Below are 288,358 nucleotides of genomic sequence, written 5' to 3'. Positions count from 1 at the left end.
CTTGCTGGGACTCGCCCTCGAATTTTTGGCTTTTATTTTTGCCACTTGTGAACTGGATCCCTCTTCCGTCAAGAGCTTGGCCTCCTTCATCGCTTGCTCAACTGGAGAGGCGATGGCAAGAGCAGATTTTAGGGAAAGTTCAGACTCATGTAGGAGTCCTAGAGTCCTGTCGACTGCACCAATTGTGTTTTTAATACGAACGCCTATGTCAGACAGTACAGAAAAACCAGCTGCTCCATCTCGTGCTCCGTTCGTATCCCCCTTCCTCTTCGTCCTCGTCTACCAGCAGCCAGGATCAGCTTGTAGACACAACAGAGAGTATACGCTGCTATTTAATAGAGTTGCAGGACGGTGAGGGCGACGCGCTCACTGAATGAGTCGAGTATCACATTCATACATTCGTCCCCTTCTGTGTTCCTGGGTCTCGGGTTTTATTACCATGTATCACATTCTACTCTGATAACACTCTACGCATTCTACTGCAGTGACAGGGCCAGGCAACATATGTGACCGAGTGGTCCGGTCAGCTTTAACCGTGAGTGTGTCATATGGTGGGCACACCTTTTCAGTACTGCTCGGTTTGATCGAAGGCGCAAGTGTCAACACCTACACAAAAATCAGCCTCAGAAGAAAAAACTAAATCTGGTTCTATATAAAAACAAACACAAAGAACAAATGCATAATATGTAAAATAATATGCATGATTACAAATTGAGTTAAATCTGCAGTTACAATTCTTTGCTTCAAGTTGATTCCCAGTTAGGTCTCCATTGGTTCCCAACTGGAACCGGCATATCTCAGTAGTAGTGACTCCAAGTGGATTCCCAGTTGCAAATCTAACTGGCGTACCCGCAACGACCCCCCTCCCCCCTCCCACCCCCGTTCCCTCTCGGGGTTCCGCGGGAGGTCCCGGGGGTCGCTCCTATCCGTTCAACCTTTTTGCAGCTGGGTTACGCACACTTACCACCTGTAACTGAGAACCTTAACGTAACTCAGCTGTTGGCTCGTTGAAAACTACTCATTAGGTGCGATAATCAATGATAAGGTCTTTGCAACAGCGAACACCCATCTAAGCGCGCGGGCGCACTCGGCCGGCCGTCACTACCGCCGGTCACGCCGGTGCAAGAAAGCATTGAGCGTCGTGCTATGTTCCGCTCGCTGGCAGTGTAACGAAGGCTACGGGCACGAGATCAGCTGCGAGACGTTTTTTTCACAGGACGGGCGCCCGGGCTGGAGGAGCGTGCAATGTACAATGCAAAGGACAGCCGATTCGGAGCACACTACCGCACGCGACGCACGCGCTAGGGCCACGGCAGCCACGCCCACGATAATAACGTCACGTGACACAAAGACAATAAAAATGTATTTATATGCATTAATACTATTTTTATAACTCCCAACTTTTGTCAGGCTGCGTTTAAAAAGTTGTAAATAAACAAATGTTGTGACAAAAATGTTTAGTCACGTGACCTTTTACTGTAAAGCTACATTGAAATCGAACGGGTTTATTTTTATTTGTACTTATTTTCAAAGGCGCATTATATTCTGTATGTAGTAATGATTTATATTAGTTATTAATAATTAACAAGGTGACGTCACTTCCGTTACGTCACTTCCGGCGTCGGAGGAGTGATTTGCACACAGATGTCACTCCTTCGACGGCTTCGACGGGCGTCGGAGGAAGTGCGGCCTCAAAATATCTGTGTAGCTGAAACACACTATCAGTAAAGCATGCGAAATAGTTATTATTTTAGTATTGATTTTTTAAAATAAAACTCATAATTTTGTTGTGGACATTTTTCTCAGTGGTTTACCCAGCAGCACATTGACAGCACCATCGCTTTGGCATCATCTGCTAGGATAACGAAACCGAAACTTCGTGTCTGTAAGTAAGCGAGTGGTCGCTTTCAGAATGCGGCCTAATCTGTACCAATGTGTGTACACTGGAATTAGCACTACTTTTACGATAGGGCTGGAAGTCGAGACTATCCGAAGAAAAGTAGCCGGATTGGGCATTTTGTAAGACTGTGAGCCGCAAACGGGAACACGATCCCTTATCTATCTATGCGCGTTTCGCCTGCCGGGTGTTGGACGGTTTCCTGTCAGGCACCTACCTCTCGACAGTTGCTCGAAGAGACTACTTCCATAAAGCCCTGCATGCAACACGGCGCGCGTTGCACTCTGGGAACTAGTTGGCCAGGGAGGAGGGTGGCATGGTTTCGGTTTCGATCGACACGTCGACGAGAGATTACACACAGAGCGTGGACTATTAACGGCTGTTATATCATGTTTTCTGGTCCCGAGAACGTCATTTGTGGTCCCTAAGCTAGCCTAAATGGCCAGACCTCGAAGCTTTAGCACATGCCTGAGACGCATAGCTTGGCTTAAGACATGGTTATTGAATTTTCGCACTCGAGCCTTTCTGTTAGCGTTCCAACCGAGGTATGTGGACGAGCCAGTGCTGCGAATCTTGACGCTGCGAAGCTCGGGGATCTTTCTTATGTACGAATCAACAAGCTGTAGCAAGCAATAAGTATGCATACATCGAGCTCGCGCCTTTACTTTAGTGTTGTTAATCAGGAAGTTTGTTTGTTTCGTGAGTCCATAGACGAACTATTACTTTTTTGCAATTATAGTTTTTCTTAATACCCCTGAGTACGCGAGGTAAAACTCGGAGGCGCCATTGAAAAGCTCCATTCGAACACACTTCTCATCTCTTATCTGTACTGCCCCGCAGCACTGCACGAAGTGAAGTTCCCGCCCGCTTGCATTGCACTAATATTAAACATCGCGTATACGAATAAAGTTATCCTGCAATCGTATAGCCACATTCGCACATACAGACCGTTTTAAGAACGTAAAAGTCGAGCACTTGTCTGAAGAATGTCGCACCGTTCCCGGAAGTGAACCGGACGGGCATGCGCCGAACTAACGAAATTATTCAAAGCGCATCTGACATTTGCTAATGGCCATAACATTTGTTATGTGCTTGCTTTCTTCCTGCCTGAGTATGCGGAGATAATTTCAGACACACCGTTCAGGCACAGATCTTGGGCGCATAGGTCGGCATTTTAAGCTGTCCTCACTCAAACTCACGATCACTATTTTTTCCTCAATCAGAACTCACGCCCACTCACGATCACGATTTATTCAAAATAGGATCATCACCCGGACTCACCCTCACGGCTCAACGCAAAACCAAAACTCACTCGCCGTCATCATCACGGTCGTCACGCTCACAGATCATCACGGTCATCACGCTCACAGGTCATCACGAATCATCAGACTCACAGGTCATCACACTCACAGTTCCTCACGGTCCTCACACTCACAGGTCATCACACTCACAGATCCTCACGGTTTTCATACTCACAGGTCATCACGGTCCTCATGGCACTCACACTCTCAGCTCCTCACGGTCCTCACTGTTACAGGTCATCATGCTCATCACACTCACAGGTCCTCACACTCACAGCTCCTCACGGTCCTCACACTCGCAGGTCCTCGCGGTCCTCACACTCACACAGGTCCTCACGGTCCTCACACAGGTCTTCACGCTCATCACACTCACAAGTCCTCACACTCACAGGTCATCACGCTTGCCGGTTGCTTTCTTTGTGCTTTTCTTTTGTTTCTCTTAAGCCTTTGGTTTGTCTTCGCGTGAGTCGTGCGGCGGGGAAACTTCTGAGCCACTAACCCAATTTGAAAGAAATGTACTATGTTAATGTTTATGCTCCGCACATTTCTACCAAATTTAGTAAACCTGGATGAATTACGAAAGAAACTAAATGCAAGCTGACTAAAGTGGGTGCGTTTAACTTTCGCCTGCTGACAAGGGCGGCGGGAAAACAGAAACGCGCCTTCCAACAGGTTACACAGACAATGTCGTAGTGATTAGAACATCGCCTCGCTGTGCGTACCTCGCTCATTTGTACACAGATAAACAATTACTACATATATCACCTACGTTTCTTTTCTTGTGCCACCCACAGGTACTTCTACGGAAGTTTATGCGGAATTTATATATAGTAAACATATGGGCATCGACCCATTTTTTTTGTGTGTGTGTGCGTGGGGGGGGGGGGGGGGGGGGGAGAGAACGGTCATATTAGGTAGGGTGGTTGCACGTGACGACGGTTTGAAATCTCACCATAATCCCTGTTGACAGTGGTGTCTCTCAGTCGTATGCTATTCTATGAACAGAGGCCGCGGTGGCCGAGGTTTCTTCTCACTTGAGTTGCTTCCGATTTTGTTGATCGACCGTGCTTGCCGGAGTAGGCTGCGATTTAAGGAGAATCATCGGCTGGCATTGTTTTTCAGTCATCTCGGCCTTTATAAAATACTGTCAGCACTCATTATCTTGATACATGCAGCCGTCCTTGAATTGATTTCGTTTGGATTGGTTTGACTTTGGCATGACTTTGCTTGGTTTGGTTTGGAGTGGTTTGGGGGTTTGCGGCCGTCCCCATGTGGTTCTTTGTCGCGCTCTCGATCATGTAGGGCGCGCCACTTTTCATGCGGCAAACCGCGTTATTCTTGACGCGCAGTTTTATAATGGGCAATCAGTTCGTCGAACAAGGTTTCATAGACAGATTGTTTCATCGACACTGCGATGTTTCATCGGCAGATCATTTCTTCGACATTTGTTTCATCGATGTGTCATCCGAAGATCGTTTCTTCGACATTCAATGCTCGACAGAGCTTATTACTCAGCCACCATATTACTACATTTCGTCGACACTTTTTTTGTTCGTTTTGTTTTACTCGTACGTCTAACGACATTTCTCTTTCTCTCTCTTTCATCGACGCGGCGTTGGCTCCTTGACGTCATACGTTCTTCGCGTGTTCGCAGCGCACTACGGTGTCCGCTTCGGACAGGGCGCAAGTGGCGCAAGCGCAAATGCTCCTCACTCTTTGTACGCATGCAGTGCAGTGTGCTGTGCGTGGTGTTGGCTGTGCGCTTTCGTCGCTTACGTTGCTGGAGTGGTGCGTGCGGCGCGGCGGCCTTTTGCTCACGTATGGCCGTTTGGCCGCGTGCTCGGCCTGTCTAGCGGATACTTGTTTACGAATGGAGCGTGCCCTATAAGGGGGGGGAAAGCTGAGGCTTGGTGCTCGGCAGCCAGACGGTCGGACGTAATTGTTGCTTTCTGTCGTGCTTTTGGCCGCGTGCACACTTGACGCTCGCGAGATGCTGAATCATTTCAAACTTTTTCTAAAAGGAGTTTTTCTCGACGCAGTGGTATACCGCTCATTTTTTGTAGCGACATGTGAGGCTTATTTTGTGCCCAGTAATGCACGCGAAATTCCAAAACTGACGTTTTGCAAGTGTTCCGAAATAGGTAGTGACGTAGACGTTAATCTGTCGGTTTCGGTAGTCTTTAAAAGTCCAATGAACGAGGTATTTGCATTGTTATAGAGTCGGAGCATAAGGAGTTTGAGCGAATATAGGGGGCGCTCCGATCGATCCAACATGGCGGAAAAGAGGCGGATAGATTTGCGACGCCCGTAGATCGGTAGCGTATAAATTAAACAAAGCGTGCTGTTCTCTGTTTGTTTACGTATGCGAGACGATCATCGCTTCAACCAAGACCTACCGTGATGCTACAAATGAAGCGTTCAAGCCAGTCGAAGGCAAGCAACCTTGCCATAGTCAAGATATGTGTGCAAGTGTTCGACGTGAGCTCTCACGCTGGTGCAGCTGTTCTCAAGTTGAACCGAATGTACTTGGGTTCAAAGAAAGGTGCACATCAACAATGTTGGCGCGTTGAAACTTTGACGCGTACTTTATCTAAAACTTAACTTATCGGTCTGCGGCTACAAACATTTTCGTTGACGTTGCTTAGATGAAGTAACCATTCAGGCCTCGCATTAAACGGTGTTGCGAGCTCTTCGGTTGTTCTAGTTCATTGCGCTAAAAAGCGGTTGGATGGAAAGTATGACAACTACAGTATACAAGGGACGATTGAGGTCTTTATCCTGCGTTCTATGTATGGAAACATCGGTATCCTTGGTGTTATATTGCGATCAGCTGGTTGCCGATCGTCCTGTTTTTATGCATAATGTAAACAAGCCCCGGAAGCGCCAATCTCATTTCGATGCGCTTGTGCACCCCTACAAGCCTCCTTTTGGCTCTTGTGGAAAGCTTTATTGTAATAGCAATTAGCGGCAAGAAGTTTTGGTGGCGCCCTCCTACGGTTCCCCCTTGTGACGTCATTACCTTGCAAACAACAAGTTCGATGGTGTTTGTAAATAGCATGGTGGAAGCTTGAAATCATTGCGCTCTCAAAGGAACACTGCCAACACCGTCAAAATTAAAGTTCTTTCATTCCTCTTATTTCGTCAATGATAAATCCCCTTTCCGACGTCATAGTCAGCGTTTGGCCAATCGTGGAAGGCCGACCACAGCGACGCTTTCGGTCGCGCTCGTCGCCAATAGTCTCATCGGCCGTTCGAGTTGTATGTACCACGGTGATATCTGCTTTGAGTGATCTGCAAAATAAACAAGTCTGTATTAAATGCCAGAAGGAGAACAAGGGTAAAGCTTTTTTTACTTTTTTTTTTCTTTTTACAAAAGAGGGCAAAGCTTCTGAAACAAGAGCAACGTAAGCTGATATTTGAGTGTGCTCAAGAATGAATGGCAAAAGGTGCTTATGCTAAGTGGTAGATGTACACAGTTAATTTTCTTTTGCCTCTGCATTGTAAATTGAAAGATATGTATCAGCAGAAGGCACTGTCCTTTTGAAAATGTACTTTATTAGGGCAAAAATAGGTTTTCATACACAACCGAAGAGTTCGCAACACCATTTAATGCGAGGCCTGAATGGTTACATCATCTAAGCAACGTCAACGAAAATGTTTGTAGCCGCAGACCGATAAATTTAAGTTTAGATAAAGTATGCGTCATAGTTTCAGCCTCAAACGCCAAACATTGTTGATATGTACCTTTCTTGATGACAACTGCACCAACGTGAGAGAGCCCACGTCGCCGAACACTTGCACCCATATCATGACTAGGGTATGGCAAGATTTCTTGCTTGAAGTGAAGATCATCTCGCTACGACTAGCTACGACCACACACCGCAGCGATGCAGGCGTCGAAGGGATGCACCGCAGTCAGTCGCCGTCACATGACGCTGCTCGTTTGACATTCACGGCTTTCCGCCCAGGTGCTTCGTTTGTACTTGGAACCAAGTGTTATTTTCTGTGCTTGTGTCTGTGCTCAGTGGCTGAATATGGGCCTCAAGAGCAGTTCTTCAGGCTCAATAGCATTCGCCGAAGAACTTGCGAAGAAAATGCCACCCAGGAAAAAAAGCACGAAGACACAACGCACCAGCTTGGTGGACTATGCACTGGTCGCGGAAACCAGGCCCTGCGGAGTATACACCAAATGCAAACTATCTAAAAAAAACATTTTTAGGCTCAAATTGGGTTCTGCGGACAAAACGCCTGGACACTGCCGGTTATCATGCATTGTATATTCACCACTGTTTGTTGCGGCTTGAGACTGCCTTCCTGTAATGATGCAGAGGGGTCAACTGACCTTGAAATAAACATATTTAAGCACATCTAGACACGATGTTCCTTAAAGCCAGATGGTCAGAGAAAAGGTGTGCCATTACCGAATTTGCCAACAGCACACCAATGGTCACAATCAAAACTCACCAAGTCAATGGGCAGCTTTCCACCGCATTATTGCCGTGTAATCACCCATTTGGTCCATTAAAAACCTTGAGGCTGTAGCCACCAGCACACCCATTCTAGATCTGGAAAGCTTATGCTGTAGACGAAATTCTCGTATCATCACATTTTTAGCAAACTGAATGGTCCCACCTGTTACTCTTTTAGCTTTGGAAGTAAACCAGTTCACAATACCACCAGTGGCATACATCGTGCCAAGCATTAGTGCCGCGTGTGGCAGCAAAATGTCCTAACTAGGGAAGCAAACTTAATCGATCGTGTTGATTAAAGCACCTAGATACGGGAGAAATTATCAATCAATCAAAGAAGGACCCTCGAAAGGGAAGCTTTCTCGCCGAACGAACATTACTTTTTATTGGGCGTTCCGCAATGTAAGGCCGAAGACAGTCACTCCGTGATCGGTACAGAAGCATTTGCTCAGTAGTCGGTCGTGCGTGATAAAAACAACAGTAAAAACAAAGGTGGATTAGAAACGCGATACATTCGCCTTCGCACGGAGTACTTAAACTTAAAATCGTGTCAACATAAAGCGACTATGGCCCGCCATGCTAGCAGCTATCTTAAATTTTACCCGTGTAGTCGTCACACACCAAACGAAAGCGTTGTTGCAAGCCCCTCCGCCGTCAACTTTGAGTCGCTGATGAGTCTGAAGAACTGCTCTATGAGGTCCATATCCAACCACTGAGCACATACACAAGCACAGGAAATAAAACTCGGTTCCAAGTACAAGCGAAGAATCCGGGGCGGAAAGCCGTGAATGCCAAACGATCTGCGTCGGGCGACGGCGACTGACTGCGGTTGCGCTCCTTCGACGTCTGCATCGCTGCGGCGGGTGGTCGTAGCTAGTCGTAGCAGATCGTGTCAGCTCTGTTGCTCGTACCGGAACACTAGAGCCGCGTAATATTCTTGCTGCCGAAGTTTATAAGCCTACGTTCGTGGCCAACGCATTTACACAAAGCCAACGCCCAGCTAACCTATCCCCCTCTTTCTCTTTCGGCGACCGGCCGCCAGGGCGGTGACATCGTCGCTGAAACTCCTCAATGGTCTACGTCGTCTTCTTTGCCATAGGGCAGCTGACCGATTCTACGTGCGCGAGCTCTCGCTGGAAGCGTAATCCTATTTATATAGTGCTCATCCGTGTGTACTGTAGCGAATATTTCAGGCCCAACATATCAATAGTTTATTGTTATCAACCAGGAAAACGCAATATCTGTAAACACCCCCCGACAAAGAAAGAAAACGAGAGCTCGCCGTTCGCTTTGACCAACGTTGGCTTTGACCAATAGACCGATCTCACCAACCGTCAAGAGCGTGCGTGACGCAGCCATAGTTGTACTTCACAGGAGGCAGCGGTAGTGCACGAGACGGCTCGTCTCGTGCACTACCGTGGCGTTTACCCTCGTGCGGAAAGACCATAGTTCCCGCAATTCATTGCGACGGGAGGCACTCACTTGATCGAATGACGTTTTAGCGAACGCCCACGTTTCATCGAACGACACTTTAGCGAATAGTCGGACGCCGCGAAGGGGCGTTTTCGGGTGGGCCAAATGAGTTCATATTTTTGTAATGAGTTGCCGCACTGTCGCCGCGAAGCGGCGTAAAGCGCAGCGCGACGGATGGGTTAACGCGCGCCCCCGTTCTTCGCTAAAACGACCATTCGCTCAAATGTCGCCGTTCGCTAAAATGTCATTCGCTCTTGTGATATGGACCCGTTTCGAGCGACAGAAACGACAGAAACAACTCGAACGACATGACAAAGGGGACGATTATGTTCGTATTGCAGAGCGTGACAGATAATGCAATGAGCAGCTTTGTCAAGCAATCATGTGTCACGGTTGTTCCGGTGTCATGTCGTTCATGTCGTTTCTGTCGTTCCTGTACCTCGGAACGCAGATGTGTGAACCGGCCTTTACGAGCCTACTCTGTTGGTACGCTTGAACGTCACGGAAAATCGGTCTCCTCGCTTTTCGAGGTGTCGCCACGGGTTGAAATACTGGCGGGGTATTAAGTGATTTGTTCGGCACACAAGCGTCACTACAGGTTATGACTCTGTCAACATTGCCTGAATCCTATTCTAATTGTAAAATAAAATATCGAAGGTGTCTTCCCGGGCACAATGTCCGCCTATATCAAAATCGAACTTGGCGGTTTTTTTTTAAATACAATATTTAGCATTATTTCGCGCATTAAGTTCCCGGAAATTAGCAGCACATTCGGAAAGTTGAAGTTGAGTGTTTTTTTTTGTTTTTTTTTTTCCATAACTCGCGGAAATGATGACAAACGGTTTCTCCGGACATTTAGTTGCACATTCACAAGATATATTATAATTTATGTTGCATAATTATCAAACCCGCGGCCTTTCTGTAACCATCGGTTCGAGACAGATTCTCTGTCGCTCGGTTAACAAGTGTTCATTAAACGCAGTAGCGCACTTCAACGACCCGCTGATCAATCTTGCCGTCCACTACACCATTGTAAAAATTCATTACGGGCTTGAATCATCGCGATATGTGTCATATGCCTTCCAACGATAAGAAGTGTTTCAGAATTGAATTGTAAAAAGTTGGTTGTCAGATATATTATTTTTATTTTACAAGAAATTCTTGCCTCACTCTGAGCACCTATGCATTCGACCATAACAACGTAAAAAATAAACATGAATAAACAACGGCCAAGGTGAGCAAAGCTTCACGCACGAAGCCCGAGAAGCCCGGGCAATTGGCGCCTCGGAGTCGCGTCCAGCCGGCGCGCCGGTAACCCGGCCGTGGCCGTGGGTCAGGCGCCGCGACGTTGCGGCCACTGCGCGCCTCCGTCACCGAAGGCACACGGCACACGGCGAATTCTGCGAATCCCGATGAGCCAGTAGATTTATTGGAGTAAGACACATGGCAGCGTGGCAGCGTCTCACAGGCGTCCATTCTAGATGCCACTTGTCTCTATGCGACGCTCTAATTGGCCCACTGAGTCGTAGTTTCGACAGTTTGCTAAGTGTGCCCTTAGGCAACCAGCCCAACCAGCAATGCAGCTTGGAAGTTGGCACGACACGTTGCGCCATCTAGCGACTGAAAAATAAAACAAATTGGATAGTCCAGGACGGCCTGGGTCGCGAGGACTGTGGGCGGGCGCATTTAGAAACCACGTGTGAACGTGGCCCTTTGGATCGGCGTGAGCCTTTTTAGAACTGTTTTTTCATAAAATTAAGTCTCAACTTCACGTCTCTATGACCTTTCCGGGTTCCTGTGACGCCTCTCCTAAGCCTTGAGTTTCCCCAAAAATAAACGCCGCTATTGCTGCGTGAAAGACTGCCACGGTCGTGCAGGTGACCCAAGCGTCAGACTTTGCCGTTTCCTTTTAAGACCTTGGGAAGCGACACGGCGACAAAGTGGATTACTGGAGTGCGATGCATCAAGTAAGTGAATTTTACATTAATTGTTGAAGTGAACGAAAATAGATGTGCAGGCTTGAAAAGTGGTCTGACAGACTCCTCTTGCAAAATAACGTATTTATACTAGTTTTTTTACGAGTCTCTGAGACAAACCATTTAGAGAAATACAGTAGGAAAAATTGGGCCGATTGTTGCTTCGCTTTGACGTCGAGAATCAGGCGATCAGGTCTTCAAGCGAGATGCCCTTCGACCTGTTCCGGCACTCGTAGTTGTAAACGTGCATTTGGTTGCGACCGCGCGCGCCGTTCGGCACGCGCGGTCGCAACCAAAACCTTTTAAGCATGCAAGTTTTTAAATAGTAGATTTTTGTACAACAAATTTTTGTTTGTTTCGGCTACCAAATTTAATGCTGAGTCTGGTAACAAATGTTACGGCGTGCAGAAAACAGTATGCAATTCTTTTTCCAAAAAAAGCTCATGCGAAGCGTAAATATCTTTCTCACACGCACACTTTTTTGCCTGTCGCCAGACTTGTGCACTGTTTTCTAGCACGGAGAGTTTGGTTCTAATTACCCACATTTTATTCTAGTGTCGTGGGGGCGTCGGGAGAAGAAGAAGACGGTCGAGCAAAGCGCGAGCGAGGGCCAGCCGGCGAGGAAAGAGGAAGAGCGTGCTGCACGAGGCTGGGGCCGGGCAGGAACGATAGAGCCGTTCTGGCTGGTCCGGCCCATGTCGGTCCCAGGAGCGTTCCACCAGCGAGCTTCGGATCAGGACCGGCGGAAACGGCGAGCCTGGCCTTATCGGCCTAGTCCATTGCGATCCAGGAGTGGTTCTGCAGCGAAACTCTGGCTGTGATAGCCCGGAACAGCTAGCGTACGCAGTGCGTGGGAAGGACGATCCGCAGGCGTGGACACGGACTCCGACTGCCAGCTATGAACGACGGGCGACAACTAGGGTCGGCGGGTCCGGACTGCCGGCTCTCGAAGACGGGCAACCGGGAAGTACAGTAAACCCATTCGCTGCCTTCTCGTTGCGTTGTGTCACTTCCTGGGAGACGAGCGAAGCACAGACCGATCGGGCGGCGATTATTATAGAGCGACGCCGCAAGCGCACGAAGACAGTTCAAACAGGTGTCCAAATGACAGCTCCAGATTATGCTCTCAACACTTGGACCTATCAAGGCTCCCGATGGTCTTAAAAAACCGCATAAAATAAAAAGGGACATGGCGCGCACGTGCACACGGGGACTGCTGAAATCGGGTTCGTCGCCGCTCGCCACGGCCCGACGGGCAGACTAGCCACTGGCCGATCCATTAAGAGAGACCCCTCCGCTCGTGGCGCCGAATGGAGCACTCTCGTGGCGCCGCCTGGCCATTGCCGGCTGGCTGTCCTGCACTTGCGCCATCTTGCCCCAAACAACACTTAAAAGCATGATATCGCACAATGTGAAAGACCTCACTCGAAGCTTCGATCGATCATGACGCCGCCTTTGTCGCACTTCCTGAGTGATGACTCATTGCGAAAGGTACGTTGAGGTGCGCGGAGAAATAAAATTCCGGGTGCTGATGAGGATCATGCGAGTCATTTAATTTTATTGCAGCTGTGCGAACGTTATAGTTGACGCAATCATAAAATTCTGTGCCCACAGACACCAACTTGACAACAGGAACCGAAATACACACGAACCTTTCTATGCCACAGAGAGAGGAGCGCTAGCCGTTTGGAGCGCTCCCCCAATTCCGACGTTACCGCGCCGCCTCGAGGCGCCGTCAGTCCGTCGGCGTCTCGCAGTCTACCGTGAAGCGAAGAGCGAACGCGGAGGAGAAACGAAAGCGACCCCCCCCCCCCCCCTTTCCTCATACCCCCTCTGCCCTCTACAACTGGTTGAGACATTGCGGAGGGCGCTGGCAAGGAGGAGCCTGCAAGAACAAGCACCCCCCCCCCCCCCTCCTCCGCCCTCCACAGGAACTGGCGCGTTCACATGGCGAAGGAGCAGGCGAGCGACACATAAACCAACCCTGAAGGCCCGAACCCCACGCAGTAGTTGCGAAGCGAGAGTCTCCTCGCCCACTAAGACGGCCCGGGAGCTCACGTGACCAACCCAGCTATGAATATACCAGCGCTCACCGCGACTCATCCTGGCCATGGTCCTCAGGCTCACGCCATCACGCAGACTAATGCGATCACCGGACTCATATCCACCCAAAGACTCACGTCTTGATTCAGGCTCATGCTCATGAGCCTCGAAACGCTCAATCACACTCATGAGCACTTCACTTAGCGCTCAAGCTCACACTCACACTCAAGAGTTTTAAGAACTAACAATCACACTCACGGTCAAACTCACGTTCATGAGTTCGTAGGGCTCACACTCGCACTCACACTCAAAGAGTTTTAAGAACTCACAATCACACTCACGATCAAACTCACGCTCGTAAGTTCGCAGGGCTCACACTCGCACTCACACTCATTAGTTCTCAGAACTCGCGATCACACTCGCGATCAGACTCACGCTCATCAGTTCTCAGGACTCACACTCACACTCACACTCATAAGTTCACGTAACTCACGATCACACTCACACTCACACTCACAATTTTTAGAGACTCGCGGCCTCACTCACGATCACCTCAAATCTGATGGTGAGCGTGAGTGATCGTGAGTGATCGCACTCATGAGTGAGAATGCCGAGGTATGCTTGGGCGTCAGTAAAAGCTCGTCCAAGACGGCTTAGCGAGGAGTAGGGGACGCTTGCCAGGGCCTCCGTCGTAGCTCGACGATCTCAGCGTTTGCGAAAACTTAATCTTCTATCAGCATAAAATTTGAGTGGGAGATATATGATGACACGAGGAAGACATCATAGTAACTTTTGTGCTGTAGTAAGGTCGAATTTAATGAGTTTCCTTAAAAATTCGTAAGTCAACTCTGGGCTCAACTTTGATACTCCTGTAAGGATGCGGCTTGCTTTTCGCCCGATGAAGTAACAAGAAGCGGACGTTTGGCAAACGAAATACGTGTAAGACTCCAGATGTCCAAATTTCAGTTGTAGTTCACTGGTACTAGACGGTATTATTGAAATTGAACTCAAAGATGCACTCGTGGGGTGAGGTGACTAAGCCACGTTTTACTACGTTTGCATACGCACTCATAATATCCGGTGTTTCGGGAACCAAGGAAAGGGCCCGGTCTTCATTTTGTATCGCTCGAGAATGAGTGTATTGTAAGTTTGTGAAAAGTCAGATAATCGAACACGCATGCAGCGCATACGGTCGTGGCGTAACCGAAACTGAGTGGCCAACTAGTTCCCAGAGTGCACTGCGAGCTGAGGGGGAGGACATTGCGCCACAGTCTCCCTTAGTCCTTCCCCTTAGTCATAGAGATCATACATACTAACTCTAGAGGAAAAGGTCCGCCATTTTCCCATACATTCTGGCTGCCGCAAGCGGCGGATCATGCAGGCAGACCCTCGGGGTCCCAAACACGGTTACATCATCAGAGCAGGTTCGTGAACTTCAACAATCCACGAACTTACCGGTGGAAAAATATTCGCGCTCCTTTCGAAGCTTTTTTTTTTTTTTTTTTTTTTTTTTTTTGCATAGCGCGCAGATGTACGGCCTCGCGTTAACGCTAAACTAAACCATATACCCGGCTTCGCCGGTGGGGCGCGGTTAAGGAATACGAAACTGCGCAATCACCAGATTTCCGAGATTTCGACAGAAGGGAAGTTAATGCAGCGTAATGACTTTATTGCTTTTCATAAGCGTTAGAATAGCTCAGAATTTAGTTTACAACGTTAAATTATCACTGTTTATATTGCTGAGAGTTTTCACTCTTCGCGTTTACCATGGCAACGTTGCTTTCTTTTTCTCGTGTTCTGTCGCTCTCTTTTGCGATCGTTCACTCGGGACCCCGGGTGTCGGCGCACGGGATTTGCCATTCCTCCTCACCCACCTTTACTCCCCTGCCCTTAGTGTGCGCAGCCCCCTGCCGTCAACCAGGGTTGCCAGGTAGTTTCTAGCTGAAACCGCCAAATGCCGGAAGGTGTAGCCCAAAAGTAGCCATATGCAAGGGATTTATGTAGCCCAAAAGAGCCATATTCTGCAGAGCCCCGAAAATTGTGTGCTCGAATGTGCGAACTCAATTCGAAGACACTACGTCTGCATATTTAAGGTTTATGAGCAACTTGCAAGATCTACGACATCTTGAAATGTATTGAACGTTTTATTTGAAACACAAAAGTACAAACATTTTCCACACTCGTTTTTAGTCACATAGCTATTAAGCACACGCTCGTGCCCGGCTTACTCGCCTCATGCATAATTTCCGTGTTACAATCGGCAAACACTTCTTCAGTAGGGTTGATGTCCTTACTACACTTGTTCTTCCCAAGGAAAGCAAGCTTTACATAGAGGGCGTTTTGGAGAGTTGGAAGGGACATGTTCTTTCTTAGCCCTGACATGTGAGGGACACGTGGCTGAATACTCACTCCACGGCGGCATTCGACATGGGGAGTGCGATGGCAAGCTCGGATAGCAACGGAAACAGGGCTGCTCCTGCGCATCGATCTTGGCCTTGTTCGGAATATTCATTGTCCCAAATCTGTTGTCTTATGTTATGGATCATTGTGCTTTAAGAAACTTCCATGTTTCACGGAAAAGCCTCCTTTGTTATATCTGGTATAGCACGCGTTATCGGGCGACATAAAATTCTGCAGGATGCCTTGAGTTGCTTTTAGTATCATTTTTTCTCGGATGAGGTGCTTCTTGTAGGAGGATGGTGGGAAACTCGAAAAAATAAGAGAACCAATAGAAAGCAGAAAGAACTTGGGAGCATAAAATAAGCCTTAATTAATAAAAAGGGATGTCGTCAGAGCTGAATCTAGGTCACGGTAGCTAACTTGAATCTTAACGCAGAAAATCCCTAAAAGCGGGAATCCAGAAAGGGTGGACTGTCACTTTGTGTTAATGCTGAAGTATCTTTTGTACATCTACTCTAAACCAAGCAAAAAAAAAAAAAGTGCTGCATTAGGATTTGAAATAGCCCGAAAATAGCCACATAGACAACCGCCAAAATTCGACGCCAAATGCATGACAAAGTAGCCCAATTTGGCTATTAATAGCCCAACCTGGCAACCCTGCCGTCAACGGGGCAGAGTCACGTGAGCTGGCCAGGATGTATGGGATGCAGCTGGTATCCTCGTCATAATGCGCCTTACTTGTTTCCCACCTTCTTTTCTTTGTATGTACTTTCTGTATTGTGTATATTCTGTACATATATATGTCTGTTATGTTTTTTCACATGTGGTGGCGGACTGGCAGGCGCTCTGCGTAAGGGTTTTTCACCTATCTGCCTAGCCCCGCAGACCACCACATGTGCCCATTCCAGTATGTGCAGATAAAATTATTATGAAAATTTGATTATTATTATTATTATTATTATTATTATTATTATTATCGACTGGGTGTTTCAAGGAGCGGCCTGGCTCTTTAAATCATAGAGTTATTATACATTATAATAACTCTATGCTTTAAATCGACCGCAAAATTCGGTTTCTAACTCCGGTCCATACTTTCGATTTTGGGATTATGGCTGTTTTTAGTGCAATCAGCGTCCCTAAATTGCAAGGGGTAATTTTTTTTCTCGTTATTCTGCGTAGTTTTAAAGATATCGACGCCTCAAAGTTTTATTTGGGGCGCGGCCAACAAAACCGAAACTAGCCGCTCGAGGCCCCGGCAACACTGGAAATCAGCCGCTATGTGAACGTGACGTCAGGATCGTTCTCCTTCAACGAGTACACAGTACACAGGCCGAGCGGCACCTACCTCTGTTGCGCTAGCCATCTAAAGATAGGAGGTAAGCTGATTTTGTTTTAATTCATGTAAACGTGGTAGTTATCCAGCATATGTAGCAAGAGTTAGTGCGTATGCCCAAAAGCTAGCACCTGGAAAAACCGTGAACTCGACGGTACCGCACTCGGCGGCCGCCGCCATGCGTGCGCTATGTCGTACTCGTCGGTTGTATACCAAAAAGCTAGCGACTGGAAAACAAGTGAACTCGTTCAGTGCCGTACTCGGCGGCTGTCGCCGTGTGTGCGGCCTTCCGTACTCGTCGCTAGGCCTAAATTGCCATCAGGGCTCCGTGGATGGAGCGGCGTTGCTCTACGCCGCGCTGCCAGTGACGTACAGTACTGGGGGCCCTCTCGCTTTCGCGCTGCGGGTCAGTCCCTGACACGAAGCTTTGAGGCTCCCCGACGCGGGCCGTGGCGCCCGAACACACGTGTGCTGGGCTGTACACGCCTGTTCTTCCGTTCTTTTTTCCCTGGGAGCGCAAAAGCCGAAGTCCAAAGTTCACTCGTCGAACAGCGTTTTCCGGTCCGTTGGAAACTCGTGAAAAAGCACCTCCGTGTTGCGCAGCGGGTTGTTTGAGCAGCCCACAGCGCTACAAGTTGCACTCGGCATCTTTCGAGGAACAACTGGGCAGTCTTGGGCGCACCGAGTTGCTCGCTGAAACGAGTCTTGGAGTCCTCACAAGCAAATAAACAAAAGGCTATACCGAGGCTACACGGGCTACAGATAAAAGCAACGGCTAAACACGATACTGACGTCACGGCCCAATGTTGCTTTAGCGATCGGCAACCCGCCCGCTAAGGAGCAGCGGCTCGCGGCGGGTCGCATTTTTATTATCGGCAGCAGTTGAGATGAGGCGTCCCACGTACGTAATATTTTGGTTGGGGTCGTATTTTGTGTCACTACAGCGATACCAGTAATTTATTTCATTTGGAGTTTTGGCCGGAGTTGCCCTTTAACCTACAGCGCTAAGCCTTCATGCAGCGTTGCCCACAGATGGTGTTTTTTTTTTTTTCTAAAATTTGCAAAGAGCGAACTTACTTGAGGAAAAAGCATAGAAAGAAAAGGCTTAGTTCCAATGGAAACGCAGCGAAGCCTCCGGTCTTCAAACAATGAGGCGCCATTTCGCACGGGAGACAAGAGATGGCGCAAGCGGTCGCGACGCCAACTGCTTTAACGAACGAGCCTACGGCGCCGGGAGCCGGCGTCATTAGCAGAAGATCTTTTCCACTCAAAAACGTGCTGAGCTGGGTTTCCATAGGGGCTAAGCCTTTTTCTTTCTTTTCTTTTTCCTCAGGTAAATTCGCTCTTCGCAAATTTTACAAAAAAAAGCACCGTCTGTGGGCAACGCTTCACAAAGTCATAGCACGATAGGTTAAAAAATCAAATTTTGCGGTCGATTTAAAGAGCCTGGCCGCTCCTTTGAAACACCCAGTAGTGTGTATATATATATATATATATATATATATATATATTGGGAGTATTCACTGGCGGCCATATTCGTGTGCGCTGCTGCTGAGCGCGTGCTGATGGCGAGCTTCCGCAGTCCTTTTGGAGCGTGCATTTAGCACCATCAAGGTTGCCGGTCTTAGCAGCTTATTACTGTGAGCTCGTTCTGAGCTCACATTAAGCATCGCCCTCAAATATGGCGTCCAGTGAATACCTCCTATATATATATACGTATTCCAAAAGATATTTGTCCTTAAAGGGGTAGTGAAACGAAATTTTAGCGCCGATCTTGTTGCATAAATATGGGCTAGGGACAGGCACCACCTCGGAAATATAAATATTGCGTTGTAAAACACAGGAGAACTAATTTTAAACATAATTAAACGATTTCAAATTCTCATCTGGTGGATGGGGGGAAGTTCTCGTGACATCACTTGTGCCAAAATAGCAGCGCCGTTCTGCGGCAATACGGCGTGCCGGCAGAATTCGCCTAGGCCTGAACGCGTTTGCAAAGCCTTGGCGGAGAAAGCCAAAGCGTAGTTGGCCACAGTGAGCTCGTTCTCGTTGCGGCTCTTTGCACGACACGGCCCGAGCATGCTTCTGGCACGGCCGGTATTAGTTGCTGCGAGTCGCGAGCTGCAAGCCGACGTTAAAAAGGATATGTTTGAACCACGAGGGTGTCAGCAAGAGCCACGCAAATGCCAAATACCTGTTCACACTCGGAGCGGACACGCGCGTTTGATCGAAGTGCTGGATTCGCTCTGTTAGATCGCGTTTCGGTAAGCGCTTCTGGACCGATCTTTTACGATTGCAACTCGATACTGACATGACACTCGGCAAAGAAAGGTTAGACCGACATCGCGTAGCTCCCACGAACTGCTATAGCTCGACACTGACGTAGCGTCGAGTCAGAATAAAAATGGCATACTAATAACAGAGTGTACATACCGAGTTACCAAGGTAATCCGTATGGCGTTTATTTGAGCTCTATATCACACAAAACAAGGAGATAGAATCAATGAGAGTCCCTTTTCGACGACAGCGTTCGTCACCGCTGTCTCGGAAAACAAGGAGATCGAGATGACAAGGGGAAAATATTGACCTCTGAAATTTAGTTCAGGGATCAAACTACTCATCCGGTAAGGGTCCACAAGGGTCGCGCGGGCATATTCCATTCAGCAGGCCAGCCGGTCATGGACAGACGGTCTTGGCCAAGGACCGCCGGAGCAACGGTGCGCCGAGTCGATGTTGCTGCTAGGCCTACTATATTCTGCCGAGCTCGCTCGGTCGGCAGAATCGTGGCTGTTGTAGCTCTTCTCGTGTGTTTCTGGATCCTGCGTTCTTGATCGTCGTGGTCTGTTTTAAGTACTCCTTCCTTTTTTCTTGCTGGTTGAAGTCGGGACGCACGAGAAGAGCACAAAGAAAAATAAATGTCCGTTGGTGGCCGATACCAAGTAACTGAGCGACGCTGTCGGCCTTGTTGATTTGATCGTAAAAAGTGCGTAAGACAGCTTCGGAGCTGTCGTAGGATTCTGTCGTAACCTGCGCAAAGGTTACGACAATTTCGTTTCGAGAGCACGGGTTTTCTCTCAAATTTGTCGTACGCACTTTTTTCGTCGTGAATTCGCTTTGAGAATCCGGCCTCGGAGCTGGTTTTGTCAGTGCTGCCGTGGTTGCCGACTTGCCGTGGTCCCGTGGTGCAGCGTGCGTGCAGCCCTTGCACATCTCAAACGGCCACGTTGTCACAGGTCGTAAATCGTCGACGCGCCACCAAGTGGCAACGCTCGTAACCACAACATTCACGCCGTAGCCTTTCCCGACCGGCACAAGTGACGTCACGAATGCGCCCAATATCCCAAGACGCATCGCGCTCTCCGATGGCCGATTTTTGAGCGCGCGCCCAATCGGGCCCATCAGGGTGAAAAATATAGCCATCCGTTCAAAATACAAACGCGCGATTATGATTTATGAATATCATTGATCATATTGAACCTATTTCTGACCATAATAGGTGTATTTCAAGTTTCGCTTCAGTATCCCTTTAAGGAGATGGTCTTCCGAATCGAGGAGAGAGTCGCCAAAAAGTTGTGTACGGATACGTTTCGAGCCTGGTAGGCTCTTCGTCAGTCCAAACAAGAACATTTCGTTTTCCTTTTCTTTCAATCAAAGAAAAAACGGCCGCAAAGAAGAAGTAATTGGAAAAATGCTTACCGTTTAGCGGGTATCTACTCAACTAATTTCTCGCTTAAAAGTTTAAAATATCCCGATAAAAAAGCAGCAAATAATATTGAAGTAATTAAATATAATATTATTAACGCCATTAATATCACAAAACCAGTTTTTGGGACATGTGGTTGGACATAAGCCAATTATAGGGAGTATTCACTGGCGGCCATAGCTGTGTGCGCGAATGCTGAGCGCGTGCTGATGGCGAGTTTCCACAGTTCTTTTGCAACGTGCATTCCGCACCATCAAGGGTGCCGGCCTTAGCAGCCTATTGATGTGAGCTTGTTCTGAGCATGCGCTCTAAACAGCACCCACAAATATGGCGTCCAGTGAATACTCCCTATAGACGCTTTACACACGCGCCAAATTACAGCCGCCATTGCTGACCTTCTCTTGTCTTACCGAGGTGCCGAGCAACTGAAGCGGTAGTTGACGATCCTCTACAAAGGCCGATGCTTTAGAAAAGGACACAGTTGGATCTAATGTGGCAATAACCTGGCCTGCTATGGTAATGATGAAGTGAAATAAACGGAATAACAGGAAACAAAAACTGAAGGTCAGTTATGGCGGCGTCTATGCACAGCTGCTGCAAAGCGTCTATACACCAACTCATGTTTACAAACAAACCGGAGCGCCCCTAGCGGACGCCACCGGCGCCGCGTTTGCGCGGTGGGGGTGTGGGCATGAAGCTCGCCGTCGCCCATAAACAAACCATTGAAATGCGATGTTGTCGGCGTCGGTGTGAGTCCCCTTGCTCTTTTTCGCGTTTGAATTGTTGATTCTACGTCTTCCTGGGCGAAGTCTGACTACTTGAGCGGCGTCAGCGAAATTACCGAGGCTCGTTACTCCACGAAACTTCGCGTGAATAATGTGACATGTGGCGATTCATTCCAAGTGGACGCCGCAGTATGTACGCTAAAACATGATTCGCATGATGAGATTTCGCTCGCAATTTTCAGTCGCGACGCCGCTCGGGCTGCAAAAGCGTGAACCGTAGCTGAAATGGTCGACGTGGATACTGAAAATCGCAAGCAGAATCGGACCAAGTCAATTAGGCATAGCAAGTCAGTGAGGGTCACTGGTAACAATGATCAACCATCTCCTTGTATCTACTCGTTACATCCAGCCTGCTTACGAACCTTCCAACTTTAGTCTTTTGAGGCCTGCACTCACTTCTTATAGCAAGTACCGGGCCAGCATTTGGTCTACGGGCCGGCGTCGTCTAAGGGAGCAGACGACAAGCAGAAACGTTTGAAAGAGCAGACGACAGTTCGAACGATCAGGCGGCCGTTTGAACTTGAAGACGCACTGAACGTGGTCCGCAGGTGGTCTGCGCCACTTGATGGTTTTCTGGCGTTCATGTTGGAACAAAACAAATAAATCTGATGACCACAAGTATCCGTGAATTCAACCCAAAGTGCTTCCCACCCAAGCAGTCGTTGTCCGACGGCGTCTGCTTTTCCCTTTTCACGGCACATATCCAGATTCTCGGTCGGACCGAGCACGTGAAAACTGACCTTCAAACCTTTTTCGACTCTTTTGGTACGGCTCCAGTCCCGGCGTTTTGACGGGGAGGCAGGTTTTTGTCTGGTTCCTTTCGAAACAACGCAAGAATACGCGTCTGGCATGGGGACTTCTGCCCACAGCCCCAGACCGGAAGTGCGACCGACGCGCCACCACCGCGCCGTGACGTCACAAAGTTGAGTTGGTGTATACCTGGTGTCATGTGAAGCATTTGCTCGTGTCACATTAAACGATGAAGCGAGAAAAAAAAAAGCAACAGTGCGGCCTTAACAGTTCAAAAGGCAGTGACCCTTCGGTTCTAAAGTATAAAATTTATACATAAATTCAGATTCTTTATTTTTTTCGATCTCTGGTGGTTCGAAAGCCCCCCTGGAGTATAATTAAATTAAAATCAGAAAGTCCGTTATGTCCTGCGGAGTTTAAATGACGAGAAACTGGTCGGGCAACGTGTTTACGTATGTGACTTTTATGTAGATTCATGTGTTTTCTTATGCTTGATTTAGTTTCTCATATGTATTGAATTAGGCATTTTTTTACGTTGAGTCAAATAAATAACATTTTACGAATTACAGTCAAAGGTACCATTCATTTTCCAGTTAAAGTTATTTGCTGTGCTACGAATAGACTTAGCTATAATTATATCCACACATAAACTGCATTGGTTATTATTGCATTTTATGCAACCAAGATGGACCAGGCTACGTCCGATGGAGTTTCGGGACTGTCTAAAAAAATTAATAAATTACGTGGTCTCTTAAACGCTCTTAAACCAGGTGGTCGTGTCGTCTAAGAATATTGTTTATGTTTGGAAGTTTTGACTGGTAAGGTAAGATTAGTCGTAATTCATGGTTATTTCTTTTCGGTCGCTCTACTAAACACGCGTTCCGAGAGATCGCTCGACTTTTTGATATTGAATTATTTATTAACGGTGAGGGGTATCCACGGTTAATGAAATCCTCTCCTAGTGCTCTAGCTTTTATATCAAAATTCTTATCTTCTGAACATAAGCGTCTTAAGTCCAGCAAAGGGCGCCGGACGTATCTAACGTTACTGTCTTGGTCCTCAGGCAAATCAAGCTGGAATCATCTCATCCGAGCTGCGCTGTCATCGCAGCCGCACCAGAATTCCACAAGGGACGATGACAAGCTATCATCAACAACAGAGCAACACGCCATCGTAGGGCGGCAGCGGCCCATATAAGCCAGCAACAAGCGGGGAACAAGCGCAGTCCAGCGAAGGGCGCCGGACGTATCTAACGTTACTGTCTTGGTCCTCAGGCAAATCAAGCTGGAATCATCTCATCCGAGCTGCGCTGTCATCGCAGCCGCACCAGAATTCCACAAACGACGATGACAAGCTATCATCAACAACAGAGCAACACGCCATCGTAGGGCGGCAACGGTTCATATAAGCCAGCAACAAGCGGGGAACAAGCGCAGTCTAGCGAAGGGCGCCGGACGTATCTAATGTTACTGTCTTGGTCCTCAGGTGGGTCCAAAAGCTTTTTTTTTTTTTTTTGTTCTTGGCCTACGTTCCGCTGGACTGCCTAGTTCCGCCTTGACTTGTACGGTTTTTGTACTGTGCTGAAACATGTCTGCCTCAGAAGAGCCTAAGGAATGCTTAGCCTGCTTGAAACAAATTGCACCAAAGAGCCAATCATTGCAATGTTACGAGTGTAAAAATTCTTACCACGTGGGTAATTGCGCAGGAGTAAACAAAACGAAACTCAAAAACATGGAGCACGCAGAGCTGTTGTCTTGGCAGTGCTTAACTTGTACAAGACATAAACAACGACAATCCGCGCAAAAAGGCGGTCAGGCAGCAGTATCACCTCAAAGAACTGTGGAACGAAATGAAGCAGCTATAGCAATACAGTTAGCAGAAACAAACCAGAAGCTGACGGAAGTACTAGCTAGAGTCGAAAACATTGAAAGAAAACTAAATCTACAACCTGTAAAACATGACACAATGATCCAAAAACTGGATAAACAAGAAAAGACTACCGAAACGATAGAGAGCACTACCATCATGCTCTCGAGCCAGTATAATGAATTAATAAAAAGGATAGATTCCTTGACACATGTCACCAACGACCTAAAAAAAAGAACAGGCCAGATCGAAAAACTTGCTGACGAAAGGGACGCAAGAATACAGGAGCTAGAATGGGCTGTGGAAAAGGCAGAACAGTACTCACGACGAAATAACATCGAAATCCACGGAATTGCTCAGTGATCAAGAAGATATTTCAATAATCGTAAAAAGTATAGCAGCAAAGCTCTCCTTATCTATACCGCAGCCTGAAAAGATTGAGTCAATGCACAGACTGAGGGCCAGGGAGGGTAAGATACCTCCTATTATCGTAAGATTCAATGACAGGTCAGAAAGAGACCAATGGATGACGAAGCGCACTGCACTAAAGAATGAGCGGGTCTATATTAATGAAAACCTCACGAAACTGCAACGATGGCTGTTTTGGAAAGCGAAAGAATGTGCGAGAGAAAGAGGGTACACATACGTCTGGATGAAAAACGGAAAAATATTGGTCAGGCAAAGGGAAGGGGCGGCTGCAATCCGTGTTGACAGTGAAAGTGATTTAAATAGACGACGATAACATGATGGCCTCTTTTGATACCTTTAACGACTGGGAGACTCAAACGGAATATATGATAGCGGATGAAGGAAATGGAAGTAGGATCCTTCAAGTTATTCATAATAATGTCCGAAGCCTGAAAAAACACTGGGATGAATTGAATGTTTACATAAGAGAGAGAGAGAGAGAGAGAGTCGGAAAAAGAAGAACAGAGAGGTTAACCTAGGTTGGAGTCCTGGTTGGCTACTCTGTTTTAGGGAGGGGGTAGTGGGGAGTTAAAATAGGAAGGAAAGGATAGGAAAACGTAGAATAAACATGTCGAAAAAAAAAAAAAAAGGAATAGTGACACGAGAGCACAAACTATAGATCACATTATGAATAAAGTACGTGTGTCCTTCAGAGGCAGAAGCTCAGCCGCGTTTCCTTTAGGAAACGCAGAAAAGCTTTTGTGGCCCTCGCTGCCTTCTGAGGGCTGTCCCAGGTTCCGAGCACTTTCATGACAGAAAACGGTCGGCTGTCAAGTTGCACCAACGTACTCTTGAGGTGTTCTCTTTCCGCGTCGTAGATTTTGCAGTCGCACAATAGGTGAGCAATGGTTTCATCACATTCACACGTTGGACAGTCCGATGTTCTGGCTTGCCCGATGCGGTGAAGGAAGGACTGTGTATAAGCGACACCGAGCCGGAGGTGATGTATGACTGCCTCTGTCCTCCGGGGAAGATCGCGTGGAAGTTGAAAGGTAAGATTTGGGTCCAACGCGTAGAGGGGAGCATAGTGGTAGGAGACATCGTGCCATAGATTTCTCCTTGCGCTGGCGGCGTTACGATTGATAAGGCATTTAATGTTATTCCGACAATACGGAATCGTAATAGTTGCATCTAGAGAATGGGCTGACTTCGCACCTGCGTCTGCAGCCTCGTTTCCAGGTAAACGACAATGACCTGGTATCCATTGAAACTTGACAGTGTGTCCTAGATCCAAACACTGCACAAGAAGGGTCATTATTTCGAAAACCACTTGGTCATTTTGACCGCGTCGCAAAAATGCTGATATTGCTTGGAGGGCCAGCTTGGAGTCAGAAAATATTGTCCACGAGTGGGACAATTGTGTCAAGATGATTTGAAGTGCTTGTTGAATTGCCACTAGCTCTGACATCGTAGATGAAGTTACGTGGCTTAGCTTGAATCGCACGGTTCTACAGTGACTTGGAATGACCACACAGCAAGTAGAACTATCAGAGGTACATGAGCCGTCGGTGTAGACATGTGTTCTCGAGAGATGGTTACCGTAAATATGGGACATTGTAACCTGTAAAATCACGACCATTGGCATATTTGATTTTTTCTTGATACCAGGAATATCAAGTTTGACATCTGGTTCCGGAAATCTCCACGGAGGCGTCGTGCAAACTGTGGCTTGTGTAAGATCTCCCGGCAAGTGTCGCCGTACCTGGGACAGCGCCTTGGAGTAGCTCGAGTTTGGACGTGCAGATTCCATGGTGGCGAGAGAGTGATCTTCATGCTGAGTTAAGTGTCTTAAATGAAGCCTTAGAGTTTCCTGCATGAGCAGGATGCTTATAGGAATGACGCGTGCTTCTGCTATAGTTCCAATTGTTGACGCACATGCTGGAAGCCCAAGGCAGGCTCGAAGAGCGCGCGCCTGAAGGCTTCGAAGTGTGCCTAAGTTTGTACGGCACATGCCGTTGATAACTGGAAGACTGTACCTAAGCAAACCAGTAAATAAAGCCTGATAGAGACGTAGCAACGCCCCCACTGACGCTCCCCACGTAGTGCCACTAATGAAGCGGGAGAGGTCAATGAAACTCACCAGCTTCCGTTTTAGGTAATTAATATGCGGGGTCCAAGTTAGTCCTTTATCAATATATACGCCAAGAAATATGTGACTTTTGACGTATGAAATTGTGTGCTTAAAAATGCGAAGTGGATAACGGTCCATGTTCCTTCGAGTGAATGCAATGGCAGCAGATTTGGCAGCGGAGATTTCAAGGCCACGGACGCAAAGGTATCTGTGAACTTTCTTTAAAGCTAATTGCACTCTGGCTTTAGCTTGTACGCGAGTGGAGCCAGAAGCCCATATACAGATATCGTCTGCGTATAAGGATACATTTACATTTGGTGGCAACGACTGCACGAGCCTGATAAGCGTGATATTAAATAGGGTTGGACTTAACACGCCTCCCTGGGGTACACCCCGAGAGATGAAATGGTTTGACGTGTCTCCATCTTGCGTGGTCATATAAATGGTGCGATCTGAGAGATAACTTTCGATCCACTTGTAAAGACGGCCTCCGATACCAACCTCCTGTAGCGCTTGAAAGATGGCATTATGAGTGACACGGTCAAACGCTCCTTTGATGTCGAGAAATGCCGCTATTGTGATCCTCCCTTGAGATCTTTCCTCTTCGACGTAGGTGACGAGATGAAGGACAGGATCCACGGAGCTTCTTCCTCGACGAAAACCATGCATATTTTTTGGATAAGCTCTTCGTTTTTCCAGATACCATTCTAAACGACGATTGATCATTTTCTCCATCAACTTGCCAACACAACTTGCCAGAGCAACAGGACGGTATGATGATAGAAGTAAGGGCGACTTGCCAGGCTTCAGTAATGGAACAATTCTTGCCCGTTTCCATGTGTTAGGTACTTCTCCATTTGTCCATAATTTGTTAAAATATTCCAGCAGCCAATTGCGAGCATCAGTCCCCATATGTGTTAAGAAAGCATATTTTATCCCATCTGGACCGGGACATGAGTTAGGTTTTATAGATACAAGAGCGGCATCTAGTTCGCCACGAGTGAAGACATCGTCCATGAATCCATCAACGGCTGATGGTGCTGCAGCGGTAGGGACAGGACGACTTTTCGGCACGGAAACACTCGACGTGAGAGATGCACAAAACTCGTTCGCAAGATCCTTTTGTGAACATGCCGCCGACAACGCAAGTGCTCGGAATGGGTGATATTGTTGAGGAGGAGACTTAAGGCCTCGAGCTATTTTCCAAATCGCGGAGAGTGGCTTGCGGGGATCAATATTTTCACAAAATCCCCTGTATTTACGTTGACCGAGCTTGTCAAAATGGCGGCTTATTTTTTTCTGCAGATTTCTTGCCGCGCGAATATCGTATTTTTCTTTAGTTCGTCGAGCACGCCTCTCCGCCTGTCGCCGGATGGCCCGAAGACGTTCGTACTCTGCGTCAATAGTTGTTCGCTTAAGTGGAAGGCTATGGCTATGGGTTGATGAGTGTGCAGAGTCAATGACAGCTTTTTCGAACTCAGAAAGGTCAGTCAGCGTATTGCATTTACCTCTCATTGACTGCTCAAACTCCCACCAATCAACTCGTTTGACAACATGACTCTTTTTGCCTGTGATGAATCCTTGTATAATTGTGTATGTGGGTATATGGTCACTGCCCCGAGTTTCAATATCTGTGAACCAAATAGCTTGAGACGCCAGAGCAAATGAGACAAATGTCAAATCCAGGCAACTGCTGCTGTCTGCACCCCGGAGGTATGTGGGACTTCCATCATTTAATAGGGATAAATGATGTGTATGTGCTATGTCAGCAAGGCACCTACCCCGAGGATTTGTGCGATGGCTGCCCCATATATAGTGGTGTGCGTTAAAATCGCCTGTAATTATATGTGGCGATGGGACTGTGTTCAGAATGTTCTCTAAGCGTGCTCTGTCGAACTTGGACTTTGGAGGTATATATGCTTCTATAATGGTGAATGAGCACGTACATTTTTCATCAGAAATTGTAGCACAAACATACTCATTGTCCGGGTGGGATGGAATAATATGTGCCACGTACGTAAGTTCTCTGCGAATGAAGAGAGTCACGCGACTTTCCCCATTAGTACGTAAGGAGTCAAACTTTTCGTATCCTGATAAACGCAGGTTGCAAGGCAACCTGGACTCACAAATAACAATAATAGGGTACTTGTACTTGAAAGCCAGCTGTCTAAAATCGGACAATCGGGACCTTAATCCTCTTGCGTTCCATTGGAAAATAGTGGTCTTTTTATAATTATCTTCAATTGCACCCGACGTTATTTTCAATTTTTTTAAGAATCATTTGAAGCCTTTAGCAGGTGTTCCATTGCGAGAAACGCCCTTCTGGCAGATCGTTAGCGTCTGGTGATGTTTTCAGAATGGCCTTTAGTGCTGCGAAGAACATTGGTAGTAATACTTGACTTATGTCACCTTGCTGACGGGACGTAAATCGTGGCGTAGGCACAGATTCCGAAGAATCCGATGGACGATGGTTCGCTGAGGATCGAACGTTCGGTGTTGCACGTGGCGCATCCATAGTCGATGTCTCGGCGGCATTCTTCTTTTGTTGTGCGACACTGTTGCTACGTGTCTCTGTAGTCATATGTGCCACACGTGCTTTGGGACGACGATTTACTGCACCGGCGTATGTAGATTTCTCTGGTTTTTCTTGTTGAGTTGGAGACAACGTCGGGAGTCGGACGACCTCAGGGTTAGGTGAAGGCGCACGGCGCCTGAGAGCTCGGTCGTTCATTATGCTTGTGCGAGCTGCTGCGGTTGCTGCATGCTTCCGTGGGCAGCCAGAGAAGGATGCTGAGTGCTTGCCGTCGCAATTGGCACACTTTGGTTCTTGTTTAGAAGTGCAGTTCTTGTAGTGATGCGGTCCAGCGCAGATTTTGCAACGTTGTGGGCCTCGGCAATATTTGGCAACATGGCCGTATCTTTGGCATTTGAAGCACTGAACCGGTGGTCTAAAGTACTCTTCGACGGGGTGACTAGTGAAGCCAAGGAACACGCGCTGGGGCATCGGGCGGTCGGGACGAAACACAAGGATAACGCTTCCAGAGGGTCGTGGTTCGACAGTCCCATCCTCCTTGCGAAGGTATGCAACTTGTCGTTGCACGGACGTTACCCCGGCGTCAAGAAAGTACTCGAGGAGTGCAATGTCTGGATACTCAAGAGGCACATTCTTAATTTTTCCTAAATTTCTTGAGTATGTCTGTGGTACGGTTGCAAAGACCTTGATGTTTCCTAGGGATTGCAGCGTCAGTAGTTTGTTTGCGGATCCAAGTGATGCCACGTTCACAGAGAGGCTGCCATCCTTGTTGATCTTGTGTGACAATACCTTTTCTTGCGTTACCGCAACGATGTCTTTTGCAATTGAATTTGGGTTCACCTTCCAAAACGACGATTCAGGTGATGTCGGCTTGAAGATGACCGGAATTCCAGATGGCCTGTTCTTATGATACGACACTTTGATGAACGGTGTAGAGTCGTCTTCGTCGTCCATGTTGTTAACGGATAATTTGTCCTCATCTGCATTGGATATTTCTTCTGTACGCACTCTCTTGGGTGGTGGAATCTGAGTGGCCATCTCAATGGTTGAGGTTTTTTGATTCGAAGGATTCATTTGATCGCAGGGTCCTGATGGCTGCGAGGGTGGTGATCGGGACCATGTAGCCGGTGGCCGTTGTTTGTGGGTCACAGCTTGGTGCGGTGCCGCATTCTCGGCCAGGGGGACGTTTTAATATAAAATAGCAAATGTGAAAGAACGCAGGAATGACAGGGAAAGCAGGAAAGGGGTTTGCTTACGCGGAGCGAGAAAATCGGTATTCCTATTTCGAACACGTCTTCTTCCTTTCCTCGTTTACATAAAGGATTCACTAGAGCATACCGATATAATAATCCTCACGGAAATAAACGTCGAAGCAAATGAGCCCTTACCATTTAGTTTAGATGGGTTTAATGCGATATCTGTACGCCGAAATGGAAGAAGAGGGGAAGGAATACTTATATTCATTAGGAACACTTGGCTGTACGAACGCATTGAAGTGTCCCTGCATCAGGCAGAGGTTATGGTGATAAATATAAACAAAAGCGACCTATCGTTTACTTTATGCGCGGTATACAGGCCACCGAGTGGTAATATAAGTGCATTTAACGTCGAATTGGTGAAACTTTTAACCATATTTAACAATAATGACCACATTATATTAGCAGGGGACTTCAACATCGACATTATGTGTCCTAGTAGAAGCGGAGTCACGGAATACCTCGACATACTGTACAGTTATGGATTACAAAACCTCAATGATGCTTACACTAGAGAAGAATACCTGGCAGAAAAAATTACAAAAACGTGCATTGATCACATAATCAGGGGTGGAAGCGGGCTAGAGCCTTTTGTATCAGGGCTGGGAGCAGCAAAAGTCCCACTTTGGAGCAGTTTTGGAGCAGTAAAAGGCTCGCTTTAGAGCAGCTCGGGAGCAGCAAAAATAAGTTTTGTAGCCGTAGAAGTAGGTTTTGGAGCAGGTCGCGGAGGTCAAACAGGTGACTAAAAGTGATTTGTTGTTTCTAAATGTGAAAATGTAGCAAAAATATATGCATGCACATCCCAGAATAATTTTCAAGCAACATACATACACATTTTTCTATTTCTATTGCATTGAAATATGGAATATTGGCAATTTATGCAAAGGAAAGGCTTTGAGAACCATTCCGGCAGCAGGCAGAGTCATGATAGACTTTATATGGGAGGCCCCGACAATAAAAGCCTAACTTGAGCCACGCCAGTACAAAACCGTCTACTTAATAGACCAATTGTAAACATGTATCCAGAAAACTAAACCACTGCAAGGTGTCAGATAAACTACCTTCGCTGACTACAGCTTTTGTTTAATAAAGAATACACATGTTCAATCACTACTTAAAAAGCCCTATATCAAGTTTAGTAACAAAATACTGCAGCTTTAAGCATCGACTAGAAGAGCAACGCAACCTTATGTACTCCATAAAATGCTGTGCATTGCGTGTCTCCATAAAAAAAATTAAGGTACCACAACATGTTTCAGAATAAAGCAGTCCTTGCTGACCTGTTTTCATTAAATACAAATGTTCTTAATCCCTGTTCATAAAATACAGTAATCCCTACACCCAAGTTAACATACAAAGCTATATCTAATTACTTTGGATGGAAAAATATATTGCCTTAAAAATATCACATGCCACTAATACATATGCAGCATAAACACTGACTAGAAGAGCCCACAGGCTCCATGTTCAAAAAAAAAAAAAAAAGGTTGTGACTAAGCTGAATCTGTGTAATTTAGATACAACTGAAGTTCACCTTTTTTTCACAGTTTGAAGAGCAGAGTCAATTTCTTTTATGCGCTCGAGTACTTTGGGCAGTTTAGAGTTCACATCTCTTAGCAGGAGGTGTCCACTCCCCACCTTGTCCATGTCTTTAACTGCCTCACCCTTGCTTATGAGTTCTTGTGCACTCAGTAGAAGTGCTTTAAGAGAAGACAGTTTGAACGAGACTGAAAATGAGATGTAGCTGATCAGGCGCTGATCCCTGCGGGGCAGGCTGCCTTCTTACGTGACAAAAAGCCCACCAACTTCTCTCTACCCTACGCAACCCCCCCCCCCCCCCCCCCCAAACCAGAAACTTATACGAGTAGAGTGGCTATAGCAAGTTAAGGTGCGTTCTTGACAGGAATCGGCAGCGCGGGAGTGTTGTACGGCATTTCTGATGTAACCCCCACTCCTCCACGCCAAAGGAAAGAAGCAAAAAAGTGTGTAGCACTGCCAGTTAACCAACTCGCTTAAGATCGCGGGTATTGTTTTCGCCAGTGGTTTGACGGCGGTAGACAACACACGACAGCGTGCACATTCGCGCACACAATGATGGTTTTGGTTTCGTTTTGACAAGACAAATTGAGCTCGAGAACGGATGTGCCTGTGCTCGCGATTCTTCACGGCTAAGCGTCCAAATATGGTAGGCTACCAAATAACAGGTAAAGCTAGTAAAGACCACTTACTTCTGCTCATGTTAATGGCCAAGGTAGCCCACCAGTGCCGAGGCACCAACTCCCACGATCACGGCAAATCGGGACCACGGGCAACTGCATGCGCGCTCCAACCGCGCCAACCAACTATGCCCGAAACCAAACCGATGTGTTCGTATATAAACTATTTGTAGTAAAAAACGACATCGCACTCTCGATGAACTAAAATCGACGAATCGCCCTGAGGTTAGACATGGTTCGGAGCCCCAGTCGAGTTGGTACGAGTCACCCGCAGTGACACCTAAGCAAAAGTACCCACCTCATGGTGGCCCGTGGCCAACCGTTTTCCACTAAATTTAAAGAAAACAAAAAAAAAAAAAAAGTTGAAATTGGCGTTTTGGAGCAGGCTGGCGCAGGGAAGTGAATTGGCGCAGGGTGGCGCAATTGGCGCAGCGCTTCCACCCCTGCATTATAGTGCGAACGAGCAATTTCAAGTTTCTTGCAGGAATCATTAAACAAAAAGTAGCCGATCACTTTTTTGTCACTCTAAAAATAGTGGGCAATCAAAATTTCGATAGGAAGCGGCAGGAATATAAACATATACTGGACAACTGGAAGGTAGACCACAATATAAAAAAATTCAACTGGGACGCTCTGTTAAACCTAGACCACATCTCTCTATACAAAGCAGTAGTCACAAAGTTCAGGAACATATATGACGGGTCTATGAAAAGAGTTAAACTTGAACAGAGAAAGCCGGGGAACAACTGGATGGACCAAGAAATACTAGAACTAAGCTCCGAAAAATGTACGCTGTGGAATAGATGTAAACAAAATCCAGATGATAGGATATTAAAATTAGAGTTTAGAAAAGTACGAAATAGGTTGATGGTAAAAATTCGGTTGGCAAAAAAGAAATTCCATTCAATGCAATTAAAACAGTGCGGACAAAATCTCAGGAAAACTTGGGACGTTGTGAATCAAATAATTGGAAAGCCTCCAAAAGACAGCGTAGATGATTTCCTACAGAAAAACTTTGGTGAACACAACATTAATAAATTAAGCAATGAATTTAATAGGGCATTCGTTAAAGAGGTTCAAGACTTACGTGACCAATCAAAGAACACTGCAGAATGCCCTAAACTAAGGAGAAGCCAACAGAACTCGTCGTTTTTGCCTCAAATGTCAGAATCAGATCTAAAAGATATACTTGAGAAAATGTCGACGACGAAACCGGCGGGTTATGATCAAATAAGAATTCGGGACATACGACTTAACTATGACAACTTAAAAAAAGTTTTGCTTGCAATATTAAATGGAATTTTCGATACAGGAACTATTCCTAATGAAATGAAAGTTTCCATCATTAGACCAATACACAAAAAAGGAAACAAAAAAGAAGTACCCAATTATCGACCAATTGCTTTGTTATGTGCGATTTCACAAATAATGGAAAAGTTTGTTTTTAAACATATGACATCGTTCTGTGAGAAGTTTTCGTTGATAAATAATTGCCAGTACGGCTTCCGGCACGGGAAAAGTACGACACTGCTGCTTGAGGACATAACAGAGTTTATTAATGGTAAACTAGATAATAATGAAATAGTACTTGGACTCTTCTTAGATCTGACAAAAGCCTATGACACAATAGATTATGAAATATTTCTAAACAAATTATAAAAACTGGGTTTCCGGGGACCGTTCCAAAAATTCTTCAAAGACTACTTTTACAACAGGGCACAAAGAGTCAAGATCGGGAATAATGTGAGTGACGCAGCATATCCCACCTGTGGCATTCCTCAGGGTTCGGTTTTAGGTCCAATGCTATTCAACATCTACGTGAATGACTTAGGTGCCCTACGTCTGAAATCCAAACTTTACCAGTACGCAGATGACACCGCTCTTGTTCTCGCAGATAAAAATTACGACAGTGCTCTCAACATTTTCCAGGAAGACTTAAAAGACGTTATGACATGGTTCTCTAAAAATAAGATTTTTGTAAATAAAAAGAAAACATGTTTAATGTGCTTCCGCACTCACCAAAAGCGAATTAACCCTGATAAGCCTTTATTCCTGCATTCATCTGAATGCGTACACTTCTCTTGCCTACCGCTACTTTATGCCAGATATACGAAATATTTAGGTCTTTACTTCGACGAACATTTATCATGTGACTCCCACATAGACTACTTGTTAAAAAAAACTACGAACAGTATCGGGATACCTATATAAACTACGAAGCAGCGCGGATATTAACCTAAGAAGGACTGTTTACCAGATGCTAGGGGAATCGAAAATTCGGTATGGAATAACAACCTATGGATCCTTCTCAAGCTTTAAGAAGAAGAAAAATAAATAATATACAAAAAAGAATGCTAAAGAACATAACGTACGGCACACGGTATGAAGACCTTACGCTCGAGGAGCAGCTAGATCATCTGGATTTATTGTCAATGGATAACCTGCGGAAGTCTGTCATCCTTACAAAACATTACTTCACACATGATTTCAAGCTGAAGTCGAACAAGCAAAAACAACTGAGGCACACAGAAAGCCTCCATATTCCAAGAGTATATACGAATTATGGATTGCGACAACGGAAGTATTATGTTCCCAAATATTTTAATGACATCCCGGACAATTTATTAACTTTGCAATCCATATCGTCGGTAAAAAAAGAAATGAAGAAATTGTGCAAACACACTAAGGACAGCTAGAGTGTAAACCTTTGCAAATTTTAATGTACTGGTGGGTAAGCATGTGATTACCCTTATATAAAAAAAACCACCACATGAAACCTCACCGGGACGGATCATAACATAACTAAAGATGTACTCGATGGTAGAGTTATGTCACCTTGTTTGCAGGGTCAGAGTCGACTTCTTGTTCGTTATTCTTTGCTAATGGATTCTGATTGGGACATTTGTTGAACTTTGATGCTTTTTTGGTTGTTGTTGCCTTGTTTTTTCGCTTGCATTCATAATAACATAACGAAAATATATACGCGATGTTCTGAGAAATGTTGCCTTGTTCTACAACGTCGGAGTAGTCCTGTTTGTTATTCTCGGTTAATTGCTTTTTGTATGATACATTGGTGGAAATTTGATGACTTGATGGTTGTTGTTGCCTCGTTGTATTTCAATGGATTGTATTTTTTTTTGGACTGCCCGTTTTTCACACAGAAGCACGCAAGTGCTTTAGTGAAACGGAATACATTGTATGAATTTATGAAACCTGCAATAAAAATATTATTATTATTATTATTATTAATCGTAGCACATATGGCTGTATTTTTGTTTCGTATGGTATGACAGCTTTTATAATGTAGAAATGGACGTCTATCTGTTGGTTTTCGGTAGAAGGTTGTTTTCAAACCTATTTCAGTAAGTCTTATCTTAATGCCTAGAAACTCTATTTCGGTATCGGAGCTATTTATATGTAAATTTAATATGTAAATAAAAATTATTTGCAAAATTAATACACTCAAAGAGTTTATCTTCCCCATTATTCCAAATTATAAATATGCCCTCGAGGAAACATTTATAAAAAATGGGTTTATGCGTAAAGGAGTTAAGTAGCCGCTCCTCTAACGACATCATATACAGGGTGTTTCAGAAAACGCAGGCCAAATCGCTCCTGCGAAAACTACTCATTGCAACGAAAAAAGGCTTGTGGCGTTTTGGTCCTGGGCCAGGGGCCCATTTAGGAAAATTATTAAAGTCTGGAATAATTAAGTTGTTAAATATTTTTGCGTAATTAACTCTTTTAATATTGTGTTTACGGGCATGGTTTAAAATAGAAAATTGCTCAGCATCATCGAAAAACACTAAATCAACAAATTGCAGAACGATAGAAAGCACGCGAAGCATTTTACGGCTTTCTGAAAAACTGCACAAAATCTACGGGCTTTTAAGTTTCGGTTTGCTATCGGAGCGCTTCTCAGCCCCGGCGGCACCGCGCCCCGTGGAGAGATAGTGCAAACAGCCTCTGCAGCGTCGCGCGATGACAGCGCAGCAGAGGTTGGTTACACTATCTCTCCACGGGGCGCAATGCCGCCGGGGCTGAGATGCGCTCTGATAGAAAACCTAAACTTAAAAACCCGTCGATTTTGTGCGGTTTTTCAGAAAGCCGTAAAATGCTTCGTGTGCCTTCTATCGTTCTGCAATTTGTTGATTTAGTGTTTTTCGATGATGCTGAGCAATTTTCTAATTTAAACCATGCCCTTAAACACAATATTAAGAAAATTAATTACGCAAAAATAATTAACAACTTAATTATCCCGGACTGTAATATTTTCCTAAATGGGCCCCTGGCCCAGGACCCACATGCCCAAGCCTTTTTTCGTTCCCATGAGTAGTTTTCGCAGGAGCGATTTGGCCTGCGTTCTCTGAAACACCCTGTATATATTTGCATAGCTAGGAGGGGGAGAAACGTGATCCCGGGCCCATTGCTGCGCCATGTATTTGTAAATAGCGCTCATTCATAAATGTGAAGTTATTAAGCTGTAAAGCTAAGTGCATAAAAATATTTAAGACGCTTTTACTTACAGTGAGGACGTTTTCGTTAACAATATTCAGAACTGCTTGGATCCCTTCATCATGCGGTATATTAGTGTAAAGAGACACTACGTCCATTGTAACCAGCAAGGTACTATTAGCCCTAAAATCTATTTGGATGTCATTAATCAAATTGAGGAAATGGGAGGAGTCTTTTACGTAGGACGGGGCACCGGCTGCAGTACTTTTAATTTGTTCGTCAATAAAGTCTGAAATGTTCTCTGTATTTGTACCTATTCCAGAAATAATTTGTCTACCTGTGTGATTTTGCTTGTGTACTTTCATTAACATATAAAACTGTCCTGGTCTCAGATTTTCTTTAATGAGATACCTAGAAATGTTTTTCTCTATTTTATTATTATCTACTAGGTAGTTTAATTGGTTTTTTTATTGTCTCTCGAAAAAGTGTTAGATCATAATCTAGTTTTTTTTTTATAAAACTTTGTGTCGTTCAGTTGTTTAATTGCTTCCGATACACAGTCGGCTGTGTTAACTATACATATGCCTCCACTTTTGTGAGCCCGGGCTATTATGATATCTTTGTTATCAGTGAGGTTCCTTAAGCTTTGTCGATCTTTAAAAGTTAAATTACTTTTAAGTGGTCTCTGATTTTTAGAAGCCGAAAAAATATCTTTCTGGACCGCCTCTATGTATTTTATGACTAACATTTTGTTTATTCAATGGTGGAATCCAATAGGATTTGTGTTTATATGAAGGCTCATGATAAAGAGCTCCTTTGAAAAACACCTTACAGTGCAATTGCCGTGCAAATTCATAGAATTGCACGGCAATTGCACACAAGTGTATGTGTGTGTGTGTGTGTGTGTGTGTGTGTTTGTGTGTGTGTGGTGCGTGCGTGTGTTTTGTGCATGCTCCGTTCTTTTTTTTAGATTCCAACTTTTTAAATAATTATTCGTCCTTCGTCGCTGTGGCTGTGCTGCCAGCTTATAGATGGTACCATTGTGATAGTGACGTGGAATGGAGCGTTGGACTGCTCTCGGCTTCTTGGAGAAGCGAGCAATCGCCACATATGTCCTTCTAGCCCACCCTAAACATGGTGTGACCCTAAGCAAGCTAATAGACAGAGAGCGAGAACAGCAGAAAAGTCGTAAGCGCTTCCTGAGGCAGAACACTTCTCTAAATAAGTAGGCAAGCCGCTGCTTCGGAGATACGTGAGCACCGCTAACCCCGGAGGGCATGGACGAGTTCTTGCGCCGCAGTTGTTAACAGTAATGTGGGTTGAACAACGAAAGGAACAGAGAGATTAGCAACAACCTATCTGGCCGTGTTATTTGTTTCTCATTTGCTTTCTCCGGTATGTCAGTGTATCTCTTGAATGTTGACCGGGTCATAAGTAGGCCTTGATCGGGAATTCTATCTAAAAAAAATCACTGAAGCGCCGTGAAGAGCAAGCATAAAAAATATGGGTTATTTAGACAACTGCCGAGTGCTCTTCGCCATTGTCCTAAACGCAGGAGGACAAACGGCTACAACCACGCGTCTCCTTTCCCCACTGGTAGCCGGCGGCAAGCATGGAGCATTTTCCGTGCCGTGCTAGAGTTTCTCCACCAGACAGAGCTTGCCGAGCGCCTGTGACCCCTGCATGTCTTCTCCTCACACTCCTATCGCGCACGTCACCCACTCCCCACACCCCTTCCCCTCTCCCCTCTCTCCTCCCAACCTTTAAATCCGCCTGGTACTTTGAACTTGTGATTCCTCTTTAACACCCTATCCCACTTTTAATCCCTCATCCCTTTGTTCATGCGAGTCTTTTCCCCTATTAGGGTTCATGCGTACGCATGAACATTTACCCCCTTTTCCCGTATCTCAACACTCCCCCCCCCCCCTTGCCGAGTAGTACAGTCAGAGTACAGTTGTCTGGTGGGCCGTCACAAAAAAGCATAGGCATGCCTGTCGAAGCGACAGCACCTCTTTCTCGCCCCCTTCCCCGCTCACGTCACTCAGCAAGTCCACAGAAGGAGAAAGTTCAACATACAAGAGAAAAACACGTGATCACCGAAGAGGCGAAAATGCACTCAAGCAAAAAGCAAACGAGCACGAACGGGTGGTGTTAAGAAGCGCTTTCTTCACTCGCGTGCTCGTAAAAGTGTTTCTGCTGTTGCTGTCTTTTTGTATAGTGTTTTTTTTTTTTTTAACATTTTGGGAGAATGTGTCTTGAATGTTCTTATTTTATTGATTTTTTTAATATTTCGATATTTAGTATGACTTCACGAGATTGTTATCTTCGTCGATTTCTTAGAGCATGCGAACGTGCACGAGCATGCGAACGTGCACGAGCGTCCTGTTCGAAGACTGCACCCGCTGTCCAACAGCCCTACGTTCCTGCTCTGAAAGATGTCCAATAATGTCTCACCCCCAAGGCCATTTTATTGATCAACGTTCCTGACTGCTACTAGGTCAGATCACGCCGAAGCCGAATCTCCGACTCCGCGGTAAGTTCATTCATCCTTAATCGTCCGGCTAAATAGCAACTGGGACCTTGAACCGGTCTCACAATATCTCAAGTACAGATTCCAGATCGACCTCTCGCTGTAGAAGTACTCGCAATGTTGGAATTTGCTTTACCGTTTCGTTCATTTCTTTCATCCTAGTGGATCGCGTGCATTTTAATTTGGGGTATTCCCTTGACGCCGCATCTGAGTGCGCTGTTCGCACAGCGCATGCTGGACGAGCTAGACTGGCAATCTTGATGGCATGGAGGAATTCGCGTTAGAAAAACACTAGGGAAACTACGGTTCATCTGAAAATACTGCAAAGTGGCGTGCGCAAAACACACCATAAAAATGGCAATAATGGCTAATTCCAGAGGTTATTTCCCCGCAACATATTTCGCCCTATCTCCGGCAAGGGCGTTCGCGTGGTCAAAGGTTGGCGAGTGCGCGCCGTTGGGGTGGCGCTTCTCAGGCATGCACTGGCAATTTGTACCGGCAGAATTTTTGCCCGAGCTCCAAGAGGTCTGGCAGCTTGTCTGCCAGACTGTATTTGCCATCTTAGTATCCGAACCGGAAAAGGGAACCGAACGAAATAATGCTCGCCGATAGCGGGTTCCAGTAAAAAACGAAGCCATTGAAACATACACCCTTTTGAGCTCCAAGAAAAGAGAGCGAAAACAACGAATATAAAGATAACATTAGCTGTAAAAAGAAAAAAAAAGTACGGTTTGTGCTGCAGCTCTACACTTGAACGCGCATTACAATTTCAAAGGGGTGAGCGCAATGAAAAAATATAGGATTCCAGAAAGAGGTAATGACAAGAAAATAGAATATAAACAGCGACGCTGATAAGCCTTCTGTGAGCCTCGTAAAATAGCAACGTAGTTCTTCGGAAATCCCAATAAAATATAATAAATATTAACACATGTGCTCCACACATATTCATTATTCTTCCCTCCTATTAAGTTTATAATATAAAAACCTGTAAGTTGTGCAAACTGCGGTAACGTTATTATAAAAAAAAAAGAAAAAAAGTGTGAAGCCACTTGTGTTTACCAACATTTCAGAGTCCCAATATGTGTTGCTGATGCATAGAGCGTGCCTAATGTATCATAAAATAATCGAAGAAATTAACAACGCTCACGCGCGACCCAGGCGAAAGAAAACGCCAGTTCCCGGCGCTTTGTGTTCTGGTGGAGAGGGTCACGTGGTGCGCCACTGGCGCGGTTTCGGTTGCCGGTGCCGCCGTGAAGGGCTCGCTGGAGATTGACTACCCGAATTCGCCATAAGTCTAACAATTCTATGCCGTCTCTTGGGAGTGAGTATTATATCAGTTATAACCTTGCCAGCTAATTGTTGTTTCTCTTTTTATTTTTATTAACTTTTTTAGCACGTCACTGAATTATTTTTAGATCGACCGTAAGAGGGCGTATTTGTTGAAGGGGTCTACTGAGAGGAAAATATGGGAAGCAGGAATGGCGGACTAAATCGGCCTTGGAAATTTACAGATTGTTTAAAGGAGCCATGAAACGATTTTTTTTCTTTCGCTAAATACTTAAAACCACTCCCTATCGTTAATAACCAAATAAACTTGCCTTCGTTTTTCTTTCTAATCAAAAACAAATTCGAGAAAGATGAGCATTGCTCATCCCCTCAAATCGGGGCCAGAACAAGCGGCCACGTGGCCTGGTGCCTATCCTATGCTGCCAACGTTAATCGTGGCCACGCGCTGGGATTGGCAAGGTAGCAAACGCGCGCTGAGCTCCAGGCATTGTTAGAGTTCGGCTATAGACCCTTTCCGGAATTCAGTGCCATCTGGTGACTCAGATGGCAGTTTAACTTTTACCATACTAATGGCGGCAATGAACCTGTGGTGTGCAGTATTTTATGGGGCACCGTCACTCTCGCAAGTCAACGATAAAAAAGGGGTGTAGGCCCGTTTGTCATGTGCGCATTCGTCATAGGCCAACTGGTAATAGGCCCGTTCGTCACAGCGGAACATTCGTCATAAGAGAATTTGTCCCTAGGAACGTTTGTCACTGTGCGAACCGGATATTTGAATTTGCCCAACATACATTCACCTGGCTGTGAATGCAATAAAGATTAGTACGGTATATTTAATTTTACTAAAAAGAGGGAACATCCAAACAAGTCATCGCTGTACTTAGAAAATAACAGATTTATTGAGCGAAATAAAAAAAAAAAATTAAAAGCGATATCCCGAGCTGCCACCCTTAGGGTTTCTAGACGATTGCGACCATTGTAGCGGCTCACAATGATTTGAAGACGCCGGTTGCTGTCGTCGTGCTTCTTGGACACCCTCGAAAATGTCGTGCCGCCCTCTGCTTGAGCCACCTTCATCTCTGTTAAGGATAAAAAGAAAAAAAGAACACACACCCGTGGAGAAAGCTTTTTGAGTGGGCACCGTACTGACATTTCGAGCCACAAATGCAAAAATGTGCTACAGAAAACGTCCAAGTTCTCAGAGGATTAGGTCAGTTCTTACGTGCAGTCCCCGGAGCCACGCTTCGATGCTGTTGTTCGTCCTTGTTGGCCTTTCTGCTAGTGCTGATTCTCTGACTGACCAAACCAGAGGAGGGGAGGTGGCCGACGACAAGCCGTTTCGACGGGGTCTCCCGGTATACACGTCCTCGAAGTAGTCCGCCACGAGTGAGGCATCGGTGGGGAAAACCTCGAGAAGTTCTTTGAAGGCCTCGGGAATGTCGGCGATTGGCAAGAAGGCCAATGCTGTATGCATTCCCATTTGAAAATCAACAAGAAATAAAGTAACAAATTGGCTTACCTGAGGACAACAATAAGACAAAAAGAATGCCGCATACCAGAACAGCAAACTCTTCATCTGAATTGTAGCGACTCTGGTGACCACTGGAGCACACCTTCCTATACACCGACTGGGATAAGTGAAAAAAGCATCCCTGTATCGCTGATGGCCGCTATCTTGAAGTCCGTGTAATCCACCTCAAGGCAGTTGGCCCCCCATGTGACTCAGAACGACGTCGAAAAACCTTAAAACGAGCGAACATTTTGAAGTGTTTGAACACATATCCAATAATAGGACCACCGAGCGTTTCGTTTTATACGTTTATCAGAGCTCTTGAATGCTCACCTTTTGTAGGTAGCTTCAGATTTGTGGGGCAGCAAGCCGTAAACCACTGGCTTTACCCCGCCGTTGACTCTGGCATGCTCCGTGTACAGTTAGTAGAACTGTGCTGGGGTCACTTTAAACGTCCCGTCCGCGAACCACGTAGTCGCCTGAGCCAGACAGCTCAAGTTGCGCTCGGTAGCAAAGATCAGGATTCTTTCGCCGTCGCCCTCTCCGCTATCGTGGAGGAGAAAGGAGTCTCCTTTGGCAGTGGTCTGCATGAAGATAAAACAGTCATTATTATCATAATATGTCGCGCACTGTGATTTTTCGCTGCAATACACTTTACTTTGAACTCTGTGGGCATTCGATCGTATGTCGGCTCTGCAAGATGGTACGCTGTACTCGAAATTCGCCCGCTGCCTTTGCTTGCGGATGGTGCGCCGAAGTGTTGGCGGTGCGGGAATCTGCAAAGCAGTGTCGTCACTGACACAGGCAACCGCAGCCAGAAGTATTTGGTGTGGTGCTAGACGGCCTTCCACTGGAATAAAGGATATTAGTGACCTTTTTTGGGGAATATAAGATCAGGAGCAGATTTTGGTACATACCAGCTTTTTCCTTCATCTGATGACGAACCCAAGCACGTTTATCTTGGTGTTGTCAAATGCATGCGTATGGTCTCCTGAATAAGAGATTACACGAGTCTTGGCGTGATCAGAGACCATTTTAGTTTTACAAACTCCTCTTCGCCGGCAGGCCCAATACAACGTAGTTTCGTAAACCTTAATGCAAGTGTAGGAATGTCCTTCGTGAAGAGGCATATTGCCACCTCTCTTAGTAGTAACTACCTCCATTTAGAAATCGAGAGTGATATTTTTATAATCGGAGGGCAACCGGCATAATAAACCCTAAAACGGGGCACAAAAAAAAAAAAGAAAAGAATCGCGTTGGGTGGGCTTTTTTCTATTGTGAACTTCATGTTCTCGAAGTTCTTTTGTGAGAAAGGTGACTCCGATAAGACAACGTGCAGGCTAAAGGCTGCATGCTGACTTAACTTGGGGTCATTGGGACATGCTTTTGTTTCCCGTAGTCAACCTCACTGGCCTTGTACGGATTTAATTAAGTGACCCCCTTTCGTAACTTTCCTAAGAAAACAAGATAGAAAAAAAAAAACGTTTAACAATCTTGAAGTCATTGTGTGACGAACTGCCAGCGTGACGAATCACCCTATGACCAATGTTCCGCTGTGACGAACGGGCCTGTTACCAGTTGCCCTATGACGAATCGACATGTGACGAATGGGCCGTATCCCGTAAAAAAGAACGTGCCCTTCATTGGACAGTTCTTTTTCAATCCCTTTCAGTGTCGATGGCGAAAAATATGGAACCAGTCAGAACGAAGCGCCAACCCACATAGATGCCTTGATAGAGTTCTACACATGAAGGGGTTTTGAAGCCGAGTGTGTGTTACTAACATATTGACTGGGACCGAGTTAGAAATGAACGCTTACGCAGCTCTTGAATCCAATTCCTGCTTCACGTCGCGCTAACGTCTAGAATGTGTAGGCCTCGAACCATCTGCTTAGGAGCATCTTCAACTTCTTCCTTCATCAGTAAACAGAAGGCCGTCATTAGTATAGCACATATGCCATTTGTTTGATGATGATGATAGTGATCAAAGTGGCCAGGCTGAATTCCGGAAAGGGTCTATTCTCATCACCGTAGTGTTTGGACACGAGCGACTACTCGAGTATCCGCCGAAGTATTCGTTGTTACGAGCCGAAGTCGAGTGCTCACGCAGTTCTCGTGTCCAATCCATGAGCCGCTCTCGACTCTCGTCAGGCGGGTGGTTTTGATCCTACAATTACATCATTACATGCTTTGCAAAGGCCAAACTGAAAGAAATAGTCCCCTTTTATCCTCGCAATTTCCCTGCGACAAAGAAGCTTCTGAATCAATGGCGGTATGTGCGAGTATACATGACTTGCATTGACGTCAGTATACAGCCGCCATTGCTCCGTACCGTGCATGCTCCTGTGCCCGTACCTTCTGCAGCGTACATTTTGAAACATTGAATTTTTCGTTCTGGGCAAGCCTTGCCGAGAAGAACAAATTCGATGGTGCCAAATATTTCCTGCGGAAGGTACGGGCACAGGAGCATGATACGAAGCGATGGCGGCTGGTACGGTGCCGTATGACGTCACGTACGTGCAAGGCATATTAGTATATTTCTGCAAAGTCATGAACATTCCAACCCAATATCGTTTCATGACCCCTTTTACTAACGAACTAATTTTCGACAATTATTGGGGGAGCTCCTTGTTCGAGACAAGGACGGGAGTGTTCAGGACTAAGACATATACGGCTAGATACCAGAAAGTAGATGCGGTGTGCGGAGCTTGTGGAGAGGAGGAGGAGACGACTGGGCACTTGAAACTTTACTGTTATGGGCTTCACCATTTAGTAGCTAAAGAGGCGACTAATTTATCAAACGCACTGGGATTTAGAGATAGTGAGGGAAAAATAGGTATGGGGAAGGTGGAGATAACCAATAAGAGATTATCTGACCGATGGCGTAGGTCGAAGGAAAGGTAAATATTCTTATTCCCCTCCGGCTGACCTGTATAGGGCAAAAGGTGTGAGCACCCAGTTGCATATAGGCGCCTCCATCTTACGCATTGTAGCCGTCGTAGCTTTCAAAAATAAAGGGCAACTCCGGCCAATATTTTTGAATCTGGGATTATGACTGTTTTCAGCTAAAACAGTGCCTCTAAATTACAAGGTATAATTTTTTTTTTCGATATTGTGTGCAGTCTTAATAATATCACGGCTCAAAGTTTGGCTTCGGGCGTCAGAGTTGGCAAGCGAAGCTACTTTTCTCTGCGTCTGCTACGCTCTCGGAGTCGTTTTCTTCTAAATAGCACCATCGCTTGCACTCTCCGCATTCTACCATGTTCAAGTCCCCCTTGACCCTCCTGCCTTTTCTACTTATCGCCTTAGCTTCTCAAAACACGTACGGCTGATTCTCAGTGTTGCCATTCCTCTAGCAGATAGTTTTTGGTTTGCAGCTATAGCTGCAAACAAAAAACCAGAAACCAAAATGGCAACACTGATAATCAGCCGTACGGGTTTTTGAGAAGCTAAGCGATAAGTAGAAAAGGCAAGAAGGTCAAGGGGGACTTGAACATGGTAGGATGCGGAGAGTGCAAGCGATGGTACTATTTAGAAGAAACCGACTCCGAGAGGGTAGCAGACGCAGAGAAAAGTAGCTTCGCTTGCCAACTCTGCGAGTAGATCGAGGAAAGCCTTAGAAGGCTAGAAGGAGAGTGGAAGGGGGCTAGATTTGAAGAGATGAGGGGAGCTCTTCAGGAAGAGCGGGAGAAGCGGGTCCTGCTCAAGACGCAGGTAGGGGAGTTGACGAAGAAAGGGGAGTCTGAGGTGAGGTTGCAGGAGATTACTAAGGACTGTGAAGGCAAGCTAGAGCACATGAAAGCTGGGCTTAACGAAAAACGGGAGAAGCGGGCCGAACGTGAGAAGCAAATGGAGGAGCTCAGGCAGGGGGAAGCGTGGAAGGCAGGGCTAGAAGAGCGAAAAAAGGAGTGCGAGGATAAAGTGGAGCGTCTCATCGATGTAATTAGGGAAGAGTGAGGAAGGACAAACAATGATGGCAGAATTGCAAGGTATTCTCCGAGTAGAGGTCGAGAAGAGGGTCAACCTAGAAGCACAGCGGGAACAGGTGATAAGGAAGTCGAGAGCGAGGTAGTGCCAGAGGTGCAAAGGGCAGGGAGCGATAATTGCGAACACAAAGGAGGTTTCTTTCTAGGATCTATAGTGAAGCGGTGCAAAAGGAGGGAGAAACAGGTGGATTGATACAGCCTAAACTGGTGCTGGTGGTAAATGGAGGGTGTAGCAGCGTAGTGCCAGAAGAGGGAAGGCAGCCGTCGGCAGTTAGCAGAGTCCTAGAAGTGGGAGTCTCCAACGTGGTAAGGATCATAGAGGGAGTTTTAGGCAAGGTGAAAGAGGACAAAAAGGTGCGAGTAAATGCCCAACCAGGAAAGTACGTTGTAGATGCCATTGTCGAAGGGGAGGGAGTATTGTGGGACAACATGGAGAGAGAAAACCTAGTGTTGATCCACGCAGGACTCAACAACGTGTTGAACGGGCGGAGCCAGAACCCGAAAAAGCAGATAGGGAAGGACTAGGTAAACTAAGAGCGGTCAATGAGATGGTGCTTGTCGGAATATGCACTCTCCCAGGTGTCCGGGAATAGTCTCTTCACATCGAGAGGCGGGTCAATGAGGCGCTAATGAGCCGAAGACTTGAATACAGTATAAAAGAGATCAACTGGGAGGTTTATACGGCTGGCTTCCGCGGGTGGAATCCACTAGAGTCCAGCCATAGGTAGAATGGGAGAGAGGCTGGGTCGGCATATTGCAGCTTTTTTGTGGATTCACAGAGCCCGGAGAGCACCGGTGTAGATGTACCAGTACCAGGGTCGGGGGAAACTCCTGGGTGTGAGTACCGCAAGAGTAGCAGGGAGAGCGGGAGGAAGCCCAGCAGAAATAAGAAAAAGAATAGGCTCAATGTAGGGTTCCTAAACATGCAGGGAGGCAAAAAGAGAATAAAGGGGGGGGGGAGATTAGTGAACAATTAGAGGCTGAAAATTTGACAGCGTATCGGGTAGCAGAAACGCACCTTAGAGATGAGGAGGAACCACCGTACATATCAGGCCACTCCTGGATGGGATGCAACCGGAGCAGAGGTAAACAGAAAGGCGGAAGCCTAGGCATGTTAGTTAAAGGACAACACTGGGAAAGAGAGAAGGAAAGCTGCAAAGAACCTTTATGGCTGAAAGGTAAAGTAACAGGTCTAAACACTCTTCTGGAGCCTGCCTACTAGAACACAGGAAAGTGCTCAAGAGAGGAAAATACACAGATAGAATAATGGAAGATAATTTAATTTTTATCACTCAATCCATAGAAATAGCAATGAAGAACCAAACTCCTTTATGGTTAGTTTATTTGGACATCAAGGGAGCATATGATAATGTGAGCCAGGAGAAACTCTGGGGTCAGCTGAAGGAGTATAATTTAGATGCAGATTTGGTTAGGTTTCTTCAGTAGGTGTACACAGACAATAAGGTAGTTATCACATGGGAAACAGAAACTACATAACCAGTAGCAATAAAAAAAGGGCTCAGACAGGGCTGTCCACTGACACCCCTACACTGCATGACGTATCTGTGTGAAATGAAAACGAAATTAGAGCAAAGCAACTCAGGTTTTGACGTGAGTTATATGGAGGGAGAGAGAAATGTAATACAGGTAATACATAAACTGATGGATGCGGACGACATAGTACTCATGGCAGATAACCAGGATACATTACAGGAACTATCAGGAATATCTGGAGAGGAAGGGGTACCTTGGGCATGAGTTTTAGTAGCGACAAGTCTGGAGGAATGGTGTTTAAGGACGAAAAGAGGTAACCCCTGAAAGACATTGTAATAGAAAACGTTGGAAGATACAAATATCTGGGACTCTGAGGGAAGGAAATATCTAGAGAAACATGAGGAGAATATAATTAGAAAAGGGAAAACAAATTCATCGATTATGAAGCTCAATGCAATATGGAACTATAATATATATAAGGTGGTCGGAACTATATGGAAAGGAGTGATATGGTACCAGGACTATCTTTTGGTAATGAGGCTGTGCATAAAATCAGAGGTTCAATCAGGGTAAGATATTCGACAAAGAAGCATAGGCAGATTGGCACTGGGAGCACATGGAAAGGCACCAAATGAGTGAGTACAGGGGAACATGGGATGATCGTCTTTTGAGGGCAAGGAGGCAATTAGTAAGGTGAAATTTGAACAAAGGTTAAGCGAAATAAATGACACGCGGTGGGCACGGAAGATATTAAAACATTTATACATGAAAAGTTTAAAACACATAGTGGACAAACCGAACCCGAAAGCTTGCATTTAAATACCTACACTCTTTTGATGACGCTGAGCAGACTACTTCAGTGAAAATGCAAGTGAAAGAGGCAGGAAGCAAAATGTGGGAGAGAAAGAATTCAGGATAATTTAGCTGTAACAACGTGCAGATCATAAAAACGACATTAGAAAGGAAAATGTCTATGACAATTCTTTGGCAAGTTCTTTACTGTTTGAGGCGAGAACGGGAGTTTTGAGGACATGGACGCATAGGGCTAAATTTCATGAGACAGACACATTATGGGCCGCATGTCATAACGAGAGCGAGACACTAGAGCGTTTGGTTTTGATGTGCACGGGCTTCGCCCTGCTCTTCCTGAAAGGGGCAACGGATTTGGCTGGGGCCCTGCGTTTCGGTGGCGGAGATGCAAGGACGGAAGAGAAAAAGATTACCGTCACAAAGAGGCGATTAGAAGATTGGCGGAAATTATACAGGAAGAATTAAATGATGGAAAACTATCTAGCACAGCTAAGGACAGGCGGGACTGAGTAAAGTAGAGACTCCCTTCCGCCTGGCTCCGGCCCAAAGTCTCAACCATGTCCAGCAGTTAATTCGGTAGTGGGGTAACATCGACAAGGTTTGACTAGAGGAAAACTGGCGACTCCCTCGCCAGGGGGATGAGGCGGGGGCGACGTTTTGTTTTTTTGCCCGATCCCTTAAAGGTCATCCTTGTTATATCCCACACTGCCTGGTGATAGTTAGGGGGAGAAAATTGGCTTAGAAGTGGAGATATCATGTTTGTCTTTTTAGACTTAGGCTAGGTGGCGCAAGCTACCGCCCGTCACAAAGGGTACAGTCATTAGAATCCATCCATTCATCCATCCAGCCACGAGGTGACGTCACAAGACTGCTGCGCTACGCGGTATAACCGATCAACCGCAGCTCCACCGCGACCTGACGTCAAGGAGTGTGTTGTGCGCCAGTGTTTCTTGGCTATAAGCAGCTGGTCACTTCTTTAAAATCAGTTTTAGTTGAGTACGTGGCTTCACTTTGACGTAAAATGTCGGCTATGATCATATTTTTGCCACTAAAGCGACACCGGTCATTTATTTCGGTTTCATTTTTGACGGAGTCACCCTTTCAATAAATGTTCCTTCTCAAGAGCGCAGCTCTTGAGAAGGAAGAGGGGAGGGTACGGCCTCCCCCTCCGTACACTCCCCTTCTACTCTCCTCTGCCTGAATTTAGCGGTGAAATTTTCCCATATGGCAACGCGTGGTTACGCCTGCTTGCATCATTCCCATAATGCAACGCCCGCGGTTACGCCGACGCCGACGGCGACGCGCCTCAAGCCGGAAACGAGCGCCTTAAAGCTCTGCTCTAAAAAAAAAAGAAAAAAAAAAGAATAACGTTTACAAATCTTTGTAATACGAAACTAGAGCGCAGCTCTTGAGGAGGAGGAGGGGAGAATACGGAGGGTATGCCCCTCCTCATCCTCCTCCTCTCTTCATCCTCTTCCCTCCTCTCCTCTTCCCGATGAATTTGTTCATGGGTGACGTGACACGAAGTCATGTGACTTCATTTTCTCTGCTGAATTAAGCGGGTAAACTTAATTGGTGTTGTCTCGTGACGTCACTTTCCCGCTAAATTTAGCGGGCTAAATAATTTTCGCGCTAAAGTTAGCGGGAAAATTCTCAACACCAATTCAGTTTCCCCGTTAAATCTAGCGGAGAAACTGAATTTGTTCATGGCTGACGTGGCACGAAGTCCCATGTGACGTCACTTTCCTTGCTAAATTTTGCGGGGAAACTGAATTGGTGTTAAGGATTTTCCCGCTAAATTTAGCGGGTGAAAATCCTTAATACCAATTCAGTTCCACCGCTAAATTTAGCGGGGAAAATGACGTCACATGACTTCGTGTCATGTCACCTGTGAAAAAATTAAGTTTTTCCGCTAGATTTAGGGGGGAAATTGACATCACGTGACGTCAACATTAATTCAATTTCCCGCTAAATTTAGCAGGGCGGTAATGCCGACGGCGACGCCGCTAAACGCGGAAACAGGCGCCTAAGAGCTGCGTTCTAAAAACTGGCTAGGTGGCGCAAGCCGCCACCAGATTAAATGAATTAAATGATGGACGATCCATCAATCGTCCATCATTTTGTTGTCATGACTCATGAGCCGTCTGGCGCGGCGCAGGCGAGTATCCCGAAGATTCCCGTGACACCCTGCACAAAAGCGTGTTTCATCACGCCTCACTTTTTTTTCCCCGATAAATAAAACATTGTTTCACGCACTCACTCTAACAGCAAGATGGCGGATTGACGACACTCGGAAATATCATATATCAAAGAGTAACGTCATTCATCGTTGAATTATTTTTCCTCCTCGCTGGCGCCATCGCTAAGAAATGGCGGCACGCAGCCAAACCCCATGAGAGCGAGGCCGTGGTGCTCAATTTTCGGCGTTACCTACCAACGCGGTGCACAGATCGGTGGAAACAAGTGAGCTGCGCCATAATTCGGCTGAAACTCGTATCCTTAATGATCGAGCACAAGACCCAGCCAAATGCTTATGAAGCAGCTGCGCCCGATCTCCGCCCCGCGCTGGCCTTTTGTGGGTGACGCTAAATATTTTGCGCTAAGGCCTGGCTCTCTATAGGAGGCACATGAGCGGCATTAGCCTCGGGCTTGCCTGGCAAGCCCGTAGCTAGTGCCGCTCATGAGATGTTACGGTGCACCGCGTTTACTGTTTTACCGACTGGGGTCCAGAAAGAAAGTTAGGGATACTTTTGGATAGCGGGTAGACGCCAAGCTGTTTTTGTCGTCACTGATTTACCACATTCGACAAAGGCAGCCAGCCTTTGCATCTATCCCACTAGTCTCTCCAACCAAAGCTCGGTGCTCCGACGTCACGGCGCGGTCTCACCTCTTCTTCACCCTCAGTCCTCACTCCGTTTATGGTATAACACACTTGGGACTTTTTATGACCATGCGCAGAAACCTCCATATTTTACAACGAATGAACACACTGGCGCCACCGATCGGGTGGCCGTAGAACACTTGACTTAATTGGACCTCACAAATACCGCCAAACCTTCGCCCTAGTCAAATGCGGTTCCAGGGTCACCGCATAGGAGGCGCCAGCCTATTTTCTCGTCGTGAGAGGTTTTAAAGGGATACTTCAACGAAATTTGAAATATTCCCGTCGTGTTTAAAAATAGGTTGAATAAGATCCACAATATCCGTAAATGAAAATCACACGTTTGTATTTTGATCCTGGTGGCTGTATTTTTCGTTATAAACTGCCCACTCTGGCAAGCGCTCGGAGAAGGCCCAGCTTAGAGCACGTGACATCCAACGCAATCGTGACGTAGGTCGTCTCAAGACGAGCAAAGCTACGGCGAGGCTGACGTCGAGAGAATGGCCTAGTCGTTCCAGCCACCGAAGCGGCTGCTTTTGTACGAATTTTGAGTGACGGGTTAATCTTCTATAATCTTCTAGGAGGACAATGGCGACTTCTCCGACACACAAAAGGGCTTCTCGGGAAGAGGGGAGTTCCTCCTTCCCCCCATCTCTTGTCGTGGCCGAAGACGAGACAACCTCCGTCACTAGCTGTCAAGGTTCCTAGACGAGCATTACAAACGAGGCGTTAGCGACATCCACCAGGTGCTCTTTGCTAATCGTTTAATTCGTTTTAAAATTCCTTTTCGAGACATTTTTAACAAGATATTGGTATGTTCCATGTGATACTTCTCTTTTGAACACATATAGACCAAAAAATGAGCGCCGAAATTTCGTTGTAGTATCCCTTTAAGACGCACGGCCCGAAGAAAACGCAGTTAATAATACCCTCCGGCGAAACTCGTTGAATTGAGACATGCGATGAACGAATTCACATGAAACCTTTAGATGATATTTTCCAATCTATATCACTACTGAATATCCGTCCCACTTTGTTTCTTTCAGCATCATCATCAAGGGTCTGGGCGTCCTGCGACTGGTGTATAAAAGTACCATGGCAAATGCAGTTGTCAGCCAGGTTCTGTTTCGCTTAGGAATCCCGGCTGTTTTGCTTGTTTGTGAGTATTTATTACACTTTCCACGCCGATGTGTCAATAAAAAAAATAAAAAAAAGGGCCAGTTTGACACTGACGTTTTCACGCCACTGAATTTTTCGAGTTTTTCAGGACTAAGGAACCGCGTTTAAATATGCCCAGATATGGAAGACCCGCGATTCTCAAAACGCCATCTAGTTAAAATTAGGCAGTCATTTATACTGATGATTACCTTCCCATTAGGAATGCTCGGGCGGCATACGATTCCATGAGCGTCCACAGAACATTTTGCAAAATGAAACAGCCCTATTTTCTTTTTTTTTGTCAAATTTGTTTCACAAAAAAAAAAAAAAAAGTAAGGTTCCGTGTTGCCGGAGTTTTTTTTTTTTTTTTTTTTTTTTGTCGAATTCGGAGAATGTTTTTTGGAGTTTATTTTTGCTGAAAATTTGGATTCTATCGGAGTTCATTTCTGTTTGATTCTCAATTCTCTGAAATTCGGAGTTTAATTTCGCAGTGTTTCCTATAAAAATTATAAATGTATAAATAAATGAACAAATAATACCCGAATGCATGAGAGTCCGCAAAAAGTGCAAAGGGGGGGGGGGGGGGGCAGTTGCCCCCCCCCCCCCCCCCCTGGAATTTCGAGGAGGTGCAAGAAAGGGGGGGGGGGGTGTACCCACACCAGTTAAAGGCTACTCCGGCGGTTTTTTTAGCTACCACCAACTACGTTTTCTGAATACCATGGATTTACATCTTCCCAACATGCTATTCAGTATCTGGAAATTGAAAATGGCTATTAAGAAAATGGCAAATTTAAAAGGCAAAAAAAAAACAAAAAAAAAAAACTTGCCAAGGAAGCTTTGATTACGCCGCGAGACCGGCGAAACTTGCTTTCGACGCGTTGTGCCTTTTTTTGTGCGGCACTGCGCTTCCGTAAAATTTCTACGTGTTCTCAACGGCAAGCCTCGCGGCTTACAGAAGGTTTTAAAGAACTTCTTCGGACGAATGATGACGAACGGGTAGAAAATGTGTCTTCAGCACGCTGCCGCCAGCCTCCGCGACGCTCCAAAAACGCGATTTTTCGACATGCAAGATGGCCATCAAGTGGCTTCTCTCGCTGAGCGGGTAGCGCGATCCAGCAATTGTCATAGAGATCAGTGGTTTGTAGCCCCGAACTCAGGGCGTGGCCGTGAAAGCAGGAAGTGAGTAACGCGGGAACGGGCTGAAAATAGCCGACATCGCCAACATTCCCCGGGAGGGGAGGGGGAGGGGGGGGGGGGGGGGGGGGATAGGTGTGCATTTCTCTGGAAAACGTTCTGCGGGCGCCCATGTCCAAATTTAAACGTATGGTAGACAAAAAAAAAAAAAAAAAAAAAAACGCGCTTGTATCAGTTAATATTTTTTCAGCTTGATTTGGCGTTGGTGCCATTGCCATTGGCAATTCAAATTTGTCCCACGGCAAAAGTCGCACAAAAGAGTTGCTTCGATAAGCTTCTATACCTTAAAATCAATAAACTCTTGGAGGTAGTCGCTGGGAAACTCGTATTCATCTCATCCTATTCCCTCAACCTACCGCACGGCCGCGCGAGGTAGAGTGGTTAAGGATGACATAGAAAAGATTCAACTGCTCTTCGTCCCCATTTTGTGCAATCTCTATGGTCCATAGCTTTCACTGCTAGAAAAAACATAACCTCTCCCTCCTCCATAGCACAAATAGTATGGCCCATACTGGAAACCAAAACAGTGGTTTTGTCGTGGCCCGAAAGTACAATGACCTCCTGTCCTGAATGAACCTTGGCGAGATAAGTGGTAAGAACCCTTTTGACAACGGTCAGAGATTTGAGAAATAATTGAGGTGGCACTTTCTCAGGACCATTTACCCTGTGCGCTAATCAAATTGTAAAAAAAACGTTTTATTTTCTTTTTGCAGGGAGAGGTTGGGGGGGGGGGGGGGCATTGGCATGTAAGAATTGAGTTTATCGCATAAAACCGAATTGACAAAATTTTACCGGCGGGTGTTTTTTGCAGTTTTTCGGATTTATCCGAAAACACGGAACCCTAGGTTTAAGTTACGTTACCTGATGTATCTACCGTGAAGGGCCGGTAATTGGACTATTGCAGCATAGGACTGCATGCAGTAATATGTACAATATTCCGTTGCTAATAGTTTTTAGCTACTTACAAGAAATAAAGACGCTTACAACCCCCTGTAACGTCGAATTAGAGCGCAGCTCCTGAAGAGGAGGGGAAGGTACGGAGTGGAGGGTGTGGCCCTTCTCCTCATCCGTACCCTCTCCTGCTGGCCTCCCATTTAGCGGAAAATTTTCGCTAAATTTCCCGCTGTGTTTAGCGGAAAAAGTTTTCCGCTAAATTTAGCGGAGAAATTTTTCCGCTAAATTTAGCGGGGAATCTTTCTGCTAAATTTAGCGGGAAATTTTCCCACTGAATTTAGAGGGGAATTTTTCCCGCTAAATTTAGCGGGGAATTTTCCCGCTAAATTTAGCCGGGAGATTTTCCGCTAAATTTAGCTGGAAATTTTTTCATTAAAATCTAGCGGGGAACATTTTCCGCTAAATTTAGTGGGGAAATCTTTCCGCTAAATTTAGTGGAAAAATCTTTCCGCTAAATTTAGCGGGTACAATTTTCCGCTAAATTTGGCGGAGAATTTGTTTTGATAAATTTAGCGGGAAATTTTTTCTGCTAAGTCTGGCGGAAAAATTTTCCGCCAAAGTTAGCGGAAAAATTTCCGCAAACTTTACCCCGGCACTAGGCCCCCTGGGAGACATGGCGGAGACTTTGGGCCGGAGCCACGCAGGAGGGAGTACTCATTTTCCATTAAATTTAGCTGGAAATTTTTCCGTTAAAATCTAGCGGGGAACGTTTTCCGCTAAATTTAGTGGGGAAATTTTTCCGCGAAATTTAGTGGAAAACTTTTTCCACCAAATTTAGCGGGTACAATTTTCCGCTAAATTTAACGAAGAATGTTTTCGCTAAACTTAGCGGGGAATCATTTCTGCTAAATTTAGTGGGGAATTTTTTCCGCTAATTTTAACGGGGAAAGTTTCCCGCTAAATTTAGCGGGGAATTTTTCCGCTACACCTAGCGGGGAAATTTACCCATGATGCAACGTGCGCTGACGTCACGAGTGACATCACTGGTGACCATCGTGACGTCAAGTATGACGTCATCATGGGAAATGTCTCATACTGTACCGCGCGGCTACGCCGACGGCGACTCCGACGCTGCTCAAACCGGAAACGGGCGTCTTAGAGCTGCGCTCGAAAAAAAAAATGATGATTTGTCAGTCTACCATGTTAATTCGGTTTTAAAAAAATGCGGTTAGGGGGCGGTCGTAGGAAGTGCGGAGAGAGAAAAATGCCTTACAACCTCTCCCCCGTGCGTCGTCTGATCCGCCGAGTGGGCTGTAGCCTGTACCTAAAATGCGGCTGGCGGTCAAACTCGGTTTAAAATCGCGTCATTTTGGAAATTTCAAGCAAAGATGCGCGGGTTTTGATATGGAAGTAATCCTGTAATGTTATGCTCAATCAAAAGACTAACCGGGTACAATTTCGTTGTTACCTGCCGTGCAATTAAAAAAACAAAAAAGGGAAAACAGTGTTGAGTGGCCGGTCTGTCCTTTCCGGCGAAAAGTAAATCCGGTTGAGTCGCTTTTTTACTACACAAAGTTCGTACTAGTGTAGGCTTTTAGCGACAATGACTGTAAGTCTGGAATAAAAAGTCCGAGGACACCTAAGCACTCCTTATGAGTGTTGAACGCGAAAGCATGCCACCTCTGATGTATTCCTTCCGCCTCGCGTTGTCGAAGGGCCTCATCCTCTTGCCGCCTGAAAAGCTTTGAATCGCAATCCGCTAGCGTTTCAATCTTTAGAAAGGCTTTGTTCTGTCTCCTAGTGCGTTGCGCCGTGCCCGTTCCGCCCGCCGTGTATTCGGAGACTTGACAACGATGGTGGATTTCTCTGCCTGCCTCCTCGCTCGTTGTACTGCGTTATGGCGCTCTTTAAGTTCGTCTGCGGTGTACTTCCGTGGACGGGCAGGTTTCGCTACTGCTTATACTACGGCCGCCGACAATGTAGATGCTTGAGGCGCCGCCATGTTCGTTGGCGTCAGGAGGAGCAGATGCGGCCGAGCGCGCGCCACCGAGTTCGTTTTACCGGCGCGCTGTCGGCGCGTAAAGCTCTTTAATGTGTTTGTGTTTCCTTGCAATTAGCGTCAAATGCGTCTATGCACGTGGCCCGTGTCTCGAGTGGCCTTTGGAAACAAATGGCGGCGCAGCACTGAAATGAGCGGCCCTTGGAAGGGAATGGCGGCAGAGCACCCGCTCGTGGCACGTGTCTTGCCCGTTTCCACATCAGTGGTTGGCGGTACTTAAGACTGTGAATGTTATCAAGGGACTTTACCGGAGCGGAACCCGCAGCGCCATGGGGTGGCGTTCCTTGAAACTATGACGCGCGCCAGCCAATGGGAGCCTATCGTCCATCAAATCGCTGCCACAGACTACAGGATTCGCTTCATTGGGACAGGGGAATTCAGGTGCCGTTTGGCGCGCGGCTACAAAAGGTGATATCGCCGGTTCGCTCCATGGGAAAGTGAATGCTTTCGCAATAATAAATTAAGACGTGCTCTCCTGATGCAGTAGATACATTGGTTGATGGTAGTGCTGCCGGCTGACTCCACTGCTATTGAAGTATCGGAAGAAAGATACGTAGCTGATCATTTACTGATATAAAACAACAGAGCGTTATTGGCTGATTTTAGAGCAGCCATAATTACTCTAAGAACGCCAACCACTTCACAACGGTAGCCGCGAGCGAGAGTTCTATATTCGGTGCAGCCCGCCGGTTCAGCCCAAAGATGGAGAACAGCAACCTCAAGGTTTGTCTTCTGTTAGCGAAACCGGCAACGTGCCTTCTCCCTAGGTTTTCCCCGCCGAACCTGCTGAACTTCCCCGATGTGTGGAGAGGGCGCTACGGTCGAACAAATGGCACCGTTCTTCTGGCTTGCAAAATAGAAAGCTCTTCGGACTTTGTTTCCAGCTGCAAGGGAACTCTTAATCAACAGGAGGGTTCTGTGTGGGCACTGAACAATCAAAACTCAGAAAACCGACTATACTCTTTTCATGCGCTGAAGACGAGAAGCGTTTTCTATGTCATAAACCGTACCCTCACACTCAGTACCTCAAAGATGAAAGAAAGAAAAAGTTGAACTGCTTAATTCCTGACACGTTATCATATGTTCATGCCAGTAAAAGTCACGCCAATTACGCGGACAAGACTGAGAATAGATGTTACGTGTTTAGCTTAAGAGCTCTACCACCGTCTCTCACATCATGTGAAAGAGGGGTAAGCACGCAGGCAAAGACGCAGGCAAGCTGGTGAATGCTTGACATAACCTGAGACAGGAAAGGGAAAGGAAAACACAAAAAAGAGGGAAATGGTGCGTGTTGGCTCTCTTTTTAGTGTCTCCCTTTTTCTGCTCTGTCTCAGATTAAGTTATGTCAAGCTCTCTCGCCATTTTCTTCTCTTAGGTTGACAGGTTTCTACACAAGCTATACGCAGGTTCTTTGCAACATGCGCGATGAAAAGCGGTCCATCGAGACTTACCATATTAATCGCCGTGCAATGCCCGTATTCGTCACGCCTGTGTTGTCCGCTATCGATGGATGATTTAGGCTCAAGTTCATCAGTCATTTCTGCCTTGCCCAAGCGCAAGGACAAGCGCATACTGAAAAGTCAGGGTCTACTTAGCCAGTGTTTGGTGACAGGAACTTGAGACAGCTCAGTTAATGTCAAAGAGAAAAAAAAAAAAAAAAACTCAATATTTCTTTGATCAGATAAATTAAATTTATATGATTTAAATAAACTTTATTTGATTTAAATCATTCTAATTTAAATCACAGATAATACGGGGAAAATATTTGCTGTAAATTTAAAGTCTAATTAACAAGTTTTTACTGGTGTAATTAATACCTGCCCTACTAGATCGAAAACAACTTCATCTTTGTTTTGTGAGGTAAAAATCTTTATTTGATTTTTATTTCGCGTTCTGACTGTAGTGCAATAAAACAAAACTTCTATAGTTTTTTTTTTTTTTTTTTTTCAATACGACGTTATTCAGTTGACGAACAAGTGGACGGTACAAATCAAGCTCCGTTTTACTCAGCAGAGCTCTTATTTTTGGTCATGTCGAGCCTGATATAAATATTGCTTGCAGGGTAATTATTTGATTAAAGCAAAACAAAATTCTCATAAAAAGCATCATATGACAGACATACTGAAGCAACAAAAATATTTTCGGGATTATATTTGCGGGAAAGGTTTGATTTAAAATTTCATAGTAAACCTTCTCTGATTTAAATATCGACTTAAAGTATATTTACTTCTATTCTCCACTCATATCAATGCACACTGAAAGAGGCATTGTTCAACAATTCAACGTATTCCGTACTTTTTGTTTTATCTCGCAGCGGGTCTTCTTCGGTATAATATTTTCTCCTTCGTGTACCTGCTGTTGTTGCTGGCAAGTCCACTATTGTACGGCCCAGCTTCTACAAGATCTCGTGAGTCTTTGCACTTTTTGTTACTTAACAAGCAGAGGTAAAGAAATAGCTACAAACGATTTTATTAGACCTGAGAAAATTTTCTAGCTAGCAAACTAATATTTCTTTCGGCAATTAAGAAAATGGATGCCGCTTCGAAAATCAGCTTGGATTAGAAAATACCCGTCCCGAAAAGTTACCTGCTTACTTCGGTCAACATGATCACTGGCGACCTCAAAACGCAACAGTAAATTTTGAGAAAAAAAAAAAAGAAATGCGTGTAAGTAATGATTGATATTGTAATACCGAGTGCCGAGTTTTAATGACAGTGACGCGAGTATTACGAGAGCCGAACTTCAAAGAAATCGACATTATATCTGTCAAATGTATGAAGTAAAAACAAGAATCTGGTTGAACGCAATCGCATTTAAATACCAATATATAAGTCTTTAAAGAAAACACTAAAATACTGGAGGACTGACTTTGATGAGTTGAATGGCATCTCAGGGCAGGCCTTCTACTATATGAAACTGGTGGTTGCGGTCAGCTCATTCTTCTGCGTCTGTCAAGTGGTCTACCAAGCTGTGCTATTGTCTACAAAGACCTATGGAAGGCCTGCATTGGGAAGAAACACGTGAGTAACTCGAATTGTCTCATTGCCCTATCTTTCCTTTTTTACAGCGGAGCTGTTAAGGGCTAGGTTCCCGAGGATCGTGTCCGGTATGTCGACACAAACTTACCAGGACAGCTACCGCCATCTATAAGCGACGGTGGCAAGCACACAACCAGTATGGTTTCCACCGTCGCTCGTAGATGGCGGCAACCTTTCCAGCTGTAATAGAAAAATGGATAGTTGGGCGCGTTGGTGGGAATTCATCGTAGGAAACAGCGTGAAAAACAGACGACGACGAACAGGAAGCGCACATTGTATCGAGTACAGCTCCGCTGGTCTTCCTTCTTCACGAGAGGGGAAAGGCTGAACGTTTTCTTACTTTTTTTTTTTAATCTGTCGTGCGAAAGGTTTTGTAAAATCGTAGATCGTAGCTTTGCGTCCAGCTAAGGCTGTGACATTTAAAAACGCACTTATCGCAGATTCCTTGTGGCATTTTGACAGCATAGATGTGGGGTCTATAGTTACTGACAGCGTTAGAGGGGCAGGGTGTGTATTTCAAACGTCCGGCTTCCACAGCACGCAATGCCCACCTTCCGTCGTGCTTTGTCTGAGCGCGCGAACTCGAGGCACACGAGACGTCAAAGCGTCGTCGAAGGTTGGAAGCTCACGCTGGAGGCGGGACAAGTGAAGCTCTTCCTCACTCCTCGAAGACAGACTGCATTAAAAGTTCCCTGCGTGTTCGCGAGAAAAGGATACACCAAACAATGTGGCGAAGAGAAGGAATCTCTAGACACTGTCAGCGTACAGGTGCACTAAAAGCTCACTATTGCTTGCGTGAATAACGAATTAAAAAAAAGCAATGACCCGCTTTTATATTGAAACGCCTTGAGAGGTTCATTGCGTTATCAGCATTGTCTTAAAACTCTGGCCTTCGAATATGTTTGCATCTCCGAGGTGTAAGTTTTAGCATTGCGCATCATGATGACAATGTAAATGTTTATTTACACGAAAAGGGATACACTCAGGTTCTCCTGAATAGAGTCATAACATTGTGTTCCGGTGCTACGCAGGTGTCATATGCCGGAGCGATTAGTATCGCTGATCGGTCTCAACCGACTCGATGACCTCCACGTGCTCGAGGTTTTGCGACTCCTGGCGCTCGACTTTGCGGTGCTCTTCACCAGCGCAGCCACCCTGCTGGTATCCAACAGGCCAGGTGGGCAATCGTGTTGCTATACACCGTTGTGTGAAACACGTGGAGTGTTATGTATGGACGACTGCAAATTATGTCAATAAAATCCAATACAGAAATGCCTTACTGAAATTTTCAGACTTTAATAGATTAGATAAAACAAAATACAACAAAGAATTTTCAGGCATATGTAGCTCGCGCCCCTATTGTTTGGAAAAGAACAAAATATCGCTTATACATTTAAGATCTGAGCAATTACATTCTCTGCGCTCTAGCTCTGGTATACTTTATGATAGCAAAATGGTGTAGGTTTCTTTGTTACCCAACGACTGTGCTCTGTCATACCCACTCTGGAGCAGAGAGGAACCCGTCTGGGTGTCGGTAACAAGTTACCCCCGAAGGAGTGCACTCGACCAAGTATGAATGTTCCCGAAGTGCGTGTGCCGGTGGCAGGACACGAAAGGAGGACGAGACGGCCATTCACAAGGGCACACGGTCTCGTTTTGCATCAGGGTCGCGCCCCGACATTGTGTCGACCCACAGGCTATATGAGTTAGGCCTATAGATATGGATGCGGGAAACATGTGGTTTGCCAAAGCATGTAAACGATGTATGACAATTTCTTCTAATATTATCCTTCAACATTTCTTATGCTCGACTTCGCACGCGTTGTATAGAGTCTAAGGCCTTTTATTTTTTTTCGGCAGTGGTGGATGAGACGACTCGTCCCATTCCTCAACGTCGATGGCGAGTTCCTTCCGCCGTCATGGGCGACTTCTTGGTTCTACTTCTGATGGCCGGGGCGGGCGTGCTCCAAGCGTCGCTCTCGTCGCTCGTCTACTTCGCGGTCTTCCTGGGGACTGCCACGCGCCTCGGCATGCACCTGCCCCTGGCGAAAGGCTACCGACTGCTGCGTACCTGCTTGATGCTCTACAGCGCTGCCCACATTCTTGTGCTCTACGCTTACCAGTTGGATTACCTACAGGGACTCGTTCCTCCTTCGAGCCTCGAAGCCAGGTGAAAACATAATCTCCCTTTTACGCAGTATCGCGGCAGAGACCGTGGCAACGCAGAGTGGTTATGCAGCGCGCATTCTCGGCAGCGACGCTAAAAGATCGGGAGCTCGTTCGTTTAGAGCGTAGTGGGAGTAGAGCGAGCCACTGGCGTCGCCCTTTATGTTTAATCACGTGATGTGACCCGCCGGAGTAACTCGGCTCTACTCGAGCAAGACGTTGCCTCTAGGACACGAGCTCTATCTGAACGCTGGCGTACTACCTGCGTGACTGCCTTCCGTTTCAAAAATGCGAAACTGGAAACGGTTAGTGCTAGCCATTGGACTCCTTCTGTGTTAAAAATGGCTGTAGAAACCGCTATTGTTGGTTGCCTACGAATTGCGATATAGCATTCGTTATGTTTGCCTCCTTTTGTTACGAGGCCATGGACGACGTCAGTGACGATGTCTAAGGACTCCAGGCCGACGATATCAAGGACGACATCTAGGGCGACGTCCTAGAGGACGACGCCAAAAACGACGTCTAGGACGACCTCTAAGTCATCCTTACTCTTATTTCATTCTTCGACGATATGATGATGACGATCGATGGACATGGTGCCGATCGTGCACCATACAGTGATCTCATATTAAAATGCCGTTGCGTTGATTTATCGTCGATACGTTGTTGATTAATAAATGATTTGAAGGTCGCGATGAGTTTTTACATTAAATTTAGCGGGAAATTGAATTGGTACATTGGTCACGTGACGTCAATTTATCGGTACATTTAGCGGGGACCTGAATTTGTCTGTACGTCCCGGGACTTCAGGTGACGTGACCTAAATTGTCCCGCCAAATTTAGCGGGGAAACTGATCTAAGGCACAGGTCACGTGACGTCAATTTTCAGGTAAATTTAGCAGAAATTTAGCACAGGAGGCAAGGTAGCTCCATGAATTTGGGAGGAGGGGGAGAAGGGGGGGTGGGGTAGCTAAAGAAATCTATCGCATTAAAAGTGTTTGCCTGTTGAAAAAATGTACTTGGGCTAGGATGTATTGCATAATATAAAAATTAAAACAAACAAAAAAAATAGAAGAAAATGAAAAGGAAGTTTTGCGCGTTGTTTCTCCGCCGCGCGAAGTGGTTCTTACAAGATTTGATTGTCGGAGTAAGAAGCGGTGCTTTTGGCTTTTGAACTCTGAAGGTAACGCATACCTAATCTAAAATGCACCAACATATATCTTGATTCTCCACATAAAGAGGGGAATTAGTAATGCTCCGCTAGGAGCAAAACGAGCATGGAGCTGTAGACTCGACAAACGAAAAGTAGAAGCCGAAAGTTCGCGGAACGCGCGGACTGGACTTTGGTGACAAAGGCGCTGCGTCATCATCGCGAGTCGCGTTCCGTAAACTTCGTCGCGTTCCGTAAACTTCGGCCCCAACTTTGTGTTTGTGTTTGGAGAGCCTAAAGCCCCTGTAATTGTACGTTGTTTCTTCTCTACCTGCAGAATGTTCTTTTCTTTTTCTTTTTTTTTTCATCGACAGCTGTTTACCTTGTAGTTGCACAGTTACACGGACGCCGCATGCCTGTCTAAGCTGGCGCGAGAAAAGCACGGTGTCAAGGCTGGTTCACACACAGCCCCGTTTTTTTTTAAATCACGAAAACTTACGTGCAAGTCACCGTCTGGCATCTGTCTGGCACTTGACATTCGAGACACGAATGTTTCGGTAACTTATAAGAGTAGTTACCAGGCCTATGGGTAGGGGGCTCTGCCTTACCCGCCGCCCTTGGATGGCTTCAGTTTGGTTGGTTTCCGTTTCAGCGAGCTCGTCGCTGTGTTGGTGTGTTATCTCCTTTTCGCTTAATTTTGTGGTAGAGATATGTTAGTTGTAGCACACAACCAATGAAACAGCGGTACTCAGTCACTCTAAAGCTACGTAGTGATTTCGAGTAAAAACTAATAACTTTTTTTACAAACACCTTATTGTGAATCTGGTCACGTTCGTCGTTAATTTCGACATTTTTGTTAAAGTCATAGTTAAATATCAGATCGACAACCTGGATAAATAATGTGCTAAGTTGCAAAAAAAACACAAAAAAAGAAACATATGAACTTGCTGCTTTTTTTTTTCTTTCGCGGACACCAATTTTTTTAGACTTTAGCAGGCTTGAAACGACTCCCATATTGTGACGCAGATAATCTAAAAAGAAGTGATATTGCCTCGGCTTGTTTTCTTTAAAGTAATTAAGTACTCGAGAAATATTTCGGTAGTTCATTCTGGGCCGTGGAGGAAATCGGCCCTCCCATCCGCCAGAGTATTAACAGCATTTGACAAACCTCGCCAAGTAAGAAATAACTTATTTGTTATACCTACATTTGCTTACGGCGAGCTCAGGATATAAGTGTCAAGCCCGCAAAGTGAAGTATGACATTTATCTCTTATGAAAATTGACCAGTGAAGCTAAATGGCGCAAGACAAGTGACCGTCCAGAAGATGCCAGTCATTACTTCATGGACCTGTATAGAGAAATCTTTATTGTTTCTTTGTTTATAATCGATTGTTTGTAAATTTACAAAGACAGTCAGTCCAAATGTGCTTTGTAGAATTCGGCATCACCAACCGCTGAAAGTAAATCCCTACCTGCAATCGACAACAACATTGCACTAGAATAATTTCCATACAAACGACCTTTTTTTTTTGCGTTACAAGGGTTTTAGGCACTCTCAATTTGTCTGTGAGTCTTTTTTACTCGAAAGGTCCCTACTTTTGTGTTCAAATGAATTAATTTGATTAAATTTAGATATGCGAAGAAAATAATTCAAGCTCCTGAATGATTGTAGACATGTGACCGAGCAGTCTGTAGTTTTCTCTTTTTTTAATTTATAGATAAACCGATTTAGCTAATGTTTCTGTCGCAAAAATGACAAACATCTAACGCATTTAGGCGTAATATTATAAACAAACAAATCACCTGATGGTGAGGTTACCATCATTCCGAGCATCAGATAAAATGAAAGTGAAACATTCGTCGCGTATACCTTATATATACTATGTATAATCAAAAGCAACTGTTTTCAATTTCTTATAAAGGCAAAGCACGATGCTTCCAAGAAGAACACATAGTGGCTTCATGCGATGATTATTCCTGAGCCAACCTAAGTTGTCATAAAAAATTGGCCGTTGAACCCTCGTGCTGTCCTAGAGTCCCCTACATACTCAATCTGCATCAGTACTGACTCATGCGCCCCCTCCAATTTTCGCACACACATGTGTCCGGCCTGCCGGCGTGAAAATAGTCAAAACTTTTCGTAAAATTAACTGCAGAAGTTGAGACGTTTGTCTGTCCCCTTTTCTTCCTCCTTCACGAGTTTTCGTTTTTCAAACCACAGTCTCAGGTTTCAATCATCATGTATAACTTACACCAGCTCGCCTGCACCTTAACCATTTTTTCATGTACATAATATTAGAATGCAGTAAGGCAGAAAATATAAGCTTTAGATGACGCTTTATAGAGTAAGGCAACAGACGTGATGAGCAACAGGAATCTTCGCCAAGGTGTGGAGAAGAGAGCGGAGCGACGCGTTGAAGCCACCTTATGGCGGCCGCGTCGTGTGACTCCAAGATGGCAGCGCCCATGCGACGGAGAGTGAAAAGGTCTATAGACGCTTTGCAGCAGCTGTGCATGGTCGCCGCCATAACTGACATTCAGTTTTTGTTTCCTCTTATTTCGTTTATTTCACTTCATCATTTTCATAGCAGGCCAGGTTATTACCACATTAGATTCGACTGGGTCCTTTTCTAAAGCACCAGCCTTTGTAGAGGATCGTCAACTACCGTTTCAGTTGCTCGGCATCTCGGTAAGACAAGAGAAGGTCAGCAATGGCGGCTGTAATTTGGCGCGTGTGTAAAGCATCTATACGTAACGCACAAGAACACTGTTGTGTGAACCAGCCGACAACGTTAGCTGGAATCACCGAGAAACGATTAAGAGGTACAAGTAATCCCGTGTAAAGAAACGTTTTTTTGTCTTTTTTTAAAATTTATAGTGCGAGAAAAAGCATGTGAACAAAAGTGTGGCGTCATTGCTCTGCTTGGTCACCTATAAAATGCTTTGACTGGCACCCGCAATATAAGTGTCCACGTCCCTTCGACTAAAGTGTGTTATTCTTTCTGCCGTCTTTGTCCAAAAACCAACGCGTTCCCCAGTTTATGTGATCATAATAGCGTGCCTGAATATAGTCATGCCAGTGCCAAGCGCGAGTAGGCGGTAGCAATTGAAAAACTCAGAGGTGAGGTGTATCGAGCTGCTTCTAAAACCACACAAAAAAAAAGAAAATGTTCCGACTTCAGGGCAACATAGACGTCGCACCACATGCTTTTTAAGCTTCTCCTTTCAAAGTGGATACCGGTTCTCAGTTTGTTGTTTCAGCTTGCGCTTTCTAAGACTGTAAAAAAGTTAATGCAAAGAAATGAAAAGTATCTGACAATAAAACGCATCAAAAAATGCCTCTTAAAAAAACTGCAAGATTTGCAATTTAAAAAGAAAATTGATTTGACAAGAAAGCTTTGCACGTACTTTCTGCATGCGAGGTGGTCAAGGCGCTGCTAAACAAAGCAAGGCAAAAAATAGAAGCGTTTCTCAAGGAACGTAAGAATACATGAAAGCACGATGTCATCTTTTTAACCAATGCACTCTATACTCTTTTTCTTGTACCACTTCATGACTCCGTTGCTCTTCTTTTGCCGCCTGAACACATGTTTCCGCGTTTCCATTTTTTCCGACGGCCTCACCGACAGTTGCCTCCTGCCACTTGCAGGGAATAAGCATGCGAACGAAAATCATAAGCATTTAATTTTCTGACCAATGAAACACTTGTCAGTGGCATATGGACCTGAATGCGTCAATATAAGCGATATCGTATGCGCAGTTTCGTCCCTTTCATGCTGAAAATGCTTTATTTTTCCCGGATACATATTTCTTTAACTCCCTACACAAGTGACCGACACAGTAAAGATCTACATATTCGCTTCTCTTCATCAGACGTGAAGTAGTTAGAGCAAAGTGGGCTCGCTTTACAAGAAAATTAACATTTATGGCAGAAAGGCTCGGATTTCCGCTTGTGTTTCAGGGAGGTGTTGCAGAATAAATAAGTAAGTAAATAAATAAATGAATAGATAACGGTGCAAAGTTACTTCGTTTTTTCACTTTTCTATGTTAGAGCTTAACACAGCTAAAACAAAATCACCTTCCTCTCCTCACGTGAATAAGACAGTAACAAACAGTACAACAAGACAACTACATAAAAATCCAGCGGTCAAAAAGTCCCGCGATCAGCCCACAGAACCACTTCACGCTCGGCGTTGCTCTTGATAAGTGTTGCCAGATGAGTTGCTATCAGTGTTAGGGACAAAAGATCTCCATGTCCAATATATTCCGCATAAAAGAAGACAAAAATCGATATATATTTTTGACGTAGTCAGGAGGGGCTATTACTATAAAAAACACAATTGAAAAAAAAAAAAGTGTCGTTATTTGATTTTGGATATAATACTCCTCATCTTGAACACCCAGACTTCGAAACCAAAAGTAAACAACACGCACACAGTGGACAAGAAAAACACATAGTGGACGACACACACACACATTGAGAGCTGTGCGTGTGCTGTCCACTTTTTTGTTCCTAAGTCTCGGGTGTTCAAGATGTTGAAAGTTCACCGAGTCTTTTGCATATTTCCTGACATTCTTATAATACGCACTTCTTTTCATTTGGCCTCAACGAATGCCCCCAAAACGCGTATTCTTTTGTGCTTCAGGTTAATCGGATTGAGCCCTCTGCGCGTGGCTCCTTGCACCGGAGACGATTCTGCGCTTTCGGACTTCCGGCTCCTGGTGTTCAGGCGGCTTCACTGGACCCTCTACCTGAGCCCGCTGGCCGTGCTGGGCTTCTACTTTGTCGTAGCTACGGTGACGCGCTATCAGCTGCTACAGAAAACGGTGAATTGAACGAGTCACCTAACCGGAAAACCAACTAACATGAACGTTTCAACCAATAATATACGTAACGTTGTTTTTTCTTAAGCTTATACAGGTCTGCAAGTCTGGTCTCAGGGCGCCGCCATCTTTCTTTCTCAGTTGGGTGCGCTTGGGCGCGGCCATAATTTGATTACGACGTCTTAGCAACGGTTGCTAATCAGATTATGACGCGTCCAAGTGCACCCCAACCAAGCAAGATGGCGGCGCCCTGAAGCCGGACTTGCAAACGTGTTCCTCGAAAAATATAGATACTGTAGATTTTTAGTGTCATTTTTCATGGAACCTGTGCATGGAAGGGTGTTGGGTTCATTCTTTCCGGGCCGCATAGAATACGATGGCGCCATTGAAGCGTCGTAGCCGATATCATATGATATCAGTTGCTTAACGATTACTCGAATTTGTCTTCGCAGTCAAAGATTAGTACATAAAAACTATAAAATATCTGTAAATTTGAAGGAAGAACTTCAGAATTCATGCTACAAATACGTACTTGAAGAGAATATGGAATCTATAAATTAAATTTTGGGCTGAGATAAATGATTTTATATTGGCATATTACTGAACGCCTATCGTTCAGTGGACCAAAAGAAAGAAAGTAAAAAGCCTGTTTCTCGCTGGGGAAAGTAGAAAATATAGCGGATTATGTCTTGCCGGCTTTCCTTCGAAAGCTTTTCGCTTTTCCACTGTGATGCATCCGTGGCGCCCAAGCACGTCAGTGGAACCCAGCTTATGCATTGGACACGAGCAATGCGTCTCTCGGACGTATGCGCTCGTCAACAATCAATCCGTTGAAAATTTGGATTCGCGTTCGCGGTCCATGAGTGTTGTGAGGGCTCTTGCCATCACTTTCAAATTACAAGTTCCATGGTGTGCTTAAGAAGCAGCGCGGAAGCTCGGTGTCCGCATCCGGTGCCCGAGGGCCTCATGACCACGTGATTTCTCATTTCGACTTTGAGTTGAAAAAATAAAGCTAAGGAGGCGGAAGCGAAAAATCACCTCGTGGTCCCTTTTATTAGAGAGTTTCAGTAGATCGTTCCGATACCTCCGATATTCCCGATAACGATATGCGATAACGATACAATCCATGTTCAAAGGCGGCGGCGGAGAATCAGTTCTCGGAGTCGGAGTCGTCGGAACGATCTACTAAGACTCGATATTATTTGGACACGTACGTTGGCATAGAAACGTGACAACAGTGAAAGTAATAAAAGTACAAAGCCGGTTTGGTTAAAAAAGTGAAAGCCGTATACAACTCCCTGTAACACCGAATTAGAGCGCAGCTCTTGAGGAGGAGGAGGGAAGGGTACTGGGGGGGGGGGTGAAGTGACCTTGGGGGGTCACGTGACCTTGGGGGTCACGTGACGATGCCGATGATGTCATCAGTGACGATGACGATGCGGACTCCGATGACGTCATCAGCGATGATGACGATGACGATGCGGATGTCGGTGACGTCATCAGTGACGTCACTGATGACGTCATCCGTGATGATGACGATGACGATGCGGATGCCGGTGAGGTCATCAGTGACGTCACTGATGACGTCATCAGTGATGCTGACGATGCGGATGCCTGTGAGGTCATCAGTGACGTCACTGATGACGTCATCAGTGATGATGACGATGCGGATGCCGGTGACGTCATCAGTGACGATAACGTCATCGGAAAGGTCACGTGACCTCGGCGGGGGTCACGTGACCCAGGGGTGCTCACGTGACCTCGGGGGATGTCACGTGACCTCGGGGGGGGGGGGGTCACGTGACCTCGGGGGGTCACGTGACTTTGGGTGTCACGTGACCCTGGGGGTCACGTGACCCTGGGGAGTGGTCACGCGACCTCTGGGGGTCACGTGACCTTGGGATGACCTTGGGGGTCACGTGATCTTGGGATGATCTTGGGGGGTCGCGTGACCTTGGGGTGACCTTGGTTACGCCGACGCCGCTCAAGCCGGGAACGGGCCCCTAAGAGCTGCGCTCTAAAACGTCACGCTAAAAGCACTCAAAAGAAAGGAAAAAGGGGGGGGGGGGGGTGCAGCACAACACATACTTTTAGCGTATCGATCTCTCTGTCTTGCTTTCCATTTATGATTCCTTCATTTTCACCGACTTTTAAACTGAGTCGTCAGAATAGCTCAAGTCATTTTAGAGCGCAGCTCTTAGGGGCCCGTTCCCGGCTTGAGCGGCGTCGCCGTCGCCGTCGGCGTCGGCGTAACCAAGGTCACCCCAAGGTCACATGACCCCCAAGGTCATCCCAAGGTCACGTGACCCCCAAGGTCACCCCAAGGTCACGTGACCCCTCCCCAGAGGTCACGTGACCCCTCCCCAGGGTCACGTGACCCCCAAGTCACGTGACCCCCCGAGGTCACGTGACCCTCGCAGGTCACGTGACACCCCCGAGGTCACGTGACCCCCCAAAGTCACGTGACACCCCTCGAGGTCACGTGACCCCCCTGAGCTCACGTGACCCCCGAGGTCACGTGACCCACCCTGAGGTCACGTGACCACCCCCAGGATCACGTGACCCCCCCGCCGAGGTCACCTGACCTCCCAGATGACGTCATCGGCATCCGCATGGTCATCGTCATCATCACTGATGACGTCATCAGTGACGTCACTGATGACCTCACCGGCATCCACATCGTCATCGTCATCATAACTGATGACGTCACCAGTGACGTCACTGATGACGTCAACGGCATCCACATCGTCATTGTCATCATCACGGATGACGTCATCAGTGACGTCACTGATGACGTCACCGACATCCGCATCGTCATCGTCATCATCGCTGATGACGTCATCGGAGTCCGCATCGTCAACGTCACTGATGACGTCATCAGTGACGTCACTAATGACATCATCGGCATCGTCACGCGACCCCTCAAGGTCACGTGACCCCCCAGGTCACTTCACCCCCCCCCCCAGTACCCTTCCCTCCTCCTCCTCAAGAGCTGCGCTCTAATTCGGCGTTACAGGGAGTTGTAAACGGCTTTCACTTTTCTTTTAGATACCACCCAACCACTTTTTTTTATTTTGTACCAATTTCTGGGCTTAAAAATGTGCCCTGTTCATTCGATAACTTCGTACAACGATCATAATAGGACCATATCCTTGTTGGGAATGCTGTTCTATTACCCCTGCAAAAATGATCAATGAGTTTCAATTGAGTTTCTGATGTATTCCCAGAGTCAATTAAACCTCAACATAAACTCAACGTCCAGTGAGTTTGGTCATAAGAAATTCAATATCGATTCTATTGAATTTATACATTAGGATTGCAATTGGGTTTTGTCATGAAGAACTCAGTATATATTCTTGTGAATTTACTCATTAAGAATGCAATTGAGTTTGCTCATTTAGAATTCAATATTCAATCATTTGAATTGGCTTATTAAGGATGCAATTGTGTTTGCTTATTATAAACTCAATATATACTCATTTAAATTTACTCATTAGATATGCAAACGAGTTTTATCATCAAGAACTCAATGTCAATTATTTTGAACTTACTTATTCCATCTGCAAATGATTTTCATTATTAAGAGCTCAATATTGAATATTTTAAGTTTAATCATTACATATATAAATGAGTTTTGTCATTCATTATTTTGAGCTTATTCACTGGACATGCACTTGAGTTTTTCTACTTGACTGACAGTTCTTTGTCTCCTCATTCAAACAAGTTTTTGTCATTGAGTAGTTTACATCAGCTGGTTTGCGCCCTTTGCTGTTGAGGAACCCAGCAAGGGCACAGCTGCAAGTAACCATGAGTACAGTTATGACTCTAGGAAAATTCGCTCAGATTCATTAGTGCAAGAAATGAAATAAAAAACTCTTGACACCTTCGAGAGCTTAGCACGCATTATAATAACTCTAAGGTCACTGGCAAGGCGAGAACCACAGGGTTGGGTTTCACTTGTCTTCCCCCTTCAAGCTTGAGTCTCCCTTAAAAACGCTTCAACATCTCGAGCGCATCAAGCGCGCTCGTGCTGTCAAAACATGGTGGAAGGCATGTAGCGCGTGCCGAAGGCCGGGTGTTTTAAAGACACGCCATGCCATTTGCACTCTGTCAGTGATTATAGCGACTACATTAAGCCTGTTCTACTAGTCACTTCGTAAAGAAAAGAAGTAATAAAATATTTTAAAGCGAGGAACTACCGTGCCTCGTCTTCTGCGGGATGGTGCTATGCAGAGAAGCGATAACATACCTGCTACACTCTAGAAAAAAGCCCGTGCGTCTACTTTCCCGCACAACACTTGGAGAGCCAATCACCGTAACTTAGAGAGGCAACTCAGCAAATGACGATGCCGAAACATACGTTTAGACCAAAAAACGCAATCTGAGTTGTAACTTTAAGCAATGCAAGCGTGGCGTTTTGCATTGATTAATGTCGCAACTCAAGACTGCGTTTTTTAGTCTAAACATGTTTTGGCATCGTCATTCGCTGAGCTGCCTCCGTAAGTTGCGGTGATTGGCTCTCCGAGTGCTGTGCGGGAAACTAGACGCACGGGCTGTTTTTAGAGTGAGAAATCGCTTTTGTTGATTTAGCGACTGCACCGAACGATTATTGGTTGCACCAATGATTTTTTTTTATTAAGCGATAGTGTCCAATGATGTCGAAACATTGTTTATCATTTATCAGACTTCCGAGGTGGGAATACGATACTGATGACCTGAATAAAAACTGTGGTGGCAACCGGCCAAATGAATACTTTTCATATACTATAGTTAGGGTTCGGAGTTTTCGGTTTAAACCGATAAAAACCGATAAAAGTACGCCGAATTCATTTTTGGAAATTCGGTTTTAACCGAAAAAGGTCAGTTTTTGGGTTCGTCATTTTTTATTAAAACCGATAAAAGTACGTCGAATCAATTTTCTAAAATTCAGTTTTAACCGGAAAAGGTCACTTTGACCTTCCAGTCGTATACCGCAGAGCCGTGGCGAAAACGTGGAACGACAGTAAGGAGTTTTCGTAGATCGTTTTCGCCGTCCCGCAAGGCCCTCCGCAACCCGCTACGATAGGGGGAACTGCACAGTCAAGGCTGTCGACACGCAGGCGCAGTAGCAACTTCTTCGTTGCGGAACGCTTAGCGGAGGGGGCAACGCGGTCTACGAAAACTCCCTAGTGTCTATCGAAACGTGTCCGAATGTATGGGATACACGGATGCCATCTCGACGTTTTGGTTTAATGTGCGCATCACCGATCAGAACGTGAAGTCCGAAATGCCCCATAACTTCGCCATGTACGAGCGTGTTTTCGAACTCGTTGTAAGGAAGACTAACTTGATGCAAGCTCTGCATGCTGTGTTGAGGTTCACAAAATCGCACCGTCTCTCTTTTGGCGGTCACAACTGGTTGATTGGCCGAGTTTGGCTCAGGCAGTGCTTCCTCTCCTCAGCCTGCCAGTGTCAAGTATTAGTGTTGAGAGGGCATTCTCGAAGCTCAGGGCCATAACAACAGGAAAGAAAGAGTGCGGTTCAACGAGGAGGACCTGGGAACGTACATCTGGGTGTTAGAGTGACCACCTTCCTGCTAGCGAAATGCGGGACACAAAGCCCGCCCCCCCCCCCCCCCTTCCTTTCCACCCTTTGTCAGGAAATTTATTAACACAGTTCTATCTGTTCGGCTTTCAGGATGCCGTGGTAGAGGACATTTTTTAACATGCACACCACAAACCGAGGCTATGTGAACGGATTTAATATCCTGTGCTGCTTATACACCTGCTAATTGTATTCAATCAAGCAATAAGGTCACATAATTTTCACTCCCAGTGATATAAATTTTTATGCCAAATGTGTTTGTAAATGTGTCGAAGTTGAAAACATAAACATCGACTCTAGCAGAACTCAATGCATCAAATGGGAATAATAGTATACCTTTTTTGGGGTATTGTTTTCTGTCAGCGCTTACCTTTATCGTCATGGTCCTACACAAATTTTTGACATTATGTTCTTTTTCGACCGTCGTGAGTTGCAGGCTTTTTGCCTTGTGTGGCTGCCTTCACTAAAAAAAAAATCCGCAGTAACCCTTTCGCATTGAAACAACGATTTGAAAATAATTACCATATTTTATATTAACACTTTTAGTGAGCAATTTTTTTTTTACAATATTTTGTTACTAAGGGAGAGGCACAACGGAGCATGCGCGTCGGCTATCCTGCAAGAACGACAGTCGCTTCCCGCAATGCTTGGATAGAAAAATGGCGTACCATTGCGATTTACACGATTACCAGCGAGCTCCGCGCTTCCCCGTGCCCCGCTGTTCGGTAGCACCATGAGTTGCAGAGTGAATTTTACTACAGTGTGGAATGCGGGACATTTTGAAGATTTGAGATTTTTTTGCAGGACGCGGGACACGAGCCCTCATTGCGGGACGATCCCGCGAGTCGAGGGACGGGTGGTCACCCTACTGGGTGTACTTATAAGATAACGTAATCCTGATGTATAGAAGGTGAAGTTCTATGTTTTTCGGGCATAGGCTTCATATCTGACTTGTTCGTGCTTCTCAGGTTTTTCCTTGTTTCTTTTAAAGCTGCACACATTTGCCAAATAAAGTGTACATTTCTTTTTCAATGTACCTGTGCCGTTATTCTTTGAGTGATCACAAATATCAGAGCTACAAGGATCATCCGATCCGGTGTCCGTTGGTGTTTATTTTATTATTCACCGAAAAAAGCCGATAAACTTTTGTGCGCATAAATATACGCCGAAAAAAACCGAAAATTTAATTTTAAAATAAACACCGAAAAAAGTACGCCGAATTTCGAAAAAATAGAAACCGAAAACGCAGAACCCTAACTATAGTGTATATAAGGCACGTCAAGGCGAGTGCGAGTAGTGTGTTGTGAGTGTTATATGATTGTGTTCGTTTCCTTCATGGGCTTAGTTTCCTCCATGTTCCATGCTTTAAGGCAGTGGTTCTCAAATGGGGGTCCGCGAAAGCATTCTTGGGGTCCGCAAAGCCCTGCAAGAAAAGTTGTATTTTATCCAATTGAAAAGAAACGTTCCGATTTTTGGGTGAGTTTTCTCGTGTGTATGTTAACGAGAGAAGTGTACTTCACACCCAGCCCTTAGTTATATTCACTTATTAAATCATTATCATAATTGACCTATATAGCTTTCCCTTCCCCTCACCGTGAACTGGGTCCTCCATCATCTCCGCCGCTCCACAAGGGGTCCGCGAGACATTAATGGTTTGAGAACCACTGCTTTAAGGAATTATAAGATGAAAATTCCCAACAAGGTGCAGGATTTTTTAAATGCAGTTGCAAACAATTATATTGAATTAGCTGCAAAAATTCTATTGAAACTCAATTGCAAAAATTCCGTTGAAACACAAATGCAAACATTTTATTGAAATGTTATTGTCAAAAATTCTGTAGAAATCAATTGCTAAAAAATTTATTACGGTACAACTCGGTGGCCAATATCTGGTGGAGGTTCAGTAGTAGCTCATGAGAAAAAAACTATTGAGTTTCAGTCAAGACCCGACGCGGTGTATTGAGCGGATCCTTTACAATTTCAATTGAAACTCGCTTATTTTTTTAGTCAGGGTAATTACCATGGATGAGCGCTCAAGAAACCGTGACAAAAACAATTTAGAAAATTCGTCAAAGGGGTACGGAAACAAAATTCCAGCGCTCATTTTTAAACTTTAATGTGTTGCAAGTTGCAGCATAATCTCGAAGATACCAGTCTTTCGTTTAAAGGCAGAAGAAAACGAATTTTAAAGCTAATTAAACGATCTTTCAATGTGCACCTGGTGGATGCATGTGGAGCCTATTTGGGAGGTGATCTAGCAACGTTGGGGAACTTGCTACGTAGTCATGACGTAGCAAGATCCATCGGAGCAGCACCGGAATTCAACATTTTCCTTCAAAGCTTTCCTCAACTCACAAATCGCGCATTGTACCAAACCCTCGTTTGTGCACCCGGGAAACAGCCATTTTCCCCCTAGAAGATTAGCCGGTCGCTCAAAATTTGGACAAAAGTTACTTTCAAGTTTCCTCACGCTGACACCACCACAACGTTCGCTGACAACGCCACCAAGGACAAAGCTCATAACCACGCTACCCTTGCTACGTCACGAATGCGGGTAACCTTTTTTTCTGTTTTTGATTGCACCGGATATCCCATGACGTATCGCGCTCTCCGTTCGCTTCTCTTCGAGCGCAGTGGCGTATCAACTTGTTTTTGACTTAGGGGGGCAAACCAGACCCCCCACCCCAGGACCGGTGGGCGGTGCTCTTGGTATCCCTTGGGCGCCCCCGGCCAGTGTTTGCCCTGCCCAGTGGCGGCTGTTTACTCTGAGGACTGGGGGGGCAAGCGCCCTCCTTGCCCCCCCCGGTTGGTACGCCCATGTTCGAGCGCTTGCTCGAGTGCACCGTTTGGAACGAAAAATATAGCCAGTCGTTCAAAATACAGACGTGCGATTATCATTTACGATTATTATTCGTCGTGCTTGACTCATTTCCGAACGAAATTTAAATATTTCAATTTTTCTTTCCGTACCCCTTTAAGGGGTCGTGCAATTCCGAGAGAACGTGTCACACCGTAGAACTTCCTTTATTAATATAATGACAGCACATTGCATTTTCTTTTTCAGGGTCTTCAATTTCCGTCTTTAGGATCAGTGACATCCATGTTGCCCCACTGCACCAGGACTGACAGCAGGCGAGCCATGCGCAGGCTCTCCACCCTTCCGGACCGCCGACGCCTCCTCGACAACAATGTAGCGTGCCTTTATTGTTCGTAGATCCTTTCAGAAATTCAGTGCCATCAAGGGGCTTAAACATCAACCTGAATTCTTTCGCAACTCAGTGGCAATAGAGGTCTAGTACTTCATCGGGTGCTGTCGCTTTCGAGCGTCATCAGCAGACGAGCGTGCCGACTTGAAACTTGCCGCCGAATTCACAAATCTCACTCCACTTCTCAAGGAAGGCGGGAGGGCCGGCGCTGGCCAATCGCAAAGATGGAATTCGCATTCCGTTTCACATTAACACACTTTGTGATGCAAGTAGTCTAAACGTTTCTAAAAAAATACCCCAGCCTCCTGACCATCGACAGGATAATCACAAACGTTGCAAATTTCTACCGGTGTTCATTTAAACGGTTTGTGTAATGTTACGGTCGAACAGTTTTAACGGGCTCTGCAGCAGACCCTGATGCCTGCGCGTACGTAGCAGGGACAACCAACACCACCTAGACCACCTCCGTGTGACGGTTGCCACGTTGAAATATGACATATAGGGGACGACAAAATTGAAGTAAATAGTTTAAGCATAACTACAAATAAAAAATGTAGTCGAGAAAAAAAGCATAACTATTTGCACGAATATCGTGAACTCTAGCGCCTTCCAATCGGCATATATATAGAGAGCAGAAGTGTTGTAAGTTGTTTGAGTTTGTATGATGACACGGTGAACAGAACAGCGCACAAAAAGACAAGGGCAAAGAAAAGGAACATAAAAGAACAGAGAAAAAGAAAAGGAACAGCGCTCCTATGTTGTGCATGTTACTTTTCTCTGTCCTTGTCTCTTTGTGCGCTGTTCTGTTCACCATGGCATATATAGAATTTTTATATTTTCTTCCCCCCACTTCGGCAGCGTTAGAGTTCAACCAGCACGAGAAACGCCGGACGTGGCGTGTCTATCGCTTCAGAGTCCATTAGATTGCGGTGTTAGCCGATAAAGGTTCTACGTCAGCTACTGAGGAGGACCAGCGCTTGGCACGTAGTGGAAAAGAGTGCTACGTCAGCGTTTGGCTCGAACCCGCGTTCAATCAGTCGGAACCCGAATCTCAGCTGAACGCTGACACAGCGCATCGTGTCCAATATGGGACCCGCGTTGACTGTCACGTGGAAAAGTCAACACTACGGCTTCTGACTCCCTCTTATGGTTTCCGTTCGTGACGTCACGACCAGGATTTGCCTCGCCGTGACGTTATGGGTCGCAAATCTTGACCACCAGTGGCGTCACTTGGGTTAGCCGCACTAGCGGCGGTGGCCCGCCGCAACCCCCTGTCTAGAGGAGGGGGGAGGGGGGAGGACGAAGGGGCTGGAGCGGTCCCTTCCCCCTCCCCCCCTGCTCTAGTGACGCCACCGTCACTTATCATCAGCTGGGAACTACAAGTTCGGTGTGTAAAAATAACGCTGGAAACTTGGAATCGTCGCATTCTTTAACCAGCATCGTCGCGGTTGACACTCTGGCATTGCGCTGATTCCCGTCGATGAAATAAAAATGAATTCGTCTAAAGACGCCACAGTGAGCGTCTTGCCAGTTGCGAGTTGCGACCCCCGTCACGCTAATTCTTCGTTTCACATTCAAGGCCGACCAACGAGCAGAAAGGAGCAAAGTCTCTCTCAATGCCCCCTTTCCATTCGGGAAAGAGAGAGACCCTCCCCCTTTCTGCGGGGAGTAACTCACAGCGCTCGGAGACAACCAGAGACCCGCTCCTGTGAGGCGAGAAGGGAGGATGCAAGAGAGAAACAGAGAAGGAACCCGGGAACCGTCTTGTGTTGCTCAATGAAAGAAGTCCTGTTTCCGTCCCCGTCCTCGATGTTTTAAGGCCCGTTCACACGCTTACAACCGGGTACGACCGAGAGAGCAAGACCTGTTGAAACTTCTTAAGATTTCTTAGGACGAGAGGACACACTGGCACGGTGGCGCCATCTATGCGGTGACCCTGGAACTCCATTTCACAAGAGCGAAAATGTTGCGGGATTTCCGAAATCATATATGCGTAACACCTATGAGAAAGGCCCGTTTATAACGTTGACAAAAGATTTTCGAGCCGAGAAAGAAAGGATAATGTGCGAGGGGAATAGAAAATATGCGGGACCGCCAAGCTTACACTGCTACCCAATAGATGGCACTAGTGTTGCCTCTCGTCATAAGAGATATTAGAGGTTCCAAGGCACTCGGATCTAAGAGGTCGCAAGTGTGTGAACAGGCGTTTATCCTTTCAAGTAGTATTCGTATTTAGTCACCAGCACGCTCGTTTTCAATTATTGCGATGCTCGAGGTCGGCCTTTGCGTCCGACCGCAGCCACGACGGATGGAGACAACCTAGCCCTTTGTTGCATAGTGGCCACTACAGTGAACAAAGTTATTTAATTTTTAAATAAAGTGCCAGGCCGCGTAATACCGAATGGACAGCCGCATGTAAGAACTGTTTGCACTTCAAAAGTATAGAGGCAAAATCTACAATGTTCGTCCGTTGCAAAAAATAACGACCTATTAACAATAAATCTTAAACCGGTCATGAAAAAGTTAATTTTTTTGCTGCTTTCATGCTCGACCAGAGCTATGAGCAGTCCGACTACCTTGAATCAGATAGAAAAACAGATTATTGGAACTTTATCATTATGTATTCAATAATAAATAGAAATGATCTTCGCGCAAAGCATTTGTTTTTATATTCTTGTAAAGGACATCCGCCCAACACTTCACTTCCGCTATAGCTGTAGTACGGGAGCGACGGGAGCAGACGCCTTCACTTTTGGGGCGTTTTGGTGCAGTTTGTTGTCGTATGTCGTGTCGGTGTCGAGTGGGGCGGCGGGGCTTGGGAGTTTGTGACCGGTGTTATTCGTGATCACTGGTGTGGCGCTGATGCGTCTTTTTTTTTTTTTTTACACCGCCACCACCCCGAACTTCGAAGATTCACTGGCCCGTAGCACTGTATTATGCGACTATTTAAAAACGCAATGAAAATACATGGGTTGATTCTGTTTGCGAAAATAGTTGTGTTATTACAAAAAAGTGACATGATCCGGTGATGACGTTAGTGTTAAAGCGCTATAGTTATCTTCTGCATTGTTTCGGGGCACGATAATTGGTGTTGATTTGGTCCCGACAGTACAAAACGTTGTTTCACTGTAGCATCATACGACCTTTTCAACATAGAGAAACATGTTTTTTGTTACAAAACTAAGTATCATTGGAATCAATGTCCTAATTAAAGACGTTCTGCCGTCAGGAAGTGATGATATCTTAGAGAGCGAGGATGATTACATCGATTATGCCATAGAGGATGATCAAGGCAGGTGTGATGATAGCTTCGAAGACACCAGTCAAAGTGATGAAAGTGATGATGAGGATCGCGAGAACGAAAACCCAAGCTCCGTCTACAAGAAAAAGACGTCGAGTTCAAAAGGAAAAGCCAAAGTTATGGTCATGGGACGAAAGGGATCTGTACGCCCAGTGCATGCTGTCCACTGTAGTGGACGTTCTGTAATAAATAAACTACATTCCTGAAAGCTAAGACAAAAAAAAATACTGGGTTTCAGCTCAATACCAATGGTTGCGAAAACGCAAAATTTTATTATTTGCATGGAGAGTTTTAAAGTATGCAACAAAGGGCTAGAAGCGCAAAAAGTGCATCGTCACGACGCTCGCTGTCTTTGTGCGTCTGTAATCGTCGGCTAAACCACTTACTTCCAGTGAATGAGCCGTGATCCTGCGCTTTCCTTTTCTGTGCCTGATTGGTCTAGCTAGTGATAGAGTTGGCGACATGGTAAAAGTAAAACGGAAGCTCCCTCTTTCCCCTCTAGTGAGCGAACGCCGGAGAGAAAAGGTGACCTCTTATCCAGCTTTCGCTCTGCTAAGGGGCATGGAACAAGCCCGCTTCGCCCAGGTGCGGGCACCGCGCGTGCGCACAAACCAAATTCGGGAGGAGTGAAGCTCCTGTTCATGCGGAGTACCGACAGCAGCGCCACCTCAGTGGCGTGACGTCAGTGAGTCGAGTTGGTCTATAGCTGCCAAATAGCACACGCAGAAAGACGACGAGCTCCGGGACGACTTTTGGCGCTGCTCGATTCGCTCCGTCCCAACGTGACTTAGACTGCATGCATGCGGTTAACGTGAAATGTTTAAAACATAGGTGGTGTTGAGACAACTTGACGGCTCCTGTCGAGTTTCTCGGCTGGCTGTTTACGGCGGAAGCGCCTGAAAATGTAAGAACGTGGGGTGGGCAGAGTGTCGCGGTTCGAACAGTTTGTGTAGATCTTCAGGCTTCGGTTTTACTTCGTCACTGCTGAGTGTCGCAACGGCAATTGTTCGTCTTATAGTTTCCGCAGGGTGGTCATGGGAGTCGGGCTCTCACGAGCGGGCCGCCGAACAGCGCCGAAGGTTCGGGCCCTTCCGAAGTGGAAGTGACTGGCAGCAGCACGCGGCCGATGGCCGCCCCGAACACCAACGCCGCCACGTTGCCGGCTGGCGGTGCCCGCCACCTTACCTTCGTACTTATTCTGCAGGCAAGGTCTCGGGTATAGAGGCACTATACATGTTTATAAGTCCGGCCTCAGGGCGCCGCCATCTTGCTCAATTGGGGTGCGCTTGGACTCGTCATAATTAGATTAGGAACCCTGGCTAAGGCGTCTTAATCGGATTATGGCCGCGCCCAAGCGCACCCCAACTGAACAAGATGGTGGCGCCGTGAGGCCGGGCTTGCAAACATGTACAGAATAGACCCTTTTCCATCTTGAATGTCGTCACTTTCAGTAGGGGCGAAAACACAGTTTTGCACATAGAGCATAGTTGTAAACCCGAGACTGGGGATACGGACAAGGGACAAAACACAGAACGCAACGCCAATAGAATAGATATATGGGACCATTCTCGATTTGCCTCCCATATTTTTTTAAAACTATTTTGAGGATGAAATGCTTCATTATTTTTTCTTCACCCATACTGGATATGTCTACCAGGCGGCCGGGAACGGCAGATTAAACGAATGCAGTGCACGCGAAGGCAACGCAAGCGGCAGTTATGAATCCTAACAATCGCCAACGAGCGCCGCGTCAGCGGTCGGAGTGCACTCAGATCGAATCACGCGCTTTGTAAGCATTTGCGACTGCCATTGTTGTTCGACGGACTTTGAAAAGGGTCCATTGCGCCCGCTCTGCGCTAAGCACCAAAATGGCGGCGCCGACAAGAAAATCGGGGAACGGAGTGCCGATTCTCTCATGGAATACGTTTTCATTAGGGGTGTAAGAAATATTGACCGGTGTACTGGTAAACATGAATGGATTCATTATTTGTTAATCAACGCAACGAATCCCTCAAGCACTGTGATAGAATCACGATACTTGAAAGTTTCTAATGACAGTTTCAGTTTTTAGAGTGAGAGCGAAAAAGAGAAGAAATAAGCATTTGTCTCTCTACTTGTACCACCAGACTGTATAACAAGTTTAAACCAATTAAAATAGGCGAATAGGGCCAAAATACCGCCAATAGGTGATAATTTTATAAAGAAGCCAATTTGAAACAAAATAACAGGCGAGACAGCGAAATCTCAGATGGGAAACAGGCATTAAGGAAGATCAACGGGTTTTTACTTTATGTAATATTTTATATATATTTTTTTAAGAAGTTTCCCTGGATTGTTGTTTCCTCGTGTTGCTGACGACGCAGAGAGGAGCCAGCTGGGACGTGAGAAATAGCAACAATCGAAGGATAAGAGGATGAAGAAGTTGTTGGTACAATATTTGTTACGACCTAGAGTTTTAGGGGTGTTTAATTTAGTGAAATTTAGACTTTGTTATTAGCAGCAAATATTATGGTGCGGGGTTAAGGTTAAGAAGTGCATTATTGACCGTGTTGTAAAGGTTGGTTTAGTTTCACTTTCAAGAACTGCTGGTAGAATGTTTTAACAATAAAACTATGATGACTTTTTTTATGGTTTCTGGGAAAGTAAACAGATTATTTGTAGTGAACTAAAATGACAAAGGTTGTTTTGTTATATCTGGGATTAAGGGTCCCAATATATAGGAAATTAACAAGATGTGTGTTCATATTTACAGGATTTATATACACTAATGCCTTCGTTTCCTAAGCTATTTACCTAAAATTTCTAATTTCTAATGACAGACACTTTAGTGAAATGATTACATTAGGCTAATGCAGGCACAGTATATACAGACCCTTTTTCCCAAGGTACACCGAGCAACACTCGCGGCCGCCATATTTTGGGCGTCGCTTCGTGCGCCGAGCGTGTGATTGGACCTGCGAGTTCACACCTAGTGCTGTCGCAGCATTCGCGTCGAATAGATTTGTACCCGAGTACGCACCAAAAGCTGACGTAGTACTCGTGGAGTGCGTGTGCTCGAAGTGCGTGCCCTAAATATGGGGGCCTCGGCGGAGCTGCAGGCCCTGCAATTTTGCTCTAGATCAATCTGTACGTTAATATAATATTTCTAAGCAATTGGGAAGCAGATCCAACGTTGCACCCCCAGTGGCTAAATTGAGAACTACACCAATGGGGACAACAACATAGATTAATTGTTTGTGGCTCATGTGCAATCAGTGAAGCCGAACGCGGACGCAGCAAAAAATTGGGCACGAGTCATGGGCAATCTTTGCCTCGCACTCAATCTAGAAATAGGAGGCAAAGAATCCAGTGCATGTGCCTTGTGTTGTAAACGCGAAACTTTGGGGAAAACAAGCTGAACGTAGAGCCCCCTATAGTTCGATCTTCTTACCAATAGCTCTTATAATCTATGCTCAAGCGATCCTATGAAACGGTTTTGATGGTGTTCACGGAATGTTTTCTTCGCAAATGGTACCTTGATATTTATAAGTGTGGATTAGGGTTTCTCTCCACGCGCCTCCTGCAGTGATGAAAAAAAAAAAAAAAAAAAAAAACGCGAGAGAAAATTGAAACCGCGTTGGTCTTCCCAGTTCGCGCCTAGAACAAAGGCGAGTTGTTGGTCTCGTATCCTGGCGCCGGTCTATGCCGGAAACGTTCATAAAACCCACGCTCCTGGAGATTGCTTGTGTCTCATTCATGATCCGCATCGCGAGCTTACTGCGTCCGCAGGCCAGCAGAGCACGCCGTAAACTCAGTAACACTAGAGTAACGGTACATGCTCCGCTTTTCGGAGCAGAGTCCAGCAATGGTGTTTTCAGGGTGGCCACGTTGGATCCAAGGCCGCGCTGCGGGAAGCGACCGTCGCTTCTGCAAGAGCCCCGGATGCGCGAGCTACGCGATCGTCCTCCGTGTCGCTTTCTTCCCAGACTTTGAAAACTGTTTTAAAACATCGCTCGCGTTATAAACCAACGCGATTATACTGTATTCAGTGGCTACCCATAATGCTGAATAATCAAGGAACCTTCCAGTTAGTTCGTTTTTAGTGTAAGATGTATAATTCGCAAACGCCAAGCAGGCGTTTGTTTCGGGCGGCAAACGCCGCCCGAAACTCGGCGCCTGGCTTTCTTGCACGAAGTTCGGATCCAGATCGGTGTACATGACCGCTTCTCCGCCAATACGGAGTTGGCGGCAAAAGGAAAAGGAACGCGATGCTCTGGCTCTGCGAGCAGAGCCTATGCAGTTACTCTAGCACCTAAAAGCAATACACGTCAGGAACTTTGTTCTGGAACTAAGCGACCACACGCTAGAGAAGAGAGCCACTGCTAGGTGCAACATGTAACTAGACATTGTTTACGACACTGATGCAGGGATGCCGTCTGCTGACGAGGGGCAGTTATATGCTGACCCTGATAGTCATGATGGCCTGGAGCATCACCTACCATTCGTGGCTCACGTTCGTGCTGCTCATCTGGTCCTGCGTGCTCTGGATGATGCCCAGGTTAGATACGGTTCTTACCTCCTGGGTGTTCATTTTCCTCTGATAAGCGTATGCGGAGGGCAAGTTCTTGCGCATGGGGTAGCGGTGACATCAGAACGCCGAGCCCTGATTGGCTGATCGCGACCCCCTATCTGAGCGTCGTCTGCTCCTTTGCATGTCGTCTGCTCGTAACGTCGTCTGCGTCTGTCTTACCTTTCCTGCGACTTTCGGAAGTGCAGGTCTTTACGAGCGAGCTCGACTTCGCCTTTCAGAGAGGGCAGACGAAATAACTCGAGCGGTACGTTGCTTTTGCCTAACAACTAGCAAACGCGCATCAAGGAGAGAAGTCAAAGGACTCACTGGCGAAATGTCCCCAGGCGCCGAGGTTTGTTTCCTAAGAACCAAGAGTGAGGGTGGTTAGTGTCCTCAAGTTCCCTCCCAAATACTTTTTCCCACCGTTCATGTGCGGCGAGACTCCTCACTCTTTAACGGCGTCGGCGGGTTGGCGCGGTTGGCGCAGTTAACGTCGTCTGCTTTACGCCTGCTAGTCAAAGCGATGGCTGCTTTACCTTTTTTGCATCTGTCGGAGATTCACCGCTTTTTCACCGGCGAGAACGCGGCCTTCGAAAAAGGCGAAAGGAAATATTTTGAAGGATACGCCCTTTCTTTTGAGGTGAAGGATTTCACTCTAGTTGCGAATGTCGAGGCGTCGTTTAAGAATTGTAGCTACGCGGTAAAGACGACGCTCTCCGATAAAGGTAACATTTTAGAGAGTCACTGTGAGTGCCCTCGCGGGGCCGCAAAGTGCAGCCACAGGGTGGCTACCGCACTTTACGCGGCTCTAAATGGACTGTCCAATACGGACCTTCCACAGCAGTGGCTGCAACGCCCCAAGAGCAGCATGCCGCGGCAGGTCGCTCGCTCAGGTAAGAAGCAAACACCATGTTCATCGCTATGTTAAAACGTCTAGCTGCACAAGTTTCGTGAATGGTACCTCGCGTTTAATGAGTTATTCAAAGATAATCAGCTAAAGACGGATGACAGCCGATGTAGTGACTGTAAATAAACAATTGCGGCTGTGCGATCGGTACTGTGAGCACATCATAGCCCAAAAGTGCTCGATCGCTGCTTGTTGTCACAACCTTCTCGCTCGAATAAAAGGCTGTTGTCAGTTAGCGTATTGGGGTATGTATACTTGTGGCGTAAACCCAAGTGGCAAAAGTTTGAAAACCTGTGCTAATCTGTGGTAGAGAATCCGAGCAAGATCGATCGAGCTACCCGAGCGCCGTCGAACGTATCGCGGAAGTTATGTCGTAGACTCGTTGACACCAAGAAGTAATTATTGTTGTAATGCAATTGAAGGCAAAGGTGCAAGCGAGCTGTACAAGATTGACAAAAATAATCCCGGGGAAGGGGAACGAGAGGGACAAAGGACAAACACAAATCTTTTTCGAAGGCCGCGTTCTCGCCTGTGAAAAAGCGGTGAATCTCCGACAGACGCAGGAAAGGTAAAGCAGCCATCGCTTTGACTAGCAGACGTAAAGCAGACGACGTTAACTGCACCAACCCGCCGAGGAGTCTCGCCGCACACGAAAGGAGGGAAAAACTTTTTGGGAGGGCACTTGCGGACACTAACCACCCTCACTCTCGGTTCTTAGCAAACAAACCTCGGCGCCTCGGGACACCTCGCCGGTGAGTCCTTTGACTTCTCTCCTTGATGCGCGTCTGCTAGTTAGACAGAAACAACGTACCGCTCGAGTTACTCCGGCAGAAACGTCGAAGAATAAATCGTCCGTTGTTGCTGTTTGTCTGCCCTCTCTGAAAGGCCAAGTCGAGCTCGCTCGTAAAGACCTGCGCTTCCGAAAGTCGCAGGAAAGGTAAGACAGACGCAGACGACGTTGCGAGCAGACGACGTTGTAAAGGAGCAGACGACGCTCAGATAGGGGGGCGCGATCAGCCAATCCGGGCTCGGCGTTCTGACGTCACCGCTACCCCCTGCGCAAGAAGCAGACGAACTTGCCCTCCGCATAGCCTTCCGAACGTAGTTTGAAATACAACGTGTATTGCGAAAAACATACGAACGCGACGTCAAAACTTTGCTGTTGACTTCCTTCCATAGATCTATTTCATACCGTCTTCAACGGAGCTCAGCATGTTCTTTCGTCATCTGAAACATTTCTTTTCCATCCTGTTTCTGTGTTACATGCATGCGTTTTTGTTTTTTTTCTATGCTCTGCATGCACGTTATATGTCCTGCTTTGTATGCGACTCTTTAGCAATTGAGCTCAACGCAACCGTAAAGTTCCCTCCATTGACGACCTCCCGTCTTTTGCAGTAGTCATCTTCATAATGAGCTCGCACCACTTCTTCTGAAATTCTTTCGAAAACGCACGTAACCCATGAATGCTATACTCGCGGGCCACTTTCTATGATATATGAAGTCAAAGATATATGGCCCCACGGGCGATCGCGCAACTTGACCGCCGATCAAAGCTGAGCACGCGCCTTTTTCATTTCTTCTGGCATGCCATTTAAAAAGTTTAAAGACCGACACGCGGGCTTGACGTCACGGAGCTGCGGCGGCGCTGCGATCGCGCCGGAACCGGTGGTGTGGGCAGAATGGCGCACGCTTCGCATGGGCGTCATAGCATTTCAGCATGCCGCGAAGCTGTGTTGCCGTTAATTGCATCGAAAGGTACAAAAAAGAAGTAGCGGAGTGAGTTTCCCCAAGTTCCCGGCGAACTCTGTAAAGCGCAGAAGGTGGATAATATCCGTGGATCGAAAAGAATGGTCTCCTCGCGCGTGAACGACAGTTTGTGTGGCAAGCACTTTCTTTAAGGCAAGTACGGCTTCTATTTTAATCTTCGTCCCGAGACTTGCTTATGTGCAGGGAAACCGTCGTATGATCGAGACCACCCGGATTTTGTTCCCACGGTGCTCGCGCAGAAACCAAGCGCTCGTCGGAGGCTCGCTACGCCCGTGCTACCAAGCAGAAGGGGATCGGCGACAGAAGGACAGTGTAGGCGTTACCGAAAAGAAGTAACCAAACGTTACTCGTTACTTGCAAATAAAAAATAGTGTTACCGAGCTACGTCACATAAAAACAAAAGGAACGCGTTACCGCTACCGATAAAAAGTAACGCGCGTTACTTCTGCGTTACTTTTTTTTTAAATTATGATTTAACACGTTTCACTGTTTGACGATACAGGTATATAGCTCATATAAGCTCATATATCAATAGGCTCTTATATCTAGAAACATTATGCTCGCTCAGAAACTGAACATAATTACTTTATCTCTTTTTACGGCTTCACCTAAATACTCACGAGAAAAAACGCAAAGAAAAACGCAGAGAACTCAGAAATTTACATGGCTTGACGCCTAAAAACACAGAAACAAATTGAAGTGTAATTTTTTTAAGACTTTGGAAGTAGTAACGAGTAACGTAACTACGTTATTGAAATAGTAAGGTATGTACGTTACCCGCTACTGTGTCGAAAAAGTAACGAGTGGGTTACCGTCACTGAAAAAACTAACGCGTTCCTGCTAACGCCGTTACTTGTAACGTGTTACTGCTAAGACTGCAGAACTGACAAAGCGTTACTGCTTGTTATTCCTTGTAGTCATATGAGGACAGGAAAAATATCATACCTTCGCTTGAAGACGCTGTGTGTATTTCATCAATTAGTAAATACAGTCCCGCAGACCCACAGTCTGCCGATCCCGCCTGCAGTGCGGAAACCGACTCGAAGTAAAGGCAGGCCTCGAGGGACTTGTACGCCTGCACCCTGTCGGCCGTGAACTGGCTTGGCGAAAAAACTAAATAAACGACGACGTGAGCCGTCGACTTCGTTGGCAGCAACTTCCCGTCGGAAGTCCAGCAGGCCTTTGTTTGCGGCGTAAAGATCGTCCAAGGCAACGCCGTCCACGTACAGTTTGTTTCGATACGGCTGCCGTTCAGGCTCGGGTATACAGCGAGCTCAAATAGTCTGGCATAGCATACGACATACGTTGTCAGGAAATACGTCGCACAAATAAAGCTAGCAGCCTCCCTACAACGCCAACAACGAGCGCACGCCACACAACGCAATGGCGAAAACACGGAGAGCCGGGCCGCTCTTGCCCTTCCGGCCGTGTTGGTAAACAGAGCCGCTCCACGTGTCGGCCTATAGACGCTTTTTACACACCCCGGGTTACAGCCGCCATTGCTAACGAGTCTTGTCTGAAATGCCACAAAAGTGGGCGTTGACGAGCCTCCACGAAGTGGAGTTAAGGACTAAGAGGAAGCAAATAACTCGAAGGTCGGTTATGGCAGCGCCCATGCGCAGCTGCCACAAAACATGTCTATAAGTGTAAGCATAATTACTTTTGCTGCGCCGGGTGCTCTTCATGTGGCGTCGTGCTCTATATACTTGGCGTGCTGCTGAGGTGTCGAACAGCAGTCTTCTGTTCCTACAACGCAACGTTCTCTAAGTAACTTTTCAACAGCTTTCTTGGTGTTTCTGAAGCAGATGAGCGAAGGCTTCAACATGACTGCACAATCCCGATTCTATTATAAAATGACTACGATTTAGGCTTCCTGTCGACGGGAAATTAGATGGCGTCCGTCACCTTTCGTGGTTTGAACCAAACGGGGCGCACGCAGCTCCCGGCAGGCGTGCTTGCGCTCCTCGCCGGCTCTGGTGGCGTACGCGGAGCTTCTGCTGCTCCTCCAGTACCTATACAGCCTGGACCTGACAGACAAAGAACTGCCGCAGCACGTGAACACCGTCAACCTGGCGCAGCTCGGACTCATCAAGTACGCGCACGACTCCTACCAGCCACTCTCGCTCAAGGTAAGTTACTGCGAAAGCTTCCTTCCTTTCGATCTTGTTGCTTCGTTGTTCATTCATTTGTTGTCATTGACATAGAAAACAACTCATTGAAAGACTCGCTAGGACCTACTTGCCGCGGTCTGCGTGTTTCTGAACTACTTTAGCGGCAAGGTGATTCCGAGAACGCTTTCAACCCACATGCGATGTGTGCTGAAATGTGGAAAGGACTTCCCCCTTGGCCATTGCCTCGGCATATTCGAAGTGTTAAAATTAACGCGGTTTTCCTGTTTTTCATTCACGTTTGTTACTAAACTAAACACGAGTATGACTCACTCTCCACAGGTGTAATGTGAAAACATTTTGACCGCTTAGCGAATAATTGAATGCTCTTGAAGCCGGCTCGCGGCTGAACGCTCCTCGGCGATTTTAGCCAACTTTCAGCGGCAGTGAAAGTATGATGAAAAACAGAAACAAAGCTTTTTCTGGACATTTTGGAAACCCTTTTTCGCAATATGCAGTTTGACGAGACGAAGCAATCGGTGCGTGGAGTTTTAAAATAAGTTCATGAACGGTGAAGTATGCTGGGAATGTGACAAAATTGTGAAACGCTCGGACTTGCTGTACCGGGGACAAGTGGGCATAAACTCATGCGCGTACGCCAATGTCGAAGTACTTCCGTTTCGCAGTTTCATTAGACCAATTCCATGGCAGAGATGGCAGTAATGACATTACTGTAATGGAATTACAGTAATTAAATTACTTGTTGGAGTAATCAGTAATGTAATGAGTTACTTCTCTAGGCTAGTAATTATAGTAATGTAATGAATTACTTTTAGTCAGTAATTTCGAGAAAATTACTCATTCGATATGAAATTACTTTTGTCCTAAATTGGAAAGTTCGTTTGCAAGCTTAAAACAGATGAGAAAATTATTTTTCATGGTGAGGTGTTTGGAGAGTGGCGTCTCCACGGACCCCGAGCCCCGCAGGGGGCGCCTGCACCTTAGGTGCTAGGTGCTTGGTGAGTAGCGTCACCACGGACCCCAGCCACGTGGGCCACCATACCCGCACGCAGGGGGCACCTACTTTAGTAGGTGCTTGGTGAGTGGCGTCACTACGAACCCCGAGCCATGTGGGTTCGCCCACCCACGTCTGGCTGTGCGTGGCGTACCCGTGTCCGGGGAAAAGGGGACCCTGGTGGTTGAGCTGAGCCCGGGGTATGTTTGGACCCTTCGGGGCCCCCCGGGTGAGGCAATACACCGCTTCGACCCCTGCTTCTCGTAGACGGGTGTCCTGGCTTGGCCCGACCAGGATGATTCAGTCAGTCGCCTCTTCTACCCTCTTCTTCCTTCTTTCACTTTTCCTTCCACCTCTTTCTCTTTTCTTCTGCACTCTCTTTCTTCCTTTTTCACCTTCTTAGGCGGCAAGGGCTAACCTTGAGTGGAAACAGGTCCTGTTCCTGCATCCACACTCGGTTATAGTGCCCGGGCAGCACTGGTAGAGTAATTGTGTCAGCCAAGCCTTTCTTGCTATGGCACATTACCTACCCCCTCGTTGGGCTCCGTGGTGGGCGGTGCACCCGGGCACTGAAATTCCTTCCCATTTATATGGGTTCCAAAACTAAACCAACTGATCGGGCCCTGAAAAGGACCCGCACCGAAGTCATTGACACTTCCTCTAAGACCCCTGATCTTTTCAAATTTCCAAAGTTTCTTGTTCTGCACTCTGAGGACGAAAAGCCACTGGCTAAACTTTCTCCTTTTTTAGTTTCCAAAGTGCTTGAAGGTGTTATCGGTGCAAACTTTAGCGCCAAAAAGATGGCATCAGGCGACCTCCTTGTGGAGGTAAACACAAAAAAACAAAGTGACTCACTTATAGCCCTGAACGCGGTCTCAGACTACAAGGTCAGTGTGACCCCCTATCGAAAGTTGAACACTGTCCAAGGGATCATCTCTGAAGATGACTTGCTCGACTTGACAGATACAGAGCTAGTTGAGGGTCTCTCAGGACAGGGAGTGGTTGCAGCACGACGCATCACCATCCGTCGCGACGGCATAGAACGCAAAACAAAGCATGTTATTCTCACTTTCGACACTACGACTCTACCCACTAATGTAAAGGCAGGCTACCTTCAGTGCCGTGTCCGGCCTTATGTGCCGAACCCTCAGCGCTGCTTTAAGTGTCAGAGGTTCGGCCATGGGTCGCGGAGCTGTCGAGGTAGCGAGACCTGCGCCAAATGCTCCAGTAAGGAGCACGTCGCTGATGTGTGTGAGAACGAAGCTCAGTGCACTAACTGTAATGGAAACCATCCAGCATACTCCCGATCTTGCCCGTTATGGAAGCAAGAAAAAGAAATTCTCACCTTAAAGGTTAAAGAAAACATTTCCTACATTGATGCAAAAAAGCGTTTTGCCTTTGTCTCCAAAGGCTCTTATGCCCAGGCCGTACATAGGGGACCGGTGCGGCCAATGGTTTCGACTGGAACACAGACGTCTACGGACGATCTGCGCCTCCCGTCGAGGTCTCCGGCGTCTTCGGGAGCGGTGCCAGTGACACCGCTTTCGAATCGCAAGGTGGATGCTGCCTCCTCAGCATCCACCTCAGGGCAGGGGCTGACCTCCCCTGCTCCACCTGGCCCTTTGGCCCCTAAGGGCCGAGGCCTACCCCCTCGCACCTCTGCTCCACAGAGGAAGCCCGGGGAGCCGCCAAAGCAGTCGACCTCCAGGGGTCAACTGCCGGCGGCAACAGACGAGCCCATGGACGTAAGTGGGCCCAGGTCCGAGGAGGATACTCCCCTCTCAGGATCGGAGTCATCTCTTTCCGTCGCCAGTGACCCCACTTGTAAACAGAAAGATCCTCCTAAAAAGCAGACTAACCCACGTGTAAAAATAGATTTTAGAACTTAACAGATCTCCCTTTTAGGTCACTTTTATATTTTTTTTTGTCTCTAAATGGCAAAGAACTATAGCATTATGCAGTGGAATTGCCGTGGTCTTTTCCCTAATATTGATGACATAAATTTTTTTCTTGATGAGCTTCGACCTGTCGCTATATGCCTACAGGAGACTCATCTCAAGGACGCACAAACAAATGTTCTACGTCGTCATCAGGTTTTTAGAAAGGACCGTGCGTCCCATAGCAACTCCTCTGGCGGAGTAGCTGTGGTTGTGCAGAGTGGTATTGCCTGTACTTCTGTTCCTCTCACAACCTCTCTAGAAGCAGTGGCAGTTCGTATTCTTCTTGACCGCCTTATTACGCTTGTTTCACTTTACTTGCCACCAAATATCCCACTGCATTTACATTACCTGCATGGACTTGTAGCGCAACTTCCGCAACCTTTTTTAATCTTGGGGGATTTTAACGCCCACCACCTCATGTGGGGTAGTGCTCGCCAAGACTCCCGTGGTGGTGTCATTGAAAGATTTTTATTGTCATCCGGCCTTTGCCTTTTAAATGGACATGATCCTACATTTTTTAGTGCAGCTCATAATACTTTCACTTCCATCGATTTGTCTCTTTCATCGCCAACTTTACTTCCCTGTTTTTCTTGGAAGGTTCTAGATAACCCTTTTGGGAGCGACCATTTTCCTGTTTTTTTAGAAAGTACTGTAGCACCTCCTTCACTTTCAATACGTATCCCCAGGTGGAAATTAGACAAAGCTGACTGGGCTCTTTTTGCATTAAAAGCAGTGCTTGACCCAGCTGAACTTTTAGCTATGACTCCGGAAAATGCCACCTTGTACGTTACTGACCGTATCATAAATGCTGCTTCTGCCTCCATTCCACAAACATCTGAAAATCTTCCTAAGCGCTGCAAGCCTTGGTGGACAAAAGACTGTTCTGTTACGCTTAAACGTCAGAACAGGGCCTGGGGCACTTTCTGCCGCTACCCAACGGTCTGGAACAAGATATAGTCTAAAAAATGTAAAGCAAAGGCTCGTTGGACAAGGAAACGAGCTAAGAAAAGCTCATGGATGAAATATGTTTCCAAGGTGAACAGTTTTGTCACTACTAAGGAGGTGTGGGATCGAATGAGGAAAATTCGGGGTAACTACCTCTCTTTTAGGACGCCTCTTTTTCCGTCAGCTTCGCCAACCTTGAAAGGCCAGGCAAATGTTCTCGCGAAACATTTTTGTGAAGTGTCTAGCTCATCTAATTATTCGGCAAAATTTAAAAAGTTCAAAGCTGTAGCAGAAAAGCAGTCAATTGCTATGTCAGGATCAGACACTCTTGTATACAACCAGCCTTTCACAATGTGCGAACTCGAGGTGGCCCTTGGGTCAAAAAAGCAGTCGGCACCTGGTCCTGACAAAATCCACTATGAAATGTTGCTGCACTTGTCTCCTGAATCTCTAGGCCATTTGTTAACCTTTTTTAATCATTTGTGGATAGCTTCTGCCTTTCCTCAGTGCTGGAAGCGGACACATATAATTCCTCTCCTAAAACCCGGTAAAGACTCTGCTCTACCAGCAAGTTATCGTCCCATTGCAATGACCAGTTGCCTTGGGAAAACTTATGAAAAACTAATAAATAGACGATTAGTACACTTTTTAGAGACTGAGGGAATTTTAGATCCCAGTCAGTGTGGGTTTAGAATGGGGCGATCAACATTGGATCATCTTGTTCGCCTGGAAACTTTCATACGTGAAGCGTTTGTTCATCGACAGCACTGCGTTTCGGTATTTTGTGACCTAGAGAAAGCATATGATACTACTTGGCGTTACGGGATTTTAAAGGACTTATACTCACATGGTGTCCGTGGCCGCATGTTGCGCTGCATAAGGGAGTTTTTGACTAACCGAACTTTTCAGGTTAGGTTTGGTTCCACACTTTCGGATGTTTTTCCTCAGGAAAATGGCGTCCCTCAAGGGGCTGTATTGAGCGTCACTTTGTTTGTGGTGAAGATAAACAGCCTTGCTGCAGTGATACCTCCATCAGTTTCATATTCATTATATGTAGATGATGTGCAGATTTCCTTTTCGTCCTGCAATCTCTCAAGTTGTGAGCGCCAGCTTCAACTCTTAATAAACAAAATGAGTAATTGGGCCGATGAAAATGGTTTTAAGTTCTGATCTGAAAAAACAGTGTGTGTGCCATTTTCACTATGTCGTGGTATGTTGCTTGATCCTTGTTTGCAGCTCAATAGCACTGTAATACCTGTAAAATACGAGCACAAATTTTTAGGGGTTATTTTCGACAAGAAATTTACCTTTGTGGGTCACGTCAAGGAGCTGAAGCAGAAATGCTTACGGTCGTCTAACATTCTCAAAGTGCTTTCACACACATCCTGGGGGTCTGACAGACGGTGTCTCTTACGACTTTATAACTTCTTGGTGCGGTCCCGTCTGGACTATGGCGCGATTGTTTATGGGTCGGCACGTCCGTCTGCCCTAAAAATGTTGGACCCCGTCCATCATCTGGGGCTCAGGCTCGCCACGGGAGCATTTCGAACATCACCTGTGCTAAGCTTGTATGCTGATACACATCAAATGTCTTTGAAAAGACGAAGGCAGTATTTGAGTCTTTGTTATGCTTACAAGATACACAGCTATCCTGAACATCCCACTTTTGATGCACTTCAACCTTCTACGTCCTTCTGACTCTTTGAAAACAAGCCGAGCATTGTTCGGCCCCTGAGTTTCAGAGTGCAAAGCATGGTAACATCGCTCCATCTCCCCTTTAGTGAGGCTGCTGTGTTGAGGGGCAGTGAGAGAGTCGCGCCTTGGGACCTTCTGCCAATTTCTTGTGACTGGTCACTGTCTAAGTACAGAAAGGGAGCTGTTTCTCCACTCGTTCTTCAGCAGGAGTTTGCCGATTTAGAACAGTAATACAAGGACTACTCGCATTTTTACACTGATGGATCGAAAACATCAACTTTTGTGGGGTGTGCAGTTTATTCCATTACCTTCAACAAAGTTCGACAACTCTACACTGTTGCAAATATTTTTACTGCCGAATTGTACGGTATTTTAATGGCTGTGGAGTACTTATTAGAGAACAATATCATGAAAGCAATTCTGTTTGTCGACTCTCAAGGCGTTCTTCTAGCCGTTTCGTCCTTAGCAAACAGCAAGAACTTTCTCGTGCAATGTCTTCGGGTACGGCTTAACCGAGCACTTCAACTAGGACACCAGATTAAATTCTGCTGGGTCCCAAGCCACGTGGGTATTTCCGGCAATGAAAAAGCAGACTTGCTTGCTGCCTCTGCAAAAGAGTACCCAAAACTGCCTCTTGGCCTGCCACACCAAGACCTGAAACCGATCATACAGAAATCGATTATGAAGTCATGGCAGTTGGATTGGGATTTGGAGAAAGAGAACAAGCTTCATGTTACCAGCCCCAACTGGGGGTATGGGAGAGTTCCTTCCATAAAGTCCGTCGGGTTGAGGTTCTCTTTTGCCGTTTAAGAATTGGTCATAACCGTTTGACTCATTTGCACCTGCTCTGTGGTGAAGAAGTTAAACTTTGCGACAAGTGTGGCAAAGATATGACTGTTTTGCACATCCTGTGGCATTGCAAAGCTTTAAACCCAGAGCGCCGAAAATGTTTTCCTGAACTTTTTCGCGATCACCTCCCCTTTCATCCATATTTCCTGCTTGGCGATGAACCATTGGTACCATTCGATCGAGTTTTAAATTTCCTTCATAACACTGGCCTTTTACACCAGCTGTAACTTGCAGTACTTTTAGATCACACCTCTAAGCCCTTTGGGAAAACCTTCGTTTGGCGCAATATGGCCTAAGTTGCTCTTGCGCCATAAAACCCCAAATCATCATCATCATCATTTTTCATGGTGAAATGTTGTGAAAGTGCATCGGAGGAAATAAACGACGGCCACCTGAGCGTAAATCCTTGCGCGAAGAGCTGGACAGACGCACAAAGGAGGGCTGGAAAGGCGAAGGAGAAAGGCTTACGAGTAGATATCGCTGGAAGGCAACACCTTACAAACTCCAGGCACGACAGATTTACAGCGTCGCGTCATTAGGGTGATACTATACTTCGTTCACCCCTAAGCTGACAGTGCGGTGAGAGCTGCAAGCTAACCAAAACCAAACAAACTCCTACCTTTCAATCACCTGCCCCGTCCCTTTCTCTGCGCGTGGGTATGAACGAGGGCGTAGTTACGTGGCGGACGATAGACGTGCGACTGCTCCAACAAACACGTAGTTTCCACCGTTCATCCCCAAGCTGACAGTGCGTCAGCTTAGGGATGAAAGGCTCATAGGCTAAAAGGGGAGGGGCACATCACCAGTGAGTTAAACATAACTTAAAGCCTGAGAGGACAGGACCACAGCCTCCTCTATACGGAGGAGGCTATGACAGGACAAACGGATCCCCAGCCTTGTACTTTCGTAAAGCAAGGCCAAACCGTAAGCTTCGACCATTGTGAACAACAAACGACCGGAATAAATAGGTAATTCCAAATGCCTTGTCGAAGCCCCAGAACGTTTCGTACGTCCTCAAGCAAATCAAGTGCCCCTCGCGGTATGCCTCGCTGCCTACAGGCAGATATCGCCCCTCGTTTATTGGGAAAGTACACAATTTAGGCAGCTCGCGCCATTCCTCAACTGGCGACGCTTCTGCTTAGCAATTATCCTGTGAGCAGCGTGCCTGCCCACAGCGCCGAACGTGCCTCATATGGCCTCAGAGACAGGTAAAGAAGTAGAAGAAGTAGAAGAACGCCAGCCAGCCATGACCAGCCATCAGCCTTCACTCAGCCGTCCCTCCATTATTTACTTTATTTTCATTCATTAAACATTTTTCTTATTCCCAAAGTCTCACATATGGCGCAGTCGACGCCCTCAACCTGCCTTCGCCACCTAATCGCCACGTAAGCCTGCCTGCCCGCTTTCATCCGCGTAGCCGAACGCGAAGCCATTTTTAAGCCTACCAGCCTCCCCTTTGCACATCGCCCGCCCAGAACAACGATGTCACTTATCAACTGGAGTAACGCTACATCCGAAGATCTCGCGACCCTGAGCGTTCAGTTCCTCAAAATAGAACTTCAACGCCGAAACCTTAGCACAATCGGAAACAAGGAAGAGCTTATTGACAGGCTTTTGACTGATGCCACCCAAAACCCGCCAAATGCACTAGCTCCTGCAACGCTATTCCCGACAATGCCAGCGTTTACCACAGACGAAGCTGAGAACATGCAGCGCATGGCCGAATTCCTTCACCAGAACATGGCCGTAATGATGACGACGCTAGCCAATCAAGCGAACCAAGTGCACGTGACAACTCTGCCAGATCTATCAGCTTCGCTGCCCACTTTCAACGGAGGCGGCACTCCTACGTTCAAGCACTGGATTGAAGAGCTTGAACGCACTCAGCGCCTTGCAAGATGGGAAGACCCAACTCTTTTAGCCATCGCTCAAGGGAAGCTACGTGGTGTCGCAGCTGACTGGAATGCGTCAACAGGGCGACAACTTACCACCTGGACCATTTGGAAAGCCGGACTGAAAGAACAATTCGGCGAGCAACTTTCGCTCATTCAGTGGCAACAGAAGGTAACAGCCCTCACCCAGAAACCTGGCGATAGCCTACAGCAGTATGCCTTCGCCAAGCTCAAGATCATGTCGCGATGTCCAGTCCCCATCACTGACAAGGAACGTATTGAATACCTTGTTCAAGGCATTCGTGATGATCAGATCGCCACATCCATTGCTGTCCACCGACCCCGAACAGTGGACGACTTCCTCAACATCGTGTCCGAAGTGGACCGAACGATAGACCATTCCCGTCTGGCCCGCACGCCCACATTCCCAAAGCCAGCCCGGGATGGACGTTTCTCAACGAGCGGCTCAACCGCGCACTTCAATTGTACGCCTAGTACATCACAAACTGGCCGTACGCGCATCGCGGATATGCCTCCAGACCAACAGGAAGCCAGGTACAACACAATTTCCACAAAATATGGTCCCCCAGCATACCGACCGGGACAAGACATCAAAGAAGCCATCTGCTACAATTGCAAACAGCCTGGCCATCTCGCAAGCAAGTGTAACAAGCCAAAACAGCCTCCAAATCAGTCCAAGCCGAAGCCATCATATGAACCTACAGCTCTAGTGAGCCAGCTAGACCTCTTGCATGGTTCTAAGCTGAAGTGCCCAGTCGTTCCAGCTCACATAACTGGAGTTGGCACAGTAAGCGCCTTTCCTGACAGTGGTTCCAGGATAACAGTCATCACTGCAAGCCTTGTCAACGAACTCGCCCTACTGCCATGGACGAAACCACCATTGCTCGTCGTTGGCGGCGCTTCCGTCACTCCAAAAGGTGTGGTCCCACTCCTGATTGCAATTGGACCAATGTCAGCCACAGTCGAAGCGGCAGTCCTTGAAAGAAACGCCTTACCTCTCATATTGGGAGAAGACTGGTTCCGCATCGCACAAGCCGAGCTTCACATTAGGCCCCCAGCGTTGCCTATCATTTGCCAACCCAACAGAAACACGGTTGTACAATGTAGAGAAGAACTTTTACCAAGGATGTCCAACGCAGTGATCCTCACACGGTCAGCTCTCTCGCAGTTTGATCCTCCGCATGCTACGGCCGAGCCTCTGCAGACCAAACATGAGCCCGACGAGGATGCACCACTATGGAGTGAGCTGAACAACGCAGCCTGTTGTCATGAGCCCTCAACCTCTGCTCCACCACAACTAGCGGCAACCGCATCACCAAATCAAAGTCTCATATATGGCTCACATTCATGTGCATCCGTATCAAGTGAAACTACTCTTGATGGCGTTTGCATCGGCTCCCAGCTCACGACTAAACAACAACACGATGTGAAACAAATCTTGCTCCTTCACACTGACCTCTTCCCGCGTGACCCTTTCGACCTTGGCCTCTATGAAGGCATTGAACATCAAATTGACCTTGTACTTGAGGCAAAACCATATGGACGACAGCCATATCGCTACACGGCGACGGATAGACAATTCCTCGAGACCCAGGTCGTCACGCTTCTCGACAAGGGTATCGTCAAGCCATCCTCGGGACCATGGGGATTTCCAGCCATTGTGGTCACACAGAAAAATAAGAAGAGACTGTGTGTCAACTACATCCCATTAAACAAGATGACGATCAACGTCCTGCAACCGCTTCCCCGGGCCGACGACATCCTAGACGATCTTGCGGGATGCTCTTTGTTCGCAGTCCTGGACTTGTGCTCTGCCTACTGGCAAATTCGTGTCAGGGAGTCCGACCAAGACAAGACTACGTTCATTACACATCATGGTACCTTCAAATGGACCCGAATGCCCTTTGGATTGAAAAACGCACCAGCAACATTCCAACAGGCAATGAACAAAGTTTTTACAAGTTTGAAACCTAGACAGACCAAGTCAGGAGTCAGGACATACTTGGATGACATCATTGTGTTTGCTGTTGAATTCTTGGAATTCTTGGACCTTTTGGATGAGACTATGAGTCTTCTCCAACAAGCCGGCTTCAAGATTTCGTTACCGAAATGCAAGTTTGCCATGCCCTCTGTAAAGTTTCTTGGCTTCTTGATTTCCGAAAAAGGAAAAGAGCCGGACCCCTCCAAAGTTGAAGCCATGCTACGCATCCCTACACCATTGACCTCAAAGCAACTGCTCTCCTGGGTTCAGACAGCCAACTTTTACAGGAGATTCATTAGCAACTTTTCGAAGATCGCTGCCCCCCTGCAAGCTGTGATTCGAAGCCCTGAGTTCAATTGGACACCGGAGTGTCAACAAGCCTTTGAGACCCTTCGTGCAGCCCTCACATCGGCACCAATCCTTGGACACTTTGATGCAGCTGCGCCAACAACTGTTGCTACAGATGCCTCAGCCACCGCCCTTGGTGCTGTCCTCTCTCAGAGGCAGAATGACAAAGATATTGTCATTGAGTATGCAAGCCGTGCCCTCACTGAACCAGAACGCAAGCTGCACAGCAACGTTTGGGAAGCCCTGGCTGTGAATTGGGCAGTGACAGTAAAATTTCGTCATTACCTACTGGGACGAAGGTTCCATCTCCTAACTGATAACTGGTCGGTCGCCTGCCTAACCACAAGTTTCAAGCCTTCTCGACGCTTTACAGGAATGCTGCTTGATCTAGCAGAATTTGATTTCTCGGTTGAACACCGACCAGGTCGTCAGAACAATGTGGCTGATATGCTTTCAAGATATTCGTGCGCCACCGTTTCTCAGATCGACAGCCTTGTTACTATGCAAACTGAAGATGAGCAATGCAAGGCCATCCGCGCAAAACTTCTGCCAGGACGGGAGTCACGGGACTTCATTGTGATCGACGACATCTTGTACAAGGTTGTGAGCCCAGAATTGCTCACAATAGTGGTCCCAACCAAGATGCAACAGCAGGTCCTCGAACTTGCCCATGATGCCAATGGACACATGGACGCTTCACGCACCCTCGCTAAGGTGAGAGAACGCTATTGGTGGCCAAAGATGGCTGCTACAACAACAGAATACGTCCAGGCTTGCCAAGTTTGCCAAGTGCATAACCGGCCCACAACCCGATCAGTAGGCCCTATGTGCTTTATGCCCACAACAGACGTTCCCTTCAGCACCATAGCAATCGACCACATTACACTGTCCGGAACTCAAGAAAAGTACATCCTCAACGTCATCGATTTCACGACTAGATACATTGTCCCAGCCGCTGTGCCTACGACATCAACAAAAGATGCACTGAGACATCTGCACTCACTTTTCTACCGATTTGGAGCTCCTGACGACTGCCTCTCCGATCATGCTAAGTCATTTGAGTCGCACCAATTCAAGAATTTTATGCATATGCATGGTGTGAACATGCATTTTTCAATAGCATATCGTGCAGCGAGCAACGGACTTGTTGAACGAGCCAATGCAACTCTTGTGACAGTACTTAGGAAACTGTGCAATGATGACCAGTCACTTTGGGTGACAAAAATAGATGAAGCTGCTTTCGCAGTAAACACCACGCGCCACCGAAGCACCGGATTTTCTCCTTTTGAGCTTTTGTTTGGGTTTATTCCAAAACTTCCACGACAGAAAATCCGCCCGCGCCAAGGCTCTGACATCAGCGATAGGCTCCTTACACTTCCGAACCTGCGAAGTGAAGCAGTGTGTAATTCCGAACAAGCTCAAGAAGCTCGGAAAACAATATATGACAAATCACACAGAAATGCATCCTTCAACATTGGAGATTTTGTATGGATAAGACGACAACAACCTATTTTACAAGGATTCGAAAAGCTAGCCCCGAAGTTCAAGGGTCTATACCAAGTTACACGCCAAAGAACCCCAGTCACGTACGATGTTAGACGCGTAACAAACTCCACAACGTCCACTCCAGACGTTCGAGTCGCTCATGTAAGCCAGATAAAAAAATACTGCCCACCGTATTTTGATCCAATACTGTCCGATCTCACATCTGAAGTCCAGATATCCACTCAAGATCCTGCTGAGTCCGCCGCTGAACGCCCCGTCGTGCTTTTGACCGAACCTAACTCAACAGCCCACCCAACAGACCAGAGACCACAGCGCCATCGGATACTTCCGAAACGACTACAGGACTACGATTTGTCCCCGTAACGATTTTACTGCAACAGCGGAGCCCGAGACGGACTCATAAGGGACCCGGCCGGACCCCGGCCATTCTCTCAGACTCAGCCCCTCGAATTTCGTCCTCTCGGACCCCGCTCCATGTGCCAAACTCCGTCTTCCCATGCCAAGCCTAGTCCCAGCGTTAAAAATATTGACAAAAAGGACTTTGCAAAAGCTCAAAAAAAAAAAAAAAAAAAAGGAGGTCGGATGTGAGCAGCGTGCCTGCCCACAGCGCCGAACGTGCCTCATATGGCCTCAGAGACAGGTAAAGAAGTAGAAGAAGTAGAAGAACGCCAGCCAGCCATGACCAGCCATCAGCCTTCACTCAGCCGTCCCTCCATTATTTACTTTATTTTCATTCATTAAACATTTTTCTTATTCCCAAAGTCTCACAATCCAGGCCCTTTGTGTGACAATGCAAACAAACTTGGACTCTCCGGGTGTTTAAAAAAATGCTCCTTGAAAGGAATGACCGAGGATAGCCTTTAGAAAGAATACAATTTGATTGTGTCAGAGGCGGAAGGGAAACGTTTTACGTGACGACTAAGAACGAGCTGCCATTGCCCGAGTTAAGGAACTCACTTGGACTACAACTTCTAAATCAAGAAGACAAAAACATATCACCATTTTCGTAAGAACCTTCACCTTTGAATGAACTGCGAAACCTGTGATTGGACTGTCTTTCTGAGTAACATCTAAAGAAGCTATTCATCATTTTTAACACTTATGCCGTGTGCGCCAGCACAACCACTGTTGAGTATGGTTCATTTTGAGGCACGTAAGGTTGTTGCGATGTAAACAGGAAGATCTGGGTTTTTGTACATATAGACCAACTCAGCTCTTTGACGTCACATCACTCCAGTGGCGCTGCTGTCGGCGCCGCGCATGTGGAGCGCTTCGCTTCTTTCGGATGTGGTTCCTGCACACGCGCTGTGGAGGCAGACGAGGTTTTTGTTTTGTAAACACTGTGTTGGTGTGTAGTATACCAGGGGTGGCCAGGCTGACCCGGCCTAAGAGCCGCAAACAAAACCACAAAACTTCCAAGAGCCGGGAAGGGGGGGGGGGGGGGCAAACTTTTGTCTAGAGTCTAGACCAATAAACGAAGCTCGGACTACTTTCAATCTTTCCGAGTGAAAAGCAGTCCAACAGTACGTAATGTAACACTAGCACAAGGCCACCAAACCGCAACCTGTCTTTCGATTTAAAACGCGTTCCAATTCTCTTTTTAGGGAAGATCTCGTGTGACCGGGAGGGAGGCGGGGGAGTGGGGCGGGGGGGGGGGGGGGGGGGAGGGTTGGGGAGGGAGCCGCGAGCCGCACTTTAACACGAGAAGAGCCGCAGCTTGGCCATCCTTGGTGCATACGGTAAGTAAAATGAGCACGAATTACTGCCTCAAGGTATTTAAAAGTAATTTTAAAGTAATTTCAAAGTAATTTCATTACTTCTGGAAAGTAATAGTAATGTAATGTCATTACATTTAGTCTGCGGAAATTTGTAATGTAATTTAGTAATGTAATGTAATTACATTATTTCTTTTCTAGTGTAATTAATTACATTAATTACACTAGAAAAGTAATTAGTAATGTAATTTAATTACTTTTTGAAAGTAATTTTCCATCTCTGTTCCATGGCACATAAAAATAGCACACATATTTACTCTTGGCGAACCGCACGTGGGCTAGAGACCAGCGGCGTTTCTATGGGTAATAACGTCCGCGCTGACAGTAAGAAAAACAAAAAAAAAATGCTGCTGCTTTTATTACATAGAGGGGTGACCAGGGTGTGTAAGCCCAGCAATATAAAAAAAAAATATAATTTAATAACACACCTTTAATAGTGAATTGGTATATGCGGACTAGTAATTAACTTTAGCAAGGTTAATTTCGACGAGCAACCGTTATACAAGCTGGATATTTTTAGCGCTGAACGTGCTCACGCGACTCGTCGATCTGGGTCGTTATTCGTAGAACGCTCAAGTGGGAATTTTCGCTTTGACACATTGCTTCAAACCTTTATAGGCGTTCCGAGAATTTTGCGGACGTTGTCAGATGCGCGAACGTCTACTAACATGTCGTGCCAGTATGCAATATACGACGACTTATAATATATTTAAGACGTTTTGGAAATTTCTAAAACCAGTAGCCGACCGCGCTGAGTATCTTAATGCGCCAGAAACGAAACGTGGGTATACAAAACAAATACAGTTCTAAATGCATGGTTTTCTCTTCGAGTAATATTAAATTATTGGTTGTCTTCGACGCTTATATATCACATTTCAATTTAAGATGTTTCACGCCTGCGTGCTTTTGTGCGAACTTTAATATGCCAAATACATTCGACAGATGTTTTATAATTCACTCAAAAACTAAGAAATAATTCTTCGAAGCATATATAATAAGCGGGGTGCTTCTTTTATATTCGTAGCTGTGACGCTATCATTTTGTACCCATGCGCAGGTCTTGTACACAGTAATGTTCTGGATCACCCTTCGACAATACTTCAAGCTGAAACGATCACCTGTGGAGGAGAGCATCGGTAAAGTGCACGTTATGAAGGCTAGGCGTTAGCCCAAATATGCTGGTTGGGGCGCTAAAGCTTTCGCAAGCTATAACAGAAACAAAGCCCCCCCCCCCCCCCAAAAAAAAAAAAAAAACTCCTGGCAGGTCGGTAATGGCAACGCTGTCAAGGTGAACGCCGTGCTGAAACTATTAGAGAGTCTTGTTAATTAAAGGGGTAGTGAAACGAAATTTTAGCGCCGATCTTGTTGCATAAATATGGGCTAGGGACAGGCACCACCTCGGAAATATAAATATTGCGCTGTAAAACACAGGAGAACTAATTTTAAACATAATTAAACGATTTCAAATTCTCATCTGGTGGATGGGGGGAAGTTCTCGTGACATCACTTGTGCCAAAATAGCAGCGCCGTTCTGCGGCAATACGGCGTGCCGGCAGAATTCGCCTAGGCCTGAACGCGTTTGCAAAGCCTTGGCGGAGAAAGCCAAAGCGTAGTTGGCCACAGTGAGCTCGTTCTCGTTGCGGCTCTTTGCATGACACGGCCCGAGCATGCTTCTGGCACGGCCGGTATTAGTTGCTGCGTGTCGCGAGCTGCAAGCCGACATTAAAAAGGATATGTTTGAACTACGAGGGTGTCTGCAAGAGCCACGCAAATGCCAAATACCTGTTCACACTCGGAGCGGACACGCGCGTTTGATCGAAGTGCTGGATTCGCTCTGTAAAGCGCGAAACACATGTACGACGAAACCGTCCGATCCGACGTCCGACCGCGCAATACGACGGTCGGAGGCGAGGGGTTTCGTAGCATCGGAGAGCGTTGAAAACCCTCGCCTCCGACCGTCGTATTGCGCGGTCGGACGTCAGATCGGACGGTTTCGTCGTACATGTGTTTCGCGCTTTAGACAGCGTTTCGGTAAGCGCTTCTGGACCGATCTTTTACGATCGCAACTCGATACTGACATGACACTCGACAAAGAAACGTTAGACCGACATCGCGTAGCTCCCACGAACTGCTATAGCTCGACACTGACGTAGCGTCGAGTCAGAATAAAAATGGCATACTAATAACAGTGTACATACCGAGTTGCCAAGGTAATCCGTATGGCGTTTATTTGAGCTCTATATCACACAAAACAAGGAGATAGAATCAATGAGAGTCCCTTTTCGACGACAGCGTTCGTCACCGCTGTCTCGGAAAACAAGGAGATCGAGATGACAAGGGGAAAATATTGACCTCTGAAATTTAGTTCAGGGATCAAACTACTCATCCGGTAAGGGTCCACAAGGGTCGCGCGGGCATATTCCATTCAGCAGGCCAGCCGGTCATGGACAGACGGTCTTGGCCAAGGACCGCCGGAGCAACGGTGCGCAGAGTCGATGTTGCTGCTAGGCCTACTATACTCTGCCGAGCTCGCTCGGTCGGCAGAATCGTGGCTGTTGTATAGCTCTTCTCGTGTGTTTGTGGATCCTGCGTTCCTGATCGTCGTGGTCTGTTTTAAGTACTCCTTCCTTTTTTCTTGCTGGTTGAAGTCGGGACGCATGAGAAGAGCACGAAGAAAAATAAATGTCCGTTGGTGGCCGATACCAAGTAACTGAGCAACGCTGTCGGCCCTGTTGATTTGATCGTAAAAAGTGCGTAAGACAGCTTCGGAGCTGTCGTAGGATTCTGTCGTAACCTGCGGAAAGGTTACGACAATTTCGTTTCGAGAGCACGGGTTTTCTCTCAAATTTGTCGTACGCACTTTTTTCGTCGTGAATTCGCTTTGAGAATCCGGCCTCAGAGCTGGTTTTGTCAGTGCTGCCGTGGTTGCCGACTTGCCGTGGTCCCGTGGTGCAGCGTGCGTGCAGCCCTTGCACATCTCAAACGGCCACGTTGTCACAGGTCGTAAATCGTCGACGCGCCACCAAGTGGCAACGCTCGTAACCACAACATTCACGCCGCAGCCTTTCCCGACCGGCACAAGTGACGTCACGAATGCGCCCAATATCCCAAGACGCATCGCGCTCTCCGATGGCCGATTTTTGAGCGCGCGCCCAATCGGGCCCATCAGGGTGAAAAATATAGCCATCCGTTCAAAATACAAACGCGCGATTATGATTTATGAATATCATTGATCATATTGAACCTATTTCTGACCATAATAGGTGTATTTCAAGTTTCGCTTCAGTATCCCTTTAAAGGGCCCTGCAATCATATTTAAGCGTCCACCTTTTTTGCGGTTTCCACGTCTCTTGGAGTTCGGGCAAGCCAGCGGGCACGGAGAGAATAACTAAATATCAGTGCGTCATATTTTAACCGGACGACGCGGAAACCTCCTCCACCGACGAGGGCGACCCGCGGTACCGAAAGCGCGCAAAATGTGACGTCTTTGGTCCTAGGCTTACTGCTGGTCAGAGCCGCTAAAAGCTTCTTTTTAGTCGAAATACAAAATATAAGTGGCGCGAACCGTTTCAATTATTGATAAAAGTAGCTTTTCTTCAGTATTTTAACAAAAAAAAAAAAAAAGATATACGAATGCAGTTCATAAAGTACGGAAACAAGAAATGACCCGTCGACATACCCGCCACCAAGCGGTGGAAAAAGCGCCGCATACTAGAAAGGAATAGTGGGATCAGGCGCCGACACGGAAAGGTCCCGGATGTACGCGGCGGCGCTGCGGTCGTATGCCGGCTCGAGGATCCGACCGGTTCCGAGCGTTCCCAAGGCTTTCGGCGCGGGCTTGGCTGGCGATTTAGCCCTTTGGCGGTATGGCAGCGCGAAATGGCTCCCGTTCTGAACTGATATTTACCCCGTGTTTGCTGTCATTTGTGGCCAATGAAGTGTCATGCCGAATTAGTATTTAATCCCGCAGCAAATGCAATGAGAGCCGCTCTGGCTGCCCGCTGCATACAGCCTATCCAGAACACGCTTCACTGGCTAAATTTTTCATCTACAGCGAGTGACTCGTCGCAACTTTGAAATGGCTGACCAACTAAACGCTGTCTAAATATCCACACAACCCCAATTAGATCACAATAGGGAGTTTTCGTACACCGCGTTGCCCCCTCCGCTAAGCGTTCCGCAACGAAGAAGTTGCTACTGCGCCTGCGCGCCGATAGCCTTGACTGTGGAGTTCCCGCTATCGTAGCGGGTTGCGGAGGGCCTTGCGGGACGGCGAAAACGATCTACGAAAACTCCCTAATATAGCTCCTACGGAGCAGAGTAACGCAATCCTTTGATCGGCGTGTTTTGCCGACAACATGGCCGACAGAGCAGCTCGGTGCGAGTCACGTGGTACTCGGGGTTCCAGGAGGCGCCCCGCCCTATGGGAGAACACATGGAGATTGACGTAATACGGCTGATTAAAAAATAAACGCCGAGTTCACAGTTTTCGAAACTAGTCTGCGGGGAAGTTGGTAAAGCACTAAACACTTTATCAAAGTTCTCATTATATTGGATGCATGTAAATATTTTAGAAGGCAATTTCCAAGGCAATGGCGTTTAAAGCAGACGATTTTTCTACGCACCGAAGATGGACCTTTTGAGTTGGCTGAAGCGGGTCACGTGAACGTTGTGACGTCGCCTCGTCGTCTGCTGCATGATGCTGCTCAGGCAATTTTTTAAAGAAAACTTACGTTTTTACGTGCCGCACAACTTCGCTCAAATTATCGTAAACGGCTCCTTTATTATGTCAAAAACTATTGTTCCGTAATATTGAAGAAACAGCGATTTTCTCACGTCTCCCATGCATTTGGGACCGGAGTTATAACCTTCGGGCGTTTGCCGCTAGTCGCCGAGAAATGGCGTTCTAGATTGCGCGACTCTGCTCCGAAGGAGCTATATAAGGAGTATTCACTGGCCGCCCTATTTGTGGGTGCTGTCTAGAGCGCATGCTCAGAACGAGCCCACATTAATAGGCTGCTAAGACCGGCAATCTTGAGGGTGCGGAATGCACGTTACAAAAGAACTGTGGAAGCTTGCCATCAGCACGCACTCAGCAGTCGCGCACACAGCTATGGCCGCCAGTGAACACTTCCTATAGTGCTCTAGTTGCAACCACACCCGCCATCCCGCTAGCTTACGGCGACCGGAAATGATCCTTCCAATTCTGCAGACAAAGCTAGCGGTGCGCATGCTCAGTAGCAGCGTCTACCTCCGCTACGAGATCAAAAAGACAACGCCCATTCGGCGTTTTTTTTTTTATCTTTTTGACATATTTTTATATGTATTGCACGTTTTTCTATAATGGTTCTAGTGACCGGCCACACAAAAAATTGTCATCTTTTAAACCCTGAGATGGGGAACGATAAAAAAACGTTCCCCATCTCAGGGTCTACAAGATCGATTCATTACCAGCTCGCCTGCACTCTATCACTGCTTAACAAACCGTGTTATCTTCGCTTTTATTCTTTTCTTTAGAATGTGTTCTATATTGTTGAAATTGCTATCTTTATGCTGCTGAATTGCCTGCTCACATTGCTCCATTTTCTGTATTATATTCATATTTTTTTTAACTAACGAGAGTTGAAGTAATCCGTTACCAATATTTGTAACGAAATTATATTACACATTACTGCCACAAAAAAGTAACGCGGCAATTACAAAATTACTTGGAATATAGTAACGGATTACTTTCCAAGTCTGGTTGCAACGTCAAATTCGACTTTATGTAAAAAAAAAAAAGCGCAGTGGAAGGAAGGAGTTGTTGCGTTTCTAAACCAACAGCGTCGAAGTTGACAGCCTGGCAATGCTCTTATGCCGGTGGTTTGGCCAACCGTATAAAGTCGACTATCACGACCCTTTAGGGCGGTGTGTATGGTCTTTTCTTTGTGTGTATGCTTGTTCCAGTTCAGCTGGCCTTACCTGAAGTGTGAACCAACTAGCTCAGCCTAAGCCTTTCGATCGCGCACGTGTTCCATAGTCTTCGCGCCGCCCGCGCAGACCTGCGTCGGCGGGGGAGCACGGTGACTTTCAGCATAAGCACCCAGCTCCTGGTGCGGCGCCTGGGCCGCCTGGTGCAGCAGTGGCTCACGCGCTACTGGATCTGGGTGGTGGCCAGCATGCTCATGTTCATCTCGCTCGGGGGCGAGCAGGTGGTGCTGTACCGCATCGTCTACATGCTCCTCTTCCTCTTCTTCGTCACAGTCTTCCAGGTAAAGCAGCGCAAAATCACCTCGACCGCTCGGCGTCAATCTTGGTTCATCTTGGTGCAAGTTGTTTAGCGACTGTGTGAGGTTATCAAAGCTTACCCCTTACTTACGAATTATAAATATTTCTATAATATATGGTGTATTTTATTTGACAAATCATATAAGAAGTAGTTCCGCTTTCGATTACGTAGGCGTTTTCTTTTCACACACGTAGCCTGGTACCGCGAGCTTGCACAACTCCCGAATGTATGATATACACACGGTTCAATAACTAAGGAGGCTTTATTATAATGTCGCGTAAGTCGAAACGTAGAGCTTCTTAAAATTATAAGAGTCTAAAGGAGGTGAGTATAGACAGCTTTATTATGGATAGTGCCGTCTAGCGAGCGTCAGGTGCCGCGGCCATGCTGAGTGGTTACTAAATGTTATCGAAAGTGGTCTTCGGGCCACCACTCCCGCGTTGGGTGTGCTATTTGGGTGCTCTAAAGTGCTGGGTACCCCACTTAGGGAACGTCTTGTGCTCTTGTGCTCCGCGGATGGCGTTTTTTAACTCCTTGGGACCGCTTCTTGCCCCGCATTATGGCATCCGCCAGTGCGGCGATGCAGAGAATTGCGGCATTGAATGCGCCACTGATAGAAATCGGAGGCAAGTACTCAAGCAATTGTATCAGTTAACAGCGGTTGAATTTCCCTTCAGGTTTTTTGTCGTTTTAGATGCGTACACCTAGAATATCTTTGGCGTTTCGTGTCGTCCACAACTAAAAGCTCGAATGGAAACGAGGACGCGCGATGTAAGAGCGTCGCAGGAAACGATCAAAGGTAGCTAGCTCCCTCCGGCTTCAAGAAAGTTTCCTTTGTGGATCCCACGTCAACTAGCGTGTCATTTGTCGAGGACCAAAAACAGGAAAACCGAGATGGGCCCATTGCCCGGCACGATTCGATCATTGCTTCAACGATTCGACATCGATGCATGAGCATGTTTCAGCAATAAAAGTTGAACTTTTATGTCCAGCTACGTTATGCACTAATTTTCAATATAAGAAGAATCCAGTCGCGTTGTGACTGTCAACATACTTTCACGGCTCTCTCGTATCGCCCGGGAGATCGCGATTGAGGAAAACCGATAGAAATAACTTTTCGAGAATTTCCAGCCACTTTTAGAGGCGGAAATGATCTTTCAACTAAGCGTTGTAGATGATAAGATTAAGTTAATGTCACCACTGCAAAATATTAGCAGTAAGATAAATTAAGTTATGAAAAGTTACAAGCTGAAGCAGCAATTCTCACGGGAAAACTTAAACGCACCTTGCGAGCGCACCTCATGTTCATCAACGGTACAGCGTTACGTTCGCTGCGCGCTACATTTACAAAATGTTCCGAGAACACTCGAGAAGATGGCGTTGGAAAAAAGTGTTTTTGATTTACGGATGCAACCCGCCGCCGCCGGAGGTCTTGGTTATTTGAAAAGCGATGAAGTTTGAAGACTACGGAGCCGCAGTTTGCGTGTCGGATCCCGTGCGTAATACAGATGTCCTCCGATAATATTCTGCACTTTCGGTTCTTATTCGTGCAGCTTATAACCGAACAATGGGGTCCCGAACATTAGGGGATTGTCGTCATTGAATGCGCTAGCCCAACTTGAATCTGGAAGTAAAGAAATCAAGAAAACAGCGAAGGGAAAACAAGTGAAATTGGAGCAACACACGCGCCCAGTGCGTTCGTCTGTGTCTTCCAATCGTTCCTAACTAACCAGCGAGGGGGAAGGCACCGGTAGCATTTTCCCCTTTTTTTCTTTTGCCCTCTTTCAGTAGATGTGACATCATACTGCTGCGGTGGCGCCACAGTCTGCGCAGCGCATGCGCAGACATACACTTCTCGCGAATCTAGTTTCTGCGCGCTAGCAGTGCATGCACACTTAGAGTGGGAAAAAGTGGAGATGTTTGTAAACCGCGCGTGGGCCTATGATTTAAAAGAACGAAAAGTATCCCCGCTCGACATTCATTAAAAAAATATGTATTATCCGGAAAGTGTATGACTAATAACTCCTCCCCTCCCTCGTTTTTGTTTATTTCTTCTTTTTTTTTTTTTACTTTCCGTCTTTTTTGAGTTTTGTTTGAACACGAGAGCGTGCATATACACACATACAAACACTTTCTTTTTATCAATATGCACTCGGCTGTTTGAGGTGCATAATATGTATTACTCGTGCAGGTTTCGTACCAGCTGTGGATCAAGGTGATGTACGGCTTCTGGCTGACCGTCATCATCTATTCGATGCTGGTGCTCATTCTCATCTACTCGTACCAATTCGAGCACTTCCCCGAATATTGGGAGCATCACCTGAGGATCCCTGTAGGATTGTAAGCTTCTGCTTGATACTACTCGTCACTGTAAGGTTTTGCGGCAAGTGTTTTAAAACAGTGGCGTACAGAATCGATATGATTTAAGCTTTAAGGTTTGAAAGTGCACTGAGGTGCGTGGCTGGAAGGCCCAGAACCGGACGTCAGCGCCCACTGTGTTCCTCAAAACACGAAATTCTGCATACAACGGTTTGATCGATAGATCTAAACACAACCGCACTTTTTACACAGAATATGTTTATACGTTCATCTCTATCAGAAACCATTACTTTACAGGGTCATATTGCAGCGTCAGACTCCAGCATTACATTTTAAAGAATTGACCCAAGGGCTCATTGAGACCATATCTTGTTATAGCCAATGCGAGCGCAAGTTCGCCTGCTTCTTGTACGAGACCTGCGATGATGACAGAACGCCGAACTCTGATTGGCTGATTAAAAAATATAGTGGGTAGACCTCGAGGCATCTAGCATTGAGGTCTGCCCACTATCCTTTCAGTCAAAGCAAAGCAGAGCTCGGCGTCGTTTTGACGCTACCACAACTGCTGAGCAAGAAGCAGACGACTTGTTTTCCGCGTAGCCCATGGGGCCCATAGGGACGTCACGGTGTCACTTGACATCCTGACGTCGCGTGACGTCACGAGGTCACGTGCCCTGTGAGGTCACGTGATGCCATAGCGTTGCGTGACGTCGGAGTCACGTGACTTCCTGAAGGCATGTTACACCAAAAACAGCGTGCACCCAGCATATCTGCAACACATGGTGTGTCTCTCGGAGCTTATTAGATATAATCAAGACATGCAAATTTTTTTACGTTTAGTTTGTACTTACCAAGTTTCAGGGTTTCTCGTGTTCTAAATCTTAAAAGCTACCACGAGTCTTCTAAGTGTCGGGCAGGGCGTAAAAAGGAAACAAAACAAAACAACGAAGCAACAACTATTTGGAAGAAACAAATAATGGCATAACAAACAACTTCTCTGGAAGGGCACCAAAGGAGTTTCGCCGTCGCGTAAAAGATAATGTCGTGTCTGTTGATTTTTTCTTATTTCTTTCACAAATACGCATATCAGATTTTGCATTATATCAGCAAATCTACGAGATAGTTTATATCAATGCGCGTTTCGCACTGACCTTTGACATCTTTAAAAAATACTTAGTTCGAGATGGTAACTCTGATGGGAGAGCCTAATTGTTCCTTCTGCACCTGCAGTCAAAAAGACATTGGTCTGGAGGTGTACCAGGCAGACCCGGGCACGCTTTTCCTCAAGCTGCTAACGCCAACCTTCTTCCTGATTATCACCATCATCCAGCTACACTACTTTCACAATGAATTTATCAAGCTCAATGAAGACAACTTCACTTACTCGTGAGATGTTCTTATTTTATTCAATATTTATACACTGCTGCAGCTCATAAAAACCTTCACCCGTTAAAGGGCAACTCCGGCCAAAACTCAAAATGAATTAAATTACTGGTATCGCTTTAGTGACACAAAATACGACCCCAGCCAAAATTTCACGTCCGTGGGACGCCACATTCTCAACTAATGCCGATAATAAAAATGCGACCCGCCGCGAGCCGCTGCTCCTTAGCGGGCGGCCAGCGGGTTGCCGATGGCTAAAGCAACATTGGGCCGTGATGTCAACATCGTCCCCTTTTTTTTCCTCCGTTCCGGACGGGAGCACGGCGCAGCCGTCGCGCGCGCTTCTTTGTGCCGCTACCACCGCTACTTCGGCTTGTAATTGCGTGTTTAGCCGTTGCTTTTACCTGTAGCCCGTGTAGCTTCGGTATAGCCTTTTGTTTATTTGCTTGTGAGGTCTCCTAGACTCGTTTTAGCGAGCAACTCGGTGCGCCCAAGACTGCCCAGCTGTTCCTCGAAAGATGCCGAGTACAACTTAAAGCGCTGTGGGCTGCTCAAACAAGCCGCTGCGCAACCCAAAGGTGCTTTTTCACAAGTTTCCAATGGATCGGAAATTGGAGAAGGTGTGAGTGAACGCTGTTCGACGAGTGGACTTTGGGAAGCCTTGGACGTCGACCCCCAGATCGAAGCTCTGCTCCGATCATTTTTCGCCGGAGAGTTACGAACGAAACCTACGGTGTTGGTTGCTTGTGGCTTGTCAGGGAAGGGGTCGAGGCTTAAAAAGGATGCCGTGCCGTCGCTCTTTGCCCATCATACATGTACAGAAAAGGTAAACATGATAAAAGTATCCTGATCAATAAATAAAACAGTCATCGTCAAGTGCAGTGTTGAAGATTGAGCATTCATGCTCCATTGAATGTCTGTTGAATGGGGAATGGTGGGCATGTAGAGTACAACCACTAACTAGCTCCAAACACTGAAGTTTGTAATGAAAACGAAAACAATGTTCTGCTTTGCGTCACTGCTTGTTTACTACGCAATCTCGTGCGTAGTATTCAGGTCCGTAACGACTACTAGCGAACAGCCGGCGCGTGAAGCTCATGCGATATAAACATTCGCCTCCCAATCGTTCCAACCCGTTACGCGGCAGTATTAATTAACATTGCGCTTGTGAATACCACAAGGGACTTTAAAGAAATCGCGAAAGTTCGGATTTGTAAGTTACAACTCTCTAATTTGCCCGAGTTCGGCTGAAGGTAAAAATAATATTTAAAAATGCAAAAAAATAAAAATAAAAACACTTGCCTTAGTCAAAAGTTACGAAGGAAAACTTAAAATCCTATGTATTCTAATAAAAAAAAAATGTTGTGGGTGGGGTTGGGAATGCGGAAGGGAAAGAAAGTGTTCTCACCTTGCTAACGTTCTCTGTTTTCCTTTATGACCCAAAAAAACTTTTGCTAGCTTTGAGAAGAAAATGACTGCCCAAAGAACTTTTTTTTTTTAGAGCGGAAAGTTTTTTTTTTTTACTTGTACAAAGATTCACTACCTGGACGAACTTATGTGGTGAATTAGTGTCGTAGCTTACAAATTCGGCTTTTACGCGGCTGAGGAAAAAATAACGAAAAAACAGACGTCTACAGCTTGACACACGTCTGTTCGGTTGTTGCGGAACGCGCCGGAGAGCCTCAAAGCTTCGTGTCTGGGACTGACCCGCCGCGCGAAAGCGCCAGCACTGTACGTCACTGGCAGCGCGGCGTAGAGCAACGCCGCTCCATCCACGGAGCCCCGATGACAATTTAGGCCTAGCGACGAGTGCGGGAGACCACACGCACGCCGACAGCTGCCGAGTACGGTACCGAACGAGTTCACTCGTTTTCCAGTCGCTAGCTTTTGGGTATACAAGCAACGAGTACGGCACGGCATAGCGCACGCGCGGCGGCGGCCGCCGAGTACGCCACCGAACGAGTTGACGGGTTTTCCAGTCGCTAGCTTTTGGGTATACGCACTAACACTTGCTACATATGCTGGATAACTACCACATATACAGAGTTAAAACAAAATCAGTTTGCCTTCTATCTTTAGACGACTAGCGCAACAGAGGTAGGTGCCGCTTGGACTGCGTACTCGCTGAACGAGGACGATCTTGGCGTCACGTCCACATAGCGGCTGATTTCCAGTGTTGCCGGAACCTCCAGCGGCTAGTTTCGGTTTTGTCGGCCGCGCCCCAAACAAAACTTTGAGACGTCGATATCTTTAAAACTACGCACAATAACGAGAAAAAAATTACACCTTGCAACTCGGGGCGCTAACTGCACTAAAAACAGTCATAATCCCAAAATCGAAAGTATGGACCGGAGTTGCCCTTTAAGCATCTGAAGTTGGGGGCACGCTTGAGGAAGAAAGAAAACATTGATTCGAGCCGCCCATGTCCGGGCAGTGGTTACTAGAGGGTGAGGCCTGCGGGGGCCTTGGCGGGCCATGTCGGAACTTGGGGGTGTTGTCGAAGTCAAGGGGTCCCGCACATGGGAGACCTCCGCCACGCCCTCTAGAGTACATGGCGGAGGTCCGAGGGGTGAGTGGCCCAGCTCTCCCTGGTAAAGGTAATGTGGGGACAGAGGAAATGCGGAAGGAGCAAGTGGGAAGATTGTTGGGTTCAAGGACAAGACCCGTAGGTGTAGCTGGTTTCGGGATAGGCGCCACAGATCTGACATTGGAGGTTCCGCGGTGGTTTATAATATAGTGGGTTATGAAGTGGCACGGCAGAGAGAATGTTTGCGCCTGGCGAACGTATACCCTCGCGGCGTGTGAAGTTAGGGGTGGGAGGGGGAAGGGTGCGGCGGGAAAAGGCGGTGGTCCTTCAGGCGCCGTCGTTGAGCTTTGCGCTGAGCGGCACGTTTCTCTTTCGGGTTGTAGACCGGAGGCCAGGATTCAGGGCTGCACGGAGTCTTATTTGCGCGAGCAAGGGCGTAGACCCTATCGTTCCTTGCGACTCCTTGGTGTCCGGGCACCCACTCAAGAAAGACCTGAAGAGGGGGGTGTACGTTTATATAGGATGTCAGGTCGTGTTTGATGTGTGCCAGTACGGAGTTGGTTGAGAAGTCTCTGAAGGCTCCTTGACTATCTGAGCGGATAGTAATGAAATCGGTGGAGTTGGGTTGTAAGAGGATGGCTTCTGCTATGGACTGTGCCTCTGCCGTTGTATGGGAGGGTACATGAGCATGGTGTCGGACTGTCTCTCTTTTGGGGCCCAGTGTGCAGGTGATAGAGATAACGTCGGTGAAGGCGGCGTCCGTGTAATAGATATCGTGCGGTGCTGTGGAAAGATGAAGGGCTTTGCTTTAGCGTCTTCCGAGATCCACGATCGGATTCTAATGTCGGGGGATGGGCTTGACTGCAATGCGAGGAATCGTATCCCACGGTGGCAGTAATGTGGGAAGAAGAGAGCTATGAGCAGTTGGGTATCGAGCTAAGGCGACGCCGGACGAGGCGGAAAGTGGCTCACCGCTCGGTCAATACCGGGCAGAGGGGCGGGCTTCAAACTCTATTGGCGCTGAAGACGTTTACTGACCTCCAAGAAAAAGGGTGAGCAGGTTCCGAGGCTGAGAACTGGGCAATATCGCAGTTAGTGATAGGAGCTCGATGTAAGCACTTCGGAACGCACCGGTACTTCACAGTTTTTTTTTTAATTGTCTTTGATTTACTTAAAATTTTGCTAAACTCACAAACAAACATTGCTAAAATAGTATCCCAAATGTTAGGTCAAAATATTGTTTTTTCGCGAAGTTATTGAATTTACAGTTTCAGTCCTCACCGTGTTTTTAGAACTGGAAGTCTCTAGTGGCAACAACGAAAAAGTGACGTCAGTGGAAGGCAGGGGTTCACTCTTTGGACTGTAGGATTAGTTCCCAACTGATTCTAAGCAGTTTCATGGTGTCAAATGAATGCCTTGGAAGCTCGCTCCAGTAACCGGCGTTCCAGCACGGAACAAATGATTGGCATATTCTATTTTTTAGACTGGTTGCTCGACTGGCAAGCCTGCCTACCACTGACGTCACGGCACTGAAAAGTTTTGGTATTTTTTAATCTTGACTTTTTTAATCATTTTAATTTGCCGATTTCACACTAACTATTATGAATTTCGCGATACTAAATAGCATACCGGAAAGGGTAAAGGCCGGGGAGTCAGAAAATATAGTTAGTTGAGGTAGCTAAAAAAACCTGTGGAGTATTAACTTTGAGGAAGAGAGGTGTCTGGACAAGGCCAGCTGAGGTGGCAAAGGTTTGCTCGGACTTTGCGCATCTCCTGTCGGTTTCAGAGCCTTCGCACGGGCGTGGGTGCACGTCGCGCGGCCTTTAAACGTGTGCGCGAATAAGGAAGGCTCCTCAAGTGACCCTCATGGGCTCCATTAAAATTACCTTAGACAAACTTTGCCACGCTTGCTCCATAGCGAGGCAACGCTGTTCAGACGCATCTCTCTTTTAGAGCGCAGCTCTTAGGGGCCCGTTTCCGGCTTGAGCGGCGTCGCCGTCGGCGTCGGCGTCGGCGTAACCGCGCGGTGCATCATGGGAAATGTCCCATAATGCACCGCGCGAGCCCCCCACCGGGGTCACGTGACCTCGTGGGGGTCACGTGACCCCCCCGAGGTCACGTGACCCCGGTGCATCATGGGAAATGTCCCATAATGCACCGCGCGAGCCCCCCACCGGGGTCACGTGACCTCGTGGGGGGCACGTGACCCCCCGAGGTTACGTGACCCCCCGAAGTCACGTGACTCCCCTGAGGTCACGTGACCCCCTCCTCGAGGTCACGTGACCCCCCGAGGTCACGTGACCCCCGCCGATGTCGCGTGACCCCCCGATGACGTCATCCTCAGTGATGACGTCACCGGCATCCACATCGTCATCGTCATCATCACTGATGACGTCACCGGCATCCACATCGTCATCGTCATCATCACTGATGACGTCACCGGCATCCACATCGTCATCGTCATCATCACTGATGACGTCACCGGCATCCACATCGTCATCGTCATCATCACTGATGACGTCACCGGCATCCACATCGTCATCGTCATCATCACTGATGACGTCACCGGTATCCGCATTGTCATCGTCATCATCACTGATGACGTCACCGGCATCCACATCGTCATCGTCATCATCACTGATGACGTCACCGGCATCCACATCATCATCGTCATCATCACTGATGACGTCACCGGCATCCACATCGTCATCGTCATCATCACTGATGACGTCACCGGCATCCACATCGTCATCATCACTGATGACGTCACCGGCATCCGCATCGTCATCGTCATCATCACTGATGACGTCACCGGCATCCACATCGTCATCGTCATCATCACTGATGACGTCACCGGCATCCACATCGTCATCATCATTGATGACGTCACCGGCATCCGCATCGTCATCGTCATCATCACTGATGACGTTACCGACATCCGCATCGTCATCGTCATCATCACTGATGACATCATCAGTGACGTCACTGATGTCGTCACCGGCATCCGCATCGTCATCATCACTCATCACTCGCTGATGACGTCATCATCACTGATGACGTCATCAGCAACGTCACTGATGACGTCACCGACATTCGCATCGTCATCGTCATCATCACTGGTGAAGTCATCAGTGACGTCACTAATGGCGTCATCGGTACCCGCATCGTCATCGTCAGTGATGACGTCATCAGTGACGTCAGTGATGACATCATCGGCACTGGGGGTCACGTGACCCGTCACGTGACCCCCCACTGGTTAGTTTAACCCCCCCCCCCAGTGCCCTTCCCTCCTCCTCCTCAAGAGCTGCGCTCTAATTCGGTGTTACAGGGAGTTGTAAGCGGCTTTCATTTTTTCTACCGTAATTCAGAATGATTTAGTTTGCTCGTAAGCATTATCGTTCGTCAAGCAGATATTCAGAGAGCCTTGAAAGAGCGGCATCAACAAAAGAGCACGACCAGTTGGAGAAGTCTGCAGACGACAAAAAAACACCGCCAGCGAATAAAAGAAAAATAGGAACAGCGTTTGAAGAGAAATTAGGCTGAACCACCTAACTCCAGCTACGAGTCAGCTTGTATACATATATGAACTCATGCTCGAATATCTGGGCACGTCTTCGACGGAAAACTTGAAGACACGCATGCACTATTGTGGAGACAGCTGGCTATAACGCACGAGCAGTAACTTTTTCGCGCTGCCTACGTTGCTTTCCGTGAGGGATCACACTTTGTGATTCATCTCGGAGTTTGATCGCCCTAGCAGTCTGATTTCCCACCTTCATTTAATCGTCTGTTAGGCACGAAGTAGGCGACACCACAGCGTTTGGCGATGCTATAGCCAGCTGTGTTTACGATATAGAAATACGCCGAGTCTTGTTCGAACCTGATGCGATTTTTTTCTTAAGGTACAGTCAAAAAGCGGCGTATACACTTCGCGCTTTCCGCTTTTGCCCGGCTTCTCCTTTCTTATATCCTCTACACTTTTTACCTTGCCCAAAGTTGGATACCCTAGCAACTTAGGAAAGGGGAGCCCTTAGAGGCTTAATTGTTTTCCCTGAAGAAACCCGAGGTTGTACGTCGGCCTTCATTTTGGAATTAAGTGTCTAACAATAGCCTATACCGCACCCCCTTCGCGGTTGTTTTCGCAGCTACCCAAGTGGTTCCGAAGAAGAAATTAACGCGCCAACAGCGGGTTCAGGTCTACGTGTGCCAGAAGCCTCCGAGTCTGACGTTTGGCGCCAGAGCGGCCCCTCAGAATCTTTGCAGGATGCCACTGCCGACGAGGCCACGGCACATGCAGCAGTAGATGCTCCACAGGTTGCACGCCACGCCTCGACCGCCAAAAGCAAGTGCTGGCGAGTCCTCACATATAAAGCTCGTACACCAGGCTATAGTAAGCGGCAGTTTAAAAGACGCAGGGTGCGGCTTATTATGTTATTCTTGCTTCATGATGGGATCTTCTGTGTTCTTAACGGTTAGTACCGCAATATGATTCGCTGCAGAACGATAATGATATAGTCGAGACTCACCACGCCAGGCGCAGCGATGCAACAATTTTCACTCCTTCCGTAAACAACTTCCGGACAACAAACAATTCTGACACCTTACATAAAACACGAGTCAGCTGTGTTTCTTTTGTTATTATTTTTAACGCGGCAGCGTTAAGGTCGCAGAAAAGCCGGCTTCGGCGGCGTTGTAATGGAAACATTCTGATAGGTCGATAGGGTCATGACGTCACAGCCACATGGACCTCGCGCGAAAATTTCAAACAACCCACTACGCTCACGTGAAACGTGACGTCACGCGTGGAATGAGAGTGATTAGATGCAATGTGAATTATAGTTTGCTGAATGTTTCAACTGATTTCACTTCTTAAAGTAGTTAGTTTGTCTTAGGGAAATAGTTCGAAGAATTTTAGGGGGGATTCGAACCCACGACCCTTCGTTTGCGAGGACACGCTACTGATTAGGCCACACATGGCGCACTTGCACGGCCTGGGAACGAGCGGGAGTTTATATGTTTCGCTATCGCGTTCCACTCTTAAAGACGAAGATTAAGCCCCCCGTCCTCCTATAATTTTCTCCACTCAATGGCAGTCGAAGGAAAAACATTGGATGAAAACGAGCAGCGTTTACTCCCTCAACTCGTAGCTATAAAACAAGAGGTCCCTCGTAATCTACAACCGATTATACGCCGCCAATGTTTACCGTAACCACGGACTGGGGTTGGCGAAGCACAGGGCACGTGCCGAGCTCCACACAACTGTTAAAATTCGGTTATTCTAATCATCGCAGAGATTGGGCACGAGCTACTATCCGAATGCATGTCTAGGCATTGATTAGTCACGAGCCCAGTTCGAATGCTCACGCAGTGCTCGTGTCCACGGTGCGAGCCGCAGTTAAATATCGTCATCGCAGGGATCGCAAAGATTTGATGACGGTATCCCAGGGATCGCATACCTGTTGGCAATTTTAATACTCTGATCCCCACAACTTCGTCATCAAGTTTTGCGAAGGAGATAGACTCAAAGAAACCGCCTGCTTTTATCCCTGAAATTAGGCCGCAGCGAAGAAGCTTCTTGGTCAGTCACGTTGCGTGCGAGTACACTTGGGTCCCACCAGTGCCAATAAGTTTGTGTAAAGTCAGACACATACCCAGTGTTGGCAGTAACGCTTTACGTTTTGTTGTAAAGGGCGATTCACACACTTGCGTTTTACCCCATTTTGTTGGAGCCGATGTAGCTGTTGCCATGGCAACCCGTAAAACGATCAAAGTTGCAAGCCGTTGCAGTCGTGCTCAGTCCGACTCACTCAAGTGTGTGATCCGACCTTTACGCAGTAATGCACTCGTTACTTATTCGAGACAGTTATGTGTAATGTAGTTACGTTACCTATTTTGAATAACGGGTAACAGTTATCTTACTCGTTTCATGTTCGTCCCAAAACCTAAAAAAAAAAAAAAAAAACTTCAAATTTTATTTTGTTGTTTTTAGGCACCATATAACTCTTTGCGTTTTTCTTCGAGCTTTTCTTTTCTTGTGAGTGTTCAGGTGGAAATGTAAAAATAGATATGGTAATTAAGTTAAGCTTCTGCTTGTACACACTATAGTGTTTTATAATAAGCGCATAGGATGAAAGGCAAGCGCTGTGCGTTTGCATTGGCGTTGCGGGCTCCGCTCTGAACATGCGTTCCTTTTATTTGCAAATAACCAATAACGTATTTCGTTTTTTTTTTTTTTTTAGGTAACGTTTACGACGTTGTTTTACCCAATATCGCTGCAGGGCCTTTTTAAACTCTCAGGGACGACATGAGTCCCATGACGATGTATCATAATGATGCACGTATTGCATTTTCGTCGGAGCAGGAGAACCAAAAGGTGCCCCCGCCCACGTCCCCCCCCCCCCCCCCCCCCCCCCCCCAATATCGAAGTGTACACCGAATTATACTCTTATTCTTATCGCTCCGTCAGCAAGCAGCAAATTACCATCACCATAAAGACGCGTTTTGATGTAACGTCCGGACATGTGCTTGTGTCGTGACGTTTGAGATTCAAAGAGTCACTGTCGCACCGATAACAACGCGAGCATTAAGCAAATGATGGACAGCGATAACAATTTTATTACGCGCAGTTTCACAGCTTCATATATAATGCTGGGCCCGGTCGCAACATACTTCCACTCTATTACACTCGATTATGGCATTTAGTGCCTTCACCTTATACACGGATCTGATGATAATCATAAGATTTCCTTATAGCGCCTTGTTAAAAATGATATCCGACCGGTTATTGCTACGTCCCTTTTGTATATGTTTCGTAGTGCACGTGCTCGAAGGCACCTCTGTGTAAACGCGTGCAGTAAAAAAAAAATGCGTTTGTGCAAGCTTTTTTTTTTTTTTTAACATTCTGAGAATGAATCAGTTGACGTGGAAAATAACAAAAGCGAAATAAATGTTAATAAAGGTATAAAAATGAAGTCTGCACTGGAATGCTATGGCTTTTCTGACGCTCGCTTGAAAAACAATGTCCAACCACTTTATTTTTAGCTCTAATTTTTTTTTTTTTACTTCGTCATTCAAAGTGAGGTCGATTCCCTCGCGGATAGCAATTGCCAGTGCATTTCAAGCGCTCTTCTTGTATTGCAAGCGCTGTGCTTGAAAGCGGACCAGGGGGAACCTTGTTACTAACCTTAAGCTGCCGCCCGATCTGTCGGCAAAACTAAAATTTTATTTAGTGCATTATCTGTCAAAAGTTCCTGCTTCGTAGCTGGCTATACTTAACACAACCAAAATTATATCAACCATAAGACAGACAGATACCGAGGTACTGCCAGCAAAGATGTTCGGTCTTCTAGCAGAGTGTTTGAGGTGGACGAGTTTCCAGACATAAAAGTGGTCCACGGTATTCAGGGGAAGTTAAATACAAAAATATGCTAACAATTCAATTTGGACTCCTAAAGTTGTTCATACAACTTTGATATGTTTCTTTTATATTTGTAATGTAATTTCACGGTGGTTCAGGTAAGACCTTGGAGCGTTTGGCTAAAACTTACTTGGATATAGAAGTAAAGCGGATTGCTCTAATAAAGGTTTCATGATCGAGGCATAAATTATTCCATTCCGACTATTTTCGTTATAACTGGTGATAACCATGATAGCCTCGGTGTTTCTAAACAAACTTTTTACACTTTGATTGCAATTTTGTGAGTCAAAAGAAGTAAAACAGAAAATTGTCATTGCAAAAATTTCAGTCAATCGCAATTTGTCAATTCCTGTTTCTTTTTCTTTTCGCAGAATTAAAGTTGCGTTGGGCGTCTGAGCGCGGTAAATACTACCATTTCAAGAACCCATTGAAGAGATCAGACTCAAGTAAGGAGCTGTCGTGTTGAATGCACATCCCTCAAGTAGTTATTCTCATGCGCTTGGTTCGTAAAAGGTTTCATAGCAATGGTATGTGCTCGCATGTTTACGGGTTACGTGTGATCGTAAAACTTTAAGTAGTCTCCATACCACTCATGAGAAAAAATTGTTCAGGTTAATTAAAGTTAACAACAAATCTAAGATAGCACCGAAATAATAAAAAAAAAATCACAAACACACCAAGATTGATATTTTTCTAGTTAAGTTGGAGTAACCTACCACCACAATAGCGTCTGAAGATGATCTAACAAAATTGGAACTGCTGTGCACTGACAATAACATCTAGTTTTCTCTCTTGTCTACTTATTTGTACTCTACTTATATCCTTGTTCATTACTTTAACGTATTTGGTTCATTTTATTTTGCAGTCATACTTACATCATTTACTTTCAGTATTCTTATGTACTCCCTCCCCTTCCTTACACTTTCTTGTATAATACCCGAACTTAGGACCTTTATGGGTATTTTGAATAAACAAAAAATATTTAACGTGTCATAGGGCGCATGGGGCACATTTAAGATAGAATGATTCATTGACCGATTAATATTTGATTATGTGGTTACCGACCGCTCTAAAGTAAAAAAGAGAAGATCCATTGGTGGATCCTTAGGGAATGCGTTAGCATGACCCTTAGGGAAACGCTAACGCTGACCCCTTCACTTTTCTGCTTCGGCTTTCTTTTTTGGCTTTCTCTTTTGCTTCGTTTATTTTTTGCTACTTCTTTTTCTGGCTTTCTTACGGGGTCAGTGTTAGCATTTCCCAAAGGCGGGCGTGTGTGGCGTTTCCCAAGGGTCATGCTAACGCAATCCCTAAGAATCCACCAATAGATCTTCCTTCAATTTCCTTCCGGCGAAGGGGGCTCGTCGAACGCGCTTCGCGCCCCAGCCTTTTGTCACACGCAGACATCGAGTCGGCTGTCCGCTTCTTGCGCCGCATTTCAACCAACAGAGCTAGGCGCTGCTTGCCTTCCTCTGTCTCGTTCGCCCGCCTTGCACAGCAGCGGCATCCGTTGCCTGACGCCGCTTTCGCTGTTCACCGGTTGCCCGCGCGCGCATTGGCTTCCGCCCCGTGACGTCGCCTCCCTCACGCCTTTGTCCTTCGCTACTCTCCTCCTTTCTAAGCAGCGCGCTTCCCTTTCCACCGTGTTTTCCTCAGGGGGACGACGTCAGCTTTTCGCTGTCATGTAGGCACTAATGCTATCGCATTAATAAATGCGGGTTGTACATTTTTCGAAGCAGCACGCGGAGCGAAGAGAAGATAAAAATTATCTTCTGCAACCATCATTGCGATATTTGACAGGCTTTATACTTCTGGTGATAATAAAATTTTAAATCGACATGTCTGTTGAGTGGTTTTCCGCAAGACCTGCTGCGAAGCAGACATGCAACAAAGTTTTGAAATGCATCTATGCTGTTTTTTTTTTGTTTTTTTTTATATGCCAGCCAAAGTGCGTTATACTGTGACAAATTGAGAAAGACGACGAGATGAGTGCCTGCGGGCACGTCAAAGCGCCCAGCTCTGATTGTAAGGAGAGTGGGGGGACGCCAAAACCTGGCTGCCTTTGGTTCTCACGTCTCCGCGCTCTCTCATCTCCTCCTCCAGTTTCTCGCCATATTGAATAAAGCTTATCCATTCCAAGCGTCACAAAAGTGGCAAGCGAGCACCAGACACTGGGCAGGTTCAATGTTCCGTTTGCGTGTTACCTACATCTATCCGCTTTTGATAGTCCGATTAACATTTCTGTATTCGCATGTCTTTGCAAGGTCGCGGAAAAGGGCGCACGAGCTCATGGACATCCATTTTTTGGCTGTTGGGCCGCGAGCTTTACAAGTGCAGGAAAATTGTGTGGCGTTTGCTGGAGATCCACATGGCCAAGGTCGTTCTCCTGACTGTCTTTGGGGTCGCAATTTCTGATGTGAGTTGCTACTAGGCAGGCTGCTTGTGTTACCGATTTTCGAATTTGATGAAGCACTAGCCAAAATGGTTCCGATAAATCGGTCACATTTGGCGATGTGCGGGATTTTCAGCATATGTATGCACGTATACTATACTCGCGCATTTTTTTATAATGGTACAGTGCAGTCCACTTCTGACAATAATGAGACAATTCAAAAATGTGATTGTTATAACAGAATATCGTTGTACCTAGAGTTTATACCCCAGGCAAACACGCATGGTCCTCTAAGAACTGATCGTTTATCGTTAAAATTTAAAGTTAAAATCTTTGAATGTGGTATCGTTATAAGTGGATTGCACTATAGTACAATAGAACCCTTTCGAAATTTCGAAACGACGCATAGAATACATACGGCCGCCATTAGTTGGTCATGCACTGTGAGCACGCTTTGCACACGAGCGCCTCGTCAGCATTCGGACTGTACTCAGATCAATGCGCGTTCCACGCGAGTGCTGCGTCAGTGCTCCGCGCGAAATCGAAACCAATCACGGCCTTCACGCCGGAAACGATGAAACCAACTAATGGCGACTGCGCATAATCTATGCGTCATTTTGAAAAGGGTCCATTGCGAGTCAAACAGAAGCCCTTAAGAGCAAACACTAAAGAAAAAAGCCTTATTATATCCCCTTTTCTAGATTTCTAACGTGCACGTTTGGCACGGCACAAACGGATAACACCATAGAACCACTAAATAAGATACACTTAGCAGTAAGGACATTTCAGCCATCTTATTGGTGCTGACAATCATTGTTGCCAGTTATCCGGAGCTTTGTCCGAGATCGCAGGTAACGGGATTTCGGTCTCCAGAAATGTGAAAATAGTCCCCGTGACAGAGCAACACTTCTGTCGCCTGAGCTTCCTGATGTCGTATATATATCTAAGGCTCGGCGAGCCGCCTTTTCGAGTTCAAACGATCGCCTGTCCGTTTCCCGCCAAGACCGACCGCAGCCAAAGCTATACGATCCGACGAAGCCAATTAAGCGCAATTTCGTCTGCTTCTTTTGCTGGGGGTTGTGGTGGCGTCAGAACGCCGAGCTCCGCTTGGCTCTGATTGAAGCTTAGTGTGGGTAGATCTTTAAAACAAGCTGCCTTGAGGAGGTTTACTAACTATCCTTCAATCAAAGCCAATCCGAGCCAATCAGAACTTGGCGTTCCGACGTCACACCAACCCTTTGCAGAAGACGCGGACGAACTCGCGATCCGCATAGCCATGGTACTCGTCGTCTTTGTGCGTTTGTTATTACCCGCTAATGTGAAGTGAAGTATAGGCACCAACATGGCGGCGCCCAGGAGAAAATTGTGGAACAGAGTGCGGATGCTCTTAGTGGGGTCTATCTAGTAACTCGTATATATCTGGCAGGGTCCTCTTTTGCAGGTGTCCGCAGTGCACGTCATCTTTGTGCTGGTGGTGGTTGTGGCACTCCCTTTTCGATGGCTTCAGCCCTTTCTCATTCACTGCTGCTCTGTATGGACATCGATATTGTTCCTCGCCAAAATGGTCTACCAGCTCAGCTTCGTCGACGTACACGGCTGGCACACCAACTGCTCGGTCAGTTTGTTCGAGCCTCGCACTATTACCATCTCGACAAGAGCATACGCGCTAAGCTCGGTGTGTCGGATTTATTATACTGTCTCGGTTGTTTGCCGTTTTACATCGGAGCTGTTGAAGGAGCTCTGCAACGATTTTAACGTTGAAAGAATTAGCATCTTCTACTTTGGACATTGTTCGTCTTGTCACAAAGGACAGAAAACACACCTGCTTCCTTCGAAATGTTCCGATTCCGGCGCGTAATCGCGAGGCAAAAATTAGATTATTCCCCAACCTGCAGCCGCGAGCGGAGGCCATGAGAAACACGCCGCATGACGTTCATGGGCTTCTCGTAGAAAGATAGCAATTTCTGCAAATACCTGCTGGATAAAAGGTAACTTTTCTATAAATGTTGTCGTTCCAACATAAATAAAAATGCGTCAAAAACCTGGTATCATCGACAAACTTTTATTATACGGAGTTTTAGTGGCGCCATCTATCCTAGGTCCACAAAACCGTCAGCTCTATCTGCTCCCGCGAACAGCCGTCAGAAGCTGGAGGGGGAAGGGGATAGAGCCGGACGAGTATGGCCGGACCCGGATGAGACTGTCCTTTTTCCACCATATTGTTCTCGCTGCGCCCGCCAGCACGTAGTCACGCGGTCGAGAGCGGATGAGTTCTCGCTGCTCATTGATGGCTCTAGAGAGAGAGCTTCACCGGAACACCACGCGACCCCCATTGACGTCACAGCGCACGTGACTCGGAAGGTGGGGAAGGAGATAGGAGGTGCCGAAAACCTCATCTGTCCATTTTTAAAATAAAAACTAGGACGTGCAGGCAAAAGCGGTTTTTGTTCACTTCAGAAAGGTTGAGACATTGACTCCGAAATTATTTAAGCAAAGCACAGCTCCTTTAAGGGCTAGTTTCCCCAGTATCGTGTCCACGGACAGAAAAATTTCGAAACAAAACTCCAGACAGCTACCGCCATCTATAAGCGACGGCGGCAACCTTTCCAGCCTTTCAACTCTGGATTCCACCAGATTGGAAAGGCTGCATTTCTCTAGGCGTCGTTCTAAAAGTTGTCCTCAAGGTCGTTCTACAAGTCGTCTTTGAGACCATCCTAGACGCTGTCCCTGAGGTCATCCTAGGCGTCGTCCTCTAGGCGTCGTCCTCGAGGTCATCGTAGAAGTTGTCATTGACGTTTTCCTAGACGTCGTCCTAGAGGTCGTCCTCTGGACGTCGTCCTTGAGATCGTGCAAGAAGTCGTTCTTCTGGGCGTTTTAGACGTCGTCCTCTAGGCATCGTCTTAGACGTCGTGAAAATAACAGCTTGCTGGTTCTCCATCTTTAAGTGAGGGGGAATGGCTCTACATCTTTACGAATACATTTTGGTAAGCGCGTTTTGTAGGGGTGGCTATAGATTTAAGCGGGGAAATTGTGACGTCACGTGATAATGTAATTTTGCATTTTTCCCAGATTTTGAATGGCGGTGGAGAATGAGTGTGTGTAGTTTGTTTGCGGCAGTCTGTAAGCTCCTTGGCAGTCCCCTCAGTTCATATTCAAAACACAAAAATAAACCGCCAACGTTTTTTTCCTTGCCCAACGTCTCACATTTATATATATATATTCACAGAAATATATTGTCCTTAAAGGGGTTGGTCGAGGAGGTTGCCAAAAAAGTGATCTTAAAATGTTTCAGGCCAGGTAGGCCCGGAACGGTTCATATATATATATATATATATATATTTCTGGGTATACAACACATATCTCACTATTTTTTTTCAGTCGATTATAAGTTGGTAGCATTTCAATCTAAGACAAGAAAACGGGTTTTTAAAACGCACCGTTCCGGCAACGCAAAAGCTATACAAATTCCACCAACTGTTCTTGCCAAACGTATATTTATATTTTGCTAATACTTTAAGAATTTATTCGCCTCTATAGTATACAGATAAATCGATTTATCACCCGACAAAACGTCACTGATAAATTTGTCATTTTTACGCTTTGTTCCGGAGGCCGAAACGGAAGCCTCAACACTCACGAGGTAGTCGCCAATCAAATTATAGTCCCTGCACAGGTTAAGCACACGGCGTGGGGTGTCCGTGCATCTCATTACCGCTCCCCAGCCAATCAGATTGCGACATTAGGTGATAAGAAGGTCGAAGAATTAATCACAATGCAAGAAGCGTAAGGAGTCCACGCCGTGCGCTTCCTCAGATGTCAGTGACTCTAGATCCTATTATAATTTAGTAATATTTACGCTTACAAGGATGGCGTATTATTTATTCCGTAAGGTTTTTTTCCTTTTTTTCTTTTTTCTCAGAGCGTGTACGGAATCGACAGCAACGTTACGGTGTTCCCGGCGCCGTTTAATTCTACCATTGACGGCCGGGTCTGGATTGGCTTCCAGAAGGTCACCGACTTATCTTTCTACAGCAAGGTGAGCAATTAGACTTTTCTGGAAAATCCCACAAAGCCTCTTGTCGACCGCACATTGCATTGACTTGTTTACACTCACGCCATACCTTCTGGAAGCGACGGTGTAATTCATCCTCTCTTGCCGCAGCGAGTTGAGAACAGAAAGAAAACATGAGAGACACATAACAGCGACCCTGTTCTGTTGTCATGCTTTCTTTTCGTTCCCAAATCGCATAATGTGAAAACAACATGAGCCGCTTCGTCGATTTATGGATCGATAATCCTTCACGCGCAGTATACATCGGATTGCCGTATAGTGCGTCGAAAAGACGATGGAAGGCACTGCGTATTTCCGGAATCATTCATTGTGCTACTTCCATGTGCTCACACTTATGGATGACGAAGATTCGCACGCGCACTCAACGTCTAGGAAATCACGAGCCTATACTTGAAAACTCAACACCATCTTGTCGACCCTCCATAAGAAAATGTCGAGTATAGACATAAGGGAACACCAACCGGAACAGTCATATCAAGACACCGGCCTTGTATGTTGCAGTTCGTGATTGACCAGTGAGCATGTTTGATCAACACGCATTTTCTGTCTTTTTATTAAAGTTTTGCCTCGGTGTTACTTAATAGAAGAGTTCTTAGAGTCGTCCTAAATACCTTAAAACGCTCATTACGTTTTTTTTGTAAGGTAGATAGTATAGCACCAAGACTGGGGCCGCTGGAAGCTTAGATGATTCAGCATGTTCTGGAAGCACCCAAAACTCCCAGGCGACGTTTTGTTATTTCTCCATGGGGGTGTATAGTACGTGTAGTATTCACGTTACTGGACAGAGAAGAGTCTACATTATGTGGGAACCTTGCTTTAGTTTTTTTTTTAATTTTATTTTAACTTGATGTGATAATCATATGGGGGATGCCGATATTCATATGGGGGACTCTCCGAAAACTAACGAAAATGAGTTATTCATTTATCCACAAAACTTGAATAAAGTATTTTAGAGCACAGTTCTCAGTAGGCGCCCGTTTCCGGATTGAGCGGCGTCGCCGTCGCCGTCAGCGTAACCGCGCGGTGCATTGTAAAACGCGTGACGTCAATGGTGACGTCGCTGATGACGTTACAAGTGACGACGAAGATGACGTCATTGTCACTGATGACGTCATAAGTGACGTCACATGTGACGTCACTAACGCAAAAAATTCCCCACTAAATCTAACGGAAAAAATTTCCCCGCTAAATCTAGTGGCAAAAATGCCCCACTAAATTTAGCGGAAAGCATTTGCCCGCTAAATCTAGCGGAAAAGTTTCCCCACTAAATTTATGGGAAAAAATTGCCCCGCTAAATTCTCGCCAAATTTGCACACGGTGCTCTCACCAAAGATGTGCATTTTCTGCGACTTGCGTTAAGCACACGTCGATCCACACCCATGTTCTAGTGGGGGACTTTCCACCTTCTCCCCTCAGTACCCATCCCTCCTCCTCCTCAAGAGCTGCGCTCTAATTCGGGGTTACAGGGCATTGTAAACGTCTTTAATTTTTTTTACATCTAAAAACACACACAGGGAGAGATGCTGCTGACGTACACGACGCACTATTTTGTGCCGCGTATGCTTTAGAAGGCATCTGAGCTTTTGTTCTCTTACAGGGATACATCCTTCTCATCGTTGTGTTCTCGGTCCACGCCATAATTCGCTATCGGCAGCGCTTCTATCGCGCACGGAACCGTCTCCCCGAGCCGCGTCCTGGGGTTGTGTTCCCTTCGATAACTCGCCAAAACGCCGATGACGGCATCAGAGAAGCCCTCAAGTTCCTGCTGAACTACTTCTTCTACAAGTTCGGAGTTGAGGCAAGTCTTTTTTATTATGGGGTTTAGTATCGACCCTGATTGATGAAGAAACACGTTTTGTGCGTTTGTGTTCGTAACTCGTTTCCGGTTCCTTGGGTTGCATATTTATGCATCACCAGCTCGCCCGCGCGTTTCCTCTTATCTTGATTAGGACGGACACCTTGACGTTGAGAGTTCGTCGCTGCTTGACTAACCCCAACTGCTCGTAATGTCAGCCACGCCACCCTAGACAGCGAGCGAAACAAAGTTTACAGAACACTGAACAGATTTTTTTTGTTTTCAAAAACAGGCGAATGGGTACGACAGATTAGAGATAGTGAGGCCATAGTGCCAAATTTTGGGCTCATATCGTACAGAAGGGCGACGCGGGGTATACCCTGAACACGTGTACTCTGTCACTGTTCGGTCGTATTCCTTCAGTCAGAACGCGAGTCCAAACTGAACTCTGACGTCGTGTGCAATCTGGACAGCCACGTTAGCCTCCTTTAGGTAAGACCAAAAGTTTTGCACCACGGCACCGCGCTAACTAGAACGTGCTGACTGGTGCATAGTAAGCTAGATAGCGTGAAAGAAGAGACGACAGACACAAGCGCGTTAACCACAACTATGTTAGAGGTGCGGCATTTGTCCTTTTTTCGTATGAGCTGAATAGTTGAATAGGGAGCATCCCCGAACTATTCCCGCTAAAGACAATGCAGAGCTTAAGTATATATCATTATGATGACTCCGATAACAATACCCTATACTCCACTGGCGCTTTTGGGCATGCATCGTATCGTTATTGGGCAGGAGATCGAACTATAGGGAGCGCTTTATCGAGTTTGTTGTCCCCACAGCCCGGCCGTTTACTAACACAGCTAACAAATAAATTAAACCTCGCCTAGCAGGGTCTGGACACAAGCGCTTCCACTTGACCAGTGTTTTGCTTGCACGAAGAGCGGCCTTCGAATCGTCATCTTCGATATCTCAGATCAAAAACAAACAAAAAATTTCGGTTTCTTGTCCGCACAGCCTGAAACATACCGCTAGAGGCGTGACTGTTCGATCTCCTCTCCAATAGGGTGTCGTCGTGAAAGGTACCGGAACAATCGACTAAACCCTCTAATCCTTCCATTTCACTTTGGTCCCATCTACGTTAGCCCAACTCTATCCCACCTACCTCCTGAGGAGGTTCGGCAAGGCGTGACGATAGCGCGCCACTACCTCGCAGGTGTGTTTTGTGACGATGGTGAGCAGCATCGGCATCCGCCTGGACGCGTTCGCCCTGTTTACCTCACTCTGGCTGTGCGGCATGTTTCTGCTGCGGCGGTGCTACCTGGCCAAGGTGTGGGCCTTTTACGTGGCCTACCTCTGCTTCGTGCTTCCGCTGCAATACGCCATGGTCATGGGCATTCCTCCGGGACTGTGCACCGGTGAGTGTTAGAAAGTTGTGAACCTGGGTTTGGACTCCGTGTGCGCTTCTCTGCTTCGGATCCCATAAAAAAAATATACAATTATTGTTTTTTTAGAAAAAAAAACTTGTGCAGTGTTTGATAATAAAAAAAGGGATTAATACTTTCGGTTATTTAGACAGTGCATGGATACAGAGACGAACAGTACATGATGCAATGTAATCAGGCAAGGGGATATTGATGTATTTGTGAAGTCACCGAGTAACGCGTGACCACTGAAATCGCAGCTGTGGTTCGTTTCACCTTAAATCCAGACGCAGCTCGCGTCTGGACCAATCAGACAGCGTCAAAAGCGCACCATCATGGTATCCGTCATGTTTCCGCGCGTGTTCTATCATCGCTGAACCAATCATAAACAGAATAAGCCCAGTGCACCTTGACGCCCTGCAGCCAGTGAGACAGCGGCATTTGCCGATCACTGAAGGACCAATCACGAAGCAAGAATTACGAATGTATCAGGCCCCACCCTTTAAGCTGTCAGAGACTCTACACTCTAAAAAACGTCAGTGCGTCTACTTTCACACACAACAATTGGAGAGCCAATCACCGCAACTTACGGAGGCAGCTCAGCGAATGACGATGCCGAAACATACGTTTAGACCAAAAAACGCTGTCTGAGTTCTGACATTAAGGAATGCAAAACGTCACACTTGCATCGCTTAATGTCACAACTCAGGCTGCGTTTTTTGGCCTAAACATATGTTTCGGCATCGTCATTCGCTGAGCTGCCTCCGTAAGTGGCGGTGATTGGCTCTCCGAGTGTTGTGAGGGAAAGTAGACGCACGGGCTTTTTTTAGAGTGTAAAAGGCGATTTTAGGCGGGACCCGCCTGTCGAACATGTAAGGTGTTCAGGAGGAAAAGTTGAACAACACCCTTTCTGTGCGTCGTGGCTTCACGTGTGCAGAATATCCCTGGTGGAACCCATCAAAGAAGACGCTCCGGGAGACGGCCCTGTGGTTTTTCCTTCCAGACTTTCAAGAGCCCCCTTTGGCGTGGAAGCTGTGGCGTAAGGCGCTCGGAACTCATGAGCCTAACAATAGAGAGGTTTAGAGTTGCGTACAGAAGCAAACGCAAGCGGCGTGCGTTTGCGCTGCGTCCTCCACGATGTGCCTGCGCGTCGTCGCTATGCTCCAATTAAGACGCAGATTCAGCACGCACGCGCCGTGGGGAACACACAATGCTATCTAGATACGCACAGTGCTTGCGTTCGCTAGTATACGCAATACTAAAACTCTCTATTGTTAGCGCGTCTTTTCTTTCGGTAGAAACGTGATAACACACTTGTATATCGTGCTTTAAATAGAACTGCCGCAGCTAAAGAGCGCGAGGGCTTCCCGAGGGGAGGCGCATTTAAAGTGAGCACGCACATACACACACACGAACGCGCACACACCTCATTTAATCTCCGATCATGATTCACGCTCGTCAGAAAATAGCGCGGAGAAGAATTTAGTTGTCTTAATTCTAACATCTGCAATGATGTAGTTTGATGACATGCAATACATTTCTAATTGAAATGTGCCAGCAGGCGAATATTTCAAAAGATAATTAGTAAATTTCAAGTCATTAATTTGTTGATTATTACTTAACGCCCGACGTCCGACGCGGTGGGTAACGTTTATCAGAAGAAATCGTATCTTTATTTTCAGGGCCCTTTTTTAAGTATAATTTTCCCGGAAGTTAGAAAAAACACCCTATATAGATAGTCAACTTTACGAAATCACAATATTACGGACGCCTCAACAATACGCAGTGTCCGAATTGTGTTGTACTATCACGGACAATTTGAGCTGAAACAGTGCTCCGGCCGACGTACGTAGAGTTCCTGTATATGCTACCTACGGTAGCAGAGTTGCGCATTCAGCCTCGGCGCGTGGCCGTAGCGCCGGCTTTCCCGCACGAGCTGGTTGCTTTGCTCCTCACGTGACTAAATTTGGCGAATAGCGGCGCCGCGCGCGCCGCCGCGCATGGAAAACAGGAGAGGAGGAACAGGAGGCGGAAAGCAGGGAAACATACGCCGGGGCAAGAGAAACGTCGGCGGAGCGACCGTAAAGGTGGCTTTCTTGCACGCCAAAGGATGCTTTGCTCCTCACGTGATGGATCTCGGCGAATAGCGGCGTGGCGGCGCGGGGAAAACAAATGCGCAACTCTGGCTCCCGTAGGGAGCCTATAGACCGTTCCAGCGGCAGTCTCGAACGAAGCGATTCACAGCGCGTGTCCCTGGTTTTGAGAGTGCACGTCAGTGTTGCCCGACTGCGCTGAGCTGTGGAGCTTCTCGTCAGTGGGCTGTGGCAGCATGCGTAGGCGCAATTCCGGACGCTAATGGGGCTGAATTGCCGCGTTTTCTTTTTTATCTTGTGTTCTGTGGCGAACCTAATTTTTAGAGGTCTTTAAGAAAGCAGTGCTCTATTTTTAGGAACAAAAACAAAGAAATGAAAGCTGTTTTGGTGAGTCCGTGCGCGACAGAACAAATGCAACTGTTTCATTTTATGTTCGTTGTTTTACGGCACCGTACACTCAGCCGTGTCAATCTATAAAGGTCAAAATATTTGACCACACAGGATATCCGTACTGCATGGATATTCTCGGCCCACAACATAAAATTCAATGAGTCTCATTAATCGAGCAAAAAATATATTGTACGTACCCCACGGTGCCGCGTTATCCGAACAGGATTTGAGAAAGGTCTCAAATAACACAGCATATCCAATATACAGTGTCGACAATAGTCACTTCACGACGACCGGACGGAATCCGGCGTGTTTTCGGGAACATGTGGAAGGGAGCCCCCTTTTTTTGCACAGCTTCATAGCAAATGAACGAACGTGCTTATTCCGTCGCCACACCCCGGATTCGACCCTATCACCTAGTTTTTGCGAAGACCCGGAACACAGCCTGGAAGGCTTTTTGGAGGTTATCTCGACGGAAATAATCCTCCAAGCACGTCGAACTGCCTGCGTCGCGGGCTGCTTGACGTTCGCTCTCTTGGTTCGTTTCCTGCGAAGGCCGAGCGGGCCACGAGCCCTGGTATTCCCTGGTTCTCACAGTGGAAGATAACATACAAAAAGGGTAAGCATCCTAAACAGGCGAATAAAGCAAAAACTTCCAAGAAAAGCCGCCGAACTCCGAATGCAAAATGCAGGTGGGGAGTCACGTTGACCAAGCTTCCACAGCTCAGGCGGGTTCTGGCTGATAGGGGTCGCTCGATTCGCAAAATGGCGACGGCCAGAGCGCTCTTTTTGCAAAGGTCTATACAGGAACTCTAGACGTACGGAACTATCTGCGCCGCCTGTCGCCTTGCTTCGCACACACGGCGCACCCTGAGGCCGAGATAAATTCTCACTTGTGCTCCCTGCGCCGCTACGCTCTTCCGGCCGTCTGCTAGCGAGACGGCGGGTGCGACAGCGGGCATGTGTGTGGTAGGGCGGCAGAAAAGGGGGGGTCAAAGGATTACACTTGTCGTCCCTTTTTTGGAACTGATTTACTTCACTGTATCGCGTAGTATCATGCAGAAAAAACGATGACCGGTGAAGAAAAAATGTAAAAGTATCCTAAATTGCAGCTGCGATTATCGTTTTTGAAAGTCACATCAAAAGACGTTGCAGGTTGTTCTTGTTTGATTAAGTGCATGCACAAAGTAGGACATCGTAAAATATAGGCCAAAATTTATACCGGATTTAGTCCGGCTCCAAGGTAGTTACTTTTTTATTTCTTTTTCATTGATCACAGCTGTTTAAAAAACCGGGAGTATGCATATGTTACTGAGAAGGTTTTGCAACCTTGATTGGTAGGAAAAGATTCAAAAATAGTATTTCTTCATTACTGGGCCCGCAAGTTTGTTTCAAGCAAAACAAGTTGCTGACAAGACACCAGTTTCTTGTCTACAAATTCCCTGTCTTAATAAAGTGGGACAAACATTCACATATTTGCCAGGAGAAAGAGCTTGAAAGTTAATCGAAAAGATATTCGCAGAGGACAATGTCAGACACAATAGATTAATAGTTGGCGTCGAGGTTCAACTGCACTATACAAGAAGATCGGGACCAAGGAGGCACCACACAAAAGTATGCGCTGGCTAACGGCGTCAAGAAGTATGTCGCAGCCGTAGCATCAAACTTTGTTCCAATGGGCAAAAGTCTGGTTCAGAGGTTTCCGAGGTGCACTAAAACTTACCAGAGAAGTTAATACCGCGTCATTCTCCCCTGACCCGCGACCACGGGTCTGATCCTGTCTGGTAAAAAATCATAGAGCGCGGCCACGAAGTCTGGCTCAGCCCGAAGTCACTCCCATTCACCTCCCATTGCTTTCCACACTTTGTAGGCGGTGGCGTGGTGGAGGGGACGCCGTGACATGGCTACCTTGATGCGCCTCCAAACGTGTTCGATGATATTCAGATCGGCACCTTTCGGGGGCCAAGGCAGCTTCGTCGGGCAGCGCTCCTCGAGGAGATACGAGCGTGACAACGCTTTTTCCACTTCAGCACTTTCTTGGAATGCATTGAAATGCATGTTAGCTGAAAACGTGAACATTGGGCTATACGGCACACGCATCGTGATGGTGGTTTCGTTGGCCGATATTTTCGCAAGCAGACGGCAGGAAGAGAGCAGCGGCGCAGTGAGCGCAACTGAGAATTTATCTCGGCCTCAGGGTTCGCCGCGTTTACACAGCGATGCAACAGGCGGCGCAGGTAGTACCGTGCACATTGCAGGCCGGAGTGCTGTTTCAGCTCATATTGTCCGCGACAGTACGTATTTCCTGTCGCCATGTGCGTCACTGTGCTGAAAATCGTTTGAATGTCGTGCTTTATGTAAACCTTTCTAGATTGCTCGCATCTTCTTATGCAGCGGACTTCATACAACTTCTCTTCGCGTGCTGTCAGTTGTATGTCTTCTTTCTCGAGTCCTCAGCCGGAGTGCACGACGGAGGATCCAACGGAGAGATTTACGACAGGAAGGGATGCTTTGTTGGCCAAACTCCGAACCCTATGTCAGACTTTGTCACCTACAGGAGGCAAGTACAGGTTTCTCCTTTCCCGATTTTCATATGCTAGTAATAATTCGACCGCTTGTTGAATAAATTCATTCAAAAAGAAACCTTCCAACTAGTTTAGTTACAATATCTGTATGGTTAATCAACCTCGTCTTGTGAAACCGCGCGACCTCGGATGCGGGAAACTCTAACATTAGAAACAAAAAGCGAGATTTATCGGATTGTGTTTGAAGGCCAGATACCACCCCAGGCGCAAGCTTTGTGGTTCATAGCTTGCTTCAAAACGGCAGCACCATGCTTATGGTTTTATAAGGGTGACAGTCGGCTAAATTCATGAATGCCACGACAGCAATGCAGTGAGTACTGATTATCAAGGCATACTGAGAGAGCAATACGGCTAGCAAGGTTTACCAAAACGCGTCCTTGGCGCATCAAAAAAACGCCAATCTAAGGGCCACACGGAGAACAAGTAAAAAGAACGCGCAATGACGAGGCAGTCAAGCACGCGCCTCATTGGTTAAGGTCGGGGAAACAAAAAATATGGGCGCATGTAGCGGGAAAACATGGGAACGCGCAAGGAGAAGCCGGACTTGCTTGTACTATACTACTATTGCTGTATTGCTTGTACTACCGTATTTACTCGAGTGAGTCGCACTATTTATGAACAAGGCCCCTGAGTCTACTTTCCCACAGAACACATATACAACCAATCATTGCGCTGCGCATAAATAACATAGCGAATAACCAGATCGAGAACACGATTCTCCATACAAATTCAATCTTCACAGATGGTATCTTTGCACGAAGACGTTATCTCTGTCCTGTAAACAGCTGGAATCATGCTGTCGAACGCGGTGATTGGCAATCTGCAGTGCGTGCTACGCGGAAATGCGAACCTTCGGGCTTTCTTCATAAATAGTGCGGCTATTGCTCGAGTAAATACGGTACACTACGTAGCCAAGAACGTGTCTCTGACTGGTTTGTTTGGCGTATTATTCTACACCGCGTATGGACTCAAAGTGGCAATAAATGACGTCACAAAAAAACCGGAGTGTCATGCTGTCGAGTGTCGCGATCCTGGCGGTTAGGTGTAGAATTTCTGGAAAGAAGCACGATAGATTGCAAGAGTCGCTGTCGTTGCGACGTCCCAACCCTTGACTGCCGGAGCTTCCGTGGACTCAAACTGGAGAGCGACTGCAGCAGAACAGGCGTCCGCGACATCCACCACCGCTGCTGTAGCACCGCCAGGATCGCGGCCGGCGAGAGCATGACACTTTTATGACGTCATCACGAGAAAATCGAAGAACCACTCCTCTGGTCGCGGTAAAAAACGCACCTGTCGGAGGCGCGTTTCAGACATCGCAGTACCTGGTGGAAAAGGTAGCCAATATCTATGCTTGACATTAGTAATGACTAAGTGAAGAAAAGAGGTTAATGCATGTTTCCGCTCAGCGCAGGTCTTACTTGTCAACGGTAAAGGTGTTTTTGTTCTTCCCTTTGTACTGGATCACCCTGGCGGTGATGTTCCTGGCGGGCACCAACCGCGTCAGCATTTTCGCCATGGGCTACGTCCTGGGCTGCTTTTTCTTCCTCTGGAACGGCAACGAGTTCTACCTCAAGCCCATGAAAGTCCTGCTCAAAATGTCCGTATACCTCTGCGAAGTCACGCAGTATATGGTTTCACAATACGCGTACTAGGCGTCAACTATTTTGTGCTACGTTGTCAAGGGTAGCGTAGCTTCAGCGATGGCGAAGCAACTTGCGCAAGCCCGTGTTAATAGGACGGAAGACAAAGCCAAACACAAATTTTACACCCTTAAGAGTATAAATCAGTTTGTCCCAGGACTAACGCTCCAAGGGTGTTTGAGCAGCACCCTTTGGATGCTGGCGAACACCACTTGAGACGTTAATCTTGGGATTTTGTGCACTTCTTTTGTGTGCGAAAACACCCAATACAGGCGCAATGAATCACGTATGACATGACGAGCACGACCATACAGGCGCAATGAATCACGTATGACATGACGAGCACGACCCTGTTGATTGCAGGTAACCGAAGATTACGCTTGCTTTGTCGTTGCCAGTATTTTACATAAGGCATAATATGTCTAGGATCAAGGAATGTATCTCCAAGTAAAAAGCATTGGTGCAGAATAATTACTTGACGCAGGAGCTAAAACAAGCTGTTAAAAGCGGGTGTCAGTGGATCATAAACCCTGCAGAAATGAAGGTTAATTCTCACTTCCTTTTCTAGACCCTTTTTACACCCTTCAAAAACAAAGTCTGTTGCATGCAACACACTCTAAAAAAAGCATGTGCATCTGCTTTTCCGCACAACACTCGGAGAGCCAATCATCGCAACTTACGGAGGCAGCTCAGCGAATGACAATGCGGAAACATATGTTCAGACCAAAAAGCGCAGTCCGAGTTGTGATATTAAGCAATGCAAGCGTGACGTTTTGCATTGCTTAATGTCACAACCCAGACTGCGCTTTTTAGTCTAAACATATGTTTCGGCAGTGTCATTCGCTGAGCAGCTTCCGTAAGTTGCGGTGATAGGCTCTCCGAGTGTTGTGCGTGAAAGTAGACGCACAAACTTTTCTTAGAGTGCAGCATACTATTTTACAATTAAAGAGGGCGTATTACTTTAAAGAAAGGTACTGAAGATGCGAAGTGAGAGTGTAAGTCTCTGGAAACATTTGTTTTGCATCTTATGGGGTGTAAACTTGGGGTGTAAAGGCAGCATTGCGGGGCCGCAGTGCTCTGCATCATACGTTAACGTTGAAAACCTAGCTCAAATAAATTACTCAGAAGTAATTTATTTACTTATTTATTTTAGTCAATGCCCACAGCGCCTTAGCAGGCATTATAGTGGAGAATGTATATACATCAAATCATACAATGTCGGTAAGATCTCTGCTCCACTGCAGAATAATAATTCAAACACAGGAAAGACAAATGCTTTACAACATAACATAAACTATGCAAGGGAATATAAGCTAATGCATAAAAGAAATCGAACAAGGTTTAATCTAACGTGAAAAAAGACAACCTTTGATAGCATACCACCCACAGACAGAGACAATCGATGCAGTCAAAATAGTTATTTGGAAAAAAGATATCTTAAATATTTCTGTGGTATACTAATGTTCTTGTACCTATATTTTTAATGGTCAACATTGTCTGATTGATAGTGGGGTCGCGTTATGTGAATGTATTTTTGAATGCCAACTGTCCAATGATAAATGCTGTGAGAAACTTCAAATGAAGTCCTGTGCGAGTTTCGAGTAACTTCACATTTTAAAATATATTTTGCGTGTGTCGCGCTGAAATCCACTGGCAAACTTATACCGAACATTATTTATTTAAAATTTGCAGGAGAAAATCAGCCAGCGTTTAGGAAAACACTGTGTACTTACGACGACCTGCGTTATTTTATTTTCTGCTTCAGGTGGAACGCGTTGCTTGCCTACAACGTGGTAGTTATTTTCATCAAATCAATTCTCCAGGTGGGCCTTCTTTGCTTCATAAGCTTCACATTCAACTTATAACGCTGGCCGTCTTTTTTTTTTTTTTTTTTATTCTGTGTTGTGGCGTTGATACAACTCTGATGGGGGTATCTTCCTTTCCAGATGGTGGGCTGCGTTTTTTTCGAATACATTGACAATTACTCATGCTGGTTGGTGCAACTTTTTGGCATTGCTTGCTTGAGAAAAAGGAGGCAGGAATATTCTGGGTGTAAGTATGGGAATACCGCGACTTCTAAAGTCCTTTCGGGACTTTGAAAACGTTTCCTAGAGTGCTTCCAAATGTATATGATGCTACGATTGACACATGCAAGTTGCAGGGAAAACAGAACTCTATCTTTCTGGGGGTCGTTCAAAAGCTAGCCCACACAAGCGTAAGCCCTCGGTTAGCGCTTCCCTAGTTTTATTGCAAACGTGGCCATCACATGAAGTGGATGTCCACAATTTATACATCAATTCAGGATATAAGCTTCGCATGAAATTGTATTGTAAATGCAACAAAAATGATATACGCTATTAATATTGTTTACTAAACAATATAGAAATATAAATAAATATACTTACTCAGGCATTCAAGGCACCACACAAACAATAAAGGGGAAAAAATACTTCCGACTTCTCTTTGCTGCTCTGTTGGTGTTTTTTTTTTTTTTGCAAGCCTCTCTTCAATTTTACGGGCTTTAGTTGAGCTAGTGGTTTCTATGTGTTGTTAGTATTGCTGGTAAGCTAGTTGAGTAATTGTTTTTGTTGCGGGATTCAGTTGTCCGCATTAACAAAAGTCTTCTTTCCTAGCCATCATAAATTGCTGCTTAATATCATTGGCGCTAACATATAATTCTCGAAACAGTAAATTACCATGGCTGACCTTGCGATAAAGATCAGGGTAAAGGTAGAACACCACAGTTCCTCCACCCCTCCCCCTAATTTTGTCACTGGGCGGCATGCATACGTTAAGTAAACCGTAACGTCACACTTTCATACGGTTATAGTCCTTCTGTAAAATTCACTTTTTCAATCGTCCAATGCTTGCCGATGACTCTGTGGGTTCCAGTCAGAGGCACTCAACATAATTTTATATTTACAAGAAAACCGTAACAATAGAAAACATGGTCCGATCTAGCCGCCGGTCCGCTCGGTCGCCGAATCGCAAAGCTCGTGTCTCGTAATCTGTTCTCGTGCGCCTCGGCTTCTTTTCTCTCGCTCCAGTGGTACAGCTGGCACGGCTGCTACAGATGCCCCCCCTTAGACAAGTGGCGTTGGCCACTTGCGTCGGAAGTGTAGAGTGGGTGAGGAAATTGTTCTGGGAGGGCGGAGTGGTAGCACTGTCGAGAGCGGCGGTGAAAGCGGGTTTTAGACTATCCAGGGAAACTGTTTCACGACGTCCCTGTATGAGCACAGTGTAAAACTTGGGTGTTCTGGCTACTACGAGATATGGACCATCGTAGAGAGGTCTGAGGGGCTTTCTGACCGCATCTCGACGGACAAATACATGTGAAGACTGGGCGAGAGCAGGGTGAATGAAGACTTGCCGAGCACTAGGTTTTTGTGTTCGTACTGGGCGTAAAGAGCTCATTGCTTCTCGGAGTCGTTGGACATAAGATGATGGATCCATTACCCCTTGTGCCGTTGATGGTTCGACCATGTCAGCAGGTAGACGAAGGGGAGAACCGTACACGAGTTCTGCCACGGTACAACCCAAATCTGGTTTTAGAGTTGAACGTAGTCCGAGCAACACAACAGGTAGGTTGTCGACCCATGCGTCCGGGAGTGGCTGTGCTCGGAGCGCAGACTTTAGCTGTCTGTGGAGTAGCTCGACGAGGCCATTTGCAGCAGGGTGGTATGCTGTTATACGCGTCCGTATTGAGCCTAGAAGAGATGTTAGCTCGTGGAATAGTGCACTGGCGGCCGCGATCGGCGGTGACCGTGGCAGGCACGCCGAAGCGGCTGACCCAGGTGAAAACGAAAGCTCGAGCCACTGTTTCCGCGGTGATGTTTTCTAGAGGCATCACCTCTGGCCAGCGAGAAAATCTGTCCACACAGGTCAACAAGTACGTGAAATTCCGTGAAGTTGGAAGTGGGCCAACGATGTCCAGGTGGACGTTCTCAAAGCGTGAGGATGGTAGGGGAAACTTTCCGAGTGGTGTGTGCGTGTGGCGTTGCATCTTCGACTTCTGGCAGGCTATACAAGAGCGAACAAAGTCCCGAATGTCGGCGTTGATCTTGGGCCATACGAAACGGTTCGTTACAAGCTCTTGTGTCGCGCGTATGCCTGGGTGGCAGAGGGTGTGAAGTGAGGTGCACACCGCATGACGTAGTTGCCGTGGAACATAGGGTCGGGGTTTTCTCGTCGATGTATCGCATACTAAGCTGATGCCATGATCGGAGAGGGTAACTTCTTCAAGGACGAGGGATGTGCCGGTCTTCCAGAGGGATTCAAGTTCTTCTTCCTGAGCTTGAGCCGCTGCCAGTTCAGTGTACGTGAACTGTTCTTTTTCTGTGTTGAAAGCATTTAGCTCGAGGCGTGATAATGTGTCTGCGACGGTGTTTTCGTTTCTTTTCACATGGCGGACGTCGGAAGTAAATTCCGCTATGAATGAAAGATGTCGGAGTTCACGTGGGGAATGGTTCTGGTGTGATGACTGCATGGCATAGACCAGCGGTTTGTGGTCTGTGGCGATGAAGCAGGTACGTCCTTCGAGGAAGTGTCGGAAGTGTTTGACGGCTAAGTAAGCCGCAAGCAGCTCTCTTCCGAAGGTGCTGTACTTCCTCTCGGAATCTTGAAGTTTACGTGAGAAGAACGATATGGGAGACCATACATCACCGATCTCCTGTTGCAACACTCCTTTGACAGCGATGTCCGAGGCGTCGACCATGAGGCAGGTTGGGGCATCTGGAGACGGATGCACGAGGAGTGTGGCACTGGTGAGCTCTTTCTTCACGTCCTCAAACGCAAGTATTGCCTCCGGTGACCATGATAATTTTGACTTCTCGCCTTTGGAGGTAGAAAGCAGTGCCTCTAACGGCTGTAGAAGGTTGGCGCAGTGGGGAAGGAAACGCCTGTAAAAATTTATCAACCCCAGGAATCGCCTGAGGGCACGCTTTGTTGTAGGCTGTGGACAATCAGTGATGACTTTGACCTTGTCTGGAAGTGGCCGGATACCTTGAGAGTCGATGTGGTGACCAAGGAATGTTAGCTCCGGTACTCCAAACTGGCATTTGTCAACGTTAATTACGATGCCATACTCTCGTAGCCTGTCGAACAGCGTGATCAGGTGGTTCTTATGTTCCTCCGGGTTTTCGCTTGCTATGAGGAGGTCATCCAGGTAGGCAAAACAGAAAGGTAAACCACGGAGGACCTGGTCAATAAATCGTTGAAAGGTTTGGGCCGCATTACGTAGACCAAATGGCATCGTGACAAACTCGAAGAGACCGAAAGGTGTGGTTATTGCCGTCTTGGGAACGTCTGCAGGTTCAACAGGGATCTGATGGTAAGCTTTTATGAGGTCTATCTTTGAGTAAATGGTAGTGTCTTTCAAATGGTAGTCTTGAACGTTTTGGAGTGGATACCGGTCCGGAATCGTAGCTGTGTTAAGAGCCCTATAATCGCCGCATGGTCGCCAATCACCGCTTTTCTTGGGCACCATGTGCAGAGCGGACGACCAGGGGCTTGAAGACGGGCGTACGATTCCGAGCTGGAGCATATGCTCAAATTCCTGTCGTGCGACCCGGAGCTTTTCAGGTCCTAGTCGACGTGGTCGGCAATAAACAGGTAGGCCGGTTGTCACTATATGGTGCGTGACGTCATGCTTAGGCATCTCGCTGATGTTGCGTGGCTTGGTGAGGTCTGGGTAGTTCTCGAGCAGGCTGGCAAATATATTGGAAGGAGGCTTGATGAAGGTGGGGCTAAGAGTTGGAGTTCGGGACGCCACACCGGAAACTTGTAGGTGAGTGGTCGCGTCAACCAGCCTCTTGTGTGCCATATCCACCAAGATGTTGAAGTTTCTAAGAAAATCTGCTCCAATAATTGCATAGCTGACATCCGCTACCCAGAAGAGCCACTGAAATCGGCGCCGGAGACCCAGGTCCAACGTCAGTGACTTTTGTCCGTATGTTTCGATGGTGGACGCGTTGACGGCTTGCAGTGACGTCGTTCTGGCGCGGTGTCGGCGATCAAAAGATGTGGCGGGAATAATGCTGACCTCAGCACCTTTTTCCACCGAAAAGCGGGTGCCGACCGGCTTGTCATGGATGTGGAATAGGCGACTGGTGGGCCGATATGGGTCGCTCGCCGCCACTAGCGATCGGCCGTCCCGTTTTCCTGATCCCAGGAACAGGGAGGGTGACAATGGCGGGACTCTGATCCAAACTGTCGATGGTACCTGCAGAGCAAGTTGCCCGATGGTCGAGGCGATGGTGATGCTCGACGGCGGTTGTCACGACCAGCGTGCTGCGCGCGGCCTTGTGAGTGCCGCTGTGAGGACTGAGACCGGTGTCGAAATTCTCGGCGAAATTCGGATACAATGGTCGTCAAGTCCTGTACAGCTCGACGCAGCTCGGCGATGTCGGAGACGAGGTCTGGAGACTGCTGCGTGGCACCGATAGTGGGGCCGGTAACCTCCATGATTCGATCTGCCAGCTCGGCTAGTTCAACGAGGGGAAGCCTGTGGGCCGCCGCTAAGCCGATGCGAACAGAAGCCGGAAGCCTCTGTAGAAAGAGTTCGCGGAGAATGGCGGCGTCGACGGAGGCCGCCTTGACACCCAGCAGGTGCTGCAGATGACGCAAGAACTGGCTAGGTCGGCGGTCGCCTAGCTCTTCAGCGCTGAGGAGCTGCTGAAGGCGTCGTTGTTCGGAGGCAACAAGACGACTGATCAAGGCCTCCTTGAGTACGTCATAAGGCGTTTCGCTGACCGGGGACAGCAGAATATCTCGGACCTCGGTGGCGGCTTGCGGCGGGAGGGCGTCAATGAGAAATTCGTACTGCCGAGCCTGGGAGTTACTGCGGTGCAAGCGGAACTTGTTTTCAACTTGCACGACCCAGAGCGCCGGGTCCTCGGCCCAGACCTTTGGTAAGGTGAGGACCGCGGTAGCTCCAATTCCCAAGGTGGCGGTCATCTGGGAGGTACTTGCTGGGGGGCTACTTGACAGGGGGGCTCCTTCATCAGACTGCATGGCCGTGGACGTCCGGGTCACCATTTATGTGGGTACCAGTCAGGAGGCACTCAACATAATTTTATATACAATATTTACAAGAAAACATTAATAATAGAAAACATCGCCCGATCTAGCCGCCGGTCCGCTCGGTCGCCGAATCGCAAAGCTCGTGTCTCGTGGTCTGTTCTCGTGCGCCTCGGCTTCTTTTCTCTCGCTCCAGTGGTACAGCTGGCACGGCTGCTACAACTCTAATCCAGAAGTTTCTTCGAAGAAAATTAAAATATTAGTTTGGTTCAGCGTGTTACATACTGAAATAAACACAACGCAACAGTGAAAGTAGAAGGAGCAGACAAGAAAAGGGCTGACTGACAGGTGACGTTAAAGAACGTTGATGTTTTTTTTTATCTCTTCTTTCTGCTTGTCCATCAAAAGTCATTTGACAGCCCAGCGCTTCTCCTATTCTCTCCTACTTGGCCTTGTTGTTGATTGCGTTTATTTAAGAAACCGCGAAAGCAAGCACCGGCACAGCAATTCGATAACCAATATTGAGTTTGAGATGAAAAAAGTACTTTCAGGAGGTAATTAAATCACATTATTAATACCTTCCTGAAAATTGTGAAGATGTAATTAAATTACATTACAAATTACCACAGACAAATTGGTGACATTACATTACAATTACTTTCCAAAAGTAATGAAATTACTTTTACTTTGCTTTTTAACGCCTTGAGGCAGTAATTCGTGCTTATTTTATTTACTGTGTATGTTCTACATAGAATATAGACCTCCTTGAACCATACTGAGCAGTCGTTCCGCTGGCGCACACGACGGAAGTGTTAAACACGATGAATATATTTTCTTTAGATGGGACACAAAGACAGTCGACTCACCGGTTTCGCTCTTAATTCAACGGTGTACGAAGAAGTTATAGACGTTTTCCGTTTCCCGTCGTCCTCAGTCACGTGGGTTCTGTATCTGGTATGCGGGACGAAAAATAACAAATAATTTCTTCAACCTAAAATATGCTTGAAAATATAGGCGACGCAAAACAAGAATGTGTGCACATCACGCATTTTTCGTAAACACCTTCCAGCGGCGTGGAGAGATCCAAACGGTGTTTGACCGCATACCAGAAGGGACGGCATTGAAGATGGCTGCGCTGTTGGTTTAAAAGGTGTATAGTCAGTATCAGTAACTTTAGTCGGGCCATGGGAACTCGTTCTCACATAGAAGTCGTCATGTGAAACGTTTTCTTTCCGACCCAGACGCCGTGTAATCCTTTTCTCTCAGGAGCACTAGTTAACGCATACTCGCGCATCTTCTCGAGGAATATCATTTCAGGACACCCGAAGAGCCCGAGTTCTTGCACGCTGTCAGGCAAGGGATATTTCTTGGGCAAAAGCATCGCCAGTTGAAAAATAAGCTAGTAGAATAGATAAATGGGCTTGTTGGTACATCACTCAACGGAAAGCGCCGAATAAACAAGGACGAAGAAGGGGACAGAGACGAAGCGCACTCTCAACTGAAGGCTTATTGAAACAAACATTCACTTTTAATACCGTCTATCTGGGTGTTGGCTCAAAAAGAAAAACTCTTTATCTGTTAAGTGCAGTGACGGCGCACTAATACACAGACTCTGCCCTTGCTCTCTTATGCAGAATGCCTCATGTATTTCTCGCGCTGTTTTGTTTGCGTGTCTGCCCAGAACTGTTGTTTTTTCCGATTCCGGGCCACATGGGCACCTATCACTGTGCAACGCAAGACTGCCCGACGAGGACCGTTTCACTGACCAGGAATGTTCCCTGGCCCTCTCATTTATGCAACGCCCCGTTCGGCCCACATACGATTTCCCGCAACTCATTGGTATGTTATATATCACTGACGTTGCACACTCCACGTAATGCTTAGCGTGTTTCTTTTGACACACTTTACCCTCTCCCTTTTCGTTGTTTATTTTTGAACATAGATGAGACAGCTTGTGGGGCGCTGAAAACACCGCTGGCGCTTCAAAGTATGTCAAAAAGAAACACGCTAAGCAATACGTGTAGTGTGCAACGTCTGTGGTATATAACATACCAATGAGTTGCGGGAAATCGTACGTGGGCCAAACGGTGCGTTGCATAAATCAGAGGGCCAGGGAACATGCCTGGTCAGTGAAACAGTCAACATCGGTCAATCTTGCGTTGCCCTGTGATAGGTGCCCATGTGGCCCGGAATTGGAAAAAAACATCCGTTCTGGGCAGATACGCAAACAAAACCGCGCGAGAAATACATGAGGCATTCCGCATAAGAGAGCAAGGGGAGAGTCTGTGTATTAGTGCGCCGTCACTGCACTTAACAGATAAAGTTTTTCTTAAAGACCGACAACCAGTTCGCGCTTTCCAGTTTTCCCTCGCTTTCTCCTCTCCCCCCTTTTACCCTGTCCACCGTTGCCTATATCCTCCTTCCCTATGGGGAGGAGAATCTTCTGCCTTGCAGAATCTCGAGTCTGTTCGTCGGCCTTTAAAGAGCCAACACTCAGATAGACGATATTAATATCTTCAATGTTTGTTTCAATAAACCTTCGGTTGAGAGTGCACTTCGTCTCTGTCCCTTTCTTCGTCCTTGTTTGTTCGGCGCTTTCCATTCAGTGAAAAAAAAATGAAAGCAGTTTACAACTCCCTGTAGCGCCGAATTAGAGGGCAGCTTTTGAGGAGGAGGAGGAAAGAGCGCCGAGGGGAAGGTGTACCTTTCCTCCACACCTCCCCATCCTGCCTGCTACTCCGCCCTCCGAGCGGCGTCGGCCTAACCGTCAGGTCACGTGACCCTCGTGGCGTCGCGTGACTCGTGACTTCACGGCGGTCAGATGACCTCACGGGGGTCACGTGACCTCACCAGGGTCACGTGACCTTACGAGGGTCACATTGTCTCACGGTTACGCCGATGGCGACGCCGACGGCGATGGCGACGCCGCTCAAGCCGGAAACGGACGCCTAAGAGTTTCGCTCTAAAAAGGGATGGCTCGAGCTTCCTAAAACGTTTACTTTCCCAACAAACGGGTGGCAATATCTCCGTGTTTCCTGCCTCACGATTAAACTCTCCAAAGAAAGGCAGAGAGGCTTGCGCGTGCGGCATGAGCTTTTCTCGCTTCACGTCTTTTCCAAGCAAAAGCAACTTTCCCTGCCCTCCACACTCCTTGGAGTGAAAATAGAGTTATTACAGCGCAGCTGTTAAGGGCTAGTTTCCCCAGGATCGTGTTCCCCGCAAAGATATGTCGACACAAAACTCTGGTTCCCGCCGTTGCTCATAGATGGCGGTAGCCGGTTGTCCGCTTGCCGCCGTCGCTCATAGATGTCGCAACCTTTCAAGCCTTTCCACTCTGGCTTGCCAACTTGCGGTCGGCCATTACTTCCTTCCCACCATAGTACAGCTTCGCTGGTCTTCCCTCTTCACCAAAGTAGAAAGGCTAAAAGTTTTTATTCTTTACTTACCAAGCCCAAGGCTACGCGCAATAGGTTTTGGGGCCTGGACAAGGTATTTGGGACTCTTTATTTATTCCGGTCGTTTGTTGTTCCTGATGGTCGAAGCTTAAAGTTTAACCTTGATTCACGAAATAGTAAAAAGGCTGGCGATGTGCGTGTCCTAGCTGTCCTTCCAGGTTTTAAAATCTGTTGCCCTAGCTGGTGATGTGCTCTTCGAATTCACTAGGTTGACAGTGCGGTGGAAGCTACGCGCTCATTGGTCCAGTCACGCATCTACATTTCGCCACGTAACCACACTCTCGTTTATACCCACGCCCAGAGAATTGGTCAGGGGATGAAAAGAAGGTGGTTGACTAATCCCGGTGAGCTCCTAGCCCCCAGTGCACTGTCAGCTTAGAGATGACCAATGTAGAGAACCGTCATGATGACGTGGCGCGATGACGTGGCGCCGTGAGTCTGCCTTTTCTGGAGTTCTTGAGCCGTGGCCTTCGAGTGACGTCTTCACACGACAGCTTTTCTCTCCTTCGCCTTTTGAGCCTGCCTTTGTGCGTCTGGCGTGTTCTTCGTACGAGGCTTAGTTCTTAGATGACCCTCCTATATTTTCTCTGATGTCTCTTCCACGGGATTTCACCATGCAAACTATTGTTTCTACTTTTTTCTTAAAGCTTGCGAACGACCTTTTTTTATTTCGGACAAAAATTATTTCAAAAGTAGCGAGTAAGTTTCTAGAAATCACTGCCTGGAAGTAATTAATCGCATTACTAAATTACCAGCCTATGAAAGCAATTATTCACATTACTCATTACCACTCAAAGTAATTTAATTGCAGTAATGTTATTACTGCCATGCCTGGGTTCAGTCTAGAAGTACGCGTGACCCTAGTGACCCCTCTAGCCAGACCCACCCTCTTTCGTTCCAGGGCCCGAGCGTGGAACGAATGCCAACACTGAAGACGGCGTCTGTCGTGTGCCTCTGGACGAGGCTGGTCTGCTGTGGGACGGCATCTGCCTGACGTTTCTGCTGGTGCAGAAGCGCCTGTTCACTTCCTACTATTTCCACCATCTGATCATTGAAATCCTGGCGCAGCAGCAGCTGGCGTCTAGGGGCGCTGAGCTCATCAATGAAATGCAGGTCAAGGGTGTGCAAGTAAGCAAGACAGGAATGCCACTTTCTGGACTATACTTTTTCAAAGTATGGAGTATTCGCATGATCTAGGCTCCGAAACCACACGTTGGCACGATGATACACCTCGTCGAAATGGACAATGAGTCGGTGCAACGATAGCCCTACGCTTTAATTATAAGCCAGCGTGACACGTAGGTCATCTTCACGTTTCGCAGCCCCTAATCGGTTTGCTGTGGTCATACAAAAGACGGAAATGAAAGCGAAGTTTCTGGTGAGCGGTAACCAGACATTATGCGGGAATTTAAAATCTATCTTTTATACCTGTTAAACGGAAACTTGTGGACGTGGAGGAAAAACACAAAACGAGTGTTTTGTCGTACAAAGGTTTAGTTCGCCTTTTGAAGTGCTCTTCTAATACTGCTCCTTACCTAATTTCTTCGACATTTTGATTTAGTCTTGCTAAGCTTTAATTTTTTTTTAAGTTAAGAAGAGAGCGGGAGCAATAGTGAAAAAACTGACGATGTCATCCAGGAGCAACGTGCCGCCGACAAAGAGATCATGGAGAAGATAAAGCGCAAGATGGACAAGATCCGTGCCGCCCAACAAAGAGTGCGGGGTCATGAGTATGGCGAGCCGCAGACCCACTTCCAGGGTAAGACTCCCCGTCGGATGGTAGTTACTTTTTTTCTAGTTGTCTGTCACAATTCACTGCAGTCCTGTAGGGATGGCGAGGCCTGTCAAGAACACCACTGTTTGGCAGGAATATATGAACTGGAATGGGGGGGAACGTTCATTGATCGAATGACTCCGTACAAGGGGCTGTTACCTGTTTCTGCATGCAAAACTAAGAACGCACCTTGTTCGAGACCTCTCCGGGCGTCTTTCTTGGGGCCCTGATCTATACATGATAGACCAAGTGGAATCAAGGGGCCAGGACATTGCCGCCTGCTGCGATTGGTCATCACCGCGCCGCTGACCAATCGCAGCAGGCGGCGATGTACCGGTCTCTTGATCCCACTTGGTCCCGCCGCAAGATTAGGGTCCTTGATGTGGCAACCGCGACCTTCTCTTCGCTGGCCTTGCTCAATATCTACATGATGCGGTCAATAGATATATATAATTAATGTTTTCCCCGCGTAAACTTCTGGCGCGCGTCTTTCGGGTAGTCAACTTTTTTCTTGGTAACGTGGCGCATGAATCGCAGCCCTTCGGTCTGGTGACTACTACTTCTTTGAGGACTTCGCCGACATGGACATCGACCTCGAAGTGGAAACAAAAAAACAGAAGACCGATGAGGAAGACGCTGACGTCAAATTTCGTGGCCTCAATGCGGTGAGCTATAATATGACTCCACATGCGTGTCGATTGCCGGGAAGTTTGCAATGTTAAGTAGACCAAACAAAGTCAGAGATTAGGCTTACTGAGTTGAAAAGTTCCTTCTCTACGTATTTACGAGTTTGATCGTCATGCTAAAATTGCATTCACCAGGGCACCCTTTGTCATATAGCTCCACTGAGCTAGTATAAACAGCACATATGAATTATATTTGTTTCGAATATGACAAAGAAACTTGGTATACATCGCCATCGCCCGGCTGATTTGTAAATTGGCATCTCTTAAATTTACAAGATGCCGAGTGTCAACTGTTGCCCCATTGCTTGCAGCTGCTTACCAACGCTATGAGAACCCGTACCATTAAAGGCGCGCAAGAAACAGCCAGGAGAGGCAGCCAGGAATTCACCGAAGACTATGGAGAGTTGGATGCGACACCTCTCAGCACGAGTCATCCTGCACCTACTCAGGTAAAGAATCTAGGTCACGGCCAGCGCTGTCACACTGCTCATCTTAATGAACGGTTGAATAGACAGTCCTACACTTCCTGCTTCGTGATTATTACGATCAGACTCCTTGGTTTCTGATTTGTTATTCGGCATCCTTATTTTTTCATGTCGAATTCCGATTGGTTGCGGAGCAACGATAAGATTTTGAAAACTTTCCATGCCCTTCGTTTTATTTTATTTATTTATTAGTGACAAATTGTGCAGCGCTGTCTTGTTATTAAGATACCTTTTTTTTAAATATTCTGCCCAGATCTCTGACACAGCGGTCATCTCAAGTGTTGAGGCATCGAGAAGCGGAGCTGTTCCGTCGTCCAATGAGCTATTCCAGGCGGCTCCTCAAGTTCACCCGGCCACCGAAACTCCCACTGAGCGGACAGAGCAGCGGAATACCGAGGATGAGTTTTTGCTGGCGAGCGAAGCTAAACGAACCCTTCCCAATGAGGACACACTCACGGACAAGGTGAGAAAAGCCATTAGAGACATGTGAATTTTAGTTTTTGCTTTCAAACAAACAAGAATATAGATGTAAGGACACATTACTTCGGTTAATGTTGTGAATGTATCAGAACAATGTTTCATGGTTGTGAATGAATGACCAAATTTAGGTATAAATTTCTCAGTGTCAGATGCCTCGCTTTTTTAATAACAAAAATATGGATTACCATTTGACTTTCGTCAGTGGCAAATATCTCTCTTATTTTTTTAATGATAAGGTGCAAATTACCTTAATGATCTGAAAAACACTTGAAAATTGGGTACAATCCACTACACTCGTGCTTCTTTACTCTTCTATTGAAGTGTTAATTAGAAATGTCAATTTTTTAACTATTTCATTGTCCTATCACGACAGAACTTATGAGCTGGAGTGTTTTTTGTCAATGCGCGCACATTTCTTCATTTGCTGAGAGAGTGGTGTGTAAGCCTGCACAGTGTCAAGCCAACAACACAGACTTTATTCGATTTCGCCCCTTTGTCTTCAGCGTTCCCTTACTGGGGATCGACACAGCCTTTGGAAAGCTTTTTCCTCAAATCACAGCGATGAAATTATGGTAGGCCATTTCAGAGTACGCCTCGCGCCACACCCGAGCCGAGCATGTTATAATCGAGTTTCGTCACAAAATCTGATTAAGGGCTGAATTTCATACAAGAAGCGTTGCGCTCGAGTGTAACGAAAAATCGTTACACGCAGACCAAGACAATCATACGTAGAACTGAGATTTCCGGGACAAACTTAGAGCTAAAACCGGGACTAAATCGGGACCGGAAATGCCAAAACATAGGGACACTTTTCGGGACAATGTACGCTTCTGTGAGTACGCCTAGAATGTTTATTAGCGTCAAAATATTTATTATTCTTGTTTTATTATTCCGAAACACACGTCCTACTCTCGCACGTTGAAGGAAATGGTCAGGGAAATCTCAAGTGTTTGTTTTCCTAGGCTGCGCCTTTTCTCTGTTAACAAATTCTTAAAGTCGGAGAACGATCGCTCCTGTTCCAGAGACAAGCGGCAAAAACCTGACGGCTTGTTTGGAATCCAAGTCATAAATCTCATTTGGAGTTTTTGGGAAACGTGCCCACTCTATGGCAGGGTTTTTTCTCATGCTACCATTAGGAGCGTAAGCGGCACTATCGCTCGGCGGCCACCGACCGATAGGGTCACACACGCGCCTTCTAAAGCGTTGTATGTATCCAGCGCTTTAGAAGGCAGGGAAGGCAGCCGAATCATATAAGGCAGCGCATTCGGTTTGAACGCAGTTGAGTCGTTGACGAAAAAAATGCCACGCTGGATCCTCGCCGATACAAAAATATTATCAATGACTTAAAAGCACATTGTATACAGGCACTTCAGTTAAGCAACTGGCAACTTAATGAACAATCAGGACAGTATTACATTTTTCGAGATACTCAACGTAAAATCGGGACAAGTCGGGACACCTAATTTTACGAAAGCCAAATAGAAATTGCTCAATAGATGTGTACTGGTGGCTGACATTGTTATCGGGACACTTTTCAAACTCGGGACATGTCCCAGAAATCCCAGCTCTCACCATAAGGCATACGTGGCCCATAGCAGGCAACGCACAAGCGTAGAAATTATATAGAAGGCATAGGCATGCTTAAAGGCGCTGTGCAACGATATTCAGTTGGAATGTTTTTCACTATACACGAGCTTACTGGCACTAGTGGGACTCAAGGATACTCGCACGCAACGCCACTGGCCAAGAAACTCCTTTGTTGCGGTGAAATTTCAAGGACAAAAGCAATTATTTTCGTTCAATCTCTCCTTTGCAAAATTTGATGACGTAAGGTGGGGATCGCAGAACACCCAAGTGACGATATTTGAATGCGGTTCATAGATTGGACCCGAGCATTGCGTGGGCACTCGAATTGGGCTCGTGATAATTGCTAGCTCGAGAAGCATTCGGGTAGTCGCCCGCGCCCAATCGCTGCAACGACGACAATAGCCGAGCCATAACAATGTCTGGAACTCAGTGCGTGTCCTGTGCTTTGCCAACCCCAGCGCGTGGCTATGATCAACATTGGCGGCATATAATCGGCTCCAGATCGCGTGGCCGCTTGTTCTGGCTGCGAGTTGAGGGGGTGAACGCTGCTCGTTTTTCTTTAATTTTTTTCTGGGACTTCTATTGCGTGAAGCGAAAAACGAACGCGTGTTTCATAGGTCATTAACGTCAGGGATCTGTTCTAAGCGGTATTTGCGCAAAGTACAAAAATTGTTGCACAGCTCCTTTAATCATGTGAAGCGGAAACCGAAACCCGAAGCGTGTGATCCGCAGCACGACGTCTCTGCTCGCTGCCGCGAGATGAAATGGAACGGAAACAGCTGGTCTTCACGAAAGCCTGTGGTAGTAGGCGACCGTTGGGGCGTGCAGCTGGCTCCCGAATGACGAGGCGTCGTTCCCCACGTGATCTCACAATGTTAAGGGGCGGATCATAACTCACCAACAGACAGGCCGGTGGGCGTATGACGTCACGATTTCGCGCAGTAATCAATACATAGCGTAGCTGGCGCAATGAATGGGAGTTGTAGTAGATCGTTTTTCTCCTCCGCTACGATATCCATAAAGAAAACGCCGCAGCTGCGCATGCGCGCCTCCAGCCTTGTCTGCATAGTTCAAGATATTGTGGCGGATTACGGAGCGCTTTGCGGGTGCTTAGCGGGCAGCGGAAATGGTCTACTAAAACTTCCTAATGTCCTCCCCTCGCGGTAAGGCATCACGTGACATAACAGACGTCACTGCCCGCAGCGCAAAACACCCCCTGTATCAGGCGAAGCGTCGCGCGGCTTGAAGTCTCTACCCATAAAAGGAAAAGCGTGACGGTACCGCCCATATAAGGCGAAGCGAGTGCAGTGCCCTCGAAAGGTACACTCTCTCATATCAGGCACAGCCGGCACGGCGTGCCAGCGGCACTTGCCAGGCTTAGCTATAGGTTCGTTACACCTTCACGGTACCAGCACCATGGCGAGATAATTGCCTTAGATGGCACTTCAGAATTAAATTAAACTTGCCTTGGTCAGTCTCATAAACACATGACCAATCATACCGCACGCATAAAAACACACGACCCATTCTGTTTTCCAGAGTTTGATAAAGTAACCGAGACAAGTTTAAACTTTTTTTTTTTTTTTTCATTCTGTCCCTCGTGGCTGAAGGGCCTCCGCGGAAACTGCCAGTGTGGTAGAATTTGCTTAACTGGGTTGGACGCTTCACAGCTCCAATTTATATACCGCGTCTTTGAGCATCGCTTCCTGCGCGAAACCGGTGATTGGACTTGAGTGTAAATACGCTGAATGCTCACGCATGCAGTCGTGTAAATACGGGCTCTACTCGGATAGAAGGCGCAGCAGCCGCTAGGTTGCGCGCATGTTTGTAAAGGCTTACCGCTCATGTTTTGTTCAGCCATATACAACATACTCATATCATTCCATCCGGTTATGGTCGTCGAGCATTCTGTGCACATAGCGGCACCTTGACTACACCTATAAGTATACAATTCCTAATCATATGTTTCGGCATATACTTCATCAAACCGTTTTCCCGTAGCTGAGCGACTAGTCGAGTGGTCGAGCTTTTATTAATGCGAAGATTCGCTCGCTCTGCTTTACGCCATTGCCTTCTTTCTTAAAACAGCCGTGACTCAGGCATAGTTACTAAATACTACGGGGTTCACCCGATGCGAGCAAATATCTAAAACTAAACCTCGAGTTTGCGCATTTGTGTGTGTGTGAAAACCCCCTTTTTACACACACAAACAGGGGGTACGTGTGTGCTTTTGTGTGTGCGCGTCGGCGTGTGGTGCCTGATGTGTGTACGTTCGGTGCACATTATAGAGAAGTCGCCCTTTTGTCGATCCAGCTGACCAGCCTGCTGAACTTCACCTGGGCTCTTCTGGACAGCACGCTCATCAGCGCCACCGCCAAACTCAACTCGGTTTCCAAGCACCATCGCTACGTGGCGCGCAAACTGTCTGACGAGAAACGCGTCGTCAAGGAGAAAGTAAGCGATTCCCTCCGTACCGGTCGTCGTCTTAACGATCAGTCCCACTTATAGTAGACAAGGCCTGCTCATGACGTCATCGTTAGGTAGATCTGCAACCCGCCCCAAGCGGCAAACAAGCTTGGGGTGGTTGACAGTCTAAAAGGGTCTTGGAATCCCTCCTTGAATTTATCAGGGAAGTTAATAGTGGCTCCGCGTCCCTTGATCCCATCCTAACCCCATGCCCTTCCTCATTGATGCCTGATGGCAAGAGATGTGGTCGCTTCCCTTTGAAATTAATTAATGATGCTTTTTATTCAGTCATTGGTTCATTGGGTATACCTAACTTTTACAGTTCGTGAATGGTCTGGCGACCACACTTGGCGATTCTGCTTTGAAGACCAGGAAATTTCACTTCCATCAGTAAGGATATGTCCTTTTTTTCTTCATCATGTGAATGTTTGAAAGTTCGAGGCTCTTGACGGTATTCGCTCAACGCATCTGTTTTACGAATTATATAAGTACTTCGTTCTAAATAGTGGGAGGTGCTACTATTATTCTAATCGGACATAGTGTTGTCGTGTTTTGAAATGATAGAGCAACGTTACAAACCCGATGTCCAGAGGTTTTGTCACATAAACAATTTCGATATTTCTTTTATGTTACATTCCACAAGATTTTTTTTTTTTTTTGCCTTTAAGTTTTTTTTTTTTTTTTTTTCAGAGGTAAGCATATGTATGCCTCGATACAGATATGTCTATGCAATTCCCATAATTCACGACCATAATAAAGGAAGTTATGTTCGTCTATATATTCCTCTACAACTTGGAAGACATAATTGCAAGGAAGCCCTATACATCAAAAGAATTTCTTATCTAGTGCTGTCATAGAAGGTCGGTGACTAAGAGTCTTTTTTGTGGACCGACAACTAGTGCCTCTCAGTGCCTCTCTATGCCTCGACAATAATGCCTCTCAACAATGCCTTATTTATTGTGCTGGGTCATTCCACGGAAAACGATCCAGACCTAAACTCAACCCCCACAGATTCGGTCTAAAGCAATTGTATGTTCTATTGGTTATGAAAAGTAGCTTTTCCCATATATACTCCCTAAATTTTTTTTTTAATTATTTGACACTTTGAATTGTGAAGAAATAAACTCCAAGGGGAAGAAAAATGTTTTTTTTTTTTCTTTTCTTTTTGTTCGAAAAGATATGAAACGAGATTGCGAAATATACACAGTTTTTAGCAGGTCGATATATACTTTTCGAGTGTTTTTTAGGGGGCAGCTGCGTTAAAATTTTCATAAAAAAACATGTTCCCCTTTTTATTAAAAAAACACGATACCTTTAGAATTGGCTTACAACTTATGTGTTTTGTAGTAAGGGAAATATGGTATATTTAAAGTTATAATCAGATACAATTGTGTAATTGTGTTTCCCGAAATAAATTTACAATATTAAACATATAACAAAAATACGTGGCTTAAAAAAATCACGATCATAACCGAAACATCACGTGCACCATATTTTCAACCACGAAGAGTTACTACATTTAACCCTTACGCCCTTATTAAAATTGTTTCTCGCTATAGCACAGCTAGGGGGTTCTTTTCGGCCTCTGGCTGGCCAAGAGAACATGCCAAGCCTTCTATCTGCGTCTGGTGCACGCCCTGGCTCTGCCCACTCCACCCATTGACCAAACTCTCTCTCTATACACAACTCTAGGTATGACGTCAGACCCAGCGATTAGTTTTCTCGGTTTCTCTCAGTCATACGTAAGCACTATTTTTATTTGAAACTCATAGTAATTAAATTGTCCGCAAAAAAATAATTAATGAAGTTGTTTTTTGTTGTTTACTCGGAGCTGTTTTTACCAAATACATTTCTTGTCCCAGAAGACTATCTTGAGTCGGGCTTCTTGAGACCAACGGGAGACTACGCGAAAAGAAACTGGGAGAGGAGAAGACGAGAGCGTGCAGTGACGTCAGAATGCCGAGCTCCGGTTGGAAGGATTAGTGGGTAGACCTACAGCTAGTCTCCCCTGCACTCGTTGAACGCGTTAGAACGCGGAACGCCAGTGTCTGGCGTTTGGCTTTCCCATTCAAACGCGTTCAACGACTGCAGTGGAGAAAAAGGCTGCCTTTGTCTGCCCTGCACTCGTCGAATTCGTTAGCACGTGTAACGCAGGCGTCCGGCGTTTGGCTGTCACATTTCCATGTGTTCGACGAATGCGGCGGCGACAAAGGCAGCTGTCTATCCACTAAACATTCGAATCAAAGCTCGGCGTTCTGAGATCCCCGCGCGCTCTGGTCTCCTCCTCTCCCTCAGTTTCTTGGCTCACTGGATAATTGAGAAGAATATGTTGACCTTCTAAAAACGCTGTTTATTTCGCAGTCTCGTTTCATACCTTTCTGAAAAGCTTTGTTTTTTACACCCCCGATCGGCGCCTGAAATTTGAAGGTATTGAAAACAAAAAGTATTGTTCTAGCAAAACTATCTCGGCACAGTTTTTCTACACCGAATCCGGGGGGGGGGGGGGGGGGGGGGTCGAATTTAGGCCTGAATCGTTTGGCGTGGGATGACGTCCCAGCTACCTGTGGAACAAAAAGAAAATGCAGTGTTTTCTTGAGGTTTTTACATGTGAGGGGGGGGGGGGGGGCTGGAGCCCCATAAGTCCCCCCCCCCCCTGGCTACGCTTCTGGTAGCCATATAAGGCAATAATTATTAATATTGGATCCCGCTACTCCTTCAAACAACTGCGTGGAACCGTGCTTTGGCTGCCGAAGGTAACTGTTGTTGTCTTTTGTAATTCAGGCACACTCAGGACTTTACCTCTGGTAGAACTTTTGGTAGAAGAGGAAGTGAGGAGCTTTTACTGAGGTAAGTCATGGAAGAAAGGTAGGATGTATAACAACCGTTTTCCTGGCAATACTCGTATGTTCTTTTATTATATGAAACAATCGATAGGTCGATTTCACTAAACATTCAGCGCATGTTTGACGGCGCCATAACCAACGTTTTCATATCTATCAGTTGACAAGCTCCACGGGAGGGCGTCATTCGAAAACGGCTGTTTTCTGTTGCTTGCATGCAAACAGGTACAGGCGGATAGCGTTTCTAGCGCCACCATGCGGCAAGCCTCCACGCGGGCAATGCTAGATAACTGTTTTCGAGCGACGCTCTTTTTTCGCAAGCTTATGACAAAACTTTATGTTTACGATAAAAACCAAACTAGTATCACTTTTTGTCGCAGGCAATGTGTAATCCAACGTGCCAACGATTTCGCCCCAACTGTCCATAGAGCGGGCTGATAGCGTAGTAAGCGCCACCAAACAAACGCGCCACACAAACACAAACACACACACAAAAAAAAGCGTTCACGTTTTAGGTAAAGTTACTGGATCTTAGGATCCAGTAACTTTACTGGATCTTAGGATCCAGTGATTTTAGTCTCACTGACTTTGATCTAATAACGATGGCTATAACTGTATTCCAGAGAAAGCAGACAACGGTGCAAGAGACAGCTCGTGCAGTCTCGTGCTCCTCTCGTGCAGACCCTCAGCGGTGTCGTCGTACGTGTAGAGACTGCAGTTCCCACAATGTATGGCAACATAGTAGCGCAACAAGACAGACGTGAAAACGGTCTATGAGAGGGAGAAAAAAAATATCAGATTTTAGAATACTCGTCGCAGTGACATTATTGCTGAAAAGACGTGCAGGTAGATTTCTTAGTGCTGTATAAATATTCGTAAACTTCGATTTTCATTAAACAAAAATTTTTTTATTTCATTACAACGTTGCGCTCACTTAAAAACAAAAATTCAGGGGACTGGGTAGAACTGCGTCTGTACAAAGAAGCATGGTATTATTTTTCTCTTTTTTCTTTACAATATATGCAAGTTCAACAGAAAGACATGCAATTACCGCATTGACCCGTAACTGATTCTCGCTGATAAACTGCTAGCAGTGCAACGCATTGATCTACCAGCAGCTCATAAATGAAATTGATGATAACGAACGAAATGGTCAACTTCTTAATCCTCCAGCTAACGAGAAGGCCGTCCTGTCTTTTCCCCCTTTTTTGTGTTAATTGTTTGCAACATGCTTCTGCTACTGAAGGCGTTAAAATTGGGCAATCTCAGTTATATGCGTGGATTACCCATCTTACGATAAATGGTAGAATGAGTAATTTTACAAACATTTCCATCATCAAAATAATCTAGCTTGGACGATGCATTCGTAAACGTTCGCCCCACATCTGTGTTTTTCCCTAGCAAAAGAGCGATGATTATGGACAGCCCGGACGCGGTGGACGCCAACCAAAGGTACCCGTCTCCCGTTCGCTTCCTGATCGCCTGCTACCACGCCATGATCTCTCGCTCCGAAGTTGTCTGCTACCTGCTGATCGTGCTGAACCAGCTCAAGTCGGCCAGTCTCCTCTCGCTTCCCCTCCCGCTCATGGTCTTCCTCTGGGGTTCCCTGTCCGTGCCGCGCCCCACCAAGACCTTCTGGATAACGATCATCACCTACACGGAGGCCATCATCGTCGTTAAGTACTTCTTCCAGTTTCACTTCTTCGACTGGAGCTACCGAGAGTCTGTGACTGTGCCCTTCGATCCCCAACGCATCCTGGGCGTCGGCAGGCGGGAGGGTCACAGCGATTACGCCATCTACGACCTCCTGCTTCTGCTTTTCGTCTTCTTCCACCGATTCATGCTCAAGAGCCTGGGCCTCTGGAAGGACAGCGAGCGGGGCGTGGGCGCGCCCATTACTCCTCCGGGAGCTCCAGAAGCGCCTGAAGGGCGCTTCTACACGCCTGGCCGGAGGTCCCTTACAGCTCGCCGGGATGAGGTCTTTCCTCTCGCATCAGGAAGCATGATGGACGTGCGTACGGGACACGAAAAGGTAAGAGGGTGCCTTGTGCTATGACGAATGTTTTCGTTTTTCAATCACATCAACACTCGCGCGAAACAAAAATAATTATAAGGTTTTGTAGTCATTAGTAATATGTTTCAAATAAACACTTTCATCTTAAACTTTTCTCTATCATCGTGAAGCTGCTGTTGCTGATGTACATACGTCAACTGATTTGCTTGCGCGTTGTTGTTGTTTTTCAGAAAAGCTGCTTATGGCTAGGGTCCCATGGATTTTTCGTTTGCGTCAACAAGAACTCTATTTCCCCCCCTAAATTTAGCGGAAAAGTGTTCCCGCCAAATTTAGTCTTGCAATCTTGCAATCTTGCAAGATTGCATCTTGCAATCTTGTAAAATTCACTCTTCTACATCGATTATTTCTGTTTATTGGATTGTGTCAACCAAATTAAATCTTTTTTGGGGTACTCTTGCAGATCACGAATTTCAATGCACGGTACACGGACACCAGCTCCTCGGTTTTCCGCGATGTTGAAGGTTGGTGTTCTCGGCTGGAATACCGTGCAGTGTTGACACTCAAACAAGCTAAAGCCTTCGAAAAATATGCACGGTCAAAACATGGAGGTGAACTCCTGAAGAAGAGCTCTTGTAGGAAAAGGCGGATCGGTGACTAAATGTGTTATATATAATATTCACTGAGAGGCTTAAGAAACACAGGCCGTACTTTATTATGTTGACGTTTTTTGCTTCGTTATTTGTTCTTCCATGTTCTTAACGGTTAATGCAGGAATTTCCCTGACTGTGCGGAACTTTATTGAAATGCTCGAGACTCGCCATGCCATGCATTCCTTAAATTGTCAGTGAATATAGCTCTTAACAGCTCGTTTGACGTAAAGCAAAGCTCGTGTTGCAAAACCCAAGGATTCTAGGTTTAGTCTCTAGTCTCTCTACCTCTGACTGTTTACATCTGGATCGCGATAGCAAGCGGGCGTGTATCACCATTGCATGCATCATGCGCGCTAAAGACTCCGCGCTCGTAGTCGTCGAACTACACTGGCTAAAGTACTCGTCCACAACGCAACATTATGGCAGATGGACCACACGATGTCTTTACGAACCTAATATGGTTGCTCGGTCTCTTTTAATGCACGAATAATTTGGCTTGAATCCCACCTGAGATAGAGCGAAAACGACTCTGGCGTGGAATCGCTCTTGCGAAAATCCCCGCCACTTTGAGCACTTCCCTTAAATCATTAACATATAGGCATTTATAATGACCCCACGAAAGGGGATATACTAATTCGTCGGAAAATATCCTGGCGGTCGGGATACAAGTGATCTTAATATTTTCTCAGGTGCCTCAACGGCACAATATATTGAGTAAACTTTTTGTGGCGGAGGTACTTTACGATCTTCCACTTGAAAAATGAACGGTATTTTGCAAATTTTATACCTAATGATGCCCGACCAAATTAACCTTTTTTTTAATTCGAGTGTTGTTTTTTTATAATTTTAAGGCATCGGTTATACCAACTACTCGCATTTCTTGAGTGTCATGTGCCTGTTTAGTCAGTGAGAGTTTTAATGTAATGTGGCGAGAACCGCAATTTTAATTTCCTCGTTGTCTTCGAATCCTCTTTTTCAACATGTAGATAGAGGCAACCTAGATGGATACTTCCTCTACGTCACCATGAATTTTAATGGGTACGTCTAATTACCTTGCCTTCAAAATAATCTAGTAACGCCCTTGAATTATTACTGATAAGCTTTCTATTAGAACATAGAGCTTCCTTCAAACAAAGTGAAATATTGGAACATCGCTGATTTTCCATCATCAGCGATCGGGGATACCGAGAAAGTAGCTGCATTTTTGGGAAAGGCTCCGATGGGAGGGAGTATTACTATAAATTACTGTATTTTGTATAAGAAATCAAAAAAAAGTTAAGGATTTCTTTTTTTTAGGGGGTTGTGTGTGTGAGTGTAAAACGTTTATTGAGCCTGCAGCAGTAGCCCTAGACTACCGGACGGGGGGTTAATAATTAGCTGCAACAAATGCAACTGAAACACGAAAAAAACACCCAATGCAAACCCTCGATGTACTTATCTCCTCTCTTTGTTTCGGTATGTTTGCCAGTGCCAAGTATGTTCTTTGTGACATAGCTGAAAACGTCATTATTTTTAAATATATATTCCACCTATCATAAGGATCTCGTCACTTAGAGAAGAGCATCCCCCTTACCAAACACCTTCCTCATCTTGGTAAACACGACCATCCCATCCCGACCGAAAAAACTGCGCTTCCAAAAACTTTTTTTTTGTATTTTGAAGGAATAACACAGGTTTTCGCAATAGAGTAAAGCTCACCCGCGTGAATCTTTCCTAATATATTTTATTGATTTCTCTTTCTCTTTCTTTTTCTCTGTCCCCCCCCCCCCCCCCATGTTCAGCATTTCACGCTATCTGGAGCCCTTCCGCACCTTCTTCCAAAACCTGCTGAACCCGCTGCACAGGGTGACAACGGACGTATATGCCTACATGTTTTTCTGCGATTTCATCAACTTCTTCATTATGGTCTTCGGCTACTGGGCTTTCGGAGTACGTGCAACCAAACTCTCACCCTTGATCTGAACACCAAAGCATCGCTCAATCCGTATCACAAGTTCGGTGCAGTGTTATTGAATGAATTCAGAGGTTTCTTTTCATATATGAACTTATAAAACGAGGTCATTTTGAACGTTTGCGCTTCTGACCTAAACCCTTATTCAGGCTGCTGAAAACTTGTTGCGTAGCTTTGTCAAAAGGAATTACAAGAATGGCATTTTCTCACGTAAATTGACAGTTTCGGCTTTTTTCGGAGTGTGAACGTCGGAGTATATTATATAAAGGAACATTTTCCCACAGTAGTGTGTAAACTTTAGCTACTAGAAACAAAATTGCAACAAAGTTGTTAACTAATATGACAGCACCTTCCATTCGATTTGCGGAGCAGCATTTAGTTGTCGAAATACAAACAATTGCTCGAGCATAATTTTGAAGACGGAAAACGTCTCTAATTGGAATGTTCTAACTAAAAATATTTGTTAAAAAATAATTAGTGGTTTTTAGCTAATTAAACCTATTTCCACTTTACGTTCGTAACCATACGGCCGCCGCGGCCGATAGCGTTATCCCGATAGGAATCATTTTCTTATTTTTGGTCTCATTTTTTTTACGTATTTGTCATCTTAGGAAACAATGCCGTGTCTAGGCATGTAACGTTTGCAAGGGGAGCGTAACTGCCCTGTTGACATGATACCCACCCTGTTTCAGACGGGAAACTCAGAACACAGCGTGGCATCTTACTTTCAAAAGAATGAGGTATGTCAATTACCCTTCACTCTCAGTCCCCAGAATTGAAATTACAAAGGAACAACTCAAAGAACCCAGAATATATCTCATAGTCATAACGCAACATTGTCGTTGGACTTGTTGTTGATCATTGCTACATGCGGATAGCGTGTGACTGGGCCTACGCTGGAAGTCTGGGGACCTATGCTTTGTTAAATTATTTCGCGAATTGCAGATTCAAATCGCAGGGAAAGCGAAGTGGTGTGCCATAATCGGAGAACACATATCGCCATAACCGCGATCTCCATTTCCCAGGTGCCCGTGCCGTTTCTCTTGATACTGTTGGGGCAGTTCGCGCTCATCGTGATCGACCGAGCGCTCTATCTGCGCAAGTTCATCCTGGGCAAGCTTGTATTCCAAGTCTTCCTCGTGTTCATTATTCACATCTGGATATTCTTCATTCTGCCGGTCATTTCCCAGCGCTCTTTTGTGGAAGATATGAGCCTTCCGCCTAAACTTTGGTACTTCCTCAAGTGCATATACCTGCTACTGTCCGCCTACCAGATTCGCTGTGGCTACCCTACGCGAATCCTGGGAAACTTTCTCTGCAAAAAATATACCATGGTCAACTATGTTCTATTCAAAGGGTGAGTTAGTGCGCCATGCGCACTTTATATACCGAGAGTAAGCGTCAGTCCATTTGTTCCCAGTGGCATGCTAGCCTACGTGGTGTTGTTTGTCACATTTGCTTATTTAGATTGCCAGCAATCTACGTGTTCGTCAAGCCAGAACGACTTTTGTGGTTCTGGCTTCGTATTGTTTTGTTATTATTATTTAAGTCAAGTGTAGAAATTACCTGTTTTAGACCTTGTAAAGACGTTGACAATTCTCTGTAACACCGAATTAGGGCGCAGCTCTTGAGGAGGAGGGGGTGTGGGGAGAGTATGCTCGTGTGATTTCACCAGCGTGACTTCACTCGTGACCCTCGCGACGTCACTCGTGACCTCGTGACGTCAATCGGTGCCTTCGTGACGTCACACGTGACCCTCGTGACGTCACTCGTGACCTTCGTGACTTCACTGGCGACCTTCGTGACGTCATTCATCACCCTCGGGACGTCACTCATGACCCTCGTGACGTCACAGGTGACCCTCGTGACGTCACTGGTGACCTTCGGGACGTCACTGGCGTCACGAGTGACTTCATTCGTGTTGTCACTCGTATCGTGACGTCATTCGTTACCCTCGTGACGTCACTGGTAACCTTCGTGACGTCACGCGCAACGTAACGTGTGACGTCACGCGGTTAAGCCGACGGCGTCGTTGACACCGCTCAACCCGAAAACGGGCGCCTAACAGCTGCGCTCTAAAACAATAAATTTCAGACGAGAGCGACCTCTCACATTCTTTGCACTTCTTACGAGTCTTCTTTTTGTTGTTTTTCTAAAACAATTTAACGTCACATTACAAACAGTGTTAACAAGCCCGAGTAATTCATAATTCACGAGACACTGAATTGTGGCAAATAGAATGCACACTAAAAATATTACACTCTTAAAGGTGTGCATCAGCTTGTCCTAAGAATTAATTCTCTTGGGTTTGCAGGTGTAAACCAGCACCCTTAGAATGCGGCCTATATGCCGGACAATTGAAAATCACTCACTGTATCTGTGACTGCCTAAAACTTTAATTCGATTATTCGCCGCCCTTTAATCGATTAATCGGTTTCGTTCATTGCCATTTATAATAATTGGAGGAAAACAATCAACATTACTTTTTTTTGCCTTTGCTGAATATGTGATAAACGGCCCAATGAAGAATTTTAGATCTTAAATCAACCTTGGTGTGGAGTTGAGAACAGTCAGAAGACACCCACAGTCACAAATTACTTGAGCCGCTGAGACATAAAAGTTCGTGGATATTTTCCAGTAAGAGTGACTTCCCTCGAGTATTCACAATAGTCTCTGCTACGCTAAACGGACACTCGCACGGCGTTAAAGTGACTTGGACACGTATAAGCCTCTCCGCTTGTTTGGAATTACAAATCTCGTCTCTATAGAGCTTACTTTAGGTCAAAATTTCACCCAAGTTTGCCTTCATACAGGTGTGCTCGTTCAAGTCTCCTTGGTGAAAGCGTTACATTTTTACTTTTTTTTTGTCGATATTTAACCGATTAACTGGTTCAAAACGTATTCGCGATTAAGGAATTCGTTGATTAATCGGTGGGTTAATCGATCAAGTGCCCACCTCGAGTAATTAGGCTACAAAGAGGTTGCTTTTTGCTCATCGATGTTTTATAGGAAGTATAAATTTTCGAAGTGCAAGAAATTTATGTAAGTAAAAAAAAAGCATTGCTGCATGCAATGATAATTTCATATACTAACTGAACCAACGCCACCTAAATCCTCTTTTGCTATTATAAACGGCATATTACTGATAATAAGGGACTCAGAACGGTGTAACAATGGGTGGAAGTCTTTGGGACAACCTTTTTTACACCCTTACGGGTTTAATCTTTGTGATCTGCGAGTGTAAAACATGTAGGCGAGGAATAGTACACCTCTGGTTCTTGTGATGACGCTGAAGGTACATGCTGGTTCCGTTCCTATATGAGCTGCGCTGTCTCATGGACTGGATCTGGACGGACACCCATATGAACCTCGGCGAGTGGCTTAAAATGGAAGACATTTTCGCTAACCTATTTCCTATAAAATGTCTGCGTCGTGACGACGAGGAGTTTCCTGTGCCCAGGTAAGCCCACCTTACCATCCATGAAGATAAAGACCCATCCATGTCTTATACGCACTGACTTCGTTTCACCTTACGGTGAGCCGTAGCCAACGCTGCGAACCATCGAACGCAATCCCGCGCTCTGAACGTATTACCCCTTACAAAAATGGCATATCTGGACTTATATAAAAACATATATGGTTATATAAACAAAAAAGGCATATCTGGCCATATGAAGCACATCAGTTTATATAAGCCTATAAAGCATATCTAGCCAGATATGCCCAATTGTTTTATATATCCATATCTGAGTATCCCAAATACGGGTATATCTGCCTCCTTAAAAGGCCAGATATGCCCAATTGTTTTATATATCCATATCTGAGTATCCCAAATACTGGTATATCTGCCTCCTTAAAAGGCCAGATATGCCCCAATAAAATAAGGCAACCTTTATATATACAGGGTGTTTCAGAGAACGCAGGCCAAATCGCTCCTGCGAAAACTACTCATCGCAACGAAAAAAAAGTTGTGGCGTTTTGGTCCTGGGTCAGGGACCATTGAGAAAAATGATTAAAGTCCGGGATAATTAAGTTGCTAATTATTTTTGCGTAATTAACTTTTTTAATATTGTGTTTAAGGGCATGGTTTAAATTGGAAATTTTCTCAACATCATCGAAAAGCACTAAATCAACAAATTGCAGGACGATACAAGGCATGCGAAGCATTTTACGGTTTTCTGAAAAACCGCACAAAATCGACGGGTTTTTAAGTTTCGGTTTGCTATCGGAGCGCATCTCAGCCCCGGCGGCGATAGTGCAACCAACCTCTGCTGCGCTGTCATCGCGCGACGCAGCAGAGGTTGGTAGCACTATCTCTCCACGGGGCTCGGTGCCGCCGGGGCTGAGATGCGCTCCGATAACAAGCCGAAACTTAAAAACCCGTCCATTTTGTGCGGTTTTTCAGAAACCGAAAAATGTTTTGCGTGCCTTCTATCGTTCTGCAATTTGTTAATTTAGTGCTTTTCGATGATGCGACGCGATTCTCTAATTTAAACCATGCCCTTAAACAAAATATTAAAAAGTTAATTACGCAAAATTAATTAACAACTTAATTATCCCGGACTTTATTAATTTTCCTGAATGGGCCTCTGGCCCAGGACCAAAACGACACAAGCCTTTTTTCGTTGCGATAAGTAGTTTTCGCAGGAGCGAATTGGCCTGAGTTCTTTAAAAAAAACTGTATATTGTTGTCTTCTACAAATAACTACCAAAAGTAACTTCTCATCTGTGTAAGAAAAATACCAATTCGATATTGAGCATGTACCAACTTTTATTAATTTTTGCATGAGCTGCGTTTAACGCCTCTCTTGATTTCACTCAACTTAATTCCCAGGGAAAGCAGGATTATCGACATTCGCTTAACGAATGTCGATGAAACGTTAATGGCGACAGAAACATGTGCCCATGAAACGTGTATCTACGAGAAGGTGGCCGTGGAACGTGTTATCACGAAACGCCGGGCAAATGAAAAAAATCAGTATTGTACCTGCAGTTGTGACATAATTTTAGAATTTCGGAGAAATTATTCTTCCGGCTGCCAGGAGATAGACACGGCCTTATCCTAGAGGTAATCTGGGAGAGTACCTTTAGGAAAACAATCTATTGTCGCGAAGTAGGTTGAAGCGCACTTACGTTGACGTGATGGGACTTGAAAGGTCTAATCCGACATATATGTCGACACGCCCACGGAAGAACCACCACTCAAACACAAAAACGAGAAGGAAGGTGTCCGTGAAGATTCAAAATGATGTAGCACAAGCTGTCATTTGTAGAACCGAACACTAAACACATCACACAAAATTAGGTCCGGCAGAACGCATTCCGATATTGCCAATTGCTAATGCGTCATCCGTCAAGCCACGCGACAACGCACCTTCTACTACGCTTTCAGCGTAGGGAGAGAGAGAAAAGGAGAGAAGGAGAGGCCAAAATGGGAGTGCACACACAAAAGGCTTAACTTCTGGGGGGCATCAACGACCACAACGAGCGGATTTGTCACTTGTACCGAGGTTGGTAGTGCAGTGAATGCTATGTGTGGGGCCTTAGGCCATAGAGTAATATACACAAGGTAAAGAGCGGACACTGCCATAGGCCCCAGCGGCCCAGATAGAGCAGTGACAACTAGCGCTCTTAGCGGACGGTATGAAACACAATCTGGTTCCGGTTCCGGTCAAGTTAGTTTCGGTTTCGGTTTGGGCATTTTTGTTTCGGTTTTTTGGTACCCTTCTCCTTCTCTTTTTCTTTCCTTCTCGCCTCCCTCCTCGCTAGGCTCTCGGGAGCTCCTTGGCTCCGGAGCCGATGATTCTTTTTTTTGTTGTTTTTATGTTATAAGTTTTGCAATATTCGATATAAGTTTTGCAAAATGTGTAATGTGTCGAATAAAAGTTCAACTTATTGAACACATTGAAGTACATAATCGCCACATTGACTCCTGGCTGGTGGAGCATTTTGAGAGGTTTTGGGGTCAACAACAGTAAGTGGTTTGAAAACATTTTATTGGACCACATTCATATGTACATTATTTACTTCAGAAGCTCTGTATGTTTTATAAGAAATAGATAATCACAAAAATAAATGAGTATGAAGGAGTTCGGCATATCGTACACTTCGTAATAGATTTTTAGCGGAGTCAAGTTTACAAAAGCTTTCCACAGGGAACATGCTGAATGATCCATTCACCTTCACGCCGACTCGGGCACGGTAAGTAAGTGCAGAAATAAACAAGACATCGCTATCATTACCAGGCGAAGCACACACCGGATAGTACAAATTCCAAATTACCGGCTAATATAAAACACACGAAATGGCATAGCCTGAAACTCGCTGCGGCTGCCTGTCGGGGCACGGCTGCCTGTCGGGGCACGGCTGCCTGTCGGGGCACGGGAAGGGTTGATGTGTCGTGGGTAGTGGCGGTCCCGCCGGGGCGGGGTGTCGCCGCTGCTGCTGGAGCTGTGATCTGAGTCGTCCGGGATGCGGGCTCGGTACCGGCCGGCCGGGTCCTGGCTGGAAGGGTATCCTCGGAAGATGAGGTCCTCCTCATCGTCATCGGTCGTCTCTCCAGGGATGGGCTGAGCCACCTCGGTGATACGAGTACGTCGGGTAGGAGGCGCCTCCGGGAAGGCAGCCCTAAGGGCGAGCGTGAGTGCGGAGACGAGCTCCTGGGTCGCCGGCGCCGGGGTGCCGGAGGGTCTGGAGGCCACCGGGTTGGATGGCGGAGCGGGTACCGAGCTAAAGGGGACCCTACTCGTAGGGCCAGGCGGCGTAACTGCTGGCATAGGGCTTCCATCCTCGGGTGCTCCTGTACGGGATGTAGGTGGACGGGCTGACTGAGACCGGAGGGATCTCTCGTTCTTCCTTGGGGGCATCGGAAAACTGCCGCACGTAGTCTTGAGGTCTCGAGCCCCACTGAAACCTGGATCCGAGAGCAACACGGGAGGGGTCTCGCTCCGAGTCAACCAACTGGCAGAGAGAGGAAGGCGTTTGTTTTTACAGTGGATGCCTCCTCTCCCCCCTCCGACATGCCCCCAGCCAATCCCAGAAGGGAATGCTTTTGACCTGCAGAACATTGTATATACCACCAAGGTTACACATACTGTAAGGGTCAAATAAACTCCAAATATATGAGCCACACTTGTTTTTAATGTTTCACTGCCGTTTGGTATGGCACCTCTCAGCAAAGTGTTCACGTTCTGAAGAGTTTGTTTTTCTTCTTCATGCTACTGTACAGTGCAATACAGCTAAACAAACAGATTGCAAACCCACCAGGGTATGCAATCAATTTAGGCCCGAGGCAAGATAACCTTAAAATGCTGAAAGATATTGGTGTCCATAAACCAAAGTGACATGGAAGAAATCGTTTTTGCTATAGTTTGTTGCAACCTAAGACCGAAGGGCGAGGGTAAGACGGGCCGGGGAGGAGGGAGCAGACGGAACGCTGGAGAAGAAAGGGGAAACCTCCTTCTCTCCTTAGCGTTTCGTGTTCCGTCTGCTTCCTCCTCCCCGGCCCGTCTTACCCTCGCCCTTCGTTCTTAGGTTGCAACGGACCATAGTTCTCATTTCAAAATGTTATGCTTCGATCAAATGTTGTAAGGACTGCCTTAGAATCTATACGTACCTTGGGTCACGTGGAATTCGAAAAAACTTGACATGTGGCTTCTTTGTTTTCCCATTGTTGGCACACCAGACCACGCAGCAGTAACTTCCGTAGGACATAATCTGGGCCAGCGGGGGAGGGAGAGTTTAACATCTACTGAAGCCTAGCCAATGGCGCGTTCCTTTAGTTCAACGGAAGGTAGCACAATAGCGGCTGGTGAAAAAATAAACTGATGGAGATTTAAACAATGTCACAAGATATTGCCATGACGCAATGTTACAATAAACCCATGACACGTATTAACACAGACGGGTGAAAGAAATATTGTGAAGTTTGTGAAGTTTACGCAATCTTCATGCATCATAATCGAACGCAGTGTCTAGAGTGCCATGCCACAGCACTCCAACCAAGTGTTCAAGTGACGTCTGACTGGTTTTACCCAACGTTCGAATGTCATCCTTAAGAGTAAAACAGGAATTTAAGCATAGTACAGCGGTACGGCCAAAATAAGTATGACTAATCTACCTCTACTGTTTCTGGTAAATTGGCCGTCAATATTTTGAATTTTGCTTTCTTACATAGAAAATAATGTCAGCGAACCATAGACCTAAATTTCGAGCTCCATTTGGTGATGTAGCGATGTAGTGGGAACCATGTTTGAATAGTCCTCCGTACATTCTCAGAGTGTCCGAAAGTTCCATGGATGTCCTATCCTGGATGTCCCGTGGACGTCCATAGGATATATATGCTGCTTGGGAACTTTATTAAACATCTAAATTTGATACTGCGTCTCGCAGTTTTTTCCCCCGAAATTCTATGCATCTGTTTGTCGTCGTAACTGCAGCATACTGCAGCTCGTATGGCGGTACACACAAGTCATGTAGCTCGCTTGAGCGACGTTCGCTGGTTCGCTTCTTTTGCACGTACTTTATGTGATAAATCAAAGCAGCGACGCGCCATTGAAAGAATGCATGTCAAAATATCAATATGACTCAATGGACACCTTGCCCCGAATTCGTCGCACTGCGAACGACTGTCGACCCAGCTTTAGTCAGTGAATTAACTTCAATCTATGACGGCATAAGTCCTCTCAACAGCAATCCACAGATGTCTGATGGCACTTGAACACGCATGAACAAAGCTCTGCCCGAGGGGCGTCGGACGGCAACCCAGACTCAGCAAATTCAAAAGCCAGCTTTACAACACAGTCGAGAGACAAATGAGCAAAACGACTTACCTTTTGTTTAAAAATCTAGGTCCAGGCAGCCCGACGGAAACACGAGAAGCTCAAGCCATATCAAGCCGCTCAGCTCTACAAACTCACGCCGAGCATGAGAGCACGCGGCGGTCATTCGTCACTTTGTTTCAAGCAAAGTCGACCGAACACGCTGTAGCATAAAACGGAGAAGAACGGCACGGACGGCACGGACGAACGAAGCACGGACCGCACGGACGAGCAGAGGTGACGGCGTGCAAGCAGACAGGCCATGGCAGGCGCCATTCATCACGTGGTTTTTGTGACGTATTTGATTAACACTATTTAGTCGTTTTAAGTACTTTAAAAAACTCTAAAGCATAAAAATTTAGAAAATAAATACTTTTCAGAGAGAAAGCTGTAATTAATATTAACCAAATTACGGAAAAGCGCCACGTAGCGGAGGGTATGAATCCTACTATCTGGGCCGCGAATCGGCTTCAGTGTCCTCTCTTTACGTTTACTATATTACTCTATGCTTAGGCTCCAGGCAGGTGCCGTGTTCTGCCTTATCACCAGCTTCTAGAGTGTAGTCACGTGACCCTAACCGGAGACACGATTGGCTTAACAGCAGGGCGTCTACCCTGCTGTCAATACCGAGTGAACTACAGCTCTATGAAGTCCAGCTTTTGAACTTCCTAGAAGCTGTCCAGCTCGAAAGTGACCCAATACGATGCGAGTTTCAAGATACTGTGGTTTACGCCGTAAAACCCGCATTATAATCTTAAATGAAAAAATAGGCGCGACTATTCTTTGCGCACGATGTCCACAAATAAATAGATAAATACATGTATATATATATATATATTTTTTTTTTTACTAATAAATTTAAAATTATGTGGACACTGTTAGGTTCGCGTTTTCAAATTTCAAATCTTTTTTACGAAAGAGTTACACATTAAAGACATTACGGACAGCAATATTCCGACTTTCAACACACGATGAATCGCAGATGCTCGCAAACGGAAGGTTGCGACGCTGCGCGAACGGTTTTTGAAAGATCCTGCTTAGGGTACGCCGGGCGCAACGGCTTCGCAGCCGTTCAAAGGGAAAGGGATTCGGGACGACGAAGTAGCATCCTGCATCTTCAGTGAGCTAACAGTTCGTGTTTCCCCGCTGAATTTACGGAAATTATCTCTAACCTGTGATAATGTTGACGCGGTAGCGCGGCACGTAGATGCTCTGGATAATCGCTCTCGACGAAATAATCTTCAAAGGAATTCCGGAGGAACACGGTGAGACTTGGAATCGTACTGAACAGATAGTGATAGACTTTGTTAAAACTTACCTAAACGTTGACCCGAGTGAAATTGAAAGGGCACGTCGTATAGGTAGGAAACGTGAGAGGTTTCACCGTATGATTGTTGTTAAGTTCCAAAGTTTTAAGAAAAAACAAGAAGTGCTTAGTAAGGCCCCGGCCTTAAGGAATGTTCCATCCTTAAAAGTATGGATTGACGAAGATTTCTCGCCACATATTCAGGAGGCTCGTTGGAAACTCAGAGAACTTGGAAAACCGCATCGTGATGCGCAGAAAAAAGTCCGATTTGGTTTTGACAAACTGTTCATCGACGACAAAGTGTTTGTTTACGACTCCACTTTGAACCAGGTGGTTGAATTGCAAAACGCTCCCTCCAACCCTGAGCTTCCAATCTCTCAAGAACGAGAATGACGGTCTACCACAGACAGTGAGGTCAATCAGATAACTTTCCTTGTTGCTAATTTTAGAAGCTTGTTGTCAAAACAAGATGAGTTGAGTAGCACTATTGAAGTATCCCGCCCCCACGTCATTTTGGGAAGCGAAACGTGGCTCTCTAGTAATATACCTAATGAAGAACTTTTAATTCACAGTGATTTTACCATCCATAGAAAAGATCGTTCATTGTCTAGGGGAGGTGGTGTTCTTGTTGCAATCCAGAAGTGTTTCTCCTCGGTAGTTGTGGAGCTAGATGCCGATATTGAGGTATGCTTTGTCAAAGTTAAGTGTGCATTTTCTCATATCTTAGTTGGAGTTTGTTATAGGCCTCCAGACTCGCAAGCTGTGTTTCTCCAGGAATTGTATAAAATTTTGAATTTTGTTACACTACGTTACCCGCAGTGTCCTGTATTTCTTGGTGAGGATTTCAATTATCCCGGGATTGACTGGATTGATTGTGTGCCTGAGAGTAGTTGCAGAAGTTCTTCGCAGTGTAGGGACTTCATTGATATTTGTAAATCTTGTTCTCTTGACCAGGTTGTGTTGGTGCCTACGCAAAAAATGCGATTATTCATTTATTCTTTACGTCTATTCCGGAGTTAATTCTATCTGTAAATGCTGTTAACGCTACCAGTGATCACCGAATGACGGTGATCGACGCTAACATTGCTGTTCACAAAAAGTGTCGCGAACATAAAGTCATTTTTGATTATGCCAGGGCAAACCTATCGAAGATTACTTCGGCACTCGAGTCATTCCTTATCGAATTTCAGGGTTCTTTTAGTGTCAAATCAGTTGAAGATAACTGGACTCTAATCAAGGACAGGCTTTTAGAGCTTATGCATCTATTTGTGCCTAAAATCAAAACACCATCCAATACACAAAAGCCACGGTTCTCGAGGTATCTAAAAGGCCTCCTTAACACCAAAAAAACGACTTTTTTTAAGTGCAAAGAAGCATAATAGTACGACCGCTTGGGACAAATATTTAAACCATTCTAAACTCTGTAAGCAGGCAATTGAAGATGACAAACAACGATTCTTTGGTGGCACTCTTAAACAACTACTAAGTTCAAATCCTAAAAAATTTGGAAAATCATTAGCCCTCCGAAAAGTCAAAATGCCCCGAGCGATCTTTCAGACATCCATGGGGATACGTTGTCCGATTTAGAAAGTGCGATTACTTTTAATCAATTCTTTGGAGGGGTTTTCACTGATGAGTCATTTCCTTTACCTGCCTGTGATAACATTTATATTAATTCTTTCCTTGAACGCATCTTTGTTGATTCTGATGGGATAAGGCAGCTTATCCTCAACCTTTCCAATTCAACTAGCCCGGGTAGTGACGGAATTACGTCTAAACTGCTCAAACTCGCGCTGCCGGTCTCGAGTATTCTTCTGCAACTTTTATTTCAACAAAGTCTGGACCAAGGATACTTACCTAAGGACTGGAAACATGCAAAAGTTACCCCTATTTTTAAATCCGGTGATGCTACGTCCGCCAATAACTACCTCCCATTTCCCTAACCAGCATACCCTGTAAACTTCTGGAACATGTTATCTACAGCCATTATTGTGAATTACCTTACAGAAATTAATTTCTTTCTTCCTAACCAACACGGCTTCCGTAAAGAGAAGTCGTCTGAAACTCAGTTATTTGAATTTGTCACTGATATCCATGACAACATTCATTCACAAACGCAAACTGACGCTATCTTTATCGATTTTTCGAAAGCGTTTGATCGGGTCCCGCACCAGCGTTTGATAAGAAAACTTAAGTCACTTAATATGCATCAGTCTCTTGTAGACTGGATCAAAGAATTCCTTTCTGTAAGAACTCAATCAGTCTCGATCCATAACGACTCATCTCGAAGTATCTCAGTAAAATCCGGTGTCCCGCAAGGCTCCGTCCTCGGCCCTCTTCTCTTTTTAATTTACATTAATGATCTACCTAACTTAATTTGTTCAAAAAGTTCGGCTATACGCTGACGACTGCGTAATATATAGGCGCATTATCTCGAACGAAGATAGCTTCGCCCTCCAGCGTTACCTTGATTCGCTATGATTATGGTGCGTTAAATGGCAAATGGATATCAATATTACAAAGACCAAGCTTCTTACTTTTGCTACAATTAAGTCTAAGTCTGCCTTTGATTATAAAGTTAATGGTGCAGTTCTTGAAAACGTAACCCATTACAAATACCTCGGAGTATTTCTACCGGATAATCTCGACTGTAAAATGCGTATTGATCATATTGTGAGCAAAGCGAATCGATCTCTAGGGTATTTTAGGAGGAACTTGTTCTTAGCACCAAGTGACGTTCGATTGTTAGCTTACAAATCTTTTATTCTTTCAAAACTAGAATTTGCGAGCATTATTTGGAGCCCATGGCAAGATTATTTAATTAAAAAAATAGAGTCTGTTCAGAACAGAGCCGTACGTTTTATTCTTAGAGATTATTCCTTTACGTCGAGTGTGGCAACACTAAAATTAAGAGCTGACCTTGTTCCTTTATGTAATAGACGCAAAGTATCACGACTGGTTTTTCTTCATCGCGTGTATTATTATAACGCTGACCTTAAAAGTCAACTTTTACTTCCGCCCCATAGGATTTTTCCTCGGCATGATCACCGTCATAAAATTAGGCTACCCTTATGTCGCACTAAGCATTTTTCAGAGTCGCCCTTGATCTTGGCTATTCATGAATGGAATGACCTCCCTGAAAGTGTGGTTGATATCCCAGACTGTGCACCGTTTAGAAGCGTATGTGAAGAATTATTTAAGTCAGTTTAATTTTATACGCTCTCTGGTGTGTAGCTGTTGTGTATATAGTATGCTGTGTATGTGTGCGCGATCTGTCGCGTGCTGTTTTCAATGTTAGTGTTTTCTTGTTTTTGCAGCGAACTTTTTCGTTTGTCTCTCCGCCCCTCATATAATGCCTCCGGGCGCTTTGAGTGAACAATAAATGAAATAAAATGAAATGGTATTTTTTTCCCTTTAATGAAGATTTTAGCAGAATTAGGAGAAACTACTTGTAAGACGGTATGTATAACGAAACAATCCTCGATTTGGAAAGAAAATAGATTAGTGCTAAATATGCTAAACCGTCATAAGAGCAAAGCTACGATTTCAATGGAAACGAATGGACGACAAGAGGTCATTATTTATATCGAGGCATACGACTGAGAGCTCGCAGCCGCTGGACACTTGTGGACCACGTCCCAGAGAGTCCCGGGCCGCATGCAGCCTGCGCGTATGATACCACTGGGTTAGAAATATACACTATAGCTTCGCCGTTGAAGACAACGCGGCGCGAGTAGGAAACAGTATAGGATGACTTCTTGAAATTTACCTTACCACAGGGGCATTCGCCGTTCGTGGCTGAACAAGTACGGACTTGGCGGCATCGTGCTATTCGCCATCATCTTCATCATCTCCTTCCCGCTGCTGCTCTTTTCGCTGAGCAACACCGTGGGCCAAACGCTGGTTCCGACGGAGGGCACCATAGAGCTCAGCCTCGGCGGCTACGAGCCCATCTTCAAGATCACTGCACTCAGGGGCAATATGCTGCATCCAATGCTCCCCGACAACTGGCACCGCCTACAGGTCGGGTGCACCTTGGTGTTTTTTTACTTCGAAAGGAGATGCCGGAAAAAAACAGTATCCCCGGTCAAACCGCATGCTCGCTGTTTATGCGGGGAACGAGTGCGCAGTGGCCACATTTCTCTATGGCCTACGGATGCTAAATATGCCGCGTTCGCTTATTGCCATTATCATCGTGGACTTGATGGAACTTCCTGAAAGCCTCAGAATAGCGGCCGAAATTTCGCTAAGAATAGTTTCGACTTAGCGAAACGTCTGCTGCCACCCTGACACCTCCGATTGTTCCTTTCAAGTTATTGATTCGATTACCTGAGTGCTTTGATTAGGTATTATATACTATATAAGTCGGTTTTCGCAAACTAAGCTCCTAAAAAGCGTGCACCTTACAGGTGGTGCTCCTGTGCAACAAAATGTTTTTTTTTGTTTGTTTGTTTTTTTGTCATGAAACAATTTTGTTTTAAGTGAAGGGCACTTCAAATTAAAAGCTGATTGTTTTGGGAAAACATATAGACTTCAGCGGACGTATGGGCACAAACAAGACGTGACATTTATCAAATTGCCTAATAATCAAAAAGTAATTTTACAAAAAGTTAGTATCTGTGGCAAATTTAGGTTCTCATGAACCCGCATATGGGAACGAAACAAAAAAGCGGCGAAATGTCGAGATTTTGCATGGGATTGATGCCATACCTTTATTATGCCAGACAAAATGCTTTTGTGGCAACCAAAAAATCCCTACTTCCGTCTAATCTCCTTGTCAAGTCGAGACGTTTTTGCTCTCATCACATCTAAAGAAATTATATTTTTACTGCCGGCTTTCGCTTATAGTCACTTCTGCCAAAATAAAGATTATATTGCGGAATCATTTTATAATTCGAAACATAGTTTACATTAGACCCACTGTATGTAGTGACATATTTCACAGTCACCATATGTGATACAGAGTTTACAAACCTATAGGTATAACCTTTGCCGCAGGGGCACCGCCATCTTGAATATTGTCACTTTCAGTATGGGCACAAACATTGTTTTGCCGTCGTCACACCAATAGAAGACATTCAGGATATAAGCGTGACCGTCACCCGTTCCCGTTTTGCCTCACCTACTTTTTTAATATTTGCAAGTTGAAAAGTTTTCATATTTTTTCGTCGCTCATACCGGATATGTCTACCAGGTGGCTGGGAACAAGAGTAAACGAAAAAAGGTGATCCATTTGAAGTGGCCACAATCGCCCTTCATTTATTTACAAAAAAAAAAAAACCGAAAAGAAGGAGTAGTCGTTGGACTGGGAGCTAGGCCGCTGAAGGAGCCGGGCGTTGCCGATTTTCCGTCTCGAGCTAGCGCCTCTCGAGGAGAGAGTGTTCACGTGGAGAGAGCTGTTAACGTTTCATGAGCCACATTGGTATTGTCGTCGCGGAGCCGCTACAAGCCTCCCCGCCCCCCTTAGTGGAACAGACGTCTTTGCTCCACGAAACTGACCTGTTTTTGGAGAGAGGGTTGTCGGAGCAGGGTGGCGGGTGTCGTCCTGTTGTGAAGTGGACGAAAGTGTGACGCAGCGTTACGGATGGCTGCTTCCATGAATGCAGGATTCACACGGTTGATGGGAACGACGTCTCTTCGTCCATTGATGAGGATGGTCAAAGTCTTCTGATTTCTTGAGATGAGTTTAAATGGACCATCGTAGGATGACGGTAATGTAGGACGAACGGAGTCATGTCAGACAAAGGCTTGTGTACATTTGTTCAGTTCGGTTCAGTCGGTGTGAACACTTGCTCCGTTGTTTGACGTCGAGGCAGTGTCGGTCGTAATGATGTGAAAAGGTATCGAAGGTCTTGAAGATAGTTAGGGAGGTCAGGTGGTGGAGTGGGCAGGTAAGTGAGAAACTCGTTTGAGATAAGGAGCGTTGTGCCGTATACGAGTTCTGCGGTAGTGCATCCGACGTTCTTCTTGAAGGTGGATCGGATGCCTATAGGAGTACCTGAGATATGTGGTTGACCCAGTTGCTCCTGTCGTCTCTAATGAGGAGCGGGGCCTTCAGTTGACGATGTAGTCTCTCGATCATGCCATTAGCAGTATGATGGCTGGCGGTCATGTATATATGGCGCGCTCCAAGCATTTTCGCTAGTGATGCGAATGATGTTCTTTGGAACTGCCTACCGCGGTTTGTGGTGATGATGGGCTGGCAACTGTAGCGTCCAATTTGGTTAGTTACGAACACTTGCGCGACGGTTTCGGCAGTGATCTGGCCGCGGACATGCTCAAGAAGATACGCTTCTCCGTTCATTTAGAAGGTTGGTGTATACTCTTACCCCAAGCGTAAAAGATTATAAGGCCAGAATCACCTTGCCTGGTCAGTCTCACCCTAGCTCTTTACCGAACATTCTAGGTCTACGATTCGAGATTACGAGCATAGTAGATAAAGAGCTGAGCGCCGTATTGTCGATTCCTTTACTGATTCTTTCTCGCGATATCCAGCTGTTACGCCGACGGACTTTCGCATGCTGCTGCCGCCGTCGGCGCTCGCTGCTGCTTTCTCGATGTGTGTTCTTCTTCGCTCCTGGAAGAAGTTCGTCCCCACTAAATGTTTAGTTCGTTCCGTTTTCTCCTGCCCCATCGTCTGTCATTCGTGACAATATCTAATGTTGAGGTGGCCTCTGCCATCTTGTAGAACGATCCATGGATGTGACAAGGTGTAAAGTTGGGCAAGTTGGTTGATGGTCATATTGAAGGGGTTAAAACAGCGCAAAAAGACGAAGAACCAGTAAAAGGGAAAACCCAGACACAGCGCACAGTGACAGAGACACAGTGAGTATATATCGGAGCCCCTGGGATGGTGGGAGGGGTCCGACAATGTCGATATGTACGTGGTCGAATCGGGCGTCTGGTGGTCGGAATGGACGCAGTGGGCTCTTTGTATGTCGCAGCACCTTGGCTTGTTGGCAAAGAGCACAGGTCCGCGTCCAGAGGCTAATGTCCTTATTCGTTTGGGGCCACACGTGTCGCGAGGAAATGAATCAACGGGATGCTCGTGTATCAGGATGGCTGATGGCATGAAGCGAATGAAAGCTGGCGCGTCAAAAAGTGGGAGAGATGTACGGCCGCGGTTCGCCGTTGACGTGTCGCATACCACATTCCACGGTTTGCGAGCAGCGGGACAAATCGAAGCAATAACAAAGTGGAAGATGCCTGTACTGTCTGCAACTCTGCGTCATCCTGTTGTGCCTTCGCCAGTCTGAAGATTTCAAAGTCAGGAAGAGGAGGAGGAGGAATAAACTTTATTATGCCTGTATATGGGTCTCTGGGTGGTTCCCTTAGTCCAGAGCCCTCCCAAGCAGCACGTTGTGAATGGGCCATCGCTGGTAAGTGTACTATGGCCAACCAGATTTTCGATGGCCCAAGCTTGGCCAAAGTGCTCGGCAATAGAAGTGTTTTCGTCCTCGTCTGGTGACTTGCCATTCACTTTATGCCAGTCGCTGGCCATTCACTTTAGGCCAGTGACTGGCCATTCACCTTTGTCCAGTGGCTGGCCATTCACTTTAGGTCAGAGACTGGCCATTCACCTTTGGCCAGTGATTGGCCATTCACATTTGGCTAGTGACTAGCCATTCACTTTAGGCCAGTGACTTGCCATTCGCCTTTGGCCAGTCACTTTCGGCCAGCCACTGGCCATTGACTTCCGGCCAGTCACTGGCCGAAAGTGGCTGTAGTTATACACTTAATACATAATTTATCACAGACTGCCTCAGTGTTCCTCAGAAGACTGTCAAGAGTTTCGGGAGGTCATGTTTTATAACTCAACCCCAGAAACTCTTACATAGTAATGACACGCGAAGCTGCTGCAAGGCTGCTCAATATTTATTGGACTTTTTGAGTACTAAGTCTTACGACGCTGGTTGCGACCACCATTCCAGTCGTCGTAGGTTCAGGGATGGTCTGTTGTCCCACCATTAAGATCCCCCGGTAGTGCAGCAGTAAAAAAAAAATAAGAAGTAACTTTAGGTGAAGGGACAGTGCAACACTAGAGTTTTAGTAGATCGTTCCGATACCTCCGATAGTCCCGATAACGATACCATGCATGCGCAAGGGAGGTGGTGGCGGAGTATCGGGTATCGTTATCGGAGGCATGGGAGCGATCTACTAAAACTCTCTACTGTTCAGTTACAATATTTTTCACTTTACACAAGCTTACTGGCACTAATGGGAAAGAGAAGCTTTGAGTACACCGTAAAGGTTTTTACACACTTAAGGGTGTAAATCAGTTTGTCCCTGGGCTAACACCCTTATGGCGTTCAGGCAAGCACCCTTCACAAAGGGTGCTTGCTAACACCCTTGGTGAAGGGTGCTTGGCATGAAATGGGCCCCTGCTGGGGTGGCCCAGTGGATGCTGGGCCACCCCAGCCAATCTGGCGTCTTGAGAGTATCATGCGACGTTTTGGTTATGTGGAGTTCAAGGTCACATGACGGTCTCTCGACGCTGGATTGGCTGGTAGCGTCCGCCGCGCTCGGACGAAGGGTGAAATGAAGTATAGACCCCAGTGAACATTTCATTGAAATGTGTCCAATACACATATCAGAACTTGTAAATTGTACGAAAATCATATGTGGTATTGCATATTCTTATATTATTATTATATGATTTACAGCTTATCATGTGTACTGAACCCATTTACACTTTTTTCACTTAGAGGGATTGCCACATCACCACATACGAGGCACGTGATAAGGAAATAATTAGTCACACCAAACACAGCTCACTTCATGAAGAAGTAATACAAAAGAGCTCCTTGCAAGCCACATCATAACCCCGTGGGCACTTGGGAAGTGTTACGGCACCCCCCTTTCTCGAACTCTAAGTGAGTAAGCAGTGGCCCCAAGCATCGCACTGCACGGCTGAACCATTGTGAACATCATGGTCTGCCACAAACGAAACACGCAAAGCTTTCCTGTTTGGAGATCAAGTGACATGTTTTGTTTGTCTCGGAGGATTGCAGGCAACACGCTTCGCTTATCACTTGTCTCCTACGCGCATCTGTTTAGTAATTGGAAGCAGGGTAGAGGGGGGTAGTTTAGCCCTTGACTGAACCACAGCAGTATTTCATTAGGTGAAGCTCATTATGACATCAATTAGAATGTGTTAAATTGAACATTTACTGAACCTTGAGAAATGGAAAATACAATGTATGCCGTTCCATGAAATAAAGAATGCTATCTGCAAATATGTAATGAAAAATATTACAGAATGAACTTGCACTCTACGGCAAAACAGCAAACGTTTCAGTAGAACACGCTATCGTCTTGCTGACGTACTACAAAGAAAATTATAAAGTTCTGGAAGACGACTATGGATAAGGAACTCGGACAGCTAAATTCTAAGCACCTCGCCTACAGGAGGTCAGCATTAGTTATCACAGAAAGCGCCCAACATTTAAAGAAAGAAAAAGAAAACATGCCTCCATAAAACCTTCTATCATTCGTTCTGGAAGCAAAATAAAAATTAACCTGATAATACTGGCGAGAAATGTGGATTATACACTTTTAAAACGGCTCACAAAACGTCTCTTCAACCACATACCTTTCTGCAAACATTGTTCAAAAATTTAATTACGACTGTCCTTGGTTCGGCGTCGCACAAGTCAAGGAAAATCCTCTCCAGAGCAACGAGTGTGTTGGAGGCCTTGCATTCGTACTGGATGCTGAAAAGCCAATATGCTGCCAACAACATGCACAGCGCCTCTTCTGCATTAAAAACGAAAAACAAGCGCTCACGATCCTCAACAAGGTGAAGAAAGTCTGCATCGTCCAGCTCTTGCTTGTTGTAGAGGACACATGGTGTCGGTGGGGTGTTCTCGTCCTGCGTTAGGTAAAAGGATAAAGCAAAACATATTTTAATGTAGAAGGCCAAAACTTGTTCGCTCTTGTCAACTGCTATTATTCGCTGCAGTTAAGGCCATGAGCATCAGCCTCCACAAAGGCATACAGTGCTTATGTTGGAACAAGTAACCGGCGTCTGCAGCAATGTAAAACGAATGAAGAATTACAATCGGGGCAACATCACAACATGCAAGCATTGCGACGTAATCTTAGGGGCACTCGTGAGCATCTCTATTTCTGTGCCGAAATGCATTTCCGAAATCTATTTGTGTTTCAGTAGTGAAATACTTTTGCGATGTATTATGATACGCTGCTAGACTTATGTATCTTGTTACATTTATTGTTAGAAATGAGGTGACAGGTTTGGAGATAAAAAAAAATAGCCACTCAAAAATCCGACGCATCACTGGTTTATTTTTGCAATGAGTGATTTTTTGCTTTGCTCTCACTTTTAACTTCTACAGCGGCCGGTTTTCTTTCTGCTGACAGCAGTCTTCCTGTGTACATTTGAGGTTATTGTATGGGTAAGAGGCCACCAACAAATGCACAGATGAGAAACAATATGTCTAAAAGAAGAAGGCAAAAAGCAGGAACGTTTGGGCAGACACGCTTTGTCAGGCGGTGTCATCGGTCGCCAGCGTTCATTGGGTGCGAGAATGGGTCCTTTTCGGTATCAGCGAACATAGCCAAGGGAAGTCAAGTTGCAAAAAAAAAAGGGACAAACACCGACAGAAGGCGGGGAGCTTAGGTGCTACAATCTAGGTTTGCCACAGACGCACCCTTCTCACCTCGCCACCCTGCATTTATGAACCGTATAGGGCTGCGACTGACCATAACGGTACATGCTAATATTTGTCTCTTGGCCAATGTTAAATTTTTTTGCCTCCTCCTCTACACAGAGAAACCCAAAGATAAAGGTTACAGAAAACAGCCAACATAAAAATGTTTCGCATGTAGCTGTAAAAATTAATTTTCAAGAGCTACATTTTAAGTACACTCGCCGGCCATATGAACTCCCCCGTCCAAACACCAACCGGTGCAGCAAAAATCCAGCATGCAGCGTGTCGAGGTTGACGGCTGCGGTTTTCAACGGTGGAGGGGGTGATTACACATTAAAAGGTGCTCGTGATAATATATTTCTACAGCTATCTATGATACATTGTTGCGTTTGCACCTCAATGCACCCCTCGAATCCGTGAGAGACAAAGGTGTTCTGACAAAATATACAATAAGCTGTCTGCTTCAAGAGAAGTGCAATCTCGGTGGCCCAAAAGGTAACCAGCGGCTGCTGGATGACTTCATGTAAACAGACCCAGAATTCACGGGCTTGAAGAGAGGTGCAGAAACTATGTGACATTCAACTGAAAAGTTAATAAGCTCAAATTATTATCCATTTTAAGCCAAAATCCATGATTCGCAGATGCCTCTTATTTTCACAATCAAGCCAAAGGCGAACCAAGTAGTAGTCAGTTGATTTATTGCCGAATAGAATACACTTTGAGTACCAAACTGGATGCTTTGCTTATGTTTGGAAGGTTGCAATGACAAATGCAATACTTAACTGGGTGAAAAGCAAAGTTTTGTAACAATTATGTGCATGATTACATTCTACAAGTCGTTTTACGTGTATACACTCTGCACAGCATTCTATTTGAAAGCTAACAAAATTTAAAAAAAAAGGCCGTGAGAGTTCTGTCGATGTCTTCACTGCGTGTTCGTGGGACTCGGCGGACATTAGTAAAGGGGATAACTGTCACAGTACGTTGACTAATTGACCAAAATCTGTTAACTTTGTAATTCATGGCTTTATGGACCATGTTGCAACTGCAGTGTTAAAAGCCAGTCAATATTAAAGGCTATCCCTATTTAAACCATTCACAAAACGCCAAGTGGCTTGGAGGTATTCATTGTCCAACTTTTGCGTTTTTAATGTCGGATGCAAAAACCGTGCTCAGCTTGAGCTCAAGATTTCGTGCCGTTAATAATGGGCAGAAGAATCCCCTAGTCACCCAGTTAAAAATAACCATTGACTCCAATTAGGATGTTCAATTGGAACCAACTGGAAACAATGGAATTCAATTGGTTCTGGGTCATCCAACTGGTCGTTCTAATTAGTTTCAATGTTTCCAATTGGTTACACCAACTAGGAACAACAAAATTCAATTGGCACTGGGCCACCTAATTGGTCACTCTAATTGGATTCAATGTTTCCAACTGGTTACCCCAATTAGGACCAACTAAATTCAATTGGCACTCAGCCACCTAATTGGTCACTCTAATTGGATTCAATGTTTCCAACTGGTTATCCCAATTGGGATCAATAAAATTGAGTTGCCACTGGGCCACCTAATTGGTCACTCAATTGGATTCAATGTTTCCAACTGGTTATCCCAATTAGGATCAATAAAATTCATTTGGCACTGGATCACCTAATTGGTCACTCTAATTGGATTCAATGTTTCCAACTTTATGTTTTTGGGATCAATAAAATTCAATTGGCACTGGGACAGAACTTGCCATTATCTCTTTCCTCACCACAGTTTCCAAAGATCGAAATTATTTTTTATTTTATTTTTTTTTCAGTATTGCGTTGCAAAATTTTTTTTCAACATCGCAATTTGAAAGAGGAAAAAAAATTCGTACGCTATTTAATAAAAAAAAAATAAAAACGAAAAAAAAAAATTTGTTTCTAGAATTAGTCGGAATTGCCGGCAGCGTCGGTGTACACTGGGCGGCAAAGATGGCGCCGCGAGGACGGAGACGGAGGAAGCATGAAGCCCATGGCGCCGATGGCGTGTACGGCATTCGTAGCATGGTTATGGTAATGATTCAAGAAAGTTCTTTTGTGTTTTACTGCTGCAGAGTGCTCAATGGTGCGGTGATAATTACTTCATTTGACCTGCCAGCTTGTTAGAGCGCGAATGAGTGGCAACAAACGTTTATGGGAGCAAGGTAAGAAATTTTCTTTGTCCTTGCTGCGCTGCAGTTTGGGGATTTCGGATTGTTAGATCTGCTGAGACACTCGTTGTTTGATCTTCAGTGAACGATGCGAGCGTGAATATATAGCTTTAGAGAAGAAAATTTTCCGGGCAGCGATCAGTTCGGAAGTTGTTCGGTATCCGCGAGGAAAGTTAAGTGCATTTTAAGCATCTCAAAACTAAACTATGAATTGCTGAAAACACTGACTGGGCACAGTTTCAAAAATTGAAGGGGGGATCGGTGGCCGAGTGGTCTAGCGCACACCAGCTCGGAGCACGTGGAGCGAAAGCTCGCGCTGCAGAACCCAGGGATCCTGGGTTCGAGCCCCACCCCTGCCCGTTTCGATCTGGATGAGCATCGTACCGGCGTGCGGTCGTGTATCACTACTGCGTGGTGCACGTTAAAGACCCCAGGCTAGCGGCTGTACCGCACTGGCTAAATTGCTCATCTACAGCTGGGAGACTCGTCGCCCCTGTGAGGCAGACCAAGTTCTAGGCTGTATAAACACACACACAACCCAATTTTTTTTTTCAAAAATTGAAGCTTTGGGATTCAAAATTAAGCAATTTCGGGGGAATTTTCGATGAGTGGGAAGTGGGGTGGGGGGGTCGGTCGGTCGGTGATGTCGGGTCATTACTTCTGGAAGTTGATGACTTCTAATAAAATAACAGTAGGTGCCGAAAATTTTGCATCTCATCCGGCGGACTATTTGCAGCTATGTTTCAAAATTTACTCTGTCTCACTCAGGGTAAGTTCAAAAACCTACCCGCGTTTTGCGTTGCCTCTGATCCATTCGAGTAAGATTTGGAACACAGCCTGCAATGCATGATTTCTTTTCGAGATATGAAAGACACTTATTTTTTCACCCCTGCACACTTTAAGCATATTTCAGGTGCACTGGGCAGCTTTACAGAGATGCCTTTGAATTGACTGTTTCTTCTCCTTATAGCAGAGATTATGTCTCACAGGCTCATAGGAAACTTAGTAGTTTTAGACCATCCCAGATGCAAATTTAGCCCAGTCTCGGCAAAAGCTTCATCTCCTAATTTTGACCAGAGTGTTTCAGTCACCCAGGGATGTTTGCCTTTTAATGCAAGGCCAGCAGGTTTATACCACTGCAACTAATTTCTTTGCAGCGAAAAAAAAAAAAAAAGTTTAGTATATTTCTAAGCTTGATTTAAACATTTATAATCCCATAAGGTCATTTAATGCATATTTATCCTTTATTTTAGGGAAGCTGCAGCTGCTATCCTGGAAGAAAACGACGATGCCTAGAAGCAAGAAATCATTTCTAACAAGTTAAATAAAGACTGTGTGATTATCTACCTTAGATCTAGTTGCAACTTTTTCTAGTTTGGGATATCCAAACACTAATGGTTGTCCCAATTTGTATTTGTCAATATGATTTGAACAGTTGGACCAATTGCTTTTTTCCTATTGGGAGTCCAAAAACAGAAATAGGTTTTTTCCAATTGGTTGCATCCTATTGACAATGCCGAACTGGTTCGAATTGGTGATGTTCAATTAGATTTCGACAATTGAAATCAATCGACTTTTTCTAACTAGGAGTCCGAAATCACAGATAGGATTCCCCATTGGTTCTAATTGTCGATAACTAATTAGAACCAATTGACTTTTTCTAACTAGGAGTCCGAAATCACAGATAGGATTCCCCATTGGTTCTAATTGTCGACAACTAATTGGAACCAATTGACTTTTTCTAACTAGGAGTCCGAAATCACAGATAGGATTCCCCATTGGTTCTAATTGTCAATAACTAATTGGACCCAATGGTTATTTTTAACTGGGCATACCGGGTACGTCGTCACTATCTCGACAGTGTGTCCTTGGCGGAAGCATCGGCGTCATACTTCCAGGATAGTGAAGGTGCGTCCGAAGCACGACATCCTGAGGCCTTCTGCGCGCAAGATTTTGGAATTGGGCGACGAAAAGGCAGATTTTTATCACTGAATATTTCGAAACTTGTTGCCATTCGCAAATTGTGTCAATTGTGTTAGTCTTTAATATTCACTGCCTTTGAAACTAGAATTGAAACATACCCCAAAAAACCATTATTAAAAATTTTGGTTAATTAGTTTTGAATAACATTCTGCTAAGGGTTTTCCCCTTATGTAATGTCCTCTGAGCCCCACAAACACACATTGAAGTCACCATCCAAGTAACACTCAAGCCGTTTTTTGTTCTTTTTTTTACTTTGTTTGAATCAAAATAGAAAGCTTTGTATTTATGTATATATAAATATAATAAATACCGGGTGCATGTGCATGCAGCCGTGCACCATCCCACTATAGAGGTCCACTTTTTTCTGAAGTAAAACTGGTTCAAACGGACAAGGCCAGTTTTACATAAACCCCCAGCACTGCATGTACCAAAGACTGCCAAACATGATTACTCACCTCATAGAACACTCTGCGCGGCTTGAAGATAGCGGCTTGCGGTCTTTGACGGTGAGTCTACTCGCTTGGTGCAGCTGGGACCTGCAATAAATTCAATACCGCTTGCCATATCCCACAAAGTAACAAAGAAAAGCCAGTAATACATAAGTCTACAGCACGACATGTCCCAAGGACCGCTAGAAATTCTCGCTCGATTCATAGAACACTTCATGCGACAAAACCCTGCATTAAGGACCGATTGAACTTAGTATAAATGTTGCAGAAAAATAAGGATCTGTATTCAGCTGTGTCAAAACACGTGATCTAATGTAATAATTGTGTGGCCTTATAGAAGACTACTGAAATAATTTTGACTAAAGAGAGTGACCACAAGTGTATACTGAAAGAATCACTAACAATGATGAAACCTAGATATCTATTAGTGCCTTCCCTGTGTTTTGCCATCGAGTGGAAGTTTCTTGGCCTATATTTTTTGTTAGAAACAGGTGTGATGCGTCCGTCTGTTTTTTTTTTTTTTTTAATCTTGATGTTGTGCATATTTTTTATTTCCTAGTTATTTCCTAGGTTGAAAGCTCAAGGCATTCCCTGTTGTTTGTTCAATCACATTTACCCAAATGTTAGTAGGTTGCTTTTTTATGTTTACTGTCCTTAGGTATGTCAGGGGTTGTGAACAGTAAAATGCTGTAAGGCCCAGAAAGGAATTCCCTTTGTAAAGTAGTGGCAAGCAGAAGAGAAATCGTAAAGACTGACTTCATGTCTTAGCCTACGTTTTCTTTTTTGAGTCGCCTATTCATTTTTGTGGCCATTAATGCTCAGCTGTGTTTGATACTTCTCTGCGTTTGTGTCGTCCTTCAGAGAATCCGTCTTTAATAAATTATGTGTTTAGCCTGTTTAGCTAGCTTGCACCCTCGTTTTTGTTTATTAAGAAATGACTGTAGGATTCAACTGCAAGCACGGTGTTAATGCATACTACTAAATAGCAGCATACTTTTATTGACTAGTGCTGATGATTGGACTAGTTAGTAGCCAATTATTGAAAAGAAATCATGAAGAATATGGGAACGGAGGATATGAACACAACACAGCGCTGTGTTGATCTCCTCCTTCTTGTCCGTGCCATTCACATTCCATGTTTTTAATAACACATTTATTAATAATTTTCTGCTTGGTATCATCTGGGGTTCACTGGAACGACCCACCTGCCATTGCATTCACTTTAGGGCAGCTCCCCCTTCCTCATGGTGCCATCGTTCAGGAAGTGCAAGGCGGGTGTCACTCTTTTTAGTAGTGGCTTTCACCACTACTAAAAAACGTGACATCTAAACTCGTTTTATTTTTTGCATCACACAATCGTAAACGTAAAAAGTGTGCCGGTTCGGTAAACGCGAAGAGACCTAATTTCCGAGGGTAAAAGCTCTAAAAACAACGGAAAAGTAAAAGAAACAAACAACACAGGGCGTTGTTTGTCTGTTGTTTTCAGCGCTTTTACCCACGGGAATATGACGAAGAGACCGCGCGTCTCTACGGCACAGGCATTAATTAGCTTATGCAAAAAATCATGCTGCATGCTCGCTCTTGTAACGTTTTTCTAGCTCCCGCCTTATGAAACAAATCGGTGGCGAGCGGCTGTCAGGACAAGACGTCAGAACTAGCATGACCTGTGATTAACACTTTGGGACGGCGACTGAATGCTTGGACTGCCGTCAGACGGCACTTGAACGCTCCGCACAAGCGTCGTCGGACGAGCGCCGCACGACGGCGCCCAGAACATGCCCACGGTTCCGCCGCACGGGAAGTTTTCTCACACTGCGGAGCGAGCCACAGGTTTTGAAGAAGTTACGCTTTTTTCAAATAACGAAATAACACAGGGCAGAAGCATAGTTAGAATCAAGCATAGCTTAGCAAGCACACGGTACACGACAAAGTTTGAAACAGCAGCCCACTTCGCAGAAACAAAAGAAAGTTGCTTACCGGCGTTTGCACGAATCGTGCATGGGCGGTTCTGAACTTACGGGCGTTGGCAAGACGCAGCGTCTCCCAGCTCTCAGTTATCGATTGCTATTCTTGAACACGGTATTCGTAAGGAAGATATCTAAAATATCCACTAAAACGGCTAAAACGTAAAAAAAAAAGAGTAAAGCTATACGCACTCCGGAGTGCGCTTCGCGCGGAAATGGCTATACGCACTCCTCCGAGAGATCATGCCGCTCGGGCCACCCTTTTCGAACGGCGCGTGAATCACTGGGGCGCTCGTTAACACAGCCCCCCGCCTGCGTTCACGCCGCTTCGCGGCGACAGTATCGGCTGCTAATTACAAAGCGTAACCAGTACACGCCGCTTCGCGGCGTCCAGCCGGTAATCCAAGCCCCGCTGTCCCCGATCGCACCTCCGGAAAGGGAGTCCGATACCATTTAGTTCTGCAAAGTTTCTCGACAACATTCGATATTTTTTTTTTACTGTTCATCGCAAAAAAGGAAATGTCGTAAATATCGCCAAATGCCTCGACAAAACAAAATGTTTGAGAAAAAAAAAACAAAAAAAACAAAAAGTAGGCCCACCGCGGATCGAACCCGCGTCCACTTGCGTATGAAGCGGACTCCCTAACCCCTATGCCATGGGACCGCTTAGGAAACTCGTTGTGTCCACTCTTTTTATACAAGAAAAGCGGAGTGCGTATAGCCATTTCCGTCCGAAGCGCACTCCGGAGTGCGTATAGCTTTACTAAAAAAAAAAAAAAAAAAAAGATTTCCGAAACATCCGGAACTTTAACGACCATTCAACCGAGCCCAACGGAAGCTGATTGCAATAGCGATTGCCTTGCGCAGTCTTCAAGAGTCTCTTTTCCTTTTTTATTTATTGTTATTTTTTTAGAACGATACTAAGCAAATTATTATTAGATTAGTAACAATAAGAATGTCCTTAGAATAATAATGTAAAACATTACAAAAAGTGAGTAAATCTTAGGTTTCATTTAAACTTTAGGTTTCTTTTTTGTGTAAACATAAACCGAAACTAACTTGAGCAACGTTTCCTTTGTCGTAATTGTTTGCGTGTGTGTGCGTGTATGGGCGCGTGCGTGTTTGTGCGCGCGCGAGTGGATGCGTCCGCGTGCATGCGTGTGTGCGTCTCTGGTTGTGCGTGCGTGTGCGTCTGCGCGCGGGCGTGGGTTTGCGCGTGTGCATGCGTGTGTACGTGCGTGCGCGCGTGTATGTGTGCGACTGCGAGCGCGCGTCTGTTTGTGCGTTCTATTGCACTGCGCCCGCAAGAAGAAAATTGGATGTCCCGGGACACTGTTAAAACACTAACTTATTGATTATTAATATTATTAATATTATTATTATTATTATTATTATTATTATTATTATTATTATTATTATTGTTGTTGTTGTTGTTATTGAAACATAGCCCTGAGTCTTTAGACACAGGGCCCTAAACGTTTCTATAGCTGGCTGCAGCTGTATCTATAAATTTCTAAGGCCGACCATGCAAAGCTACAGGGGGTGATAGCCTGCCATTGAATTTTCCATAGACGACCATAGGCCATTTTTGTATGGGATGTCTCGGACTGGTTTACTATGGGATTTGCCTCTTTATGTGTGTGAGTTGTTGTGCATGTCACCATATTCTCAAATGAATATTTTACTCAGGTTGACATGGTCATGTGACGGGTTCTAGCAGCATGTCATGAATATTTGTCAAACATTTTCAATATATTTTGATTTCATGTTGCCAGATATAAACTCGAGACTAACTGATTTTTTTACTGTACACTTCCATCAATAAATATTTGTAAACCATGCTAGTATAGAGCATTTCACCCTACTTTGCAATTTCTGAGCATAGAGTGATTTGTAAGAAAATTAAATATGAACTGATATATAAAATGTTGATTGCAAAGATAAAAATTGTATGCAAAAGAGGCACCTTATTATCAGCTATTTGCATGAATTACAACTGACATTATAAAAAACTAGACTGCTAACAACTGTTGCTTTTCAAGCAGAAATCTTACCTGTACATTATGGACAGAGCCATATTTAAGCTTTCCAAAACCATTTCACAATATTTATGTAGCACCCTCTTCCTGCAACCTTCTCACATTCTTCACTAAATGTAGGGTGCAACACGAAACAGCTCCCTTTTCGTTAAAATTATGAGGTTTTATTCCTAGTTTTAAAAGTGTTAAAAGGGTGTAGCCAAGGGCGTAAGTTGCAACAACACCCCTTTTACACCCTTAAAGGTGTAAACACTTTTACTGTGTAGTACGGCCGAGCATCACTGGCGTCAATCACCACGATAGCGTCAATGGCGTCACGGCGTTGCCCACCACCCGCCAACAACCACGTTGTTAACAACAAAACCAGCGTTCTGCACATCTAGGTCGAGATGTTCATTTTCTTTTTCTTTTACGTGTGGTTCGATTTTGAACGCTTCCGTTGCGGTTTTAACCGAAGCTGTTAGCTTTCGTTGACTTAGGAAATCAGTATCCTAGCACCTATATAAAACATTACTGAGACTAGCTTAAGTTTAATCAATATATGAGAGACGTCTTGTTTATGTTCTTCCAAAACACAAAGCCTGAAATATCCAATCTTATCCGATTTAAGCACAAGCTGATTGGGAAGCGTGTCTAGCGTGGCGGTTTACTAAGCTGAGTGCATTGATGCACCTATAGGTTGTTAAGGTAGAGAAGGGGGCTTATGGTCGGTGTACAAGTATACACTGGCTGGGTAACGGAGGGCGCGTCTTCCGGGACGCGCCCTCCGTTACGGAGGGCGCGTTATGTGCGCCCGATGCACCCGACTACAACTTTTTTTTCTTCGAATGCAGTTGGGAAGTAAATATGTGGAGCACTAACGGAAAAATCGCGGATGTGGTATTCGCGCTAAGAGTGCCGCGCAGCGACAGAGCGGTATTGTTAGCGCGAAAATGACGTGGGCGCTGTTTTCGTATTTTATTTTCATAGAACAACGACGGGCACTATATTTTCCCACTTCTGGTAATGTTCCAAATGAACGTATCACACGACAGTGTTAGTTAAGACAATAGCCTTTCAAGTCTAACGAAAAAAAAAAAACTGAATAAAACGGTGATCGTTTGCTTGCGCTAACAGTGTTCGAGCGATGCACGCACTAATATCCTGCCAACCACTCGCTCATGATGCTTCTCTCGCTGCCCGTCGTTATGCCAAAGTTTCGTCAACGCGATGAAAGTTTAGATTATGAATGTCCCTGCGGCGAAACTGAAAATCAGCACTTTTGGCCGAACACTTGCCGGCCATGTTTATGTCCACGGCGGCCAAGCTGAAAATCAGCATTTCTGGCCAAACACTCGCCGGCCGTGTTTATGTTTCCGGCGGCCAAGCTGAAAATCAGCACTGCTGGCCAAACACTTGCCGGCCGTGTTTATGTCTCCGGCGGCCAAGCTGAAAATCAGCACTGCTGGCCAAACACTCGCCAGCCATGTTTATGTTTCCGGCGGCCAAGCTGAAAATCAGCACTACTGGCCAAACACTTGCCGGCCGTGTTTATGCCTCCGGTGGCCAAACTGAAAATCAGCACTTCTGGCCAGGCGCTTGCCGGCAGTGTTTATGTCTCCGGCGGACAAGCTAAAAACAACTAGTTTGTGGCCGGACCCTTGCCGGCCTTGTTTGTATCTCCGGTGGCCAAGCACTTAAAGTGGCCAAGCTGTCCAGACACTGGCCAACCGTCGGCCGATCGAAATTCACTTTCTGGAGCTGCTTGGGCTAACGCTGTCGGCTGTCAGCTTCGCCCGCCCGATCGACTAATTGTTCGGAAGCAGTCGAGCTGAGCAGTGCGGCTTCCTAGTTCTCGGGAGTGGGATCAGGGTGGGAGGGGTGGATGTTAGGGTGAGCTGTGCAAAACCACGCGGTGTGTGATAAGGATGCATATTGCTCGCAGTGCGGACATTCGGCTTTGTAGCTTGTAGGGGAGAATTTGTGCAAGAGCGCTAGGTTGCGGAACGCTCCTGTCTGGAGCTGGCGCCAAGCGACCGCGTCCCCTCTGTTGAGGTTTTTGTGGGGCGGGGTGTATTCACGCCTCTGGCCACGGTGGTAGGCCCTGATTTCGGAGTACCTGTTTCGGACCGGAATAAAGTATGAATCTAGCCCTAGTCGCAATGTGGCGGCAGGAGCGGCCCGGAGGGTGCATGCTCGGGCATTGGTGTCAGCGCACCGATTGCCTTTCACCTCGTCCTGTCCTGGGATTCATATGAGTTCCACTGTGGGGAAGTCATGTCGGTCTCTCTGGGTGAGGTCCTTGAGTGCCTTCAGCGAGACACGGCCTGCTAGGAAGCGACGCGGTGCTGCTTGTGAGTCGCTCATGATGGTGACGTGATCTCCGAGTACAATGGCCATGGCGATGGCGAATTCCTCTGCAATGGTCGTATTAGAGGTACGCAGCGACGCCGTGATTCGGGCGCTCCCAGTTCCATCCACGACGCATATTGCCGCTGCATTCCGCTGATAGGCATATGTGGCCGCGTCTGTGTACAAGACATCAGCCCGTTTGCCATACGCCTATTGGTAGAATCTTGCCCCAGCTTTGCGGTGTTCCGCGTGGAGGGTCGGGTCCATGTTGCGGGGGATCGTGTGCGCCTTGATTTGGCTCCAGATGTGTCTCGGGAGGGGTGCCGTGGTGTCTTCTTTGTCCCATTGGAAGGGAATCTTGAGCGACTCGAGGACCTTTCTGCCAGCAGGAGTTTGGGCAAGTTGGTCTCGTTGAGTGGCAAGGTGGCTGTCCACCAGCTCCCTAAACGTGTTGTGGACGCCGAGCTTGAGTAGCTTTTCTGTGGAGGTGTAAGGGGGGAGTCTGAGGGCCGTCTTATACGTTTTGCGTAAGAGGACATCTAGCTTATCCTCGTCTCCCTTGGTGAGATTCAGATAGGGTGTGGCGTAGATGATGCGCGACACTACCAGGGCGTTAATCAGTTTGATCGTGTCGTCTTCTCCGAGGCCGTGCCGCCGGCTGACGACTCGGTGCGTGATGCGTCGAATCTGGGTGACTTGGTTCTGGAGGAGTGTGAGGGTATGGGTCGCCTTTCCGTCCTCCTAAAGGTGGAGTCCTAGGACTCTAGCACGCGGCATTACGGGGATTAAGGAGCCGTCGTCCAGGAAGACTTGTATCTCGTCTCTGGGCTCCGACTTGCGGCGGGACCTTGGGGTCTTGCAGACTAGGGTCAATTCCGATTTGGCTGCCGAGATGTGTAGGTGACCCTGGCGTAGGTACCGTTGAACATCGTCGACTGCCGCCTGAAGCGTGTCCTGCTTCGCTCCGTCAGACCCAGACACGGTCCAGATTGTGAGATCGTCCGCGTACAGAGAGTGTTTAATGTGCGGGATGCGCTCCAGAATTGGGGGCAGCCCGCTCATTTCCAGGTTGAACAAAGATGGCGAGAGCACCACGCCCTGCGGTGTGCACCTATTGGGGGTATGACGCCCGTGTGGAGGTCACCTGCACCAATGGTGGCTGTCCTGTTCCGTAGAGAAGTCACGCAGGTAGTTGTACATTCTGGAACCGCAAATGGTGACTCTCGGGTTTCGGAGGATTAGTTGGTGGCCCACATTGTCAAAAGCTCCCTTGACGTCCAGAGGGAGCACCGCTTGGGTCGTCGTCCTGAAGATGGGGCCAGGGGTGTCCTTTTTTAGCTGCAGCATGACGTCCTGGGTTGACAAGTGCTCTCTAAATCCAAACATGGTGTGCGAGAACACACCCGTTTTCTCCATGTGCAGCTGCAGCCATTTGAAGACGACCCGTTCCATCAGCTTTCCCACGCAGGACGTGAGGGCGATTGGTCGCAGGTTGTCGAGGCAGAGCTCCTTCTCAGGTTTGGGGATGAGGATAATTTCCGAGTGTTTCCACTCCCTGGGGAGCTCGCCGTTCTCCCATACCTGGCTGATATGTGTGGGATTTGCTAGCTACCAACACAGGTACCGATAGAATAACCAAAGTGTTATCTCAACAGCGGCGGCGATCTCAAAGGAGACGTCAAACCTAGTAGCGCGGTCCCCACATCTCCGCGGTAATATAGACGACGTTTAGGGCTACATTACCACGGGTCGGTTCGATAAATTACCTCCGTCGGTGCCAGTGATCGTCTACCTTGTCTCACTCTCTCGAATATAGTGGAAGAGAAGACGTACCAAAGTAAGGACAGAGTCCAAGAGCATTTACTACAACACTCTTCTTAATGAACTACAATGTCCCCATCCCAAATGCCCCCCGCGCCGGCAAGGTAAGAAAAGGTCCTTACCTGCCAGACGCGGGGTTCCGGAGAGCCAAGATGGGGGAAGCATCGGAGAAGTCGCCGACACACGTCCGATCTCTTTCGCGGTCACCGGACGAGCCCCTTTCCCGAAAGCGGGAAAAGAAAAGGCTAAACCTCCTCGCCAGCAGTGATCCGCGTCCGAGCGGGGGAACGGAAAAAGGTCCCTCCGGGAGAGAGAAGAGGAGAGACCCCAAGCCAGGCGGCCCTCCGCCTCACGAACAGGTCGGAGCTCACGGCAAAGGTGGCCGAGCGTTATGACCCGCGGCCGTTATTATAGCCATCGGGGACGGGGGACCACACGAATACCCACGTCCAACACACGCACCGATGGAATAGCCAAAGGGTTATCTCATCAGCGACGGCGATCTCAAAAGAGTTGTCAAGCCTAGCGCGGTCCCCACATCTCCGCGGCAATATAGACGACGTTTAAGCGGGAGACACATGTACGACGAAACCTTCCGATCCGACGTGCGGACTGCCGGAATGACCTTGGGGGGGAGAGGGTTTTCGTAGCATCGGAGAGCGTTGAAAACCCTCGCCTCCGACCGTCGTATTGCGCGGTCGGACGTCGGATCGGACGGTTTCGTCGTACATGTGTTTCGCGCTTTAGGGCTACATTACCGCAGGTCGGTTCGATAGACTACCTCCGTCAGTGCCGATTATCAACTATCTTGTCTCACTTTCGAATATAGTGGAAAGAAGACACCGCTTTGAACAGTAAAATTATGCGATTCGAGATAGATCTCGGAGCTCAGATAAGCTATAGAGACCTTTGAGAAACTTTATTAGCCAGACATGCAGACACCCTAGCGCGAGGGTATAAAAAAAAGAAAGAAGAGCCACGAAGCTCCGCAGTTCGGCGCTTCCTGTCTGTTCCTCCCTTTCTTGTCCCCTCGCTACAGGGTTAATATGTATATCATTAACTAGCTCGCTTGTCTACTTGTTTTCACTTAATTAGCCAGTTGTGATGGACAATCCTCCCCTCCCGGCCGCAAGAGAAGACCACAGTGTCCATCGGGGTTACAGAGCCATCACTTGTGACTGTATAGAGCCGACTGCAGTGTAGGTTGCCTTTATCGCTCCGCAGGCGGAGTACAAGTCGAGTGCATTGGCCCAGGGCTTCCTGACAAGCCACGACGTGTCGGACGTGTCCCTGATCACGCTGAACGGCAACTCGACGGCCGTGTGGACCGTGAGCCCGCCGAGCAGGAACGCCCTCGTCGAAGAGCTCCGCAGCTCGGCGGTCACGCTGCGGCTCAAGTGGTCTTTCACGCGAGACGTAGACGACGAGACCAACGCTGAGAAGCTGGTGGAGAACGAGCATTCGGTGCAGCTCATGGACGAGGCCGTCCGGATGCGCTTGTCGAACATGCTCACCGGGTCGGCGGAAAACGTCACCGTGCCCCCAATTCTGCCCAGGTTTGTGATGCCCATGCCGCGCGTGCGATGAGCTTTCAAGGTGTGAGATTTCTCAGAAAGTCCTCGGCGATTAGGCAACGGGCGTTTCATTTCCCCCCAGAAATATTTTGGCGATCCAGATTCGAGACATGCCACTCTCAGTACGCGGCTCATGTCTGTGGCACATAATTCTGCTAACATGGAAGCACGTTTTATGTTTTGGGGCAATGTGTGCACAACTGGTGCGCTAGTCCTGATAAGGATTTTCACGTGTGGGCTGGCAGTTCCGGTCGGTAGACTAACTTATGCTTCTTTGTGCTGGGAAACAAAATCAGACAGCCACACTTGACCTCCAGGTCTTGCCCCTCTCATCCCCTATATTCACGGTCACCGGTAGCTTAAGGAGATCAGGGTGTGGTCTATTGCGTTATAACACTTCCTACTTCATTCTCCGGCATGCCGAAATAGTATTGACTGCAAAAAAAAAAAAAAAAGCATGATTAGGATTTTTTAATAGCGACCATGCACCTCCAGGGCGTTCAGGTTCCGTTTCGATCTCTGGACCGCAAAGTGGAGGGTTGAAACCCTGCAGGTTGTCATTTCCCCAGAAGCCTTTGGGGCGTCGCTGATAGTTTGTTTCTTCGCGACGGAAACCCTCAACATTTTATTTCAAATAAAAATTAGCGCAGTAATTATTTACCATATATAGAGCCGTATTTATAATTTAATATAGGATTATGCCAAAGGCCCGGCAAAGGCGATGGAGACTTACCGGGCCGTTTTCAGTCATGGCGGATATATGCAGGACTCCCACGGCTTGATAGATATGTATTCATAAGGAAGAAACATGACTGACATCAAAGAAAAGTTGGCACGCCTTGTCTTTATCCCATCCCCCTCAGGTACCTGCTGGTGCCCCGTAAGGGCAAAGTGGAGGTAGTCCGGGCCCTGGACATTCCAGGACTGGACACCTACCGGCGCCTAACGCTGCGCCTGCGCAACGGGGCCTTCCGGAACTTGAGCTCCGAGAGTGACTGGTGGGAGGTGACTGAACGCTGCACGGACACGTACCCGTTTCCATTCCTGCGCGAAGACAAGCAGGCCTGCACCCACCTGAACCTCGTCATCTTCAACGAGAAGGCATTTCCCCAGGCGCTGTCGCAGATCACGAAATACGGGTAAAGACACGGCCACAGGGACGAGTAAACGCCTCCTATGGTCGCTGAAAGCTCATTAGAAACACCGCTTCTTACGCTTCCTGCTTTGTGATTCGTTCTTCGGTGTTCACATCGGCTGACGATAACTGTCGGTGGCTATGCGGAGCCCAAGTTCGTCTGCTTCTTGCGCATGGGTTGCAGTGACGTCTGGACGCTGAGCTCTGATTGGAAGGATAGTAGGTGGATCTCAATGCTATCGTTACCTTGAGGTCTACCCCCTACCCTACCGATCGGAGCCAATCAGAGCTCGGCATTCTGACGTCCCGGCATCCCCTGCGCAAGCAGACAAACTTGCGCTCCGCATACACCAGATAGATAGATAACAACTTTAATGTTCCACCAGATAAGGAGACCCCTAGTCCTCGTTCCCGGCATGCAGGCCTAGGATACGGGGCCCGGGACCTCCACGATTAGAAGCAGGCAAAGGTTTTGGCTCTTCGCGGCTTCTTCCTCCAGGCGGATGGCTTGCTGCTGTGGAGCAGGGACCTCGCTCCGCAGCAGGGCTTCCCAGGCTACTCTACAATTTATATTTGCTTTAGCCCCTGAGGAGCTAGCACATTCCCAGATTATGTGGTCAAGGGTCCATCTCGCCCCACAGTGCTTGCACTTATCGTTTTGTCTGTCATCTATCCGAACATGGTATGCCCAGACTGGGTTTATGAAGTTCCCAGCTTGCAGGCGCCGCCATGCGACTGCCTCCCTATTGCTTAGACTTTTGTACGGTGATGGCACCTGTTTCCTTTGTGGTCTATAATTTTCGACAATCTCCGAATAATTTTGCAGACGATCGTCCATGTTCCGGCAGTCGGGCGGCTCCACAGTTACCCGCAAGTAGAGAGCTCGGGCTAACTCGTGGGCGGCCTCGTTGCCAGGAACGGACGTGTGTGCGGGGGTCCAAATTAGGCTAATTTTTCTGTTTAGTTGTCTACCGGTCAGAATCCTTGCCGCTTCCGGCGAGATCCTACCCTTCCCGAAATTCCAGATGGCCGTTTTGATATCTCTAATAATAAAATTGCCTTTCGTTCCAACGCAAGCGAGCGCTATCGCAACTTCATCAGCCGTTTCTGCGTTGCGACTTCTAATGGTGGCGGCCGATACGGGAGCACCTCGGCCGTCAACCACCGAGGCGACCGCCGCACCCGACTTGCCACTCGCCGCGTCCACATACGCAACCGACTTGCTGTCCATTAAATCGAAGCGTCTGATTTGCGCTTCTACTCTCATCTCCCTCCTCTCCGTATGAATATGGGATGCATGTGACGAGGGAGGGGGAGAATTATTAGGTTTTCTTGGCAGTCCTGCGGAATGCTTGACTTGACTCGTAGTCCCCTATTTGTTTGCAGGCCTACCATCTCGAGGATAGCTCTGCACGCGTGGTCGTTCGGCTAAGTCTTTCGAGCAGCGAAATTCTGACAGCCTCCGCTATTTCGTCCCAGGTATTGTGCACTCCCACAGAGAGGAGCGTCACTGTGGAGGTGCTAATTGGTAAGCCCAGGGCCCTCTTTGTGCATCGTCGGATGAGCGAGTCTAGTTTCCTTCTCTCCTCCGACCTGATGTTTAAGGAAGGCGTGGCATAGCTCGCGCGGGTTATTACGTATGCTTGAATTAGTTTAAGCAAGCTTCTTTCCTTCAGACCTCGTCCTTTAAGCGCGACCCTTTTAAATATTCCAAGGGCTTGCGTGGCAAATCTTTCTATAGCCTTTTGATTGCCCCATTATTATATTCATTCTCCTGAAGGAATAGTCCCAAGGTTCTGATCTGGTCTACCTTTGGAACTGGTTTGTCCTCAACTTTAATGCTAAAATCCCAGCTGCGTTTGTATCGGAGAGACTTTGGGTTATAGACGAATAATTTTGATTTTTGCGGAGAGCAGGAGAGACCCCTATTGGCAGCATAGTCCACGACAGTGTCTGTCGCCACCTGCAAGCGCTCCTCGTAAATACTGGAATTCAGCCCCTTTATGCTCCTCAGAGCTGCTGGGAGGCTCCTCATTGCCACGTTGAAAAGGAACGGGGAGAGAACCGAGCCCTGCGGCGTGCCCCTGCTCCCTAACTTTAGTGTGTGTGACTCAATGTCTTGGAACTTTATGCAGGCAGTTCTGTCTGACAAAAAGTCCTTGATGTAGTCGTACGTTCGCGTACCTACCCCAATTTCTTGGAGACCGCAAAGGATCGCTTCGTGTTTAACATTATCAAAAGCCTTTGTCAAGTCCAGGCCGAGAATTACTTTGGAATCTCTAGAACGCGAATCGATTATGTCATGTTTGAGTCGGAGCATCACGTCCTGCGTGCTCAAGCCCGGCCGGAAGCCCACCATCTCGCACGGCCACAGGTCGTTTTGCTCCATAAAGCGCGTCAATCTGGTCTGGACTACGCGCTCCATCAATTTCCCCATGCGTGAGGTTAGGGAAATTGGTCTTAAATTTTCTAGTCTAGGGGGTTTGCCCGGCTTTGGGATTAGAATTACGTTTGCCGACTTCCACTGCTGAGGCAGGTGGCCTTTAGTCCAAATATCTTGCATGTACTCCGTCAGAGTGCTGATGGAGTCATTGTCCAGGTTTCTTAATATTTTGTTAGTTATCTCGTCAGAGCCCGGGGCCGATTTTCCGCATACACCAGTGCGCGGCTCTGATGTCGCGCCACTGCGGTGGCGCTACTGTCGGTACGGCGCACGCTCAGACGCGCTTCACTTGATGCGAATCTCGTTTCTGCGCACGCGCAGCACCCATACCTGGTGGCGGCAAACGAGAACTTGTTTGTAAACAGCGCTTTGGCCAGGTAAGAAAAGCCGTGGTGCTGAATTTTTGACGTCACGTTGAGAAGGCTAACGCGGCGTACAGATTGGACGCGAGTCTGCGTCAGCTTTCAGCTGAGGCTCAGAGCATAAGTCTCGGCCGAATGCTGACGTAGAATTCGGGTCCAATCTGTGCCCCACTACGGCTTTCTTTAGGAGAGGCGGACACGACTTCACGTGCTAGATGGGGAATGTCGACAGTGCGTCGAGGTAGAACCGGTTCAGAAACACCTTCTCGCCGCTCATAACCATCGTTATACGTGGCTTTTCATTGACGTCACATCAGTCGCCTATGTGGTCGCCTTACTGCTGAGCGCGTTCTCTTTGGAGCACAGACTTCGCACAACCGAATCTATTTTATCGGCAAGGACATCATTGAAAGAAAACCTGAGACTGGGACAAATAAAAAGAAAAACAGACAGCACGACACACAATTTCAAACGTAGCTGAGTTTATTCACAGGAGGAAGCCAATAAATACCCGTCCGCACAAAAACAGGTAGAAAGAAAGGTGGACCGAAAGAGACCACTCCAACGGAGCTAGACAGACAGACACCATCCCCACACAGACAGAACCGCCACCCGGAAACACCACCGGCTCCCAAGGACCCGGTGGTGTTTCCGGGCGGAGATTCTGTGCCGCGCTGTCCGGGTTTTTTTTTTTTTTTTTTTTTTTTTTTTTTTATTGTTACGTTTTTTTTTTTTTTTTAATAATAGTTCCTAACCAGCTCGACTTCGTACTCTCCCTCCCTGCAATGGGAATGACCCAGAATAACGACCTCAGTTGTGGAACTCCCGCGAAAAGGGATACCCCCTCAACCGGCTCCCTGATTTACTTCAGTCCACCTTCCGCTCTGACCTCCCGTCGTTTGAAGCGCCATCTTGAGTTTTGTTTCAAAACTGCGTTGAAACGCCATCCGGACGCTATGCTTCGAAACATACGTTTTGCAGAGGATATACTGCAGTTATCATAGCAACCACCCCCCCCCCCCCCCCCAAAAAAAAAAAAGAAGAAAAAAAGCAAACATCGGTGTCGCGTTGAATGACGGGAGTTGAGCTGTGGGGGGAGAGGCGGGTAGCATCTATGGGCAGTTCCATAACTGAGCTAGTCTAGTAACGTTGCCACCAGCACGGGACAAAGACGTCACGTGATAACCACTGACTTTAGACACATGGATAAAACTGTGCTGGGCTCCCATATTCAGAAGCTGACTGTACCCTTTGCTTTCTACAGGATCGTGGGCTTATACACGACGTTCGCGTTGGTGATCGTGCGCCTGCTACGGCGCATCATGGCGGGCATGGCTTTCACCATCATGTACGACGACCTGCCCAACGTGGACCGCGTACTCCAGCTTTGCCTGGACATCTACCTGGTGCGCGAGAGCAGGGAGATGAGCCTCGAAGAGGACCTCTTCGCCAAGCTCATCTTTCTGTACCGCTCACCGGAGACCCTCATCAAGTGGACGCGGCTCACTGACACCCAGCTGCAGGCGCGCCGCTAATGATGGTTCCATCGGTCTCGCATCAGCGCTTGCCCTCTGATATCACACCTTACGATGTGATCGTTAGGTGTGTTTGCCTGTGTGCACAATGAAACTTCAGTGTGTGCTGTGTATAAAGTCGCTTAACGAGCTTGTCGCATTGACGCAAGCTGGCATGCATACGCAATGAAAAGAGAGAAGCTGGAAGTGTTAGTGTGTATGTGTGTTTTTATTACAATGTGCATAATCTCTCAGGCCCTCGGTATTGCTTTGCTTCGTTATGATTGCACTTTGTCTTCGCTTGTGCTATTACGAGGATCTTTTTTTTTAGTGGTTTTGATTTTTTTGTTGTTTTTTGCCATTTCTACTATTCTTAGCTTCAGCTCTGACGATGTCCATTACTCACAATGTGACGTTTCTTAATTTATAATTAATTAAACATACCGCGTCTAGAAGTGACCATCTTATAGTCGAGTCCTGGTATTTAATAAGCACTGTTATCCTCCTTTCACCCTTAAAAGGAAAGGGTATGGCAAAAACTTTTGTACTTTGCGCGAACATCGCTTAGAACGAATCCCTGACGTAAAGGATCAATGAAACACGCGTTCGCTCCCCCCCCCCCCCCCAACAATAAACGTCTTAGAAAAAAATAAATGAAAGGCGAGCAGCGTTCACTTCCTCAACTCGAAGCCAGAACAAGCGGCCCACTGATCTGGAGCCGATTATATGCCGCCAATATTGATTAAAGCCACGCATTGAGAACGTTGTCAAGCACAGAACACGCGCCGAGTTCCATACATTTTTAGGGTTCGGCTATTGTCAATGCAGCGATTGAACACTGGCTACTACCCGAATGCTTGTCGAGCTATTGATTATCACGAGCCCAAATCGAGTGCCCATTCAATGCTCGGGTCCAATCTGAGCCGCTTTCCAATGCCGTCACTGGGGGATACTGGGACCCCCACGCTTCGTGATAAAACTTTACAAAAAAAAAAAAATATTGAAAAAAAAAAACCGCTCGCACAACAAAGCTTCTAATGCAGAACGCTCGTTTTAAAGAAAACTCGGCAGTGTCTTTCTTGGTCAGTTGTTGCGTGCGACGCTCCAATTGGTCCGAGGCGCTGACGTGAGCACTCCTCTGCCTGGTCTTCGTCAAAACGAACCTTTTGTTTTCGGCAAATTCACGCGCACAGTTGGCGTGGAGCCAGAGAGGAGGAGGCGCCGCGCAACACCTCCTAGATAACAAAGACGAAGTGCTGAATGCGATGACGTCATCAGAGAAGGCCGACGCTGTAGACACAGATGGGAAACGAGTGCTGCGTCCGCGCTCGGCTTCGAGTCAAGTTTAAGCCGAACGTAGACGCACTCGTCGTGTCCAATCTGTGGCCAGCGTTGGTCGTCTCTGACACCGAAGTCTTATTCAGCACTACGGCTTTGTTATCTAGGAGGTGTTGCGCCGCGGCACAGTGGAATGCGGGCGTGCTCAGCTGCCGCTCTGCCGTCGCCGGTTGTGCTTCGCTGTGGGTGTCCGTAGTAGTGGTGCGTTAGCTGTGATGTGTCTCTAGAGTTAAAACAACGGATGCGGTTCACTCTACGAGTGGTATGGCTGCGGTTCCTTCCACGAGTGGTACGGATATGGTTCTTTCCACGAGTGATACGGATGACAGTATCAAAGGACATCGACGTACTCTGACAGGCAGAGTACAAGAAAGGGGTACAAAGATTACAGGAAGATCCATTGGTGGATCCTTGGGGAATCCGTTAGCATGACCCTTGGAAACGCCACACACGCCCCCCTTTGCGAAACGCTGACACTGACATCATGAAAGGGGAACAGCGCGAAAATAAACAAGGGACGAGTAGAAGGGGAGCAGTGCCGTGTCTGTCGTTAGCTCCCTCGTTTATTTTCGCGCTCTTTCCCTTTCATGATGTCAAACCAACTCGCCTAACTTTATGCGTTGCTAACATTGACCCCGTAGCGAAGCAAAAAAAATATGGCAGCAAAAAACAGGGGAACCAAGAGAAAGCCAAAAGAAAACGGTGAAGGGGTCAGCGTTAGTGTTTCTCAAAGAGTTAAGTGTGTGGCGTTTCTGAGGGTCATGCTAACCAAAGTGTCCAACCGAAATTTTTATCGGTTCGGTTTGGGTTCGGGTTCACAGCTTTCGGTTAAATTTCAAGGAGCGAAATTAACGCTTCGAACCGGTTCAAAGCGGCTTGAACGATATTTTTCGCGTTGTTTTGGCAATACGCACGATTTCAACCGTGAAACGAGAAACTTCATAGCTTTTATCACTCGTACAATCCACTTTTATTTTCCGGTACCAAAAATAACAAATTGCGTTATTTAATTTCAACGAAACAGTAACAGAAAAGCTAGATTATCATACGAAACGTCGCGTTTATACGACTCAACATCTATTTGTTTACATCAGTCGCATATATTTTGCCCGAATCGAAAGGTTATCAGTCTAGTGCGTAAAAACGGAATGGGCACCTTCTCGCCATATATATTGTAAAATCCAGTTCACAAAGTACTTTTCACAATATATATGATGACGATGAAACTGAGCTAAAAGCAATATTATTTTCAAGATGTCGTGAAAGTTTTAGGACAAGCCCTTGCAGTCTACCGTTTGTAGAAACACCAAGCGGCAATCACAACATTTGTTATCCTGACTAACAGAGTTTACAATCATCACCGTGATGCAGGTATATAATTATAGAGAAAAGATTGATCAAAGTTTTTCATCTTAATCTATACGAACCTTCTTACTCAGATCAAATCTGGTCTAAAATAGCGCGTACCCAAGTGAACATTTCCGGCATAACTTGGCGTTTGAGGTTTGTTCTTGACAAAATGCCGGTCATTTCGATTTGCAAATAAGCATCACCCTTGCTCATTTTTCGTTTTCTTTTTCTTGTTAATAAAACAAATTAGTACATATCCTACTTGACATTACAGCTACTTAATTGGTCACTTTCTTCATGGCGGTCTGCGTCAATGTTGTACACGTTCCTAAAAAAAGGAACGAAAGCTCGTTCCTTCTGATTTTGGAACGCGTTCCCGTTACAAATTCTATATGTGAAAAAGAAACTCGTTCCCGTTACAGTTAAAAAATTGAACGTATCGTTACATGTACGTTACATTTGTAGTTTGCTGATTACCATATATAATTAGATTAATCAATTTCTTTTTATCAATCTCATCAAATGAGAACATACAGATTTATATGTCGTGATGGAAGGGCACCAAAAGTAGAAAACAAGCGGAATCAAGGTTTGATTTGTTGATATATTCAAGTTTTAAAATCTCAGCTTTTAACCATATTTATGCTTGTGGTGAACGATTCAGACGAGCCAAATGTACTGTTACCCCACAATGCACGAGTGTTTTACAACAACCTCACACGTTTCAACCTAACGAAGTCCCTTGTTCGAACTTAACCAGTTTAAGAACAGTTGCTCCTCGATGTTGCTGTCCGCAAGACGAACAAGTGAAGGAGAGGATAGGGCTTTTGGAAGATTAGTCTTGAAAACTACAAGTACGTCTTTGTGAAGGTTGGATTCGTTGTTCAGTTTCAAGGTTGGGACAAGGGGAGAAGGAATAAAGGTTAATTTTTATGCATCTTTTAAGTGACCAATGTTCATGATACAAGGGTGCGTTGGATGTCTGGTAGTCTGTGATTTTGTTATAACTGTAGGTCTCTTTATGGAAGTTCAGAACTGGCTTTAGTCGTCCTTAGATTTCTGGGGGTATGAGGATTAGTGGAAAGGGGGGGGGGGGGGGGGGGGGCATAGAAAGGAGCTGAGTTTGAAACGTCCCTCTTTCTGTGTCTTTTCCTTCGACTATATGTTTTGCTTTTTGTACCTCAGTCTCGGGCACTCAAAAAGAATCAATGTCCACCAGCTCTCCTGCACCCGTCTGTTACCAGGCGAGGACCACACAAAATAAAGCCTAAGATAAGTAGCCGAAAAGTTAACGAGTTAAAAACAATATGTTCGCAAATATATATTATATATATTTACGAACAAATTACAATATATTCGTAATATATACGAACATATTACGTAAATCGTAATATATTTAAAATTTCCCTCGTAGAAGTGAAATAAAAACCCCACTGAACGAAAGAAACGAACGCCGTTACTCTTTCCGTTCCCGTAAAAATGTAACGAGTTCCCGTTCCAGTTCCACCGATGTAAAATGGAACGACGGCGTTCCTTCGTTCCTCCTAAAAGGAACGCGTTCCAGGAATGCCGTTCCTTGGAACGCCGTTCCGTACAACACTGGTCTGCGTGCGCAATCGTCACAGTTCCGCCGCGCGCCTCCGTGTTCTTTGTTTTTCTACCGCCTACAGACAAAAATTGTTGCTCATCACATAAAAGAGGCACTAACAAACTTCTACATGGTCGAGAAGGTAAATGTGTGTCAGAAACACAGTTTTTTTTTTTTTTTTTAGGCAGTTTAAAAATCCAGAAAGGCTCTCTCAAATCGCTTATGGTCTACCGAGGATAAAAACGCCGAAACAAATTTGCAGAGCATATTTTAGATAATTTTTGAGTGAATTTATTTATGATGAATATCTTTTAAGGTGATCGGCCCTTTATTTCTGTTGCCAAATCTTCAGTCGGTGACTGAACAATTTTCATTGTCATCAATATATTTTACTGGAAAATTCCCATGACCGCTTAAAACCGACAAGTGAGGACAATTCCCGAAAACGCCAGCTGTTGAGTCAGCGCAAACTTTTTTTTTCTCGATAATTCGCGGTGTGAAACGTCATGTCGCGGGGTATGTCAAAAAGGACTGTGTGATCACATAGTAGATCTGAAGGCAATTACACAAAATGTGCAGAAAAGGAGATATATAATAAATGGTATTCCTCTAAATAATCTCATGCACAACGCCCTACTGCAAAATTAATACATAGAGATGCCTGCCTCATGATATTCCTCATTACACACAAATAGCGTGAAGGACAAACAATATATTTCTAATATAAACCACATTTAGACATTGGCTTTCACGAGCTCGAAACTTTGCAAATTGCTGTCTCCGCTTTGGGCCCTCACTTTACAACTATGTGCTCAATCAGTCATGCGCGCTCTAACATTTTATTAGGTTGCCACATATCATCACAAGGTTGCTATATATAAGGCACAACTTTTCAATTGGGACATCCACTTTTGCTAGTGCTGAGAGCATCGCAGTTCATCAGAAAACTGAACTATTTAACGTGGTTTGCACGTGACGTCAACGCACCATGTATGCTGGTGGTCATTGCGATTTGTTCTTGCTAAGAAAATCAAATCCGGTGGTGCAAAATGCACGCTGCAGAGGGTTCGAGCTCGGTACAAGTCATGTATTCGAGAGATACAAAGTATTCTTGCTTGGTGCAGCGTTTTGAGGTACGGCGCGAGCGTAGCTGGCACCACGAAAACGTGCTTTTAGGCAGCAGTGTTTTTCTAAACAAAGTAATTTCCGGGAGCACGCTTTCTGGTATAGGAACCGCGCGGATCTAATTCAAGCCCCGACCAGGGCGCCTCTAGCGGCAAACGGGTCCGTTGCATCGGGGAGCTTCTGCCAGTCGCTGCGTTGGTTGTGCGTTGTAGTGGGTTAGCGCTGTAATTTCTGAAATGGCTATTCCGCACCAAGAAAGCCGCAACAATTGCTGCGTGGTCGGCAAGATCGCGCACGTCACGATGTACTACATCGTCCCTTCAAAGCCGTACGAGGCGGAGTACTGCGCGACCTGGGGGGCTATGTTGCGCTTTTTGGACTCCCAGGAGACTTGGAAGAGGGAAGTGACGTCAACGATACAGCAAACGCAGATTGGATGTTGACAGAAGAAAACGAATTCAACACCCAATCTGCGTTTGCTGTGTCGTTGACGTCACTTCCCTCTCCCTAGTCTCCTGGGAGTCCAAAAAGCGCAACATAGCCCCCCTGGGTGCGACTTGTGCGTCCATACAGGTTAGTGGTGTTTCTTATTTTCCAGTTCGCGCTTTGTTCAAGCTGCTGACGAATAATACAATTAACTTTTTTTCTCTTCTAGCGAGCATCGACACCGAAGGCAAACTCTAAAGTATGCAGCAAATACTTCACCGGAATCGAGAAGCGGAATGCGGTCGCCCTCCTAAGCCTACCGTTGGATATTTCCATCAGCCCACAGGAAGATAGTAGGGAGTTTTAGAATAACGTACGCAATTTTAGCGCACGCTAGCGCTAAATTTAGCGCTTGTATTAGCGCACGCGACGCGAGAGAGTTTTAGAATAGCGTTTCTCCGTCGCGACGCAAAAGCCCAAGCATCTCGCGCTTGCGACGCCACCAAGATGCAGTCACAATTTTTATTTCACAGACGAAATGCTCTAACTTAAGAAAAAAACAAGTTTTTTAGTCCAGAGTATTATTTTAGATTTGTTTAAACGTGAGAATGCGGCGCGAGTGGTTGACCGGTCGTGTCCGCTTGCGTCGCCTCGGCAAGAGAGGTCTCGTGTACTGACCTTCGCACATCGTACCTTCGCCGAGAAATGTTCGCGCGTCACAAGCATCAAGCTGTCGGTGATCGTTGTCAAACCGAGTACAATGTCGTCCCGTATTGAAAATCGCAGTCACGAGGATGCCGCCGACGTCGCACTCACGACGCCGCCAAAGCAGCCGCTGACATAATCATGGAAGCCGCCATTTTTTTTTCAACTCTGCTTGTCTTGGCTTTAGCCAACTTCTCATCACGAATCCTCCTTGGAGAAGCGCAAAGACCCTTTGCGTACGCACGCTATTTCTGAGAAATAGTGCACGCAAAAATTGCGCACGCAAAGCGCAAAATCTGGTTTGCGTTCGGAGCATGCGCAGTGGCGACGACGCTATTCTTTGCGCACGCAAAGCTTTTGCGTGCGCTATTCTAAAACTCCCTAGTAAAAAGAATCGCGGAACGGCGCGAAAAAAAAAATCGCCCAGTTATCAAGTAATATCCTAACCGGGCCCTTAAGGTGAAAATAAATGAAAATAAATGAAAATGAAACGAAGCTGATTCAGAAATAAGCGTACATAATTACCGCAGTCCACTCAAGGCCAACTAAATTTTTTGCGGGCGCGCTTAATTTTGTTTGCAGAGTACGGCGCTCCGTGACATCCACTTGTCCGTCGAAACGGACCTCCTTCACATCGTACACATTCATGAAAGAGTTTTCCCTTCGTTATATTGGCACCACGGAAGAAGCTTTCTGGATTCGTAACCGCCTTAAACCCCGTCGTAATCGCCTTGGGAACACTGTCCGCTGTGCTGCTCATCGCCATTGCTTCCCCCCGATGATTCTGCACCGGCTACCGAAGAAGCTTTCCGGATTCGTAATCGCCCACTGTCCTCTGTGCTGTTCGTTGCTATTACTTCCCGATGAATCTGCGCCGGCGGCACCGGCTTCTGAAGGAACTTTCCGAACTCGTAACTGCCTTAAATTCCGTCGTAATCACGACGAAAACACTGTCCGCCGTGCTGTTCGTCGCCATTGCTCCCCGATGCTCCTGCGGCGGCTACCGCCAGATCGCCGCGAACAATAGGCGACCGCCGCGGCACGGTCGGCTTGTTCGCTGAGCATGGGCGCCGCCATAACCGACCTTCAGTTTTTTCCCCCTCTTATTCCGTTCGTGTCGCTTCATCATCACCATAGCAGGAGAGGTCATTGTAAATTTAGGTGTTACTGTGTCCTTCTCCCCATGCATAGGCCTTTGTGGAGGCTCGCCAACGCCCGCTTCGGTGGCTGGGCATTTTGGTAAGACAAGAGAAGCTCGGCAATGGCAACGGGCACGTTCGGAGCCCCCTTCCAAAATGTGCCCCAGCATTTTATCCCTATTGGTAGGCCCCAACTACATTTTAATATACATTTAAGGAAAGTTACATGTTTCAAAATGCAAGGACTGCATTTGATCGTAACGGGGTTTCGTGAAGTAAGGTCGGCAAATCGAAACCCGAGCTATGGGCAAGGGGTTCCCAAGATGCTTCGCACGGCACTACGCCGCTAGGATAGCGTCGATGTTGCAAGCCATCGTCAACACGGCAATGTGTAAACGTGGCTCCCGACCTGATCCTGTTTTCGGCTCACAATTAGTTCGTGCCGGTTTTCATGTGAAAAACTAAACACAACTATCATGCTCGACGTTGCACATCCGACATTCCTAACTCTTCCCACCTTCCTAAACGTCCGTGTGTGTGCTAACTCCAGAGACCGGCATTTTAAAGGGGCACGGACACATCAAAATCAAATTTTTTTATTGTTTGAAAGGATTGAAAACGATGCCTGGACATTACCCTCAAAATTAGAAACTTGGGAATTTAGTATTTGTGAACTAAAGAAACAATTTCGAAACGCCGAATTTGAAGTTCCCGCGCGATCTGCTCCAGTGGAGTTACAAAACTTGAAAGTATAAAACAGAGAGGACGAGGACGGGAACAGGACATCTTCATGAAAGATGTCCTGTTCCCGTCCTCGTCCTCTCTGTTTTGAAAGATGTCCTGTTCCCGTCCTCGTCCTCTCTGTTTTATACTTTCAAGTTTTGTATCTATTAACCAACACGCTCGTTTTCAACTGTAGCCAGTGGAGTGACGTCAACTTTTGAGGGCTCCGGAGTTTCTTTCGCGCCTCTGCTCCGAAACGTGTCTCTGCGACCCGAAGCGAGGAGGAGAAAGCGGGAAACGGGCTCCGGCGTCGCGGGAACCACCGTGCCGGGAAGCGTATTCGGAGGGCGTTTTGCTGCATGCGTGCGTGCCGTTGCACGTGACGTCATTCAAAGAGCGCTCCGATGACCACCAGAGAAGAGGGAAGAGGGAGCTCCCTTCTTATCAGGATCCTCTTTTGTGCCTCCCGGATTTGCACAGACGTCGCTATTCTCCTCCCAGGGCCCGTTTGGTCGAAGCTGGTTAACTAACCGCGGTTAACCGGATTCCCCGACGAGGGGGAAGTTTGGGTCACGTGACCGGCAGAGTAAGGACGGCGGGGAAACATGGCGGTGCCCCGGTGAGTGAGCGCCGCTCGCTTTGTAACTAATACGTCGTAGTAGCTGCAGTAGCGGGCGCGTTAGTCAGCAATGAATGGTTCAGGAGCTTTTCGCGTTGCCTAACCTCACTTAAAACGCAAAGCATGAGCAATGACCTCGCCGCATTCTTTAGATAGACTTTCGATTCTGGCCATTCCTAAGCCTAAATGAACGCGATAGTTGTCGGCATGACAACGTCTTTGGAAAGTGGATTGCCTTGACTCAATCGGCCGGGTATTGACAGCACACAAAAGCAGACAGAGCCCCCATAGACCTTTTGCTAAATTTCAAAAGCACCGAGGTGCATGCTACTAGTGTAGTTACACGCGCTGCACCCGCTGGCGTCTGCAGTAATAACTGTCAAGAAAGCCAAGCCAAGCAGAAGACACTGGACTGTCGAGAAAGCCAAGCCGAGCTAAAGCCACAGACGCAGAGATCCAGCAATGGCGTAGCCAGTGTAGCATCATGGAATCCGCTCACTATAGTCAGTTACAGGTTAAGAAGGTAGCGGCAAATGCCCCTCAAAGGGAATCAGATATCCCTCCGCCACCTTTGCATCCAATAGCGTCCCACCGTTTCCGTGACGTCGCGGCCCACGCGCGAGGAGGGTCTTGCCTTTCTGTACATATTTGCTTTATCTTTCGACTTTGACTTAGCATTGTGGAAGCCACGAGAGGGAGATTAGAGTTTTCCCCTCCGACGGAAACAAATACGACTTTCGGGGATTAGCTTCCCCCCCGATGGATACAAAGGCTGCTTTCAGGGGCTCGGTTCCCTCTCCGATGAATACAAAGGTCGCTTTCTTAAAAAGTGGGATCGGAGACAAGTGGGAATCCATTGAAGCGGAACAAAGAGCGTTTCCAGTGAACTTTTCTTTCGACTGCGGAGAGATTTGAAACGGGCGCATCACACTCGTGGGAGGAGCTTCTCCTACCTTCTTGACTTGTAACCGACTATAATCGAACCAATAAACATCGTTTTCTGACATGATGACAGAAGCGGGATCTACCAAGAAGAAGAAAGAAGAACCTCAGCAGAAACGATACAGCCACTGATTCGAGCGACGGAGCGAAGAAGACGCCGTTAAAACAAGACAAACAAGCCGACGCACGTGAGCGCCGATTCCGAAACTATGGAAGGTGGTCTAAAGACGCCGAGGCCTCTTGATCTGTCGTCGCAGTCGCCAGACGTTTGGGACGACTGGCTTCAGAGCTACGAATGGTACGCAACAGCGATCCAGCTATAGAAGAAACCCCCCGAAGTTCAGGTAGCGAACTTCATGACTGTCATCGGCCCAGACGCACAGAACGTGTTCCGAACGCTCCCACTGAGCGAAGACGACAAGAAAAACCTGGACATCGTAAAGCAACGGTTCAAAGAGCACTTCCACCCAAAGGTCAACCATGCCTACGAACGGTACAGGTTCAATCAAATGAAGCAGAAAGAGGGCGAGACTTTCAACGAGTTTCTGACGGCCGCAAGACTACAAGCAAAGAAATGCAAGTTCGGTGAGCTGACTGATGAACTACTACGCGATCGCATTATCGTTGGCATCACCAACGACGATGTCAGAGAAAGACTGCTAAGCGACCCGACTGTCGACCTGCAGAAAGCCGTGAATCTCTGCAAAGCGAGTGAACAGACGTCACAGCAGCTCAAAGAAATCGCAAACAAAGAAACGAGGACCGTCGACGCCGTCACGAAGAAGACAAAGCAGCTACGGAGAAAGAAGACTGTCGCGGAGACAAAAGAGCAAGCGCCGGCGAATTCGGGAATGGCAAGAAAAGCATGCAGCTTCTGCGGAGGATTTCACAGACCAAAAGAATGTCCAGCGTATGGCAAGACGTGTAACAAGTGCCAAAAGAAAGGACACTTTGCTGCAGTGTGCCGATCAAGCAGAAGTATGGTGCAACACAAGGTCCATGCCATCGACAACCACGAAGACCCTGAAGAAGAAATGTATGTGTCGGAGCTGAGAACCAAGACAAGCAAGACAGTCTGGCAAGAAGAAATCCAGTTCAAGTGTGTAACTAAAGTTGTCATGAAATTGGACACAGGAGCGCAATGCAACGTCCTCCCAAACAAGAACGTCCAAGCCATGAGACTACAAGTGTTTCCTTCGCCAGTCAAAAGAATCGCAACATACAGCAATCACAAGATGCAAGTGATCGGTGAGGTGCAGTGGCGGATCCAAGGGGGGGGGGGGCGGTGGGGGCGATCGCCCCCCCCCCCCCCAAACGCCTCGACAGGCAACCCCCCCCCCCCCCCCCCCCCCCGGGGTTCTTCGTCAGCTCGAAGAAAAAACTTAAGCAATCGACGCGAGAAACAAAAGATTAAAACAGCGGTGGGCGGACGCGCCTGCTGGGCGCTTCCAAAGTAGGGTTTATCTCCGTCAAGGTCACGATACGTCTTCCCGACAGGGACGGCGCCAGGAGTTTCGAAGTGGAGAGACAGTGGGGAGGCGCACCAAATATCAGGGTCCTCGACTGCAGGCACACTTCCAAACAAGGCCAGCACGTCGAGCACGGGGGGAAAATACCTTCAACCATATCTAGTCCCTTTCTCTCTCTCTCTTTGGGGGTTGTCTGCGAAAAATGTGTGCCCTGAAAGCTCCCAAACGCAGACGTCAAACAGCCTTCCTCAAGGGTAGCGGATTATCCTTCCTCTCTAGCGGCCGCCTTTTCATCACTTTTCGTTTGATGGTTTCTTCGTGGTTCTGGGCTTGTCTTTAGGCACGTCTTTTTTGGCTTGCTTTGAGATGCTGTCGCCCACGGGCTCACTAAAGTCTAAAGGTATCTTATTGGCACGGTGTGCTCATTGCCAAGGGAAGTGCGGAGGGGACGTAACGGGAGGAGACGTTCCAGGGGGGGGGGGGGGGGGGGGGGGGGGATGCAGCTTAGGGTGGCGGGGCATATTTTAGGAAAGGTGCCCGCTACCCCTTGTCTCCCCTTGGCGCCGTCTTTACTTTTCGAGTTAAACGCGGCTTCTGTGGATTGACGGCAGAGCTTTCGCGCGGCTTTGCAGGAGCGAATATGTGAGTGTCAAACGGAACAGAGGCGAGGTTTGCTGGTTTGCAACTGCGGTTCGAATTCCCTACCTAGGGACTTGGGGAAAACGAGCCCTTTCAAAGATGCGGCTATACATAAATTAAATAGACAGTGCCTCTGCCCGTTCGAGTGAACACCGACTCCCAAACATCCATGCTGCAGTCGTGATCGGCCTTTAGCCCAGTTGAGATTCGCCGACCTTACAACCGCTCTGCCCTATCATATCTCTGCACCTGTCCTCTCGACCCTGACGAATGAGCTAACTACCCAGAAACAAGTAAGTGTTCCTTTGATACAGAAAACATCCAGACGAAGTGCAATTGAATATAATTTGGAAGGATCCATTGCTGGTTTAAGGCCTTGTCTAAGTTCAAAAGTTATAGTTGCCGAACTGCAACATGCTTTCAAAAATATTCAACAATTATTCGCTTTCGTTCTCTCGAGTTGCATCCAGAACACGTGAAAACACGAGTTTGGGTTGGCAATGCCGCATGTGCTGCGCTCTGGACATTTCAAATATACGGCGAACAACCGACGAACCTGCCTGGCAGCGTTCGTTTCGCTCGCTGCGTCAACAGTGTTTTGACGCCGCGAGCAGCGTCGAAGCCGCCGGGCCATTTTTGTCGCTTGTTTGCAACGTACTCGCTCCGCTGATTTAAGCCGCTCTTCCCGTTGCCGCAGAAGTTCAGCACTAGCTCCAACCAGAATGTCTGCCAAGGCAATGTCTTTAAGTTGCCCTAAATCGACTGCTCACTTAGTATCGGTCTGAAACCCAAGTTTCAGAAAGGATAGTGTCACCACAATTTTCGATACTTACCTCTAGCATGGTCACCCGAAAGGTTTTAATTCAAAGAGTTCATCCCCGACAGGTAAACCGATACAAAAGCTCTCAAGATCTATATTATGTTATCAGAGTTTAGTAAAAACGATAATTCCACAAAAAAAAAATAAACACTCCCCCCTCCCCGACCCCCCGCCGTTTTACACCGAGGAACCGCCCCCCCCCCCCCCCCTAAAATGGAGGTCTGGATCCGCCCCTGGTGAGGTGAGAGAAGCATGCACTGTCCGTGATCAGCCAGCGAAACTGAAATTCCTCGTCGTGAACTCTGACGTGACACCAGTTCTGGGTCAGAACGTATGCGAGCTCCTCAACCTCGTGAAGAGAGTGCACACAGTCCAAGCAACGCAAGAAGATGACGAAATATTTCAAGGCATCGGTTGCATCAAGAACTTTGTCTATGATGCCGATGTCAAAGAGGAAGCAAGCAAGAAGCTGGAAAACAAGCCACCAAGAAGGGTCCCATATGCACTTATGGATGAAGTCAAGCAAGAGCTCACAAGCATGGAACAGAAAGGAATCGTCGAAAAAATCACAGAACCAACTCCATTTTGCAGTGAAATGGTTGTTGTGAAGCAGAGAGGAAAGATCAGGATCTGCATCGATCCAGTGGAACTGAACAAAGTTCTCATAAGACGAAACTATCCTCTCAAGACTGTGGAAGAAATTGTTGCGCATCTCAGAGGATCCAAGCGGTTCACTCTGCTAGACCTCAAGAACGGATTTTGGCAAATGCAAGTGTCAGAGCGCACCAAAAAGTATCTAGCCTTCAGCACTCCGTGGGGCAGGTACTGCTTTAAGAGAGTTCCATTTGGCATAGCCACAGCACCGGAAGTTTTTCAACAAGTCATCAGCAGAATTCTGGAAGGGATTCCGAACGCCGTCAACTCCATGGACGACATCCTGGTGTATGCCGGAACAAGCGAACAGCTGCAAGAAACTACAAAGAAGGTCATAGATGCTCTGAAAGAAGCTGGCACTAAACTCAACAAAGACAAGTGTGTCTTTGACAAGCCTGCAGTCAAGTTTCTTGGTCACGAAATCACTGCAGAAGGACTCAAGATAGACCAAAAAAAGGTAGCCGCCATCGACCAGTTAAATGAACCAAAGAACAAGACCGAGCTACAGAGACTGCTAGGGATGATCAAGTATCTCCAGAAGTTCGTACCCAACCTTGCGGACAAGACTGCACCACTGAGAAAGCTCATCACCAAGGACAATGAGTACCTGTGGACAGAGGAACAGAGCAAGGCACTGACCGAAATCGAGCAAGCGCTGAAGAGTGCACCAACACTCGCATACTACAACGTTAATGGTGCTATGACCCTTTCAGTGGACGCAAGCTCAAAAGCCCTAGGAGCTGTTCTCCTACAAGAAGGAAAGCCTGTTGCCTACGCCTCAGCAGCAATGACGGAAGCACAACAGAACTACCCTCAGATCGAGAAGGAGGCACTAGCGATCCGATGCGGCTGCCGGAAATTTCACCAATATATCTATGGAAGACCTCTAACCATCGAGACTGACCACAAGCCGATCGAGAGCATCGCAAAGAAGCCGCTGAGCAAAGCCCCTCCTCGACTACAAAGACTTCTCTTTGACGTACAGCAGTACGCACCAACAATCGTCTACAAGAAAGGAACAGGAACTCGTGATCGCAGATCTACTGAGCAGAGACTGCATCAAGAACGAGTCGGCAGGTGCATATAGAGATGACATACAAGTGATGGCAATTGTACCCATGTCACCTGAAACAATGGAAGAACTAAAGAGGGACATTGCCCATGACAAAGAAATCCAAGAAGTGATCCAAGCCACGAAAGAAGGATGGCCAAACACCACAAGAGGGCTCAGTGACCCAATGAAGCTGTATTGGTCATTTAGGGATGAACTCGCTGTGTATAAAGACATGTTGTTCAGAAGCGATCGGATAGTCATTCCGAAGACTTGGAGAAACAGACTGCTCGTCCAGATCCACGCGGGACATCTAGGCATAAACAGTTGTCTAATGAGAGCCCGCGAGACTGTATACTGGCCAGGGCTAACGACAGACATCAAATGCTACGTGGAAAGATGTGCCACATGCCAAGCAATTCTGACAAGAAACCAGCGAGAGAGCCACTTCATCTCAAAGAAATACCAAACCTCCCGTGGGAAAGAGTAGCATCAGATCTCTTCAACTTCGAAGGAAAGTCCTACGTTGTCATTGTCGACAGCTACTCTGGATACCTAGACTTCAAGAAGCTCTCAGGAGAATCGTCAAAAGAAGTTGTAAACGTCATGAAAGTGTGGCTAGCAACTCATAGTGTCCCCAAGGTGATTGAAACAGACAACGGTCCCTGTTACGCAGCACAAGAATTCAAGAACTTTAGCAGAGACTGGGGCTTCCAACACGTGACTTCAAGTCCGAGATATGCGCAGTCAAACGGTCTTGCTGAACGAGCCGTTCAGACTGCAAAAGGGATTCTCCGAAAATGCTCTCTGGATGGAAGCGACATACAAATGGCCCTCCTCAGTTTCAGAAACACGCCAAGGAGTGAAGAACTGGGTTCACCTGCACAGAGACTGTACAGCAGGAGGACAAGAACTCCAGTTCCCACACACAACAAGCTACTAAAGCCCGAAATAATCCAAAGCGTGCCGGACAAGCTGCGTCACGAGCGCAACCAGCAGAAGGCTTACGCTGACCAGCACTCCAAACGAGCCCCTGCCATGGCCCCAGGCGATAAAGTCAAAGTTTGGGAAGAAAACAGGAGATGGGTTCCTGGAACAGTCGTACGTCTTTCGGAAGAACCTCGGTCTGTGATAGTACAGACGCCAAAGGGACAGTACCGTCGCAATACGTCCTTTGTTCGTCCGACTAAGGCTGAGCTACACCACGCTGCAAAAACTCATACTACCAGCATCGAGCCATATGCGTTACAGCCTGTGACCGACAGCCGAGTGTGCCCCAGCCCCCAGCGAGAGAACCCGGCAGACTCAACCACCGTTACCAAATCAGGTCACATAATCAAACCAGTCGTCGGGCTTGATCTCTAAAGAAAAAAAGGGGGATGTCAAGGAAGCCAAGCCAAGCAAAAGACACTGGACTGTCGAGAAAGCCAAGCCGAGCTAAAGCCACAGACGCAGAGATCCAGCAATGGCGTAGCCAGTGTAGCATCATGGAATCCGCTCACTAATCGAATCAATAAACATCGTTTTCTAACAAACTGTTCAGAAGCAAAAAGCCTAAAACAAATTTTGCTTTGCACGCGCGTTCGTCAAAGATTTATTATGAATTATTTACTTCAAATTTTTTATAAGTGGAAGGCCAGCGCGCGCGGATCGTAGAATTACACTCCCAGCGTTCTTCTCGATTTTCGGGTAATTTACTAATAGGTCAATTTTCAGTGGAGCCGAGTTACAGGTTTTTCATTTTATGATGGTTTTATATACAGCTCTTACATGCTGGCCAACCATGCTGCCGGTTTACCACCCGCCTTTCACTGCTCCCTTCTTCCTTATTGTTTCTATAGGACTGAAGTTCGTCGTCCTCTTTCTAACTTGAAATAAAATCTCAACGAGGCTTGTCTTCAATTCAGACAGCCAAACAGTTAGAAGTTTTTCAAAGAAGGGTGAATTTAGTTCTACCTTGCCGATTATTTGTACCACGAGCAATAAAAATTGTTTCATAAGCTCAAATGTATGCCGCGCTGCGTCGCGGAAACCAGGCAGCGCGCATTCTTTGGGTCCCCCCATTTCGGGAACCTTTCCACTAGTGGGTGACACCAGCTACCACCCCATAATAAAATACGGAGCTATCGCTCATCCAGCCCTCGTCAAGCTTGGCTAGGTACTTCTGGGTACCTAGTAGGGAAGGGCGGTTAAGATTAACCTGTCACTCAAAATTCTTACAAAAGCCAGCTTCCCTCTCCTCCTTTTACATGGTAGTCAAAAGTATGCGATGTGACGTCAGTCCAACCCATGTATCGCTTTGAGCAGACGACGGTGCCCCGGCGGTGTCACAACCAAAACTACGATACACAGACACCAAACCCAGTTGTTTTGACCGTTTGAGGATTTCCTTTTCGAAGTCCGAGAGGTCGTCGGGCAGCTAAAAAAGACCACTTCGTCCGATTCCCCGACTCATCGATCACCCTCTGCTACATGCGTTGAGCGCCGCCATGTTTTTCGAGGGAGGATAAAAATCCAGAAGGCGACATCGGACCGGACTCTGATTTTTGGTATTTCAAAAAGAAGTGCCGTAGTGCGTTCGCAATCGCGTTAAAAAACATGTTTTACGATTGCCGTTATTAAATGTTATATAAATGTCGCCTACAAAGCTTCTAAATTTCATGATTCTTGACGTCACGAATCAAAAGAAGCGAGAAAGCAAAGAAAAAGCGCGCGCGCGCGTAAAAAAAAAAAAAAAAAAAAAAATTTGCGATGCTTTTTTTTTTTTTTTTTGCGTGTCTATGACTACAACGTGCATCGTTTTAGACAATAAAAAAAGATACGACCTTTGGGGTGTCAGTGGCCCTTTAAAGGTTAAAAACGAGACTGCGAATATGGGACGCACATTTTCATGCCAAGCTGAGCTTAATTCAAATTGAAAAAAAAAAAAAAAAAACATGCATATTTACAATAACATTGTTATCTCTTTTGGTGAAGGCTCAGTAACCGTTGCATTCGTTTTCGCGCACGAAACGGTGACTTCCAGAAAAAGTTAGAACGCAGTCTTATTGCCTTTATTTTCACAATGTACAGACACTTGCAGGCTTGCGCTGGTGAGGTGTCAAAACCGAAACTCTCGTAGCATGATTCGTGACTGCGCTTCCTACAACCCAACATCGTTGTCGCGCCATTTCTGCAAGAAGTCGCTAAAATTGCCAGTAAACAGACAAAAATGCCACCGATACAAGTATCTTGTAGAATATCACAATATTTAGTAATATTTTGTCAAAGTGCATTACATGTTGCATTTAAGCTAAGAAAAAAAACACATAAAACCTTTTTTTCCGCCAGAAAAAAAACAACTAAATATCAACGTTAAGTCTGGAAACCATTTTAATGTACTTTTGTCAAATCCTTTGAAAAGTTCGGAACAAGTTCGGCTTTGCCGAATCCCAAGATTCGGCAAAAGTTCGGCCCATCACTAATTATTATATTTGTTTCATGATGTGGCGTCCTCATACGATAAAGGTTCTCAGGTGGATTGTGTCTTTCTTGAGCGTTTGATTCAGTTTCACACAAATTATTCTTACTTGAATTATCCTCATTAAATGTTCCAGGTAATGTATTATTGTGGTTAAAAAACTGCTTTACTAAGCGAAAAAAGTGCGCTGTGGTAAAAGGTAGAACTACGTACGTGGACGACAGTTCAGGATCGGTTCTAGGTCCCCTTTAATATCTTGTTTTTTATTGCCATGAGCATAGATTCAAATATATGGCTTTATACCGACGATTGCACGTATCGATCTGTTTGGGATTCCAGTGATAATGCTGTTTTTCAACGGGATATAGGCTGCATCTCATGGTGGTGTGAAAGTTAGTAGAAGTAACTAAGCATTAAGAAATGCCATCATGTGCGCTTTAAAAAAAAAAATTTAAACTGCGTCTTTATGCATATAAAATTGCGCTGCACTAACTGTTACTCCAGAGGTAAAATATCTTGGAATACATTTTACAAAACATTTATCTTGAGAGTCCCATATTATATCACAGCAGCTTCAAAATGTGCAACCCATCCTCTTTTTTTTTTTTTTTTGAGTATTGATTATTGTGAAAATGCAAGATGCACTAAAATGTATTTTCGACACCGATACTTCAACTTTTGACGAGCAATACCTAATATGCCTTGCACTGGCGTCATATTATGCATTTCGCACCTCCACGGAAGAGAGAGGGGATAGCTGCTTTTGTACGAATTTTCAGAGACGGGTTAATCGTCTATGATGTTCCAGAGGGAGAATAGCGACTTTTGAGCAAGTCTGGGACACAGAAAGAAGAGTCCCGGTGAGAGAGTTGCTCCTTCCCTTCTTCTCTTGTGGTTGCCGGATAGTTGACGAAATGACGTCAGGACTCAGGTGCAAAGCATATACCGATACACAGACTGTACCGAAAGATAGTAGCGAAGATACATCCATCTTCGATACTGCCCATGCCCGCGTGGTACTCAAGGCACCCATAGAGTTATTATAATATACGCTGGAGGTTCAACTGGCGCTAGTGTGCTGCTGCAAATTGAAGCAGACAGCAACCACTCGAAAGACTTCCGGTAATGCATTTCTATGGGAAAAGTGAGTGCATTTTCTTCTTGCGCTCGATTACAAAACCCAATATCCAGAATAATTTGTACGTACGAGGTAGCTTGGAACATTTCTCAGTCAGGCAGACGAAATAATTGGTCCGTTACGGCGTTTTTATTTCAAATTAATTGCATTAAAACCGGTGCTAAAACGGCTTCGTACATGTATTTATGTGCACTGTCGGACACTGTTAGCGCAAACACGGCGTCGGCGCTTTTCAGCATGGGGGATATACGTGTCAAACGAACGAAGGACATCTTTAAAACTAAGACGTTGTAGGTACGCGGTACTTGACTCTTTAATACTCCATCTACAATATTTTACAATATTTACATTAGATGTGCGGAGTCCATGAACGTTAGCTGCGATCACAGGGAGCTTATTATGTCACGCCGGTCGTTCCGTCTCTCGAGCTCGTTCTGGTCCCGCGGCACGCGCTTGTCCTTCTTGTCTTCTATGCGTACCGCGCAAATGGGTCTCTACAACGTTAAGAGCTACGCAGTAACACTGGATCAGTAACCCCCTCCGCGTGTATGATCAAAATAATTTGAAGGCCAGGTAATATAGTAAGATTTTCAATAATTACTGCTTTATTCTTTCTGCTCCGTGCGAATATGCTTGTTCTACGTTCAAAACATCAGACATCATCAAAACACAAACAAAGAGACGCCTTTCCTACCCCACGTACCTTGTTCTTACGTTTTGAATGTTTTTAACCGCTTGAAAAAAATGCAAGACTGGCATATTAGCAATATATAAGCGTCACCGGAATGCTGGCGAGCATTGAACTCGCTCTATATTCCTTTCGATTGTTATTGTAGAGGGCGTGTAGGCGCAGTGAGCTACGGGGGTTATTATAATTGCATTATAATAACAGGCGCAGTGAGCTACGGGGGTTATTATAATTGCATTATAATAACAAGAAGAAGTGTCATGGCGTCAGCCGGTCGCAGATCAGGGCAGCTGAGCTGGACTCCTGCTCTTTTCACCATGTTGTGCTTTTTCGTCGTTCTCTGTCAAAGCCAAAGAATGAATGTCTCCGAAGTGATTGCTGCGGAACAGCGGGTCTCGCCCGAATCAACAGTCCGGGACGGTAAACGCCTGCTTCCTCGGCCCACTAGGCCTAAAACCAGCCACTCCGTCAGTACCACGAAAATTATGCTACTTGGATTATTGATACTCTCCGGCGATATCCACTGCAACCCTGGGCCCTTCCGCGTGCAGTGCTACAACGCAAGAAGTCTCCTGAACAAGGTACCTGAACTCAAATCCGACCTGGCCTGTAATTCACCCGATGCATTGTGCGTGTGCGAAACGTGGCTTAGTGACTCTGTTCCGGACCATGAAATATTTGGCCCCGAGTTCGCCGTGTTCAGAAGAGACCGAAGTGGACGTGGAGGCGGCGTCCTGGTCGCCGTAAAACGTAAATTCTCCCCTGTGCGCCGTGCGGACTTAGAGGCTCCCAACTCCGAGCTGGTTTGGACCGAACTTAACTGCCGAGGCGGAAAACTGCTTCTCGGTTCACTGTATACAGTGCCCCCAATACAGGTCATGATGTCTTCGCTGAGCTGTGCGCAGTTTCCGATCGGATCAGCTCCCGTAAAGAAGGACACATGAACATTCTGTTAACTGGGGACTTCAACCTCCACATCAACTGGAATTCTGTTGATCCGATGCCAACAAATGAGACAGAGGCCAAGTTCCTGGACTGGATGCAGTATGCAAACCTCACACAGATTGTCCGCTTTCCAACGCACGTCCGTGGCAATGTTTTGGGTCACACCCTAGACCTATTTCTCTGCCGGAACCCTGCCCAATTACTATCTGTGTCTGACACTCCCCCGCTATCTAACTCTGACCACATTGGAATCTCCTCCTCCTGGAACTTCAGCTGCACAAGAAAACAAATAATCTCAAAGCAGGCAATCTTGTTTAACAAGGACGGACGTGACTCACTGGAACGCTCTGTTGCCCTGGCTCCTTGGTTTCTCTGCACGGACTTTCTGACAGACTACAACCCATGGGACCTATTCTATGATATGTTCTGGGCTGCATGCAGAGACTCTACGCATACTATGATCTCTTCCAAACACAAGAAAGGCAAACCATGGATAACTGGACTCATCAAGCAGCTATCAAGCAAGACTAGGCGCTTCTTCAAAAGGGCCTCAAAAACACAGGATGCCACTCATTGGGCGGCATACAAGGATCTCTTGAGACAGCTGAAAAGGGAGATAAGAGTATCCTATCGGAATTACCTCTGCGACATGGCAAGCCAGGCAAGAACATGCCCCAGACGTTTCTGGCAGTTCTACGGATCATTACGACGTAACAGTGTTGCTACCCAGTTTCAAATAGGAGGTACATGCACTGACAATGCTCAGGTCATCGCCAACTCCTTTGGCCAACACTTCAGCGATGCTGTGCCCGCGTTTAACAACTCCTGCCCTCCTCCCCAAGTTGAAAGTCCCCCTGCTGAGAAGCACAACCGCACAGAGTCAATTCCTATGTTCGTCCCGTCACCCTTTACCACCGAGGACGTTGCGGCTGCCATCTCCCAGCTGAAACCTGGCGCCTCCCCTGGCCCAGATGGCATTCCCCCCTTCCTGCTGAAGGCCTGTGCTGCGGCACTCTCGTCCCCATTGGCAGACCTGTACAACTACTCCTTTTCCAGGGCACTCATCCCTGATGTCTGGAAGCTAGCGCATGTGACCCCTGTCCACAAAGGAACGGGGAAACCACTGAACTCTCTCGAAAGTTACCGGCCAATAAGCCTCACCTGCATCCTCTGCAAAATATTTGAAACCTTAATTTGTAGTAAAATATCCACGCACCTAGAAGTCAACAACCTTTTATGCAGCTCTCAACATGGCTTTAGGAAGGGGCGGAGTTGCGAAACTCTGCTCTCTCTCCTGCACCACGACCTGAGCAGTGCCCTGGACAGCTCGAAGGAAGCAGATGTTTCTGTCCATAGACTTCTCGAAGGCCTTCGACAGTGTGAACCATGACCACATCCTTACCAAGCTCCCAGGCTTTGGGATATCCGGAGCAACCCTTAAATGGGTATCGAACTTCCTGGGTAATCGCCGTCAGCGAGTTAACTTCCACGGTGCCTTTAGCCAATGGCACAATGTCAGAGTGGGTGTACCTCAGGGCTCTGTTATAGGGCCACTCCTCTTCACCCTCTACATCAACGACCTTGCGGTCGACATACAATCTAACATTCTTCGGTATGCAGATGATCACATACTGTACCGCATAATCCACTCCTCTCACGACCGCCAAATCCTGCAGTCCGATCTGCACAAGATCTGCAGGTGGTCAGAAGTCAACGGACTGCTCCTCAACCCAGACAAAACTGTGTACCTTAAAATATCAAGAAAAAAGAAACCCGTCGACGTCGTCTACAATGCACAAGGGAAGCGCATACAAGAGGTCACAGACACTAAGATTCTTGGTGTTTGGTTTGACAAGACCCTGTCCTTTAGAAGGCACGTTGACTACGTCTGTAAAAGGGCGAGCAAACTGAGAGGCTTCATAACCAGGACGACAAGAGAGATGCCAAGCCATGCCTTTTGTACACTGTACACGGCTCTTGTACTGCCGGTTTTGGAGTATTGCTCCTCTGTCTGGAGCCCCCGCCAGGTTGACCTACAGAGGAGACTAGAGTCGACGCAAAGAAAGGCCACAAAGACAGCACTCTACTTGCAGGACAAGAGGGCAAGCAAGCTACCCTATGAAAGGCGGCTGCAATCCCTCCGGTGGTCCAGACTTGATAAACGTCGACTGTTCTTCAGACGGGTCCTCCTCTACAGGTACCTACATGGTGTCTGTCCCATCCCCGATGGTTACTTGAGGAGGTCTAGGCGAGACCCCTCGAAACTTGAACAGCGCTTTGCCCGCACCATTAGTGCCTCTACCTCCCTCTTTGTCCAAGCGCCTACCCTGTGGAATCACTTACCAGATGCTGCTCGCCAGGCCCCAAGCGTAGACGAATTTAAAGATCTGGTGCGGAATCACCATGACACCTACTCTCTTCATTAGACTAAGTATTCTCACCCTTTTGTAAATTACATTCCAACATCTCCATTTCATCTGTTAACGTATGGCCGAGGAGGAAATCAGCATATGTATGCACGGGCTTCTGCCTTTTGATTGCCTCAGGCTCTCGGTCGTATGGTTGTTTTAGCCAATAAACACCTTTGAACCTTTGAACCTTTGGGGCGCCCTCTAGGGTGTACGTAAAAAGGGTGGGCATGAATAAACAGGGGGCTTTTTCCGTCCGAGCTCTCGGAGCGTCAGCTGTGTCACTCTTTCCTCCGCGGCCCTCGGCTCTGGCCGTCACCTCGGCCGCCTCGGCTCGAACCCGCCCACTACAGTTATTTTGCTTAGAATCGTTGCTTGTTTTTATTTACACACCTGTTGTGGAAAAGAGGTTTGGGCGTGAAATATAGCGAAGTTCAACATCGTTCATTGATGAAGAAAACTGCGCTAAGCAAGTATACACTTTTACAATGGTAATAAACGTACATACTATTCGGTACGACCAAAATAACAAGTGTTCCATGTTATTTTCCGGCGAAGAGACAAAATGCAAGCGCGTTTTCCCTTGGGAATGCACAAGAGCACCGCAAAAGTAGACTGGTCGCTGTCTGCTTCAATTTGTCTCCTGGAAGTCGCATAGACACTAGCGCCAGTTAAACCTCTCGCGTACATTATAATAACTTTAGGGGGGTATTAGAGCACTGCACGGGCCGGAATTTCTAGGCCCGGCCCGGTAGAGGCGCGACCCGGGCCCGGTCCGAGCCCGATAGAATTTTTAATTTCTAGGCCCGGCCCGACCCGGCCCGGGCCCGGCAGAATTTTTAGACAGAAGCTTAAACCCGGCCCGAGCCCGACGATTTTTTTTTTTTCTATGTGAGTTTGAGTTCTGCTTGAGTCCGACAGATTATATACATGAGCCCGAAAAGATTTACAGACTTTAACCTAACAACAGTCTAAGCATAAATTGAGCATATTTGATTTAAATTTCTTTTAAACTTGGACCGAGTTCTTTTGACACGATAAATATCCTGACTTAGATGATGTATTTTCGAAAATCGGGGCGAAATATGCAATTCATAAGTGGTTTTGAGGAGAAAAAAAAACAAAAAAAGCTGGGCAATATTTTATTTATGCGTTTCTTGAAGAGATGTTAGACTTTTTGTTGTTCAACTCGTTTCACAGAGAACTTTCCTCTCTACATGTCTTTGTGAAGAAACAATCAGAATTACGCTAGTACATATTTAAAAGGCTGTATAAGCATAAAATTATCTATGGTAGTTAGGTTATCTTTGATGGCATAGTCAGGCCCCCTGCACAAAGTGCAAAATCGAGCTCACGTTTTTTCTTTCTTTTATTTATTTTTTTTTTTTAGTTTGGAAGCACGAAATCTGTAGGTCGCTCGGACCGTAACCGCTAAACAATCTTGCAAAAAAAAAAAAAAAAAAAAAAACTTTCAGCTTTTTTACTTTAATGAAGAAGGAAGACCAGCGGAGCTGTACAATGGAAAGTAATGGCCGGCCGCAGGTCGGCAAGCCAGATTGGAAAGGCTGCCGCCATCTATGAGCGACGGCGGCAACCAAATATGTGGCTTGCTGCCGTCGCTCATAGATGGCGGTAGGTGCCCAGAGTTTGATGTCTTCATTTCTTTGCGGGGGACACGATCCTGGGGAAACTACAGCTCCGCTGTAAAAAGACACTCATGTTGTACCCTGCGACTGGAGTTCCCTCGTTTTCTTGACCGCACTTTGCCACCATGCTGGTGGAACCCATACGTTTCCTTTTACCCACGTGAAAACTTTCCAAAAACAAAGCGTCGTTTTTTTTTTTTTTTTTTTTTTTTTTTTTTTTTATGGCGTTGGGGGGTAGTGATTTTGCGTCTCGCTTTTTTTTTTTCGTTGAACCTAAAAGATTAATGAGCACACTTTTTGTTATCAACAATTTAGAATTTGCGGCACACGACTGCCCAGCCACGGCCCGAAAAATATTTTGTTCAAGCCTGAGCCCGGTCCGGGCCCGAGAAAATGCCTGCTACCCGGCCCGAGCCCGTGCAATCCCCGGTACGCCCCTCCTCCCGCTACCGCATAGCCATGTGGCATACGCGAGCAGGCGCAGGTTACTACGGTAACAACTCTTGAGCAGCCTAGGGAGCCTTCATTTGCGCTTTGCTAGGGTGATGCCACCCTTTGCAATACCACTCGCCGACAAACCAGCAGCCATTTTGTTCCTCGGCGATAATCCGTGGGGCTTATAACCCTCACGGAAAAGCACCTTATCTCAGAAGTTCGGAGCAGCGTTGTGGAACCCACGGAGGGAGGATTAGCATTTTCCCCCTCGGATGGGATTACCGATGGACACAAAGGCCCCTTTCCGGCGCACGGGGAAACAATGAGAGAAACAAAATGGCGGTGGAAGAGGGTGTGGGAAAGGGAAACAGGCATTTGACATCACTCTATGCGAAGCGCACATGAAGGCACTCTAGGTGCAACGGCTACTGGCGGTAGTAGCTGCGAGGACGCGCGCGCAGTCGCGGAGGCACTGCGAGAAAGCGCGTGATCTGTACCGAGGGTTCCTAAAATTCCCTGCCGTCGTAGCGCTGCACGTTTTGCAACAGGCTTATTTAGCAACGTTGGCATAGTCGTTGTAGTCCAAGGAGATTAGGAGACGCCTCGCCCTCGTCTCCTCCTCACTTATCGGCCCAGCACGTGACCTACCGGACGGAGCTGTTTGCTTCACGTCTACTCCGTTTCACCTTCCGTCCGAGCACAGCGGACGCTAGGAGCCATCCCAGCCAATGCGGCGTTGAGGGAGTGTCATGCGACCTTGAGCTCCCTGTGTCGCCCCGCCCCACCGGCAGGTCACGCGACTTTCTCCCGGCGCTGGATCGGCTGGGATGGCTCGTGGCGTCGGGGAGTCTCAGGGGGTCTTGGACCCCCTACTGATTTTAACGGATGGTCTGAGACCCCCCTCCACAGCCCCAGCATTACTGAAATCAAAATCATATCCACAGCCCCAGCATTACTGAAATCAAAATCATATCTTGCGATAAACTAGCTTGTTCTCAGGGATGTGACATTTAGGGATTAGCAATTTGAGGGTTGCAGGTACAGCGTGGGCAGAGCCAGCAATGGGGTTTGTTTTATGTGCATCTAATACATCTCGTCAAACCTCCCCCCCCCCCCCCCCCCCCCCCCCTTCTTGCAGGGGCCCCCATTCAACCATCCATTTCGAACGTGACATGTCACGATCTGGGGTCACGTTGGGCACAATATGGTTTAAACTTTTTATGACTAGGCTTCACACCTATTGCAACGTGCCCAACGGGCCTCCCAAGCAGTAGTTGTCTCCCAAGTACGATACTACGCAGGAAGGAAGTTCGCGCTGGATACGGGACAGTTGTAATACCTCCCTGCCGTTTTCATCCTTCACCCTCTGCGTGCTGCCACCTTTGACTACCGAGCCGTGGAACACGTTCAGAGCGTGCACACTCGCTTTCTTTGGCAGAATATCAGTCGCCGCGCTTGCCGTCCACAGCCCAGTAACTAAAAAAGCTCAAGACGGAAAAGAAAACTATCGTAGGTCCAGTTTCGTTTTTGGGTTACTCTAGATTGTGTTTCCTGTAAATTTTGCTTTATTTTGTTTACGTTAAAAAAACGTATATAGTTGTTACATGTGTATTGATATAATGCATTAATCTTGAAAAGATTGCGAAACACCTATTATGACAAATCAAAGATTCCACAAACACCAAATTTAGACAAGTACTAGAAGACAATCTGGCAACGACGAGGTGTAAACCATGGCTGCGCACATAGCAGGTATGTTATCGAGCGTGGTTCGTGTCAAATCCCTCCTGTTTCTCGACCAAAATGCCCCTATTCCTGTTCTAATTGTCACTTTTATATCTGGTTTACTGTAGAAGAAACTTTTAATCGAAAACAAAATTTTTCAGAACTCCGACGGTTGGAAAGCAGTTGCATCTACACTGCTATCCAGCCTTTTGATAGTTGCAGCAGTCGCATCTGACGATCGCGATCACTGGCTACCTTTCGATGCACGCCTCGACACTTTTCAGATGACGACGCAGAAAACAGCGTCTCGGCGGAGCCCGAAAACAACTCGGACGCTGATGACGATGCGACGGGCAACGAGGCATGGGCCGACGTGCTTGGCAAGCTGCTTCGCTCGAAGCCGCCCCGGACAAAGACGCCGATCTTATTCAAGGCTAAGAAGGATGCGCAGATACGTGTCAAGGAGGCACCGACACCTGTCGAGGTTGTCGACGACGAAGGTGAAGTAAAGCCCCTGGAAACGCAAAAGGAGAAACGGCCGGAAGAAGCGCTGTACATCTCCAAAAGAGCGCTTCGAGAGAGAAACGAAAAGGCACGTGACATCGGTTTTTGTCGTGCTCGATAAACAGAGGTCTGTCATTTCTGCAGTCCATGACAGGATAAGAACGTCAGGTGTTAGAAGCTCGCGCTGGAGGCGGGACAACTGAAACTCCACAATGCTGTTCCCTACCTTTCGGTAACAGATGTTAGAATTCGTAGTTATGTGAGGACTATGGATGGCGAACGATTTCAAATCAAGTTAAATTTGTGTATCTTCGGATTAGTTATAGCCATGTTTAGTCGGACTGGGCAGAGCCACGGCGCCGCAGAAAGATTAATTAATGGCCACAGAAAAGGGGAAGCGGGGGGGGGGGGGGGGGGGGGTGCATTTTAAAGTTTGGGAACCAATACAAAAATGAGGGAAGATTAGAAAAAGTTAAACAGGCTGTGGTAGAACCTCGGAGGACTCTGCCACAGTAGAAGAGAATGCTTCTGCAATTACCTCAGTAGAAGTGATACTAGTAATTTTATGCACAGAAATCGAGTGTCTGTTTTGGTGCTACTGGTGTAACCACGAAAGGCTCATACCCAGTCATATTTCAGAAGCGAAAATGGGAGGAGATGTCTCGGAGCAAGCCAGAATCTGGCGAGAAGGAGAGGCACCTTGCACGCCTCGCAACCAAGTAAGTAACCGCTGAGATTTCTGTGCTGATAGTAAGATCCGAAGCCCTGCTTCCCATTAATGATATATACCCTTAGACGATGGGGGAGAAAGAGGTAGAAACAAGGAAGACAGAAAAAGGTTATCGATATGAGATCTTTCTGTCCAGTTTGTTTTTTCATCTCACTGCTAATGTTTGCTGGATATGTGCTTCATTGTAATCAATGTCTTGTGACATCATGATCAGGGAATCACACCTGCATGCAAGCCCTCCTTTTTTTACTAAGGATCCATACCACATATTTGAAACAGCTTCCAGCTACAAGCAATACACCAGCACCAGCAGTAAATAGCTGTGCCTAGAAGCTGCCCCCGCAATCATATATACTAGTATGTTGGAATTTAAGAAACAAGTCTATGTGAGTTTTGGCCCTCGCAACGTGAATTGTGTAGGAGCTCATGTTCAAATCTTCATGTGTCCTGATATCCTATTCATTTAGATGTGTCTCTCTGCAATAAATTGACTGGCTTTTTCAGGGGTGTTGTGCAGCTCTTTAATGCTGTCAAGAAACACCAGAAGGAAGTGGAGGAAAAACTCCGTGCTGCCGGGGAGTCTGAGACTCGGCGAGACAAAGTCATGAAAACGTTGAGTAAAGGTGCCTTCCTGGACATGCTCAAGGACAAGCAGGTGGGCATTGAACATCTTTTTTTCCCAGAGACTGAGGTTCATCTGTGCCAGCGAGTAACCTGCTGGTATTGATCTGACAAACTATACTATAGATTTTATGGCATAGTTTGTTCGATCACCATCAGCAGGTAAATTGAAGGCTTTATGAGCGGTGGAAGGAGGGAACATGGTCAGGGTTTAGTACAATTCAGTGCCTGTGCTGTTCCTGGATGCTGTTGAGACAAAAGGAGGAGAGCTGGCATATGTGGCTCCGAATGGCTAGTGCGCATGTCGACATGTGTGAAAGCGTAAAACCTTCCGACCCTCTTGCCTTTAATTTCTTGCTTGCCCAGTCTTCTCACATTGTTGGTTAGCCACCCGTCGCTCTGTTACGTTCCACCTGATCCTCGTAAGTGTTCCAGACAATGTGTCTAAAAAGGTGAGGGTTATCTACTGATGGATGCAGTTCAGGAGCATTCGCCTATTGATTTGACCATAATATATGGCATGAATAGAGAATCAACAGCACTGCTGTCCGCGATGCTGTTTGCATTAACCTGATACATTGAAAAGTAACTATTTTAGCCAGAAAATTAACTTAAAAATTCATAAATTTTCCAGAGACTGCAGTGATTAGCTTGCTTAGTACTTTGTGGGAAAGCAGCCTCTCCTTATAGGCTGTGTAGGCATACCTCGGCAAACCTCACTCATGAGGGCCCTCACTCACCCTCATCTTCACAGGTGAGGTGAGGGTGAGTGAGTTTCTGAACCAGGAAAGTTCATGAGCGTGAGGGTGAGTGAGTGTGAGTGAAGGTGAGTGAGGGCCGTGAGGGCTGTGAGGGCGGTGAGGGCGGTGAGGGCCGTGAGGGCTGTGATGGCGGTGAGGGCCGTGAGGGCGGTGAGGGCCGTGAGGGCCGTGAGGGCTGTGAGGGCCGTGAGGGCCGTGAGGGCCGTGAGGGCCGTGAGGGCCGTGAGGGCGGTGAGGGCCGTGAATGCGGTGAGGGCCGTGAGGGTGGTGAGGGCCGTGAGGGCGGTGAGGGCCGTGAGGGCCATGAGTGCGTGAGGGCGGTGAGTGCGTGAGGCGCCCTTCAGATCGAGCATCTTTCTCAGCAATTTTGGTGTTAATGGCGGGTTGTTCTCTAGCTTTCCCTAGATCGACACGAATTGCTGAGATCGGGTCCGGCTCGAAATAAGGAAGCAACTCAGAGCAATTCGAATACGTTTGAAGCGGCTGCATCCAATCAGGGACGCAAAATTTTCACGTGATACCTGGTGACGGTGATGATGACACCCAAAGACTTGGTTCTGGTTTGAAATCGATCGTTTTTTTGGAAATAAACTGTTTCAGAAAGGTGCATTAGTATTCTTAACGAGATTTAAATGCATAAAAACACGTTTATAACGCATAATTGTGTCTAAATAGTGCAAGAAAAATAAAATGTTATGATGACGATGGCAAATTGCAGCAATTGGTTGCTGCGTGTGATCGCGGGCGGCCCGTGTTGCTGGTGTTGCGACGTAAAGTTTTTGGGCGAAATTGCCCCATCTGAAGCTGGCCTGAGTGGCGTGAGGGCCGTGAGGGGTGTGAGGGCCGCAAGGGCGGTGAGGGGCGTGAGGGCGGTGAGTGGCATGAGGGCGGTGAGTAGCGTGAGGGCGGTGAGTGGCATGAGGGCGGTGAGTGGCGTGAGGGCGGTGAGTGGCGTGAGGGCCGTGAGGGCGGTGAGTGGCGTGAGGGCTATGAGTGCGTGGGGGCCGTGAGGGCGGTGAGTGGCGTGAGGGCTATGAGTGCGTGAGGGCCGTGAGGGCGGCGAGGGCGGCGAGGGCCGTGAGGGCGGTGAGTGGCGTGAGGGCGGTGAGTGGCGTGAGGGCCATGAGTGAGTGAGGGGCGTGAGGGCCGTGAGGGCCGTGAGGGCGGTGAGTGCGTGAAGGCCGTGAGTTCAGTGAGGGTGAGTGAAGGGCCGAAGGTGAGTGTGACTGTGAGGGTGAGGATGAGTGAGGGGCCGAGGGTGAGTGTAGCTGTGAGGGTGAGGGTGAGTGAGGGGCCTAGGTGAGTGTGGCTGTGAGGGTGAGGGTAAGTGAGGGCGACCTAAAATGCCGACCTCTGTGTGTAGGTAGTGCTCGAGCAAAAACAGCATATTTATTAGCACCCTTCAATGGAGCTAAAACTTGTTACAGGTCCCACAAAGGGGCAAGATATCAGAAGTTGGTTGAACATAGGCAGCACTCTTAATAATTGTGCTCCATTTGTTCAGTGACCACCTGGAATCATTGAAACATTTGCATCCTGTGCTTTTCTGAAGGGCTTCAACAAGACCAAAGAAGTGTCTGCATTATTTGAAAGTTTGAGGCTCTTGCAAAGCACTTCACTTTTCTAGGAAAAAAAAAAGATTGTGCATGTGTTTACTGAAAATCTCATATTCTGATAGACTTTTTTCTTTCTATGTCTCCCCAATGTATAAAGAAAATTTCAACAAAATTGTTTGCGAAAAAAAAAAAAAAAATGTATGCTGTGTTCAAACATTATTTGTTTTTTTGTCTGTGTGTTTTTTTTTGGGGGGGGGGGGGGGGGGGATTTTGTTAACTTTTTAGGTTTTCCTGCACAACCTACAGGCTCGAAACGTTAGGTAAAGATTAGGAAGATGTTGCCAAGTTGAGTGCATTTTTACATGCGACATGTATAGAGTTCATAGAGTTTAACAAAGCTGTGTATCGATAGTTACAATTTATGAAAAATATTTGAGCTTTGTCTTGCTTGTAGTTAGCATAATGGGAGGCATCATATCTAACAAAGCCTGAAAACTGGACATCTTAACGAAGTCATAACTCTTCCTTTTAAACTGTCTTTAACTTGAAAGCTTAAAGAATAACAAATGTTAATCCGACTCATATGCCTAGCTTTCGAAAAATGCAACCGTCTTGTATATCAGTAAGGCCGGCATTTTCAGAACCACTATTAACCCAGAGCAGTGAGGAAGTAGAATTGCTCTCTGACAGCGAAGTCTCAATGGATACAAGTACATGCTGTTTGATGGCTCGTCCAGTGAAGTATCCATTGAAATCTGTGGTTGCTATAACAGGATGGAGCACATCTTTACTGCATCAATGAGCTTGGCACTGGCATACATAGTGAAAGTTTGCACACTGGTGGCTTTAGAGGCAGGTTTTTAATTATTATCACAGGCTCTCTTATATTGCCGAACATTGGGACACTAAAAAGAAAGATTCAAAATAGGAGCTCAATGCTTACGTGCCCATCAAAACAGCTTCTTTGAAAAAAGCCCTCGTACATATACCCGCCCTTGACCCTCGTAGAGACTGCACACCGCTCGACTAAACTGCTTCTTTAGAGCGAGTATAAAAAAAATTCCGTTAGAAATTTGCATATTACGCTTTGTCGCACAATGTCATCCCCCAGGAAAAGCCACAAGACAAACCGGAGACGTGGACTATTCTGCGAGACGACTTCATGCTCGGTGCAGACATGAAGGATTGGGACAAGCAAGATGAGGATGATGAAACTGTAAATAAAGACTAGTAATATTGAACTATGCGTGGCATTATCTAGCAGTGAAAGAGTAAGACAACTCTGCCACAATTTATAGCTGCGGTATAAGTTGTTTTCATAATCAAACAATATATGACTTTTCCTTGACCTTTTTAGCTCATCTTATTTCATGGAGGTTTGTGATAGTTGGTACTCCCTTTCCTCTGACCTCCTCTGTTAGTCTTCCAATGTGCTAGCACAATGAGTGCCACTTTACCTTTTTTTTTTCCGTGTTGCTTGTCCACCCAATATTACTGAAAAGTGTTACAATGACTCGGACTGTATTTAAGAATGTTTGGGAGTTGGGAAAAGGTCCCATTACTTTCAATGCTTAGCCTTCCATGTTGGTCTCCGACATAGTAGCAGGAAAGAATGTTGCTGAGCAGGGTGCTGTCTTTTGGGCTCCCTTAGCGTATCCGTGTCTGCTGTCCACCATATGCAATGTCCCAGAGTGCCCACTGCATGGTTTCAGTTAGGGCTGGCCAATTGATTGATTAACCTACCAATTAATGATTTAATCACAGTTAATTATTTTAACCAGTTAATCATTAAAATATGACAAACCACAAGAAAGTAAAAATAAACGCTTTCTGCACGCAGATGTGGACAAGTACACCTGTATGAAGGACGAACTTTCGGTAAAATTTTAACCCAGTCAATTGTAGGGCGAAATTTGCAATTCCAGACAAGTTCAGAAGGTTGCACATGTCCCGGCCACTTTAATGCCGTGCTACCATCTGTAGCAGACTTGTGAACAATCAAAGGAGGTTGCTCTTGGTGGGGAATATCAGCGAACCTCTTTGCCTCATGCAGCTGAAGTAATAATCTGCAAGTGCCAGTGTCTTTGAAATGTTCTCAACTCCGCATCGAGGTTATTCATAATCAAAATTCTATATTGTGCCACTTATCACATATTTAGCAAAAGCAACAACAAAAAGAATTTCTCTTTAAAAATATTGTTTAAAAAAGAATGAGACCGATTAAAGGGTTGCAATTAATAGGGTTACCAATTTTAATCGCCACCCAGCCCTAGTTTCAATGCATTTTAGAAATTGAAAACACACATGCAAGCAGTATTGTTTCCTACGTTTCGTGAACTCCTGCATTCAAAATCGCTACCTCAAATTGTTGTGCATTTGAAGCTTTGTTTTGAAGTATAAAGATAGGGAATGCATGCTTTGCAGTGAAGGTGAATCCAAGATGTCTTTGCACTGTCAGGTTTCAACGTCTCTTAAACACTTGCTCTAAGACACCCGCAAATCATGGCCGCTCATTCCAACCGCCAGAACCAACTGCCCCCGAGCTACCACTTCTTTCTCCTCAACCCGGTGGCTCGGCTGTGCATGGCAACGGTCGACGAGTCTCGTCGGCCAACCCGATACCTTACAATCCTCCCCCCTTAGATTAAATGTTCAGCCGGTCTTCACAAAACTTCAGCAGCTGGTCAGCATGTGCCAGTCCTGCTGGTCGTCCAGTATTGCGGTCCTTCAAGCGATAGTCGTTCAGCCCCACTTTCCCCACCGCCACGAATGGCCCCGAGCGTCTCGGTGCCAATTTTGCCGCCACGCCCTTGCTGGCATCGCTTAGAGTGTGCAGATCACGGAGAACTAGATCACCGATCCTAAAGTTACACTGTCGTCGATTTCTGTCGTAGTAGCGGCGCTGCTGCTCTTGGGCTCTTCTCTGGTTCTCTAGCGCAAACTCGTGTGCGTCTTGCAGCCTAGATGTCACCTCTGCCACGAAGCCTGGAGCTCGGCTGTCTGGTGTAGGAAGTTGACCGGGGTTTTGTTCCCATGGTTTGCGGAGCTGGCGCCCATAGCACAGAAAAGCTGGCGTGTACCCTGTGGTCACACTTTCGCAAGTTCTCATTGCGAATGAAACTTCAGGGATACGTTGGTCCCAGTCACAATGGTCATGGCAGTATGCCACGAGGCACTGCTTCACTGTTGCGTTATGCCGATCTACCATCTGCCCTGCAGGGCGGTACGGTACCGTGTGGCGGTCTTTGATGCCGAGGTGCTTCATGACGTTCTTCCACAGCCGAGAAACGAAGACTCTTCCATTGTCACTGGATATGCTTTTTGGAAAGCCATGTCGACAAAACACGCCAATCATTTTTTCCAGGATGGCCTTACTGGTCGGAGCTCGAAGGGGAAATAGTTCAATAAACTTCGTGAACTTGTCGATGACCACGAGAAGATATCTGTGGTGGCGTTTTGATATAGGTAATGGCCCAATTATATCTACGCTCAGGTGTGCCATAGGTTCCTCTGCCCAGGTACTGTCCATTAGTCCCCCCGGCTTTTGACGACGAGGCTTCAAAGTCTGACAGGACGGGCAAGATCGCACATAGCGGGAAACGTCAGACCTCATACCGATCCAAAAATACCTATCCGCGACCCGCTTCAGGGTCTTGAAGTACCCCAAGTGTCCGCTTAAAGGGTTATCGTGTGACAACTGCAGTACCGTTTGGCGTATTTGTTTTGGAACCCAGATGAGCTTTCTTTCCCCTGAAACCTTTAGTAGCTGTCCGTCATGATCGATTTCACTATCATCAGAAAGATGTTGTATTCGACGTGCTTCTGTTTCGTCGGTCGGCAGAGTTCGGTCTTGGAGGTAGCGAATTACCTCGGAGATTTCTGGATCTTTCTGTTGTTCATCAGCGAGCTGGGATGCATTGAGGAGCAGTGATATGTCCGTCTCCTCCACTGTGGCATTTTCCTCGAACCGAAGTCGGTGCTCTGGCTCCACCGTCTCTATGGGGAACCACTCATCGGTTTCGGTGTCCAGTGCTTCCGACGGCGGTCCCGTGACTGGAGCAGGGAACCTGCTCAAGGTATCAGCTGGGATGTTTGCTGCTCCTTGACGGTGTCTGATGAGGCAATCGAAACCTTGCAAGCGTAGCACCCATCGACGTACCCTGCTTGAGGTCTGTTCGGTGGTGAACATCCACTTGAGAGAAGCGTGGTCGGTGTGTACCTCAAACTTGGTATATTCCAAATACGGCCTGAACTTGTCAATGGTCCAGACTACGGCCAAACACTCCCATTCTTGCACGGTGTAGTTCCTTTCAGCTGCGTTCAGAGATCGACTAATAAATGACACTGGCCGCAGTTGTCCCTCCGTGTCCTGCAAGAGGACTGCTGCGATGCCGGTGCCGCTCGCATCGGTCTCCACCACAAACGGTCGGTTGAGATCAGGGAGTGCAACCACCACCTTGTTTGCCAGCATGGTTTTGAGCTGGTGAAATGCCATTTCTTGCTGGTTGCTCCAACGCCAGGGTACATTCTTCTGTAGAAGAATGGTCAAAGGACGGGCCACTTCAGAGAACTTTGGCAGGAAAGACCGGTAATACCCGGCCAATCCAAGAAATGCTTGAATATCCTTGACACTTTGGGGGGTTGGGAAGTCGCGTACAGCTGCAACTTTATCTGGGTCAGGCCTGCACTCTCCCGGTGAAATTATGTGCCCTAGAAACTTCAGCGACCGCCTACAGGCTTGCGTCTTCGTCGGATTGATGGTAAGCCCAGCGTGGGCGATCCTAGACAAAAGCACTTCAATATGCCACAAGTGATCTTCAAATGAACTGGAGTATATCAAGACATCATCCAAGAAGGCCATACAAAATTTGTGCTTGATTCCCACAAGTACTTTGTCCATGAGGGCTTGGAATGTGGCTGGTCCGCCAGCCACGCCAAAGGGCATCCTTTTGAATTCAAATGTACCCTTGTGGCATATGAATGCAGTCTTGGGGATATCCTCGTGGCGGACAGGAATCTGGAGGAAACCTTGGGACAGGTCGAAGCTTGTGAACCACTGAGCTCTGCCTAACTCTGCCAGTACCCAGTCTGTCCGTGGCATCGGGTATACCGGAACTTGGGTTTTAGCATTGAGCGGCCGGTAATCAACAGCTAGTCGGTATCCTCCCGACTTCTTCGCAACCAGGACTGGGGCACAGGACCACTGGCTCGAGCTGGGTTGTATCAAGTCCTGCTGCAGCAGATCTTCGATACAGGAATCCATAATCTGCCTTTTGTGAGCATTGACGGGGCGAAGCCTGCAGCGAATCGGCGCGGAATCTCCAGTGTTGATGGTGTGCTCCATCAGTCCCGTGCAGCCAGGACGTTTGTCAAATAGCGTGCCGAACTTTCCCAGCATGGTTAAGACATCCGGATGCTTTGCATAGTCAACGTCAGGATTGTCGGCGTGCAGCAGATGTCGATCATCTGTAGGCATCTTCTTGTTATGATAGGCCTGACGCCAGTCATTTTCTCGTAGGGACTGATCATCCGCAGGCTGTTCTCTCTGCACACAAGGGCCTTCACTTGACTCGGCGAACAATCGCTCTAAGCTATAGACTTGTTCGTTATTGGCCTGACCGGACTCTTCTCTTTGGATTTCACCCTTGGAAAACGGAATACGCTTCTGTTGTTCAGACCCGATCGTCCAAGCGCTCGAAGAAATGTGTATGGAGATGCCGGTAGCGTTAAGAAAGTCTCTGCCTAGCACTATGTCCCTGCAAAGGCCTGGCATGTAGAGGAATCGCTGCTTACGTGATCCCCCTGCCCAATGCACTCGGCATCGTACGGAGCTTGTTGTCTGAGACCAACCGGCTGCAAGACGAAGGCAGTGCTGCTCTTCTCGAACAGTCGCTCCTCCAGCCATCGCTGTCGCAATAGCTGCATTTCCTGCTAGACTGACACTTGACCCGGTGTCCAGGAGTGCGCAAAAGATTCTGTCCCCTATGCGAAGCTCCAGAAGCGGCTCTTTTCCACCGGCTGCTGCAGCTACCTGCACTGACATGTAGACGCCTGCCGGTGCGGCGTCTACTGTCTGCCGTTTCCCAGACAACTCGCCTGCATATGCCCGGGCTCGTTGCAGCGAAAACAGCGAGGCCGGCCCCGGCCCCGGCGCGCGCTCGTAGGGCACTGGCGTGACGTGTCCCACACCCCCGCACCGGTGACACTGTAGCTGGCGATCATAGCTGTTTTCTTGGAGCACGGCCTGCTGTCGGACTGGGCTGCCGAAACTGCCGAAACCCATCTGGGACGGTGCTACGCTGTGAGCCTCGACAGCACCGAGTTGGTCCCTGTAGTACGAAGGTTGCAGGGCCGCCGGATGCAGGCACCAGGGGTACGCGTTTGGAGCAGCGAGGGTGGGCGTGGTCCAGGCTGCTACACTCTGATCCGTCACCGGAACTGGACGAGTCACTGGCGTCGCCGTTCGAGTCACCGGAACTAGGCGAGGCACTGGCGTCGCTGTTCGACTTTGGAACACCAAGTCCCGAGCCACTTGGTTTGAGAGTTGGGGAGGGGGTACGTATTGGAGACGTCGCCACACGCGCTCCATTAATCCATCGGCAGCGTCGGCGAGTTCCTTGAGCGTGGCGAAGGTCCTTCCTTCAACGAGATCCCGGAACTGCGGGTGCATCTGTCGGAGTACCCTCTCCACCTTCTGCGCATCTGTCACAGGCTCGCCGATCCTGTCGTAGTAACTGCTGATGACATATATGAACTGCTTCAGGTTTTCCTCGGGGTGTTGAGTTCGTTTCCGCAGTTCCTCTTTCAGTCGCTTCTTCTTGTCCACCGGCGCAAACTGACTATGGAACGCGGTGACGAAGCTGCCCCAGCTTGTAAACTCCCCCGCGAAGCGAAACCACAGCTTGGCACTTCCGTCGAGAACTGCGGGTACGACACGGCTGATGCGATCCTCTGGCTTGACACCCTGGATTACGCAGTAACTCTCGAGCTTCTCTATGAACCCTTCTGGTGACTGTAGATCTCCAAAACCAGAAAACCTGGGAGGCTGGGTGGAGATCCACAGGGCATGCATGGGATCTTGATCGGGCGCTCCGTTGGTCGCAGTGACGGCTGGCGTTACCAACGGAGAGGATAACAAGGGCTGCAAGGGCTGAAGCGATAAGGGCTGAGGCGACAAGGGCTGAGGCAACAAAGGTTGCAAGGGCTGAGGCAGCTCAGGGTCGAGCTCACCTTCTGCAAGCTCGATGGGCGCGGCAATCAAGAGCTCGCGTATGTGGGCGGCGATCTGTTCCCGATGGAGCGCTGAACCATCCGTTTGCTGCATCATCGTACGGAGAAAGTCTGGCGGTACGAAAAGCGGTCGATGAGACATCTTATTATCCCGGACGAGCCCCCACTTGTCAGGTTTCAACGTCTCTTAAACACTTGCTCTAAGACACCCGCAAATCATTGCCGCTCATTCCAACCGCCAGAACCAACTGCCCCCGAGCTACCACTTCTTTCTCCTCAACCCGGTGGCTCGGCTGTGCGTGGCAACGGTCGACGAGTCTCGTCGGCCAACCCGATACCTTACAGCACAGTCCAGAAACTTTAGTGATATGGTGGCTTCAGTGCACACTGCAAGAATAAAGCTCGGACAAAAATGATGAAGTCGCTCAAACCAGTGGCCAGCAAATCCTAACATTGAATAGAATGCATGAACAAAACGGCTTTTTCTGGGGTTGCTGCTTTTTAGAGCGCAGCTCTTAGGCGCCCGTTTCCAGCTTGAGCGGCGTCGCCGTCGGCGTAACCAGGGTCACCCGAAGGTCATGTGACCCCCAAGGTCGTGACCCCTCCCGAGGTCACGTGACTCCCCAATGACGTCATCGTCCCTGATGACGTCACCGGCATCCGCATCGTCATCATCACTGATGACATCACCAGCATCCGCATTGTCATCATCACTGATGACGTCACCGGCATCCGCATCGTCGTCATCATCACTGATGACGTCACCGACATCCGCATCGTCATCAGTGACGTCACTGATGTCGTCACCGGCATCCGCATCGTCATCATCACTGATGACGTCACCGACATCCGCATCGTCAACGTCACTGGTGACATCATCAATGACGTCATCGGTATCTGCATCGTCATCGTCACTGATGATGTCATCAGTGACGTCACTGATGACATCATCGGCATGGTCATCGTCACGTGACCCCCAGGTCACGTGCCCCCCAAGGTCAGTTGCCTCCCCCCCAGTACCCTTCCCTCCTCCTCCTCAAGAGCTGTGCTCTAATTCGGCGTTACAGGGAGTTGTAAACGGCTTTCACATTTTTATATGGAAGAGCAGCAAGGTCAAGGTATTCAGGCTGTGACATTAAATACAGTTTAAAACCGAGTTGCTGAGGGTCACTGATACCCGGTACATAAGTAGCCACAGTTTGCAGGAGTACAAAAGAGCTCTTTTCTTTTGTCGGCTCCTTTTGCTCTGCACATGCCAGGGAATATGAATTAAACATTCTCTTGAGCATTTTTACGTTGGACAGATTGCAAGTGGAATTCCGAAATACATAGTAAAAACATAAAACTACAATTTTTTATGGAAGCAAGGTGCACATGCAAAGGATTGCCAGTTTCCTTCGAAGTTTTGGACCACAAAGATTAATAAGGACAAAATCTTGAACCAGTTTATTGAAATGAGCTGTAGACTGCTATCCACGGCAGTCCATCAAATGACTAATCGAAAAGCAAGCTGAAACTGGACAGTAGGTAAAAACAATGAATGACAAATGAACTACCATTGAATGAATATCTTGCTGTGCAGCGTAACTTCACTCATCACACTTTTTTTTGACTGAAAAAAAAACGGTTGAAGTGAATGCCCCCGTAGCACATCTTTGTACACCCCTTGTCCCTGCAGGGGGTTCTTAATGCCTCACTCTTTGGCCAAGCAAGAACACACAATTCTCCGAGGAACCTCTTTTTCTTCCGACTGTTTCCACCCCCTGACTCAGTCGGCGATTGTGGGCTCTCGGGTGCCCAGCCCCCGTACAGCCTCCCTCCACTGCGTCATGGTGAGCGTCTTGACGAACACACCGTTCCTGTTTGCCGCCTGCGACGCTGCAGAACTGCTGGTTCGGTCCACGGGCTCCACCAGCAGGAGGCCATCCTCTTCGATTATCCGGGCGTGGCCTTCGTTGATTAGGAAGGACAGGTGGAAGATGTTCTCGCAGGTCTTAGAGAAGGACGTCGGGTGGATGACAAACTCGTGGTAAGGGAGCAAGCCTCCCAGGCGGGAGTGGAGGGCCTTCAGCAGTCCGTGGATGTGGCCTACATGTTCTGTTGTCGTCTCCTTGTTGGTGCGGTCCCCCGAGCTGACCTGCAAGTTGAGAGAGCATGACTGCGGTAAAGAAAAAAAAAACGAGCGCATGCGGAGGTTCCCGTTGTTGCTGCAACTCGTGCGATCGTTGGAGAGAAACGCGGTGACATGTCAAACAGTTTCGAGACGAGAGTGCACTTTGAGGTGTGGACTCGCCAAGTGGCTCTGATCGGTTGTTTGTGTTGCCGACGTGTAATTCAACATCGAGCAACCACCCCACTGCCCGGTACCTTTATTGAAGTACCGTAATATAGCCCCAGAAGCACCCACTTCGTTCAAGCACCCACTATTAGCATTTCCCAAACTTGGGAATTCTGCAAATTATACACTAAGCGTCCAATCTGACCGGACAAGTGCCCTTCCTTGACTAGATAACCCGGTTTTCAGTGAAAGTGGGGTGGATGCCCCCCTCCCCCCGCTTATTTTACGATATTTGTTATTGCACTAAAGATGCGTTACTATACGACGTTGTAAAAATGCCACCTGTGCGAACAGAGACAAAGGTAAACAAACAATAAAAAAAACGCGTGCTAAAAACTTGTTTCGACACTTGGTTGCCTTGACTGTTCCTTTGCTGGAACTTTATTTTTTACTGTGTCAATACTTCGTCAACTGACCTGGAACCTCGCCATTTAAGAAATTATTGCGCAGTTCCTTCGAAGTAATTGTGTTAAGGTAGTTTCTTGTAGCTGAAAACAGAATCTTAATGCTAACAGGACCAGCAGAAAGCACTTCAGTTAGAGCACTTCCAGGGTGAGCTCACTGACCTCAATATAATCTTGGCTTCACCTAAGTCAAAACAAACTTTTGGGTATTGCACTCAATCCAGAGAGGGTCAGAAAATATGCCCCCCAAACTTATTGGTAACCCCTCCAAGTTTCCAACATCTCTTCAACCTCAAGTCAAAGGTTGTACTTCTCAATTGCTTTCTTTGCACACCATTACACATACTCTGCACTTCTCCCTGTGCTACCAGCAGCGGTAAGCACAAGTAACGGTGATATACAGTCACCTGCAGAAGTGGTGTCTTCGTTACAAATGAATATGCCACAAATGAGGGGCAACGAGAGCAAATCTAATATAGGGTGAATTGTCCATTTACAGTTTAATGTCTTCACCACTTGAGGTCACTTTTGTTGAGGTCACCAACAGTATTATGCCAGTGGTCAGAGATGTCAAATATTTTCTTTTTTTTTTGGAAACTGCACTTGAGATTACTAAATTCTGTAAAGTTCAAATACCCTACTTTCCAGTGTATAAGTAATGTATTTTTCCCCTAATTTTGAGCTTTTTTTTTGCTTGTACAGCAGTGAGATTTATGATTTATTACTTCTTTTTTTTATATAAGCACGGACCTTAACAGCACGAGATGTAGGCCCTATCGACGTTTACGGAAAACGAGAAACGGTGGTGTACCCTGTGATGGGCCGCTCTTCCAGCGGTTCGAAAGCTGACCCAAGCATTGTGGCATAGTTCCGTGGCAGCAGTGACTGCGCAGACCGCACCAAGAGCAACTTACACACCATCTTTTTCGTAAAGATGGCCTCTTATACGGGGGTGCGAATCGTAGACTGAAAGACACGGTACACATCTCAACCACAGTACAAGCCGTAGCTCCAACCCAGAAGATAGTTGCACGAACCTTCTTGGCAACCGTTTCTGGTCTGTCGGGAGCCTCGACCACGGTCCGCCTCGCCTGGCGTACCCGGGGAGGCACTTCGCCGGCCGCACCATACAGGTACCAGAAGGGGGCGCTCCTCTTGAGTGGCTCCTCAGCAAACCTGCCCAGCTGTGCCCACGCTGCCAGGTCCAGCTTCTGGCCTACAGGAGCGGAGGTGCCCATGATGCTCAGGGCCCTGCCCGCAAACTCCTCGGCGTCGAAGGTGTGCAGGTTGATGGGCAGCAAGCTGGCGCACTTGCGGCCCTTGGAGGCCATCAGTACCATGAGCTTCGAGTCGAGCACGGCCTCCTGCGTCCTCGTGACCTTGGAGAAGAGCTGCTTGGCTTCGTCGAGTGTCTCGGTGGGCGGCACAGCCGTCTCGTCGTCTGGGTCCGCAACTGTCCGGTTGATGAGATCCCGGTAGGCACGCCGCAGCTGGCGCCGTCGAGACTCCTCGTCCTCCTGGGAGCACTGGGAGAGATCCTCCATCTCCGAGTCTTCAGCATTTGAGGCCTGCAACAGACAGAAACCAACCTGACATTCGTGTTGACACAACGTAAGTTGCGGCGATGCAGGTTTATGCTCTAGACAAGAAATTTAGCCAGTGCACTACTGCCACTAGTAGCCTGGAGACTTTTGAAGTGCATCACGCAGCAGTGACACACGGCCGTGCGCCAGTACAATGCTTGTCCAGATCAAAATGGGCAGGGGTGGGGATTGAACACAGGATCCCCAAGTACTGCAACGCGAGCTTTTCCTCCGAGCAGTGGCATGCTAACATGCTTGGCATTAATCAATCTCTCTCTCTCTCTCCCCCCCCCTCCCTCCCTCCCTCCCTCCCCCCTTCCCCCCCCCCCACCCACGGAAGCCTGTGGCATGAGGGAAAACGGGGGTGGTACGCAAATGAATGCTGCGTTGCATGGGGTACAGTAACGTGAGCTGTCCCAGCGGCGTTCATGCCGAAGTGGCACAAAAAGCCACGTGGGGAGGCTGAGGTATGTTGAGCTGCTAAAAGAGAGGTTGGATGAACTGTCACATTTTCTATCGTCACAATACGGCAGTCAGTTTCGTAGCTTTGCATGCCGGAAGCATCCCATGTGGCATTCTACCCCTTTCGGCTAGCACTAAGCAGAGTCGGCTCATATCGCAGTTGACTGTACATGGGGAGGTATTGACAAATGGCAGGGGACATTCTTGGGTTAGGGGAAGCCTCCTCACTATCCTGAACAAAGGTTGCGCTTTTTGCGGATGGCACAGCCGGATGCCGTTCGAGCCCAACCGGGTCCTGAGCATGCCATCGTACGAACTGTGGCTACCTGCTGTAGAAGACGGATGGACCCGCCAGCATTCTTGACGTTCGACTGTCGCAGTTCTAGACAGTTAGACAGTTGTTGCTTTCACCCGTTACATTCACAAATCACAGAGCTACAGGAGCCAATTCACAGCTCTGAGGGCATCGCGTGTCTTTTCAGTTGAGCGGAGCAACGCGGGGAGTGCGAAGTCACGAGACAGCTACGAACTACAGATTGGCTCATGTAGCTTGTAGCATTTATCGCGGTACATACTCGGGAAAAACGCACTGTAGACAGACGCATGCCTCTGGCATCGCACCACAGCAGTGGCTCTTATGGCACAGTGCACGCACAGACCCTTCACGTCCCGCAAAACTGGTTCCCGTGCACGCGTAGTGCCCACACCTGGTGCGGGCAAAGTATGCTGTTTTGTAGACAGCACACTGGTCCGTAAGTGCAGTGCATGGAATTGTAGTTCCAGAAGAGGAAGCGCCCCCAGAAACCATGAGCTCACACCGCTGGCCTCTGTGATGTGTAGTGCCCAACGAACTTGTAGAGAACATGCAAACTGCGTCTCACCTGAAGGGAGCACTATCATGGTGGCAGCCAAACAACGGCTCTGTGACATAGCATGCAATGCGACAGGTGGCCGAGGGGAGGGCGCCCACTTAAGGCCGAAACTGGGTTGGACTGGAGACACTGCAGCAACATGGCTGGCCGGACGATCTACTCTTATCGCCACTACCACAAGTACACTGCAAGTCACTACCACCTCGTGACATGGTAGCTAAGAGGCTGTCAAAATCATAATTTATTGGATGTTTGTTTTTGTTTTTTTTCAGTAAACATTGAGGGTCTACTGATTGCAGGATTCAACCACTGACAATCTTGGCAGTCACCTATGTGCCATCGTGCAAAGATGACCATAAGCGTCACAATCTCGGTCTTGAGTGAGCAGGCTTCCCTGCTCGGAATGTTTCATTGCATGTTACGTTCCAGAGCTGTTGTGCGACTTCCACCAGGACAATGCTCCATCTGACTGGACACAGTTTGCATGTTCCATATAAGTATGGGGAGCCCATAAAATAGAGCACAGCACGGGTCTACTTTCAAGGCCTGGCCCAGGCCCGCTGACTTTCAGTCTTATGTGACCTGGACCCGGCCCAATGGGCCAAAGCGTGCATCATCTCTTAAATTCAAAGCTGCCCTGGGAAGGTGTTGGTGCATTTGATTTGTTTGCTAATTATGTGAAGGACGCTGTCATATCGCAGTCACGTGGTGAACATTCAAAAGCTTACAGAACTATAAGACATACGAGTTATTTTCGGTAGCGAGCGAGCATTTTTTTCTTCTTCAAAAGTTTGAAAAGGAAAGGGAAATACAATCATACTGTCTCCTGTGACTAGATTGCCCTTGTTTTCTTGCCTGCTGCAGCTGTCCCACTATGCTGATGGAATCCGCAAGATTCTTCGTATCTTCGTGTGGGTTTCTTTGGTCTACAACAGCTTTCTTTATTTCGAAGATTATTTTAGTGGCGTAGTAGTAGCAAGTTCGCACTTCGGCTTTTTTGGTTCTTTCAAGTCTAAATGATCAATGTGTTAGCGTTTTCTTCTGAACCTTTTAAAAAGTGTAAAAAGTGTGCTACACCAATGCCCAAGCCTGGCTTGGGCTCGGAAACAATCCATAATACCTAGCCTAAGCCCGGCCCGTGTAGAGCTCTACTGTACACATATAAAAATGTGTAGAAAAAAGCGTAGCATAAGCTCTTGGCAAAAATCTGACACCAAGTGACAGGTGCACTGTTCCAGGAGTAACCATTCCTCGTTTCCGAGAAGCGAAAAACTTTGTAGCATATTTAAAAACGTCATTGTCAACCAGACGTAATGTTCCTGCTCAAAAAACTGACTGCATACTCTACCATAACCCAGGCTACCCTATAAGGTAATTTTTGTACGGAACGTATGCACGAGAATGGATACAGTGGACTTTTTCAGTCACTGTTATGGACGCCAGAGAATGGCCGCATGTTTTGAAGGAGAGCTCTATTCCAGGAGTATGGCAACTTGAGCAAACGAAGGCCGATCTTGAGTAGTGAAGATTCGACCCCGGAATTGTATTTTACGTGGGGGGGCTCACGGTCGAAATAAAGAATGCAGTGGGGGGGGGACAGAAAATAGACAGGATGATGTCTCAAGGCGTCATCCTGTCTATTTTCTGTCCCTTCCATTCAACATTGTTAATATTCACCAACTCACCTGAACCCTTGCGATTTTTCTATGCGCAAATTTCCTTGTTAACGTGCGTGTTACGATTTACTACAGAGATGCCCCCAAACGTAGTGGATTAATTTTATTTTTTTTTTTTTGAAAATGAAGAAATGAACCTTTTTAGTGAAAGAAAGAAAAGGAAAAAAAAAAGAAGCAGTTTTTTATGGGTAAATTTTCACGAAATCTCTTTTTCGCGAAACTATCAAACATTTTTCTGGGAAACTGAGGCGTTTAATATGACTGAAAAAATGGGTGGAATAAAAATAAAATACAATATTGCATAACATAGCCTTCATTTTGCCACAATTAACGCCACAGTGGCCCAAAATATTATTTGGTGTTCATACGCAAAATAAAAAAAAAAAAAAGATTTTTTTTTTGTTTTGCTTAGTGAACTGATTTTATTGAAATTTTACTGATTACTTCCACCATCTAACTATGTCTGTGTGCTAAATACCTTCGCAATATATTACAAAACTGTTTTATGCGGTTATTTCATAGAACAACGGAACATTGTGAACTCCATGCAATGCAGTTTATGCAACCTAAGATTCGACAATTCCCTCTTGCTTTGCTGTGCATGCACACACACAAAATTGAAACAAAACCTACAAGAATTTTTGTAAATTCTGGGTGACTCTTGGTATGAAACGGTCCGCTGCTGCCGTGCCGAAGGTTTGGGTATTTCCCTGACAAACTGCCAATTTCTTGGGCCCCCGCAACCACGCATCAAGGAGCGTCCTTTTGGTAGCCATAATGATTAAAAGTGTAAAACTTTAAATACTGTGTATTTTTAGCGTTGCACTCATCAAAAAAAAAAAAAGAAAAACGTACATCTTTTGATGTTAAGATGTCCAAACAAACCGTCCGCAGATTTCACAGTGACAGATCTACAACTGCAGTTTCAGTGAAGTGACAGGGCGAGGAGAAGGAAGGCTGGGGAGGAGGAAGCAGATGGACTCTGGGAGACAAGGAAAAAACATCCCTCTCGTTCCAGCACCTTCAGTGGCGATGCCTTTTTTTTTTATTTCAGCATGTTTCCTTAATTTATGGTCCTCTTTGAAAATAGACTGAAACCGTCTGTGTGCATAATAGGGCGCCCGCCTGAACATAGCAGGCTGGCTCGCCAAAACCCAAAATTGTGCTTCGGAAACAAAGACGCAGAAATACCGGCGAAGATGCCGCGTTTCTTTGATGTCTCCGACGACCATCGTGGTAGCAGCGCTTCAACACAGACTGCAGTGTGATCTCTCCCTTTACAACCTGTGTTGCCCTTTCTTGCCTTGGGAGTTGGGAAACTTCTCCCCCTCAACTCGCTACATCTGTAGGTAGTCTCCGTTCAATAAGGGCTTTCTTTTCGCGCAGACTATCTCCCCGCCTCGCGATCGGGTCTCCACACGGAAGCAATTACCCGACCTTCGTGGTTACTCTGACCCCCCCCCCCCCCCCCCCCCCCCCAAAAAAAAAAAAAAAACGCTGCTAAAAAAAAACATTGGAGAAATTTTTGTATTTTTGGGGAAACGTCGTTGCTCAAAATAGAACCAACACGAAGAAGCCGGCTGGCTGTGTGGACAAAAACAGTGCGCTGCGCGTTCCCCCTCATGGCCAACACGCGTGTGGAGTAGGGTAGGGAGCCTTTATGTGCGCACATTAAGGCACCCTAGACTCCCTCACTGTGCTATGCAAGCCCAAGGTGCCGGCTCTTTTTTTTTTCTCTCTCTTTCCCATTTTTTGAAGCTGTCGCGTCGTCCGCGGTTTACTGACACTTCGCTTTACTTCGTAATTTTTTTTTTTTTTTCTGGAATTTTGTGGGCGAGGGTTGTGCTGTCGGTGGGCAACCAGCCGTAAAAACAGAGAGCCACTTGCTTGCCCTTAGCCAAGTATGTGGCTTGGCGGAGCTGAGCAGCCAGGGGAACACGGAGGGGAGGGGGGAAGGGGTGCAGGCATTGTTCAGTACGCCTCCAGCCAAACGCACGGGGGCTCAGCATATTGCCCAGCACCCCCTGGAAAATGTCAGCGGGTGCTCAAGCCCCCATTGCACGCACCCCCCCCCCCCCCCCGCCCCCCGATTCCGGGGTTCCTGCAAGTGATTAGTCCGCTACTTGAAGTCAAAGTTTTTAATAGTGAGAATGCAGCGTAATCAAATATAGTTCGCATGCCAAGGCTCGCCACTTCATATTGGCTCGAGATCGCGATGATCACAATGAAAGCGGAGTTTGTCCGTAGCACAGGTTACAGCCGGTGGTTAGATATGGAGCTTCAACGCAGTAACGTATGAAGAAAGGAAGTGGATATTCTGCCGGCAGCCAGCACAATAGCCCGGGGAAAAAAAGTGCCGGCAGTTGTGCCCCATTGGGTCTCGTATAAAACAAATTGTGAACACGGCCAAACTGGCCTCACGCGAGAAGCGTACCGTAAAAGGGAAGAGATGTTTCGTCATCGACCCCGAAACAAAAGACGTCAAGCTTAAGTTGACGTGGCTGCCGAGCACATCGAGGATCGAAGAGTTGTGGAAGCGTTCCAACCATACGGAAAGGTGATCTCCATCGAGCGAGAAAAATGGAGGGTCCCAGGGATGGAAACTATGGAAACCATGAATAGACACTTAACGCTGTCGCTAGCAGAGGGCGTGTCCTCCTCCAAGATTCCCTACCTGCTGATGGTCTTCGGATGTCAGTGTCTCGTAATCCTGCCGGGTAGACCTCCACTCTGTCTTTGGTGCAACAGGGTTGGCCATATCCGTCGCTTCTGTCGGATACCGCGATGCTCGGACTGCGGACGCTTCGGACATTCCCCAGAAGACTGCGTACTTACGTACGCAGATAAATTGAAGCAAGGAACAACTCGTGGGGAAGAAACATCGACGGAGCTCCTCATGGACGTCAGCGAAGTGGTTGAGCCCACGGGTGAGATCCCTCCTCCTGCTGATTATGAGGGCAAACCAGCTACTGACCAGTCACCTCCTGAGCCTGAAGTAGAAACACAAGAAGAGTCTGGCCAAAAGGTTCCACCTACCCCTGGCGTGTTGGTGCGCTCGGGTTCCTCCACGACGTGCGAAGTGTCACCTGACTTTCCGCCCCTGCCTCAGGTACCCGTAGACGAAAGCACCCTACCCACGACCCACAGCACAACTCATGACACGACCGACAACGCCTCTTGTGACACGACCGTTGAAAAACCAACTTTGACTGCACCTGAAGAAAACGACGTGCAGGAAATACCATCCCAGAGCCTGGTTCACCAGGAACCACGCAAGGACGACACGCCTGGTGACGGCTCATTTGCTCGATCAAAGCTCTTTGATCGAAAGCAGGTAGGCAAGCGCCAAAAGCCTTACACCAAGCATGGAACAGGTTCCACACCGTTTAAAAGCATCCCTCTGACCGACCATCCCCAACCATAGACTGTCATGAGTAGCGTCCTTCCACTTCGAGTGGCCACCCTAAATATTAGAGGTTTAAAGTCTAAAAGAAAACAGCATCAACTTCTCCAGCTTTTACACCACCAACAGGTAGACATCCTTGCTGTACAGGAAACTAAGCTTTCAGAAGAACATGAGACCGATGTTGCCTTGGAATCTTTCCTGGCTGATCTTGAAATTTGTGTAAGCCATGCTTGCGGCACCTCAGCAGGATGCTTTCTGTTCTTGAAGAAAGCTAGAGACTTTTCCTCCATTTCCCTGACCATCGATCAGAGGGGGCGCTTCATTTCCTGTGGCTTAAAGTATGACGGCGAGGATTGGCGGTTTATGTTTGTGTATGCACCTAATACAGTATCGGCTAGGAATGTCTTTTTTTTTTTTCGTATCTCACCATTTGGTAACAGACAGGAATATTAATCTTTTTGGAGATTTCAACTGTGTATGCAATATCCGAGATCGTTCGCAGCCAACGTCAAGGTATGATTGAAGCGCAACTGTGCTGGGATTAATCGTTGCAGACAACAATCTTGTAGACATTGGTGACCACAAAAATGGAGACTTGCATTACACACACTTTCAAAATTCAGCACATGCTCGCCTTGACAGAATTTACGTTCGCGAAGAATTATTCGCTAAAATTAGTGATTATAATGTAAAACCTATTTTCTTTTCTGATCACTGTCTGGTGTCAACATGTATTGGAAAGAGAAAACTGTCATCTTTTCGCCCCCAATGGAAACTTTGGAAATTTAATGTCACACTCTTATCAGAGAAACGTTTCTCTATTCGCATTCCCGATATTCTCTCATCTGTGCTATGTCTCCCGATGCTTTCCATCTTTGCTAAGTGGGATATGTTTAAACAAGACGTAAAGAACTGGGCTATAGAGTATTCTAGTCTTCTTGCGTTTGAACGAAAGGAAGACCGACGAATACTACTTAACACACTTACTACATTATATGAGCTCGAATCTTTGCGTCCAGGAACTTACACAGAGGACATTAATATAATCAAAGCACAGCTACAGCGATATGATGCAGAGAAGTACAGAGGAGCAGTCATTCGTTCGCGATGGGAGAGGTTTCTGCTAAAGGAACCCCCTTCAGGGTGATCTTTAAATGACGAAAGACAGTACGCGCTATCAAAACAAATCCTAGCGATTGACTACGAGGGCACTTCCGTGTCTGATACCCCCGGCATCTTGGACGTCTTTCTTGAACATTACAACAACCTCTTCGGTAAAATAATATCAGCAGGAGACGAGACAGGCGCAGAAGAGTTGCTTTCACTTTTACCAGTCTCATCAGAGGAAGAAAGAACTATGATAGACGGTGAACTAACATTAGAAGTGCGAAATGCCATAAACGCACTACCTGCAAACAAGACACCTGGTCCTGATGGTCTGGGTGCAGAGTTCTATAAAACATTTATTGACTTATTAGCTCCAGTGCTGCTTGACGTATTCCGCGTCGGATATAAAGAAGAAATGCTTCCGCCTACCTTTTACCAAGGTCATACTGTCTTAATACCAAAGAGCAAAGACGAAGCAGTGTTGAGAAAAGCTGCAGGCTACAGACCAATATCATTATGTAACGTTGACTACAAAACATTTGCCAAATTACTCACCGAAAGAATTCACGTGGTAGCTCGCAACTTAATTGGAGAACACCAGACTTGTGGAATATGGGAGAGAACTATTCAGACTAATGTGCACATTGCCAGGTCTGTACTCGACTGTGTGACTGAAGGCAATGACCAAGTTGCATTAGTACAAACCGATCTTTCAAAGGCCTTTGATAGAGTCAGCCATTCATTTTTGTTTCAAGTCCTTGCCCACTATAATATCGGACACCACCCTCCCCCGGCGTTAAATTATGTTACAAGGACTGCTCACCAGGATCATAGTTAATATGATCCTGGTGAGCCCGCCTCCATCGCAATGATTACCGACGATTTCACTTTCAGATCCGCCATTGAGTGTTATGTACTTTCTTAATAACCGGCGTTGTCTGCATTTTTCATTCTCTGTTTCAATTTCTGTATTTACTACCTGTTGTTTGTTTTTATGTTTTCCACCACTCCCTTCTGTAACGCCCCCTGGGCCTTGAAGGTACTGAAATAAATAAATAAAATAAATAACACTCTCTTTGATCCGATTGCTATTAGGTCTTCAGTAAGACAAGGATGTCCTCTATCTCCTCTTCTATTTGCCTTATACTTGGAACTGCTTTGCCTGAGCATGCTGACAAACCTCAATAATTGTGGGTACCAATATTGTTTCTCCGAAGTGAAGTTGTTGGCTTATGCCGACGACGTTGCCTTTTTTTGTGCCGACAAAGACAGTATAGAAGAAGCTCTACGCGTAACGCAGAAATTTTGCGCAGTCACCAGTGTGTCGGTCAATAATGATAAGTCCAGCGGATTTTGGCTAGGCATGTAGGGAACAACACCATCCAAATTTGCAGGGATCCACTGGAATAAGCCATCAATAAAATACCTTGGCGTACCCCTAGATCAGGCCAGGAACAGTGGGCTATATTGGACGTCAGTTGCCACAAACATTAAACGGAAAATAGATGCCTGGAGGGTGCGAAACCTTTCCATTTTTACTAAGGCTGCCGTGTGCAATATTTTCCTTGCGTCTAAACTTATGTATGTGTTACAAGTCCTCCACTGTGCCCGCCCACGTATACAAGCGTTCCATCGACTTTTCGCGACTTTCATTTGGAGTTCCTCGTGGGAACGGATGAGGCGAGACAATTTATTCCTCCCCCTTGAGTGTGGAGGGTTGGGTCTTGCCCACTTATTTGTCCGTCAACTTGTATCTAGATTATTTTTCTTTAGGAATATCAGACATCCGCTACTGGCCTCGCTAGTTCAGACGAAGCTTGCGCCGCATTTGCCCTTTTTGATAGTTTCAACGACGGATGATGTTTCGTGTGTTCTAAGAGGATTTTGGAAAGAAGTTGTAGACACGCTGTTGTTTTTAAATGTCCGGTTTTCTTTGGAATACTTGTTTAGTGTTTCTAGAAAATGTTTGTCTCAGGCCTTAGTTGAAAATTTTTTCACACTACCGATTTATATATCAAGGTTTAATGACAGCCCTGGACAGGATGGTTTAAAAAGAGTTAAAAAGATGTGTGTATCGCCTACTGCAAAAACATTTTTCTTTCAGTTACACACTTCCACACTTCCGGTTCAAGCGTGGCTACAGGAAAGAGGGTTTTTCGTTCCATGGTCTATTAACTGTCGATTATGCAACAAACCGGAAACCATTGAACACTGCTTCATATACTGTAATGACGCAGTGTATTTTTGGGACGTTCTCCAACGAACACTGAAAAAGGATATCGACTTCACAGAACACAGTATACGATTTCTCCCCGTTGAAAAACATGGAGTTGTCCCTTATGATTTATTTATGCTTCTTGGGCTCCATAGTTTGTGGAAGTGCCGGATGATCGACAAAATTGCCGAACAGCCCCGTACGACCAGATCGCTTTTCATTGAAGAGGTAGCGAAAGTGCGGAGTGTGTACGAGGCCCGCCCACCGGTGCCAGATTGGTTTAGCCTCTTTGATGCGTGCTTAAACCTACCGCACTTTTAGATTGTGTAAATATGTAAATATCGCTGTTTATGCGTAGGGTGAATGGTAAATTCTAGCCAATGTAACCTTTTACTTTGTACAGAACTACTAAAGATGTGTTTGTCGCCCCACGTGATTCACAAGCGCGTGTGTGAGATTCTGGTGACTGGTGGCCTGTGCCTGTGCTCCATTGGTTAGCCATGTGTGGTTGAGACTCTATGTGCCACGTTGTGTGAGGTGGACTGTGACTTTTGGACCTTCTGTGTTGTTTGTGTGTGTACTGCTGGACTTGGCTGAATACTATTAGTGAATTTCCATTTATTAAAGAAAAAAAAAAAGTGCAGAGTAGCTCAGTGATAAGGTGCTTGCTTCGTACGCAGCAGGACCGTGGTTCGATCCACCGTGCCCTTTTTTTTTTTTTTGTGTTTTGTTTTGTAGAGGCATTTGGCGACATTTACGACATATCTTCTGTTTTAGGATTAACACTGAAAAAAAAAAAAAAATAGTAAATAAATAAAACGAATGTTGTCGACGAAACTTCGCTATGGACTCCCTTTCCGGGGGTGAATGGTGGACAGCGGGGCTTGGGCCGCCAGCGGGCCGCCGCGAAGCGGCGTGTACTGGTAGGGTCAATATTTTTCTAATGGGCAGCCGCAGACTGTCGCCGCGAAGCGCCGTGAACGCAGGCGGGGGGATCTGTTAACGAGCTCCCCAGTGATACACGCGCCGTCCGAAACTGCCAGCATTTTTTTCCCCAGGCTATTTTGCCGGCTGCAGGCAAAATAGTCTCCCCCATGAAGAAAATGGAAGGCAGACAACAAAGCGGGCTGGAACGCTGGTGCTTTTGATCCCCCATTCCGAAACTTCTCCTTGGCGCTGTACAGCGTATTAACAAGTTGTAAAAATCACGTACCGTCATGCTCATTTTGCAGCTGAAGGAGAATAAGTAGGGGACAGCTGTCAGCTTCTGTTTCTTTGTCTTTTTGAGCGGTAATTCACAGCTTCGCGCTTCACAGGTTTGCCGCGATTTTTAGGTGATTTGTAATTTTATCTTCTGGCTTATTGTGTGATAGGCTTGGATCAATCCGTCCCACAGAAGCTAGCCAATAAAAAATACAGACGGGAAATAATAGACAATTAATATTATTAAATCTTTATTAAAAAAACTAAAAATTCATTAAAAGTTTGTAATTTTCTTGTTTAGCATGCTAGAATGACAGCAGGGCTCTGCTTGTAGCAATGTGCTACCTCGTTGTCATCGTGACTTCTGAAGTTGTCTGTGCTCTGTCATAAGAATGTTTAATGTGTCTTCTTGTGGTCTGCTGCTCGCGTGTCGCTCTGCTCGTCTCGAGTCGTCTGGCGAGGAAAGTAGCCGTTTGAGCGCCGTTGTGTAAGAAACGAGTTCTTGGCAATAGTGCACGCAAGCGATGGTTCAATTCATCGTCGTATAAAATCGGCTGCGGACCACATATCAATAGTGAAAGGCACCATCACCATTCACCATGTCGCTGACAGAAGAAGGACGTGCGCATTCCGCGTCCGTGGACGACTACATGCCCTCGTTCCCACCTGGGCCGCTGGATAAATACAGGCACCTGGCCTCGTTCGACTGGCGAAAGATGAAAGTCGCCATAGAAGGCGAAGATATCATACGCTTCAAGGTAAGACGCAATCTTCTCTGGTCTGGATGATCAAGTGGTTATCACGCCGCTCCAGGGTCGGGCATATACTCGTCAACAATATTCGACGCTTGTTGAGGCGAATGACCTGCTGATGTCGGAGATTGACCTTATGTCGCACTTTCCGCCTGTTTCTCGCGTAGACTCTCAAATGGTTAACAGCCGATCGTGTTTACCCGTAGAATAACTTCGCTGAAAACGTCACAAGCGTGTCAGTTTTGTTATCTTTTCTACGAACGCGCATATATCAATATACACCCAGCCGTGCGCCGTGCTAACCACTCAATAATGCAAAAAAAAAAAAAAAAAAGTTTGGTAAGTGAAAATTAGTGTCTACTACATCCGTTTCGTATTGGACACTTTCTGTAGATAGTATGCAAGAGCTTTGCTTTGGTAGCGGGAGCTCGTTCTGTCGTGTTCATCACGGATTCAGCACGCGCCCGCAGGTCCCAAAATCCGCAGCTTACGTTCTACGAAAGGTTCATAATTACTGTCGTATGCAGTGGAGCGTTTCTGATTACGTGTTTGAAATCTCGTTGGCAGGCTTTCACAAGCCTGCTATTTCCTCATTCTTTCGCAGGCTTTCGCAATTCGATGCTGTTGTGTAACCTTGCCAACTCATTAAATGCATAATGACTGTCATCCTATTCTACAATTGCTTAAAGGAGGAAAAAAAACGCATGCATGCCTCGTCGATGGAGATCAACGGAGCATGTCCAAGGTTACGGAGACATCTAGAGGAGCCCATTTGTACTAACCGTGCAGTTATTTAACATTAATACCTGGTTGAGATAGTTAACCTTGGTTGCGTCAGAGCGACCGAAACAACAGCAGCGACAAAGTCAGCGGGACAAGTCGAAGCAATACAAGTAGCAGCTTCGTGACACAATTATGAGTCACGGTTGTCCTCCTTATTGTTGCGGTCGTTTTGAATGTTGTGGACAAAACCGACGCAAATGTGTGAACCGGCTTAAAACTTTCTTGCCTTATGTACGCGAACACTTAAAAGGTAGAGAGCTCTTGCGGGAGCCACCTTCCGTAATATTCCAAGAAATGCCCCACCCCCAAAGGATAGCCCATCCCTATTTTTGGCATGATTTGCTATTTTTCCTAAAACACCAAAAGCTAGCCCAACCCTAGCATAGAGACGCAGCACTTCGGCATGTCAAGGAAGCTTTGATCACGCCACGAGATTAGCAAGACTTGCGTTTGACGAGGTGTGCCTTTTTCCTACGGCGCTGCGCTTTCATAAAAATTTATACATGTTCTCAAAGGCAGTTGTCACCGTTTGCACGAGATTTTAAAAAACTTCTTCGTCGAATGACGACAAGCAAGCAGAAAACGTGTCTTTAGCATACTGCCGCCCAACCTTGCTGTACTCCAAAAGGTAAATTTTCTGTGTGGCAAGATGGCCGCATTTGCTTAGCGGGGAAGCGCGACCCAGCAATTGTCATAGAGATCAGCAGCTGAGGCAAACCCGTGGTTTCCAGACTGGCACCCAAATAAAATGTTTGTCATCCACGATGGCCAGGCTAGCTTTCAAAGCGCAGCTGCTTTCAAACGTTTATTGACACTGGGCAAAAAAATTACCAAAAAATAATAATGGTGGGAGGGACAGTGGGAAACAAAGCAAACTCGGTCGCTACAGAGACATAACAAGAACAGGCATAAAAGCTCGGTCAAACAGTTGCATTTGACTGCATTAAGACTGCTTGCATCAAAGTGTTGCTATGGCAACCCTTATGACAAGCCAAAATGGAGGCACTGTGCTGCACAACGCAACGCAGTTGATGCAACTATGTAAACAAGCCTTATGCCTTCAAATTAAACCAGGTCTGTAAAAACTGTGACATGCCAGAAGGATGTCAATACAACAGAATGATTCTTGTTAAAGGGATACTGCAACGAAATTTCGGCGCTCATTTTTTGGTCCATATGTGTTCAAAGGAGCAGCATCACGTCGAACATACCAATATCTTGTTAAAAAAGTCACGAAAAGGAATTTTAAAACGAATTAAACGATTAGCAAAGAGCACCTGGTGGATGTCGCTAATGCCTCGCTTGTAATGCCCGTCTAGGAACCTTGACAGCTAGTGACGGAGGTTGTCTCGCCTCCAGCCACGATGAGAGAAGAGGGGCAGGAGGAACTCCCCTCTTCCCGAGAATGCCTTTTGTCTGTCGCAGAAGTCGCTATTGTCCCCCTAGAAGATTACAGAAGATTAACCCGTCACTCAAAATTCGTACAAAAGCAGCCGCTTCAGTGGCTGGAACGACTAGGCCATCCTCTCGACGTCAGCCTCGCCGTAGCTTTGCTCGTCCTGAGTAGACCTACGTCACGATTGCGTTAGATGTCACATGGTCTCCGCTGGGCCTTCTCCGAGCGCTTGCCAAAGTGGGCCGTTTATAACGAAAAATACAGCCACCAGGCTCAAAATACGAACACGCGATTGTTATTTACGGATATTGTGGATCATATTCAACCTATTTTTGAACACGACGGGAATATTTCAATTTTCGTTGAAGTATCCCTTTAAAGACTGTTGTTGCACAGATCACCAAGAGCCTTTTTCAAGCCAAAATTCCTTCAGCTCTTTAGCTCGGAGCTGTAATGAAGTGAAATCTTACAATAAACAAAGCTTTTTGTTAAGAAAATTGTTTTTGCTAAGCTTTATATTGCATCAGATAGGCATACCATTTAACTAAATATTGATTTGTAATTTTTTTTCTTTTTACCTCACAGAAAATGGCTTTTGGATAAGAGCCAGAAAATATTGATTACATCCTTATGCAAACTGGTATTAGCAGACGGACAAAGGGAGGAACATATCTTTGTTAGCATCAGACAGCAGTGCCAAATCGTGTTATCGCCCAAAGCCTATCAGGGTCGGTGCTGCCAAGGCAGTCTCAACTAGAGCTCCTTTAAGGCTAAAAGGTTAAAAAGCGCGAACAGGACGAAAAAAAAAAAAAGAGACACGTACGACACGGACAGGTGCCAACTTCCTTTTAATCAATATGAACCAACTAGCCCCAACCAAAGTTTTATTGCATCACACTCCTTTAAGACTCTCCTGCTTCTCTGTGGGCTGTCTTAGAGGCTGGTTCACACACTTGCATTTGCTTATGACCAGGCTCTGATCTCTTATGTCGATAGAACACACTGGCTTGCCGGCACCATCTATGAGCTGGGCCTGGAACTGCATTTTAATAGAGTGAAAGTTTTGCAGTATTTGCAAGGTCAGATGTGTCTATGAGAAATGGGTGTTTATAACATTGTTGAAAGTAATTGAGCCTGGCCTTTGCCAGGATTTCCACGAGAGTGCACCATGTTGCATCTCTCCAGCTGATGTGCTTTTGGGATATGTGGAGGTGCACACAGCCTTTTACACTATGAAGTTGTATTTTTATTCATCCCGACTGATATGCTTGTGCCACCAAGCATTTAGGGGGCTGGAGGGTTTTAGCCCGGCGCTGTATAGATGTTTGGTGACCCTAGGCTGGGATCATGAGAATTTTGGAGATAGAGGAGTCTCATATTTTATTCTCGATTATGATGAATGTGAATGACATGCAAGTTACTGCCCATGAGGTGATTGGATGTATAGGAGGTCATTAAAATTTTGGTGTGTAGTTCACTTTGCTTGTGAGCTCCTTAATTTTGTTGCTTCATCGGATGAGTGTCAAAACATGGGACATAAATACGTGATCAGAAAATGCTATACTACACTGTATGTGTTTTGTACCATCGCTTCTTTGGTATTTGGAGTTAAGCCTACATAGTGTCACCCAAAAAGTATAGTGACTGCATCTCAATACACCAGACAACACTCCTAGCTGAGACCCATTAATGAAAATTTGAACAAAAGCTTATTAACCGTTTGTTTTCGGGGAAAATATGGAACCGAATAATAAATGGAAGAAAGAAGCTAACTTGGAGCGAAGCTGGGTTGCGGCAATGGGAAATGAAGGTGCCTTCATCTAAAAGAAAACTATTATTTGCGCCCCTATCTTTGTGTTCAGGCAAAAGTTTTCAAGACACTGGAGAATGACCCCCTGTTTGCGCGCCAACCGTACGACAACATTACCCTGGAGGAGCATCGCCACCTGTGCTTCCGGAGAATGAAGCGTGTCTTCGAGTACCAGTTCTACACCCAGGAAGAGTTCTTTCAGAATCCTTTCCTGTCGTCCGCCTGCAACAATTGTATCGGTGCCTACGACTGGTCCTTGGCTGTCAAGAAAGTTCTTTGTTTCGATGTGTGTATTTCTTGATTTTATTTCTTGTTGTCAGTTTTGTTAATTTAACTCCCTGTATGGGTGTTAATTAACTCCCTGTATTCTGCGACAACTATACTTCATCACGCAAGGGTGCTCAGGTTTAGGGCTGTCTTTTGGAACGTTCTAACTTTTGTCACAATTCGACAAAGCTCCACTTCTTAAAGCATTGTAGCCCGACTTGTATAAAAAATCAGTCTTTTTTACATTATTTATAAAATCAGCTTGTTTTAAATTTTAAAGAACATTTACCAATATTCACACAATGTAAAAGCAAACATGTAACCTTATAATAATTCAGTTTGTTTGTTTAAATACTGCATCCTTTCTCTGCCTTGCAGTGCCTAGTCAGTTTTAGTTTATGCACATGCAGTTAATGATCAAATTTCTGTCAAACTTTGGTCCAGTTCAATGTTAAAAAAAAGTTGTGCCTGGTCAGATTTGAACCTTGGCAGGTTTATCACATTCCTACACAGATTTGTAAAAATCATAAACAGCAAACGAAAGAAGGCCTTTTTGTTCGGTTGAGGGGGTTATAATAAACCCCAACAGGCACAAAAGCGATGTTTGTGGTGCACGATGGAAGGTCGTGGATGGTGACATGCTCGGCTTTCCCAATAGCTGCAGACTACATTTGAAACATGCTGGCGATGGTTGAACATAGTGACAGTGACCCTGACTGTAGGATGAACAGAAGAGATGAAATGTGTGAAAGAATGGGTGCAGTACATTAGATACAAAGTACTGAGCAAGCAGCTATCCAAAATTTGGAGACAATCTTGAAAATCTGGGGATGTTAGGTCTGAGAATGAATAGCTTCACTGGTGTACACGTGTAAAGCCTCATTGTTCTGTGTTCATGCTCAAGCTTCATCACTTTGCACTGGTGTGCTTGGAGAAATGGCTGATCTGGAGGAGCATTCTGGTTAGCTAGGTGGGCTCAGAAATCTGGTGTGGGACATGGTACGGCCTCTGCTAATGTTTAAAAAAATTTCAGAAATAGTGAGTGGGTGTTTGTTGTGACATGGGTGTATGTTTGGTACTTTGTGCTAGTCTTTTGAGAGAAGCAGTATGTCAAACTTCTTTATCGTAGTAAATATGAATGTATGTGCAAGAGCAGACTTCAGATTTTGCTAAGAGTAATTCACATGGCAGCTGCAGAAGCAAGACCGTTTAATATGCATAATTCACTCAAAAGTTGATTTGAGATCAAAGAGCAAAACCAAGTTTATTTTTGTAGATTTGGGCACTGTGTTTGTCATTAAGCGGTTTATGCAGATCCAGATTAATGTTTATGTAACACAACTTTCTTCACTATAAGGAAATGTTGCACTTTAATTATATGCTTAATCAGGCTAAACTGAGTGAATATTTTCTCCAGTGCATCATTTTCTCCACAGATGTTTATAGGAGCAGTGAGGGGGCTTGGAACAAAGCGCCACATGCAAATCTTTGAAGAAATGCTCAAGTTCGAGGTGAGGACAACCCAACCTAATGCATTTTACTAGCAAACTTTTATAAACACAATGCAGCCTGTTTTTAATGGAGATTGGCACCAAGTGGAATAGAAAGCTTAACATTATTATTAATATGGAAGCTTGCCTTTTTTTTTTTATTGATGTCCTATATGTTTAGTGTTTAACATTTTTTTCTGTTGTAGTGTCCAACAGGTATTTTTACGTATCTATCTGGTTTTCAAGTAATTTGGTAAAGTATCTTGACATGCTCTCCACTTTTAAATTTTTTACAGGTTATGAGCTCAACTCCAAGTTTATTGGTTTCTTTATTTGGAACTGCTAGAATACCTGTGAAATATAACCGTATTTTGTATTTTTCGAGCTTTTCGTTGTCATTCAAATAATTCTTAATCCTTTAGGCTGCAGGATGCTTTGCTCTGACGGAGCTCAGTCATGGAACCAACACTCGTGGAATGAGAACGCAGGCAGTCTATGATCCAAGCACACAGGTGTGTTTGCTGTTACTTTGTTATGGCTAATTATTGTGCCCTATACTTTCATATTGAAATTGACTAATATCATTCATAAATGGCTCTTCTGTCAGATTTTCGTTTTTCCTTCGATGGGCGACAAGCAGTGTACCATTGCCAATGCTTATTTTAAGCACTGATGAACTGAACGAGGGGTGTCCAAACTTTTTTGGCTAAGGGTCCGGATTAGGGATCTGTTGCAGTCTTGAGGGCAGGGGAAAAAAGTAATTATAAAAGACGAAAAACTAAGTGGAAAACCTAGATAAGAATTTACACACTAAAGTCAATATTGCAGCAAAATAAAAAAATAAAATGTTTAAGGTTTGCATCTAACCTTAATTGGGAATTCAATATTTAGCTAATTATGCCATTACACAACGATTGCGACGAAGAATACCGTACTCACCAGGCATAAATCAAAGTGCATGAGAACTCTGGCACATTTGCTCAGTGAAAAATACTAATGAGAATGATAAAACTGATGCCGACATTATGCAATAGTTCTGACAGAAGACACCAAGCATTATTTACGTGTGAATATGCAAAGGAATTCTAGCATAGTTTCACAGACATGAAGCACGGGACAAAGAATAGTGATTGTGATGATTACAATGTTCAATGAATAATGGGCAAGAGGACCCGCGTATAAAGCAGTTCCTCTCATTCTTTCTGGTACCTTTTCACGTTTCGAATGCATTGTGGCACTGTTTCTTTATGCACACTTGAAGTTTGCGCTGGTAGCAGCAAGTCTGGTGGAAGCGGGCCATGGGCCGGGTTTCTTTTGAAGGACTGCGGCCAGTTAAGGGCCCGTTTGAAGGCTTCTGTGGACCACATCTGGCCCTCGGACCGGGGTTTAAAAACTCCTAGACTATACCTGTTTTCACGTCAAGAAAAAAGTAAGTTTTGCGCATTGTTCATGCGCGGCGCGAAGTAGTTCTTACGAGACTCGGTTATCTGAGGAAAACGCGAGGCTTTTGGCGTTTGGAACGTGAACGTCTTGCTAAGACAACATATATATAATCTACAATTCACCTGCGTATGTCTTAATTCTCTACATAAAAGGGGAAATCAGTAATGCTCCGCGAGAAGCCGGGCTTGTTTTACTGTGGTTCTTGAGGTGAAAACGGGTATAGATGAAACTTTTCATTTCATTTTGTTGTGTAAGAATCCATTTAGCAAGTTGTGAGAGTCTAACGGCGAATTCCACTGCTTATTTTGGAGCGCGCCGGGATCAGTAGATCATATCCGAGATGGATCATGGGATCCGAACGGAGTCGCTCCGCCTCCAGATCGCTCCTCCATGGAACATGACCACTTTTCCGGGATTGGCGGATGCCTTCCCATCATTCACCTTCCCGGGATACTCCCTCCCACAATCCCAAATTTCGAAGCACATGATTTCGTGATTGCGGAGCTAACAATACGTGTTCAATGCACGAGAGAAGTTAATCATGATGTGAAGGATGCATGTCCATAAGTGCTGTGCAGCAGCGTAGCCCACTTGACTCTTCCTCAGAATACTCGTGAACGGTGTTCAGATACATTTCTATTTTTGGCCTCTTCTGCGGAGGTCCGAAAAGGCAGTCGAATTCATGCGGGACACACTAGCGATCCTCGGCGTCACTGCTACTCAAGCCGCTGCTGCTGGAGGAGCTGCTCAAGCAACTGCAGCAGCAGCAGTAAAGCGGGCAGCACTTTGCGAGCAGCCTTTATGAATTCTTCCGAGGGGAGATGCGCGATGCCCGTCAAGAAAGGAAGTCACGTGTGCGCGCCGAAGGCTGGCCAGGATGCTTACGGCCGAATCTGCCGAAATCGGCAGAGCGACTTTTCTCGGATCCGGATCAAGATATCGAGTGGGAGCTGATATAAAATGACGAGTGGAACACGTCTTTCTGTATCCCGATCGCCCAGTAAAATAAGCGCGTTCGAAAAAAGTCTATCTTGATGCGCTCCAAAACAACCAATGGAATTCTAAACAAGAATCCTTAAATCTTTTTCATTATGAGGCCAGAGAACACTAATGCTGAACTTACACTTTAAGGGATTAAACAAGGAATGAAACCATATCTTTCTAGAGTATGCACTATTGGCAATAATACTGAAAACTAAAAATGTCACAAAATGGAAAAGAATGGTTATGGCAGTGCACCCACACGCTTTTCTTAAATGGTGCACCCTCAATTAGCAGCACCTGAACTGTCACTGAGCCTGCTACGTCAATTTACTGTTTCATATCTTTATAGTTTTTTTGGTCTACCTTGTGTAAACAAGCTGCCACTCTGCAAATAATAGTTTTTTCTGGTTTCAAATAACAATGACCACAGTCATTAGATGGCACTCAAAACCTACTTACTAATGCACCTAGCCTTCCTCAAATGTTTGAGGATTGAAAGAGTGCCATTAAGCGAGCAACACCGATTTTGCTTTTGTAGGAGTTTGTCTTGGACACACCGGACATTGAGGCCATCAAGGTGTGGTCCGGCAACATGGGACAGACCGCCACTGACGCCATCCTGTTTGCCCAATTGTACACCCCCGACGAGAAATGCCACGGGCTGCATGCCTTCGTGGTTCCCATCAGGAACCGCAAGACGCTCCTGCCTTTCCCGGGTGTCATGGTCGGAGACATGGGACCCAAGCTCGGTCTGAATGGCATTGACAACGGGTGAGAGAGTCTCTGTGAAGTTGGCAGTGGTTGCTTGGAAGGGGACACCACTGTTGGTCATATTTTGCATGCATGTTTTCACCTTTTGAGCCCTGAAATGCTATGTTCTTGTGTTGTACTCGAGAATCTGGGCTGCTGATGGACATGTGGAGGTCTGTTTCTTAAACCCCCCGAGACTGGGTGGAGAACGAGAAGAATCCAAAGTGGAAGAAAAAGGAACGAAATGACAGAAGGCAATGCATCTTCTACTTTCGGTTCTTCTTGTTCTCCAACCATTCTTGGGTGATTTAAGAAAATGGTAGGTCTACATCAGCTCGCCTGCGCCATCGCTGTTTTAGCGGGAGGTTAGCTAGCCTTCAATCAGCATCTGGTGTCTCTGCTGTAGGTGAAAAATTTAGCCAGTGCAGTATTCCTGCCAGCCTGAGGTATTTCATGCGCATCATGCTGTAGTGATGCATGACCGCACGCTGGTATGACGTCTGCCCAGATTGAAACGAGCGGGGGTGGGGATTGAACTTAGGATCCCTGGGCTCTGCAGCGTGAGCTTTTGCTTCAAATGCTGTGAGCTGCAGTGCACTAACAGCCTCGGCCACAGATCCCCCTTGGGAACATCCACTAACATCCACTTCTTGTGATTCCGATATGTGACTTCACATTTTTATGAAATTCTGGAAGAGTGGGTGTTTACTCCCTTGTGCCGAGAAGAAACACGACTCATAAGGTGTTGCAAGGCCTCCAGATCTTGTGGTGTATTTGTAGGTGTTTGTACACTATAGTGTAAAAAATAACAACAAATTAAAAATGTAAAAAATGGCAAAAATGTGCAGCCCTTACTAATGCAACAAAAACCTGCGCTCGACCCGTTTTATCCCATGTGTGTTTTTATTCTGTGCAAAATAAGAACTGGCTAGATTGTCTCACACATTGTTAAACGAGAGCCCTCTCTTCGCAGGTTTCTTTCCTTCCACAAGTACCGGGTGCCCCGAGAAAACCTCCTGAACAGGACTGCTGACGTGACTCCGGAGGGCAGCTACGTCACCCCCGTCAAAGTGAGAGGCGCCGCAAATGGCTGGGAGGCTGACAGAATGTTATATAATCTCGTTAACGTAGCAGTAGTGCGCTGTAGTGTGTGTTCTATAGTGCCTCTCAATATCGCCTGTGCCAGGCAGTATAGAACCAACACCTCCTTGATGAGAGGGCCATGATGCTGAACTTTCTACAGTCGAACCCGGATATATCGAATTCAAAGGGGATCGTAAAATAGTTCGATTTATTGCCAATTTGATATACAAAAATATGTTAACTTAAGATCCAGTTGAAATTTCCGTGCGTCTGTTAATACCGAAGGCCGCGACAAATGGAACCAAATAGAGCCTCTAAATACAGTAGAGCTTAGTTGGTAAAGATCGCAAACACTGCCGCGTTTACGGGACGATATTTGCGATCGTTTACACAGCGCCGGCAACAAAACAGAAATAATTTGGAAAAAAAAAAAAACGAAAAAAAGCGAGCAGCATAAAAAAAAAACTCGATCCATAGAATAAAGTTAAGCAAGCAACAAAAAAGAAACCTCACTAAATTCAAGCAGCAAAAGAAAAAGGTAAACAAAGATAAGACCTTCAAAGCGCGATTGCTATCAACCCGGCTAAAACAAAGGACAATAAAAAATCAGTATAAATGTTGTTGGCCGTAATCAGCCAAAACAATCCAATCCGTAGAGCTCTCATTTGGCGCTCATTCTCGGATTTGTTTCGTGTTCGTGTGTGCATTGACCGTCTGTTCCCAAAGATTTAGGCTTTCAACTATGCCGAAACTGAGACGAACGCAAGCAAGCACACTGTGCAAGTAGCTGCTTTATTTAGATCTAAGCTGGAGCGAATTTGAAGCCTTGGAAGACTTGTTTTTAAGCTACAGGTATAGTGCCCCGAACGAAATCCACTCGGAGCTTTGGAGTAGCTATACGTTGCCATGTCAACGGTTACCATGTCTCTTTAGGCTTAGGAACGGCCAGATTAAGAGACAATCTTTAAAATGGGTCGAGCCCACCACTCATTCTTTGTGACTTGAGTGATATAAAACAAAGCGAAAGCCAGCTGCACCATTAACTGTCAATGAACGTGGCTAATACTGCAGCAACCATGACGAATTTGCTCTGAAGCGAGTGGAAAGGGTGCCACCATATTAGCTGACGCAACCCGGCCCCAAGCAAATGGGGCGATGGGGCCCCATGCTATTTCTGAAATTTTGCATTGGGGGCAAGCGCCAACCCAAAACCTAAAATGCAGTTTGGGTTTGGCGTATGCGTGGTGGTGAGCCCCTATTTCTTTGGGGCCTTCTATTCTAAGGCGTTTAGTTTTTCTCAGTCCTTTGCTTCGGCATGCCAGATGGCCTTCAATGGTTTGACGTGAAAGCCTCAATGCTTGAGTTCACTTTAGAGTGATGAGGAATGAGAGCTACCCCAAGCTAAAAGAAGAATTAAGGCAACCGACTGAAAAAAGTGTCTCGGTCTGCTGCATTCCATTGTAAAAAAAAGAATGTGGAACTATACATTACCGAAGGTAGACTGCGAGTGCCCCAACGAAACGAAACCATGTTGCATACATTGGTACGCATTGAGGTCGGAGCAGTGCGGTTGCACCGGGTTGACAGTATGAACTGCTGCATCGTTAAGTGTTTCAATAGTGGGGATGACATTTCATAGTTTTTCTACTCGCCGATTGTGTGGTTCAGTGACAGTGATGGACTTGCACCGTGCGACAGAAGCTTGGTCTCCAGATCGCGTGTGCCACTGTATCAGCACGGCAAACAGATTATACGCTGCTGCTTCGCACGCTTTGTTTGTTTTTGTGCCTGTAACGCCTACGTGTCTCAGCACCGATGGAACGGACTGGAATACCATCCCACACCCGCAGACATGCAGCGCCCGTTTTGTTGGAGGGATGCCCTCCAAAGACGTTTCGTCCCCTTTGCACGTGTCACTGATATTTCTGGACCAGTATCACATGATGGTACTTAAAATCACTGGACAATCAACGTTTAAATTTGGCAGTTTAGGTGTGCTTTCTCTTTGATAGCTTTCTTTGAGACGTGGAAATTGACTTTTTTTCACATTTCAGATTGCCGGTAAGCAGTACAGGCGACAGCAGATCAAAACACCGGAATTGTTTTTGATAAAATAATACAAAATAACGGCTTCAGCTCAGTCAAAAAAGAAAAGAAATAGTTGCTAAAAAATTGTATAGATCACTTTTTTCTTTAAATATAAATCAAAGATAAATCAAAGATAAAATATTTAAACCATTTTACCTCAAAAGGAGTAACTTGTTTTTCACTAGTTGTCTTTTTAAACACAGGAAGTTGATTCTTTAATTCGCCCGATCACTGAAAACTGTGCAATATAGAAATTCACTGTAAATTTAATCATATCGTAAGGTGCAGCTTAGTTCAAAACTTTTTTTCCTAATATAAATGCCCCATACTAGAAAAAAAGGGGCTTTAATCATCTGGTTATTGAGAAAATTTTATTTGCTGTAATGCTTCAGCAAAGCAAAGAAGGAATCATATTGAAGTTTATTGGAAACACTGTGGGCAATCGCTCCTTGCCGCCAAATTGTTTTCCATTAGCTTCATACACACGGTCCCATTGTTGCCACTGCTTCTGAGGCCAGTTCCAAACAAATAATAACGGCCTTTGAGCAGTACCAAACAGGAAAAGCAACAAAGAATATTAAATGACATAGAATAATGGCTTTTGAACTCGAGCAGTTTGTAAGTTGTTTAATGACTGACTTTTTCTTTTGGTTTTTAAGTGTGCAAGGCAGTGGTATATAATCTTGCAGAAAAGCGACAAGCTCAAGTAAGACAAGACGTATATGCCGGCGAATGCAAGGTCAACTTTGCGTGTACAACTAGTCCTCTCTCAGTCGCTCTGTCTGCTGGTCTGTGTGCATTTCTGCACACACACACACTTGTTTTTGTTTGTTTCCTTTGCCTTCTGATTTACTTGCATAAACTGCCTTGTAAGTGACAAAATAAATAGAAGATAGGATCAAAGCTCACCTCTCCAATCAGCAGAAGAGCACCACATTTCGCTTGTATTCAGTCTACTATACATTTCTTTTTTGCTTGATTTCTTTTATTAAACGAAAAGAAATGTGCATGAACAGCTACCAATGACAGAGAAGCAATAAGTAAAAGCATATTTCTTGGAGTAGTTTTGCGGGAAAGTACTTTTTGTGAGAGATGTTCTTGTGCAAAGATCATCATGATGAAATTGGTGTGACTCAAATCATGATTCAAATCATATTGATTTCTATTCTCCACCCTGAACTCCATAGATTCATACTAAATTAATTTCAGGATATGATATCCTCGTGCAATTTTGTGAAAAAGTCCAGTGGCTTCACCTTCTAAGCCGGCAAGGTTTCTCGGCGTAAGCCGTAAGTTTCTCGACGTAAGATTTATTAAAGATGTTAAATTTATTTTCTGGGATAGGTAAGCGGTGGAGAGCAGCTAGATGAGCTCTTGCAAGTCTGCCCAAGTCCTCGTGCAACATCACCCCCAACGTCTCGGCTCCAAGAACCAAAGTTTTGTTTAACCGCACTTTCAATACCCTCACTTCACACTTAAAAAGACAACTTAGGCTTCCGATTGCATCTCGCGGTTGAACGTTGGCTCCTCCACTAGTGGTGCTACGCACGTTTTTCGAAGCACCCCTCTTATAGTTCTTGCACGGAACGTGTAAGGGTCCAAAAAAAAAGTAAGAATGATGAGAACAAATTTTGGGTCGTGTTGACTAAAATACATTCTCCATACATGGAAACTCCGGTAAACCTGCAGATATATATGAATTCGCACAATGATAAATTCCTCGTTTTAATGACAGCCAAAACATGCACACCACATTTTTAAGCTTTAAAATCTGAAATCCGTAGTTAGTAGCAAAACGTCACTGTCATTGATAGTAGCCCAAATCTGTCCAACCTTTACAGTTCTCTTCTATAGTTGGTGGCAAGATAAAAGTTCAGGGGAAACTCCTCTCTCCTGTTTCAACTTTAGCAAAGTGAACGCTGGAGAGGAGGCAACCTCCTCTCCAACATTTGTTCTGGAAAGAGGTCGGAAGAGTTTCCCCTGAACTCATAACCCGTCACCTACTATAGTACCTGGTATGGTACGTAGGGTACCAGACATATGACAGATAGAATGCAGTTGTCTTTCGAAAGGGAGACAAATTAAGATGGGTTTATTGCACATGAACAACCCTTTGAAACAGTTTACGATAGTTCTGAGGCAGACTCTGGTGCCCCCTGCAGGACCCCAAGAAGAGGTTTGGCATGACCCTGGGCTCTCTGTCCATGGGACGCGTGGCTATTGTGGGCATCTGCACCACCAACCTCATCAAAGGCATCGTCATCTCCATCCGCTACTCTGCCGTGCGCAGGCAGTTCGGCCCGGAAAACCAGGAGGAACTGCCCGTCATCGAGTACCAGCTCCAGGTGTGGCTTTTTTTTTAAAGCAACCATGTCCCGTTACAGCCTTTTATGGCTATAGCTGTTATAGGGACCTCCCAGCTGCATTTTCGGCCCCGACGTCGTGCCAGACAGAAAGCTTTGTTTCACGTGCGTTCGTGCCTGCACCACCTCATGACGTTAGGCAAAGTGTGCTCACTTGGCTTTTTCCCGGTGAGCGCACGCTAAAATAGTTGGCCCTTCTTTGGAACGGTTAATAGGCTTGCACAACAGCAAGAATATCCACCGCCGCTTTAATGTGCCATGTTTAACAGTCACATTCAGTTTAGCGCATGCAAAGCTTTGCCACAGTCGCTGCATATTTCACCGCCCACGTGGCAGATGCCTTTTTAGGCCTCAACGACCGTCTGATGGTGCATAGAAGAATTGGGGACGAAAGTTGGACACCTCTGGAAATGCCACTGCTCCACCCGAGCCTTCTTACACCGTAGTGGATATGCATTAAAGTGGGTGTCACTATGCACAATAACAGCTATCACTGTCACTTCTTCGCCCACTGTGACGGAAAGCTGAGGATTTTTTTTTTGTTGCTCCGAGTGGAGAGCTGCCCAAACCCTGCGAACGTGGACCTAGACATTCTTTGTTACCAATGCAATGTTGTGCGAGAAAGTGGAGGTCTAGGGTGCAGTTTCTTTCTGAAGAGCGCAGACTAGGGTGCCTACATGTTCCCGCCGCTCCGCTGTTTAGGGTGGCGACAACGTTTGTGATACCTGTTGCCGACAAACCAGAGTTGCCTACCTCGTTACCATGGCAGCCTCCGCTGTTTCGTCGACCATTTTGTCACACTCGCCAGTCGTGCGCTCGCGCTACTCCGCTAATCCTCGTTAGGGCTAGGGAGCGCCCACCGCTCTCGTTCCGACGGCGAGGTTTCGGCGTGCGATGCCGGTCTGTTGCGTTCCATTTTGTCGAGGGGCTCACGTTTCGATAAACGCAACGCATACTTCCTGTTTGCAACTTCAAAGTATGAAACACCCGAATAAAGAGAGCGACAGCCACGACGACCGCTATCCCGCTGAGCCTCCGACTCGTCCGACTCCTCTTATGAACGGAAACGGAAGTGGCCTCACAGTGTTGCCGGTGTGTCGAAACTACGAAAACTCAACGTTGTGCACGTTTAGCCAAATAAGAAGTGGGTCAAAATGGTGGTGGGAGAGGATCTGGGAAAGGGTAACAAGAAGTTGGCGCCACCCTAAAGCGGAGCGGAAACATGTAGGCACCCTAGCGCAAACAAGAAACATGACATGCAGCGGTTCAAGTGGTGTGCTTTTTCTTCCTTTCAGCAATGGCGGCTCATACCTTTCCTTGCTGCGGCATATGTGATGAATTATTACTCGGCCATACTCTACAAGGATTTTGTGAGCTTCCACATTGCTGTCATGTTTGGTGAGAAGTCACCGGAGGTGGTAAGAAATTTTGTATTTATTCTGCAACAGCATAAAAATGACATAGGAATGCATCTCTACACTTAAGCACCGAGTCTTTTCATTGTTTCTTGCACTTTAGAAAAATTGCAATTTTGTCTCATCTGTAGCAGTCATCGAAGCAAATTTGTAGCAACATTGAGATGTTACCTATGTCTAATAGCAAATAAATAAAAATAATTATACTTCACACGCTTTAATGTATAGTAGTACACTTATGTTAATTTTAGGAAAAAGTACTTTTGTTCACTAATTGCACTTAATTAGCAACGGCACTCCTAACTTTATTGGAGTGTTTAATTGAACAGCATTCGCTTGATGGCCGCATCGAAATTTTTAAACCTTTATACACTGCAGGTTGCTGTTACTAACCTGCTCTCACACACTGCAGATAAACTAACAGGTAGGCTAAGGTTCTATACCTTGGCAGGCAGGTTGACATTCATATGTCTTGGCCAGTATTGTGGTCAGTTCTTACTTTGAGAAAGACATTTAAATGCAAAATTTTGATGGTAGCTGATTGATGGTAGCTTTGGCAAAATTTTTATGGCAGTTGATATGATTCAGAATTGGTTCAGGACATTAATAGACACGGTTGAACTAGGTAGCTTTGGCAAAATTTTTATATTGGATTAGGACGTCAATTGAACTAGTAACCTATTTTACGTAACATTTTTTTTTTTCCGCAAACTAGTTGAATTTTTAGAGTTGGTCCTCACCGTTTTTCCTTAAGCTGAAAGGCCCTACTGGCAACACTGAAAACAGAACGACCAAGGTCGTCCATGTCATCCTGGTGATATCCCACACCGCCTGGTGATAGTTAGGAAATTGCAGGGGGAAAGCAAATTGGCTTAGAAGGGCGAAGGGAGGATCAATCTTAATTTCTAGGGTGGCAAAAGCCACCGGCCGTTACAAAAGGGTACAGCCGTTAGCATCCATTCATCCATCCATGTAATTTGGGCTGTAAAAGTTGTTCCCGACAAGTGTCAAGGGGTTAACGGGGGAAAAAAGAAAATGCTGGGGAAGCTTACTCCAGCAGAACAAAAAAGATGCGCGACATACTGTGTTTTTTCTACTGCCTCGACTGCAAGTTTCGCAGCATCTGACGTCACCTCGTGGAGAAAGCGTGGGAAACTTTCAATGTTGGTTTTGGCGTAACCTTCATTTTACGTTTTCTCTATAGCCATTTTGAGTTTAGAGATAAGGAAGGGCGTGCCGGGAAAACTAAATCCGGGTATTTTGAAAATGTAGTTAGCTCGGGTAGCTCAGTAACCGCCTGGGCTCCCCTGGGTGATGCAATAATTTTTTTTTACTTTCAGTAAATACCGTTTAGAATTATTCCTACACATTCACAACCCATGAAACACGCATTTCACCCCCTCCTCTTAACCAGAACAAGTTGCTTCGTGACCTGGAGCCGATTATACACTGGCAATGTTTATCATAGCCGTGCACTGAGGTTGGCAAAGCACACGGCAAACGCCGAGTTGTGCACATTGTTAAGGTTTGGCTATTTCCGTTATAGCAGCGATCTGCTATCCGCGTGCATGCGGAGGCATTGATTGTCACAAGCCCAAATCGAATGCTCATACAGTGCTTGTGCCTGTATGAGTATTTAAGTATCGTCGCCGGGGGTATCGCAAAGCTTGGTCACGAAATCCTGGGGATTGCATGGTTGACATTGCCACAACTTAAACATCAAGTTTTGCGCAGACAGACTGAAAGAAAACATCCGCTTTTACCCTTGAAATCGCTCGGTGACAGAGAAGCTTCTTGGTCAGTGGCATTGCGTGCGATAATATGTGGGTCCCACTAGTGCCAGTAAGCTTGTGTAAAGTGAGAAACATTTCTACCGAATATAATTTCACATCCCCTTTAAAGTGCCTCCAGAACCGTACACAACACTCCTCTACTGATGTGGTTGCAGTCCGAGCAAGGGGTGGAGCTGCACATCCTGTCCTGTGCGGCCAAGTGCAAGGCCGGCTGGCTGGCCAGGGATGCTATACAGGAGAGCCGGGAGGCCTGTGGGGGCCATGGCTACTTGAAAGGCAAGTGGGGACTCAACCACTGCTTGGCTGCGAAAAGGCAAATCGGTTTTTGGAATGGTGTCTGTTTAGTTCGTGCAAAGGGCTCTTTGCACGGGCTGTTTAGTGTCTAAAAACCGTTCCGCGGCGCCGCAAAGAGCAGTCCTGGACTATCTGCTGGACTTTGTTGTTGCAGCCAAAAAACAGAACACTACCTAAGCGCAGACATTTGCAATACTCCCAACTCCACCCCATTTCCTTACCTGTCTAGCTCCTATGTCAGCAGACCAGTGATCAGAGGGAACCTTTTAATAAAGGCACGTTTAATTAATCATATTTTTATTTATCGTATCTGGTGCCCAGTGCAGAGATCTTATGTGAGCAGTAGCATGTTGTTCATTATTTATTTCTGAATGCTATTTGCCCCCACAAAAGGCCAAAGAGCTTGCAAGCTTGTAGAATTGTTGCCTCACTCACTGCAGTACAGCAGGTGTAAAGTTGACCCTTTCAATAACTGAATGGATTGGTCCAGAAACTGATAAAAAAAGATAAAGGAGAATTTTATAATCTGGAGCACATCTGGCAATGTGCAGCACATAGCACTGAATAGAAAAAACAAACAAAAAACCTTGTCAACAAATACTTTTTTTCTGCTACTACTGACTGAAAATTATGAAGCAAACAAAGACTTATTTAGCATACAGAATCTTCAAACATTTAAAATAGAATTTTCAAAGCCCTTCAGGCTTTTGCTTGTTGTATCTTTCAGTGGAAGATCACTCCATTCTCAAACTGTTCTGTGAAGATTTTTTGTCTGGAAGAACGTCTTTCTTGTAATCTCCTTTTTATGTGAATCTCGTAACTTCCTTTTCATGGGAAAGTCCTGTTATGTATTAAACATGAGCCCATATGTGAGATTGAATTTCCCATAGCTATCACAGGCTTTCTTCATTGGATGTTTCACACAAACCACACAATAAAGTTATAAAATGTAAAAAATGCAAAATCAGCATAAAAGGAGTTGTGCAAGGTACAAAAGAAAAATTGAATATAGCACACAAAAAACCATGCCCACAACTGCTTTAGCAACCCAAGGAGAAGGCTGAGATCCTTTTGTTCTGTGTTCACTGCACCATGCACTTTTCTTTTTTTCTTTTTTCATGACAAAGTTAGTTATTTCTGGTCTCCATTATCAATAGTAATGTCTGTACCCTAGTACCCTCTACAATACTATTAACCTTTGTAATATTAGTCTACAGAGTGTGTCACCAAATCCTTCTTGCAAAAAGTAGACTGCACAAAACAGGAAAGGATGTTGTATTAATCCCTGCCAAATGGTCTATTTACGAAAATGAATCATGTTTGGTGTTATTAGGCTATCAATTATTTTGAGCAATGATCTTTTTAGTTAGTAAATTTAAAGATATGGTTTCAGTTTAGAAATTGCTATGTGTCGTCGAAAATCACGAAATTCACTCACTTTGAAAAGGTATAAGACATGTGCAGAAAAAATGCCTAATCTGGACGTGTTTTAAGGTTTCGGTTTCCTATCGGTGCATATCTTTGAAACCAGCAGTTCTGCTTCCAGTGGGCAAAGTGTGCAAAGCTCACATTCGCAATGGTTGCAGCCAGATATTGCCCGTCAGCTTCTAACTAGTTACATTCGCATCAGGTGCCCTTTCTGAATTTCACGTTTAAGTTGCGGCTTAGTTACCGTGAAATTTATTACGTCTATTGCCTCACAGTCTTATAAAGAAGATGAGCTAAGTATCGCTACGAGCACCGTGTGTTAGGGCACATAAGTTGCTCATCCGCACTCCTTCCTTCAGTGTCTGGACTGGGAGACCTACGCAACGACAACGATGCCAACTGCACGTACGAGGGGGACAACAACGTGTTGCTGCAGCAGACGAGCAACGTGCTAGTGACCATGCTGCAGAGCAGCAAGGCGGGCCAGCCCCTGCCGGCCTCTATGACCACTGTACAGTTCATCAACGACATGGACGCCATCCTGGGGGGTGTTCTCACAGCCACAACGGTCCAGGAGATGATGGACATCAACGGTCAGTGGTGGGCCGGCTGTGCCCCGTCAAACAGCCGGTGTGATGAACTTTAATTTACATTTCTGCCGGAATCGCTGGCTATCGAAATTTTTAATCTTTCGATCAATGTCGCCCAGTGGAGCTCGTTAGAGTCACTATAATGCTACGCTCAAAGTGCCGGCACTCTTTTCCCCCACTGTTTGAAGCCGCCAAGACTGTCATTCGTCCTTTGTATCTTGTGACGTTTGTTGGCTTGCCCGCGGCCGATGGGCGCTTAGAGCTGCATGGGTGCCGTCTGCGAACGCGGCGGTTTTGAAATGCAATCTTCTGAGTGGTAGATACGGTGTTAGGGAATTGTCACAGTTTCGTTTTGCACTGTTGTTTTAGTGAACTGGACTGTTGAAAGTGTTTTCTGCATTTTTCATCTAGCACATTGGCAAAAGATGGCGACGACTGACAGCATTGATTCTGGGCACGAGTATGACTCAAGTGTCGTTACTCTAAACTTTAAAGCGTAACTTATTTAGTGGCCGTAGAGCTAGCGTAGACGTGGCTCCGAAGTGGAGCCACACACATGAAGGCCCTTAGGAGCTGATGTACGGAGTGCTATCCAGTTGATACGGGCGTGTGACTCTTGGTGTTTCTCGTTTTTTTTTCAGAGCTGAAAGGCTGACATCAAACATTTTTGGTCTGCTGGTTATTTTCTTGTGCGAGACACCAGCCTGAGTGGAAAGCTTTGTTGCTCGGCACTGAATGCTATGTGTGAAAAGCTAAGAAGAGTAATTGTCACGTTTGCACTGACCATGTTGCTCTGTAAACATCAGCTTGTTCTGCATGGTTTGGCGTCTGTTCGTTCCAAGATTTAGAAAGGCTGTCTCGGTAACATTGGCACAGCTGACAGTAGACTGCAACATCTGAATTGGAGAGAAATTATATTTTAAGGTGCGATGAAAAGAACAAAGGCTCCTCACATTTACGGATGGGAAGTTGCTTACATCGCCTTTGGTGATTGCTCTTGCACCAATACTGCCATAAGGAAGCAGTTGCCCTCTCAACGAGGTTTTGACAACCAGCACAGACCGGGGAGCTGGATGGCAGGATTAGCTTGGGATCATTGGTAGGCTTTAGATTCTACCATGGCCTAAACTAGCCATGTTGAGGCATAACCTTTTTCATTTAGCCTCATCAATCCTTCCTCCTCCTGGTTTAACAATCACTTTTCTTTAGGGCTCAGGGGGTTTGGGTTTTTGAGGTCTGTATGTTTGCTCTGAGTGCCCCTTTTATTTGTTGTCAACTGTGAAGCAATGTATTTTTGTTTCGACTGTTCCATGTGGCAATTGCTCCTGATTCAGTGGTCCTTGCTGCCTACAAGTGGTTAGTCTGCTACCTGCTGAAACTCAGTGAAGAGAAGTATTCAACTCTTCTGTCACAAGGCCAAGACCAGTTTTCTGCAAAAAACGATGCACAGGCCTTCTGCTTGAGAGAATTGGCCCTTACATACATTGAGGTAGGCTCACTTTTTTCTCTTATATAATATTTTTTACTTAGTTGGAGCTTTTGTATTTTGTTTTTCATTGCCATTGGTATCTTGTTTGATGAAGCCAGAGTACAACCTATTAGCTGTCAGGGATAGGTCAGCCTAAAATAATGCTACTCTGGCAAGATATTGCATTTCAGCGTGTTTCTTTTTTGTAATTTAAATTCCAAGTTTCAAATCTGCTCGTCTCTGATTTGAACATTTTTTATGTGAAATGTTCTAGTTTAACATTCTCATCTATCTTTTCACTGCCCCTGGATATGACATTGAAAGTGAAATATGAAATACCTGTAAACATAGTAGTTGGTAGGGTATGTTAATTGTTGGGCTAGTTTGTTCATCTTAGTTAAACATATAAAATAGCACAAAAAAGACAAGGACAAGAAGTATACAGGACAAGCACTAGTTGGTTCTGAAGATTTTTATATTGTACTGTTGCCCATACAACTATCCCAGAATTCGCAGAGAAAGAGTGTATGTCCACATCATGGGGCTTTTTGGTTTTCTTTGCTTTTTCTTTCTCAGCATACCATCATAGAGAAGTTTCAAAACTTCATCAGTGACCTGAGGGATCCACAACTCGTGAATGTCCTTCAGCGGCTAAACACTCTGTTCGGGCTATGGAGTCTGGAGAAGCGCCTTGGTGACCTCTATGGAGGTGAGTCTGCCGCGGGTTGTCTCTGTAGTCAGGGGGAGGGGGGTATACTTGGTGCTACAGATATGCATAGTGCCACTTCCCTCCCTCCCCCCTTTCCCCCTCCGATAAATGGAGGTCCCAGCCATCCCAGTCCATCCCTTCCAAAAAAAAAAAAAAAATTCAAAAGATCTCTGCCTGCGTCACTGTCTCTACTCTGGTGTACAGTAGCAATGTGCACTTCACCATGCCCGTGCAGAACAATGGTTGATGTAACATATATTAGTGACTTTTAATGATGTAGTCCATGTTATTTACAATATGTGAATCTGTCTTTTCATATACTGCAAAAAAAAGAATTACCGCATCTCCACAAGGTGAATGATGTTGATTGGGGCAAAGCTCTGGTGGTGCGTAGACGCTGAGCCGCAGCATGCCGAGCTCTTTGTTCGTTTTCATCCATGTTAGAAGGAGAATGTGTGGTATGGAACATGGTTATATACGCATTTGACCACAGCGCCCTCTTGTCTATAAACATTGAGCCCATGCATGCAAAGTTTAACGCAATTATATACGGATTTGACCACAGCGCCCTCTCCTGTATAGACGTTGAGCGGCTACATGCAACGTTTCATCCATGACATCCCCAACTCTTGAGTTACTACCACATCTCAGAGCCCCCTACTCATCCCGCAGTCGTGGCCGAGTGGCTAAAGCGATGGACTAGAAATCCATTAGGGTCTCCCCGCACAGGTTCGAATCCTGTCGACTGCACAAACAATATTTTATTTTTTTAAGAAGACAGATGGGATGGAAATCGATGTGAGCATGGATGCCTGACGGACAAGGCTAGACCCTAAGGAGCTTCGCCCCCAAAAAAATTTTTGCAGAGTTGCTGAGCAGAGGCAAAAGGGAGACTTTGCTTTAGGGGGCACATGTACAAGACTCAGGACATTGGAGGGTATATGCAGGCATATTTCAAAAAAGAAATCATACATTTTAGAGGCTTGAATAGCTGGCCAGCTTGAACTTTCTTATTATTGTGATACAGTCGCCGACCGATTTCTTGGACACGTCCGATTATTCAAACGTTTTCATCGAACTGTCACTCACCCCATAAAGTTAATGTATAACATTGATTGAAATTTCGAATGCCATAAAGCTTATTGCTCAATATTTCGGACATAATTTGTGTGATTTTTTCAGTTTACAGCCACAAAACAGCCACCGCGATAGCGCTGCAAGCTTAGTCACCGTCATTTTGGTTGTTTTGATTTTTCTCTGTAGCCTCGATACCACTTCTATGCAATAAACAAGCTGGGTTGAGGCTATATTCGGGTTTTCCGGTTCCACTATAGCCAACATGGCTGCCATGTGCTACGCCACGTCTGCCCATTCTTATGGCTCTTCCAGTTCTTCTCACGGTCCGTGTTTTTCGAGTGCAACCGCGAGAAGAGCTGCCATCTGCCGTTCTTATGGTCTTTGACCGCGAAGGTTTTTTGCCGATAGGCTTAGTATTAAACCGAGCTCGGTAGATTAGATGTTGTCTAAAAATAGGGCCAAATGGCGCCAACGAAGGCACCGAAAAAGTGCAGCATTGTGATCAAACAGATCAACAAACAAGTGAAAAGTGAACAAAATAAAGCTGAAGTTGCACAACAACTTAATATTAAAATCAAGCAAGTGGAAAGTGGCCAGTATGCAGCGGAATATGCGTGGAAGTTTGATATGTTGGGCTGAAATAAATTTTTTGGACTGCTTGATTATTTGGACAATTTCAGGACAATCCCCTCCAAGTCCAAAAGATTGATCGGCGACTGTACATAGATTTGGGTGTACCGTATTTACTCACATAATAAATGCACTCGCATAATAAACAAACCCCCTACAACGGGCATCAACATTTTTACTTTTTTTTCCCCCTCCCGTAATTAACGCACCTCCAATTTTCGTATCCGCGAGTCTCAAATTGCGTCCAATTTAGCAAGCCACCAAGCCAGTTTTCTTTTGCCGCCGAGCGGTCAGGCCAAGTCAAGCCAAGTCAACCCAAGCCAGGCTGCTCTCGTAATGGCCGCAAGTGCGTAGTTGCGGTAGTTACGAAAGTGATCGACCTTGAAACCGAGTGTCGTCGCGCACACTTAACGAAGCTTGGGTCGAGGAATTGCCGAGGCTCGGACATTCTTCGCCAATCGGATGCATTGACGTCAACAAACAAGCTGTCGTCTGTGGTCCGCTTTCAGACAGTGAAATCGTGAAAATGGTTAGGCCTAATTTCATATACTCCGGGTAAATGTGTTTATTTAATCCGTAACAGAACGGCACAGCGAGGTGCACCCTCTGCTGTAGGCTGAGGGTGTCTGGTAGCCCCTCCGTGAACGAAACTTGATCCATGCGAGCGGGCTTTGAGGGTCGACGGTTGGACTTCGTACGAGTTCTTGTCTCCGTGAACGAAACATGATCCATGCGAGCAGGCTTCGGAGGTCGGGGGTTGGAGTTCGTACGAGTTCTTATACGCGTAGTCACGGACTATACCTGAGCATGCCCACCGGATATTAGCAATATATATCGCCTGATTGGTCGTGTTGCTTTTCGTGCTGAGTGAGTTTCGTGGGACGCTTTTCTTTCTGCAAAAGGCACCCCGAAAGCGCCCTAAAAAAGTTTGCAATTTATAAAGCATGGTTATTATGGTGCGCCCTTGACCAGCCGTGGGTGCACATCCGTCACTGTAGTTGTGCCACAGTACCTTGCCATGTCATATTGGCACCTAATATGGCATTTGTACGAAGTGTGTAAATGCAAAAGTTAACCCCGCGTAATGAACGCCCCCCCCATCAAATATGTAAATTTTTCGGGAACAAAAGTGCGCTCATTATGCGAGTAAATACGGTAACTAATTTGTCTGTTTATTAGGGGCAGCAATGACTTTTAGGTTGTTGCTTTGGCTTCTATACTTTTTGTCAGGGACAAGGGCATTCTAAAGAGGTAGGGAATCAAGAACCCCATCACCCCTTTTAGCATTGAACCATTCTTCTGTGTCCCAGGTGGCTACTGTTCTGGAGAGGCTGCCAAGCATCTGATAAGGGAAGGAATCCTCTGCCTGTGCCATGACCTTAAGGATGACGCAGTTGCCCTGGTGGACGTTCTTGCTCCCCCAGACATTGCCCTCAATTCCATCCTTGGCTGCTCCGACGGACAGGTGAGCTGTTGTCCATCCCTTTATTCTTTCTTGTTATGCAAGCAGTTTACCAGTAGACTGGTTGCATAAATCCTTGCATTCAACACTGCACACATTGCATCCTGGGAGCCAGTTCGTTAAGTGGAGTGGAGTGGCACGGTTTCGATCACCTTGTTGACAAAGAGCTTGTTGCAAGTGTATATGTCAAGTGTGGACGATATAAGGCATCAATTTTTGTTTTTTCACGGATGCCTCGTAGGCATAGCTCAAGATCTGTCTATCAGTTTACCTTTCACACAACAAGTTCAAAGCACTTTCTTTGTATTTACGTCAGTCTAGCATATCTTAATAACTTCAAAATCACTTCAGGATACCCTTAGGCACCATAAAAAGACTATGGTTCACTTGTATTTTGTTGAACATGTAAATGATAGCTTTGAGTGCAAGCAGATCATTCTGAAAGATGACTGCTGGGAGCATGCCTGTGCAGTCAAAAGAAGATTATGCACTGTAGGTTGAATTATGCTAGGGAAACTAAGGCTACAGGTGTACCTTGGCAGTTTTTCTCACTCATGCAGCTAAGATGCCTCCCAGAGCAACATGCTCATTTGATCATTCTATAGCTTTGGCTTCACTACCGCCGTAAGGTGAAGCAAAGTATGGGGAGTAATGACCTTGTGCTCATGGCTTGCTTAGAATAGACCTTATGCAAAAATCCCAGAACAGAGCGCACAAAGTGCTTTACGTCTCTTTAGTGTCACAGAGGGTGGGCAAGGCTCCTTGCCTCTCCGTGACACTGAAGAGAGTGGCTAAGTAGCACAGTTGCTCGCCTGCCTTCGCCCGCTCACCATCCCCTCCAAGGTTGCCTCTGTCATCTGCTACAACCGGTTGCACCTTGAGTTCCTGCCATCCCTTTTTCCTCCGCCGTCGGCGCTGCGCACCTTGCAAGAGGTCCATTGCTAACAAAGCATGCACATTGCTGAACGAGTTTTTAGAGCGCAGCTCTTAGGCGCCCGTTTCTGGCTTGAGCGGCGTTGCCGTTGCCGTCGGCGTAACTGCGCGGTGCATTATGGGTAAATTTCTCCACTAAATTTAGCAGAAAAATTTCCCCGCTAAATCTAGCGGAAAAATTTCCCCGCTAAATTTAACGGAAAAATTTTCCCACTGAATTTAGCGGAAAAATTTTCCCGCTAAATCTAGCGAAAAAATTTCCCCGCTAAATTTATTGGAAAAATTTCCCCGCTAAATTTAGCGGAAATATTTCCCGGCTAAATTTAGTGGAAAATTTTCCCCTAAATGGGAGCCGAGCAGGAGAGGAGGAGGGGCATAGCCTCCTCTCTGTACCTTCCCCTCCCCCTCCTCAAGAGCTGCGCTCTAATTCGGCGTTACAGGGAGTTGTAAACGGCTTTCATTTTTTTCTCTCTTTTTGAGGGGGGGGGGGGGGCATTTAAAGATTGACGGTAACTTCAGGATCGACTTGGTACCACTCTCACCCTGTCAGAGGTGCAATTCTCGACAAACATTTTCTTTGCGCCCTCTACTCGTGGGAATATGTGGCCAAGCATGTTAACGCACTGCAGCTCGGAGCACATGGAACAAAAGCTTGCACTGCTGGAACCTTGGGGTCGTTGGTTCAAACCCCACCCCTGCCTGTGTTGATTTGGATGACCATCGTACCGGCATGCAGATGCATATCACTTCTGCGTGACACACGTCAAAGACCCCCAGGCTAGCAGTGGCTAAATTTCTCTCCCATAGTGGAGACACCAATGCTCATTAGGAATGACTAGCTTCTTGCTGAATAAACACAGACACACACAACACAATTTTACCCTTTACTCATAGAGTGGGTCTTTCTCACCTTGATTGCAGGTCTACAAGAAGCTGTACCAGTCGTTCCTTCACTCTCCAGGGAGCGTGCAGAGAGCTCCTTGGTGGAAAGAGTTCCTGGACAAGCCAGTCATGGGTTCCCTCCTGGCAAAGCTCTGAGCCTGCTGGGACATTGCAACAACTCGAACCCAACCTACAAACAATTCATTTAATTATGTGCATGTGCAAGTCTGAACCTTTAGAAGATTTTGGATGAAGCATATGGTCCCACTTGGGAGTTTTTAAGATATGTATACACATGTTTTATGTTATGGCTTTCTACACCATCTTTTAGGACCTTTTCTCTTTTATTTTTTTTTTTAAACTTGGCTATTGAATATGCCTTGTTTTATACCTTTTCATCTATTGTAGTCACAATGCCCAAACTGGGAATAAAGTTGTTGGGATTTTTGTACTTGTTGGGAAGTTGGCAAGACCCGGCAGAAAGATGGTGGATCTTTCTGCCTGATCTACAGGTTTTCCCGCTCATATTAATCCAAGCGATGACCAATTTAATCCCGGGGTCACTCAATTTAATCCAAGCGCCATACAATTTAATCCAAGCGCCACACAATTTAATCCCGCGGTCAGTCAATTTAATCCACAATATATATATATGCACTTATTGTGTTCAGTGGTCGTGTTTCGCTTACACATTTGGTAACTTAGAACAATTGTTTATACAATTTGAAATTTTGGGGGGCAATTGAGAATTTGATCACTAATGTGATTACTTTGAGTTACTAGTCCCACTATTGAGGAGGCTCAATTGATATGTCGGTTACTCTTTTTAGAGCACAGCTTTTAGGCACCCGTTTCCGGCTTAAGCGGCGTTGGCGTAACCATGCGATGAATGATGGGTTAATTCCCCCGCTAAATTTAGCGGAAAAATTTCCCTGCTAAAGCTAGCGGAAAACTTTCCCTGCTAAATCTAGCGAAAAATTTTCCCAGCTAGATTCAGCGAAAAATTTGCCCCGCAGAGTCTAGTGGAAAATTTTCCCCGCTGTCTAGCAGGAAATTTTCCCCGCTGTCTAGCAGGAAATTTTCCCCGCTAAATCTAGTGTAAAATTTTTTCC

General features: G+C 46.4%; 8 protein-coding genes and 2 pseudogenes across 8 annotated transcripts; 8 read left to right on the top strand and 2 right to left on the bottom strand.

The window, feature by feature from the left end:
* Positions 1-23,307: 23,307 nt before the first annotated feature.
* On the top strand, positions 23,308-81,287 carry LOC121835786 (piezo-type mechanosensitive ion channel component 1-like). The gene is made up of 10 exons (XM_042290283.1): positions 23,308-23,354; positions 23,555-23,615; positions 52,539-52,651; positions 59,112-59,204; positions 59,691-59,817; positions 60,867-61,012; positions 61,696-62,005; positions 67,798-67,978; positions 76,623-76,748; positions 81,084-81,287. Exons 3-10 carry the CDS (start codon positions 52,588-52,590, stop codon positions 81,285-81,287), a joined length of 1,251 nt encoding a protein of 416 aa, XP_042146217.1. The 5' UTR covers positions 23,308-23,354; positions 23,555-23,615; positions 52,539-52,587.
* Positions 81,288-109,520: 28,233 nt separating this feature from the next.
* Positions 109,521-131,485, top strand: LOC121835785 (piezo-type mechanosensitive ion channel component-like). Its single transcript, XM_042290282.1, has 5 exons — positions 109,521-109,613; positions 111,822-111,970; positions 113,180-113,335; positions 129,585-129,701; positions 131,335-131,485. Exons 1-5 carry the CDS (start codon positions 109,521-109,523, stop codon positions 131,375-131,377), a joined length of 558 nt encoding a protein of 185 aa, XP_042146216.1. The 3' UTR covers positions 131,378-131,485.
* Positions 131,486-132,760: 1,275 nt separating this feature from the next.
* LOC121832931 (piezo-type mechanosensitive ion channel component-like) lies at positions 132,761-153,568 on the top strand. Its single transcript, XM_042290280.1, has 10 exons — positions 132,761-132,947; positions 137,831-137,996; positions 139,433-139,618; positions 141,427-141,484; positions 141,608-141,713; positions 151,035-151,261; positions 151,772-151,892; positions 152,445-152,572; positions 152,905-153,042; positions 153,332-153,568. The coding sequence occupies exons 1-10, from the start codon at positions 132,761-132,763 to the stop codon at positions 153,566-153,568; spliced, it is 1,554 nt and encodes a 517-aa protein (XP_042146214.1).
* A 3,894-nt stretch (positions 153,569-157,462) lies between these two features.
* LOC8030804 (piezo-type mechanosensitive ion channel component-like) lies at positions 157,463-205,743 on the top strand. The gene is made up of 11 exons (XM_042290279.1): positions 157,463-157,599; positions 157,934-158,001; positions 160,393-160,458; positions 161,853-162,483; positions 162,926-162,986; positions 164,102-164,153; positions 164,897-165,044; positions 165,759-165,806; positions 199,852-200,183; positions 201,065-201,340; positions 205,406-205,743. The coding sequence occupies exons 4-11, from the start codon at positions 161,863-161,865 to the stop codon at positions 205,674-205,676; spliced, it is 1,809 nt and encodes a 602-aa protein (XP_042146213.1). The 5' UTR covers positions 157,463-157,599; positions 157,934-158,001; positions 160,393-160,458; positions 161,853-161,862; the 3' UTR covers positions 205,677-205,743.
* Positions 205,744-215,691: 9,948 nt separating this feature from the next.
* Positions 215,692-216,538, top strand: LOC121835784 (annotated as a pseudogene).
* A 16,158-nt stretch (positions 216,539-232,696) lies between these two features.
* Positions 232,697-238,101, top strand: LOC115315548 (RRP15-like protein). Its single transcript, XM_042290278.1, has 5 exons — positions 232,697-232,715; positions 232,934-233,280; positions 233,832-233,911; positions 234,427-234,577; positions 237,972-238,101. Exons 1-5 carry the CDS (start codon positions 232,697-232,699, stop codon positions 238,089-238,091), a joined length of 717 nt encoding a protein of 238 aa, XP_042146212.1. The 3' UTR covers positions 238,092-238,101.
* Positions 238,102-239,504: 1,403 nt separating this feature from the next.
* On the bottom strand, positions 239,505-240,125 carry LOC120846222. The gene has a single exon (XM_040217915.1). The coding sequence runs from the start codon at positions 240,123-240,125 to the stop codon at positions 239,505-239,507; it is 621 nt and encodes a 206-aa protein (XP_040073849.1).
* Positions 240,126-245,521: 5,396 nt separating this feature from the next.
* Positions 245,522-259,516, bottom strand: LOC8040125 (non-structural maintenance of chromosomes element 4 homolog A). The gene is made up of 3 exons (XM_002413954.4): positions 259,367-259,516; positions 247,870-248,400; positions 245,522-246,227 (listed from the first exon to the last, which is right to left on the bottom strand). The coding sequence occupies exons 1-3, from the start codon at positions 259,376-259,378 to the stop codon at positions 245,859-245,861; spliced, it is 912 nt and encodes a 303-aa protein (XP_002413999.3). The 5' UTR covers positions 259,379-259,516; the 3' UTR covers positions 245,522-245,858.
* LOC121836119 lies at positions 257,287-258,474 on the top strand (annotated as a pseudogene).
* Positions 259,517-259,728: 212 nt separating the features above from the next.
* Positions 259,729-287,697, top strand: LOC8040126 (peroxisomal acyl-coenzyme A oxidase 3). Its single transcript, XM_042290867.1, has 14 exons — positions 259,729-260,114; positions 264,150-264,383; positions 265,801-265,875; positions 266,277-266,366; positions 268,820-269,052; positions 270,005-270,101; positions 274,365-274,547; positions 275,861-275,983; positions 277,929-278,049; positions 279,855-280,088; positions 281,420-281,574; positions 282,130-282,262; positions 285,280-285,434; positions 287,286-287,697. The coding sequence occupies exons 1-14, from the start codon at positions 259,956-259,958 to the stop codon at positions 287,400-287,402; spliced, it is 2,109 nt and encodes a 702-aa protein (XP_042146801.1). The 5' UTR covers positions 259,729-259,955; the 3' UTR covers positions 287,403-287,697.
* Positions 287,698-288,358: the final 661 nt, after the last annotated feature.

The sequence above is a fragment of the Ixodes scapularis genome, unplaced genomic scaffold, assembly GCF_016920785.2.
Source record: "Ixodes scapularis isolate PalLabHiFi unplaced genomic scaffold, ASM1692078v2 PGA_scaffold1__304_contigs__length_218370807, whole genome shotgun sequence".
Lineage (NCBI taxonomy): Eukaryota > Metazoa > Arthropoda > Arachnida > Ixodida > Ixodidae > Ixodes > Ixodes scapularis.
This window is presented reverse-complemented; position numbering and strand designations above follow the sequence as displayed.

Bases quoted from the DNA above. Each gene is read 5' to 3' on its own strand.
- LOC121835786 (XM_042290283.1), top strand. From the start codon at position 52,588: ATGGCAAATGCAGTTGTCAGCCAGGTTCTGTTTCGCTTAGGAATCCCG. The intron at 52,652-59,111 runs GTGAGTATTTAT...TTTATCTCGCAG, and splicing joins CCCGGCTGTTTTGCTTGTTT to CGGGTCTTCTTCGGTATAAT. The intron at 67,979-76,622 runs GTGAATTGAACG...TTTCTTTTTCAG, and splicing joins ATCAGCTGCTACAGAAAACG to GGTCTTCAATTTCCGTCTTT.
- LOC121835785 (XM_042290282.1), top strand. From the start codon at position 109,521: ATGCTCATGTTCATCTCGCTCGGGGGCGAGCAGGTGGTGCTGTACCGC. The intron at 111,971-113,179 runs GTAAGCTTCTGC...CTGCACCTGCAG, and splicing joins CTGAGGATCCCTGTAGGATT to TCAAAAAGACATTGGTCTGG. The intron at 129,702-131,334 runs GTGAGCAATTAG...GTTCTCTTACAG, and splicing joins ACTTATCTTTCTACAGCAAG to GGATACATCCTTCTCATCGT.
- LOC121832931 (XM_042290280.1), top strand. From the start codon at position 132,761: ATGGTGAGCAGCATCGGCATCCGCCTGGACGCGTTCGCCCTGTTTACC. The intron at 151,893-152,444 runs GTAAGACTCCCC...CATGAATCGCAG, and splicing joins GCCGCAGACCCACTTCCAGG to CCCTTCGGTCTGGTGACTAC. The intron at 152,573-152,904 runs GTGAGCTATAAT...CATTGCTTGCAG, and splicing joins AATTTCGTGGCCTCAATGCG to CTGCTTACCAACGCTATGAG.
- LOC8030804 (XM_042290279.1), top strand. From the start codon at position 161,863: ATGATTATGGACAGCCCGGACGCGGTGGACGCCAACCAAAGGTACCCG. The intron at 165,807-199,851 runs GTATGTCAATTA...ATCGCTCCGCAG, and splicing joins CTTACTTTCAAAAGAATGAG to GCGGAGTACAAGTCGAGTGC. The intron at 201,341-205,405 runs GTAAAGACACGG...TGCTTTCTACAG, and splicing joins TCGCAGATCACGAAATACGG to GATCGTGGGCTTATACACGA.
- LOC115315548 (XM_042290278.1), top strand. The intron at 233,912-234,426 runs GTAAGTAACCGC...TGGCTTTTTCAG, and splicing joins CTTGCACGCCTCGCAACCAA to GGGTGTTGTGCAGCTCTTTA. The intron at 234,578-237,971 runs GTGGGCATTGAA...GTCATCCCCCAG, and splicing joins ACATGCTCAAGGACAAGCAG to GAAAAGCCACAAGACAAACC.
- LOC120846222 (XM_040217915.1), bottom strand. From the start codon at position 240,125: ATGAAGCACCTCGGCATCAAAGACCGCCACACGGTACCGTACCGCCCT.
- LOC8040125 (XM_002413954.4), bottom strand. The intron at 246,228-247,869 runs GTTCGTGCAACT...CTCAACTTGCAG, and splicing joins CAGAAACGGTTGCCAAGAAG to GTCAGCTCGGGGGACCGCAC.
- LOC8040126 (XM_042290867.1), top strand. From the start codon at position 259,956: ATGTCGCTGACAGAAGAAGGACGTGCGCATTCCGCGTCCGTGGACGAC. The intron at 265,876-266,276 runs GTGAGGACAACC...TTAATCCTTTAG, and splicing joins AAGAAATGCTCAAGTTCGAG to GCTGCAGGATGCTTTGCTCT. The intron at 285,435-287,285 runs GTGAGCTGTTGT...CCTTGATTGCAG, and splicing joins TTGGCTGCTCCGACGGACAG to GTCTACAAGAAGCTGTACCA.